Raw genomic sequence first — 246,218 nt, 5'->3', positions numbered from 1 at the left:
TGGTGATTTCGGTAACTTAATGAAGGTGGTGTCTACCAGGTTTCTTCATTGACGTTCCTATTTTTCGCTTTATAATGAATACACACGTCGTGAGGGCACACTTAGAGACTATGTAAATATTTTGTTTCTCATCAAATTTTAAACCAATAGCCTAAGCATTCACTGATGATTCTTGCCTAAAACAATTATCATGGTAGTGGTTGCCCAAGGGTGATTCCTGGTTCCGTCCTTCCTTCTCCATGTGTTAGGTGGATTTCTTCTGCAAGGAAAAGCTGCTTTGTTTACTGAATCATTTTTTAACTCAGTGTAGACTTCTATTACCCAAATGGCCATTAATGTGAAAGTTAAATAAAAGCAGTGCGAAGACAACGTCGTGAACGAGGAAGATGACGTGCAGAACACGGGCCAAGTATGAGCGAGGTCAGAGCAGTGAGTTGTTCAGGTGGAGGCCGCTCGCCAAATCTTCCCGTCACAGCAGGCGCCATCTTCCATAAACTCTCGCCAAAACTCCAACCCTCGCGAGATCCCCCCGACTCCCCTGCCCCTTCCCTTTTTCGTCACTCCTGGACTCCACCCCGCGCCAGCCCTCCTTTTCCCCTGGCGGCTGACTCCAAGAGCCAGACGCCTTGCACTGCCCTCGAAATAGGGGATCCCCACTCTATTAATGATGGCAAATATTTCATCATATGGCTGAGCCATGATTTGGTTAACGTTTTAGTTTTGAAAATTTAGAATATTTTCAATTTTTGGTATAAAAAATACTACAGTGATGAGCACTTTGTCTTATTGAACTTGTGATACACTGCATTTCTGATTGTCATTTTGAAATAGATTCCTAGCTAGGTTAAAGAATTTGAGCATTTTTAAGGCTCTTAATTTATACTGCAGATTTTCTTGCCAGAAAGGCAGCACTTTGTACTCCCACTGTCAGTGAACTACATTTTTGGCAGTAAAAAGTTTTTAAGTTTTTTGATAATTGTTCTTTAACATTTTGAAAACAATGTCTTACTGTGTTCTTGCAATCTAAAGATGCTGATGAAAAGTCTGATGCCCATTTGATTCGCATTCCTTTATAGGTAATGTCTTTTTTCTTTCTCTTAGCTTTTAGAAAATTGTCTTTATTCTAAATCTTCTGTAATTTTATTATGTTTAAATTTAGTAAAACCCTATATTTTTATGTACCAATCTTTTTTTATTGAAGGATTCTAATCATCCTGAAATTCTGGGAAAATATTGCACATTATTTTTTCCAGTATTTTTTTCTTCCCTTTTCTCTATTCTATCATTTGGAACACCTACTATCTAATATATGTCGGAACTGTAAACTTCATGTTTCTTTCATATTTTTTACTTCTTTTTTTGTGCTGTTTTCTGGAATACTTCAGTTTGATATTTCAGCTACTAATTTTTTTATTCAGGCTATTTTTAACAATTTCCTTAGGTCTCTAATTTTTTTCCTCTAGAACTACCTATTATCCTGTTATAATCTATTTTTTATTTTTTGGCATGCATTCCTCTGAGAATATTAAACATACATGTTTTAAGTCCTGTTCTGAATACTCACTTTATTCTATTTCATCAGCTTGTGAGTTGTTCCATTTGTTGGATTTGTCATCTATCTTTCAGGGAGTTTGACTTTCTTCAAGTGTTAGAAATGTCTTGCTTTTCCAGTTTTCCTACTGTGATCGCTGAGCCTTCCTGCTTTAGTCTTTTTGTCTGATAGTTTTTCCTTAGTTTTCTTACTTAAAGAGTGCTCAGTTTTCTATTGAACTTACCTTCTAATTTTCAAAGCTGCTATATTTATATTAAATGATTTAAAACATATTCTCTATTATTTCTCTGGACTCAGAGTAGAAAGGGGGTATTTTTGCACATGCTGATTCTGCCTTCTTGAATTTTGTTTTATATTTTGTAATTAATCATCACTTTATAGAAGAAATATTTTTAAAATTTGGCCATCTCACTTAATTTTTAATATTATATTTAGCTATTTTTCCCTAAAAATAATTATTTTTCTTTTCACTTATTATACCTGTTTTTGAATTAAAATTTAAAACGTTTAATAATTTTGCTTTAAGTGGTGAAAGTTGGGGTTCTTGGGATGTGTCTGACATTAATGGAAGATCTAGTATTTTCGCCATTGAATATATTCTTGTTGGTTTACTTAAGGGGATTATTTAAAGAATATGGTCTTTCTTAGTTAACTAAAAGAAATTTTTCATTGTGTTTTACTTCAGAAATTGTTTTTTAATTCAGTCAAATTCTTTTTAAGAATTTTTTGAGATGTTCATATAGTTTTTCCTCATTGATGCACTGATATATTAGTTATCATATTAACTACTAAATTAATCTATTCTTATAATTCTGGAATAAATCTTCATTGGTCTTTTAATGAACTGTTAAATTGAATACCCAAGATTTTATTTTTCATGTATTTTTTAAGTGAGATTTGTACATGATTTTATTTTCTAGTATTACCTTTTTAGGTTTTGGTATAAGTGAAAATGGAAATACCCGACACTCCTCACAACAAGCTTATGACTATATATATATATATATATATAGATATATATATATAAAATTATTCTATATAATTATTCTATATATATATTCTATCTGAATTAAATTATATATATATATATATATATATATATATATATATATATTCAAACTCACACAAAATTGACATTTTCCAAATCTTGATATCTCCCCAAATAAGACTTATCTTTAATATTAGTCTCTTCACCAGGAACCTGGCAATATCTGTAGCTATTCAGTCTTGTGTTCTTTGTTTATTTTGCAACAATGAATAGGATATTGTGTTCCATGTTAGCTAACTGGTTTTTGATGATTTATGGGAAAATTAACCTGTTAAACTTTATCATTTCTAATAGTTTTATGTTCATTTATACATTTAAATCAATATCACCTGTATATAATGAGTTTTTTCTTGTCCTTTCCCTTATTATACCTTATTTTACAAAACTAATTCTATTTGTACATTGAACAGTCCTGATGCAATTGGGTATCATTGTTCTTCTTTCTGCCTATAATGAAAGGCACATATATGTGCCAAACACTTATCATACACATGTATTAATCATTAATTATGAAGTTTTCTATAGATTTGAGTAGATTGGTTTTTGTCATGTTAAGGAAGCTTTTTTCTCTCTATGAGTTGGAGTTACATTAATAGGTGTTGGATTTATTAAACACTTTTCTCAACATCCAGATGATCATCTGTTTTTTTCTCTTTAATTGGTGGGTATAGTGACTTACATTATTACCTACCTGAATTCATTCTTGGAAGAAGAACCCTCTTTGTCCAAATATTACTTTTACTGGATTTATCTACTATGTTATTAGTTTTGCATTTTATAGTTATAAGTAAAATTGCCTGTGAAATAGGCACAAAAAATGGCTTTCCAAAGAAGTCCTAATTCATGGAATCCGTGAATAGACTCCCTTACTTGGTAAAAGGAACTTTGCACATGTGATTTAAAGACCTTCTGGTAAAGTGGTTATCCTGGATTATTTTCATTGACTCATACCTAATCACAAGTTCTTAAAAGGGGAAAACCTTTTCCATTTGCACTTAAGAGACAGAGACAGAGAGAGAGAGAGAGAGAGAGAGAGAGAGAGAGAGAGAGAGAGAGAGGTAATGCTAGAAGGAGGTTCAGAGCTCTGATGTGAGAAAGACTTGACCTGGCATTGCTGGTACTAAAGATGGAAGAAGAGACCTGTGAGCCAAAGAATGTAGGTAGTCTTCAGCTGGAAAAGTCAAGGCTCCTCCTTAGAGTGCCCAGGAAGGAATGCAACTTGTCAACACCTTGATTTTAGCCTATTGAGTTCCATGTAGGACTTCTGACCTACTGAACTGTAAGATAATAAATTTGTATTTTTTAAAGTCACTAAGTGTATGGCAATTTGTTATAGCAACAGAAAATTAACACAGTTTGTAAGTTTATCTGTGCTTTTTAAGTCTGAATCAACTGTAGCTAAAAGTTCCTTTTCTATTTGAATTTTTTTTGAATGTTTTGATACAGATTTTAGGGAAAAAATCATTTCTAGAAATGTTAACTGTGAGAAAGAAGATACCTACTAAGACGGGCTCCTGGTGGCTAACTGGGCTCCAATTTATAAACAGAGCCTACCAGCTGTTGCTAAACAGGGGCCTCTCACACAAGCCATGCTTCAAGAAGAAGCCTGTACTAAAATGCCTACTGCTTGCACTTAACTGCCTGCCTTCACTCTGTTCCTGCCATCTGAGCCAGCCCTTATAAAGAAGATTCTGGAATTGTATTTCGACCAATAGGACTGAGACTTTTCCCATCCAATCTGAGTTATGTAGCTATATCTCTATTAGCATCTTCACTATCTAGAGCAGCTCCATTATGACCAATTAGGATAGTGCCTTTTGGACCAATAAAACTTCCAGGATTTGACCAATCAGGGATGGGAGGGATGGGTGGCATGGGTGGGGTAGGGGGGTGAGCTTTGGGGAGGGGCTGGGGAGGTACTTCTTGATATATGTCAGCTCCCCTCTGGTTCAGCAAGCACACTTTCCCTTTCTGCTGAAGACTGTCTCCCTACTGGAGCTGAGCCGCCAAAGATGGCTGGAGTAGAGCAGAGCAAGTGAAGTGGACTGGACCAGAGCAAAGCTGTCTAGCTGAAGAGGGAACTTGTCCCATGGCTGTTCCACAACTATGCTGCCTCATAACTGAGCTGTAACACGACTGAAATGTTCCACAGTTGTGCTGTATCATAGTTGAGATGTTTGCAGTGAATAAAGTTTCCTTCTTCACTGCACCCCAAATTGGGGATTCCTGTTGGTGTTGAGTCCCTACCAGCCAACAAAAGTTGCCTAATTCATGTGGCTATCTGAATGACTATAATTTTGAAACAAGTTTCATAAATACTGGGCACTGTATATGATGCTGTGAGAAAGTTATAGTTAAATATATGTGTATGATAAGTGTTTGTATTACTTGTGCAAGGCATTCTTTTATATACTGAGTTCTGATATTTAGATAAATCAGACAGATATGCCTACAAGCTTCCAGTCTTGTAGGAAAGACAAAGTATATACAACAAAATTATAATACAAGGTAGAAAAAGGGATGTCACGTAAGAAATTGAAATGGGAGTCAAATATTTTCTCCTTTAAAAGGTCATGAGAACCAGAGTGTTTTACAGTGAATTTTATCAAACTTTTGTTGGCTGGTGGGGACTCAACACCAACAGGAATCCCCTAACAGAAAAAGGAGCGTGATATAAAGGAATATGCCCATTTGAGAACTGGCAAGTTGACTTTACACAGATGCCTAAAACCATAGGAAACTTTAAATTTTTATTAGGTTTTATAGGCACCTTTGCTGGATTGGGAGAGGCCATCATACCCCAACAGAACTGAGAGGGCAACTGAGACAATGAAACTTCTACTCCAAGAAATAATTCCTTACAGCATTCAAAGTGACAATGGATCATTTATTTCAGAAATCTCCCAGAAGAAAAGGATAGGACAGGTACTACATATTCAATAAAAACTACATACATCTTGGAGACCTCAATCTATGTGGAAGACTGAGAAAATGCACCACACAATAAAGACAACCTTGGCAAAAATGTGCCAGGAAATACATTTGAAATGGGAACAGGAACTCCCCATTGCCTTGTTCTGAATTAGGATAGCACCCCAAAGAGAGCTTAAGTTAAGCCCTTTTGAAAGTTTATGGGAGACCCTTCCAAGTCTCTCTTTTAGGAATACCTCCTTTAGATTTAGAACATGAATAAAAAAATTTTAAACAGTATATCCATCATCTAGGGCAAACACAATTTTGCACAAGTTTGCTCATTGTAGGCCCATCTACCTGTCTGACGTTACAGCTGGGAGAACAAGTTTTACTAAGGACCTGGAGACTCAAGGTCATGAACAGCAGTTAGCTGAGCAATGGACAGGTCTTTATGACATCCTGCTGACAACACACGTTTCCTGAAAACTGATGGGAATCAAGCCTTGGATCCACCACACACAGATAAGGTGGGCACCACCTGAGGACTCGGATCTCGCTGCTGCTGTTGATACTGGAAAAGAAGGCTGGACCTACACTTCTGGAGATTTAAAATTCTTCTTTCAAAAAGGGACAGTGTCTCCCAAAGCTAAGTGACAATGTTACAGTGGTATCCTTGGCAAATTTATCTTGCTTTTGGGTGTGCCACCCCAAGCCCTGCTCAGGATTAGATCATGAGGATCCTTTAGTCTCTCCAGTTTCTGATTTTACTACAATTTCCCCTGCACTACTAGGCATATCCTTCACTAAACACTTGAATGTTTGTCTGCACAATAGGTCTTACTTTGGAAGCCCATGGACAATACCGGCTCTTGAAATATGAAGCAGTCTACCGGCTTCGCTTGTTCAGCATTGCCATCCTCTAGACACCACACATGCTGCCTTCTGAAGACAGCAATCCTCTTCCCTCACGTAAAGGCTTTCTTCCATTCTTGACTCACCTTTCCTTTTAGTAGACAGTAAGATTCTCTGGACCTGGGGATAGGTAAGACTGCCCTTTGACAGCAGGAAAAACTACAGATGAGACCTTCATCCATTTATCCTTGGTAAGATTACAAGGGTCCAAAGTTTTGAAGCAGGGAGTTGTTACCATAGACAGAGCACTGGGGTCTCCCCCATTGGCCAAGACGGCAGCAGGGGGAGGTTCTTACATGGAGTATGCCAAAAGCTAGAAATATGAATAAATAGGGCCTGAGCATGCTAAAAATCAGAAATGTGAATGGATAGGGGCCTGGATGTGCTGAAAGCTAGCAAGATAACTGGATAGAAAAAAAGCCCTCCCCTCCCTATCCCTATCGGAACGGCTGGCTTGAGGAGATAGTCTTTGGGAAGGAGGGAGATGGTCTTTGAGATGGGAGTTCACCATTCTCCCAGGTTGTGCGGCACCTGGATAAAACCTCTTTCTTTTTGCACCAGCACCTGCCTCACAAGTTTGGCCTTCATTGCGGCAGGCAGCTGAACCTCCATTTTTTTGTTCAGTTACACTCCTAAGGAGGTAATATGTAAGCTAATATCTGAATAACAAACTAGCCACGCAGATCCAGTATAAAAGGAAGAAATTCTAGGCAGAGGGGCTTGCTAGTACAAAGGTGGGCACAGGCTTGTCTCTCCTCACCCCGGGATTTCAACATAGAAGCTGTAGGAGAGAGTGGGGACTTATGTGGGAGAGTTAGGGAGTAGCAACATCATTTACATTTGGCACTTCCATGAAGGATACCCATATTTAAGTAAACTGCATCTAGATTGGCTATGAAGAATGTGCCAAAAGGTCATGTGAACAGATTTCATTGATAAGTACCGCCATTTGTTGCAATGCAAGAATATGCTGTTATGTAATTTTAAAGTTTTTGTTATTTCATTTTAATGCTGTTTTTAAAAAAAGTTACATTGTCAGCCCTGAAGAGCACAGTATTTATTCCTTATAGCACCTAGTCCAGTGTAATGTAGTAAGTAATCCTCAATTAAGGAATCAAGAAAGACTAAAGAGATGGTTTGTGACATCCCAGCACTTATTCTGTAGCTCCTCATTCCAATTGGCTCCATTCTCCATGCTAATAGGGTCCCTCTTACCTTGATAATTCTGGTTAAACAGCTCCAGATCATCACCTTTCCTCTCTATCAAAATATTATCTTATTACTTTCAAATTCCCAGGTCCCTACTGTTTTCACAGTAACCTGTACTCTGGTACTTTAATCTGTGCTAGTGCTTCAACTGTGTTAGAAAATATAAAGCTCCCATTATAGTCAAGGCATTAGCCCCTCTTTCTGTTTCCTGAGTATCTTTTTTCTTGCAGGCAGTATCTATGGATTTGGCCTGCTTACCTCTCTTCTTCCCAGCAATCACCTATCTACCTTATTTCCAGGGAATGTTTCATTCATGCCTGGCTTTGGGAAACAAGTTATCTTTTGGGTTCTTAGTGAAAAGGCCCATGGCAATTTAGAAACTATGATTGTTACTTGCTGACTTCCAATATTATCTCTGATTAAATTAACTTTCAAGGAAAGTGTAGTATGATATGGTTGACATACAATGACTAGATAAACAGCTAGAATATTTTAAGTTCATTCAAGTTCTAAATTGCTTCTCCATTTTGAAATCACTTAATGAGATAGGTAAAAAAACACAAAACTTTCAGTTTACAAGTAATGGACAATGAATATTAGAAAACTTAAAATTTTTAATAAATGTGCATTGTTCACAAAATCTGAAAAAATACTACAAACACAAACATTTTCAGGTATGACATCTCTCACCACTTGGCAACTATAATATAAACCATCTGATCCCAAAGAATCCAACCAAATGACCATCTGTTTTTGAACCACCAAACTGTTTTGGAGAATCCAGTTGTGAATGCATCAGGAGGACCCTTAACTTCTCTATATCCAAATGAAATCATTCTCAAGAGTACCCACACTAATACAGTATTAGAAGATTCTATTAACTTTTCTTGTCATTACATATATAATCTGGCACCAAGCCAGATAAATACTTATATTTTAACACTTACATGTTGAATTGGCTTTGGTAGAATATGTATTAGTTTAAATCTTGTAGCAACCTAATTTGAATAAGCTTTACAGTAACCAATGATATTTATAAATTCAAACAAATTTATACTAAGTGGGAGTATAGGCTTTATAAAGAGATTTTTCTGTAAAATACTACTTAAAATACATCATGCATACTTCAGAGCATAAGCAGAATCAACATCTGTAAAAAACCAGAAGAATTTATAGCACCAACATTTAGCTGTAATACAAATGCTGACTTCAAGGTAGCACTTACACCAGGCTCTCAAAGCACTGTTTTCATTTACTTTCAAAGCACTTTAATTGGTATATTTTTTCTTTGCCCTTAAGACAGTATTTAGTCAAATCAAAGAAAACAATATGGTAAAAGTAGTATTACTAAAACACAGTTTTGTGTTATGCTGAACACAACAGTTTTTTTCATCTTTTAGGGGAGCTACAAGACTTGACCTGCAGTGCTTAACTGGAAAGAAAAGTCAATCTTAATTATTAAGTAATCTTATGCTACTGAAAGTAAAGGAAAAATTTCAAGTTACTTCTGGCATATTTGAGCAACCAATATTTATTACATTTAGTTAGCTGACATTTTTAGGTTAATTACAATCTTATTACTTTCATTAATTCAGAATGTGAAATTTAACTTAAAATATCAGGTACACACATTCAATCATTTATATCTTAAAAGATACATTTTGTACTTTTAAGTAAAGTTTGGCATTCAAAATTAACGACAGCAATTCACAATAAGCACAAAAACATCAGTTTTACCAGAGTAAATAAGTGCAGTTTATGATATTTAGGATCAACTACTGAAAATACAGATTTTCTTTAAACACATACACACAGCCCAGCTGGCATGACTCAGTGGTTGAGCATCAACCTAGGATCCAAGAGGTCACAGTTCGATTCCCAGTCAGGGCACATGCCTGGGTTTTGGGCTCGATCCCCAGTAGGGGGTATGCAGAAGGCATGCGATCGATGATGTTTCTATCTCTCTATCCCTCTCCCTTCCTCTCTCTCTAAAAGTCAATAAAAACATATTTTTAAAAAAATTTTAAAAATACACACACATATACAAACACACACATACATTAACCATGAAATCTGAAACTGATATTTCAGTGCAAAAACCTCAGTATGAGGTAATTTTAATGTAAAAACCACTTGAAAAAAAATCCACACAGTGGCACTCTTAAAAATGATAATTTACATGACAATTTCTGGCTGATAAGACAACATGGACTTAATATTCTTAACTATTTAAATAAATCTTGCCTTGTTTGAACATATATTTCTGCTTAACCATTTGCTTCTGATTCAGAAACACAGCCAACTAATGAATTATATTTTCAAAGAAAATTTTAGTTAGGACTTAGATAGGAATAAGAATACCAAAAGCTCAAAACCATTTTATGAGACTACCAGAGGAGGGTTAATTTTACATTTTTTCTATATAATTTAAGACTTGTAGTGTAGCACTCCTCCTTCATGGAAAGATGAGGACCCTTTATGAAAAGTTAGTTTAGATAAACTAGCATCTATCTTACAAGTGCAAACCCTTTCACAAAGGTATTTCAGGTTAATATTGAGTATTATATTGTTCCTTACTTAAATAGAAAAATTTATAAATGAATCTAAAGTTAAAAAAGCAAAAGTGAACTCTCACAGTTAAATATATTTAACACCAAGGTTCAAATCAACAAGAAAGTTATGAAAATTCTACTTTGGCAATGGTGGTTTTTGTAGTGTGCTAATCAAATTACAATACATACTTTTGGGGAAATCTCTCCCCCAATGTCTGATGTTGCCAAATGAGCAAGAACAAGGAAAAAATTACCATCAATACCAAAAAGTTCAGGAAATATTAGATCAGCAGATAAAACTCAACAGAAAATGGCTTTCTGTAACAGGTAACAATTTAGTTAGAAAAAAGAACAAGTGCATCATAAAACAGCTACATCAATCTATCTCTGTGATACATTTAACTAGTTAACAATCAAAGTGAAATCTACAGCTTTCTACATATCTTTAAGTTTCTCACTGCAATGGTTTAAAGTCAACACTGAAAAGATGAAAAAAAGAAAACTACATAGCAAATTATGCTTCATTTTTCACAATACTAAAGAAAAAAGGTATCTTTCTATGATATCTGAGTGCGAAATGCTAATGTAACAGTGGTTTCTGCTATGACAGGAGTCACTCTGCATGAAACTACAATTTCTATGTAAGAATAAAATTTAAAATCCAGAAGTAGAAAAAAATAGCAAACTCTGTCAACCTTTGCATTTATATGCAAATCAGGTTTAAAGTATCACATTAGTATTTCTGATTTAACATAAGTAACTAGTTTAGGAGTCTGGACTGAAAAGGTTTTTGTTTTTATATTAACTTAAAAGTAATACGGGATCTTCTAGCTCATAGAAAGGAACAGAGCTGGCTTGACTTTCTCCAGAATCTGAATCGTATGGAGCATCAGGGAGCTCTGAAAAACCATATGCCAGTTGTTCATCTTCTATATCTGATCGAACATAGCAGGAAGGGTTAGCATATTCCTCATCTTCTATACTGTTGAAATCTTGAGGAATATATAACATCCCAGGGTAGTTCCTACTTACCAAGTCACTTGTAGTTTTTAGGGATATTTTTCTAAATGCCATCAGATGCATATGTGAAAATTTTGAATACTTGAAACGTTTAAAGCCTAGGGACTCTATAGCAATCTTCCAGCTTTTCATCATCATAGCATGACGATTCTGATGGGAGGAATCAGGTGTGATGATAAGCAATAAACCATTTAACACTAACAGTTCATGTGCTTTCTTGCAGCAAATCCATCTCTGGTAAGGTGATGGAAAATAAGAAAGAAGGAGAGAGAAAACAACCACATGGAAAAGTTCTCCAGGAAGAGAATCAATAGGGTTTTTCAGCTGCTTCAAAAAGGCATCTATAGCATCCTGTGCAAGCTGGAGAGGTTGCTGAAGCTGCAAGTTCAGGAAGTCACATTTATATACACTCTGCAGAAAGGGAAAAACAAGGCATATTAGAATTCCAAAATTACTTCTACCTTATTACATAGAGTTTACACCAAACTATTTCACAGCATTTCTATATAATTCAAACTTTAATTACGCACTTTTCCCTTCTAAATTATTCCATTTGCTGTTATTCAATCAAAACTTTTAGTCACAAAAATCACAAAGAGTAATTCATCCTAGAGAATTTCTAGTGGCCATTTAAAAAAATGTATTTCTAAAAGTTAATCTGAAATGAGAAATATTTTTAAGCATACATATCAATACATATCTATTGATGAAAACAGGTTGCTTCCATATCTAGGCTATTATAAATAATGCTGCAATAAACATATGGATGTATATATCTTTTCGATTTAGTGTTTTCTGTTTCTTTGGTTAAATACCCAGAGGTGGAACTGCTGAGTCTGTCTTTGTCTCTTGTTATACAGCCTTTGTTTTAAGTCTATTTTGTCTGGTATAAGTATTGCTGCCCCAGCTTTTCCATTGTTTCTTTTCATGAAATATCTTTTCCATCCTTTACTTTGAGTCTGTGTGTGTCTTTAGATCTGAGTCTCTTGTAGAAAGTATATGTAAGGGTCTTGTTTTCCTATCCATTCAGCCTCCATATACTTTTTGCTTGGAGCATTTAATCCATTTGCATTTAAAGTAATTGTTGATAGATGTCTATTTATTGTCTTTATTATTTATATGTTTGATCTTGCAGCTTTTAAGATTCTCTGTCTTTAACCCCTGCCATTTTATAAATGATGTTTCTTGGTGTGGGCCTCTTTGGGTTCATCTTGTTTGGGACTCTCTGTACTTCCTGGACTTGTATGTCTACTTCCTTCACCAGGTTAGGGAAGTTTTCGGCCATTATTTTTTTACATAGGTTTTCAATTCCTTGATCTCTCTCTTCACCTTCTGGAATGACCATGATGTGAATGTTTGTATGCCAAAGTTGTCCCAGAGGCTCCTTATACTATCCTCATTTTTGTGGATTCTTTTTACTTTTTGTGTTCTGATAGGGTGTTTTCTGCTTCCTTATCTTCCAAATATATTATCTGATCCTCTGCTTCATCTACTCCACTGTTGATTCCCTATATTAGTCATTTCAGTTAAGGTATTCTTCACTTCTGACTGGTTCTTTTTTATGGTTCCTATTTCCATTTTTATATTTCCTATCTGTTGAAGTTCTCACTGAGATCGAGCATCCTTATAACCAGTGTTTTGAACTCTGCATCTGGTAGATTGGAGTTTTGTCCTGTTCTTTCATTTGGGACATATTTCTTTGTCTCATTTTGGCAGCCTCCCTGTGTTTGTTTCTATGTATTAGGTACAACTGCTACATCTCCTGGGCCTGGTAGAATGGCCTTATTTAGTAGGTGTCCTTTAAGGCCCAGTGGCATAGCCTCCCTGATAACCTTAGCTGGACACTTCTAGTGCACTCCTCCTGTGGGCTGTGTATGCCTTCCTGTTGTAGCTGAATTTTGATTGCTGTTGGCACCTCAATGGAGGGATTTATCCCCAGGCTGACTGGCTTCAAGGACTGGCTGTGACCACAGAGGAGGATCAGCTGTGCAGGGGACCATGCCAAGGAGTAGGACTTAGTTCAGTGGGGCTCTGGTGCCCAGAGAGTGTTGCTTGTGGAGGTGGTCGGGCGGTGCTTTGACATGGTTTGAAGCTGTACACCTGGTGTGTTTGCTCTGGGGTCTTCTAGGAAGAGCAGGTCACAGTCAGCTGCTACCTGTGCCCTTCCTGGGGCCACCTGGCATGAGCTACAAAGCAATCTTCAGATGGCTGCTACTTATGCTGGGCTTGGAGGTACCCAGGAGAGGCAAAACTGTGAACCAAGGCTGGCTGCTGCTAATGGTGGGCCTGGAGCCACTTAGCAAGACGTATGGAACACACTGAGGCCAGATGCTGCTTGTTTGAGAGATTTTAGGAAAGTTTGAAGCATGAGCCAAGACAGGCTATTTGTATGAGAAGGACACTGAAAAGGGCTTGGGTGGGCCCACAAATTGTGTGGGACGGGGTCTCAGGGAATCACCACGGTGGGGTAAATAACGTTAGGTTGATGAGGCTCAGATATGGCATCTTCTGCCTGCACAGTGTGGGAAGGGCTAAGAAAAGGAAAAATGGCCTCTATCAGCATTCTGTCGGGGAGAAAGCTGCCTCTCCAGGTCTTGTCCTGATGCCAGACAATTCAGTTCCTCCTCATATGTCCCTGGTGACTTTCGTGCTGCTGCCCCAGTGCTGGAGCTCAGACCAAGTCAGAGTAAGCCTGTGGGTGGGCCCTTTAAGAGGAACGACTGGGACTTCTGCTCCCCTCTGTCTCACTCAGCCACAGTCCCCACTGGTTTTTACTGCCAGAAGTTATGGGGACTTCTCTTTCTGGCTCTAGAACCCTGGACTGGGGGACCTGGTATCAGACTGGGGACCCCTTGCTCCTCAGGTGAGATTTCCACAGTAGACATCTCTCTCCTGATTCTAATCTGCCACATGTGGGTTTTGGACAGCCTGTTCTGAGTCTCCGCCCCACCTACCAGTCTCAATGTGGTTTCTTTATATCCTTGGTTGTAGGATTTCTATTCAGCTAGATTCCAGGTGGTTCTGAATGATGGTTGCTCTGTAGTTTAGTTGTAATTTCTATGTACTTGTAGGAGGATTTGAGTACAACATTTAGCTATGCCTCCATCTTGAATGAATCCCCAGTAATGATTTATTTCTAAACTCAGTCTTCTTTATATTCACTTTAACATTTACAGTTACCAAAACAGACTAATATAAAAACAATTTTAAACAAGAAATAAAGATGAATCAAAGAAGCCAAAGAGAATAATGAAAGAGGCATTATAAATGTGTAAAAGCAGAATACCAAAACTTTTGAAAGTCATGAAAAACATTTTTTAAAAAAAAATGTTATTATTGGTTTCAAAGAGAGGAAGGAAGAGGCAGAGATAGAAACATCAATAATGAGAAAGGATCACTAATTGAATGCCTCCTGCATGCACCCCCACTGGGGATGGAGCCCACAACCCAGGCACGTACTCTGACCGGGAAATGAACTGTGACCTCCTGGTTCATAGGTCAATGCTCAACCACTAAGCCACACTGGCCATGGTGAAAAACATCATTTAAACGAGAGGTGGGGAACCCCCCCTAGCCCACAGGCTGTAATCTTTGGTCTGGCCCTGCCAAGGTGACTGCAGACGGGGCTTGAAATTCAATAAATGTAGGAGTTTTTTTCAGAGCTAATTTTTAAGTTGATAATTTTGTATGGCCTGTGAATGATGTTATAAATATCCAAATGGCCCTTGGCAGAGAAAAGGTTCCCCACCCCTGAATTTAAACCATTAACTTTAACATTGCAAAAGTAACTTTAATATTACATTTATTCTATTAAAAAGTTAAGCTGTGGTTTGAAACAAACTACATATTAAATTAACTTAGACAAATGACCATGGGAAACACTACAAGTGAAGGAATGAACAGCATCATACAATTTGCTGAATATTAAAACTCTATGGGAACAATCTAGAATAAGAGAGCAATTTTAAAATCAGATAAAATTAGTTGTCTTTATCATATAAGAATAGTTATGAATTAATAAACAAATATAGGGATTAAGTCCTTGGTCCCTCATTCTTTTAATGGGTAGATAAACCGATTATATGATCATATGAACTACCTATTAGGGAAAGTGATACATAAAGCTATATTACATGGAAAAAGATACTTGCTTTTCTTCTTTCCTTTACTTTTTTAAAATAGCTCTATCAAACTATAGCTGACATATAAACTGAAGTACAAATGACACACAATTTAAAGAGTATACTTTTGAGGGAGGAAACAAGATGGTGGCGTAGGTAACAGCTGTACCGGCTGCCTCCTGCAACCACATCAAAATTACAACTAAAATATAGAACCACCATCACAGAGCCTCCTGAAATCTAGCTAAACAGAAGCCCTACAACCAGGTAACTGAAGAAGCAGTGATACCCGTAGGAGGGATGGAGAAGAGGGCGGATCGGGGCTGAATCCCAGGGACGCTGGGATTTAAACCCGGTGCTGTGGTTTAAACCCGGGAGGGACATTTCAGTGGTGGAGGTTTCCCGGAGGAGTGAGGGGTCCTAGCCCCAGAGCAGGCCCCCAACCCAGGACTCCAGAGCCAGGAAGAGAAATCCCCAAAACTTCAGGATGTGAGAACCAGCGGGAACTGTCTCTGAGGGATGTGGAGGATGCAGGAGTCCCAGACTTTCTTCTTAAAGGGCCGGAGCACGGACTCACTCAGACATGCTCCCTCTGAGCTTCAGTGCCGGGCTGCAGCTTGAAAGGAACCTGGGACACTTTGGGAGGAACTAACCCGCCTGAGGCTGGGGCGAGAGGTGGAGGGGCAGCGTTCTCCCAGACAGAAGAGCTGGCAGAGGCCATTGCTACTTTAGCGAGCCCTCCTCACCCAGACCTGGCAGGCAGGCACCTTCTCTGAATATCTAGCACCTGACTCACAACTTTCACCCTGCCCCAGTGATTCCCATAGGCCCAGCCCCTCCCTACCTGCAAGCTCATCCAAGCCATTTCCAGTGGCTTTTCTGTATAAGTGGCCTCTCGAGCCTTATGCTTAGGACTTTCCTAAAATCTCTCAAACAAGCAGCAGCATGCCTCATACCTCTTGATAAGTGGCCTCAGGCCTGGCATTAGTGGCAGCCTGCATTGGTTCACAGCTTGGCTTCTCCTGGACAACGCCAAGCCCAGCACAAGTAGCAGCCAACTATGGTTTGCGGTGTAGGTCATGCTGAGTGGTCCTGGGCAAGGCACTGGCAGAGGCTGACTTTGCACCTCCGGGGAGGCCTCAGAGACAGCACACCTGGTGGTCAGACTCGAACACGCTGGATTACAACCCTACCACATCCACGAGTGACACACACACAAGGGGTGCACTTGGTGAACACCAAAGCTCCACTGAAGTAAATCCTGCTCCATAGGGGTGTCTCCAGTACAGTAGCTCTTTGGCTGTAGCTGCAGCTGGTCCTCACAGCTGATTGGCCTGAGCGTCAATTCCTCCCTGTGATGCCAATAGCAACCAAGGCTCAACTACAACAGGTCAGAGCACACATCCCACACAGGGGAGCACCTAGAAGGCCCAGTTCAGGTGACTGGGGAGGCTGAGCCACTGGACCCTACAAGACACCTACTACACAAAGCCACTCTATAAATTCCAGGAGACATAGCAGCTCTACCTAATACAAACAAACACCTGGAAGCAGCTAAAATGTGGAGGCAAAGAAACATGTCACATAGGAAAGAACAAAAGAAATCTCTAAGGAGAGGAACTAAATGAAATAGAATCAAGCAAGCTAACAGATATAGAGTTCAGAATTTTGTTTATAAGGATGCTCAAGCATAATAGTAAGAGTATTATGAAAACAACTGAAACTACCGATGACATAATAAAGTACCAATTAGAAATGAAGGCTACACAAACTGAAATAAAGAATAATTTACAGGGAATCAACAGTAGAGTAGAGGACACAGAGAATCCAATCAGCAATTTGGAACATGAGGAAACAAAAAACAACCAACCAGAAAAGCAAAATGAAAAAAATCCAGAAATATGAAGATAGTATAAGGAGCTTCTGAAAAAACTTCCAGTGGCCCAGCATTCATATTATTGGGATGCCAGAAGGAGAAGAAAGAGAGCAAGAAATTGAAAATGTATTTGAAAAAATAATTACAGAAAACTTCCCTTACCTGGCGAAAGAAATAGACTTACAAGTCCAGAAAGCACAGAGGGTCCCAAACAAGAGGAACCCAAAGAGGCCCACAGCAAGACACATCATAAATAAAATGCCAGAGGTTAAAGACAAAGAGAGAATCTTAAAAGCAGCAAGAGGAAAGCAGTTAGTTACCCACAAGGGAGCACCCATACGACTGACAGCTGATTTCTCAACAGAAACTTTGCAGGCCAGAAAGGAGTGGCAAGAAATATTCAAAGTGATGAAAAACATGGAAATACAACCAAGATTGCTCTACCCAGCAAAGCCATCATTTAGAACTGAAGTTCAGATAAAGAGCTTCACAGATACGAAAAAGCTAAAGGAGTTCATCACCACCAGACCAGCACTATAGGAAATGTTGAAGGGTCTTCTTTAAGAAGCTAATGAACAAAATAATCTGATGAACTAAATAGATCCAGAGACATTAACACATGTAACAGACGATCATATTTCAGAGGAAAGAGGGAAGGAAGGTGGAAGGTGGGAAAAGATTAACCAAAGAAGTTATATACAAATATGCATAACCCATGGACACAGTCAATAACGGGGTGAAGGCCTGGGGAAGGGGTGGGAGCAAGGTGGAGAGGGTCAATTGGGGGGAAAAAATGGGACACCTGTAATACTTTCAACAATAAAGTATAAATAAATAGTATACTTTTGATAAGTTTTGACATTTATACACTTGTGAAACCATTGTCACAATCAAGTTAGTGAACACATGCAACACCCCAAAAAGTTTCCTTGTGCCCCTGACAATCCCTTCCTCACACCCTCCTTGCTCTTCCCCTGCCACTAGGCAATCACTGATGTAATTTCTATCACTAGAGATTAGTTTGCTTTCCTAGAATTTTATATGAATGGAGTAATACAGACTAATGTTTTCTTATTTTGCTTAGCTTCTTTCATAGTATAATTATTTTGAGATTTTTTTTTTTTGCACGTATCAATAGTTTATTCCATTTTCATTGCTGAGGTATCCTACTGGATCATGAATATACCACAGTTTGTTTATACATACACCTGTTTATGAATGTCTGGATTGTTTCTAGTTTTTGGCTATTACAACTCAAGCTACTACGAATATTCCTGTTTATATGTGACTGGACATGATTTCATTTATCTTGGATAAACATCCAGAAAAGGGATTGCTAGATCACAGAGTGTGTATTTAACTGTTAAAAAAACTCCAAAATTGTTTTCAAAAGCAGTTATGCAGCTTAAAATTCCCACCAGAAGTATATGAAAGTTCCAGTTTCTCCAAATTCTCATTAATACTTGGTATGGCCAGCTTCTTAAAATTTTAGTCACTGTAATAGATATCTATAGTGGCATAATGTGGTTTTAATTTGCATTTTCCTAATAAGTAGTGATGTTTATCTTCTTTACATGTACTTATTTCCCATGTGGATATCTTCTTTGGTAGAGTCTGTTCAAATCCTTTCCACATTTAAAAATATTTGGGTTGCTTTAAATGAAAACAACAACAAAAAGCCAAACACTTGTTTTGCTATTTCTGAGTTTTGACAGTTCTTTATTATGGATAAAAGTAAATAATCAGATATATGACTTGAAAATATTTTCCCTTAGATTGTGGCTTATCTTTTCATTCTCTTAACAGTGTCTTTTAAATAATAGAAAATTTTTATTTTTTAGTTTTGATGAAAGCCAATTTATCAGTTTGTTCTTTCACTGACTGTTCTTGGTGTCAGATCTAAGAAATCTTTTCCTAATCCAAGATTTACTTTGATGTTTTCTTCTAGAAGTTTTATAACTTTAGGGTTTTTTAATTTTTTTATTTAGGTCTATGACTAATGTGAGAACATTTTTGTGAATGGTACGAGGTAAAGACTTAAGTTTTTTCCTTTGGTATATGGATATCTAATGGTTCCATTTGTTGAAAAGACTATGCTTTCTGTCTTGCAAATCAGTAGTCCGTAAGTTTGGCCCTATTTGTGAACCCTCTATTGTATTTCATTGATGAGATAATCTTGGTTATTGTAGCTTTAAAATAAAATTTGAAACCAGGTAGTGTTACCTTCCAAAATTGTCCTCTTTAAAAACTGTTTTAGTTATTCTAGGGCTTTCGAATTTCTGCACACATTTTAGAATAAGTTTTCCAAATTCTACAAAAATACCTGCTGGAATTTTGATCAGGATTGCACTGACTCTATGAATCAATGTTGGGAAAATTTACATGTTCACAATATTGAGTTTTTCCACAATTTAAGGCCAGTATTTCTTTGCCGATTTTCTGTTTGGTTGATCTATCTAGAGCTGTTATTGGAGCATTAAGGTCCCCAACTATGATTGTGTTTTGGTTTGTTTTTCCATTTAGTTCTGTGAGTAGCTGCTGTATATATTTCAGTGCTCCCTGGTTGGATGCACATGTATTAAGGAGAGTTATGTTTTCTTGATGTACTGTCCTCTTTATCATTATAGCGTCCATCTTAATCTCTTGTTCTCTTTGTTGTCTTGAAATCTATTTTGTCAGATATAAGTATGGCCACACCTGATTTTCGGTGGATGTCATTTGCTTGGAGAATCATTTTCCACCCTTTTACTTTGAATCTACCTTTGTCTTTGCAGCTTACATGTATCTCTTGTAGGCAGCATATAGTTGGATTTTGTTTTTGGATTCACTCTGTGCCTCCTTATTGGTGAATTCAGACCATTTACATTAGGGTAATTATTGATGTATGTGGATTTCCTATAGCCATTTTATCTTGTGTTTTCTGGTAGCTCTGTGCCTCCATTGGTTCTTTCCCTTTGTACGTCTGTTGTGTGTGTTTTTGTTGGTATTTCACACTTCTTTCTTCTGTGTCCTCTTTTTTTAAGCTGTGTCCTGGGTTGGGGGGTTTTGAGTGTGGTTACCATTAGGTTTATAAAAAAATAAATTTGCATATATACAATAGATTTTTTTCTTTTGAGTGCATCTGATGTTCATCCTCCTTTGCCTGTTCAGACCTTTACGCCCTCTCCTTTTATGCTTTTGTGGTCACAAATTACCCCTTATAAGAAGGGATAATTTTTTATGCTGTACATTTTTTGGTGATCTTACTCATAGTGTTGTGACCTTATGTTCTTTGTTTCAGGTAGAATAACTCCCTTAAGTATTTCAGAGGAAATGGAGGTTTTCCGGTGATAAATTCTCTCAGCTTCTGTATGTCTGGGAACAGTTTTATTTCTCCTTCATATTTAAAGGATAATTTTGCTAGATATACTATTCGTGGCTGGTAATTTCTCTCTTTCAGGCATTTGAATATTTGGTTCCACTCTCTTTTGGCTTGTAGAGTTTATGCTGAGAAGTCCGATGAAATTCTGATGGGTTTTCCTTTGTAGGTCACTTCTTTCTTTTCCCTGGCTGCTTTGAGAATTTTTTCTTTGTCATTAAGTTTTGACAGTTTTAATACAAAGTGCTTTGGAGAGGGCCTCTTTGGGTTGAAGTAACTAGGTGTTATTTGCTTCTTGGATTCGAAGATCTAGTTCTTTCCACAGGTTTGGAAAATTCTCATCCACTATTTGTTTGAATAGACTCTCTGTTCCCTTGTTCCTCTCTTTTTCTTCCAGAATGCGTATAATTCAAATATTGCTCTTTTTGATGGAGTCAGATATTTCTTGTAGGTCTCTTACATTTTTCTTTATGCTAAGGTCTCTCTCTTCTTCCCCATCCATCATTTCTAGACTCCTATCTTCAATATCACTAATTCTTTCCTCCATCTGCTTGGCTCTGTTTTCTCTGCTCAGTAGCTCTTTCCTAATCTTCTTGATTGCATGCTTCATTTCCAGCAGTTGTGATTTGTTCTTTTTTAAAGTTTCAAACTCTTTGGTAAAATACTCGTTTTGTTCATTGATTTGCTTTCTGAGTGCACGGAATTGCCTGTCTTTATTTTCTCACATCTTGAGTATTTTCAGAACTGCAATCTTGAAATTTCTGTCATTTATATAACATATTTCCATGTGTTCGATTGCTCTCTGGGGATTCTTCATTTTCTTTCTGATCATTGTTATCATGGTTGTTCATAGTATTTGCTCCTTTCCTTTGTCTAGGCATAAAGGTCCCTTCTATAGCAGTTTTCTGAAAAGGTCTTTCTACTACTTACCAGTAGATGGCGCTAAGTCGCAAGATTTTTTTACCTCTGTGATCTTTCAGACTTGACCGTCATGGGCTTCTGTAGGACAGTAGGGCCATGCTGCTTGAGGGTAGGGTTTCTTCTGCCCTCTTCCTAATGGTGGTCCCTACCTCAGTGGGGTCTGGCTTCAAGCACCAAAACCTGGTATCTACCACAGAGGGAAACAGGTGCCCTCCCAGACCTGACATTGAGGGCAACAGGCAGTGAGTTATGAGAGTCCAAGGGGCTGCAGGGCTCTGTGGTTCTGTTTCTTTGTCAGAAACACCCCGGCCAGACAGTGGGACAGCTGTAAGGCAGAACCCCATGCTCTGTCAGGTGTCTACTGGCTCAGTCACTGCTCACTCCACTCATCATGCCGGGCTGCCTGGCACAGCTCTCTCTTCCTGGCCAGCTGAAAGAAGCGCCTGCTATCGCTGGCTTCCTCCCCTCTCCTGCCCATGCCGCAAGCTTTGGCTGCAGGGCTGTGTCTGTGGGCCATCTGGGGTCTCCTCCCTTCTCACCTCCTGGCTTATTCCTAGTTCCCCACCTTTAGATGTTTCAGTGTGCGGGTCTCTCAGGCATGCCTCTGTGTTGAGTAGGGAATTCTTTGTTGAATTATAGTTAATTTGTTGACATTTCAGGGGCAGAGAACAAGGGTATCTCTCACTCTGCCACTGCTCTGACATCACCCCTTTTATTCTTATATTGCTCTTTCTAATGGAGTCAGGTAGTCCTGATATTTTTTTTTCTTCTTTCAATTCCCTCTCTTCCACCTGAGTCATTTGTAGATTTCTATCTTAAAAATCAGTAATTCTTTCCCATCTGCTCTATTTCCTAAGCTCTCTAATTCATTCTTCATCTCATTTATTGAGTTTTTCAGCTTCAAAAGTTCTGTTTGGTTCTTTTTCATAGTTTCAATCTCTTTGGTAAAGTACTGCTCTTGTTTGATTTTATTCCTTAGCTCAACAAACTGCCTTTGTGAGTTTTCTTATATCTCTTGAAGTTTTTCTTGTCTTTGTTTATTCAGAACAGCAAGCAATCTTGAATTCTCTGTCATTTAAATCACAATATCCCATGTCTTTGAGTTTGTTTTCTGGAGATTTTTCATTTCTTTCTGACCTACCTTGTTATCTTGGTTGTTTATGGTAACTGATGGATTTTCTCTTCTTTTTAAAATACTTGTTGCCTTTTACCCTTTAGCAGACTGATAAGTAGAGTTCTTTCTTTTGTTTTCCAGTAGATGGTGCTACAGTGCAAATTTTGTTTTCTCTTACCTGCAGTACTGTATCTTGTGGGATTCTGTGGAGTGGTGTTGCCTCAGTGTGGAAAATACCCTGTATTCCCCAAGGAGGTGGGAATCCCTTCTATAAGTAGTCACCTCACTCTCAGGGCAACACCTCTGTGGTGGTGTGTGGACAGTGATGGGAATCCAGGTCTATGAGTTCCTGGCCCTGCTGTCCTGCAACCAGAAGTAGTCAGCTGCCCTGTACTCTCTGAGGTGTCCCTTCTGCCTTTACCAAATTCCACCGCAATGGGTGGGGTGGGTTAGGTAGGGGAGGTGGGCTGGTGCACATCTGCAGCTTTATTCTTTCTACTGGGTTTAGTTCAAATGAATATAGGCCACTCCAGTTAAAATGTTGCTCCTACCACTGCACAACTTTCCTCCACTGCTGCCGCCTCTGCTGGAACTGGTATGCTACAGGAAAAGGGGGGTGGGTGCGGCAGAATTGTCCATCGGTGGCTTTGTTTCTTTTTCCTTGGTGACGGTGGCTGCTTGACAAGAGTGCTACCCTTCGCACCACTTCTCCACCTCTGTCCTTGGGCTCAGCATCAATGTGCACCAGCCTCCAGTCTGCAGAGCGGGCTGCAACCCTACTGCACTGCTATAGCATCTGCTGGGGCTGCTGTAATCACTGGACTGCCTCTGTAGCCCCCTTCTGTGTCCTCCCTGCCCCCATGCCTTTCCTGCTCACTCCTACAGCCCACCTTCAGATGTCTTAATGTGCAAGTCTCTCAGACATTTCGTGTTGATCAGGGAATCTTTTGTTGAATTACAGTTGTCCAGCCTGTTGTATCTTTAAGGGAAGAGACTAAGAAGTTTTCTCATGCTGCCATGATGCTGACATCACTCTCAATTTTCCCGAAAGTTTTCTATTTAATTTATTTAGATCAGGTTTCCACTCTTTTATTATTTCCTTTCTTATACTTTGGATTTAGTGTGTGTGTTTTTTCTAGTTGGAAAACTAGTCTTATTACACTGAGATTTTCCTTATTTTCTAATAAAGGTGTTTAGTACAGAAAAATCTCCACTAAGTACTATTTTAATCACATCCTATGCTAGTATCTTATGTTTTTGTTTATCTTCATTCCAAAATGTAGTCTAATTTTCCTGGTGAGTTCTTCTTTGATGTTCTAATTGTTCTATCAATTCTTGAGAGAAGGTTATTCAAATCTCCAACTATCATTTTATAAATTTCTATTTTTCCTTACTACTTTATCAATTTTTAGTTTATGCAATTTGAAGCTGTAATCAGGTGCATATATGTTTAGGACTGATTTGTAATCTTGATGAATTAACCCTGTTATCATTGATGAAATCACCACTTTTATTGCTGTGGATATTCTTTGTTCTGAAATCCACTGTCTTATAATATAGTCACACAATAAAGCTTTCTTTATTCGCTCTCCTGCTTTTAATCTGTTTATAATTAAACTGAAACATACATTTGCGTAATGCTTTTTTATTCAATCAGACAATTTCTGCCTTTTAATTGCGGTACTGAGGCCATAGCTATTTAAGGTGTTTATTGATACACTTAGGTTTAAATCTATAATTTTGCTATTTCTATTTGTGCCATCTGTGCAGTGTTTCCTTTCTTCCTTTTTTTTTTTTGCCATCTTTGGAATTAGTTGAAATTTTTTATGATTTCAATTTATCTCCTTTGTTGGCTCATTAGCTTTAGGGTTTATGGTATACATCTTTAATATACTATAGTCTACCTTCAAATAATATTTCACCACTTCATGTATAAGAACCTTCAAATAGTATATTTCTATTTCTCTCTTCTCATTCGTGCTATTGTCATCCTACATTTTATTTGTAAATACATTATAAACTTCAATCTATATTATTTTTGTTTAAATGGTTATATTAGTTTGCTAGGGCTGCCATAACAAAATACCTCAAACTGGGTGGCTGAACAACAGAAATATATTACATCACAGTTCTAGAGATTAGAAGTCAGTAATCAAGCTGTAAGGGCTGTAAGAATCTGTTCCATGCTTTTCTAGCTTCTGTTTGTTTGGTGGCAATATTTGGTGTTCTTTAGCTTGTAGATGCATCATCCCACTGCTTTCATCTTCACATCACATTTTCCCTATGTATGTATTTCTAGGTCAAAATTTCTTTTTATAAGGACACACAGTCATATTGACTTAGGGCCCACTTTAATGACCTGATTTTAACTTGATTACCTCTGAAAAGACCGTATCTTCTAAATAAAGTCCCACCTTAGGGGTTACAACTCTTACACATCTTTTTTGGGGGACAGAATTTAACCTATAACAATGGCAAATTATCTTTTATTTTTTTATTTATTTTATATATATATATATATATATATTGATTTCAGAGAGGAAAGGAGAGGGAGAGAGAAAGAGAGAAACATCAATGATGACAGAGTCATTGATCAAGCCCACAACCCGGGCATGTGCCCTGACCGGGAATCGAACCCCGATTGCGTGGATCCCAGGTCGATGCTCAACTGCTGAGCCACGCCCGGCCGGGCTTAAAGGTCTTATATATTTAAAAAATTATATATTTTTAAACTTATGAAGTTATCCCTTCCTGTACTCTTCATTATTTTGTGTAGACCCATATCTCCACCTGGCTGAAGCACTTCTTTAATATTTCTTGTAATGCAAGTTTGCTGATCTTGAATTCTTTCAGCTTTTGCATGTCTGAAAAAAATACTTTGTCTTCATTTTTGAAAGATATTTTCTCTGAGTTTGGGATTCTAGGTGATTTTTATCTTTGAATCCTTTAACATGTCTTTTTAATTTTTTAAATCTCTGGCTGCTTTTTAAGACTTTCATATTACTGTTTTTTTGGGGGGGGTGGGGAGGATTTGGATGTTCCTTGGTGTAATTTTGTTTTTTTGTGTGCTTGAGATTTGTTGAGCTTCTTGGATTTGTAAATTTATAGCTTTTATCAAATTTGGAGATTTATTTCTTTAACCCTCTGACCCTTTTGTGGGGGACTCCAATTATGCTTGTATTTGGCCACTTGAAATTGTCTCACTGCTCACTGATGCTCTTCCATTTTGAAAAATTCTTCTCTTTTCCATGTTTAGTTTTGGGTAGTTCTACTGCCATGTTTTCAATTTAACTTTTCTTCTGCAATATTTAATATACCATTAATTCTATCTAGTTCGTGTTTCTTATTATACATTGTAGTGATCCATCTCTAGAAGTTAGATTTTCCTATTTTAAAATATCTTCTATGTATCTAATACTTACATTCTCATATATATGGAATATAGTCATAATGCCCCTATTTTAATGTCCTTGTTTTCTAATTTTAATATCTGTGTCAGTTCAGTGTTTATCTCTGTTGGTTGCCGCATCTCCTCAATTGTGGTTCCTACTCTCTTGCTTCTTTACATGGCTGGTTACTTCTTTACTGGATGCCAGGCATGGTGAATTTCACCTTGTTGGGTGCTTGATGGCTTTGCTTTGCTATAAATATTCTTGAGTTTTGTTCTGGGATATAGTTAAGTTACCTGAATACAGTCTGATCTTTTGGGTCTAGCTTTTAAGACTTGTTAGGTAGAACTGGAGTTTTTATTCTAAGGCTTATTATTCTCCACCACTAAGGCAAGGCTCATTTGTGCACTCAACCCAATGCATTGTGATTCTTGAGGTTTCCAGTGTGGCTATTTCCAGCCTGTGTGTGTACTTCTAGCCTGTGTGAGTACCAAGCACTATAACCTCTAGTCCTTTCAAGTGGTGCTTCCTCCAGTGTCATGTAGTTTTCTCAACACATGTATTGATCAGTGCTCTGTGTACAGAAGGAGGACTCTATGACCTCTGAAGTTTTTCCTCTGTGCAGCTCTCATATCTTTGGCACTCTGTCTTAAAAACCCTAGCTGTTTTGGTCTGCCAGGACTCTCAGCTCCACCTCTACAACTTGGGGGAATCAGCTAGTTTGAGATCCTCTCTTTGTGCCATGTCCTAGAAACTCCCTGAAGGCTACTGTTGCAATTTTAGGGCTCATATAATTTGCTTTCAGTCTTTTGGGGATCACTGTCCTTTATTACCTGATGTCTAATGTTTAATAAATTATTTTGAATATTTTGTTCACTTTCTTGTTGCTTAAAGAAAGGGAGAAAAAGGATCAATCTGGTCCCTGTGACTTCATCTTACCTGAAAGTGTAAGTCTCTTCCTTTGGTTTTAATTATAGGGTTCGGAAACTGTGAAAGTCTGATTCTACTACTCAGCTTATGTATAGCAACTGTTTTGTCTTCCCTAATGACTTTACATTTGAAAGTTTATAACCCCATCTGTAAACAAATTAAATATTTTAATAATATTTAAGCCTGAGGTTCAGATCAAATGGTTGTCATGTCTCAGCAATCACTGAAGGACATCTCTAACATGTCTTGATGAAGGAAGGTGAGAGTCACTTGCCTTTTAAAATTATAGCCCCTGATGGCACAGGAATTCTCTGCAGTGAAAGCTAAGAAGAGCTGTTCTAATATAAAGCAAACATTTGTCCATCTTTAGGAAGCAGAGACAACAGTAATGGTTTTAGTATTTTCTCATTCCTCAGTGCTCCTCATATAGATTTAATCTAGACAGTCACGCTCATCAAAATTAAAGATTCGTACAAAAGTTGAATCTGCAAGTACAAACATTTCAATAATAATAGAAAACATTTCTTTAGCACTTACTATATAACAGGTATTTTGCTAGGTGCTTTAAATATTTTTCCTCAAGTAAATATTATAACAAACTTGTAAAGTATGATCCATTACTAACCCCATTATACAGATGAGAAAACTGAGGCTCAGAGATTCAAAACTAGGTTGAAAGCAAGATTAGATTCTTTTATTCAAAAAACAAAATGGGAGACATCTATAATACTATCAGCAATTAAAAAAAAAAAGGTACTTAATGAATAGTTAATGTACCAGGCATGCTTCTAGGTGCTGGGAACATAGCAGTGAAGAAAAAAAAAATCCCTAACCCAAAATATTTATATTCTAACACATATTCTTTATAAAAATTTAATTTGTAAAATATTTTGTACCTGATGTTATATAAAAAGTAAAATGTAAAACATTATAAACTTATGTCACTAAAAAATTTCTAATTTTAAAAGTAGAGGATACGTTCTTTGCAAAGGTAAGTAGTTTCATATACTAAATACAAATAGTGGGATTAAATAAAGTTCTGACTGACTCCAAAGCCCTTGCTATTTCCACTATTCCATAATGGCTCCATATCACAATACATTTCAGAAAGAGATGCATTAAAAAAATAAACCAATCAAAAGCCCAAACACTACAGCTGTCTGGAAATCTGTGCAATCTACTAACATTTCTTGACTGCAACAATAAATGATCAACAGGGAACAAAAATTGGGAAAATAAAGACAAATATAGTATAGGTCAAGTTAATATTTGTTAACTAAATGATAAAAAATTTTCCTTGAGGCCTAGCTGGTTTCCTTGAGACTCAGTGGTTAGAGCATGGGCCCGTGAACCAGAGGGTCCCGGGTTTGATTCCAGCCAAGGGCACATACCTCAGTTGCAGGCTTGATCCCCGGCCCCAGGCAGAGCACATGTAGGAGGCAACCAATCTATGTGTTTCTCTCACATCGATCTTTCTCTCTCTCTTCCTCCCCCTCTGAAAAGCAATGGGAAAAATATCCTCCGGTGAGGATTAAAAATTTTTTTTTCATTGAATATATATATGGAAATAATCTCATCAACTTGTACACGCTAAATATATTTGCTATTTCAAAAATGTAAAGACAATGCTTTTCCTTTGTAAATATGCATGTAAAACATTCAAGTCGCAAAACAAAACAAAACTATGCATACCTCTACAGCAGGTACAATGTCTATGCCAACTGTTAGAAATTCTTCAAACTTCATGAATGGGTTAAAGCAGCTGCCAACATCAAGTAATCTGATCTTTCCTGAGGTTTGTAGCAACCTAAAAACAGATTATTTTGTCTTATAACAAGCAAAATAAAAATAAAGTATAAGAAAAATTCAAACATCTGAGAATTAAAAAGTTCATACAGATTTTTGGTTCTCTTTTTGGTCTTGAGGTTCCTTTAACACATTTAAAAATTACTGAGGACCTTAAAGAGTTTTTGTTTATGTGGGTTATATCTATCAACAATATCATATTTGAAATTAAAACAAAATAGTTTAAAAAACATTTATAAAACAATAAACCTATTATATATGTTAATGTAAATTATAGATTTGTAATGAAAAATCTAGGTTAGAAAGACAGCAAAAAGTGAGGCATTGTTTTACATTTATTCAAGTCTCTTTAATGTCCGGCTTAAAAGAAGATTGATAAATTCTCCTATTTGCTTTTGCATTCAAACTTCCAATATCACATGCCATGTAGTCTCTAGAAAACTACACTCGACACTCATGAGAGACTGAGAGTAAAAAAGACAACTGACATTTTAGTATTACTGTGAAAATAATTTCCCCCCCACAGAGACCCTGGAAGGTTCTCAGAGCCTGAGACCACGCTTCGAAAACTGTCCTTGTAGATGAAAGAATACATTCACAAATCAATTTTCAGTAGTCAATATAACAATGTCTTTGTACTTAACTTTATTTCATTGACTTAAAAGGGCCAAAGAGAAAAGCATAAACAAAAAAGTATTAGGTTATAAAGGTCTGTTTTACTTTTATTTAAGAGCTCTCTTCCTGTCCAAAAACAGTAGGAAAAAATGAAGGTAAACAAAACTAGAAATGACCATATTTTAAAGTTAGTTGAATGCAACGAATATGGATCAACATAGCAGCAAGGATGAAGGAAAACAGTGGATTTTGTTGGTCTAAAACCTATAGTCCTAATATTCAGACAATATAGCAATAATAAAAATCAACTTCAGACATACCATTTCACTGATTTAAAATAATTTTCTTTAAAAAAAGATTATGAGTGGATGTTGGAAAAATAAAGGAAAGTAAATGTAGAAAAATAATTGGGTGAAAACAGAATCCTGGCCCCTTAACGTCTAAAGAGCAGAGAGAACCTGTCCAGCTTCTCTTCCTTATATATTATTACCCTAGGGTCCATTAGGGAGGTGTTAACTTACAGACAGTGGGTTATGCTCGTGAAAAAGGCACCATATCAAAATAATTTGAAGCTGATTTCCTCCCCCCAAAAAATGCATGCAATACGTAGTGGTTACATTTTTTAATCAAATGTTATGTCCCAACATTTTACAGAAATGACAATCACCATTTGATTATAAATAAACTATATAGGACCTGTCTGATGCAGTGAATGTCATACCAATTAAAGTATTTTTGTTAATAAAATTTTAAGAACTCCTCTGGAAAGGGGCTATGAGGGTATAAGGAAACAGCATTTCATCAGAGGGAGGGGCTTCATTTTCTATATGTATAAAACAACTCAATAATACTGACTATGACCTCCAAATGAATGTTAGTTCTTGAAAACTCTCCCAGTGAAAAGAGCTGCTCCTAGGGATGAAGAGGTAATTTTCTACACTGCAGCCAATTAGGAAGCAGATTATTTGTATGGGTGCTGCCTATAACAAATAATCACCTATAAAACTGAACTAAGTTTAGTGATACTTGAAGCATAACAGTTTAGTTCCAACGAAGAATGAGGGCTGGAAACTTCTTTGGCATAGGTTCCAAGGTGCTAAACAGCAAAAGATCCAGTATATAGGGGCCATAAAAATGTCTGGCATATGGCTGACATTTGCCACTGAGTTAATACAAATCCGAATACCCAAATCGTAACCAGTTAGGATGAATGAGAATCTATAACAATATGTAATACTATATACACTATTAGATTGTCATTCTAATTCTTACTTGGGATTATAGTTAAACACATGAGTTCTGGCATTAGAGAAACTAGCATCAAAGTCTGAGTCTGTCCTTTACTTGTAATGTGGGGATAATAATGGTACCCAAACTTTAAGAGTTGTTTCCAGGATTAAATGAGATAATTCATTTATAATACTTGACCCAATATCTGGTACATGGTAAGTGTTCAAAAAGTGCTAAATATTATTGCTAGTTGTTAAAATCACTTTATAGATTAAATCTTTTCATGGTTCACCCACTAACAATCTTTCTGAGCATAGTAAAAGCAGAATTCGCCTCTGACTAAATTCTGTACTAGTAAACTGGTTAGCAAAAATTTTATTGATATTTATTTTAAAAATTGCAACTTATAGCCCGGCTGGCGTGGCTCAGTGGTTGAGCAGCAACCCTTGAAACAGAAGGTTGTGGTTCGATTCCCTGTGAGGGCACATATCAGGGCTGGGGCTCGATCCCCAGTAGGTGGTGTTCAGGAGGCATCCAATCAATGACTCTCTCATCATTGATATTTCTCTCTTTCCCCCTCTCCCTTCCTCCCTCTGAAATCAATAAAAACATATTTAAAAAGTTCATCTTATAAATGAAATTTTCTATGTAGATGGAGTATTTTAATCATTCAAGTTAATTCAACATCATGATACAATCACCAAAAACTTAATAAAATGCACTGACCTAATAACATTAATTCTTAGTAATATACTTAGTCCATTTCAAATTCTTTGCTTTAGCTCCTAAATTTTCTATTTGAGCCAAACATATACTTTCAGTTTAAAGACTAATTACAAAGTAAACAAAGTAATTACCACCAAGGCCAAGAAATAAATCACTGCCTGCACTCTGGAAGCATGACCCTCCCTGATGACATCCACTACCCATATCTGTAATGGTAGCACTACCTGATTTAAATGATAACGATGTTCTTTTTATTGTCTTACTATCTATGACTGAATGCCTAAATAATACAGTTCAGTTTTATACACTATACATTTGCTTTTGTGACTTTCTTTTTTCCTTTAAGTTTGTGAAAGTCTGTATGTTTCTATAGTTAATTTACATTCATTGCCGTATAGTAGTACCTTTATTTAACACATCCCATTGGGATTTTGATTACAGTGGCATTGAGTCTAAAGAGCATTTGGGGAGAATTAGTATCTTTACAATGTTGAATTTTCCAGTCCACAGATATGGCACAATTGTCCGCCTGTTTAGTTTTTTTTTTTTAATTGTCTCTGAAGAGCTTTATTATTTTCTCTTGAATGATCACATATATCTTTTGCTGGCATTATATCTTTTGTCATTCCTATGCTATTATTGTTTTTCCCCTATGGATGAACTTTGTTATTAAAATTTCATTTTTCATTGTTGGTTACATAAAATACAATTGATTTTTGTATAATGATTTTATATCCAGCAACTTTACTAAGTTCCTGTTACCTCAAATGCTTATCTCTATATTATTTTAGGTATTCTAATCCAGTTATATAATTATACAATCTGTGAAAAATGATATTTACATTCTTTCTTTCCTGTCTATCCACATATCCAAACTTCCATCTATTTTTTGCCACACTGCTTGCCCGAGACTTCTAATACAATGTTCAGCAAAATATAAGCAGTCACTTCTATTCTGTTCCTACTCTTTCAGAGGGAACATTCCTGTATTTCATCATTAAATATGACTGTTGAAGGTTTTGTATACCACCCTTGTTAAAGTTTAAAAAACTCCTCTTATACTTTGCCAGTTGTTGTTTTTTTTTTAATTTAACACAAATCTATGTTGGGTTTTATCAAATGCATTCCATTCAGCTATTCAAATAATGACTTTTCTTTAATTTGTTTACGTGGTAGAGTGCACTCATTAAATTGTGTAGTGTTAAATCAACCTTCCATTATTGGGAAGGATCTAATTTGGTTTTCATATATTATACCTTTCATAAGAGTATTTGTTTTATATATGAGTATATAGTAGGTGGTAGTTATGGTATATAAAGTTACCACAAACATTGAACCATGGCACCTAAGGGAAATACAGGCTTAGGCTTCTGGTCACAACATTTGTCAACAGAGTTACACATAACTTGGATTTATGTGTTGTTTAAAGACACTTTATTTAGTATACGCATTATGATGCACTATCACTGAAATGACAGCCAACACCACTACAGTTCATGCCTAAAGGAAGCTTATTTAACACTGGTATTTTATCTGTAAAGTATTTATTAACAGTGCCTTGTGCTTAATACACTACACAGAACTTCACCACTAAGCTTGGGGGTCATTTTAAAAGTGAAATCATAAACGAAAATGCAAAAACTGTGAAATAGACCGAAAATAGGACATTTCTGTATATAGTCCTGCTCAGCATAATGACATTTCAGTTAAAGTTTGGACTTCGTATGACAGTGGTCCCATAAAGATTATAATGGAGCTAAAAAATTCCTATTGCCTAGTGACATCATAATGTAGTAATATATTACTCATTCGTCTGTGGTGTTGCTGGTATAAACAAATATACTATGCTGCTAGTCTTATAAAAGTATAGCACATACAACTATGGATAGTACATAATACTTGATAGTGATAATAAACAACTGGTGCTGGTTTACGTATTTACTATACTACACTTTTTATCATTATTTTAGAGTGCACTCTACTTATAAAAAAAATGTTTGTTGTAAAATAGTATGCTGTTTTAGGTCAGTAGCAGCTGAAAGCGGCCTTATACACCAGCCTTATACATCTCATGCTGTTTGGTACAGAAACATCCTGAATAGGCTTATAGCCTAGGAACAATGGGCTATACAATACAGCCTAGGTGTGTAGAAGGCTATACCATCAAGGCTTGTGTAAGTGCACTCCATGACCTTCACACAATGAGGAAATAACCTAAGAACACATTTGTCAGAACATAATACTGATGTTAAATGGCGCATAACTATAAGAGCTGAAATAAGAAAACAGTCTACCTTGTCTGACTTGAACTGGGAAGGTGTGTGTCAGACGACACAAATTTTTCACCACTCTGAAAATGTCCACAAATGACTCTAAAATGCCATGAATACTGATATTGGAGTAACAAATAAATTTTAGTGAGTAGGTGAATTTACAGATATGGATTTGTGAATAATGAGAATCAAGTATATACATATATTTTATGTTGTTTGCATCTCTTCATGAGTGATCAGGCTATAATTTTCCCTTCTTGTATGGTCTATGAAGGGTTTTAATACATATGTTATAATAAACTCCTAAGCTGAATGTGGGAAATTTCCTTTTATTCTATTTCAAAGATTTTGTGACACAGAATAAAAATTTTATACTGAGATCCAAGATGGCAGTGGACTGAGTGGAAGCTACACTGACACTCTCCCAGGACCAATCTGGCTTTACAACTAAAACACAGAAAAACCATCCCAAAAACGAACTGAAGACTAGCTGGAGAGCACCCTCATAACCAAGGAGGAAAAGTGGAGACCCCACAGAGGCTGGTAGAAAGTGTGGACGTGAGAGGGCTGGCTGGGCCCCCACAGGCAGCAGCTAAAGGTACAGAGGGATATCTCAGCTATAGAGGGTTCCCACTAAGGACCCTGGGGCCTAAACCCCAGGCTGGACTTCCCAGACAAGAGTACCAGAACTGAGAAAGGTGCCCACATAATATCTGGCTGTGAAAAGGAGGAGGGTTTCTGTCAGCCAGGGAGAGAGAGCTGGAACTGCTGGCAACCTATTAAAGAGCCAACATATAAGGTTTTGTGTGCAGCCACTCACCTTGGATTCCGGCGGAGGGGGATTGGAGTGGACTGGAGCTGTGTGGGGAGAGTCTGAGGTTCTGGGCTCTGGACAGTGAGATCAGGGACACCTGTCTGAATTCCTGTGCTGGGTAATTACCCCAGACGGTGCAGGATATCTTTCTCAGGCAGACAATTTTCTGCTTTTGCCTGAGATGGGGAAGCAATTGCCTCACCCTGCTGGAAAGCCTTTCGCCCTGCCTTGAAGAGTTTCTACAGCCTGAGGCTTGTTAAGAGACTGATAACAACCAACTGCCCCACCCTGTGGAGCTTCTACACCCTGAGGCTCATTAAGAGAATCAGATTAATCAGTCTGCAGGTAGAGGCAAACCTCAGGGTGCTTTCAGTCTTTGCCTGATCTGCTTCCGGACTGGGGCCTTAGAAAAGCAGACTTTGGTGTGCATTTTGGTCCTGTCAAAATGCACCCAGCTCCAGCAAAGGATACCTCAAGCCTAAGGTTGTTGATAGCTCCAAACAGGGTACTCAAGGCCAGTCACAAACTGCGTCTGATGTTGGCCTGTACCAGAGACCCTCCAAAAAGACTGAGAGCCCTAGCAAATCTACCTAACACTTAAAAACAAACCCAAAAAAGTAGCCAAAAAACAAGCCCCAAATGAAAGAACAAGAGAAGTCTCCAGAAAGAGCTAAATGAAATGGAGATAAGCAGTCTTTCAGATACAGAGTTCAGAATACTGATTGTAAGGATGCTCAAGAGCATGAAAAAAGATATGGAAACTATGAAAAATGACCAGTAAGAAATGAAGAATGACATAGCAGAAATAAAGAATATATTGGAAGGAATGAACAGTAGATTGGAGGAAGCTAAGGATCAGATCAGTGAATTAGAAGACGGTAGAAAAAAATCACTCAATCAGAGACCCTAAAAGTAAAAGCAATTAAAAAACAGGAGGACAGTCTAAGGGAACTGTGGGACAACTTGAAACATACCAAAATTCACATCATAGGAGTGCCAGAAGAGGTCGAAAGTAAGCAAGGTCGAAAGTAAGGTTTAGAGAACCTGTTAAAGAAATAATGGCAGAAAACTTCCCTAACCTGGTGAAGGAAAAAGTCACTCAAATTCAGGAAGCACAGAGAGTTCCAAGCAAGAAGAATCCAAAAAGGCCCACACCCAGACACATCATAATTAAAATGCCAAGAATTCAAGACAAAGAGAGCATCTTAAAGGAAGCTAGAGAAAAGCAATGTTACCTACAAAGGAGCCCCCATTAGGCTGTCAGCTGACTTCTCATCAGAAACTCTACAGGCCAGAAGGGAATGGCATGAAGTATTCAAGGTAATGAAAAGCAAGGATCTGAAACCAAGACTACTCTATCCAGCAAGATTATCAATCAAGATAGATGGTGAAATAAAGAGCTTCCCAGACAAAAAAAGGCTAAATGACTTTATCACTACAAAATCAGCACTACAGGAAATGTTAAAGGGACTGCTATAAGTATAAGTAGAAATAAAGAGAATGAGAAACATAGGCATAAAGAAACAAAATGGCAGTAGATAAGTATCTTTCAATAATAACCTTAAATGTAAATAGATTAAATGTCCCAGTGAAAAGATATAGGGTGGCTGAATAGATAAGAAAACATGACCCAAATATATACTGTCTACAGGAGACCCATCTCAGAACAAAAGACTCACACAGGATGAGAGTGAAGGGATAGAAAAAAATTTCCCATGCAAATGGAAATGAAAGAAAAAGCTGGGGTAGCAGATAAAATAAACTTCAAAATGAAGACCATAACGAGAGACAAGAAAGGTCACTACATAATACTAAAGGGATCAATCCAACAAGAGGATACAACTCTGATAAACATATATGCACCCAACATAGGAGCACCTAAATTTATAAAAAATCTTCTACAGGACTCTAAGGGAGAGATCAACAGCAATACAGTCATATTAGGGAACTTTAACATCCCACTGAATTCACTGGATAGGTCTTTCAGACAAAAAAAATCAACAAGAAAACAGTGACCCTAAAGGACACACTAGATCAGATGGATTTAATTGACATTTACAGAACATTCTACCCTGAAGCTGCAGAATATACATTCTTCTCAAGTGCACATGGGATGTTATCAAAAACAGAAACAAAATAAACTGATGAACAAAATGGATCCAGAGACATAGAAGCATGGAACAGTCTGAGGGATCTCAGAAGGAAGGTGGGGAGGGGGCAGTGGGTGGGGAGAAATTAATCGAAGAACTTATATGTTTATAAGCATAACCCATGGACACAGACATTGGTTTCGGGAAAGCCTGGGGGTGGGATGGATGTGGGGTAGAGGGGATCAATTCAATGGGGATAAAAAGGGGACATCTGTAATATTTTCAACAATAAAGATAAAGAAACTTGAAAAAAATTTAAAAAAATAAGTCTTTCTTATTGGATATCTAGAACATTATTTATTTATTTATAATACTAAAAGTTGTTCTAATCTTTGTGGGAGTTCAATCTATTAAGTCATTTCATCCCTTCAATTAAAGTGGGTTTTTATAACTTTACATATATGCATTAAATTCCACATGATATTTCCCTATGATTTCTGCACTTTTCTCTCAATTCATGTTGACCCAACCATCTGAAATGTAATCCATTCTTAAGGTAAGTTTTTAACAAAATTACCAAGAGCTGGAGGTGGAGTTAGCTATGCCCATCAAAGCTTCTGAAGGCACAGCTCAGTTTTTTTAGCAGAAAGAATTAAGACATGTAAATATTCTCTTCAGTACAGTAAGATAATAAGTTAATGAAAATTTGCACTGAAACCTAGCAGTAATCTCAATATATTTGTTTAGAGTCTATTAAACTTCAGAATGGAAACTATTCTTCTGAGGTATAAATAAAAGGAAAAAAATTTTTTTTATACCACTCTAACCATGAAACAGAATTAGAATAAAATGTGCTGACAAAAGGAACTCACATACTGACAGTTTCCTTAAAAGCATATTGCAGGCATCAGCAGTACCAGTTCCTGCTGTACAAGAAACAGCCTTGACCATGACTTTGGTTGATGCAGATTGCCCAATTGCAGGAATTTGGCTAGCAATGGCCAGATCCAGTATGCCGACATTAACAATCCATATCAGGACCAGCAAGGACACTGCCTGCACATCCACTGCTCCTCTTCCTGATCTCTTTGTTCTGCTTTCCTTCTCCCCCCTATAAAAACCCAGCCTGCACTGAGATGCTGAAATGGGCTTTGTGATACGAGTCCCAATCTTCTCAGGTGATCAGCACTTAAATGAACCTCTTTCCTTTTTCAGCAGCATCTGTCCCACAAGTTTGATTTTCATGGAACATGCAGCCAAACCTTGGTTCTGGTTACAGTTTTGGTGAGCCAGCCAGGAGAAATGGACCCTGGTAAGTCCTAGAGGGCCCAGGCTAGGGTCCCAGCTGCTTGTGGCAGGCTGACCCTTTGGCAGAGATTGCAGGAACTTCCCAGCAGCTGCCTAGAGTTTTTTTTTTTTAATCTTGGGGACTCTCCCAGCTCTCCTCAAGGCTCCAGGAAACAGGTCTTTTGGAAGTCAATGGACTCCAAGACAAGGCAGTCCCTGGTGTGCAGGACAAGGTGCCCCTTGCCCCACCAACTGGGGTTTTTTGAACCATTTTAGACTCACTAGGAATCAATAGGCACCGCATGGCAGTAGGCACCGCTCAGTGACTAAGAAAAATCCCAGTTCCCCAGTGTGGGATTTGGTTGGTTTTGGATTTTTGGATATTGCTTGCTTTTCTTGTTGCTTACATCTTGTGGAGTGTCTAATAATTGTGTCTTTATCTGTTCTGCTAACTATCTGCTCTGTTTGAGATTTCTCATCTGTCTAAAATAAAACTTAGGTTATAGTTGTTCTTTGCTGTTTTGTACAAACGGGATCCTCTGTCTCTGTTGTTTGGGCTTTGTGCCATTTTAGGCCTTGTGAAGGTCATTTGCTTTATCAGCTGGTGTTAGGTATGATTCTAAGGCTAGTGTTTCAGTCTCTCCTTTGGACGGTACTTATTTATTTGCTTTCGGTGTTGGTTTTGTTTCTGTTTTGAAATGGGATAAGATCTCCTATATATAAGCTTTCATGTTACATCATAAAGATTCTACTCAGAAAGGAAAATAAGGAAATAAGTCTTTTAAACACTTTAAATCCTCTTGGAGGTCCAGGAGCTGTTGTGGTCCTGGAAGCAATGGGGAAATTAATGCTACCCCCAAATCCTGTGCAGGCTGTGGGAACAGCAGGAGCACCTCAAAGTGAAAAGCAAACAAACAAAAAAACCTGAAGCGGCAAAAGCAGCCCAAGCCTGGTAACTCCCCGAACTTTTTCTCCAGCCTTCCTAAAATTTGTCAAGGTCATCTTATCCTTGTTACAAAATTTTCCAAGAAAATGCCTTGCGTAATAATTCACTTAAAATCTCATAGAGTTAAGAAATAATAAACAGATGAGTTTTAACAAAGCTTTTCATTATTATATACACCTAGTTAGTTAATAAATAATGAACTAAAATGAAGGGGTTTTGATAAAGCTTTTCAGTAATAATTATATATATCTAGAAATAGTTTTCCACAGTCTCTGGTAACTTAAAACTTTGGAGTTTTGCTGGATTAAATGATGAAAATTATTGAGTATCGATATTTTTAAAGAAAAGGATATGAAAATATTAATTGATCTGAGTTTGCCTGCTTTTTGCTTCTTATTGCAAAGAAGCTAGAGGATGGATTTGGATCTGTTAATGAGTATATCTTATATTTTATTTGAAATCTGTATCTTGAAAATGTGAGTGCATTTGCCAATGAAAGAACGTGCTTCTGGAAGTTATAAAATGTATTTGCCAATATGAGGAATGTTAATTACTTATTTGTCACTAAAACATAGTTTCTAAGAGTTAAGAATTCTAATTAAATTGGAAAGAAATTGTATGGTTTTGGCAATACAGAATTGAAAGTAGGTTGTTCTAAGGTTGGTTATTTCTCAATCAGTTAAGAAGAAACAAATGGAAAGGAATGAGTAAAGATGCCAAAGATTTATGCAAGTTGCAGAGGGTCAGTGCAAGCTGAAGGAGGATTGCGTAGAGGGAAGAAGCACACAACAAAAAAAGAAACACAGCCCGGCTAGGCGTGGCTCAGCAGTTGAGCGTAGACCTGGGATCCAGGTGATCGGGGTTTAATTCCCAGTCAGGGCACATGCCCGGGTTATGGGCGTGCAGGAGGCAGCCGATTAATGACTCTCTATCTCTCTCCCCACCGCCCCTTCCTTTCTCTGAAATCAATAAAGATATTAAAAAAAATTTTTTTTAAGCCCCACAAAAAACTTATAGGTAAGCTGAATAATGAATTTAATTAGGTAAATGAATCTAAATATATAAAGTAAGCTAATAGAGAATGCTTGGTTTTTTTTTCAGCCTGTTAAAAGGAAAAAAGTTTTTCCCCCCTGTATCTGCCTGGAGAGCAAAGATTCTACGTATTATTAAAATAGTTGTGTCATATTGTGTTAAACAGGTACTTGATTACTTAAAAACCCATATTCTTAATCCTAAGAACTAAAGTTTTGCTAGCCTGTATTTATATTTGATACCTTTTATTGTCACTTTGGATAAATAAATAACTTAATACTGTTTCATAATGATATATGATCTTTTGGTAAAATATGTTTGACAGCCTTCCCAGGGTTTAAATTTTAAGAGACTTTTTCTTGACTTATAATTGGCTTTCAGTCATTCCGGTGGGCCCCTAGAATGCTTCAGGGATTTGTTCTTTCTCCTTGTGAATAAGATATTTTGAGCTGATTACACCTATTTGATATGCTTGAAAATAAAAGGGAAGCTTTGTTAAATAAAGAAATAACTATGCTCCATTGTATAGACATATTTTTATTATTGAAGTGGATGTTCTAGAGATTATATCAAAATCTCCAAGAATCTACAAAGTTCTGATACACTTTCATTTGTAATTCTAATTGTTATCTTAAAACGTTGTTACAGAAAAGCCAATTCCTTCATCAATTACATTATAAACACAGTCACTGTTTTGCTCTGATGCACTGACAAATATGTTACATCTTCTGAAAGACCCACAAAAAGAACTCTGACTTATTCTAAATTACATATTTCTGAGAATAAATTTTCACATACCTTTGAAATAGATGAAGATTACTAAAACACTATGGAATAACTGGATTTATGGAAATAATGGCAAGTAGTCATGATAAGCAAAAATTGATTATGAGATTTAATGAACTGAAGATGACTGTAGCTTTTGTAATATTTTGTTGAAAGAATTTCTAATTTTTAAACTTTTTGTTTTCCAGACTTAAGGAAACATATCTTTTCATAAAGCAATCTGGTAAGTTACGCTTTCATAAGCAATACTGAGGCATTTATATTTTTCTCCCCACTTGATCCCTTTAGAATTTGGAAACTCTTAATGAGTATTACTGTTCTAATAACAATGTTTGCATAACCCAATAGGAATTTGATTTTTTCATAACAGGACATAAAGCCAGTTTCCAATTGTGGTTTTATTAACCAAGAATTTGACTAGAGTGTCATGTCTGAGAGAGACATGTCTAAATTATAGATGTCACTGGAAAGCTTTAAGGAATGAAGACTGACTCTGAAACTGATAAAAAAGCCCTTGGAGAAATGGTCTGGTTACCTTGCTTATTCATATGGTTCATGGCAGTCTTTCCAGGTAAGGAGTGAAGGTTGCTTTCCTAGGAGACAGCAAGGAAGAACCTTAAGACATTTTGGAGACCTCAAGAACTTGAGGAATGCACCCAAAGTTATAGATACTGCAGACAAAGCCTGATGGTAACTGGGTGGGTTGGCTTCTCTGGCCTGCTGCAGGGCTACTTAAGGCTCAATCTGGAGATTCCTTGTAAGATTCCAGCAAAGTACTTTAAGAAAGCTAATATACTCAACTGCTATTCCTGTTGTGCTTATGCAAATAATCAGGCCAAAATGAAACTAGACTTAATACAGTAAATAGACTGGTATTGATTTGGCTCTTTCATAAAAATGAGGGTGATTTTAGGGGGAGAAAGTGTGTGTCAATACTCTATAATATAGTTATGGACATTAGCCTCTAGTTCCGTCAATTGTCTTCAAAGTCGTAATTTTCACTTATGAACAGAACTAAACCCTGAATTTTCCTAGCTTTTGACCCAAAAATACTGAGATTTAGAACACAGTTTGTCTCCATCAGGTTACAAGCCCAACTTGTACTCAAGGAATGCCACCCCTGGACATCATCACCACCTCCTTCAGTGCCCAGGCCTCATTGCCCCTCTGACAGAAAACAAGAGTCTCTTGGTTCTGAAAAAAACATGGCCCCTTTTCAGCAGGAAGCAACTATAGGAAAGACCTTGCACCCCTTTTTCCTGAAAAGATTCAGAGCCAAGTTCCATGAGAGGAAATATAGTAGGCAATTAGACAAGATCAGAGCAAGGACAATAGGCTGGGTATAGAAGGTCACCAAGGAAGAAAGCCTCAGGTACCTAGCAATGAACATGAGGAAAAAATAAAAAGAGGCACATAGCCCAGGTCGGTTTGGGTCAGTGGTTAGAGCATTGCTCATGCACTGAAGGGTTGCAGGTTTAAATCCAGCCAAGGGGACGTACCTCGGTTGTAGGCTTGATCCCAGGCCACGGTTGGGGTGCATGAGGAGGCAAACAGTTGATGTATCTTTCACATCAGTGTCTCTCTCCCCCTACCCCTCCTTTCCACTCTCTAAAAAATCAATGGGAAAAAAAAACCCTCAGTTGAGAATTAACAAAAAAAGGCACACGGGCAGATGGTGAAATGAATAATAGTGACTAATAATAAATGAAGAGACCCGGAAACTCTTCCTGATTTTTCAAGACCAACTGTTATTTCTCCACAGGAGCCCTGGGTACAATTGACAGTGGGGGGAAAAATTGATTTTTCAGTTGATGGTGGAGCCACTTATTTGGTTTTAACTACAAGAATGACTAAAAGAAGTCAGGAAACCATCTAGGTAGCAGGAGTTACCAGAAAGATGCAACAAAAGGCCTTTCTCCAACCCCTAGAGTGTCAATTAGGAGATTTAAAATTGAACACAACCAGAGAGGGAAGATGGCGGCACTGTGAGAAACAGCAGAGTGCCCCTGGTCCCAGCCACAGACTAGATTTACTCCTAAAATACTGCAAAGCCAGCTTTGAAAAACCAGAGAAACATACCTGAGTGAACATAGTGTGAGCAGAAAGAACTGAAGAAATATCATACAGTTGGTAAGAGAGGGGGGCGTAGAAAGGGGGAGTCCCCCTGAAGCCTGTGCTGGGCTCCGAGCCCTGAGGCTTGGAGGCTGCAAAGCTCCCTCCCATCAGAAGTGAGGACTGGCATTCAAAAGTGGGGATCTCACACCAGGAGTGCAGGAGAGGGGAAGCAGTGCCCTGCACAGAGGGACCCAGGGGAGTGGTGTGCCCGTAAGAAGGGGACTGCACCTTCCTAGCGAAATAAAGCTTCTAGCGGGGGACTCAACCGGCGTCTAATGCTCAGGGCACTTACCATAGGAAAGGCTGTCCCAAAGTGTGTGGCACCCGAGTAGTAAGGGACCAGAGGTCAGGACTGAGCAGCCGCACACAGAGACCCTCTGCCTCCCTATAAGGCACTGGGTTGAGCCCCAGAAAGCATTGAATCTGCATGGTGCGGGGGAGGGGAAGAGAGCCTTCCTGCCTTAAGCTCCTGCTGCAGACAGTCTGGGATTTGTGACTGGCCCTGAGGAGCGCCTTGGTGGCGCAGGGAGCCGCCCCAGCTTTGCTGAGATCAGGAGTGCAGGGAGCTGCGTGGAGCTGAATTTGGGTCCCCTCCCACTGGGTGCCTTGGCGTGCGCGCTGCGCGACATTGCAGGGAGGACTTTCTAGCTGTGTGTTGCTTTGTACCTTTGTTAGTTTCTGATCCTGGAACTGGCTCCCACCTTCCTGGCATGCAATGGGCAGAATGACCAGAGGAAGATGGGATTGTTTTTGAGGGGTGGGCTTGGTGCGACCAGACAATCAGAGTTGGGAAGGGAGGGTCAGAGCCCGCCTGCCTCTCCTGCAGCCTGGGAGCACCACCCCCAACAGAAAAGGGGATGGTGCAGCTCACTGAGACCCAGGTACTCCTGCAGGGCACAGTCCTGAGGGGGAAGAGAGAACAGCTCACAGGAGGACTTTTCAAGCATAAGACTCTCAGGGACTGTTGATTGGGAACTGTAGAAAATGCTACAAACCCCTGCTGGGGGCTGGGCAGGCAAAGAGCTCACTGGAATATTCTTTAATCGAACTCACTGAGCCTAGGCTGCTGAAATGGCCCATACAGAAAAGGAAACAGGCTGAAATCAATCTGAAACTGCAGCAGGCCAGAGTATAGGGAAGTAGAATCAGAGGACAGGGCAGGGACAGAGGAGCTGGCTGTGCAGCAGAGACTAACTCCCTCACAGTGAGTGCCTGACAGTGAAACCTCTAAGGGGAGTGATACACTGAGCTACACTAGCCATCCTGCACTGGAAAGACTCTACAGAAGACTCTGGAGTAAGACCAGGCAACTACAAAGTTGCAAAATAGCTGACAAGAGGAGGTGGCCCACGGAGAGCCTCATTTCAACCATCTACCTAAGGACATCAGAGCCAAACCTACACAGCTCCTCACATTGGTTGATACACAAGTACCTTCCAGGAGAAGGGAAATCAGAACAGGAAACAGTAAGCCACAGACAACACAAGCTGCCCAGAAGACAACCACTTGATTGACTGTCTTTTCTGTTTGTTTTTTCTCTTTTTCCCTTAGGAGGAAGAGAAAGGAAAAAAATCGTTTTTTCTTCTTTTTAAACTTTATAATAATTTGGAAAAAAAAAATGTTTTCTTAATTTTTAATTAACTTTTTTTTAAAGAATTTTGATTCTTTGTTTTGTTTCTCTGTTTTGTTTCTTTGCTTTGCTTTGTTTTATCCTTGCTTCTCACATCAAGACTTTCTTGATATTCCTGCTTAATGGTTGGGACTTTATCATTATAACCAACAAGTTTACTGCTTTTCTCTATAGTTTCCCCCAAATCTCTTATTGGACTCCCTCTTTTCCCGGGCTTTCTCTCTCTCTCTCTCTCCTCTCGAGCCACTGATATAAACTTTTTTTTTTCTTCTTCTTTTTTTCCCTCTTTCTTTTGTTTTCCTCCGTCTTCCTGTCTTTTTGTTAGATTATTAGTTTCTCTTACTCTTTAATGTATTTTTAGTTATTAATTTTCATCTCTTATCCTATTCCTATTCTCTCCCTTAATTTTTTCCTGGCCCTTCCTTCAGAATCTTTTCTCTGCTTCTGTTATCTCCCAGTAGCTTCTCTATTTTTTACATTTTAGTTTATCACTATTATCTTCTAAATTTTAGTCACTATTAACAATATACTTCTCTTGCTCCAAGCTTAACTTTTCTTTCTCTTTCTTTTTTTTAGGCCATTTTTTTCTTTTCTCTACAACTTGTGTTCTCCCTAAACTTTCCTAGTTCTATTTTCACTTGAGTTGTTTTCATTGTGACTCTCAAGATATTTTGTGCCCGGCCGGGCGTGGCTCAGCGGTTGAGCATCGACCTAGGATCCAGGTGATCGGGATTCGATTCCCGGTCAGGGCACATGCTTGGTTGTGGGCTTGATCAATGACTCTCTCATCATTGATGTTTCTATCTCTCTTTCCCCCTCTCCTTTCATCTCTCTGAAATCAATAAAGATATATTTAAAAAACAACCAAAAAAAAGATATTTTGTAGGATACTCCTTGTTTTCTGGAAGTTTAGTTGTGTATTGTCCTGCCTTGCCAGCACCCGTAAAATAGCTTACATGATGAGGTTGGGGCTGAGACACACAGTTAGCCAACCTGAGAGAAGAGTCCTCCCAAGAACCGGTCAACAATACTCTAGATCCAACCACAACAGGAGAACCCAAAGAACCCACAAAAGGGATACCCACAAAAGGGACACACCTAGAGCAAAGAGCTGAGAAATATAAGTACACACCTCTGGGCTCCACTGGTCTTACAACACAAAATTCTTCCCGACAAGACTGGGAGACAGGAAATATAACTAATAGATAGATACAAACACTAAGACCTACAAAAATGAGAAGACAAAGAAACAATCCCCAAGTTGAAAAGGAAACATCGCCAGAAAAAGTCTTTGATGAGATGGCGTTGAGCAAGTTATCAGAAACAGAGTTCAGAGTATTGATGATGAAGATGTTCAAGGAACTTAAGAAGACACTAGATGATAAGATCGAAGACCTTAGTGAAGACATGAAAAAAGAGATACATACCATAAACAAAAATTAGAGATAAAGAATGCTGTATCTGATATCAAGAATGCACCGGAAGGAATTAAAAGCAGGCTCAATGAAGCAGAGGATAGAATAAGTGACTTAGAAGACAAGGTAGAAAAAAATCACACAATCAGAGCAGCAAAAAGGAAAAACAAAAAGCATTAGGACAGTCTAAGGGAGCTTTAGGACAACATGAAGCAAAATAATATTCACATTATAGGAATGCCAGTGGGAAAGGAAAGAGACCAAGGGATAGAGAACTTGGTGGAGGAAATAACCAAACTTCCCTAGGCTAGCAAGGGAGAAAGCCACACAAGTTCAGGAAACACAGAGGGTTCCAAAAAAGAGGGACCCAAAGAGACCCATTCCAAGACACATCATAATTAAAATGGCAAATGTCAAGGACAAAGAGAAAATATTAAGGGCTGCAAGAGAGAGAGAGAGATAAGCAGTGATGTACAAGGGAACCCCCAATAGGCTGACAGTTGATTTCTCAACAGAAACTCTTCAGGCCAGAGGGGAGTGGCATGAAATTCTCCAAGGAATGAAAAGCAAGAACATACAGCCAAGATTGCTTTATCCAGCAAGGCTATCATTTAAAACTGAAGGTGAAATAAAGAGCTTCCCAGACAAAAAAAAAGGCTAAAGGAGTTCAATACCACCAAACCAGCATTGCAAGAAATGCTAAAAAGACTGCTCTAAGAAAAAGAAAGAATAGTGAGAGAAAGATACATCAGCATAAAGGGGAAAAATGGCATTAAGTAAGTTTATATCAATAGTAACCTTCAAGGTAAAAGGAATAAATGGTCCAATCAAGAGACAGAGAGTAGCTGAATGGATAAGAAAACAGGACCCAAATATATCTGTCTACAAGAGACCCACCTGAGAGCAAAAGACTCACACAGGCTAAAAGTGAAAGGATGGAATAAAATATTCCAGGCAAACGGAAAGGAAAGGAAAGCTGGAGTAGCAATTCTTATTTCTGACAATATGACTTCAAAATAAAGACCATAACAAGAGACAAAGATAGTCACTACATAATACTAAAGGGATCAAGCCAACAGGAGGAAATAACCCTTATAAACATTTATGCACCCAATATAGGACAACCTGAATATATAAAAAATTTCTTGGTGGACTTTAAGGGGGAGATTGACAGCAACATAATCATAGTGGCGAACTTTAACACTCCACTGTCAGCACTAGACAAATCATCAAGACAAAAAATCAACAGAGAAACACAGACCTTAAAATACTCACTAGACTTAATGGATTTAATGGACATTTACAGAACATTTCATCCCAAAACAGAATAAACATTCTTCTCAAGTGCACATGGAACATTCTCAAAAATAGATCATATGTTAGGGCACAAGGCAAATCTCTACAAATAAAGGAAGACTGAAATCATATCAACCATCTTCTCAGATCACAATGCCATGAAACTAGAAATGAACCAGTATAAAAAAAACTCCAAAAATATTCAAACACATGGCAGCTAAACAGCATGTTATTAAACAATGAATGGGTTACCAATGAGATCAAGAATGAAATCAAGAATAAAATCAAACACTTGATGGAAAAAAAACGAAAATGACCAGACAATAACCCCAAATCTATGGGTTACAGAGAGAAAGCAGTCCTGAGAGGAAAATTCATAGCATTACAGGACTATCTCAAGAAACAAGAAAAAGATCTAATGAACCATCTAACACAACAACCAAAGAACTAGAACAAGAACAGCAACAATAGCACCAAGGAAGTAGAAGGAAGGAAATAATAAAGATCAGAGCATATATTAATGACACAGAGACTAAAGAAAGAATACAAAGAAAATCAATGTAACCAAGAGCTGGTTCTTTGAAAAGGTAAATAAGATTGATTCACCTTTCACGAGACTTATCAAGAAACAAAGAGAGAGGACCCAAATAAATAAAATCAGAAATGAAAGAGGCGATATAACAGTTGATCCAACAGAAATACATAGGATTGTAAGAAAATACTATGAGCAACTACATGCCAATAAACTGGACAACATGAGTGAAATAGACAAATTCCTAGAAGCATACAATCTTCCAAAGCTGAATCAAGAAGAGACAGAAAACCTGAATAGGCCGATAACTAATTAAACTGAAGCAGTAATCAACAAACTCCCAGTAAACAAAAGTCCTGGACCATTTACAGGCGAGTTTTACCAAACATTCAAAGAAGAATTAACACCTATTCTATTCAAACTATTCCAGAAAATTCAAGAGAGGGAAAACTCCCAAACTTTTTTTTATGGGGCCAGCATCATCCTAATCCCCAAACCAGACAAAGACACTACAAAAAAGAAAATAACAAGCCAATATCACTGATGAACATAGATGCTAAAATCCTTACTAAAATACTAGCAAACTGCATACAGCAATACATTAAAAAGATCATACATCACGATCAAGTGGGATCTAATCTGGGGATGCAAGGCTGGTATAACATCTGCAAATCAATAAATGTGATACATCACATAAACAAAATGAAGGACAAAAATCACATGATCCTATCAATAGGTGCAGAAAAAGCATTTGACAAAATCCAGCACCCATTTCTCATAAAAACTCTCAGCAAAGTGGGAATAGAGGGATCACACCTCAACATAATAAAGGCCATATATGACAAACCTACAGCCAACATGATACTCAATGGTCAAAAACTAAAACCATTTCCCTTAAAAACAGGAACAAAACAGAGATGTCCACATTCATCACTCTTACTCAACATAACGCTGGAAGTTCCTGCCACAGCCATCAGACGGGAAGAAAACATAAAAGGTATCCAAACTGGAAAGGAGGAAGTAAAACTGTCATTATTTGCAAATGACATGATATGGTACATAGAAAACCCTAAAGACTCCATCAAAGTACTACTAGATTTGATAAATGAATTTGGTAAGGTAGCTGGATACAAAATCAACATCAGGAAATCAGTGGAACTCTTATACACCAACAATGAACTTTCAGAGAGAGAAACTAAAAATATACCATTTACCATTGCAACTAAAGAAATAAGATACCTAGGTATAAAATTAACCAAAGATGGAAAAGACCTGTACTCGGAAAACTACGGGACAGTGAAAAAAGAAATAGAGGAAGATATAAACAAGTTGAAGAATATAACATGCTCATGTACTGGAAGAATTAATATCATTAAAATGTCCATACTACCCATAGCAATTTATAAATTCAATGCAATTCCTATTAAAACACCAACAGCATATTTCACAGACCTAGAACAAACATTCTGAAAATTTATATGGAACCAAAAAAGACTCTGAATAGCTACAGCCATCTTGAGAAAAAAGAACAGAGTGGGAGGGATCACTTTGCCGGACATCAAACTGTACTACAAAGCCATTGTAATCAAAATAACCTGGTATTGGTACAACAGGCATACAGATCAATGCAACAGAACAGAGACCCCAGAAATAGACACATGCCGTTATGGTCAGTTAATATTTGACAAAGAGGCAAGAGCATACAATGGAGTAAAGACAGTTTCTTCAGTACGTGGTGCTGGGAAAATTGGAGAGATACCTGCAAAAGAATGAAACTAGACCAACAACTTTCACCATAAAAGACTTAAGTGTAAGTCATGAAACCATAAAAATCCTGGAAGAAAACATAGGCAGTAAAGTCACAGACATCTCAAATAGAGTAATTTTCACTGATTCATCTCCTAGGGCAAGAGAAACAAAAGAAAAAATAAACATATGGGACTACATCAAACTAAAAAGCTTCTGCACAGCAAAACAAAACAGCCTCAAAATACAAAGGAACCCTACGGGCTGGGAAAACATATTTGCCAAGGATGTATCTGATAAGGGGCTAATTTCCAAAGTGTACAAAGAACTTATACTACTCAGCAAGAGGAAGACAAACAACCCAATTAAGAAATGGGCAAAGGACCTGAATAGACACTTCTCCAAAGAGGACATATAGAAGGACATATAGAACAGACATATGAGAAAATGCTCAAAGTCACTAATTATCAGAGTGATGCAAATTAAAATCACAATGAGTTGCCACCTCACACTTGGAAGAATGGCTACAATCAACAAATCAACGAACAACTCCTGCTGGTGAGGATGTAGAGAAAGAGGAACCCTAGTACACTGCTGGTGGGAATGCAGACTAGTGCAACTACTATGGGAAAGAGTATGGAGGTTCCTCAAAAAACTAAAAATGGAACTGCCTTTGGACCCAGTGATCCCACTTCTAGGAATATATCCTAAGAATCCTGAAACACTAATCAGAAATATATGCACCCCTATGTTCATAGCAGCACAATTTACAATAGCTAAGATATGAAAACAGCCCAAGTGCCCATCAGTAGATGAGTGGATAAAAAAGTTGTGGGACATTTACACCATGGAATACTATGCAGCTGTCCCTTTGGGACAGTATGGATGGACCTGGAGAAAATTATGCTAAGTGAAATAAGCCAGGCAGAGAAAGAAAAACATCACATGATCTTGCTTATATGTGGGATATAAAGAACTTAATAAACTGATGAACAGAATAGTTTCAATGACATGGCAGCATAGATCAAACTGACAAATGTCAGAGGGATGGAGGAGGGCGGGTGGGTGGAGGGGGAGAGAGTAACCAAAGTATTTATATGCATATATACACAACCCGAGGACATGGACAATGGTGGGGAGAGGGACTGGGAAGGGGGGGGTGGGATGGGGTGAAACGGGTCATTGGGGAGAAAAAGGGACATGTGTAATATTTAAAAGAAAAAAAAAGTCTCTTTTGTCTAAAAATAAAAAAATTTGAACATAATCTACCTAAAACATTAATAATTATTGTCACGGAAACCACACTTCATTTGCCAATCTGCAAAAATCTTTAGATTCTCTAGCTAAAGCTGTCTTTTATTACTATTATTTATACAAGTTTTTATTGATGTCAAAAAGAGAAAAGGAGAGGGAGAGAGAGATAGAAACATAGATGATGAGAGACACTGATTGGCTGTTTCCTGCATGTTCCCTACTGGGGATAGAGCTCACAACCCTGGCACGGGCCGACTGGGAATCGAACCAGGACTTCCTGGTTCATAGGTCAATGCTCAACTGAGCCACCCCAGGCAGGCTAAAGTTGTCTTAAAAAATCAAACTGCTTTAGACTGGAAGAATAAGGAGATGTATAACCTCAACACCTCGGTTAAGGTAGAGACGAGCATCACTAAGATCAGACAACCTGGCTTCAGTAAACTGTAGACCATCAAACCCGCTCTGAAGGAACCTGAGATTGGTTTGCGAGTCTGTTTTCATGGATCTCTCAAGGACTCTGTTACATATTAGGAGAAATTTTAATTTAGGTTTAACCACTCTTTTCTTTATTGTTTTAAATCTCCTTAAGACTTGTTTTTCATGCACTGGGAAAATTGTATCTGCCCAACAGGCTCCCCTAAGAAATATATCAGCTTTTAATTCATGAGATTTTGCTTTATAATACGCTCAAGTTTTTCATTGGCTCCATAGATATGGAGAATGAATTGACAGTGGGGAATTGTAACGAATAAAAACTTTATTCTAACCTAACTAACCATGAAATGGAATAAGAATAAAGTGTGCTAACAAACTGATAAAAGGAACTCACATACTGACAGTTCCTTATAACCATATTGCAGGCATCAACAGTTCCAGTTCCTGCTGTACAAGAAACAGCCTTGGCCATGACTTTGGTTGATATAGATCGCCTAACTGCAGGAATTTGGCTAGCACTGACCAGATTTAGTATGCCGACATTAACGATCCATATTGGGACCAGCAAGGACACTGCCTTCATGCCCACAACCCCTCCTCCTGATCTCTAGTTCTGCTTTCCCTCTTCCTCTATAAAAACCCATCTGCACTGAGAATGTGGGCTTTGGAAAAGAGTCCATCTACTTGTGAGGTCGGCACTTGAATAAAACCTCTTCTGTTTTGCCAGCATCTGTCTCAAGAATTTGGTTCTCATGGTCCAGGCAGGCAAACCTTGGTTCTGGTTACAGTTTGTGTAAGAATGTAATTCATTTTTCCTTGAATGACTTACGAGAACTTGCTGATGAAAGCATTTGGGCCTGACATTTCTGAGATTTTTAATGAATGATTTAATTTCATTAATATTATGTGTTGCTGTCAAATTTACGAGCACAAAAATATTCATTGTACTTTTGTTACCTTTTAAGTATCTTCAATATATATAGTTCTACTCCCCCTTTTAAATTCAGAAATCGATTGCGACTTTTCCTTTTTGTGATTTGCCTCAGAGATTTCAAATTTTAATAGTTTTTACAAGTTCCAACTTTTATCTCTGATTTTTTTCCTTCTTTCTGCTCTTATCTTCATTATTTCCTTTTCACTTTTTCTTTTTTTTTTGGCGGGGGTGCTTATTCACTGATCTTTTTGTGATAGATTCTCAGTTCATTAGTTTTCAGCTTTTCTTCTTGATAATATATTCATTTAACCTATAAATTTCCCTCTAAGCGATGCTCTAGCCACATCCACAAGTTTTAATATAAAACATTTTTGTAACATCTTTTTTAAAAATCCTCACCCAGGGATATGCTTTCATTGATTTTTCGGGGGGGCGGGGAGAAACATTGATGTGAGAGAGAAACCAATTGGTTGCTTCCCATATGTGCTCTGATAGGGGATCAAACCTACAACCTAGGTATGTGCCCTGACTGGGAATGGAACTCACCACCTTTTGGTGTTGGGATGATGCTCCAACCAAATGAGCCACCTGGCTGGGGCTTTTTAGTAATATATTTTCATAAAAAATGTGTAATGGCTGCTATCTCAATTATTAAGGTATGTTAAAAATGTTCCAATGTATTTTTAAAAAAACAGAAAAAGATCTCTATAAATTGATTTGAAATAATTTTTTTTTTCATTTTTGCAAAAAGAAACTCAAGAAGGATCAATATAAAGAACAGAACCTCAGAGGACTTGGAAATGAAGTGGATATTTTAAGGAAGAGATGGGACATCCAAGTACATCTTTCTTTGTAGTTTTGGCTTTTGAAAGTTATTTTTACATATTAAAAAAATAAAATGAAATCACAGGAAAGGGAAAAACACAAAACAATTAAAAACAACGAATGAACCTTGCTATATATTGAATAACACAGGAGGAAAAAAAAATGGTACCTTCTAAACACAGTGTGCTGACTATAATAATCTCAATGGGTTATATTTTAAGGACCAAAAGAAACCTGTAAAGAAATCCTTAGTATGGATTTCTAAGAATTTTACTTAGTATGTTGTTGTTTTTCTGGTGCAGCCATTTAGAAATTACTGTGCATGAACTGAAGTGCTGAGCAAATGTGGAAATAAACCAAAGTTGCTGAGAGACACAAATTCAGAATGGGGGGAAAGACAGAACCCTTTAGTGATGGGCTGGAATTAGAGGTTTCATAGGAAAGGTTTCATATCCCAGTAGCAACGAGCAGGATTTGGTACCTCATCAAAAGGAACCTGTATTTTTAGAGAATGGCATATTCCAGGGTGGAAGCAGAGAAAGTAAAAGGTGTGCTTGGAGAATCTTGTTGTACAAGAAAGTAAGGTAATGCTAAAAAATTAATGGGAACATATCAAAAGATCCAGAGTTTCCACTGAACTAATCTGAGATGTTGTCCATATAATAATGATAGGAATGAATTATAACACATTGAATTAAAAAAATGTATGAGTTCAGATACTTAAAAAGAGAGAGGAAAAAGGGAAAGTTCTTTACAGAAGAATGTTTCAGCAAGGTAGGGAAAAAAATCACCATTTTCCAACCAGTATAGTAAAAACAAAACAGAAAAAACTCTGTTCTGGCATGACCATTAATGGATGCTAAAGGCACAGCTGAAAACTGTCAAGGAACAGGAAACTCACTCAGTCTTCATGTATAAACTCACAGATTACAGATTAAAGATATCTTTACAATGGAGAAATCTGGTCGGACAACATTTTAGTCAAAAAAATAAAACATCACCAATAATGAGATTGACTGCCCTTTGCCCTCATACTGAGAACATGGTATTGTCTATTTAGTATGTCTATCAAAAATGTATAACATGAATCTAATCACAGGGAATTTTCTAGATTATGAAGCCTAAGAGTCAACTAAATACAGTAAGTATTCTTTGAGTGGGTCTTGGATCAAACAACCAACCCACAGTTATAAAGGACATTCTTCTTTGTATTTTATAGTGTGAAAGAGAGGGAGGAGAGGGAGAGAGAAACACTGACCTGAAAGACACATTCATTGTTTGCTTCCAGCTCCAGCCCCAACTGGGGCCTGCAACCGAAGTACACACCCTTGATAGGGAATCAAACCTGAGACCCTTTGGTGCGTGGGCAGACATGCTAACCACTGAGTCAAACCAGCTAGGGGTATAAAGGACATTCTTGTGACAATCTGAAAAAGAAATGTATTATATAACTATATCCATTTTCTGAGTGTGATAAAATTGTATTGTAGGCTATGTTGGCAAATATCCTTGATCTTTAGTGATATATGCTAAAATATTTAGGGTTGAAGTAACTCAAATGGTTCAAAAAACAAAAATAATACACATATACGCACACACACAGATATGAAGCAAAAGTAGCAAAATATTAACTACTAATGAATCTTAGGTAATGAATATAAAGGTCTGGATTGGACTACTCTTAAAATTTCCAAGACTTTTGGAATTTATCAAACTGTATTGGGAAAAATAAAACAAATCTCCCCAAAACTACTGTAGATTTGTTGTGTCAGTTTTGCTTTATGTATATTAAAGCTATACTATTAGATACATACGTATAAATTAAAGTTATATTTTCCTGTTAAATGACACCTTTTATCGTTATGAAAAATCTCCTTTACTTCTAAAAGTGATATTTAAAATCTTGTTTTGAATGTCTCTCATAAGCAGCACAAAGTAGATTTTTTTTTTCTTTTTCTTTTTTAAAAAATATATCTTTATTGATTTCAGAGAGAGGAAAAGAGAGGGAGAGAGAGATAGAAACATCAATGATGAGAGAGTCATTGATTGAACCCGCAACCCGGGCATGTGCCCTGACCGGGAATCGAACCTCGATCGCCTGGATCCTAGGTCGATGCTCAACCGCTGAGCCACACCCGGCCGGGAAAAGTAGATTTTTAAATGCAGTCTGAGAATAAATTTTTTTTAAATCCTCACCTGAGGATATTTTTTCCATTGCTTTTTTTTAGAGAGTGAAAGGGGAGAGAGAGAGAAACACCAATGTGAGACAGACATCCATTGGTTGCCTCCTGCACACAACCCACCCAGGGCCAGGGATGGAGCCTGCAACCGAGGTACAAATGATGTCCTTGGCCCGAGTCAAACCCAGGACCTTTCAGTCCACAGGCCTACACTCTAGCCATAAAGCCAAACCAGCTGGGGCAAGTCTGACAATCTTTTAACTATCATATTTAGATAATTTACTTTAAATGTGATTTAGTGACATATTTTGAATTCTGTCTAGTATCTATCTTTGCACTATCTGCTCTATCTGTCCTGTTTCTTTTCTTCCTCCTCCATGCTTTCTTTAGAATCAACTTGGGAGCTTTAAAATCACTCAGATATTCTGATTTAATTGGTGTGGGAAGGAGTCCAGGAATTAGGATTTTTAAAAGTTCCCTAAGTAAGTGTATTGTATAGCTAAGGTTGAGAGCCAGTTTTAGGTTTTTCCTTTTAAATTTTAGTAATTCTTGTTTTTTCATTTTATTAATTTGAAAATTTAGTATTCTTTTAGAAAAATGTATACTTAACTATTGAATAGCCTTGGCCTTCTCCCAAACCATACAAATGCATGAGAACACTTAAAATACTATTAACCACACAACTTACATTAGTCATTTTGTATACTCTGTTTTAAGAATTCTTGTGTAGATTTATCAACATATTTACCATTTGTTTTGTTTACCATTTCTTTTCACCTCATACTTTCCACATGGGATCTTTTCCTTCTGCCTAAAACATATCTTTAAATTTCTTTTAGTAAGGGTTTGCTCTTGCATTCTTTCCTCTGCTTCTGAAACTCCAAAAACAATTAAGAACTCATTTTATCTTCCATGTCTTCAACCTAATTCAATTTTATTATTTTGTTGTATATTGTATTTTCTTTTCTGTATGTGGAATTCTGGATGAATTCATATAATCTTTCTCACCCAGTTCAATAATTTCCTCTTTATTTCATACAAAATTAATTTCATTTTTTCTTTCTAGAAGTTCTATTTTTAGGATTTTTACTTTATGTCTCTAGTCCCTACCAAAATTTTCAAGCAATTCTCTTTTTATTTTAATTTTTTAAGGCAGTGTGAAAGTATTTTTTAAAAAATGTATCTTTATTGTTGAAAGTATTACAGATGTCGCTCTTTACTCCCCCAATGATCCACTCCACCGTCCACCGTGCATCCTCCTAGGCCTTCCCCACATATTGTCTGGGTCCAAGGGTTAGGCATTTATGCATGTAAATTTGCTGATTAATCTCTCCCTACCCACTCCCCCACCCTTGCCTTCCCTCTGAGGTTCCTCAGTCTGTCCCATGCTTCTGTGTCTCTGAATCTATTTTGTTCATCAGTTTATTTTTTTCATTAGATCCCACATGAATGAGATCATGTGATAATTGTCTTTCTCTAACTAGCTTATTCTAATGCTCTCCAGTTCCATTCATGCTGTCCCAAAGGATAAAAGATCCTTCTTTTATACAGTTACATAGCATTCTATGGTGTAAATGTACCACAGCTTTTTTATCCACTCTTCTGCTGATGGGCACTTGGGCAGTTTCCAGATCTTAGCTATTGTAAATTGAGCTGCTAAGAACGTAGGGGTGTATAAGTTCTGCCTGACTGGTGTTTCCGGTTTATTAGGATATATTCCTAGAAGTGTGACAACTGGGCCAAACCGAAGTTAGATATTTAATTTTTTGAGGAAACTCCATACCGTTTTCCATAGTGGCTGCACTATGGAAAATTCCACTAGCAGGGTAGTAGGGTTCCCTTTTCTCCATATCCTCAACAGCACTTCTCGTTTGTTGATTGGATGATGGTAGTCATTCTGACGGGTGTGAGGTGATATCACATTGTTTTAATTTGCATCTCTCTGATGATTAGTGACTTTGAGCATTTTTTCATATGTCTCTTGGCCACCTGTATGTCCTGTTTGGGGAAGTGTCTATTTAGGTCCTTTGCATATTTTTAAATTGGGTTTTTTTTACTTCCTTTTGATAAGTTATGAGTTCCTTACATATTTTGGCTATTAACCCTTTATCGCATGTATCATTGGCGAATATATTCTCCTATACAGTGGGCTCTCTTTATGTTTTGTTGATGGTTTCTTTTGCTGTGCAGCAGCTTTTTATTTTGATGTAGTCCCATTTGTTTATTTTGTCCTTTGTTTCTCTTGCCCTAGGAGATGTACTGGCAAACATATTGCTACGAGAGATGTCTGAGATTTTGCTGCCTACGTTTTCTTCTAGGATATTTATAGTTTCACGTTTTACATTTAAGTATTTCATCCATTTTGAGTTTATTCTTGTGCATGGTGTAAGTTGGTGGCCTACTTTCATTTTTTGTATGCATGTACCTGTACAATTTTCCCAAAACCATTTATGGAAGAGACTGTCTTTACTCCATTGTAAGTTTTTGTCTCCTTTGTCAAAGATTGAGTGTAAAGGCTTGGGTAGATTTCTGGGTTCTCTGTTCTGTTCCACTGATCTATATGTCTGTTCTTGTGCCAGTACCAGGCTGTTTTCATTACAGTGGCTTTGTAGTGTAGTTTGATATTTGGTACTGTGATCCCTCCAACTTTGTCCCTCTTTCTCAAGATTACCGTGGCAATTCAGGGTCTTTTTTGGTTCGATATAAATTTTTGAAGTGTTTGTTCTAGATCTGTGAAATAGGCCATTGGTATTTTCATAGGGATTGCACTGCATCTATAGATTGCTTTGGGTAGTATGGACATGTTAATGATATTAATTCTTCCAAAACATGAACAAGGTATATTCTTCCACTTGTTTATATCTTCCTCTATCTCCTTTTGCAATGTCCTATAGTTTTCCGAGTACAGATCTTTCACCCCCTTGGTATAGTTTATTTCTAAGTACCTTAATTTTTTTGTTACAGTGGTAAATGGGATTGCTTTTTGAAATTCTCTTTCTGAATTGTTGCTGTATAAAAATTCCATCTATTTCTGGGTGTTAATTTTTTATCCTGATACATCGTTGAATTCATTTATTAAATCTAGTAGTTTTTTGGTGGAGTCTTTAAAATTTCTATGTACAATATCATGTCATTTGCAAATAATGAGAGTTTTACCTCCTCCTTTCTAAATTGGATGCCTTTTATTTTTCTTATTGTGTGATCACTGTGGCGAGAACTTCTAGGACTATGTGGAATTAAGGGGGTGAGAGTGGACACTCCGATCTTCCTCCTGTTCTTAAGGGAAACACTTTTTAGTTGTTGCCCATTGAGTATGATATTGGCTGTAGGTTTATCATATATGGCCTTTATTATGTTGAGGTATGAGCCCTTTATTCCCACTTTGCTGAGTTTTTGTCAAAAAATGGGTGTTCGATTTTGTGAACTGCTCTGTGTCTATTGATATGACAATGTGATTTTTGTCTTTCAATTTGTTTATGTGATGTATCACATTTATTGATTTGCAAATATTAGACCAGCCTTGCATCCCTGGAATAAATCCCACTTGGTCATGGTGTATGTTTTTTTAAATATATTGCTGGTTCCGATTTGCTAATATTTTGAGGATTTTAGCATCTCAGAGATATTGGCCTGTAATTTTCTTTCTTTGTTAGTGTCTTTATCTGGTTTTGGAATTAGGATAATGCTGGCCTTGAAAGAAGAGCCTGGAAGTGTTCCTTCCTCTTGGACTTTTTGGAATAGTTTGAGGAGGGTAGGTGCTTGTTCTTGAATGTTTGGTAAAACTCCTGTGAAGCCATCTGGACCAGGGCTTTTGTGTGCTGGGAGTTTTTTGATTACTGCCCAACTTCATCAGTACTTATTGGTCTATCCAGGTTTTCTGACTATTCCTGATTGAGTTTTGGAAGGTTGTATTTTTTGAGGAATTTGTCCATTTCATCCAGGTTGTCCATCATGGTGGCGTATAGTTGTCAACAGTATTTTTTTAGAATCCTTTGTATTTCTGTTGGGTGAGTTGTATTTCACCTATTTCTGATTTAGTTTGTTTGGGTCCTCTTTCTGTTTTCTTCGTGAGTTTGGCTAAAGTTTCATCAATCTTGTTTATCTTTTCAAAGAACCAGCTCTTGGTTTCACTGATCTTTTGTATTTTTTGTTTTTAGTCTCTATGTCACTAATTTCCGCTCAGATCTTTATTATTTCCTTCCTTCTACTTTGGGCTTTTCTTGTTGTTCTCTTTCTAAGTCTTTAAGTTGTAGGGTTAGATAGTTTATTAGATGTTTTTCTTGTTTTTTTGAGGTAGGCCTGAAGTGCTATGAACTTCCCTCTCGGGAGTGATATCATTGTGTCCCATATATTTTGGGTTGTGTGTTCACTTACATTTTTTTCCAGGAAGTTTTTAATTTCTTTCTTGATCTTACTGGTATGGCATTCATTGTCTTTACAGATTTGTTCTTGTTGTCTGCTGGCTTTAGATCATGGTACCTTGTTTTTATTCATGCTTAGTAATTATTTTTTACCAAAAGCTATTCATTTTTCTTAAAAAAAGATTTATGAAGAGTTTTTAAACAAGCATTCATTTATGTTACTTTCAGGCAACTTGGGATACACCAGTATAAGACCATTTTCAACTAAATAAATTTGGTTTTTAAGTTTTTTGAAACAAACTGGTGATGCGAATTTGAGCTATTAGTTTGTGTTTGGGATGTCCTATAGTTTCAACTTGTCAGGGTCTGTCATGCTCTGTGTGAATGGGTAGCTTTACTCTCATTCACTCTTAAAAACCTGAGAGGATAACTCTTTGGAGCTTCAACTCTATCAGTTAAGTATAAAAACCAAAGTTCAAATTTACCAGTTTGGACAAATAATTTAAAGGAAAAAGAAACTTTGTACTCTGCTTACCTTTCTGGGTTCCTGTCATCATTTGCATTTTGGATTTCCAGCTGAATGATTCAGTATTTTTAAGATTTATCCAACTTTTAAAAACATTGTTGCTTTTAAGTTTGAGAGATCAATTGGAATATCCTCCTAGCTATATTCTAGTTAACTTTTTAAAGTAGAATATATAAACAGATAAAATTAACATAGTCTAAATTATTGGCATAAAACCAGTTTTTGAAAAGAAAGCCAACAGTTACAAAATAATATTTAAATAAACAGCAGAAATACTGTTACATTATTGTTCACTAATACGAACATGAAAAATATGTATGTGTATACATCAGGTGTGGTAAGTGCAAAAATAGGCTCTGAATAATCTATTAAATGACCTTGAAGTTTCTTCAAAAAAGGCTCCAGAGCCAACCTGAAGTGATCTTAATGGACAGAATTTATTTAATTCACTAATATGCTCAATATAAATAATAAGGGAACTTAACTTCAGAAATTGTTATTCAATTTCATTAAATTGTTAAAAAATTAAAAACTACATAGTGCTAGTTGTATTAACACAAGATAAAAGGAATTACCTGTAAATTGCTTGTTCACTGTTCTTAAATGGTTTCAAACAAATACTAGCTTATCTGACAGAGATAATTATGACTTTAATTAACATAAAGTTGAATTCCAATGAATATCTGAATAATCCAATTATTAAAGAGTTGTGAGTTCACAATGGTAGACCCTACCATCATACAGCCAGATTCTGAAGTATTTTTGGACCATAAACCTTACTAGCAGTCTGGTGAAGTGTATGGATCCTTTCAAAATAATGCTTTTAAATGAATAAGGTTAACTACAAAGAAATATATTAAAATCATATATAGAAATACTATTATTAAAATAATATTTTTAAAAAGTTGATATAATTACATGTGTTTCTTTAGTAATACATTAAATAATGAGGATCTAGCAGTGAATCTAATAACTTAAGACAATTTCAAAGTAGTGATGAGACTACACAGAACCTATAATTTAATACCTAAATATCTATGATTCCTATAAGTGACAAAGTCATAGGTATTGGACTTTGCTACCTACATTCCTAAATGCTACATTTTAATTAGAAGTGAATAAGAATTAAGATTTTTTTTCTCATTCAAGTCCATAAACTCTCAAAATTCTATTTATGGGCCTACTAAAAGGTTAAGTGTCAGACGAACTAAAATTGGACAGGTTCAGCCCAGCCGGGCGTGGCTCAGCAGTTGAGCATCAACCTAGGATCCGGGGAGATCAGGGTTCGATTCCCGGTGAGGGCACATACCCAGGTCGTGGGCTAGGCAGCTGATCAATGACTCTCTCATCATTGTTGTTTCTCTCTCTCTCCCCCCCCCCTTTCCTCCTCTGAAATCAATAAAGATATGTTTAAAATAAATAAATAAATAAATAATAAATAAATAAAAATAAAATAAAATTGGACAGGTTCATTTCACTTAAATAAAAGCTGTCAAGTGAAAAGAAAACTATTTTGAAGGAATGAGGTAATTCCTTTCTAGGAAACTTGTGGCAATTATGAGCTAAATTTTTGGCTCACTTCTAACAAGTATACAAGAATCCTCAGTAGTTAGTGTTTATATTAACTTCACCTTTGGTTTCATATTATTCTTCATACATTTTATTTTCCTCATTCACAACATAAATCACCAAATACATATATGACTAAAGTGATACTAAATTACCCAATTTTCTCATTTTGGTCACTACTTCAATTTTTTTCTGGAAGAAAAAGAATTCTTTTATATTAATACTATGTAGAGCTATGTTGTTTCTCTCAGATCTACCCTTAATAAATTCTTAGGGGATTTGACATCACATAGTCCAAAATAAATCAATCTTATGAGAACTACCTTCACATCAAGATGATTTTTGTTGACAGACTCAATCCTGACATCAATAATTATGTATTTGAAGAACCAATACTTCAAAATTCAACACCAAAGATTACTACTATTTATGCAAATTCTCATAACGTAAATTTACTTGGGGGAAAAGTAGATATTCTTCTGCTTTCCTCCTTTTCAGCAAGCTGCTTCAGTTGTTTCCCAAAAATTCTAGATTCCAATAACTAAATTAGATATAGTCCGGTATCCCTGGATTATACTATAAAGTATAATTATTTCTTAATTCAGTTTAGAATAATATTTAGTATTTACATATATAGGATACAAACTAGAAATATTAAGTAATATTTGGGAACTCATCTCTGAGTTAAAGTTTATCATTCTTCACTAGGACATGCAATTTAAATTCTCTTCCAAGACGATTAACCCTTAGATAGCTGTTCTCAGGTTATACTTTTCATGCTTCACCCCTCTTTCCATTGCAATCTAGGGTTTGTAACAGCCATATCATTTTCTACTGAAACATCTCTCCAAAAATTAACACCAAAATAAACCACAAACAATTTACCACCATTAAGAATGCACAAAAGGAATGTGGTATAGGCACTAAAACTTCATTGAACAGTTTTAATAAATTTTGTGTTTTACCGCAGCACTGTTGGAATGTTTGTATTTTTTGGAGACCACTCTGGGGGAAAATTTGAACACATTTTTCTATATGTGCACTAGGCTGTCATTATACTTTATGAGAAACAAAACAAAGGAAATGGCTGAATTTACTAATTTGGGTAAGGCAAATATTTGGGAAAATTAGTTTTAATAAGGAAAATCTATATAATAGCTCAAAAGGTTGATTAGTCAGGAAGTCATTCTGTAAAGTGATAGAACACAATGGTTAGAAAACAAAATTTGGCTAAAAAGTTTGTTATGCTTCCTCTATATTTTAGTGATTCTGAAATGTTCACTTACATTCCTTAGTAAATTTTACTTTTTTTTCTTTAGACAAATTTATGCAGAGAATATTAAAATTGTACTACATAAAACATTTTTAAAACTTAAGAATTCAGTCTTCTTCCTAACTTCATGTGACAGTTTTTCCTTCTTTATACAATAAAAAGTATTAAAAAAATCCTTTATTATATGTAAAAGTATATAATAGGCTGTTCAAATGCCATAGAAATTTTAAATTGAAAGTTGTTTTTACTCAATACTGTCTTTGTTCTCTTTTCCAAAACAGTTACATTATAAGATCATATTTCTTTATTTTCTTCTCCTCAGTTCCACCTTACTGGTTAAGTAGTTTAATAAGAAAATACAGGACTTTATTTCCTACATAATTTCCTGTTTGGTACGCTGCCAGTGTAAACAGCGTCTTGAACATATTAAAAGAGAGCTATAAACTCTAAATAAAATTTTTTGCCCATTACACCAAAAAACTTGGCATTTACTTATCCAAGTATGTAGTTTACAACTGTGGTTTTCCAAAGTGCTCTCTGCAGAGACAGGTAGAGTTCATTCAACGGACAACAAAGGCAGATATGGGAGTACTGGGAGGCTATAATTTCTATGCTTTTTGACCAAACCATAAAACGTTTTCTCTGAAGAACACGTTTTATCGTTAACATGGTTAAAATCAATAATCTAGGCCTTATTTATTATCTTTGCTGTTTTGAAGGAAAGGGGAAAAATAGATTTCCATCTTTTTTTAAAGGAAAAAGAAAAAATCTTTCTTTGAGTCAGTATGTAAACAGGACTGTCACTCCCTGAATTCATTTCTTTAAGGAACAACAAAAAACTAGTTAAAACCAAAACTTCAGACTCCAATTGAAGACTTGGCTTTTAATCAGTTATGTAGCAAACCATACTCAGCACTTTTCATATATCCATTTCATTTTTATATGGATTACAAATCTTTGAAATTCTGAGTGCCAAACACTATTGATTTTGAAGGCAACAGCTTTTCCCTCCATGTTATGGTAGTAAAAAACAAAAAATGTACTGGAGGGAGATCAAATGTGGTGAGTAAAGGTTGTTTAATCTACATCACCTAGGTGAAGCAAAGCTTTAACAAGTAAAAGAGAAGACAGGTGTTGACTCATGGATTTAATGATTTATATCTGAAAAGACAGTTTTTCCCAAAATGCATTTCATGAAAGTCTTGCAAGATGCTCCTTTTTTAATAGGTCGATGAATGTGGGTAATATAGTTTCTTTTTGAAGAGCTACAGGCATGTAATCATATAATAATAGCTCTACAATTAAGAAACTCAATTTAATATTTTTATTCAATGTTTTCCCAAATTAATTTTGCTGACAACTCCATTTTCAATTATGTATTATTTTACGGAACTTCTCTGGGAAACTCTGAGATGGGAAATAGGCGAATAGAAGCTTGAGAAAGACATGGATATCTAGTTTCTAAGCAAAACATCTGAAAAGCCTACAGGCATAATTCTGAAACTCCATATATAGAGATCAGAGAGGGGTATAAAGAACTAAGTGAAAAGATCTCACCCATGGCTTCACACGAATGCCCAGATCCCCGTTCTTACTGACAACATTCTTTGTGTTGCCATGATGGTGACTGATCATTGTAATCATATAACAATGGTCCAGGCCATTTTCAAAACCAACAATAGCACGTTGAATCCTTCTTATGCTTCAAATATCCCTGAATCTTCTTTTACTGTTATCTTCTGTTGCATTTGGAGAAAGTTCTCTACTTTTAAGAGCTCATGTGATTAGATTAAGCCCACCCAGATAATCTCCCTAATTTAAGGTCAGTTGATTAGTAGCCTTAATTATATCTGTAGAGTCCCTTCACAGCAGTACCTAGATTAATATTTGAATAAGGGACAAAAATTTTGGGAAGGGGTGGGTGGGCATCTTCAGAATTCTGCCAACTGCATCATACCTGGAAAAAAACCCTTTATATTAGACACTAATATTTTAGAAGTTTATTCAGAATATTTGTTTACAGAGAGGTAAGAGAAAACAGTTTTTTTTGTGTGTGTACACAATGGCTAAAAATCACTTGTTTAATTTACTTTTTATTTTTGTTGAATTTATTGGGGTGAAATTGGTTCACAAAACCATACAGGTTTCAAGTGTACAATTCAAAAAAACATTATCTGAAAACTGCCCATTGCCCTGAGCAAAGTCTCTTTCCATTCCCATTCCCCCTTATTTACTCCTTTTTAGTTTTCTGCAGCCAGTTAAAATGAATGTGCTCATTTTCTTTACTGTTAAAAAAAATGAAGAGGACTGGGAAGATGGTTGCACTCTGACAAGAAGCAGAGCGCTCTCGATTCCAGACACAGACTCCATTTATCACTAAAATACTGTGTAACCAACTTGGAAAAACAAGAGAAATATACCTGAATGGAAACATTTTGAGTAGAGAGCACTGAAGAAACATCATAGAGTCTGTTAAGGGGTGAGGGTAGAAAGGGGGAGTCCCCCTGAAAGCTGTGCTGGGCTCTGAGGCCCAAGGGTTAGAGGCTGCAAAGCTCCCTTCTCCTGGGAGTGTCAATTGGCATCCAAAGGCCATGATCTCAAGTGTGGAGATGAGAAGGGAAGGAGAGCCCACGCAGGGCGAGCAGAGGGAACCAGGGGACTGTACCTTCCCAGTGAAACACCAGCTCTAATGGTGGCATGCTCAGTGAAGGAATCTTTCGTCCAGGATGCTGACTGTGGGAACAGTGTGTGTCTTCCAAAAAGAAAGAAGCCAGAGGGCTTCACTGAGCAGCCACATACAGAGACCCTCAGCCTTCCTATAAAGCATTGTGTAGAACCTCAGAAAGCAACTGAAATGTGTTGTGTGGGGAAGGGGAAGAGAGCCCTCCCACCAACAGAGAGGGATTGGAGCTGCCAGTGGGGGGGATCAGGACACCAGCCACTATAGCAGCTGGTGCGGAGAATGGGGGATATTTGACTCACTCTGAAGGGAGCAGGGATGGCATGCAAATAATTTCTCCAGCTTTCCTGAGATCAGTTGTGCATGGGACCTGTGTGGGGTTGACTTTGTGAGCCCTCCGGCTTGGTTCTAAAGGTGCAGGGGAGACGGGACCTCACAGAGTGGGGTTCTCTGCCTCTGTGTTGTTCTGTGCGTTTTTGAGTTTTTGATTGCTGAACGGGAATCCACCTTCCTGGCTGGCATTGGGGAGACAAAGCAGCAAAAACTGGGATCTGTGTCTTTGTGGGGAGTCTGAAATTAGTGCACTGTGAGATCAGCTAACCAGATCTAGGAAAGAAGGGGTGGAGCCGCCTACCTCTCCTGCAGGCTAGAAGAACCCCCCAACAGGAAAGGGGTTGGTTCAGATCACTGAAGCCCCAGATATCCCCTGCAGGGCACAGTCCTGAGGGGGAAGGGAGCAGAGCTCACAGGATGACAATATAGGAGTAAGACTCTTAGGGACGATTATTTGGGAACTGGAGGAAAAGCTCAAAACCCATTCTGGGGCTGGGCAGGAAAAGTGCTCACCAGAATGTTCTTTTAATCAAACCCACTGAGCCCAGGCCACTGATACTGCCCATACAGAACTGAAAACAGTATAAATTCAATCTGAAACTGCAACAGACCATTGTATGGAAAACTAGAATTGGAGGATAGAGTAGACACAGGGGAGTTGGCTTTGAAGCAGAGACTAACTTCCCTGCAGTGAGTGCCTGACAGCGAAATCTTTAAGGGGAGCAATATTCCAAACTACACTAGCTGGCCTGTACCCTAAAGACTCTACAGAAGACTCAGGCACCACAAGGGGGAGGCAAAATAGCTGAAAAGTGGAGGTGGCCTAAAGTGAGCCTCAGATCAGCCAGCTACCAAAGGATACCAAAGCCAAACCTAGACAGTTCCTGACATTGGCTGATACACAAGTACCTTCCAGGAGAATTAAAATCAGCATAAAAAAAGTGACCCTCAGACAAAATAAGCTGCCCTGAAGAAACTCATCTGATTTGACTTTTTTTTTTTTGGTAGAAAAAATTTTATTTAAAAAATTTTTAATTGTTTTTAATTTTTTAATTAATTTTTTTTTTTTTAATTTGCTTTGCTTGGTCTTTTTTGCTTTGTTTTGTTCTGGTTTTTGTTCTTTCACGAAGATTTTCTTGATATTCTCTACTTAATTGCTTGGATACTATCATCATAACCAATAAGTTTACTGCTTTTCTCTGTTGTTTCCTCCATATCTCTTACTGGACTCCCTCCCTGTCCTTGCTTTATCTCTCCCATTCTTCCTGTTCCATTGGCATAACTTTTTAAAATTTCTTTTCTTTTTCTCCTCTTTTATACTCTGTCTTCCTATTTGTTTGCTTGTTTCTGTTTGTCATTTATTTTATTTTTTATTTTTCAACTATTTTCCTATTCCTAAGCTCTACTTTTAATTTTTTGCTTGCCCTTCTTTCAGAATCTTTTCTTTGCTCCTGTTATCTCCCAGTACGTTATTTATTATTTTTAATTTTATTTAATTATTCTTACTTTTTATTTTTCTTTACTATTAGCAATAATATTCTTTTTTTCCCTCTCTCATTATTTTTTATTTTTTTCTGCTTCAGCATTTGTGTTCTTGCTTCGCTCTCCCAAATCTACTTTCTGTTGGGTTGTTTTCACTGTGAGTGTCCGGATATTTGGTAAGATCCTGCTTATTTCCTGGCAGTTTGGTTGTGTTTTGTTTTGCCTTGCCAGCACCTGTACAACACCTCACACGACATGGTTGCAGCTGAGCCACACACTTTGCCAACCTGAGAGGAGAGTCCTCCCAAGAACGGGTCAACAACAATCGAGACCCAATCACAACAGGAGAGCCCAAAGAACCCATAAAAGGGACACCCACTAAAGGGACACACCTAGAGCAAATATCTCAGAAGTATAAGGAAAACACACCTCTGGGCTCCACTGGACATACATTACAAAATCCCAGCACATATGACTGGGAGACAGCAAATATATCTAATATACAGACACAAACGCTAAAAGCCACTAAAATGGGGAGACAAAGAAACAACTCCCAAACTAAAGAAAAGGAAATATCACCAGAAAAACACCTTGATGATATGGAATTAAGCAAGTTATCAGAAATAGAGTTCAAAGTAATGGTTATAATGATGCTCAAGGAAATAAATGACAACAACAAGACACTTAATGGAAAGGTCCAGGAACTTAATGAAAACATAAAAAAAGAGCTAGATATCATAAATAAGAACCATACAGAAAGGAAGAATACTATATCTGCTATCAAAAATAGGCTGGAAGAAATAAAAGCAGGCTCATTGAAGCAGAGGACAGAATAAGTGGTTTAGAAGGTAAGGTAGAAAAAAACAATCAGAGAAGCAAAAAGAAAAAACACTTAAAAAGCATGAGGACAGCCTAAGGGAGCTTTGGGAAAACATGAAATGAAATAAGATTCGCATCGTAGGGGTAGAAGAGGGGGAGGAAAATCAGCAAGGGATAGACAACTTGGTGAGGAAAATCATGAAAGAAAACTTCTCTAAGCTGATGAGGGAGAAAACCACACAAGTTCAGGAAGCACAGAGGGTTCCCAACAAGAGGAACCCAAAGTGACCCATTCCAGGATACATCATAATTAAAATGTCAAATGTTAAGGACAAAGAGAAAATATTAAGGGCTGCAAGAGAGACAGTGACCTACATAAAAACCCCCACAAGGCTGACAGCAGATTTCTCAACAGAACCACTTCAGGTCAGAAGGGAGGGGCATGAAGTTCTCAAAGAATGAAAAGCAAGAACCTGCAACCAAGACTGCTTTATCCAGCAAGACTAATATTTAAAACTGCAGGGGAAATAAAGAGCTTCCCAGAAAAGAAGGCTAAAGGAGTTTAGTACCACCAAACCAGCACTGCAAGAAATGCTAAAAGGACTGCTTTAAGAAGATGAAATATTGAGAAAAAGATACATTGGCATAAAGGGGGAAAATAGCATTATATATGTATATATCAATAGTGAACTTAAATGTAAACGGAATAAATGCTCCCAATCAAAAGGCACAGGGTAGCTGAATAGCTAAGAAAACACGACCCAAATATATGCTGAGAGCAAAAGAATCACACAGGCTAAAAGTGAAAGGATGAAAAAAAAAATTCCATGAAAATGTAAATGAAAAAAAAAAAAAAGCTGGGGCAGCAATACTTACTTCTGACAAAATAGACTTCAAAATAAATACCATAACAAGAGACAAAGAAGGTCACTACATAATACTAAAGGGATCAATCCAACAGGAGGAAAAAAACCTTATAAATATATGTGCACCCAATACAGGAGCATCTAAATATAAAAAAAAAAACAAACTGTTGGATTTTAAAGGGGAGATTGACAGTAACACAATCACACAGGGGACTTTAACACCCCTCTGTCAGCACTGGACACATCATCAAGACAAAAAATAAACAGGGAAACACAGATCTTAAGTGACACACTAGATCTAATGGATTTAATTGACATTTAAAGAACATTTCATCCCAAACAGGCAGAATACACATTCTTCTAAAGTGCACATTGAACATTCTCAAAAATAAACAACATGTTACTACACAAAACAAGTCTCTAAAAATTCAAGAAGACTGAAATCATATCAAGCATCTTCTTGGATCACAATACCATGAAACTGGAAATGAACCACTATACAAAATCTCAAAAATATTCAAACACATGGAGGCTAAATAGCATGTTATTAAACAATGAATGGGTTACCAATAAGATCAAGGAAGAAATCAAACAATTCCTGGAAAAAAATGAAAATGAACAGAAAACAACCCAAAATCTATGGGACACAGCAAAAGCAGTCCTGAGAAGAAAGTTCAGAGCAGTGCAGACTTACCTCAAGAAACAAGAAAAACCTCTACTGAAGCATCTAACCCAATAACTAAAACAACTAGAATGAGGACAGCAAGAAAAGCCCCAAGGAAGTACAAAGAAGGAAATAATAAAGATCAGAGCAGAAATTAATGACATAGAGACTAAAAAATATATATACAAAAAAAATCAATGAAACCAAGAGCTCATTTTTTGAAAGGATAGGACTGATGAACCTTTAGCCAGACTCACCAAGAAACAAAGAGAGAGGACCCAAATAAAAAAAATCAGAAATGAAAGAGGCGATTTAACAAGCAACCCAACAGAAATACAAAGGATTGTAAGAAAATACTATGAGCAACTATATGCCAACAAACTGGACAACATGAGTGAAATGGACAAGTTCCTAGAGCATAAAATCTTCCAAATCTGAATCTCAGGAATAATCAGAAAACCTGAATAGCCTGATAACAACTAATGAAACTGAAGCAGTAATCAAAAAACTCTATGCAAACAAAAGTCAAGGACCAGATGAATTTACAGGTGAGTTTTACCAAACATTCAAAGAAGAATTAACACCTGTTCTCCTCAAACTATTCCAGAAGATTCAGAAGGAAGCAAAACTCCCAAGCTCTTTTTATGAGGCCAGCATCATCCTAATCCCAAAACCAGATAAAACACTACAAAGAAAGAAAATTACAGGCCAATATCTCTGATGAACATAGATGCTAAAATCCTCAACAAAATAGTAGCAAACTGGATCCAGCAATAAACTGAAAAGGTCATACACCATGACCAAGTGGGATTTATTCTGGAGATACTAGGCTGGCATAATATTTGCAAATCAATAAATGTGATACATCACATAAACAAAATGAAGGACAAAAATCATATGATCATACCAATAGTTTCAGAAAAAGCATTTGACAAAATGCAGCAACCATTTTTTATAAAACTCTCAGCAAAGTGGGAATAAAGGGATCATATCTCAACATAATAAAGGCCATATATGACAAACAGACAGCCAACATCATACTCAATGGTCAAAAAGTAAAAGCATTTCCCTTGTAAACAAGAACAAGACAGGGATGTCCATTTTCAACACTCTTATTCAACACAGTACTGGAAGTCTTTTCTATAACCATCAGATAGTAAGAAAACATAAAAGGTATCCAAATTGGAAAGGAGGGAGTAAAACTGTCACTATTTGCAGATGACATGATATTGTACATAGAAAACTCTAAAGACCCCACCGAAATACTACTAGAAGTGATAAATGAATTCGGCAGCGTAGAAAATTAACATCCAGAAATCGATGGCATTTTTATACACCAACAATGAACTCAGAATGAGAAAGTATAAAAACAATACTATTTACCATTGCAAGTAAAAGAATAAGATACATAGGTTAAGTTTATACCTAGAAATAAACTTTCCTAAGGGTGTAAAAGACCTATACTTGGAAAACTACAGGACACTAAACAAAGAAACAGAGGAAGATATAAATACGTGGAAGAATGTATCATGTTCATGGATTGGAAGAATTAATATTATTAAAATGTCCATACTACCCAAAGCAATCTAAAGATTCAATAAAATTCTTATTAAAATACCAACAGCATATTTCACAGAGCCAGAACAAATATTCCAAAAATTTATATGGAACCAAAAAAGACCCCAAATAGCCACAGCCAACTTGAGAAAGAAGAACAGAGTGGGAGGGATCGCTTTATCAGATATCAAACTGTACTACAAGCCATTGTAATCAAAATGGCCTGGGATTGGTAGAAGAGCAGACATACAGATCAATGAAATAGAACAGAGGTCACAGAAATAGACCCATGCCATTATGGTCAGTTAATATTTGACAAAGGAGGCAAGAACATGGAGTAGAGAAAGTCTCTTCAACAAATGGTGCTGGGAAAACTGGACAGGCACATGCAAAAAAATTGAAACTAGATCATCAACTTACTCCATACACAAGAATAAATTCAAAATGGATAAAAGACATAAATGTAAATCTCGAAACCATAAAAATCCTGGAAGAAAACACAGGCAGGTAAGTCACAGATATCTCATATAGTGGAATTTTCACTGATACACATCCTGGAGCAAGAGAAACAAAAGAAAAAATAAACATATGGGACTGCATCAAACTAAAAAGCTCCTGTACAGCAAAATAAATCAGCCTCAAAATACAAAGGAATCCCATGGAATGGGAGAACATATTTGCCAAGGATGTATCTGATAAGGGGCTAATTTCCAAAGTGTACAAAGAACTCAAACAACTCAACAAGAGGAAGACAAACAATCCAATTCAAAAATGGGCAAAGGGCTTGAACAGACACTTCTTCAATGAGCTCATACAGATGGCCAAGAGATATATGAAAAAATGCCCGAAGTTCCCAATTATCAGAGAGATGCAAATTAAAATCACAATGCTGCATCACTTCACACGTGTCAGAATGGCTACCATCAACAAATCAACAAATGACACGTGCTGGTGAGGATGTGGAGAAAGGGGAACGCTGGTATACTGCTGGGGGGGGCATGCAGATTGGTGTAGCCACTAATTAAAAGAGTATGGAGGATCCTCAAAAAATTAAAAATGAAATTGCATTTTGACCCAGTGATCCCACTTCTAGGTATATATCCTAAGAATCCTGAAACACTAATCACAAAGGATATACGCACCCCTATGTTCATAGCAGCTCAATTTACAATACCTAAGATCTGAAAACAGCCCAAATGCCCATCAGTAGATGAATCGATAAAAAAGCTGTGGAACACTTATACCATGGAATACTATGCAGCTGTAAAGAAGAAGGATCTTGTACCCTTTGGGACAGTATGGATGAACCTGGAGAATATTATGCTAAGCGAAAGAAGCCAGGCAGAGGAAGACAAACATCACATGATCTCTCTTATATGTGGAATCTAAAGAACTTAATAAACTGATGGACAGAAATGATTCAATGAAATGGAAGTACAGATCAGACTGACGAATCTCAGAGGGATGGAAGGGGTGGGCTGGTGGAGGGGGAGTGATTAACCAAAGAACTTATATGTATATATGCATAACCCAAGGACACAGACAATGGTGTGATGAGGGACTTGGATGGACCTGGAGAATACTATGCTAAGTGAAATAAGCCAGCCACAGGAAGAGAAACACCTCACTTATATGTGGAATATAAAGAACTTAAGAAATTGATGAACAAAATAGATTCAGTGACATGGAAGCATGGATCAGACTGATGAAACTCAGAAGGAAGGTGTGGGGGGGTGGCAGGGGGGGTAGGGAGAGGTCAACCAAAGAATATTTATGCATTTATGCATAGCTCAAGGACACAGACAACAGTGTGGTGGGGAACTGGGGATGGGGGTGGGTACAGGGTGGAAGAGGTCAATGGGGAGAAAATGAGAATCTGTAATATTCTGAACAATAAAAAAAGAAAAAAAAAGAAACACTAAAAATAAAATGAAGAAAAAGCATAGCAGAAGTAGGAATTATTAATATGTGAATTAGGGGCTTTTAAAAAAGGAAAATATACTTTATTACTTTTAAGAAGATAGAGCAAATATCAGCCTGGCAAAACTGGCCTCTAAATAACAACATAGCCTGTCCGGGCGTGGCTCAGTGGTTGAGTGTCGACCTAGGATACAGGCAATCGGGGTTCGATTCCTGGTAGGGGCACATGCCCGGGTTGCGGGCCCAATCAATGACTCTCTCATCATTGATGTTTCTATCTCTCTCTCTCCCTCTCCTTTCCTCTCTCTGAAATCAATAAAGATATATTAAATAAATAAAAATAAATAAATAAATAACAACATATATTTTGTCAAAAGATAATTTTAAAGTATTTGAAAAAGTTACCTTCGAAGTTAATTGTTTTTGCATATAACTGATAGAAAAGATAATGAAGAAATATTGTATTATCTAAGAACAAAAACCTTCACAAAAGTCAGTCTCAAAACTATTATGGCTACCTCAATAAATGGTGCTATAGGGAAAACTAGGCAATGTGAAAATGTTTATTGTCCAAGTTACTTAATAGTTAATTCAGCTGCAATCAATATCGCAGAAAAACATTATTTTTGAACTGAAAGAAATAAAGGGGTAGAGAAAATAAAAAATTAGTTACTAGGAATTAAAACAAAAAATATTCAAAACTACCTGAATAGACATTTCTCCAAAGAAGACATAATGATGCCCAAGAGACATATGAAAAAATGCTCAATGTCACTAATCATCAAAGAGATAGAAATTAAAAGCACAATAAGGTATCACTTCACACCTGTAAGAATGGCTACCATCAACAAATCAACAAATGATATGCTAGCGAGGATGTGGAGAAAGGGGAACCCTGGTACACTGCTGGTGGGAATGCAGACTGGTGCAGCCATTATGGAAAACAGTATGGAGGGCTAACTTACCAAAAAATTAAAAATGGAAATGCCTTTTGACCCAGTGATCCCAATACTGGGAATATATCCTAAGAATCCCAAAACACCAATCAGAAAAATATATGCACCCCTATGCTCACAGCAGCATTATTTATTAACAGCCAAGATCTGGAAACAGCCCAAGTGCCCATTAGTAGATGAGTGGATAAAAAAGTTGTGGTATATTTACATAATGGAATATGTAACGCGGCTGTAAAAAAGAAGGAACTCTTTACCCTTTGCAACAGCATGCATGGATCTGGAGATTGTTATGCTAAGCGAAATAAGCCAGTCAGAGAAAGACAAATACCATATGATCTCAAGTATATGTGGAATCTATTAAGCAAAATGAAACAGAGTCATGGATCCATGGAATCGACTGACGGATGTCAGAGGGGCGGGACTGGGTAAAAGAATATAAAGAGATTAGCCAAAGAACATATATGCATAGCCCATGGACACAGACAATAGTATGGTAAAGGCCAGGTATGGGTGTCGGGGGGTAGCAGGCACTGGGTAGAGGTGGGCAAAGAGGGAGAAAATGGGGGACATCTGTAACATTGTCAACAGTAAGAAAAAAATAGTAAATAAAAACTTAAGAACAAAGGAATGGAATCACTTCAGCTACATATAAAAACTTACTTGGTAAGTTAGCCCTTCTTAAATCATATTTTAAAAAGAACCCTCAGATCAACTGGTACTGAATCATATATAATCTAAATCTCAGGTAGATCAGATCCAGAGCTTGTACTAAAGAAAAAAAACCTGAAAATAATCTAGTTTGAAGAAAAATAACCTTTTTCTTAAAGCTTTGAAGCACTACAATAAAATCATAAATAATGATTTTTAGAAAAATGTAAGCAAACACAATGAGAAGAAAACAAAGGTCAATTATAGTCTACAGAAAAACATCATAACATTTTATAACATTAGGAGAATATTAAAAGTATATAGAGAAATTTAATTCAAAAGCAAAAAGTCAAGACCTTTACATATAAATGGGAAAATAATGTACAGAGATAATGAGGAAAATGCTAAAAGTAAACTAAATCCATTAACTAACTCACACTAGTAATCACAAAAACAAATACACACAAGTATACACCTAAAGTTGCAAACTTCAAAAACAATAAAGATATTATTTTGTACTGAGGTCAAAGTAAGTTTATATACACAATTGTCACACTAATGGCATTGAAAAAATAAAATTCCAGAGCTATACCAGTGTATATAATGTCTCTGTGACTTAGAGAAAAGGTACCCATTTTTCAAATAAAAAAATATTAAGTTAGTATATTACTTCATAAACTAAACAACCCAATGCAGTGGACCAGCCTGCCTCTGCTCGGACAGGCTTTCCAGAGCCCATACGAAACAACCTGGTTGTGCAAATGTCGGTCACACATATCCTAAACCCTGAAGCGCACACACTCCTAGCAACATCCTACAACCCCTGCGGCACCTCCAGTGAGATGAGCCTATCAGTGTCAGGTGGGAAGTGAGCAAACACTGTGCCTCCAAGAACAGCAAGTGAATGGGGGGGGAGGGGGGGGACTCAAAGATGCTCAGTATGGCTGGGATAGAACAGGTATGGGTACTGTTTTATGAATGATGGTGTTCTCTCTTGCTGCTCCTAGCTAGGCCAGGAGGCAAGATTACCACACACTCTTGTTTAAGTTCATATATATGCCTAACATGTGAATGGAACCTCCTTGGACGTGGTGAGGTTTATGGTGCACAATCTGAATACTATTTGTGGCAATGTTTTATAACTCTTCTTGCAAAACAAAATGGAAATACTCAGCAACAGCTTTGAAATATTATACCCTTTAACTTGCAATGTCACTACAAAATTTATCTTAAGGACAACATGACAGGACATTAAAAACATTAAAGAAAGTTTTAAAAATGTCTATTACAATTTAAAAAATAACTCTGAAGAAAAGTTCCCATTCTTAAGTGTTTAAATATGCAACTAAAATACTACTTCTATTATTTAAAAATCCTTTTTTCTCCAGTTACAGCAAAAAATTTTTTGATGAGCCGTTAATAATCATGAATTTCAAATTAATGAAGTTTTATGATATGTTAGTGATTTACTTCTGAAAGGTCATACACTTAAAGTAACATTTATAAGTGTTTATTTTCTTTTGAGTTCAAATAGGTAAGGCTATTTGTAAAGGGCATCCACTACAGCACTCCTAAAAGTGAGGAATATATAAAATCATGTCACTATGGGAGGTATATATCAGAACTTCTGTGAATTTCATTTCTATAATAAGAAATTAAGCTTTGTAGGTATATGAATTGATATATCCTGTGATGGTTAATTGTATGTTAACTTGACTAGGACATGATACCCAGATATTTGGTCAATTAATCCCCAATTTAGATATGTCACTGTGAAGGTATTTTTAGATGACATTAACATTGAAACCACAGACTCTGAGTAAAGCAGATTACCCACTATAAAGTGGGTGGGCCTCATAAAATCAGTTGAAGACCTTAACAAAAAAATGAAGTCACCTGAGAAAAAGGGACTTCTGCCTCCAGACTGCCTTTAAACTCAAGCTGTGCCACCACCTCTTCCCTGGGTGTTGAGCCTCCTGGTCTGCCTGCAGATTTTGGACTTCCCAGCTCCCCCACAACCATGTGAGCCTATTCCTTAAAGTAACTCTCTTCTGATTCTTTTTATTTACACACATCCACACACACTATTGGTTCTATTCCTCTGGAGAACGCTGAATAATTTACACATCCACAGAGTCCCTCCGTCTGGTGGCTGAGCTTCCCATTGTTGTGTTCTGTTACTTGAGAGATGAGAGTGAGTTCCAAAACACAGAGGAATGACAGTGGCATATCCTTATTTGTTCCCTAACAGAATAGCACAATATATTGAGTTTCCTTGCTCTCAGGTAAGTCAGTAGATTGAATTATGTTTTTTAATTAAATTAAGCCTCATAAAAGAGTAGCTTATCAAGATTCCTGGAAAAAAACCCTAAAGACTGAAGATAATGTAAAAATTAAAATTACCAAAAAACCCCCAACAAAACCCAAAGCAAAACAGATATGACATTTCTTTTCCTAATAAAAGACACTTTTTGCTACACTGCAGAAAAAAATAAACTCAGATTTGGCAAGAAGTTGGAAAAAAATTCAAAGTTACTAAAAAAGTTAACTGAAATGATGATTTATATATACTCATGACCCTATCCTAAGTGATTATGTCTTGAAATATCAGTTAGCAATATGGAGAAGATTTCATAATTAATAAGACTTTAAAATACTGTTTATTTCAACCATCTTATCTGTACTATTTAAGACATAACTTTTTAAAAGGCAACCTATACTTCAGTATTTTTTAACAATTTGTGGTAGGGCATGATTCCTTAAGGGTAGGGATCTAGTATTTGAGTGAGAATATATTTTATATGTAATGAAAATCTTTTTAAGAGTTATTATAGACTTATCTGTCTTCTTAAAAATAACTTAATGAACATAATCTTTTCTTGACAACACAGATACTCATAATGACCATTAATGATTTTTATAGACATATAAGGAGGGCTCTGCCCCTACAATAAATATGTCTATGTTTCTGGAATTATTTGTTGCTTTTCCCTAAGACGGTTGGTCATTTCTCTCAGTCACATTTTATTATTATGTATCTGAACCTTTTCTGTCTTAAGGTTTCTAATTTGTTATACTTCGAAAAACTCTCCCTTCTCTTTTTTTCCTCCTCTTCATATGTTATGAAGGCACTAGCTCGGGGCAATTACTTGAAATGATCTCATCTTTATTCAAGGTGGCTGAACAAATCAGCTGAAACTGGATATATTGTCTTATATTAACTAGGATAAGAAGCCAAATAATAGATAGAGGTATTAAATTACCAATGCTTTTCTGAAGCTATAAAGTCCCCTCCACCCTACTCTAAATATTTTAATCCTTTGGTTCACAATTTGTTGTGTTTATGTCTCTATCCTACTCTAAGTACTTTGGGTCAACATCACTTTACTCAATGGTACACAGACCTGAAAAGATATTCTAGGATAAAAAGGAAAAGCAACAACAACAAAAGAAACAGTGCTATTAATATTCCCTGTTTTTCTAACTTCAATTAAGTCATCTCTATGTTCTAAAGTCAGAGTTAACTTAATCATGAGACTGGCACTATTGAGGATTTTGGTTAAAATGAATTCTATAGTCCCCTCTAACAGAGAATTCATTCACTTAACTGATCTACTAGGTTCTTTTATATGAAAGGTTACTATATTAGGCCCCAGAATTACAGCAGAGAACCACACAATTCCAACATCTGTCCTTATGGACCTTTACACATTAGTACAATGATTTGGAAAACTATAATGGTTAGAAAGATCACAATGTCCCTTGGGCCAGTTCCTAAGTGAATAACTTGGCATATTTAGAATTCCCTAACCTTTTCTTAAGTTCTCAACTACTATTAAGGCATAATGAAACCCTACCTAGCCTTTAGCCAGGGTTCTCTTGAGATTTAACAAGAGTGGATTAATTTACTTAGAATACTATGAATTCTGTCAAACATACAGACTTTCAAAATTGTTTCTACCTTTGAGAATATGTATTCAATCTAAAGTTAATCCATAACAGTAAAGGGAGAAATAGGCTTTTCTTCTTAAATGGTTCTTTAAGCAAATAAACATTGCCTTGCCCTGGCTGGTATGGCTGCTAGTTGGAGCGATGTCCTGTATACCAAAAGGTGGTGGGTTTGATCCCTGGTTGGGGCATATACAGGAGGCAACTGATCGATGTTTCACATCGATGTTTCCCTCTCTCTCTCCCTCCCTTCTTTCCTGTTTCTAAAATAAAAACAAAAACAAAGACAAAAAACATTGCCTTGAGGTTCAGAGATTGAGTGAGGTAGATAATGTCATTCTGAAATACTTGACTATTCTATGCCTACATTTATAGCTTAAAAGTTCTGTACTGTAACCTCTATTACTGCTGGCTTATATAAAAGTAATAATATTTCTTTGAGATCTAAAAACCACTGCTTTGAAAAGTGAAGTGGGAAAGAATCCAGATGGCTAAGGTTCTTCAACAACTTACATATTTCAAAGAAGGCTTCACCTAACATTCACTTTCCATCTCTGGTCAAATTCTCTCTCTTTTCTTAATGTTTTTATTGATTTCAGAGAAAGAGGGAGAGGAAGAGAGAGATGGAAACATCGATGGGAGAGAAACATCAATCAGCAGCCTCCTGCACACATCCAATTGGGGACTGAGCCTACCACCCGAGCATGTGCCCAGACTGGGAATCAAACCAGTGACCTCTTAGTTCATGGGTGGACATTCAACTACTGAGCCACACTGGCTGGGCCTCTGGTAAAATTCTTAAGGCCACACTCTTAATTTTAAAATATTCTTCAGTAGTAAAGCAATTAACCTCAAACATTCTATATTAGATCATTCAACTGTTTCCATATTTTTTCTTTCATTTATTCAAATATACACTGAGTACTTATTATTCATCAGATATTCCAGAGATGTCAATGATTTGGTGATAAGGCAAATATATGGCTCTATTTGCACCGCAAGAATATAATTGCTATTATATTCTGCAGGAAGGGAATTGCTATTATAAATAAAATGCCTTATGAATTATACATATCTTCTTAGAGTAGAGCTGAACTGAGGGAGTATGGGAAACAACACAATATAATAAACATATAGCACTACATGAGAACTACCACAACAACAAAAATCATAAATATGATTTGAAAACTGAAGTATCTATCTATATACTCCTCCTTATACAGTTACCTAATACAACAAATTGGCTATTATCAGTATAATAAGAATAAACTTAACACTAACATGTCATTAAATTTGGTGTAAGAAAACATTTCAGAATTATTTCCAACAATGTGACTAATCTAAAAAAATCAGCTCTGATTTTGGCAGATCCATAGGTAAGTAGCCTCCCTGAGCTAAGTGAAGCATAGAGAATGGGAAAGAGCCAATGATGGAAGGGAGTGGGTTGAACCCAAGAATAAGGCTATTTATGGATTAGAGAGTTTCAGCTCCTATTGTATCTCTTTAAATAGCAGCTTTCCATAAAAGTTTTGAAAGCCAAAAGACTCTAACCCTATCCTTTACTATAGGTCTCAAACTATAGATCCTGTCCAGGATTGATTACTAAGTCTCAGATGAGATTTCTATTTCCTTTGTTTTCCTTAATTAACAGGAGGATTCAAATTTATCCATACATTTTTAACTTCTCTTTTCCCCTCTTAACCTTATGTTTTCAAACAATGTTAAAGCTATACTTAAAAAAAATTAAATTGCCCTGGGCAGGTGGCTTAGTAGGTTAGAGCGTCACACCATACACCAAAAGGTTCCGGGTTCAATTCCGAGTTAGGGCACATATCTAGGTTGCAGATTCAATTGCAGTCAGGACAAGTACAGGAGGAAATGGATTGATGTTTCTCTTTCCCATCAATATATTTCTCATTCTCCCGTCCTCTGTCTTTAAAATAAAAATATGCTTGGGCGAGGATTAAGAAAAATTGGATTGTAGACAAAGAAGGGAAACTGTTGTAATGAGACTTAAGATGGTGGCAGACTGAGTGGAAGCTACACTGACACTCTCCCGGGACCAATCTGTCTTTACAACTAAAACAGAAAAACCACCCTTGCCCGGCCAGACGTGGCTCAGCAGTTGAGCATTGACCTAGGATCCAGGCGATCGGGGTTCCATTCCTAGTCAGGGCACATGCCCAGGTTGCGAGCTAGATCCCCAGTCAGGGGCGTGCAGAAGGCAGTCGATCAATGACTCTCTCATCATTGAGGGCTAGCTGGGCTCCCATTGGCAGCAGCTGAAGGTACAGAGGGATATCTCAGCTGTGGGGGGTTCCAACTGAGGACTCTGGGGTATAAGCCCCAAACTGGGCTTCCCAGGCAAGAGTACCAGAACTGAGAAAGGTGCCCACATAACAGCTGGCTGTGAAATTCCAGGTCGAAAGTAAGCAAGGATTTGAGAATCTGTTTGATGAAATAATGGCAGAAAACATCCCTAACCTGGTCTAGGAAAAAGTAACGCAAGTCCAGGAGGCACAAAGAGTCCCAAGCAAGAAGAACCCAAAGAGGTCCACACCCAGACACATCATAATTAAAGTGCCAAGAATTCAAGACAAAGAGAGAATCTTAAAGGCAACATGAGAAAAGCAATTTGTTACCGACAAAGGATCCCCATTAGGCTGTCAGCAGACTTCTCATCAGAAACTCTACAAGCCAGAAGGGAATGGCATGAAGTATTCAAGGTAATGCAAAACAAGGGCCTGAAACCAAGACTACTCTATCCAGCAAGATTATCATTCAAGATAGATGGTGAAATAAATAGCTTCCCAGACAAAAAAAAAGGCTAAAGGAGTTTATCACCACCAAACCAGCATTACAGGAAATGTTAAAGGAACTGCTATAATTAAAGTAGAAAGAGAGAGAATGAGAAACATAGGCATAAAGAAATAAAATGGCAGTAGATAAGTATCTTTCAAAAATAACCTTAAATGTAAATGGATTAAATGCTCCAGTAAAAAGATATAGGGTGGCTGAATGGATAAGAAAACATGACCCAAATATATGCTGTCTACAAGAGATCCACCTAAGGACAAAAAACTCACACACGATGAGAGTGAAGGGTTGCAAAAAAATTTTCCATGCAAATGGAAATGAAAAAAAGCTGCGCCAGGAATACTCATATCAGCGCAAAGACTTCAAAATGAAGGTCATAATGAGAGAAGAGAAAGGTCACTACATAATACTAAAGGGTTCAATTCAACAGGAGGATATAACCCTGATAAACATATATAGGCCCAATATATGAGGACCTAAATTTATTAAAAAAAACTTCTAGAGGACTTTAAGGAAGAGATCAACAGCAATACAGTCATACTAGGGAAATTTAACACCTCACCAACTGCACTGGATAGGACTTCAAGATGAAAAATCAGCAAGGAAACAAGTGAACCTAAATGACACACTAGATCAGATAGATTTAATTGACATTTACAGAAAATTCCACCCCAAAGCTACAGAATACACATTATCATCAAGTGCACACAGGACATTCTAAAAAACAGACCACATGTTAGGACAGAAAATAAGTCTCTAAAAGTTCAAAAAGACTGAATTAATATCAAGCATCCTCACAGACCACAATGGCATGAAATTAGTAATCAACCACAATAAAAACACTAAAAAACATTCAAATACATGGAGGCTAAAAAGTATGTTTTTAAACAATGAATGAGTTACCAAAGAGATCAAGAAAGAAATAAAAAACTTCCTGGAAACAAACGAAAATGAACAAACAACAACTCCAAATCTATGGGGACACAATGGAACCTATGGGACACAATTTCTGAGAGGGAAGTTCATAGCACTACAAGCCTATCTCAAAAAACACGAAAAACTTCTAATAGACTCTCTAATCCTACAACTTAAAAACTTAGAGAACAAGAAGAAAAGCCCAGAGTAAGTAGAAGGAAGGAACTAATAAAAATCGGAGCAGAAATAAATGACATAGAGACTAAAAAAACAATACAAGAGATCAATGAAACCAAGAGCTGGTTCTTTGAAAAGATTAAAAAGATTGATGAACCTTTAGCCAGACTCATCGAGAAACAAAGACAGAAGACCCAAATAAACAAAATCAGAAATGAAAGAGGTGAAATAACAACTGACCCAAACAAAATACAGAGGATTGTAAGAAAACACTATGAAAAATTATATGTCACCAAGCTGGATAACCTGGACGAAATGGACAAATTCCTAGAATACAACAACCTTCCAAAACTCAATTAGGAAAAGTTAGAAAACCTGAATAGGCTGGTAACTGCTGATGAAGATGAAGCAGTAATCAAAGGGCTCCCAGCACACAAAAGCCCTGGACTGCATAGCTTCACAAGGGAATTTTACCAAACATTCAAAGAAGAATTAACACCTACCCTCTTTAAACTATTTTAAAAAATTCCAGAGAAAGGAATACTTCCAAGGTCTTTTTACGAGGCCAGCATTAGCCTAATTCCAAAACCAGATAAAGACACTACAAAGAAAGAGAATTACAGGCCAATATCCCTGAGGAACAAAGATGCTAAAATCCTCAACAAAATATTAGCAAATTGGATTCAGCAATATATTAAAAAGAACATACACCATGACCACGTGAGATTTATTCCAGGGTTGCAAGACTGGTACAATACTCGCAAATCAATAAATGTGATACATCCATAAACGAATTGAAAGAGAAAAAGCATATGATCACATCAATAGGTGCAGAAAAAGCATTCAATAAAATTCAACACCCATTTGTGATAAAAACTCTCAGCAAACTGGGAACAGAGGGATCATACCTCAACAAAACAAAGGCCATATATGATAAACCTACGCCAACATCATACTTGACAAAAACTAAAATCTTTCCCCTAAGAACAGAAACAAGACAGGAGTGTCCACTTTCACCACTCTTATTCAACATAGTACTGGAAGTCCTAGCCACAGTGATCAGACAAGAAAAAAACATAAAAGGCATCGAAACTGGAAAGGAGGAAACAAAACTGTCATTATTTGCAGATGACATGTTATTGCACGCAGAAAATCCTAAAGACTCCACCAAAAAACTACTAGATTTAATGAAAGGAAATCAGCGAGGTAGCAGGATACAAAATTAACACCTAGAAATCGATGGCATTTTTATACACCAATAATGAACTCTCAGGAAGAGAAAGTAATAAAAAAAATCCCATTTACCATTTCAACTAAAAAAATAAGATAGCTAGGAATAAACTTAACCAAAGATGTAAAAGACCTGTACTTGCTCCGCAGGGCGTGGCTCAGCAGTTGAGCATCGACCTGGGATCCAGGGGATCGGGGTTTGATTCCTGGTCAGGGCACATGCCCGGGTTGAGGGCTCGATCAATGACTCTCTCATCATTGATGATTCTATCTCTCTCTCTCCCTCTCCTTTCTTTTCTGAAATCAATAAAGATATATTAAAAAAAAAAAAAAAAAAAAAAGACCTGTACCAGGAAAACTACAGGGCACTGAAAATAGAAATAGAGTAAGATATAAACAAATGGAAAAATATACCATGTTCATGTACTGGAAGAATTAACATCATTATAATATCCATACTACCCAAAGCAATTTATAGATTCAATGCAATTCCCATTAAAATACCAACAGCATATTTCACGGATCTAGAACAAACACTTCAAAAATTTATACTGAACCAAAAAAGATCCTGAATAGCCACAGTAATCTTGAGAATGAAGAACAAAGTTTGAGGGATCACAATACCAGATATCAAGTTATACTACAAAGCCACTGTAATCAAATCAGTGTCGTACTGGCACAAGAATAGACATATAGATTGGTGGAAGAGAACAGAGAACCCAGAAGTAGACTCACACCATTATGGTAAATTAATATTTGACAAAGGAGGCAAGAACATACAATGGAGTAAAGACAGTCTCTTCAATAAATGGTGCTGGGAACATTGGACAGGTACATGCAAAAAAATGAACCAACTTACAAAATACACAGAAGTAAATTCAAAATGGATGAAAGACTTAAATGTAAGACGTGAAACCATAAAAATCTTAGAAAAAAATATCAGCAGCAAAATCTCAGTCATGTCTTGTAGCAATATGTCTGCTGATACATCTCCTAGGGCAAGAGAAATTAAGGAGAAAATAAACAAATGGACTGCATCAAAATAAAAACTGCTGCACAGCAAAAGAAACTATCAACAAAACGAAAAGTGAGCCCACCATATGGGAGAACATATTTGCCAATGACGCCTCTGACAAAGGGTTAATATCCAAAACACATAAGGAACTCATACATCTTAACAAAAGGAAGATAAACAATCCAATTAAAAAATGGGCAAAGGACCTAAATAGACACTTCTCCCAAGAGGATATACAGATGCCTAAGAGACATATGAAAAAATGTTCCTCACTGCTAATCATCAGAGAAATGCAAAGTAAAACTACAGTGAGGTATCACCTCACATCTGTCAGAATGGCTACCATCAACAAATCAATGAAGGGCAAGTGCTGGCGAAGGTGTGGAGATCAGGGAACCCTAGTACTTTGCTGGTGGGAATGCAGACTGGTGTAGCTACTATGGAAAACAGTATGGAGTTTCCTCAAAAAATTAAAAATTGACCTGCCATTTGATCCAGTGATCCCACATATAGGAATATATCTTAAGAAACCCGAAACACCAATCATACAGAACTTATGCAATCCGATGTTCACAGCAGTGCAATTTACAATAACTAAGATTTGTAAACAGCCCAAGTGCCCATTAGTAGATGAGTGGATAAAAAAGCTGTGGTACATTTACACAATGGAATAGTATGCAGTTGTAAAAAAGAAAGATCTTTTATCCTTTGGGATAGCATGGAAGGAACTAGAAAGTATTATGCTAAGAGAAGCCAGTCAGAGAAAGACAAATACCACATGATCGCACTTATATGTGGAATGTAATAACGAAAATAAACTGATGAAAAAATGAATCCAGAGGAATAAAAGCATAGAACAGGCTGAGGGATCTCAGAGGGAAGGTGGGGATAGGGGAGTGGGCAGGAAGATATTAGTCAAAGAACTTACATGTTTATAAGCATAACCCATGGACAAAGACATTTGTCTAGGTAAGGCCTGGTGGTGGGGTGGATGCTGGGTGGAGAGGTTCTATGGGGGTTAAGGGGGGGACATCTGTAATATTTTCAATAACAAAAATAAAGAAACTTAAAAAAAAAAAAAGAAGGGAAACTGTTAAATAACACCAGATCGAGGTATTTCAAAACAAAGATTCAGCCCTGGCCAGTTTGGCTCAGTGGTTAGTGTGTCAGCCTGGAGACCGAAGGGTCCTGGGTTAGATTCTTGACAAGGGCATGTACCTAGGTTGCAGGCTCAATCCCGGCCACAGCTGGGGTGCCTGCAGGAGGCAACAATCCATGTGTCTCTCTCACATTGATGTCTCTCTCTCTCTTTCCCTTCCACTCTCTCTGAAAAGCAATGGAAAAAATATCCCCATTTGAAGATTAAAAAATACAAATAAAAATAAAATAAAATGTATACGATCTCGTAAAAAAACAAAACACCAAGGTTTTCCCCCCATATACTATTGTCAATTACACATCATTTACTATTGTCAATTACACATCATTTATTGCACTATCCATAATTTCATACAAATAACTGGAAAATTAATATCATGCCAGTGATAAGGAGCTTAGTTATCAGTTTTCATGCAACTGAGACAAAGAAAATTCATTAAACCTCTGTAAAACAGTGAATTTTCAACCTCTCAATTTCATACTTACTAGACATGTAATTGACAAGCTAAAATTAAATTGTGTACTCAATTTTATAATTATTAAAGAACATATATATATTGTAAATAACTGTTTAAAGCATGATATATAATTAAGAATTTTGCTTTTTAAGAGAATGGGATAAAAGAAATAACTGTCCAAACTTCATATGAATCCATATGACACTTTTAAACATTTTTCAGGAATTCTTTATGCATGAAAAGAAATTACCTGTACACAAAGAGGTTATAGTCTTTATAAGTCCAATGACAGTACAATGAGTCTAAGTGAGATCAATCTGTTTCATATTTTTTCTTGCTATTGTAATATGATATGTATGTGTCAAAGCTAAACAGATAATAACCCCAAAAAGATAAATCATAAAATATGGTACAATGATTCTGAAACGCACAAGATTTTCCCCCTACACTCAGAAAAAAAAAGAACTGCATTTAAATTAAATTAAATGCAAATAAGTGAACTAGTTTGATTACTAAGTACTGTTAATATTTAAAAGCAAAACATGGAAAACAAAAGCTTTGCTCTAGGAACACTTTACATTTGCAAACTACTGCATTTACTATAAGCAACCAAGAGTAACAAACACAGAAATAAGCTGAAGAATTAAATGTACATCAAGCCAAATAGTTCTTTTACATACCTGTATCTCCCTTAGTATTACGCTACGTTTTTAAAAATCTTACCATTTTCTCCCTATTTTCCATGTAACCAAGTACAGAGACGAAGAAATATAGTAGCACACAACAAATATTGTTTTGAATGACAAAGTATACTTGGCTATGTGTTCTGGTTTATGGGGCTACTTGATACTTCATCTTACTGGTCACTAGTTTTTCTGCCTTTCAGTTATAGATTTTCAGACTGAATATCTTTTCAATTCCAATAATCTCTACTTTTTCCTGTTTGCTTGCTCTTCTAAGCCATGAAAAAAAAAAAATCACCCAGTTTTTAACACCTGGGAGAAGTGAAGTCATGACGGCCATTTGCTTATATCTCATTTGCCTACTCTTTAAATTTATCTTACTTTTCTGACTGTATATTTCTAACTGAGCTATGGTTATATTCATGAGTTTTGCATTTTATAGGTAGGATCACCATATAGTTTATAGTACAAACTGGGACACTTCTGAAAAATAAAAGGAAGTACCATTAACAAGCATAAACTAGCACTGCACAAGACAAACCAGGGCATATGGTCACCCTATTTAAAAGCAGTGTAATGAAATAAAAATTATAGTACAAACTGATGGTTAAGCATTCCACCAGTTAAAATGGTCTTAACTGACTTCCCCTCTTAATAACTGAGTATAATTCTTCATCGTCTTGATTAGAAGTACCCAACTATGTTCAATATACCCTAGCATGATATGTACTTTATCTGAAATCTCTGAAAACTGGTATTATACTATGTATAATGTAAACAGTAAAAACCTGCATAGGAATATCATTAGCCATGACAGTTATCTCAGCAATATTTTAACATTTTCATATCAAAATGCTGTAACAATGAGTTATATTTATCAAAATGCAAGTGATTTCAGAAAAAAATGGTAAAGAAAAATAAGTACCATCAATCTCTGACACCATGTATAAAATTCATAAATGTTTTCTGAGGTTCAATATATTAAAAAAAAGGTTATCCTAATTAACTAGGCAAGGTGACAATAACTAATAGAAAACATATATAACTGATTTGAGAGAGAGAAACATTGATCAGCTGCCTCCCATATGCACCCCAACCAAGGATTGAACCTACAATCTAGGTATGTGCCCTGATCAGGAATCTAACCCGCAACCTTTTGGTGTACAGGATGACGCTCCAACCAACTGAGCCATCAGGCCAAGGCAATAACTTTTTAAAATTAAATTAAAAAATTATGGACCAGAAATGAGGGAGTATAAGAGTAGAACCTTCACATAAAGTATTTCTTTCGGAAAGTACTAAATAGGACATTTTTGTTAATAAAATGATCCTCCCTGAGATAAGGAGGTGATGATTAAAGCTGAAGCACTAACACAATTTACTCTTCAACCCACCCAACTGCATACATATACATTTTCTGTTCCTTGGATTTAGTAAATTGCTACTCTTTCTACTCCCTAATTTTGTTAATGCTGTTGTATTAGCATTACAAATAAATCCAGTTAAATTCTTATTTAGGTGATTCAAGATAATAAAAATGTACTCTATTGACTAATAGGTAGAAAATAAAATGTGTACTGAAGTCATTTGGGTAGAACTCCTGATCTAAATTTCCCTAAAGACATTATCCTATCTTAACTTTTCCACTTGCTAAGATACTTCTCTTACGAGTATCATTACTCTATAAGCCTCCGAAGATCACCCTCTTAATATGTGCCCTATTGATGATTATCCTTCAGAACTCTTATGTTCCCTATGGCTTTCTTCTCATTCTGGTTATTTGTAAACATTCCCTAAAGTTCCATAATTAAGGTTTCTGTCTTTATCTCTTTCTACTCAACCATCTTTCTTCAGACTGATTCTGGTAATATTCTGTATATCCAGTTGCTAACATGTAGTGCTAACAACCAAAATAACCCCCAAATGCTGATGGACTTTTATATCTATTTTTTTATTTTTGAACTGGTTTCTTAGCTCCAGACACACATTTATAACAGTGTACAAGGTAACAGTCAACACATGCTGTTGAATTAATTAATTTAACAAGTATTTATTGGGGACTTAGTGTGTGTTGTCCAATGTGATCTAAGAGAAAAGACAAACAAAATAAGGGAAATAAAAATTTTAGGTCTCAGAATCCTTTTGTACTCTGGAAAATTGCTAAAGACTCCAAAGAATGTTTATTTATGTGGGTTATATTTATTGATATTTACTGTATTAAAAATTATAGCTGAGAAATTTTTTGAAAATTTATTCACAAATAGAAATAATAAAATCATCATAAACTATCATCATCAACGTTTTGAACATAAACTATATTTTCCAAACAAAGATTTAGTAAGAAGAGTAGCACTGTTTTTTATATTTTTTACAAACATCTGATGTCTGACTAAATGGAAAATAGATGGATAATCACGCCATCATGCTTTAGTATGCAGAAGTAATTTTTGTTTACTTCCCATTTCATCACATGGCATCTTAAAAAGATGATTATTGAAGACTTCAGTTTAGTACAATTTATAATTTTTAGTGCTTCATCAATGACAATCTTCAGTTAAACTAGCCTTTTTCTTTTTTTAATTTTGAGTGCATGAAGAATAAAATGACTATTAATATTGTCTGGTTCCATTGCTTTGATTTGTGCTAAGGTGTCAGCAATTTTATCCAAATTGCCTTTGAACCATAAGAACAAATGGTAACCTAGTAAAAAAAGGCAAAAAAATCTTAGTTTTAACATGTGAATACTTTGAATTTGCAGACTTCCCTCAAAGGGCCTCAGGGACTTCTAGAGATCCAAGGATCACACTTTGAGATCTTCTGTGTTAGAGGGGATTTGCTGTGTCTGAGATCTGTTGTGTTAGATAGCCTTGTTGATGATACCAAGTCTAGGAATAAAGGAAGTTTTTCCAGAGAACATCGAATGTTTATGAGTATATCTAAGGATTAAAAGGAAATTATCCAGGTGAAGGGGATGAATGATGGGTTGTAATGGAATGCTCTAGGCAGAAGGAAAAACACCAGGCAGGAGCTGGAATTTTACATCAATAAAGGAAAATCAACATTGAGTAATACAGCTAAAAAGAAAATGTACTGAGAAATAAGAGAAGCAAAGGCCAATCATAAACGATGTTTTAATGCTACATTAAGGAGCTTGGATTTATCTGAAGGGCAAATGGAAATCATTGAAAAGTTTTAAGTAAGACTGTAGGCATTATCAGGTTTGTTTCACAAAACATTCAGAGGTTCATCTGTGGAGAATGGACTGGAATAAGATTGGACAATAGGAAATTATTACAGTAGCCATGGACAGATGAGGACAAAGAGAAATTGACAGACTGAAGTGATACTATGAAGTTAGAACTGATAGTCGGGCTTGGTGATTAACTAGATGTGGGTAGTTGGATAAGGGAAGGAACCAAGAATAATTCTTAATTCTTAAAAGTTTCTGGCTTTAGCATATATACACAGTTAATGAAACAGGGAACACTGGAAAAAAAACAGATTTGCATGGTTCAGGGAATAGGAAAGAGGAGACTATAAGCTCACTCGTGAAACAAGGATATCTTACAGGCAAAAACACACATAGAGATGTCTAGTAGGCAACTAGATGTATAAATATCAGGGCACAGGTCTGAACTAGAGATAAGTATTTGAAATCACCAGCATATATGTGGTAACCAAACCTATGGGAATAAAAAAAGTTGCTATGAAAGGCTATGCTGAGTGTGAAGAGTAGAGAGCTATGCTAAGTGTGAAGAGTAATAGGGAGAGAAAGGGAATGTACTATTATTAAGAAAATAAAGGAAAAAAGAGAAAGTACAAGGAAATATACTGATAAAAGGATATGTCCTTATAGCACATGAATTAAGATGAAAACCGATTAATTTTTGAAAGAAAACATTGCAGTGGTGAGAACATAAAAAAAAACTTGTTGTTAAAAACTAGTAAATTACCATTAACACTCAAAATAGATAATAGCACATGCCTCTGCCACCCCCATAAAGTGAATATCATTCACTGATATTTTTTCAGAAACAGTTTTAGGCTTTAAGTAATTCATTAGAAAATAGTAATTTGTTAGTGAAGAGAAAATAGTGGACTCCATTTCTTAAACTGCTTTTCTATAATTACACATGTAAGTCTAATAGCTTGATACTTTTATTAGATCAAATCAGATTCAATTCCAGTTACTAAAATAAACTTGTTCTATTTTTAAATTTATTTTTTCCTTTTCATTGACTTTATTGGGATGACATTGGTTAATAAAATTATGTAGGTTTCAGGTATACAATTTTGTAATACATCAGTTGTACATCGTATTGTGTGTTCACCACCCAAAGTCAAGTCTCCTTCCATCACCACTTACCCCTCATACCGTCTCCTACCTCCCCCCAAGTCCCTTTCCTACTGGTAATCACCATACTATTGTATGTGTCTATGAGAGGTTTTTGTGGTAACTTAATCCATTTACTTTTTCACCCAGCTCTGCAAACCCTTCTCCTGTGATAACTGTCATTTTGTTCTCTATGAGTCTGTTTCTATTTGTATTTTACTTTAATTTGTTCATTCATTGCACATATGAGCGAGATCATATGGTACCTGTCTTTCTCTGACTGGCTTATTTCACTTAGTATAATGACCTCCAGGTCTATCCATGCTGTCGCAAAAAGTAAGATTCCCTTCTTTTTTTACAGTCGAGTAGTATCCAGTCGTGTAAATGTACCACAGCTGCTTCCAAATCTTGGCTATTGGAAATAACACTGCAATCAACATAAAGGTGCATATATTCATTCAAATTAGTGTTTCAGGTTTCCTTGGATATGTTCCCAGAAGTAGAATTACTGGGTCATAAGGCAGTTCCATTTTTAATTTTTTGAGGTAACTCCATACTGCTTTCTACAGTGGCTGCAAAAATCTGCATTCCCACCCATAGTGCATAGGAGATCCCTTTTCCCCAACACTTGTCATTTGTGGATTTACTGATAACCATTCTGACAGGCGTGAGATAATATCTCACTGTGGTTTTAATCTGCCCTTTTCTGATGATTAGTGACGTTGAGCATCTTTTCATGTCTATTAGCCACCAGTTTGTCTTCTTTGGAGAAGTGTCTATTTGCTCATTTTTAACTGGATTGTTTTGGGGTTTTTTGGTGTTAAGCTTTAAAGTTGAGTTATGAAGTTCTTTATAAATTTTGGATATTAATCCCTTATCAGATGTATCAGTGGGTTGTCTTTTTATTTTGTTGATGGTTTCCTTTGCTCTCTACCCTGTTCCACTGATCTACATGTCTGTTTTTATGCCAGTACTATCCTGCTTAGATTACTATGGCCTCGTAGTGTAGTCTGATATCAGATAGCATGATTCTTCCAACTTTGTTCCTCTTTCCCAAGATTGCTCTATTTGTTTTTTGGTTTAGTTTTGTTTGTTGTTTTTGATTCCATATAATTTTTGGAATATAGCTACTAGTTCTGTGAAATATGCCATTGGTATCTTGATAGAAATCATGTGGAATCTATAGATTGTTTTGGTTACTATGAACATTTTAATGATGTTAATTCTTCCTATCCATGAACAAGGTATATACTTCCACTTATTTGTATCTTACTCAGTTTCTTTCTTCAGTATCTTGTAATTTTCCAAGTACAGGTCTTTTATACCCTTGGTTAAATTTATTCCAAGGTATTTTGTTCTTTTTGAAGCAATTGTGAATGGGATATTTTTTTATTTTCTGTTTCTGATGGTTCATTATTGCAGCTGACTTCTGGATATTTATTTTGTACCCTGCTACTTTACTGAATTCATTGATCAGTTCTAGTAGTGTTTTGGTGAATTGTTACATAGGTAGTAAGACAGACATGAGCAGAGCAAAGACTACAGGCCAGGTACAGAAGTGTTTTGGTGAATTGTTACACAGGCAGTAAGACAGACATGAGCAGAGCAAGGACTACAGGCCAGGTACAGACACTCACCAGGGCAAAAAGCCCTGGATGTCTACCAAGAGGCAAAACAGGAAAACCTCACCCCCAGGGTATATCACTGGTCATGCACTTTGGACCCCCTGATTTTTCATATAGCTAGACATGTGGTTTAGAGCCTCTGAACTTTTCGTTCCCTAAAGATAACACCGAGGCTTCAGTTGTATTTCAGCTCCAGGCCCAGAAAAGCAGCAAAACAGACAAGTGACACCATGGCTGCCTCAGGACCAGCAACACTGACTAATGACTTCCTGCCTTGGCACTGGCCAATCAGTGAAGACCACGACCCTGAAAGAGCACACCTGGAAAGCTGATGAATATTCTATTGAGGCACTCCCCTGAGAACTCCCCTAAGATTTCCACCTGCAAGAAAGAGATAAATACGCTCAAGATAAAGGACCTAGAGCACTCTCCCCTCCCCCAGGGAAGCATGCCAGTGCCATCTCCTTCCCCCTTCTTCCCTCTGAGGGGACCACAAGAGACTTGCAACCAGGGGAGCAATGGGCAGCCGCAGCCCATCCCTGGCTTACCCCCTGAACCTGTCTCCAGGGCCCTCTTCTCTCTCTGACTTCTCAGTGAGCCAAATCAGCCCAGAACAGGATCTCTTGTTATTTTTTCTATGCCTTTCCTTGTTTCACTATCCTAAGGATATTTTTGTTGTGGCCAATTAATTCTTACTTACTTTGCTACACTTTGTCTCTTGACTGAAATCTTTCATTCAAGAAGACAAAAACAAGGTCTTATCATCTCCCTGGTAACAGAATCTACTTCTTCCTTTCAAATCTGGATGCCTTTTACATTTTCTTCTTGCCTGACTATCGTGACTAGGACTTCCGGTACTATGTTGAATAACTGGTGAAAGTGGTGATCTATCTTGTTCCCTATCTTAATGAAAATGCTTTTAGTTTTTGATCATTGAGTATAATATTCTCTGTTGGCTTGTCATATATGGCCTTTATTACTTTGAGCTATGTTCCCTCTATCACCACTTTGGTGTGAGTTTTTATCATAAATGGGTGCTGGGTTTTATCAAGTGCTTTTTCTCATCTACTGACATGATCATGTGGTGTTTTTTGTTGTTAATCCTCACCTAAGAATACTTTTTCCATTGTTTATTTTAATTTTAATTTTTAGAGGAAATGGAAGGGAGAGAGCAAGAGCAAGAGCGATAGAGAGAGAGAAACATCAGTATGTAAACATAGATACGTTACCTCCTGCATGTGCCCCAACTGGGGCCAGGGATCAAACCTGCAAGCCATGTATGTGCCCTTGACTGGGAATCAAACTTGTGAACCTTTAGTGTGTGGTCCGACACTCTAACCACTGAGCTACACAGACCAGGGCAATCATGTGGTTTTTATCCTTTATTTTGTTTATACAGTGCATTACCTTTATTGATTGGTAAATATCGGACCAACCTTGAATTCACAGAAAAAAATCCCACTTGATCATGGTGTATGATCTCTTTAATGTACTGTTGCATTGGGTTTACTACTATTTTGTTGAGGATTTTAGCATCTATGTTCATCAGGGATATTGGCCTATAATTTTCTTCCTTTGTAGTGTCTATATCTGGTTTTGGAATTATGATAATGCTTACCTTATAAAATGAACTTGTCTTTCCTCCTCTTGAATATTTTGGAATAGTTGGAGAGAAATTGGTGTTAGTTCTTTGAATGTATGGTAAAATTCACTGGTGAACCATCTGATAGTCCAGGACTTTGATTTGCTGGGAGTTATTACTGCTTCAAATTTACTAGTTATAATCTATCTATTCAGATTCTTTGACTCTTCCTGATTCAGCTTTGTAAGATTGTATGTTTGTAGGAATTTATCTATTTCTTCCAGATTGTCTGATATGTCGACGTATAGTTGTTCAGAATATTTTCTTACAATTCTTTGTATATCTTTGGTGTCAGTTGTTACTTGTCCTCTTTCATTTCTTATTCTATTTATCTGAGTATTCTCTCTTTTTTTCTTAATGAATCTGGTTAAAGGTTTGTCAATCTTGTTTATCTTTTCAAGAACCAGCTCTTGTTTCATTATTTGTCTTATTATTATCTTTAGATTCTCTTTATTTCTGACCTTTACTATTTTATTCATTGTACTTGCTTCGGGCTTTGTTTGTTGTTCTTTTTCAGGTTCTTTTAAGTGTAAAGTCAGGTCTTTCAAAAGTTTTTATTTATTGATCTTAGAGAAAGAGGATGGGGAGAGGGGGAGAGAGGGGGGGAGAGAGAAAGAGATTGATTTGATTTGTTGTTCTACTTAAAATTTATGTATTCATTGGTTGATTCATTGGTTTGTTCCCTGACCAGGGATCAAACCTACAACTTTCACATATAAGGATGTGCTATTACCTACTGAGCTACCCAGCCAGTGCCTACATTTAGGTTGTTTATTTGAGATTATTATTCTTTCTTGAGATAGGCCTGTAATGCTATGAATTTCATTGTGTCCCATAGATTTTGGGTTGTTGTTTCATCTTCATTTGTTTCAAGGTATCTTCTGACTGCTTCCTTGATGTCACTGTTAACCCATTCATTTTTAGTAACTTGCAATTTAGCCTCCATGTCTTTGTGTTCTCAGGTTTTTTTCTTTTGATTGATTTCATTTCACACAATTATGGTCACAGAAGATCTTGATAGGATTTCGATCTTCTTAAATTTATTAAGACTTGTTTTGTCTCCTTACATGTGGTCTACCCTAGAATATGCTCCATGTGCACTTGAAAAGAATGTATATTCAGCTGCTTTGGGCTGATATGCTCTAAAAATATCAGTTAAATCCATTTGATCTAATCTGTCACTTAAGGCCATTTCCTTATTGATTTCTGTCTGGAAAATCTATACATTGATGTCAATGGTGTGTTAAAATCCCCTACTATCGATCTCTCCCTTTATGTCGTTCAAGATCTGCTTTACATATATAGGTGCTCCTATGTTAGGTGCATGTTTACAAGGATTATATCCTCTTGTTGAATTGCGCCATTTATCATTAGATACTGTCCTTTATCTCTTACTATAGCCTTGGTATTAAAGGCTATTTTGTCAGATAAAAGTATTGCTACCCTAGCTTTTTTTCCTCTCCATTTGCATGAAATATTTTTTTCCATCCTATTACTTTTAGTCTGTAACTTTCACTCTGAGGTGGGTCCTTTGTAGACAGCACATATATGGGTTGTTTTCTTATCCATTCAACTACCCTGCCTTTGATAGGAACATTTAAGCCATTTATATTTAAAGTGATTATCGATAGGTATGTATTTATTGCCACTTTATACTTTTAACTATGTTCGTCTGTTTTTTTTTTCTTGTGGTCCCCCCCCCCCCATCTTATTAATGCAGGCCCTTTAACTTTTCTTATAATACTAGTTTGGTGGTAACAAACTCCTTTAGCTTTTTCTTGTCTGGGAAGCTATTTCTCCTTTAATTATAAATGATAGCCTTGCTGAGTAAAGTAGTCTTGGTTGTGAGTCCTTGCTTTTCTTCACTTTGAATATTTCATGCCAATCTCTTTTGTCCTGAAATGTCTCTGTTGAGCAATCAGCTGCATATCTTATGGGAGCTCCCTTTTATGTAACAAAGTGTCTTTCTCTTGCAGCTTTAAGATTCTGTCTTTAATCTTTATCATTTTAATTATGACGTGTATTGGTGTGAGTCTCTTTGGGTTCATTATGTTAGGACTCAGCGTATCTAGGACTTCTGTGTCTTTTTCCTTCACCAGGTTACAGAAGTTTTGAGTCATTATTTCTTCAAACGGGTTCTCCATCCCTTGTTCTCTCTCTTTTCCTTCTGTTACCCATCTGATAAAGATGTTGTTATAATTCTTGTCGCAAAGGTTCCTTATACTATCCTCAATTTATAAATTTTGTTTTTCTATTTGCTGCTCTTATTGGGTGTTATTTTTTCTACTTTGTCTTCCAAATTGCTGATTCAATCCTCTTCTTCATCCAAACTCCTGTTTATTGCTTCCAGTGTATTCTTCATTTTAGATATTGTATTTTTCATTTCTGACCGGTCTTTTTTCATGCTGTTAAGCATCCTTATAAACATTTTTTAAAACTCTGTATCTGGTAATATGCTTGTCTCCATTTCATTTAGCTCTTTTTTTCTGGAGAATTCTCTAGTCCTTTTATTTGGAACCTGTTTCTTTGTCTCCCCATTTTGGCTTCCTTTTTGTGTTTGTTTCTAGGTATTAGATCTAGCATGACTCCCAGACTTCGTGGGTGGCCTTATGTAGTAGTGTCCTGTGGGATGCTGTAGTGCAGTGTCCTTGACCACTTAAACTGGGAGCTCCAAGGAATGTTCCTTGTGTGGGTTATGTGGGCGCTCCTGTTGCAACTGAGTCTTCATTGCTATTGGCCCATTCATGTGTTAGCTCGAACCTCAAGCTGGCTGAATGTGAAGCTCAACCCTGAACATGACGTGTGAGCTGCTGTGCACGTGCTGATCACACAAAGCAGAATTCACCTCAGCAGGGTCTGGCGCCTGCTGAGATCTATCTTTGGATATGCCACCTGTAAAGCTTATTGGATCCTGCTCTGATGTTATCTGAAGATGGCCACTGGCTATCTTGGTTCTGGGTCAATTGGGAAGGACTCTGGTGCAGGCCAAAGTGAGACTCTAACTGTGACTGGCCCTGGGCAACCTCTTTGCAGCTTTAAGCAATCCAGTTTGTGGATGTTTCTGCTGTGCCTGGGTATGCATGGGAAGGACCAAACTAAGCACCAAGGATGGCTATTACCAGCACCGGGACTGGGGAGCAGGTCAGCGAAAGTACCAAGGCAGCACGAGATCCATGTCTATCTGCCACCCCTGCTGGCTATGTGTTAAGCTCAGTCACTGAAAAAAGTCTCTGGTGGAGTCAGCAGGATGGAGCCAGTGGATCTCCTGTGAGGAGGAGGTACTGGTCAGGCTTCAGGGAAGGTGGTGGGTGTGGTCCCTGCCCCAGAGCCGCACAACTCAGTCTGCCCTGGATTTTGCCCTACCTCGGCAGGGTGTAGCCACTAGAAGTCAGTTGGGTGGGGCCTGTGGAGCCCAGAGGTTGGGTCTGCTGGAAGCCAGGAGGGTGGTTCTACTGCATCTCTAGTGAGGGGCAAGTGCCAGTCAGGTTCACTGGATAGAGAGTAGAATGGCCCCCACCCTAAAGCCAGACAACTCAGTCACTGATACCCCCTGAACTGCCCAGACCTCTATGCCCTGACCAAGGCAGCTGACTCCTCAGTAGGGTCTATGCTCTGCAGGGTTGGTGGGAGAGAGTCCAGAGTATGGGGCAATTGTTTTAAGAGGGCTCTTGTGTCTCTAGCTGACTCCATCTATCCATGATAAACTGAAACCCCACTGCTTTTCACAATGAGATGTTATGTGGTTGTCTCTTCCCAGCTCTGCTGCTCTGGGCTGGGGAGCCCAGATTGGGGATGAGACCCCATGCTTCTCGGGGGAACCTCCCACAGCTGATATATCTTGCTGGAACTTCGGGTGCTGACCATAGGGTGCCTTTTTCATGCCTCCACGCTTCATACCAGTCTGATGTGGCTTCTTCTGTAAATCCTTGATTATAAGACTCCTCTACAACTAGTCTTCACTTGGTTATTCAGAATCATTGTTCTGTAATTTAGTTGTAATTCCTGTTTGGTTCTGGAAGTGAATGCACCTTCTATCTACTCTGCTGCCACCTTGGATCTCATAATGAACTTGTTTTATATAGTACATTGTTAATAGCTGAGAACATAGTATACAGAACTACATTAAGATCTAATAAACTGAGGTTAACAAGTAATTTTTTCTGAGTACTTTAAATCTTAAAAAGGGAAAGAAAGCACAATTACTTTAAGAATCCCTCCAAAACAGAATTTCTTTTGGTAGAAAATATTTTGCAGTTATCATTTTCCTTTGCCAAATTATAGAAGCCAGGATCCTAGTATTCTCCTCATGACCATTTGCTCACTAAGCTGTTATCCAAACATCTAGTACTTTGGGTCACTATCTTAATATTCAGAGCAATGGAGCTTTTATATATAATTCTATTTTTTAAATAGCTAGAAGACTATACATTATTTTTTTAATATATATATATAAAGGAGAACACTCAGATATGTTAGTTATTTGACCAAGATTATTTGCAAAGCAACAATTAAAACTAGGAAAGAATGATGTCAGAGCAGTAGAGGTATGAGAGTTACCCTTGGCCTCCCCCCTGAAATTTCAACAAATTAACCAACTAAAACTCAACAAAGAATTCCCTACTCAACACAGAAACATGCCTGAGGGACACTCACACTGAAACATAAAGGTGGGCCACCAGAAATAAGTGAGAGGCGAGAAGGGAGGAGACCTCAGAAGCAGTCCGGCAGCTAGGGAGCTCATGGCGCAGCCAGGAGAGGAGGGAAAGCCAGCAGTAGCAGGTGATTCCTTCAGCCAGCCTGAATAAAGAGAGCTGTGCGGGGCAGCCCAACAGGGCGAGCAGACTGAACAGAGGCTGAGCCAGCAAATGCCTGACAAGAGCATGGGATTCTGCCTCAGGGATCTCCATAGTAGGGAAGAGGTGTTTCTGACAGAAAAATAAAACCATAGAGCCCTGCTGCCCATTGAGCCCTGAAAACTTGCCTCCCTTTGCCCTCAGTGTCGGGTCAAGGAACATTTTATCAGTAAACCAAAAGCAATTACAGTAGAACCGGTGTTTCCCTCTGTGATTGATCCCTGGGTTTGGTGCTTGGGGCTAGACCCCATGGAGGTCAGGGTCCGCTGTAATGATGAAGGCAAATCAAAACCTACCCCCAAGCAGCACAGCTATACTGTCTAACAGAAACCTCTGGAGGTCGTCTGTGAGATCACATAGGTAAAAAAAAAATCTAGCGATTCAGTGCCATCTACTGATAAATAGTAGAAAGACTTCTTCAGAGAACACTGCTATAAAAGGGACTTTTATGCGTAAACCAAGAGGAGCAAATACCGTTAACTGTTGGGAGCCGGTGACGTGTCTGGACATGGTCCATGTTGCCTGAGGGTCTGGAGTCAAGGACTCGACCCTCCCCACAATAACCCTTGAGGAGGTTTGCTATCCCAGATAAAGAAATTACCAAGGTCTGGGCTCATGCAACAGGCAGGATATTTACTCTGAAAGAGTGTTTATGTAGCCTTGAAGGAACTACTTTGTATCACCCCACCTCATTACCAATTGTTTGTTACTATATAATAAAGGCATTGAAGCTATTTGGGACTGCTCGACAGAGGGCAGTCCTGATCCCGTAACTTTGTCTCTTTCATTCCCACCACTCGAACTCAGGTTTGTTCGTTTCTCAGGCTGGTTCCTGACAGTGAACCATAATAATGAGGATGATCAGAAAGAAAATGAAAAATTCCCAGAAAGCAATCTGGAACACATAGAAATATGTGATATAAATGACAGAGATTTCAAGGTTGTAGTTCTGAAAAAGAAAATAAAGACAGGCAATTCACTGCACTCAGAAAAAAAAAAAAAAATCAATGAACAAAACGAGTACTTTACCAGAGTATGAAACTTTAAAAAAGAACAAATCAGAAATGCTGGAAATGAAGCATGCAATCAAGGAGATTAGGAATGAGCTACTGAGCAGAGAAAACAGAACCAAGCAGATGGAGGAAAGAATTAGTGATACTGCACAGCCAGGCGTGGCTCAGCGGTTGAGAGTCGACCTAGGATTGAGGAGATGTGGGCTCGATCCCCAACCGGGGGCTTGCAGGAGGCAGCCGATCAATGAGGACTCTCTCATCATTGATGTTTCTATCTCTATCTCGATCTCTCCCTCTCCTTCCTCTTTCTGAAATCAATAAAGATATATTTAAAAAGAAAAAGAATTAGTGATATTAAAGATAGGAATCTAGAAATGACACAGAAGGAAGAGAGAGACTTGAGCATAAAAAAAATGAAAGAGCTCAACAAGAACTATCTGACCCCATCAGAAAAGCAATATTGGAATTAAAGGCATTCCTGAAGAAGAGAGGGACAAAGGAACAAAGAGTCTATTCAAAGTAGAGGATGAGAACTTCCCAAACCTATGGAAAGAACTAGATCCTCGAATCCAAGAAGCAAACAAAAACCTAGTTACCTCCACTCAAAGAGGCCCTCGCCGAGGCACATTGTATTAAAACTGTCAAAACTTAATGACAAAGAAAAAATTCTCAAATCAGTCAGAGAAGAGAAAGAAGTGACCTACAAAGGAAAACCCATCAGAATTTCATCTGACTTCTCAGCATAAACTCTACAAGCCAAAAGAGAGTGGAACCAAATATTCAAATGTCTGAAAGAGAGAAATTACCAGCCATGAATAGTATATCCGGCAAAATTATCCTTTAAATATAATGGAGAAATAAAGACGTTCTCAGACATACAGAAGCTGAGAGAATTTATCACTGAAAAACCTTCATTACAAGAAATACTTAAGGGAGTTATTCTACCTGAAACAAAGAATATAAGGTCACAACACTACGAGTAAGATCACCAAAAAATGTACAGCAAAAATGAATAATCTGTGGCAACAAAAACATAAAAGGGGAGGGCATAAAGGTCTGAACAGGCAAGGAGGATGAACATCAGATGCACTCAAAAGAAAAAAACTATTGTACATATGCAACTTTATTTTTTGTAAACCTAATGGTAACCACACTCAAAAATTCTCAACCCAGGACACAGCTTAAAAAAAGAGGCTACAGAGGAAAAAAGTATGAAACACCACCAAACAAAAAAGAAGTACAAACGGAAAGGACCAATGGAGGCACAGAGCTACCAGGAAACACAAGATAAAAAGGCTACAGGAAACCCTCATACATTAATAATCACCCTAATGTAAATGGTCTGAATTCACCAATAAAGAGGCACAGAGTAGCAGAGTGGATCAAAAAGAAAATTCAACTATATGCTGCCTACAAGAGATACATCTAAGCTGCAAAGACAAAGGCAGATTCAAAGTAAAAAGGTGGAAAATGATTCTCCAAGCAAAAAATATCCACCAAAAAGCAGGTATAGCCATACTTATATCCGACAAAATAGATTTCAAGACAACAAAGATAACGAGAGAAAGATGGACACTTTATAATGATAAAGGGGACGCTACAGCAAGAAAACATAAGACTTCTCAATATATATGCACCCAACAAAGGAGCACCAAAATTTATAAAGCAACTACTCACAGAACTAAAGGGAGAAACAGATCGAAACACAATCATAGTTGGCGACCTTAATACTCCACTGACGGCTCTAGGCAGATCAACAAAACAGAAATTGAATAAAGAAATATCGGCGTTAAATGAAATGCTAGAACAAATGAACTTAATTGACATTTACAGAACTTTCATCTCAGAATGTCAGATTATACATTCTTCTCTAGTGCACGTGGATCATTCTCAAGGATAGACCATATGTTGGGTCACAGAACTAGCATCAACAAATTCAAGACTGAAATTATACCAAGCATATTGTCTGACCACGATTCCTTGAAATTAGGAATCAACTGCAAAAGGGAAGTATACAAACCCACAAACACATGGAGATTGAACAACATACTACTAAAAACTGACTGGGTCAAAGAAGAAATAAAAGATGACATCAAAAGATATATAGAAGCAAATGAGAATGACAATACAACATATCAAAACTTCTGGAATGCAGCAAAAGCAGTAATAAGAGGGAAGTTTATATCATTACAGGCCTATCTCAAGAAACAAAAGAAATCCCAGGTAAACAGCTTTACATCACATCTTAACTAGAAAAAGAACAAAAGCTATCCAAAGTCAGCAAAAGAAAGGAAACCACAAAAATTAGAGGAGAATTGAATGAAATAGAGAACAAGAAGACTATACAAAAAAATCAATAACACAAAGAGCTGGTTTTTTGAAAAGATTAATAAAATTGACAAACCTCTGGCTAGACTCACTAAAGAAAAAGAGAAAAGACTCATTTAAACAAAATCATAAATGAGAAGTCACCACAGACATCACAGAACAAAGGATCATACTAGCATATCATGAAAGACAATATCCCACCAAATTCAATAACCTAGAAGAAATAGATAAATTCCTAGAAGTATATATAACCTTCCTAGACTAAATCATTAAGAACTGGAAAATCTAAATAGATGGATCAGCAGCGAGGAAATTGAAACAACCATCAAGAACCTAACAAAAGACAAAAGTCCAGGTCCAGATGGCTTCACCAGTGAATTCTATCAAACCCTCAAAGACGAGTTAAAACCTGTCCTCCTCAAAGTCTTCTAAAAAATGAAAAAGGAGGCAATACTTCCTAACACATTTTATGAGGTCAATATAACCATGATACCAAAACCTGGCAAGGATGACGAAAAAAAAAAGAAACCACAGACCAATTTATCTCTGATAAATACAAATGCAAAAATCCTAAAAGAAGTCTAATACTGCATTACTTAAAAAAAAAATAATATATCATTATCAAGTGGGGTTCATTCCAGGGGCACAAGGATGCTTCAACATAAGTAACTCGATTGATGTAATATGCCACATTAAGAAAAAGATAAAAATCATGATCTCATCAGTAGATTGTGAAAAGGCATTGGATAAAATACAACATCCATTATGATTAAAACACTCAATAAAATAGGAATAGAAAGTATCTTAACATAATAAAGGCCATATACAATAAACCCTCACCCAATATCATATTCAATGGTGATAAACTGAAAGCTTTTCCTCTAAGATCAAGAACAAGACAAGGATGTCCATTCTCACCACTCTTATTCAACATAGTTCTGGAAGTCCTAAGCAGAGCAATAAAGCAAGAGAAAGAAATAAAAGGCATACGAATAAGGAAGGAAGAAGTCAAATTGTCACTCTTTGCAGACGACATGATTCTAGATTTAGAAAACCGTAATGACTTCACCAAAAAACCATTAGAAACAATGAACACAGTAAATCTGCAGGATACAAAATTAATGTACAAAACTCCATTGCCTTCCTGTATACTGAGAACAAAACTTCAGAAAATGAAAAAAAAAACAATTCCTTTTGCAGTCGCAAGGAAAAGAATAAATACCTAGAAACAAACTTAACAAAGAACATGAAAGACCTATATACTGAAAACTACAAAGCATTATTTTAAGAGATTGAAAATGACACAACAAAATGGAAAAATATCAAATGTTCATGGATTCACAGAATCATCTTAGTTAAAATGGCCATATTATTCAAAGCAATACACAGATTTAATGCAATCCCCATCTAAATCTCAATGTCATTTTTTAAAGAAATAGAACCACAAATCATTAGATTTGTATGGAACCACAAAAGATCTGGAATAGCCAAAGCAATCCTGAGAAAAAAGAACAAAGCTGGAGGTATCACACTACCTGACTTCAAATTATACTACAAGAGCTACAGTAATCAAAACAGTAACATATTTTCACAGAAACAGACACACAGATTAGTGGAACAGAATAGAGAGTCCAGATATAAAACCACATGTATATGGGCAGATCATTTTTGATAAAGGAGCCAGAAATACACAATGGAGTAAAGATAGTTTTTTCAATAAATGGTGCTGGGAAAACTGGAAAGCCACATGCAAAAGAATGAAACTATTAAAGTTTGTCCCCATGTACCAAAATGAATTTGAAATGGATCACAGACCGAAATGTGAGACCTGAAACAATAGGTTACATAGAAGAAAACACAGGTACCAAACTTATGGACCTTGGTTGTAGAGAACATTTTATGAATTTGACACCAAAGGCAAGGGAAGTAAAGGCAAAAATAAATGAATGGGACTATATCAAACTAAAAAGCTTCTGCTCAGCACAAGAAATTGACAACAAAACAAAGAGGCAGCCAACCAGATGGGAGATGATATTTACAAACAGTAGTTCTGACAAAGGTTTAGTTTCCAAAATATATAAAGAACTCATAAAACTCAAGACCAAACAAACAACCCAATCAAAATGTGGGCAGAGTTCCTGAACAGACACCTCTCCCAAGAAGACATACGAACAGCCAATAGATATATGAAAAGATATTCAACCTCACTAGCAATTAGGGAAATGCAAATCAAAATGACAATGAGATACCACCTCACACCTGTTAAAGTGGCTCTTATCAACATGACAAGCAATAACAAGTGTTGGAAGGTTGTGGAATAAAGGGAACCCTCATTCACTGCTGATGGCAATATAGATTGTTTCAACCACTACAGAAAGCAGTCTGGCGATTCATCAAAAAATTAAGAAGTGAGCTACCATATGACTCAGGCAATGCCTCTTCTGGGTATATACCTGAAAATACAAGAACATATTTAAAAAGATGTATGCAGCCCTATGTCCACTGCAGCATTATTCACAGTAGCCAAGATATGGAAACAACCAAACTGTTCTTCGATAGAGGACTGGATAATGAAAATGTGGTACATGTACACAATGGAATACTATTCAGCCATAAGAAATGATGAAATATTGTCACTTGCAACAACATGGATGGACCTTGAAAATATTATGCTAAGTGAAATAAATCCTTCAAAAGAAGCTAAGAACCATAAAATTTCCCTCATATGTGGACTGAAACTTGTGGACTCAAACAGCAGTGTGGTGGTTGCAGGAGGGGAGGGTTTGGGAGGGTGGTGGGTGAAGGGGGTCTTAATATATGGTCACAGGAGAAAATATGACTTTGGGTGGTGGGCACACAGAGCAATATACAGATCTTGTAACATAGAAGAAACACACACCTGAAACTTATATGTTTATATTAACCATTATCACCACCCCAATAAGTTTAATGAAGTGCTATTAAATAAATAAATAAATAAATAAATAAATAAATAAATAAATAAATAAATAAATAAATAAAACTGGGAAAGAAAATATCTAACTTTTTAGAAAGGAGTAACTGATAAGCATGGATTATTTGCATTCAGCTTGCTCATAATCTTCTATATTTTAAACCAAAATACCTATGGATATGAACTTTATATTTTGAAATTGGCAATATACATTGTTTCTACAGAAATAGCTTTTAAAAATTACAATATACACAGCTTTAAATGGGACTTAATATTTTGATAATATTACCAAAACTCCAAACCTGATATTTGTAATTTCATCATAATTTCATCCTATTAACATTTCAGTAAAATAAATGAAGAACTTTACTTTCATGTTCAAATTCATATTCATATATATTTTTTACTTATAATATGCAATGCATTTCAAACTATAAGCAAAAAAAACTGTTGAAAGATACTACAATATATACTGAATTATGTTCAAAAGATATTTAAATTCCTCCTTTACCACTGCAATATCTTATTGTTATCAGGATAACCTTCAATGTTTAAAAGACTGAGAAAATATAAAGAATGCTAAAATTGAATACAAATCAAGTGCTAACTTTTTAAAACTAGAGGACATTCAAAATCACTATTCATTTTTTATGAACTGCTCTCTCAAAATTGGCATTAATATGTCTAATTAGGGAAGTCCAATATGGTAGTGGCACAGGAGGATACTGAACTCAACACTTACTGTAAGCAAAATAAAAAATACATGTATATAGGTAGCATTTACTCCTGTAAGAAAACTGAGTCTGAATGAATAGCTTCTGGCATCGAACAAGAGAAAGAGACGAAACAGAGAAATCTGGGAAGCTAAGGGAGCCAGCCCTCTAGGAGCTGCTGGTACCCTCCAGGCCCAAGGAGCCTGTGAGCAACATTGTTTATGTTCCTCACCACTATAACAGGTGGGCAGGGGCTCTATGTGGGTGCTTTGACCTACTTGCGAGATTGCTGCAGTGCTTTCACAGCTACAATGCCTGAAAAACTTTTGCCTCAAAACAAAGGGAACAAGCAGGAACAACAGGGTGCCACCACATCCACCTGGCTTCCTGGCCAAGGGCTGCTCAAGGCCCTGTAGACTGGGACCCAGGTGCCGTAAGTGCCTGATGGGCTCCAAGCCTCTTCCCCAAACTACCAGACACATAGAGCCTACACAAAGGTCACTTCTACACAAGAATACTTTCAGTACAACAAAGAGAGAGACTGTATAGTGAAAAATGGAGAGCCATTGGAGTTCTTCGGGGGCTGTGGGAATTCTCCAGGGTTGGACGGGCTGGTGAACACCATTTTTATGTCCCCTTCTATCTCCACGTGGTGGGCAGAAGCTCTATCCAGGTGCTCTGGACTACTTGCAAGGTTACTTCAGTGTTCCGGAACACAATGCCCAAGCCCATTTTGGCCCAAACAAATGAAGCAAGCAGGATCAACCAGTGCATTATTACACACACCTGACCTCCCCACCTGAAACTGCTCTGGCTGAGTAGACCAGTGTACTGGATGCCTTAGGTAACTGATTAGCTACTACCAGCCTGTCAAAACCAGCTGGTACAGTTTACATATGGCCTGCTTCTATATAAGGCTGCTTTTTCAAGACTGGAAGAGAAATATTTTGTCACATTCACATAAACAGAGAAAGTCAAACAAAATAAAAAGAATATCTCTCAAATGAAGAAACAAGAAAAATCTCCAAGGAAGAAGGGGAACCTAAGGAAATGGAGATAAGTAATTTGCCTGATAAGCAATACAAAGGAAATTATCATAAGGATGCTCACCAAATTTGAGAGTGGAATAGAGGAACTCAAAGAGAACTTGAACAAAGAGTTAGAAGGTATAAGAAAGCACAAAGCAGGCCTGAAGAATATAATAGCTGAAACAAAAAAACACAGTAAAAGGAATCAATAGCAGATTAGCTAACAGAGAGGAAAGGATCAGTGAGCTGGAACACAGATAAGTGGAAATCAACCAGTCAGAATAGCAGGAACAAAAAGAATAAAGAAAACGAGGATAGTTGAAGGAACCTCTAGGATAATATCAAGCACTCAAATATCCACAATATAGGGATATTAGGAGGTCAAGAAAAAAAAGGAATATAAAACTTTATTAAAAAAAAAAAAGATTGAAAACCTTCCTAACACAGGGAAACAGATATCCAGGTCTAGGAAGAACAAAGAATTCCAAACAAGATGATCCCAAAGAGACCCACATCAAGACATATTGTAGTTAAAATGATAAAGAAACAATCTTGTATGAAGGAAGAGAAAAAAACAAGTTACATACAAAGGAAACCCTAAAAGGCTTCTCTGATGATTTCTCATCAGGAAATTTATGGGCCACAGGGAATGGCAGGATATGTTTAAAATGCTGAAAGTAAAGAACCTAAAACCTGGAATAATTTATCCAGCAAGGTTAATATTCAGAGTTTAAAGACAGGTAAAGAGTTTCCTGGACAAGCAAAACCTAAAGAGGTTCATTACCATTAACCCAGCTTTACAAGAAATGTTAAAAGACCATCTTTAAGTAGAAATGTGAATGCCAGAAACAGAAGAAACTATGAGTAGAGAAAAACCTCACAGGTAAAGCCAAATATGTAATAAATACAGCAAATCAGACATTTAAAAGGTTACTACAAAAGTTGAAAAAAAAAAGGATCAAACTCAAACTACGTTAGGAGATACATGTTGAAAAAGATCGAAAATTTGACATCAATAACTTAAAGCATGGAGGGGAAAGTAAATATGTAGGACTTATAGAATCTATTCGAACCTAAACACCTATCAGCTGTAGGTAAAGAATAATATACATAAATCAAATGGAAACAAAAAACCTACAAAAGATATACAAAGAACAGGAACAGGCTTCTGGTCAAGATGGCAACGTATGTAAATGCAGTACTCGAATCCTCCCACCACCACATCAAAAATACAACTAATCTACAAAACGACCATCAGTTAGAACTGTCTGGAATCTACCTGAATTCCCTACAACTAGGGAATTAAAGAAGCAGCCACATAAAAGACTGGGAAGGGCAAAGGCAAGAAACAGGCTGGTCCCACACCCATGTGTGGTGGTTTTAATTGGGATGGATATCTTGGTTTCAGAAATCCCCCCTGAGGAGTGAGGGGGTTCCAGCCCCACATCAAAACCCAAACCCAGGGTCCCAGTGCCAGGGAAGATAAGTCCTGTAACTTTGGTCTGTAAAAACCAGCAGGGATTCTGGCTCAGAGACACAGAGGCTGGTGTAATCCCAGGCAGTTCCTTTTAAAAAACCCAGGCAAAAACTTACTTGAACTCACTCCCTCTGAGCTCCAGCACTGGGGGGCAGCAGCTTGAAAGGAACCAAGGACATATATGGGGAGGAATTAAATTGTCAGGCATCAGGGCAAGGCTGTGGGGGGTCAGCTTTCTTCTAGACAAATGTACTGTCAAAGACCACTGTTTCTTTGCTGAGATCTCCTCGCAAAAAACCTTAAAGGTGGACTGGTGTCATATCTACGTCTCCATCAGACTGTTTCACACTGTAGGCCCCACCTTGTTCATTCCCCGAGACCTTGCCCCACCCAACTGGAGGGCTCATTTAAGCCATTTACAGTGGATTTCTCATACAACTGGCCTCAACCTGACTCAAGATTTGGATTTTCCTAAAATCTCTCAAACAAGCAGCAGCTGACCTCAGCATACCCTGTACCTCTCACTAAGTGGGCCCAGGCCTTACACTAGTGGCAGTCCACCCTGACTCAGAGCTTGGCCTCTCCTAAGCACCTCCAAGTCAAACATAAGAAGTAGCCATCTGCAAATCATTCTGTAGCTCCTGCCAGGTGGCCTCAAGCTGTGGCTGAATTTGTAACTACTAGGAGGCCCCACAGCCAATGCACCTGATTGACAACTACAGACCACACGGATTATAACTCTACCAACTTCATGAATGACGCACTCAAGGTGCAGACTCAGTGAGCACCAAAGCCCCACTGAAGCAATCCTGCTCTGTAGGGTTGACTCCTGCACAGTAGCTCTTGCTCCTGCACTGTTGTCACAGCTGGTTCTTTCAGCTAACTGGCATGAGAGTCAATTCCTGCCAGGGACGCCAACAGGAATCAAGGCTCAACCTTAATAGGATAGTGCACAAAGCCCTCACAGGGATGCACTTGGAGTGCCCAGATCAGGTGAATGGGGAACTGTGCCACTGGGCCCTACAGACCACCTACTATACAAGTCCACTCTAACAAGTCTTGAAGACATAGCAGCTCTATTTAATATACAGAAACAAACACAGGAAAGCCAAAATGTACAAAGAGACATGTTACAAATGAAAGAACAGGAGAAATCTCCAGAAAAAGAACTGAAATTGAAGCAAGCAAACTACCAGATACAGAATTCAAAACAATGATTATAAGGATGCTCAAAAAACTTAGTGAGAACTTCACAAAACTTAGTTAGAACATCAACGACACAAAAAAGGGCTAGTCAGAAATGAAGGATACACTGTCTGAAATGAAGAATAATTTATAGGGAATCAACAGTACAGTAGAGGATGTCAAGAATCAAATCAGCAATTTGGAATATGAAAAAGTAAAAACACCCAATCAGAACAGGAAAAAGATAAATGAATCCAAATATATGAAAATAGTGTAAGGAGCCTCTGGTACAACTTCTAGAGAACCAACATTCTCATCATGGGGATACCAGATGGAGAAGAGAGGCAGCAAGATATTGAAAACCCATTTGAAAAAGTAATGACAGGAAACTACCCCTACCTGGTGAAAGAAACAGACATGAGGTCCAGGAAGCACAGAGTCCCAAACAAGATGAACTCAAAGGGGCTTACACCAAAACACATCATAATTAAAATGCCAAAGGTTAAAAACAAAGAGACAATCTTAAAAGCAACAAGAGAAAAGCAGTTACTTACAAGGGAGTGCCTGTACAACGGTCAGCTGAATTCTCAACAGAAATTTTCCAAGACAGAAGGGAATAGCAAGAAATAGTCAAAGTGATGAAAAGCAAGAACCTACAAACAAGATTACTCTTCCCAGCCAAACTATCATTTAGAATTGAAGGTCAGATAAAAAAGTTCCCAGAAACGAAAAAGCTAAAGGAGTTCATCACCACCAAACTACTACTACATGAAATGTTGAAGGGGCTTCTCGAAGGAGAAGAAAGAAAAAAATGGAAAAAAAATACAAAAAAATAAAATAACAATAAATACATATCTATCAACAATTGAATCTGAAAAAATAAACTCATAAATACAGAGAAAATTTTGACAGCTGACAGATGGGACGGGAATTGGAGGGCTGGGTGAAAAAAGTGAAGAGATTTAGAAGTACAAACTAGCAGTTACGGAATAGTCATGGGGGCGTAAAATACAGTATAGGGAATGTAGTCAATAATAGTCTAATAATAATGTACGGTGTCAGGTGGGTATGAAATTCTTGAGGGTAATCATTTACTAATATAATATTGTATGTGAACTGTAATTGAAAAAAATAATTAAAAAAAAAGATATACAAAGAACAATAAAGGAACCTAAACAAAAGACTAAAGAAAACCAGCAAACTACAAGGGAAGAAAGGAAGAGAGGACACATATGAAAACCTAAAAACAACAGATTGAAGATGGCGGTGGACTGAGTGGAAGGTACACTGAAACTCTCCAAGGACCAAACTGGAATTACAATGAAAATATAGAAAAATCATCCTAAATAATCAACTGCACCTAAAGACAAGCAGGAGAGCACCCTCATAACCAGAGGAAAAGTAGAGACTGCATAGAGACTGGTAGGAACTGCGGAGGTGAGATGACTGGTTGGGATCCCAAAGGCAGCAGTTGAAGGTACAGAGGGGTATTCTCAGCTGTTGCGGGTTCCCAATGAGGACTCTGGGGTCTAAACCCCAGGCTGGTCTTCTAAGCCAAGAGCACCAGAACTGAGAAAGGTGACCACATAACATCTGGCTGTGGAAAGCAGCCGAGTTTTTGTCTGCCACGGAGTGAGGGCTGGAAAAACAGGCACCGTCTTAAAGAGCCAACACACAAAGTTTCGTGTGCAGCCACTCACCTTAGACTCCAGCAGAGGGAGGGCAGAGTGGACTGGAGCTGTGTGAGGAAAATCTACGGTTGTGGGATCTGAAGATAGAGCTCAGAGGGAGCCCCTCTGGATTCCTGTGCAATCATTCCCCTACACTTCAGAGGCAGACATTTCCCTTCCAAGCAGCTTTTGCCTGAGGGGAAAGCAATTGACTCACCCTCTTGGAAAACCTCTTCCCCTACCCCATGGAGTCTCTACAGCCAGAGGTTCATTAAAAAACTGATAAGCAGCCACCCTGGTGGAGCTTCAACAGCCTGAGGCTCATTAATAGAATCAAATTAATCAGCCTGCAGGCAGAGGCATATTTCAGAGTTCTTTCAGCCTTTGCTTGATCTGCTTCTGGACCAGAGCCTTGGAAAAGCAGACTTTGGTGTGCACCTTGGTCCTGTCCAAAGGCACTAAAGCCCCAAGAGAGTAGACCTCAAGCAAGGGGTTGTTGATAGCTACAAATAGGGTACTCAAGGCCAGTCACAAACAGTTTCTGACATTGGCCTCCACTAGAGACCTCCCAAAAAGACTTCCTAGCAGGCCTACCTAATACATAGAAACAAACACAAATAGGCAGCTAAAATGGGGAGGCAAAAAATAAGTCCCAAATGAAAGAATAAGAGAAGTCTTTAGAAAAACAGCTAAAGGAAATGGAGATAAACAAGCTACCAGACATAGAGTTCAGAATATTGATTGTAAGGATGCTCAGCAACATGAAAAAAGATATGGAAAGTATGAAAAATTGCCAGTCAGAAATGAATGACATAGCAGAAATAAAAAATACACTGGAAGGAATAAACAGCAGAATGGAGGAAGCTAAGGATCAGATCAGCTAATTAGAAGATGGTAGAAAAAAATCACTCAATCAGAGACCCTAAAAGTAAAAGCAATTAAAAAACAGGAGGACAGTCTAAGGGAGCTGTGGGACAACTTGCAACACACCAATATTCACATCATAAGAGTGCCAGAAGAGGTCGAAAGTAAGCAAGGTCGAAAGTAAGGTTTAGAGAACCTGCTTAAAGAAATAATGGCAGAAAACTTCCCTAACCTGGTGAAGAAAAAAGTCACTTAAATTCAGGAGGCACAGACAGTCCTAAGCAAGAAGAATCTAAAGAGGCCCACATCCAGACACATCATAATTTAAATGCCAAAAATTTAAGATAAAGAGACAGTATTAAAGGCAACAAGAGAAAATCAAGCTGTTACCTACAAAGGAGCTCCCATAAGGCTGTCAGCTGACTTCTCATCAAAAACTCTACAAGCCAGAAGGGAATGGAATGATGTATTCAAGGTAATGCCAAACAAGGATATGAAACCAAGACTACTTTATCCAGCAAGGCTATCATTCAAAATAGATGGTGAAATAAAGAGCTTTCCAGAAAAAAAAAAAAAAAAAAGACTAAAGGAATTTATCACCACCAAACCAGCATTGCAGGAAATGCTAAAGGGAATGCTGTATAAGAAAAAATAGAGAGAAACATAGGCATAAAGAATTAAAATGGCATTAAATAAGAACCTATCAATAATAACCTTAAGAACTTTAAGGGAGAGATCAACAGCAATACAGTTATAGTCGGGGAATTTAACACCCCACTCACTTCACTGGATAGATCTTCCAGACAAAATGTCAACACAAAACCAGCGACTCCAAATGGCACACTAGGTCAGATGGATTTAATTGATATTTACAGAACATTTCACCAGAAAGCTGCAGAATATACATTCCTCTCAAGTGCACATGGGTCACTCTCTAAGACAGACCACATGTTAGGACACAAAATAAGTTTCTACAAGTTCAAGAACAGTGAAATCATATCAAGCATTCAGATCACAATGGCAGAAAATTAGTAATCAACTACAGTAAAAACACTCAAAACATTCAAGCCCATGGAGGCTACATAACACGTTATTAAACAATGTATTGGTTACCAATAAGATTAAGAAAGAAATAAAAAACTTCCTGGAAACAAAAAATGAATACACAACAACCCAAAATCTATGGGACACAGTGAAAGCAGTCCTAAGAGGGAAGTTCATAGCACTGCAGGCCTATCTCAAAAAGCAAGAAAAATTTTTAGTAATCTATCTAACCGTACAACTTACAGAATTAGAAAGCTCCCCTGTGAAGTCATCTCAACCTGGGCTTTTGTTTGCTGGGAGTTTTTATTACTGCTTCGATCTCATCAGTTGTTATTAGCCTATTCAGGTTTTCTGATTCTTCCTGATTCAGTTTTATGTGGAATCTCACTCATATGTGGAATCTAACAAATAAAATAGACTGAGGAACAAAACAGATCCAGAGACACAGATGCATGGAACAGACTGATGAATTTCAGTGGGAAGGTGGGGGTGGGAGAGTAGGTGGGGAGAGATTAATCAAAAAACTTATATATACATATATGCATAACCCATGGACACAGACAGTGTGTTGAAGGCCAGGGGGGGGCGGTATGTGGGGTGGAGGAGATCAATGGGGGAAAAAAGGGGAAATATCTTAAAACTTTCAACAATAAAGATAAATTTTAAAAAATAAAAGTAATGAATAAAAACAATTAAAATCACAACAAGTAGATACCTACCAATAATTACTTTAAATGTAAATGGATTAATTGCTCCAATCAAAAGACATAGTGTGGTGCAATTTATTAAGAAACATGACTCATCTATATGCTGTTTACAAGAAATTCAGTTCAAATAGAAAGATGCAGACTGAAAGTGAAGGGATGGAAAAGATATTCCATTTTAATAGAAACAAAAAGAAAGCTGGAGTAACAATACTTATATGAAACAAAATACACTTTCAAACAAAAATGTAAAAAAAAAAAACACAGCAAAGATTATATAAATATAAAGGGGACAATGCAAGAGGAGGATATAGCAACCATTTATATCTAAGCACCAAACACAGGAGCACCTAAATATATAAAGCAATCATTTATGTAAATATAGGGGGAAATCCACAGTAAGACAATAAGAGCAAGGCATTTTTATACCCCACTCACATCAATGGAAAGACCACCAAGACAGAAAATTAATAATGAAATAATAAACTTAAATGTCATATGAGATAATGTTTTAAAAACACTTCATTCAAAAAGTGCAGAATACACATTTTTTTTCAAGTGCACGTGGAACAATCTCCAGGATAGATCACATAGTAGGCCACAAATGAGCCTAAAAAAAAAAAAAAAAAGCTGAAATAACTTACATCAGCATCCTGGTAGAGTGAGAAAATTCACTGGTTTCTCCCCTTACAGTTACAAGTTAGACAGTTTTAATTCAGTGCACTGTAACATGCTCAATATACAAACATGTTTGAGACCCACAGTTGAGACAGTTTAAGGTGGGTTATGGGAATGAGCAGAAGAGGCAGGATATGGAGGATGCAATTCTCACACAACAGTCTGAAGTGCCAGAGGAGAGAAGCATCATTTGGACATGAGTGGCCAGTACCCATTTAGGTTATACCTGGTGACAGGGACAGGAACTTGGCATAGCAGTATAGTAATCACAGGCTGGCAGCTCATTACTAAGAGGGAGGCAAACTTGCAAACATGCATACCTCCCCTTACCCCCTGCACCTGCCCAGCTCTAGGTGATGCTGCAGCAGTGGAAGTGTAGGCTTGTAGCCCAAACTTGGCAACGCAGAGGGTAGGGAGGGGGCAGAAGCAACATTACTTCTGAGTAACTAATGCCATGTGTGACTAAACCCGAGTGGAGACATGGCACAGCAGAATGACAGCAGTAAATTAGGAGTCACCAGCACTAATGAGAAGGCACAGCCACAAACACACAAACTCTTCTCCACCCTGCCACCCATTGCAGCATAACCCAGTAGAGACGGGAGATACCTTGATAGCAGTGTACCTGGCAACCTCTGATTACAAAGAGGTAGCACCAGGAACTCACAGGTCAGGAGTCCCATCACTCACCACATTCAACCATGTAGATGGTACCTGAGATTCAGGCGAACTAACTGGTTACAGAAGGGATGCCCGCCTCCTCATGGAATATGAGGCATTTTCAACAATAGAGGTGACACTGCCCAAACAAGATGCCAGAAGTCCCAGTACTACAGGTAAGAAAAAACAAAATCTTGCACTACAGCACCATCTACTAGAAAAGACCTCTACTTGCAAACCTGCTGAATTGTTATAAACCAAAGAGTACCTTAAGAAAAAGAATTCACTATCTCAAATGACCAGAGAAAGAATCCATCAAGTACCACATAGAACCAAGAACCAAGATAATAAGAAAATATGGAACGCCAGAAATAGAACTAAACAACATGGAAGATTGTGATTTAAATTACAGAAAAGACAAGATTTCATTTCTCAAAAAACTCAATGAAATACAAGAAAACTCAGGCAGTTCAATGAGTTGAGGAATAAAATCAATGAACAAAAGGAGTATTTTACCAAAGGAACTATAAAAGAGAACGAAACTTACGTTGTGGACTTGAAGAACTCAATAAAAGAAAGGAAGAATTAAAGAGTAGAAGAAACAGAATAGAACAGATGGAAGAGAGAATTAGGAAGTTAGAAATCTAGAAATGACTCAGGAGGAAGACAGAAAACAGAATTTTAAAAAATAAACAAATGCTATAGGAACTATATGACTATTAGAAAGATCAATACAAGTATAATTGGTATACAAGAAGGAGAAGAGAGGAAGAATGGAACAGAGAGCCTATTCAAACAAATAATTGAAAAGTACTTCTCAAACATATAAAGAGCAGCATACTCAAATTCAGGAAGTTAAGAGAACACTGAATAATCTCAATGTAAAAAAAATCTAAATGTAAAGAGACATTCTCAAATACATTAAAAATTAATGACAAAAAAGTTCTCAAGGCAGCCAGGAAAAAATAAAGTCTATAACATAGTAACTATTACATGAACATCAGATATTTCAGCAGAACCATATAGTTAGGAGACAGTGCAATGAAATATTCAAAATATTGAAGGAGAGAAGTCACCAGCCAAGATTAATATATCCAGAAAGTTATCCTTTAGACATAAAGGAGAAATAAAGGTTTTCCAAACAAAAGATAAGGGAATTTACCACAAGACCTGCAATACAAGAAATGTTGAAAGGAGCTCTTCTACCTAAAAAAAATGATGAAATTGCATAAAATTATGAGTAAGATAACTAACAGAAAAACTGAAGTAGAAAATTACAACTCTAATTCAGAATAAGATATTAAATCCTTAATTATAACATGAAGGATAAAGAGGGAAAAGGCATTAAAAAAAATATTATAATTCCTGTAATTTGGAATCAAACACAAGCCAAAAACAGGATAATTAGTGACAAAAAAACATAAGAAGAGGTGGAAAAGAACAAAACTTCCATTGGTGAATGAAGATGCAATTAGAAGAATAAGGACTTTGGATGTCTGAAACTTTTTTTTTAAAAAAGGAACATAATAGTAACCAAAAAATAAAAATGTAGAACTGAGATATGTAACATAAAAATAAAAGAAAATACCTTAGAAAACAACCAAAGAAAAACAGAAGAGAGAAACACAAGGAAATAAAAACACAAAGCAACTTGAGAATAAAATGTAGAATGGCTATAGTAAGTCCTCATATATCAATAAGAACACTCAACATAAATGAACTTAACTCACCAATTAAAAGGTACATTGTGTGGTGGGCACACAATGCAATATACAGACCATGTATCATAGAAGTGGATATTTGAAATGTATATATTATTAAAAATAAAATAAAATAAATAATAAAATTAAAAAAAGAAAAAATAAAAGAATTAGAACAAAAAGAAAACCCCAGAGTAAGTAGAAGGAAGGAAATGATAAAGATCAGAATGGAATTAAATAAAATAGAGACTAAAAAAGCCATTATAAAAAAGTAATGATACCAAGAGCTACTTCACTGAACAGATAAGCAACATTAAAGAACTGCAAGCCAGACTCTTCTAGAAACAAAAAGAAAGGACCCAAATAAAAAAAATCAGAAATGAAAAGGAGAACTAACACAACAGAAATACAAATAATTGTGAGAAAATGCTATGCCGAAAAACTGGAAAATCTGGGAGAAAGGGACAAATTCCTTGACATCCATAATCTTCCAAAACTGACTCGGGAAGAATAAGAAACTCTGAATAGATGAGTAAAAGCTAATGAAACTGAAGCAGAAATAAACTCAGAGCAAACAAAAGTCTTGGACTGGATGGCATCAAGGGAGTTTTACCAAATACTCAAAGAAAAACTACACCTATCCTCCTCACATTATCACAAAAAATTCAATTGAAGGAAGACTTTCAAGATCCTTTCATGGAGCCAGCATTCTACTAATTTCAAAACCAGGTCAAGACACTACAAAGAATGAAAATTATCTTCCAATATCCCTGATGAACATAGATGCCAAAATCCTCAACAAAGTATTAGCAAATCGGAATCAACCATATATTTAAAAGATTACTCAACAAGAACAAGTGGGATTTATACATGGGATGCAAGACTGGTACGATATTCAAAAATAAAATTGTTAAACATCACATAAAGATGATCAAATATAAAAATAATATGCTCATATCAATAGATGCACAAAAAACATTAAACAAAATCCAGGACTCAATTTTTTTCTTTTATTGTTCAAAACATTACCCATTTCTCTTTTTTACCCCATTGGCCCATTCAACCCTGCCCCACCCTCATCCCCAGTCCCTCAACACACCTTTGTCTGTGTCCTTGGGTTATGCATACATGCATATAAATTGTTCAGTTAATCTCTCCCCTTCTAACCACCCCGCACCCCTCCTTCTCTCTGACATTCATAAGTGTGATCCATGCTTCCATGTCATGGAATCTACATTTCATCAGTTTATGAAGTTCATTAGATTCCACATATAAGTGAGATCATGTGATACTTGTCTTTTCTGCCTGGCTTATTTGGCTTAGCATAATATTCTCCAGGTCCATCCATTCTGTCCCAAAGGGTACAAGATCCTTCTTCTTTACAGCTGCAGAGTATTCCATGGTATAAATGTCCCAAAGCTTTTTTATCCATTCATCTACTGATGGGCACTTGGGCTGTTTCCAGATCGTAGTTATTGTAAATTGCACTGCTATGAACATAGGGGTGCATATATTCTTTCTGATTAGTGTTTGAGGATTCTTAGGATATATTTCTAGAAGTGGGATCAATGGGTCAAAAGGCAGCTGGATTTTTAATTTTAAGAGGAACCTCCATACTGGTTTCCATAGTGGCTGCATTCCCACCAGTCTGCATTCCCACCAGGGTTCCCATTTCTCCACATCCTTGCCAGCACATATCATTTGTTGATTTGTTGATGGAAGCAATTCTTACAGGCATGAAGTGATAACTCATTCTGGTTTTAATTTCTATCTCCTTAATGATTAGGGACATTGAACATTTTTAATATGTCTCTAGGCCATTTGTTAGTCCTCTTTAGAGAAGGGTCTATTCAGGTCCTTTGCACATTTTTTAACAGGATTGTTTGTCTTCCTTTTGTTAAGTTGTATGACTTCATTATATGTTTTGGATATTAACCTTTTATCAGGTGTTTGGTTCGTTGGCAAATACGTTCTCCCAAACCATGGGGTTCCTTTTTATTTTGAGGATGATTTCTTTTGCTGAGCAGACGCTTTGTAGTTTGATGTAGTCCCATTTGTTTGTTTTTTCTTTTGTTTCTGTAGACCTAGGAGATGTACCAGTGAAAATTCCACTATGTGAGATGTCTGTGACGTTACTGCCTATGTTTTCTTTCAGGATTTTTATGGTTTCATGACTTACATTTAGGTCTTTTATCCATTTCGAGTTTATTTTTGTGTATGGTTTAATTTGGTGGTCCCTTTTCTTTCCCTTTCCCTTTCCCTTTCCCTTTCCCTTTCCCTTTCCCTTTCCCTTTCCCTTTCCCTTTCCCTTTCCCTTTCCCTTCCCTCCCCTCCCCTCCCCTCCTCTCCTCTCTTCTTTTTTTGCATGTAGCTGTCCAATTTTCCCAGCACCATGTATTGAAGAGACTGTGTTTACTCCATTGTATGTTCTTGCCTCCTTTCAAAAATATTAACTGACCATAATAGCATGGGTCTACTTCTGGGGTTTCTGTTCTGTTCCATTGATCTATATGTCTGTTGTACCAATACCAGGGCATTTTGATTACAATGGCTTTATAGTAGAGTTTGATATCTGGTAAAGTGATCCCGATGACTCTGTTCTTCTTTCTCAAGATGGCTGTGGCTATTTGGGTCTTTGTTGGTTCCATATCAATTTTTGAAGTATTTGTTCTAGGTCTCTAGTGAAATACGCTGTTGGTATTTTTACAAGAATTGCATTCAATGTATAAATTGCTTTGGGTAGTATGGACATTTTAATGATATTAGTTCTTCCAATTCATGAGCATAGTATATTCTTCCACAGGTTTATATCTTTCTCTATTTCTCTTTTCAGTGACCTGTAATTTTTTGAGAATAGGTATTTTACATCCTCGGTTAAGTTTATTCCTAGGTATCTTATTTTTTTTACCTGCAATGGTAAATGGTATTATTTTTTTAGTTTGTCTTTCTGAGAGTTCATTGTTGGTGTATAAAAATACCAGATGTAAATTTTGTATACCTTGCAGAATTCGTTTATCAAATCTAGTGGTGCTTTGATGGAGTCTTTAGGGTTTTCTATATATAATATCATGTTATCTGCAAATAATGACAGTTTTACTTCCTCCTTTCCAATTTGGATACCTTTTATGTTTTCTTTCTGTCTGATGGCTACGGCGAGGACTTCCAATACTATGTTAAATAAGAGTGCTGGAAGTGGACATCCCTGTCTTGTTCCTGTTTTTAAGGGAAATGGCTTTAGTTTTTGCCCACTGAGTATGATGCTGGCTGTAGGTTTGAAATAGAAGACGTTTATTATGTTGAGGTATGATTTCTCTATTCCTACTTTGCTGAGTTTTTATCACAAATTGGTGTTGGATTTTGACGAATGCCTTTTCTGCATCTACAGATATGATCATATGATTTTTGTCATTCATTGTCTCTATGTGATGTATAACATTTATTGATTTGCGGGTGTTATTCCAGCCTGGCATCCCTGGAATAAATCCCACTTGGTCGTGGTGTATGATCTTTTTAATGTATTGCTGGATCCGGTTTGCTAGTATTTTGTTGAGGATATTAGCATCTATGTTCATCAGGGATATTGGCCTGTAATTTTCTTTCTTTGTGCTGATTTCATCTGGTTTTGGGATTAGGATGATGCTGGCCTCATAGAAAGTTTGGGAGTTTTCCCTCCTCTTGAGTTTTCTAGAATAGTTGGCCAAGAATGGATGTTAATTCTTCTTTGAATGTAAATGCACCTGGTCCAGGACTTTTGTTGGCTGGGAGTTTTTTGATTACTGTTTCAATTTCATTAGTTGTGATCGGCCTATTCAGGTTTTCTGATTCTTCCTGGTTCAGCTTTGGAAGATTGTATGCTTCTAGGAATTTGTCCATTTCAACAAGGCTGTCCAGTTTGTTGGCATATAGTTGCTCATTGTACTTTCTTATGATCTTTTGTATTTCTGTTCGGTTGGTTATTATATTACCCCTTTCAATTCTGATTTTATTTATTTATTTGGGTCCTCTCTCTTTGTTCCTTGGTGAGTCTGGATAAAGGTTCATCAATCTTGTTTAACTTTTCAAAGGACAAGGTCTTGGTTTCATTGATTTTTTGTACTTTTCTTTTAGTCTCTATGTCATTAATTTTTGCTCTGATCTTTATTATTTCCTTCCTTCTACTTCCTTGGGGCTTTTCTTGCTGTTCTGGTTCTAATTCTTTTCGTTGTTGTATTAGATGGTAGACTAGAGCTTTTTCTTGTTTCCTGAGGTATGTCTATACTGCTATGAATTTTCCTCATAGGACTGCTTTTGCTGTGTCCCTTCGATTTTGGTTTGTTCTCTGTTCATTTTCATTTTTTCCCAGGAAGTGCTTGATTTTTTCCTTGATCTCATTGGTAACTCAGTCATTGTTTAATAACATGCTATTTAGCCTCCACGTGTTTGAATATTTTTCAGTGTTTTTTATAGTGCTTGATTCCCAGTTTCATGGCGTTGTGAACCAAGAAGATGCTTGATATGATTTCAATCTTCCTGAATTTTTAGAGACTTGCCTTGGGCCCTAACATGTGGTCTATTTTTGAAAATTTTCCATGTGTACGAGAGATGAATGCGTATTCTGCTGCTTTAGGATGAAATGTTCTATAAATGTCAATTAAATCCATTAGATCCAGTTTGTTATTTAAGGTCTGTGTTGCCCTGTTGATATTTTGTTTGATAATCTGACCAATCCTGACAGTGGGTTGTTAAAGTCTCCCACTATGATTGTGTTGATGTCGATTTCCACCTTAAAATCCATCAAGAAATTTTTTACATATTTAGATGCTCCTATATTGGGTGCATATATATTTTTAAGGTTTATTTCCTCCTGTTGGATTGATACCTTAAGTATTATGTAGTGGCCATCTTTGTTTTGTTATGGTCTTACTATTTTGTGAGAAATAAGTATTGCTACTCCAGCTTTTTTTGTTTTCATTTGCAAGGAATATTTTTTCCATCCCTTCACTTTTAGCCTGTGTGAATCTTTTGCTCTCAGGTGAGTTTCTTGTAGACAGCATATATTTGGGTTCTGTTTTCTTATCCACTCACCTACCCTATGTCTTCTGAATGGAGCATTTATTCTGTTTACATTACAGGTAAGTACTGATAGATACTTATTTAATGTCATTTACTCCCTTTATGCTGATGTAGCTTTCTCTCAATATTTCTTCTTTTTTTTTTAAGCAGTCCTTTTAGCATTTCTTGCAATGCTGGTTTGGTGGTATTGAACTCCTTTAGCCTTTTTTGGGAAACTCTTTATTTCACCTTCAATTTTAAATCATACCCCGGCTGGATAAAGCAATCTTACTTGCATGTTCTTGCTTTTCATTACTTTGGGAACTTCATGCCACTCCTTTCTGGCCTGAAGTGTTTCTGTTGAGAAATCAGCTGTCAGCCTTATGGGGATTCCCTTGTAAGTCACTGTTTGTATCTCTCTTATAGCCTTTAATATTCTCTTTGTCCTTGCCATTTGCCATTTTATTTATGATGTGTCTTGGAGTGGGTCTCTTTGGATGTTTCTTATTTGGAACCCTCTGTGCTTCCTGAACTTGTGTGGCTTCCTCCCTCACCAGCATAAGGAAGTTTTCTGTCATGATTTCCTCCACTAAGTCTTCTGTCCCTTGCTCTCATTCTTCCTCCTCTGGCATCACTGTGATGCGAATGTTATTTCACTTCATGTTGTCCCAAAGTTCCCTTAGACTGTCCTCATGCTTTTTAAGTGTTCTTTTCTGTTTACTGCTGATTGTTTTTTTCTCCCTTATCTAAGTCACTTATTCTATCCTCTGATTCATTGAGCCTGCTTTTAATTCCTTCCAGTGTATTCTTGATATCAGTTATAGTATTCTTCAATTCTGCCAGATTCTTACTGATATTTACTCTTTTTTCATGTTTTCACTAAGTTCCTCAACCTTTCCATTAAGTGTCTTCTTGTTCTTATTCATTTCCTTGAGCATGTTTATAACCATTACTCTGAACTCTATTTCTGATAACTTGCTTAACTCCACCTCATCAAGGTCTTTCTCTGGCAATTTCTCCCTTTCTTTAGTTTGAGGTTTCTTTCTTTGTCTCCCCATTTTGATGGCTCTCAGTGTTTGTATCTATATATTAGATATATTTGCAGTCTCCAAGTCTTATGGGGTGGGATTTGTAGCGTGTTTCCAGTGCACCCCAGAGGTGTGTTTTCCTTACACTTCTGAGCTTTTTGCTCTAGGCATATCCTTTTTGTGGGTGTCCCTTTTGTGGGTTCTATGTAATCTCCAGTTGTGATTTGGTCTAGACTGTTGTTGACTCATTCTTTGGAGGAGTCTCCTCTCAGTTTGGATAACAGTGTGTCTCAGCCCCAACCACATCGTGTAAGCTGTTATACGGGTGAAGACAGGGCAATGCAGTATATAAACAAACTGCTAAGAAACAAGCAGTATCTGACAAAAATAGCTTGACAATCCCAATGAAAACATCTGAAGTTGAAATAGAACTGGGAGAGTGAAGTGAGAAGACAATGCTAAAGCAAAAAAAACTATGACAGAAAAAACAGAGAGAAATAAGGATATTATAGCTAATAGGAACGAAAATTAAAAAACTAATAATAAACTAAAATACAATGTAAAGAATAGAGAAGCTACTGGGAGATAAACGGGGCAGAGAAAAGATTTGGAAAGGGCAAGCAAAAAATTAAAGGCAGTACATAGGAACAGGATAATAGTTGAAAATGAAAAAATAAAAATACAATAAAGAGACAAACAGAAACTAACAATCAGACAAAAAGACAGGAATACAGAAGGGAGAAAAAGAAAAGAAAGAAAATGAAATTTTAAAAAGTTATGCCAGTGGAACAAGAAGAGAGAGAGGTAAAGCAAGGGGCAGGAGGGAGTCCAATAAGAGATATGTGGGAAATTATAGAGAAAAGCAGTAAATGTATGGGTTATAATATAATGTTCCAGCAATTAGGTAGAGAATATCAAGAAAATGTTGATATTAGAACAAAAGATAAAACAAAGAGGAAGAAAAAAAAAGCAAAGCAAAACAAAATTTAAAAAAAGATTAACTAAAAATTTTAAAAATTAAAAAAATTTAAAAAGAAAACATTTTTTCCCAGTTCTTTTTCCAAAGAAAAAAAAGTCAATCAGGTATTTCATCTAGGCAGCTTATGTTGTCTGCAGCTCACTGTTTTATATACTGATTTCAATTCTCCTGGGAGCTACTTTTTTATCAGCCAATTTCAGGGGGTGTCCAGGTTTGGCTCTGGTGTCCATAGTAGTTGGCTGATCTAAGGCTCTCTGTGGCACACCTTCACTTGTTAGCTATTTTGCCTCCCCCTTGTGGTCACCTGGTCTAACGCCAGAGTCTTCTGAAGAGTCTTTTGGGTGCAGTCCAGCTAGCGTAGTTCAGGATATTTCTTCCTTTAATTAGAGGTTTCATTGTCAGGCACTCACGATGCAGAAGTTAGTCTCTGCTTCAAATCCAGCTCCTCATTCTCTATCCTATCCTCCAATTCTAGTTCCCCATGCAATGGCCTGCTGCAGTTTCAGATTTACTTCAGTCTGTTGCCTTTTCTGTATGGGCAGTTTCAGCAGCTTGTGCTCAGTGGGTTGGATTAAAAAACATTCTGGTGAGCACTTTTCTTGCCCAGCCCCCAGGGGAGGTTTTAAGCTGTTCCTCCAGCTCCCAAACAAGTCTCAAAGAGTCTTATTTTTGTAATGTCCTCCTGTGAGCTGCCGTTCTCCCTTACCCCTCAGCATCTTGCCCTGCGGGGGATATCGGGGGCTTCAGTGAGCTGAACCAGCCCCTTTCTTGTTGGGGGTGATGCTCCTAGCCTGCAGAAGAGGTAGGTATGCTCCGCTGCCCTTCGTTTCCCAGATCTGGTTGCCTGGTCGCAAGGGCACATATTTCAAACACTCCACTATGCAGATATAAATCCCACGTTCTGCTGGTCTGTCTCCCCAATGCAAGCCAGGAAGGTGGATGCCAGTTCAGCAATCAAAAACTCAAAATTGCACAAAGCAACACACAAGCAAAGAATCTACCCTGCAAGGTCCTGCGGCTGTCACGCCTAGTTACCAAGCAGGAGGGGTCAAAAAGTCAGCCCCAAAGAGCTCCCCTGCACTGCTAATCTCAGTAAAGCTGGGGCAGCTCCATGTGCACCACCACGGCACCCCTCAGGGTTGGTCAAAAAACAAGAATTGCCCCAACAAGAGCTCAGGCGGCAGAAGGAAAACTCCCTCCCACAAGTAGCTCTAGTCCATCTCTGACGGTGGGAGGGCTCTCTTCCCCCTCCTCATGCCACACAGATTAAACGCTTTCTGGGGCTCAACACAATGCCTTACAGAAATGCAGAAGGTCTTTGTATGTGGCTGCTCAGTGCAGACCTCTGGTCCCTTTTTATTCAGGTGCCACAAACTTTGGGACTCCGTTTCTTATAGTAAGCACCCTGTGCAAAAGACACCTGTCGTGGCCACCATTAAAAGCTTTGTTTCACTAGGAAAGCGCAGTCCCCTCCTGGCATGCACACTGTTCCCCTTGGTCCCTCTGCCCTCCATGTGGGGTACTCCTTCCCTTCTTCGCTCGGGGTCTGAGACTGCAGCTTCTGGATGCCAGTCCACACTCCCAAGTGGAGGGAGCTTTGCAGCCTCCAAGCCTCGGGGCTCAGAGCACAGCAAAAGCTTCAGGGGGGACTCCCCCTTTCTACGCTCCCCTTCTTACCAAACTCTATGATGTTTCTTCAGTACTCCCTACTCGAAATATGTCCAGTCAGGTATGTTTCTCTGGTTTTTCCACACTGCTTACTCAGTATTTTAGCAGTAAATTGAGTCTGTGGCTGGGAGCAGGGGTGCTGTGGTTCTTCTCACATTGCCTCCCTCTTCTGAACCGACCAGCACTCATTTTTGATAAAAACTCTCAGCAAAGCAGAATGGAGGGATCATATATCAACATAATAAGGCCATATGTGACAAACCTACAGCCAACATCACACTCAAAGGGCAAAATATAAAAGACTTTCCCTTAAGAACAGGAACAACAGAGGGACATACACTTTCACCACTCTTATTCAACATAGTACCGAAAGTCACCACAGAGATCCGACAAAACGAAAAACTAAAAGGCTTCCAAATTGGGAGAGAAGTAAAACTGTCATTATTTGCTAACAACATGTTATTGTACATAGAAAACTTCTAAAGACTCCATCAAAAAAACACTAAATTTAATAAGTGAATTCAGCATAGTAGCAGAATACAAAATTAACACCCAGAAATCGATGGCATTTTTATACATCAACAATGATCTCTCAAGGAAAGAAACTAAAAAATCAATCCTATTTATCACTGCAACAAAAAAATTAAGATACTTAGGAATAAACTTAACCGAGGAGGTAAAAGGCCTATACTTGGGAAACCACAGGATATTGACAAAAGAAATAGAGGTAGATACAAACAAATGGAAGAATATACCATGTTCAAAGACTGGAAGAGTTAATATCATTAAAATGTCCATACTACCCAAAACAATCTATAGAGTCAATACAACTCCTACTAAAATATCAATAATATATTTTGTAAACCTAGAACAAATGCTGCAAAACTTTATATGGAACAAAAACAGACCTCAAATAGCCACAGCAATTTTGAGAAAGAACAATGTAGGAGGGAATCACAGTACCGGATATCAAATTATACTACAAAGGCACTGTAAATAAAGCAAGCTGGTACTGGGATAAGAAAAGGCATACAGACCAATTGCATAGAACACGGAACCCAGAAATAGACCTAAGTCATTATGCTCAGTTAGCATTTGACAAAGGCGGCAGGAGCATATAATGCAGTAAAGACAGTCTGTTCCATATATGGTGTTGGGAAAGTTGGACAGGTACATGCATACACAAAAAAGAAACTAGACCACCAACTTACACCACGCCCAAAAATAAACTCAAAATGAATAAAAGACTCAAATGTAAGTTGTGAAAGGATAAAAGCCCTAGAAGAAATGATAGGCAGAAAAAACTCAGACATCTCTCATAGCAATATGTTTGCAATACATCTCCTAGGGCAAGGGAAACAAAGGAAAAAATAAACAAATGGGGCTACATAAAACTAAAAAGTTTCTGCACAGCAAAAGAAACCATTAACAAAATGAAAAGGGATCCCACCGTACAGGAGAACATATTTACCTGATAAGGATTAATTCCCAAAATATATAAAAACTCATACAACTTAAGAAAAAGAGACAAACAATCCAATTAATAAATGGGAAAAGACCTAAATAGACATGTCTCCAAAAAGGACATTCAAACAGCCAAGAGACAGATGATGATCAAAGTCACTAATCATCACAGAGATGCAAATTAAAACTACAATGAGGTATTACCTCACACCTGCCAGAATGGCTACCATGAACAAATCAACGAACAACAAGTGCTAGTGACGATGTGGAGAAAAGGGAATCCTAGTATATGGCTGGTGGGAATGTGGACTGGTGCAGCCACTATGGAAAACAGTATGAAGCTTCCTCAAAAAATTAAAAACTGAACTGCAATTTGACCCAGTGATCCCACTTCTTAGGAATATATCCTAAGAATCCCAAAAACATCAATCAGAAAGAATATATGCACACCTATGTTCACAGCAGCACTATTTATAATAGCTAAGACCTAGAAATAGACCAAGGGCCCATCAGTAAATGAGTGGATAAATAAGCTGGGGTACATATCCACCATGGAATACTATGTATCTGTAAAAATGAAGGACCTCTTACCCTTTGAGACAGCATGAACGGACCTGGAGAGTATTATGCTAAATGTAATAAGCCAGTCAGTGAAAGACAAGTGTCACATGATCTCACTTATATGTGGAATCTAATGAACAAAATAAACTGACAAACATAATAGATCCAGAGACAATGAAGCATGGAACAGACTAAGGAACCTCAGAGAGAAGGGCAGAGGTAAGGGGTAAAGTCGGGGTGGGAAGAGATTAAGAAAATAACATAGGCATAAATGCATAACCCATGGAGACATACAATAGTGTGGTAGGCCTGGGAGGTTGAGGAGGGATGGAGGGGGTCAATGGGAAAAATGGGGGGACATCTGTAATACTTTTAACAATAGAGATAAGTTTAAAATTAAAAAAATAGTTGAAAAAAAACTATGAGACATAAAAAGAAAAAATACTAAAATGTGGTCCATACTCAAGAAAAATAACAGTGAATAAAAACTGACTACTAGCTCCAAATGAGACCAAATGTTGGATTTAGCAGACTTCAAATCAGGTATTATCAAAACATTACAAAAATTAAAGGAACCGTGTTTACAGAATTAAAGGAAAACATGTCAATGACTTAAATAAGGTAATCTCAATGAAAAGAGAGACTATAAAAAAGAACCTAATAGAAATTTGGCGGGGGAGGTCAAGATGGCAATAAAGTAGGTGGATCTTTCTTCCATCTCCTCCTAGAACCAAAATGGAAATAAAACTAAACTGAGTAATATTCATCCTGAATTGCCTACTGAAGAATAGCTGAAGAGACATATAACAAAGGAGTGCAGAAACCAATTCCAGACTGGTAGGAAGGGCAGTCATGAGAGGGACTAGCCCTGTACCCACAGACGGGTTTTCCTCAGTGGTTAGAGCCTACAATGAGAAGGGATATTTCAGCTGTTGGAGGGTTTTCCCTGAGAGGAGCAAGATGCAGACTCAAGATTGGGCTCCCAAGCCTCCAGCATCAGAGCCAAGAATAGCGACACACACACCATCCAGCCATGAAAGGTAGCAGGGCTTCTATCTGCCAGGGAGAGGAGCCTGTCAGAGATAAAGCCACATTTAAAGAAAACAAAACACAAACACACACAAAACAAAAAAAAAACAGCACAGGGTTTCCTTTACAACCACTCACCCGAGGCTTCAGTGGAAGGAGGGCGAAGTAAACTGGAATCACCTGTGGTGGGAGCCACTGGGAGGAGATGTGGAAAAGCAGTGGTTGGGAGACCTGGGCTGGGTTATTACCCACCCCCATACTGCAGCAGCCATTTTTTTCTGACAGGTGCAAGCCCATCCCAGCAGCAAGAGGCTGAGGAAAGGCAAACAGCACGCCCTCAGGAATACAGATCGATCCACGTTAAGGAATCCTACTTTCTCCACCCAATATCTTGACCCCTGCTGAGGAAGCAGAAGCAGAAGCCAAGCCTATGGGTCTGAACAGTCTCAGGGGGCATCTGTGACTTGCTCTGAGGTAGGGCCATTACCCCCACTGTCCTGGGAACCTGACTGGTGCTTCCCCCTCACTGGAGAGCTGAAAGAAATTCCCGGCTTCCAGCAGACCCCACCGAATTGCATACAGGGAGCTGCACCATGCTGAGATCAGAGAAATATTTCGGGACAGACTCAGAAGTGTGGCTCTGGGACAGGCAAACACACCCACCACCTTACCTGAAATCTGAAAGGCATTTCCCCTTGTGGAAGACCCAGAAGTGTGACCCACCCGATTCTGCCAAAAGCGCTTTCAGAAACAGCCTTTTCAGTGACTAAGTCTGGCAGCTGACCAGCAAGTGGAGGAGGGCTGAGGCGGATCCCAGGTTCCTTGGGACATTTGCTGACCTGCTCCTCAGCCCTGTGCTGCTAACAAGTTGGCACTAATGCGCAGCTTGGACCCTCCTGTGTGCAGCCAAGCCCTTTGGAGATAACCACAAACTGTGGATCACTGTGACGTTCCACAGCGATCTGTGACATTTCCAACAGATTGCCGAGAGCCAAATGTGGACAGCTTCTGACAGTAGCTAGCACCAAAGTACCTCCTGGAAGGCCCAGAAATGGCACACAAAACAGCCTCAGTCAACATAAGAGTAGGATCCAAATGGAGCTCTCAGGAAGCACTGAACTCTGCTGAGAAAAACCCACTCCACTTTTTTTTTTCATTTTTGCATTATATTCTTTATTTTTTATTGCTTTGTTATTATTTTTGTCCCTCTTTTTATTTCATATCTCTATTTTTCTCTTTATTTTTCTTACTCTATTTTTTCTCCTTCTACTGTTTATTTTTTCTTTCTTCTTCCTCTTTTTTCCTTCCTCTTTATTTTTATACCATTTTCCTTTTCCTATTCTTTATTCTTACATTTTCATCTCCCTTCTTTCCATTCATATTCTTATTTTTTCCCTTTTTTCCCTCATGTTTTTAATTTTCTTTTCTTTCATTCTTCTTATCTTTCATCTTTCCTAATTCTCTTTTCTTTTATGGTTGTTTTTGTTGTTGTAGGGGTCTTTTGTATGTTTCTGTTTTGTTTCTTGTTTTGTTCTGCCAGCACCTGCACAAAAGCTCACACAGAGGTCAGGGTTGAGCCTCATAGTCAGCCAGTCTGATGGGAGATACAACCCACAAATTGGACAACAATAATTAAGACCCAATACAAAAGGAGAACCCAGATAACTCACAAAAGGGACATTCTTGGAGCACCCAGCTCAGGAGATCAAAGAGACTGCACCACTGGGTCCCACAGGACACAATGCATAAGGCCACCCCATGAAGACAGTGAGGCATAGTAGTTATATCTAATACATAGGAAAAAAACCAGTAAGACAGCAAAAATGAGGACACAAAGAAACAGCCCCCAAATGAAAGAAAAGGAAGAAGCTCCAGAAAAAGAACTAAGTGAAATGGAGGCAAGCAGTTTATCTGATATAGAGTTCAAAGGAATGGTTATAACAATGGTCAAGGAACTTAGTGAGAATTAAAAGAAACATATGGGGAACTAGAATAGGATGAAAAATGACATAGAAACCATGAAGAAGAACCATTCACAAATGTAGAAAACCATATCTGATATCAAGAATACACTGGAAAGCCCTTGCCAGTTTGGCTAAGTGGTTAGAGCGTAAATCTACGGACTGAAAGTTCTCGAATTAAATTTCAGTCAAGGGCATATACCTGGGTTCTAGGCTAGACCACAGCCCCAATTGGGGCATGTGAGGGAAGCAACCAATCGATAAGTCTCTATGGATGTTTCTCTCTGTCTGTCTGTCTCTCTCTCCCTCTCTTCCACTTCTGAAAAACAAGGGAAAGAATATTCTCAGATGAGAGAAGAAAAAAAAATGAAAACACTGGAAGGAATTAAAAGTAGAATGAATGAAGCAGAGGATGGAATCAGTGATTTGGAAGACAAAGTAGAAAAAAACACACAATTAGAGTAGAAAAAGAAAATTTAAAAAGGAGTATAGTTTGAGGGAACTTTGGGACAACATCAAGTGTACCAACATCCGCATCATAGAAGTAAAAGAAGAAGGATGTGAGCAAAAAACAGAAAACCTGTTTAAAGAAATAATGACAGCAATATTCCCTAACTGGTGAAGGGAAAGTCACACAAGTTCAGGAAGCACAGAGAATCACAACCAAGACAAATCCAAAGCAGACCCACAACAAGACACATCATAATTAAAATGAAAAACTTTGCCCAGCCAGGAGTGGCTCAGTGGTTGAGCGTCAACCTAGGATCCAGGCGATCGGGGTTCGATTCCTGGTCAGGGCACATGCCCGGGTTGTGGGATTGATCAATGACTCTCTCATCATTGACATTTCTATCTCTCTCTCTCCCTCTCCTTTCCTCTCTCTGAAATCAATAAAGATATATTTAAAAAAAAAAAATGTTCTTTGAAAAAAAAAATGAAAAAGTTTAAAGACAAAGAAAGAATCTTACAGGTAGCAAAAGAGAGACAGAAAGTTGCCTACAAAGGAGCTCCCATTAGACTTCCAGCTGATTTCTCAAAAGTAACACTTCATGCCAGAAGGGAGTGGCATGAAGTATACAAAGTACTGAAAAGTAAGGACCTGAATCTAAGACTGCTCTATCCAGAAAGGCTATCATTTAAAATTGAAGGTGAAATAAAGAGCTTCCCAAACAAAAAGAGGTTAAAGGAGTATATTACCACCAAACTAGCATGGCAAGAAATGTTAAAGAGACTGCTGTAAGAAGAAGGAAATGAGAGAGAGAAACATAGGTATGAAGAAAAACAATAAATAAGGCCATATCAATAATAACGTTAAATGTAAGTGGACTAAATGGTCCAATCAAAACAAGGTAGCTGAATGAATAGAAAGCATGAACCATATATATGCTGTCAATAAGAAACCCACGCCAGAACTAAGGATTCACACAGGATGAAAGTGAAGGAATGAAAAAGAAAATTCCACGCAAATAGAAACAAAAAAAAATCTGGATTAGCAATACTCATATCTGACAATACAGACTTCTAAACAAAGGCCATAAGAAGAGACAAAGGTCACTACATAATACTAAAGGGTTTGATCCAATAAGAAAATACAACCTATGTAAACATGTACACACCCAACATAGGAGCAAACTACAGATATAAAAAAACTCAAGGTGGACTTTAAAGGTGAGAAAGACAGCAATAGTCATAGTTGTGAACTTTAACACCCCAATGACATCACTACATAGATCTTCCAGACATAAAATCAACAAGGAAAAAGAGACCTTAAATGACACACTACATCAGATGGATTTAATTGATATTTACAGAACATTTAATACCAAAATAAACATTCTTCTCAAGGGTACGTGGCACATTCTCAAAGACAGACTACATATTAAAACACAAAATAAGTCTTAATAAATTCAGTAAGACAAATCATATCAAGCATCTTCAAGATCAGAGCAGATATAAATGACACAGTCTAAAAAAACAATACAAAAGATCAGTGAAAACAAGAGTTAGTTCTTTGAAAAAATAAATATTGATGAACCTTTTGCCAGACTTATCAAGAAACAGAGAGAGAGGACCCAAATGAATAAAAGTACAAATGAAGGAGGTGAAGTAAAAACTGACATCACACAAACACAAAGGATTCAAAGAAAATACTATGAACAACTATATGCCAACAAACTGGTCAAACTGGGTGAATTGGACAAATTCCTAGATACACACAATCTTCTAAAAATCCAGAATAGTCAGAAAACCAGAATAGGCCAATAACAACTAAAGAAATTAAAGTAATAATGAAAAAATTCCCAGCAAACAAAAACCCTGGACCAGATCGCATCACAGGCAAGTTATTTCAAACATTCAAAGAACCAATACCTATTCTCCTCAAAACAGTCCAAAAAATTCAATAGGAAGGAAGAATTCCAAGCTCTTTTTACAAGGCCAGCATTATCCTAATTCCAAAACCAGATAAAGACAGTACAAAGAAAGAAATTACAGGCCAACATCTCTGATGAACACAGATACTAAAATCCTCAACAAAATATTAAGAAATTGGAACCAGCAATACATTAAAAAGATCATATATCATGACCAAGTGGGAATTATTACAAGGATGCAAGGCTGGTAAAATATTCACTAGTCAATAAATGTAATACATCACATAAACAAAATGAAGGATAAAAATAACTATCATAGATGCATAAAAAGCATTTGATAAAATCCAACATTCATTTATGATTAAAACTCTCAACAAAGTGGGAATAGAGAGATCTTACCTCAACACAATAAAAGCCATGTATGACAAACCTACAGCCAACATTATACTTGAGGGACAAAAACTAAAAGCATTTCCCTTAAAATGAGGTACAAGACAGGGATGTCCACTTTCAACACTCTTATTCAACATAGTACTGCAAGTTCTAGCCACAGCAATAAGACAAGAACACATTAAAGGCATCCAAGTTGGAAAGGAGGAAGTAAAACTGTCGTTATTCACAGATGACATGATACTGTACACAGAAAACCCTAAGGACTCCACCAAAAAACGAGATTTAATAAATGAATTTGGCAAAGTAGTAGGACACAAAATTAAAATTCAGAAATCAATGTTATTTTTATACATCAATAATGACCTCTTATATAGAGAAACTAGAAAAACAATCCCATCTACCACTGCAACAAAGAAAATAAGATACCTAGACACAAACTTAACCACGGAAGTAAAAGGCCTGCACTTGGAAAACTACAGTACATCGGGGGTAAAAAAACAGAGGAAGATATAAAGATATGGAAGCATATACCGTTCATGGATTGGATAAATTAACATCATTATACTGTCTATACTACCATAAGCAATCTAAAGATTCAATGCAATCCCTATTAAAATTCCAACAGTATATTTCACAGATCTTGAACAAATATTGCAAAAATTTATATGGAACCAAAAAAGACCCCAAATAGCCTCAGCAATCTTGAGAAAGAAGAACGGAGTTGGAGGGATCACAATACCAGATATCAAACTATACTACAAAGCCACTGTAATCAAGAACAGGCATATAGATCAATGGAACAGAACAGACACGCCAAAAATCGACCCATGCCAAGATGGTCAATTAATATTCGACAAAGGAGGCAAGAACATATAATGGAGTAAAGATAATGTCTTCAATAAGTAGTGTTGGGAAAACTGAACAGGTACATGCAAAAAAATGAAATTAAACCACCAACTTACACCATACACAAGAATAAACTCAAAATGGATTAGCAACTTAAGTATAATTCGCAAAACTATGAAAATCATTTAAAATAACACAGGCAGTGAAATCTCAGATACCTCATGCAGCAGTATTTCCACCAATACATTTCCCAGGGCAAGAGAAACAAAGGAAATAAATAAACAAATGGGACTATATCAAACTAAAAAGCTTCTACACAGCAAAAGAAACAACCAACAGAATGAAAAGGTAATCCATTGCCTGGGAAAACATATTTGGCAATGATACATCTGATAAGGGGTTAATTTCCAAAATATACAAAGAACTCCTACAACTCAACACCAGGAATCCAATTTAAAAATAGGCACAGGACCTAATTTGACACTTCTCCAAAGAGGACATTCAGATGTCCAATAGACATGAAAATATGCTCAATGTCACAAATCATTAGAGATGCAAATTAAAACTACAATGAGGTATCACACCTGCCAGAATGGCTACTACCAATAAATCAACAAGTTCAGATGAGGATGTAGAGAAAAAGGAATCCTAGTACACTGCTGGTGGGAATGTAGACTAGGGCAGCCACAGAGGAAAAGAGTATGGAGTTTCCTCAAAAAATTAAAAATGGAGCTGCCTTTTGACCCAGTGATCCCACTTCTGGGAATATATCCTAAGAATCCCAAAACACCAATGAGAAAGCATATATGTACCCCCATATTCACAGCAGCATTATTTACAAAAGTTAAGATCTGGAACCAGCCCAAGTGCCCATCAGTAGACAAGTGGATAAAAAAGCTGAGGTACATTTACACAATGGAATACTAAGAGGCTATAAAAAAGGACCTCTTACCCTTTGAGACAGCATAGATGGACCTAGAGATTATTATGCTAAGCAAAATTAGCGAGTTAGAGAGAGACAAATATCATATGATCTCACTTATATGTGGAATCTACAGAACAAAATCAACTGAAGAACAAAACAGGTGAAGAGGCATGGATTTATGGAACAGAACGACAGATCTCAGAGGGGAGGTGGTAGAGGGTAAGAGAAGAGACTAACCAAAGAACATATATGCATAACCCATGGATACAGACAATAGTATGGGGAACGCCTGAGGTGGGGCAGGGGCTGGGTGGAGAAGGGCAAATGAGGGGAAAATGGGGAGATCCGTAATACTGTCAACAATAAATTTTTTTTAAAAAGCTCTCTTCTTTGAACATGAGAACTTTACGTGTAATCTTTCTAAAATGGAATTTAATAAATTTTATACTGTTTGTAACACTTTACATAAAAAATTCTAGGGTTGACATTTTCTATATGTACCTATTTTTGATAGCAATATAACTATTATTTCTTATACTGGTAAATGTTTATAAATATTCATAATGCCTGAGTTACAGGGTATTTAGTTAGTCATCATGCTTTGTAAGCTTTGTAGTAACCTTTAAATAAAGGTAAAGATGTGTTATCTTTTCCTACTGAACTATAATCAAAGGTATGTTAATTTTTCAATATCGTTGCTTTTAATTAACTAGATAATATTTTCAACACTGAAAATAACCAAAGGTTATTTTGTTAACATCTACAGATTTCAAATTGTTTTAAGAGGGTACTTAATTTTATTTTCATGGTTAACTTTCAGTATCTATCAAGACTATTTCTAGAATTACTCAAGTTTAGCATTTTCAAGAGATTAATAAAATATAATTTGAAACCACAAATGTATTCTGGTACTAGGGTATTTAAATAATTTTCACAGTACTAATAATTAACTGGATCATAATATTCACGTACTTATATGTATATATACACAATGGAATACTATTTAGCCATAAAAAAGATGGAAATCCTGTTTTGCAACTACATGGATGAACCTTGAAAGCATTATGCTAAGTGAAATATGTCAGAGAAAGACAAGTACGGTATGATCTCAATTCTATGTGGAATCTAAAAATATCAAACTCAAAGAAACAGATCAGACTTGTGAATGCCAGAGTCAGGGGGTGGGGGATGTAGTGGACAGGTGGTGAAAGGAACAAACTTTCAGTTATAAAGATAAGTAAGTTCTGGGGATGTAATGTAAAACACGATGACTATAGTTAACAATACTGTATTACATATTTAAAAGCTGCTAAGACAGTAGGCCTTAAAAGTTCTCATCATATGAAAAACAGTTATAATTGTATGATGTGAGGAATGTTAACTATTTCAGGTGATGGATGTTATCTAAACTTATTGTGGCAACTATTTCACAATATATACACATACTGAATCATTACATCATACACCTTATACTTATATAATAGTATATATTAATTATATCTCAGTAACACTAGAAAAACACTCATGTACTTATTAAATAAAATTTGTGCCTATATACATACACTGATTACAACCAGGCAGATTTTCCTATGAAGAGTAAAATAATGACAACTGGTTCTATTAGTCATCTTTCATTATTCCTTATTTCTGATTTCTTAGTGGATAGCAAACAAACAATTTAATTGAATTTTCCTATTTTGATTCTTTGCATTACCATAAGCACAATTATTATAACATTTAATAAACTATTCTTTCTCATTTTTGGTGAGGACAATCTCTGTTAGAGAAACACTAGTTTTCCTAATAATATTACAGGTTTGTACTTCTCAGCCTAACGTATTACCAGAGGAGCAAGCATACTGCCCACTATTTGGTATAAACCATCACACTATTTTACATTATTAACATAGCTACCCAGGATAATGTTAGCAAATAAAGTAGAAAAGTATACTCACTCAGTTATAATTTCAGAATTTGTAAAGTTGAGGTTGGTTAAATGACCTTCAAGTTTAGACCGTTCATGTGTATTTAAGGCTGGAGTGGTCTTAGTGGCAAGTACAGCTCTTTTTTTATCTTTTTCAAGCGCTTTTCTCTTTCCACCATTTTGGAAATATTCTCTGCAAATACTACAAAGCAAAATAAAGTTATATTTAAAAACACTAAGTATGAATATAAAATGAAATGAAGAAACATTAACCTTTATTAATCAAAATGGGACACTTTAAAATTACAGATTCCTATTTTTAAAATGTCACATAGAGGCTGAGTTTGAGAATCTTGTAGCACTTTCACACATTTTTAAAATTACTATATACAAAGCACAAACATAGATTATGTTGAATAAATAAAAAAGTATGTTTTTTAGGAGTACAGATGTATCTATATATATGGCTGAACTTTATTCTTAACTGAAACGTAAGTTCCTCCAGAAACCTTTAGATAATTCTGCTATTCAGCTACTACATACAAAAAGAATAGTAGTCACAGTTAATTCTGAGCCACTTATGCTGGTATTAGACAAATATCCCAACAGTTGTTTTCCAGATCCATTCTGGTTTATGAAAGTCAGGTTGTCAACACATTCAGAATCATTTATCTTCTTATATGCTCTGAAAAAAGGGTATAAAAATCTAGTTTAGGTAAAAATAGTATCATTTCATAAAGATATACATTCAAAGAGAACAAAGGTTTAAACACAGTAGTGGTTTTTATAACACTTGAAAATTATTTCTGTGTATAAAGAGATTATTCCTGCTAGTCCCAATTCCTATACTATTAAAATGCAGATTTTTCAAGATGTATCATTTTAAACTCACATAGTATAAGCCATATCAGGTTGCTATCCAGAATCAGAAACTGATGACTGGCAAAAACTTAAACAATTTTTTTTGTATCTAATATAATTTTAGGGTGAATATAGTAGGATAACATGTCTGGGTATATAATAGGACAATGAACATGAACCATAGAATCAACTGCAACACTTATTAGCTATTAAAGCCAAGAAATCTAACAGAAAAAAAAGGCTAGTAAGACCTAGCTCTGGCCCTTAAGCTCATAATTTAATAGGAGATACATACTTAAAAACAATTAACTGATATACTTATCAAAGCTTCTTAACATGGAGAATGGAATCTAAAATATGCTTTCTTTTTAAATTCTTAGAATAAATCACATTATTATAACATATAGTTCAGACTTTGAACAAAGCTAGATTTTTTTTGTTCCATAAACACTCCTTGGTGAAGTTCCAAAAACACATGGTAAGAAAAGTAAGAATTAATTTATAACTGATTCCTGCAAGTAGAACTATGGGTCTAAGGGAACAATACCCAGTTCTCCTCACACTAAACAGTATGCTATTAGTTCAACCTCAATTTTTATAGGTATCTATTATTTAAGACTTCTTTAACTTCTCCTATTGAGATTAAGGGCTTTTTGTTTGGTTGTTTATTTCTGTTAATCCTCACCCGAGGATATTTTTTCCATTTATTTTTTTTAGAGAGAGTGGAAGGAAGGGGAAGTGATAGAGAAAAAAACATCGATTAGAGACAGGCTTATCGGTTGGTTGCCTCCCACATATGCCCTGACCAGGGCCAGAGTTTGAACCTGCAACCAACGTAGGCATGGGCTGATGCTCTAATCCAGGGGTGGGGAACCTTTTTCTGCCAAGGGCCATCTCGATATTTATAACATCATTCGAGGACCATACAAAAGCATCAATTTAAAAATTAGCTCTGAAAAAAGCTCCCAGATTTATTGAATTTCAAGTCCCACCTTCGGTTGCCTTGGCAGGACGAGACCAAATGATTTCATAGGCTGCTCTAACCACTGCTCTAGGGTGAGATTTCATTTTAACTCTGATTACATACAGGAGTTGAAAGGTATTCATCATTAATTAAACATTTATTAAGTACCTATCATGTACTAGGTACACAGGTAACGGAACAACAAATTGAAGAAGGCACAGCTGCCTTCAAGGAGCTCACACTAGTAAAGGAGACAAACAATTTATATAACAATAGAGAAATACAGCTAATAAAGATAAAATACAATTGATAAATACCTAATCCACTCTAAAATCATCAATATAAGATGACTTTTGAAAACTGAGTAGGAATAAATACGGCAAGGAAGAACATTAGTTAAGGAAAGAAGTGCTTTCCTGGCAGAGAGAATGGCATGAACAAAGGCATGAAAGAAGAAAGCAGCCTGGATCCTACAGAGATGGGTATCAGTTCAAAGTACATGAAATTTAAAGTGACAGGCAGAAAATGGATGGATGGATGGATGGATGGATGGATGGATGGATGGATATGGATGGATGGACTCACAAGTGAAAAGGCCCTGAGGCCAGCACAAATATACAGAGAAGTAAGAAAGCTTCTGATCATGTAAGACCCACAGGCCAATTTAGAAATGTAGCCTAATTTATTCCTATTCAGTTTTCAAAATTCATCTTATTAGAGTTACGGAAATGTTCTATATCTTGATATTGTTAGTGGTTATGTAAGTATAAACAACTGTCAATACCAACTAAATTGGTACACTAGAATGGGTATATTTTATTGTATATAAATTAAATCTCAGTAAAGTTGATTTAAAAAAATGGAGCCGTTATCGCCTTGGAATTAATACTAAAAATAATACCTCTAGCATATAACATTTTAAAAGGCATGAAACACAAAAGTAAAGAGCTTGCTTACCTTTCTATTAGGTAGAACTATATATAATTGCATATATTCAATAGTTCTTAAGTCACAAAAATTGCAATTTTATATGGTTCAATCTCATAGTTATCTAGAAACTTGACAAAAAAAATATTTTAAAAAGGCCTAGAGCCCGGCCGGGCGTGGCTCAGCGGTTGAGCGTTGACCTAGGATCCAGGAGATCAGGGTTCGATTCCTGGTCAGGGCACATGCCCGGGTTGCGGGCTCAATCAATGACTCTCTCATCATTGATGTTTGTGTCAATCTCTCTCTCCCTCTCCTTTCCTCTCTCTGAAATCAATAAAGATATATTAAAAAAATTAATTAATTTTATTTAATTAATTAATTAAATAAAAAGGCCTAGAATCCAGGTAGTCTTATAGGATAATAAGGGCCATTTAAATTCCAATATTCCTATACACTTTTCCAAAAAATATACAGATCATTAGGAAGGGAAATAAAACTACACATAGTTCCCATCTATGGCATAAGTAGGAAACAGAATAAATAGCATTTCATTTTACATGTAATTGGGAAATAAAAATATGAGGCAAACTGAGTTGGCTTTGGAGCCACCCAAAGTACAGAGTCAGATGAGGACTCTAAATGAGAGGAAGTTCTGATGGGGTCTTAGAGGTGAGGTGGCAAAAACCAGATACACAAGCTAAGGTTCACCACCAAATGAGGGTCCAACTCAACACAGGGAAATCTTAAGAAGAGATTTGGGAAACAGTGAATCAAAGCATTAGCTATGGAATGGTCAAAAGAAAGGAGCCTGAAAATTACATTGGAAAAGCTGTCGACAAAGGTGAGAGCCTTGAGAGGATTTTGTTTCAGGGGGAGAAAAGAGGCACCTCAAAAAAAGGAGGTATCTCTGGAGGCATGATGATAAAGGGAAAAAATAAAGCAATTAAGGATAAAGAGACTACTGATACGTTATAACCTACACAGAATTAAAAAATCCCAAATCATACCAAAAAAGTACAATATTGATTAAGGGAACTCCACTTCTGTATTTGTACCGATCAAGCAAGATTCTTTGGAATTAAGAAACAAAGTAGGCCACCCAAACCCTTACCTACACATCTAAAGACACTTCAGCATAACAGACAAAATACATAAAAGAAATGTCCAATGAATCTAGCAATCATACAAGTTTCTATTGAAAGGGAAGAGAAAGACAAAACTTGTCAACAGATAGACTACTACTTGCCTGTAAAAAAAAAAAAGGAGGAAATCTTACCTTTTGAAACAGCATGGATGAGTATTATACTGGAGAGTATTATACTAAGTGACACTTAGAGAAAGACAAATACCATATGATTTCATTTACATGTAGAATCTAATGAACAAAATAAACAAACAAAATAGAAATAGACTCATAGATACAGAAAACAGACTGACAGCTGTAAGAGGGGAGGGGTGTTGACGGGACTGAGTAAAAAGGTGAAGGGATTAAGCAAAACAAAAACAAAAACAAACTCATAAGCACAGACAACAACAGTATGGCGATAACCAGAGAGAAAGGGGGGTGGGGGAGGTAGAACAGGGTAAAGGGAAGGATTAATGGTGACAGAAGGAGATTTGGCTTTGGGTGGTGAACACACAACACAATATACAGATGCTGTACTATGGAATTGTACGCTTGAAACCTAAATAATTTTATTAACTAATGTTACCACAATAAAAATTCTCAAAAATATAGAGAACAAAAATAGACATGAGAAGAAACCTGTGACATAACACTTCAATATTAATTACATATAATTAAATACATAACTGTAAGTATGAAAGAAAACGTCACATTTAAAATTTTTAAATAACACAATGAATAAATGGAGAGCTATGCCATGAATACAGACAGAAAGGCTCAATATTGTCACAATGTCAGTTCTTTCCAATCAAAATCACGGCAAATTATTATGCGGATATTAACAAACTGATTCTAAAGTTCATATGGAGAGGCAAAAGACCCAGAAATAGCCAAAACAATATTAAATGAGAAGAACGAAGTTGGAGAACAGACAGTATCTGACTTCATGAGTTACTGTTAAGCTATAGTAATCAAGACAGGGTGCTGTTGTTGAAAGAATAGACAAATAGATCATTGCAATAGAATGCAGAGCCCAGAAATTGACCCCCATTAATATATTCAACCAATCTTTGACAAAAGTTCAAAGGCAATACAATGAAGTAAAAACAGTCTTTTCAACAATAGTGCTGGACAACTGGATATCCACATGTCAAAAAATGAACCTGGACAAAGATATTACAACCTTTACAAAATTAACTCAAAATAAATTACAGATCTAAATGTAAAACACAAAAGTATACAAGTCCTAGATAGTTTTATAAATGTCCTAGAAGAAAATCTAGCTGACCTTGGGTTTGGTGATGACTTTACAGGCCGAAATCATGGTCCATTGAGAAGCTAGATTTCATTAGAAAACCAAGGTCCCACTGTATATATCAATAGTACACTTAAACATAAGTGGAATAAAAAGTCCAATCAAAAGACACAGGGTAGGTGAATGGATAAGAAAACAGGACCCAAATATATGCTGTCTACAAGAAACCCACCTGAGAGCAAAAGATTCACACAGGCTAAAAGTGAAGGGGTGGAAAAAATATCCCATGCAAATGGCAATGAAAAAAAAGCTGGAGTAGCAAAATTCATTTCTGACAAAACAGACTTCAAAATAAAGACCATAACAGGAGACGTAATACTAAAGGGATCAACCCAATAGCAGGAAATAACCCTTATAAATATATGCACCCAATACAGGAGCTTCTAAATATGTAAAACATCTCTTGGTGGACTTTAAGGTGGAGATCGACAACAACACAATCATAGTGGGGGACTTGAACACCCCACGGTCAGCATTGGTCAGATCATCACGACAAAATATCAACAGGGCCACATAGACCTTAAATGACTCACTAGACCTAATGGATTTAATTGATATTTACAGAACATTTCATCCCAAAGCAGCAGAATAAACATTCTTCTCAAGTACACATGGAACATTTTCAAAAACAGACCACATGTTAGGGCACAAGACAAGTCTCTTTAAATTCAAGACTGAAATCACATCAAGCATCTTCTTAGATCACAATGGCATGAAACTAGAAATCAAACACTATAAAAAAAACAAAAATATTCAAACACATGGAGCCTAAATAGCATGTTATTAAACAATGAGTTACCAATGAGATCAAGGAAAAAAATCAAGCACTTCCTGGAAAAAAATGAAAATGAACAGAAAACAAACCAAACTCTATGGGACACAGCAAAAGCAGTCCTGAGAGGAAAGTTCAGAGCAGTACAGGCATACTTCAAGAAACAAGAAAAAGCTCTACTAAACCATCTAACACAACTAAAAGAACTAGAACGAAAACAGCAATGTGTCAATATGGGTTCATCAATTTTAACAAATGGGTGGGTGTTGACAATAAGGGATACTTGTGCATGTATGTCAGCAGGGTGAATTCAGGAACTATCTGTACTTTTTCTTCAATTCTGTTATGACCCAAACTGCTCTATAAAATAAAGTCTACTTGAAGGGGGGGGATCTCAACTCAGAATAGATATCATGTGCCTCCCAATATAATATAATACACTGAGAAGGACACAATCACCTATGTGATATTCCTACTAATGCACTTAACTTGAATCTAATCACAAAGAACGAACCATATAAATCCAAATTGAGAGATTTTTTCCCCAGAAACTGAAGGAAAGTGAGTCAAGAATTTTATATCTAGCCAAGTTGTGCATCTTGTAATAAATCTTAGAAAAACAGCATTTGGTATGTAAGAACTCAGGGAACATCATAGTTGCAAGCTGCTTTTAAAGAATCTAACTGGAAGATGAACTTCATCCATGAGATGATTCAAAAATATTGGTGAAAAGGATGGTAGTGAATAAAAAGCATTAAATGAATTTTTAAAAAAGATATTTTACAATGCTGAAGGCCACAATTCCCAGTGAAAATGAAACAGGTATAAATATTTATGTGCCAATTACCTTAGCATCCATCTTCACAAAGTAGAAACTCCACGAGATGCATGGAGAAACAGATACAGTTAACAACAGGGAACTTGAACACACCACTCTCAATCAAGTGAATGAAAAATAAGTATGGGTACAAAAGCCCTAAAGAGCATAATAAGGTTTATTTTATCACTATTTAACAAACATTGCTCTCAAATGGAGAGTACAGCTTCTTATAAAGTGCACATGGAATACGCACAAAAATGACATAATGCATGCATTAAGTCATGAAGAAAACCATAGTTACAGCCATAGGAAAAAATCATCCAAACAAAAACCATCCAATCACAATGCAATAAAAGTACAACTAACAACAATACAGAACAAAATATCCATTTCACCTGCAAATTTATTTAAATAAAATAACTCTGGGGTCAAAGGAAAAATACTGATAAAAATCAAAGGATTTCCTAAAAAAAATCAATGAAAATAACATAAGTCAGAATCTAAGGGATGCAACTGAAATAATGACCTGAGGAAAATTCAAGTCCTTTAATATTATAGCAATACAAATGAAAGAACAAAAATAAATGAAATCAATATCCAACTCAAAGGATTAGGGGGGAAAAAATGTAAACCTAAAGAGAGGAAGAAGGTAATGTTTTAGAAAAAAACTAAGACCAACAAATAAATATGCAAACTGGTTCTTTACCTTGCATAACTTTTTACAAATAAAGCTGAAAACATGAAACGTTTTTTCTAAGAATATACACTAAATACAGGAATACAGGAAAATTTATTAAACTTGACTCTTGGTTATTGGTGGAAATGTAAGCTTAAACAAAACCAAAATTGATAATGAAATACAGATTTTAAAAAAGCACCAGTAATCCAAAGAGAAATTCAAGATTTCATAAACCAGATAATCCCTTATTAATCATGTTTTTATTTTCTATGTCTTATGTTTTGATATCTTGGAGGGCCTTACACACCTGGGGAGAAACTGTCTCTCCCAAGGCTAGTTAATTCCTAAAGTTAATAAACAACTAACTTGGGAGCATGCCTCTCAAATGAAAGCCAACATTTCCTTTATTTTACTCTCACACACCAACCTATTATTTCCCCTGCCCTAAATCAACCCAGGTACAGGTACCACAGTTAAGGACAGCTCTTATTCACCAAAGCCCACCAGAATTATTTAAACTAGCCAATCCTAAACTGTTTACTCTGCCCCGCTTTGCCTTTCTCACAGAAACCCTATAGTCTCTGGTCTGTTCTTTCACTCCTGCTTCTGGCCTTCTGACCAAATCTGGTGCTTCCTTTGTGGGCTTGTATGGCATGGCATGTCCCTTTCTCTCTGAATGTAAATATTAAATGGCACTTTCAATGGCACTGACCTCTCTGCGCTTACTCAATTACCTCTATAAAGTAAACTCCCATGAGTACAAATGAGACAACCCCAAAGTTTAAACAGTTCCAGACCACAGCAACAAAGAGAACTTTTCCAAAGTCAGTTTTAGGAAGCAAAATAAAATGATAATTAGGTCTCATAATTTCTCCAAAAAAATACAGACCAATGTCACATAAATATCAACGTAAAAATATGAAATAAAATGTTAGCAAATAGAATCAAACATGACCAAGGAGTATGCATTCCAGGAATGCAAGGATGATTCAATATAAGAATATTCAACATAATTCACTATATTCATAACTCTAAGAAGGAAACTCAAATTCATTTCCATAGTTGCTGAAAAGGACATTGAACCAAAATTCACCACTTAATCTTAATAAAAACACTCAATAAAATAAGAATTGGTGAATACTTTCTAACAGTAAAATTATACATATATATCAGCCCAAAGCCAGTAACTTATTTAATGAGGACACATCACACACATTATCGTTAAATGAATAAGGCACAGCAATGTAATAGACAAAGGGAAAAAAGTATTCCCATGAATTGGAAAGAAAACTATATTCACAGATGGTATGACAGTATACCTAAACAAGCCAAAACAATCAATCATAAACTAACACAAACAGTAAGAGAATTCAGTAAAACATACAAAAATCAAGTCTCCACAAATATATAAACAGTAGCATATATGAACATATAATGGAAGGGAAGATCACATTTTTAACAGCAACAATATGATAAAATACCTAGGGATAAACATAACAAGAAACATGCAAAACCAATATACACAAAACCTTAAAACACTACTGATCAAAAGTAGACTAGAATAAATAAAACATATACCTTTTCTGTGGCTACAATGATTTAGCATTATGGAAATACCAGTTTTTTCCAGTTATTAAAAAATTTAATGTAATCTCAATAAAAATACAAACTTCAAAATTTAGTTAGACCAGTTGATTCTAAGGTACACATGTTAAAAAACAAAAGCAAGAATTACCAGGAAAACTCTGAGAAAGAAGAAAGTTGTGGGGTGGGAAAGAGATGTTTATAGAATAACACTGATTGCATGATACAGGAAATGAAACATAACAGAATGTCCTAAAACAGAACCAACTCTGTGGGGAAACTTGGCATATCATATAAGTGTCATGTCCAATCACTGTAGAAAAGGTGGACTTTTTCATAAATGACAATGTAATATAGATAACTATTTAGGTGGAAAAGTTAGATCTATACTTCACAACAAACACCAGACTGAATTCCAAATAGGTGAGAGGTCTAAAGATAAAAAATGATGCCATACAAGCACTAGAAGAAAACATGAGTGAATTACTAATGGAATTCTTATAGTCTGGGAATCAGGAAAGCTTTTCTAAAACAATCAAAACCTAGAAGCAATAAAAAAGACAGATATATCTGATTATGTAAAAGCAAAAACCTTATACATGGCAAACCAAAAATGTGCATGGGAAAAGATATAACAAAGTCAAAGAAAAAGGGCACTTATCTATTATATAAAGAGCTCTAAAAACAATCAAGAAAAAGGGTCCAAAACCCAACAGAAAAAAAGTGTCAATAACATGAACACACAATTCACAGAAAAGGCGGCATATAATTCCTAAATATATAAAAACACTCAACCTCATTTATATGAGAAATGTAAATTAAAAACAGAGAGATAATAATTCCCATTTGTCAGATTGTCAAAAATTCAACATGTGGGCAACATACTCTGTTGGTGAGGTTGTGGAGAAATAGGTACTCATTCTTTGCTAATTGAATTGCAAAATGATATAACTTCTAGGGAGGGTGATTTAGCAATATCTAACAAAATCACATATTCACTTACTCTTTTATCCTCAAATTCCACATCTAGGAATCTAAAAAGATAAAACGCCAAAAATATAGAGTACACACAAGGTTATTCATTATAGCACTATTTATAATAGGAAAAGCTTGTAAATAACATCAAAATGAGAAGAAAATCTATGTACTTGTGATGGTTAATTTACATGACAACTTTATTGAACCACATGGAGCGTAAATATCTGGTCAAACATTCTGCATGTTTCTGTGAGGATGTTTCTGGATGAGAGTAACATTTAAATTGGTAGAACAAGTAAGGCAGATTGTTCTCTGCAATCAGCTCAAGGTCTACATAGAACAAAAAGGTTGACCCTCCTGGAACATGAGAGATTCCTCTGCCTGCCTTTGAAAAAGGATTCTGGACTTTTCCTGACTTTAGACTCAAACTGAAACATCGGCTCTTCCTGGGTCTCAAACTTGCCAATATTAGAACTGGAACTACACCAATGGTTCTCCTGAGTCTCCAGCATGTGAATTAACCCTGGAGAACTTGGGACTTAAGTCTCCACAAACAAGTGAGACAATTTTCTGGAGAACCCTGACTAATACAATAGCAAACAGAGTAATCTCCATGACATATTAAGTAAAAAAGATACAAAACAGAGTATATAACATGTACCACTTGTATAAATAAGAAAGGGTGAGTATATGTGTGTTATGTGCATATGTGTGTGAATTTGTTTATTTCTGCAAAAAGAAACAATGATAGGACAAACAAGAAACAAAACAACAAAAAAATAGAAGGAAGCCTTTTCTGATATACTTTTTTATAAAGTTTTAATTTCTGAGTATGTAAATGTTTTAGTCCCACAAATTTACAGAAAATTAGGGGAAAAACCCATACAACTGAAAGTAAACTGAAGCCAATTGTGTAGTAAACTGGTAACATACCACACACAAAAAAACTGTTTTAAGTAACTTTTATTTTTATTTTTTAAATATATCTTTATTGATTTCAGAGAGAGGAAAAGAGAGGGAGAGAGAGATATAGAAACATCAATGATGAGAGAGTCACTGATCGGCTGCCTAGCCCGCAACCCAGACATGTGCCCTGACCGGGAATCAAACCCCGATTGCCTGGATCCCAGGTCGATGCTCAACCGCTGAGCCATGCCCAGCAGGGTGTGTTTTAAGTAACTTTTAAAGAGAGTATTATGACCCTTAGTGGGATATGTTTTAAAGAAAAAAGAACTGCAAAGAAAATTCAGTTTATTGTCAGAAGTAAAATTATTATAGTAATTTTAAAAGCATTTTATGTGAACTGTAGGACAAAGCAAATGTGTTAATGTTATTCAGGACTAAGTCCTTCAGTGCAACAGAAGAATATAAAAGAAGTTAGGCAGAAATCCTGTAACATTATCTTTGAACAGAAAATATCAATTATGAGTCTGACTATATATTTTTTTCTACTGCTTTTCACTGAAAATTTCTAGAAGGAAAGACACTCCGGCAGCCTATCTAGTGCCTAGATCTTGATTTCTAAATGCCATTTCTCACTAAAAGAAATTAGGGCTCCTTGAATAAATAGTTTAATCCTAGGTCTTGCACAGGAAAAATAAAGGTTCATCTTCTACTAGACAGTAAGAAAGTGCTCAAAAGTGATGTCAGAACATAGAAGTCAGCTTTGAAGGGGCACCCACTGACTAAATATGGACTAATTTGAACAGAAAAAAATTAAAAACCTGCCAAAGACTGATGAAAAAGAAGTGAAATAACAATCCAGGAGGCTACAGTGATATTGCAAAATTTAAAAATAACCAAAAAAAATCTTGTCACAATTGGAATTGGCTATTATACCAAATCCTTGTGGAAATTGATAATTAAACAGAAAGATTTATATAAATATGTTCATTTTTTACCCAGCCTTTCTGGAGAACGTTATCATTCTTTGTTCATACAGGAAAGCTTTTATTTACAAAAGAATGACAACTAATAAATGCAAAAAATATTTTAAAAAAATTTTTAATTTAACAATTTGAAAAATCACTTTGCAACCCAAAATGAAATCATTGATTTAGTAAGTGGAAGTATACCTATTAGTTGAAAGACTGTTGGGAAACAGGACTGATCCATAAGCCAACATTCTACTTGCTAATTGCAAAGGAAAAACATAAGTTTACAACGGAAGTACCTAGCAGGTACCACCTTAACCAAATGGCAAAATTTAGCACCTCTAATGGTGGAATAATCTGACAATAAGAACCTGATAATGTAATACAATATGAATTATGTAGTTTCACCTAATTGAAATTTTGGCAAAAATATGTGACCTAAATCAACACTTTAGACCCAACTTTCTGTTTACAAGAAATAAAGGAGACTGAAATAGTAGTTAAATGGCATCATGAGAAAACAAATAAATCCAAAACATAGGACACAAAGATAGTTTTGGATAAGGATATAATCACAAAAGAGACCTGGTTATGCTGTAAGTAGAAAAAGAAACCATACAATCCAAAAAACATTGCATTAAAAAGAAATCGAGAGAGCTGAAGATGCAAGGAGGTCTAAAGGAACTGAATTCAGGGACACAAACCCTTCCTAGATAGGAAGGAATCAGAGGCACTTTGGGCATTTGTTGAAAGATGCATGGGCGGCAGAGGATCAAGTCTTCCATGGGAGAGATACTCTGTTCTATTAAATGGAAAATAGCCGAACTCTTAATGGCTGCTTAGAATAGTGTGACAGGGTGGAATCCTTAAGAAAACCAAATGGAGAGATTGTTCTCCTCATTTTCCTGCTTACCTCCATAGCTCTTTTTTTGAGTATGTATGGGCAGCAGGGCAACACTGGAGTCTTGGAATGAACTAAAAGCAAAGAAAATTTTCTGCACTCTTCCTTGGGTGTAGGTCAAAGAATCCTACTAGACGATGGCACTTTTAATATACAATAGAGCAGGACTCACCCTCAAAGCATTTGACGCCAAACTATCTAAAGAGGTAATCTACCTTCAATCCAGCTTAACATTTGATGGTATCAAACTGTTTTGTCTCTCATCCAAAATGCCTGTCAGGAAAAAGCATGCCTTCTCTAGGGAAAAATAATTTACACCAGTCTCTTTTAAATACAATGCCAGTATATGTATTTTTAAAAATTACCAGTCAAGCCCGGCTGGGCATGGCTCAGCGGTTGAGCGTCGACCTAGGGTTCGATTCCCAGTCAGGGCACATGCCCGGGTTGCGGGCTACAGCCGATCAATGACTCTCTCATCATTGATGTTTCTATCTCTCTCTCTCCCCCTCCTTTCCTCTCTCTGAAATCAATAAAGATATATTTAAAAAAAAGAAAAAAAAATTACCAGTCATAAATGAAGGAGATAAATAAAGTTGATCTTTAACTAAAAGAAAAAACAGCCGAAAGAAACAGACCCACAGATGAACTATATGTTGGAATAAGGAGACAAAGACTTTAAAATAATGCTTTGCCCAGCTGGAGTGGCTCAGGGGCTGATCATCAACCTATGAACCAGGAGGTCATGGTTCAATTCCCAGTCAGTGCGCATTCCCTGGTTACGGGCTTGATCCCCAGCAGGGGACGTGCAGGAGAAAGCCCATCAATGACTCTCTCTCACCACTGATGCTTCTCTCTCTCTTTCTCCCTCTCCCTTCCTCCTTCTGAAATAAATAAAAACATATTAAGAAATAAAATAAAATAACTGCTTTAATTTTTTTACTGGATAAAAAGATTAACTGAATAGAAAAATGAAATCTCTAGAGAACCAAATAATTATTATAGAAAAATTAAGAAAAATAATATATTGAAAACATCTCTCTTGGTAATTAAAAGAATGAAAAGCCAAAAAAAATTAGTGAGGACATATAGAATATTTGAACAATGCTATTAACCACCTTGAACCAACAATCACAAACTACAGAAAATGAGCTATTTTACAAATCAACTAACATTTCTCTAAAAATTCAATGTTAATGGAAAACAAAAATATAAACCTGAAGAAATGTAATCACGAAATGCAATGCATGAGTCCTGACTGGATTTAGAAAAACAAATTATAAAGCACATTTTGGGGACAATAAGAAAAAATCTAAAATTATGAATTATATATTTTAGAAAATTACTGTTGTCTTAATGTGATGATGGTATTGTGGTGATATAGAAGAATATCCTTATTCTTAAGAGATGTGTTAGGTTGAAATGTTACCTGCCATTTATTTTCAAATGGCTCAGGAAATAGTGTGTATGTTTCTCTGAGTGTTAAGAGTTACAAAAGGTGAGAAAGACAAGAAGACGGTGGTGTAAGTAACTATGGTAACCACCGCCTCCGACAACCACATCAAAATTGCAACTAAAGTACAGAACAACCATCATTCAGAACCTCCTGAAACCTAGTTGAACAGAAGTCCTACAACTAGGGAGCTGCAGAAGCATGGAGACTATGAAGAGGGGCAGAGACGCGGGGAGGTTCAAGGCTGAATTGCGGAGACAGGCCTTGGTCCCACACCCAGGTGCTGCAGTTTAAAACCCAGAGGGATATCTCAGTGGTGGAGGCATCTTAGAGGAGTGAGGGGTCCCAGCCCCACTTCAGGCCCCCCAGCCCAGAATTCCAGTGCCAGGAAGAGAAGTCCCAACAACTGCAGGCTGTAAAAACCAGCAGGGATTGTGGCTGAGGGACATGGAGGCTGCTGGAGTCCCAGGCAGTTCCTTTTACAGAGCCAGCACATGAACTTACTCAGACGCACTGCCTCTAAGCTCCAGCACTGGACAGCAACTTGAAAGGAACCAGGGACATTCAGGGAGGAAACAACGCCTGAAATCAGGGCGACAGCTGGAGGGGCAGCTTTCTCATAGACAAGATCTTGCAGAGGCCACTGCTCCTATGATGAGCCCTTCCCCCTCAGAGCTGGCAGGCAGGAGCCTTCTCTGAATCTCCAGGAACCTGACTTCCAACTTTCACCTTACCCTGGTGATTCCCAGAGACCCCACCCTTCCCTACTTGCAAGCTCATCCAAGTCATTTCCAGTGGCTTTTCTACGCAAGTGGACTTTTCTATGCAAGCAGCATCTGGCCTCAGCAAGCCCCATACCTCTCAATAAGTGGCCCCAGGCCAGGCACTAGTTGCAGCCTGCATTGGTTAGTAGCTTGGCCTCTCCTGGACACCTCCAAGGCCAGCACAAGTAGTAGCCAACTATGGTTTGCTGTGTAGCACATGCTGGGTGGCCTGGGGCAAGGCACAGACAGAAGCTAACTTCACACCTCCTGGGAAGCCCCAGAGACAGTGCACCTGCTGGTCAGACTCGACCACACTAGATTACAATCCTAAACGTCCATTAGTGACACCCTCAAGAGGCAGACATGGTGAACACCAAAGCTTCACTGAAGTAAATCCTGCTCCACAGGGGTATTTCCAGCACAGCAGATCTTTGGCTGTAGCTGCAGCTAGTCCACACAGCCAGTTGGTCTGGGGGTCAATTCCTCACAGTGACGCCAACAGCAACTAAGGCTCAACTACAACAGGACAGGGCACACAGCCCTCACAGGGGAGCACCTAGAAGGCCCAGCTCAGGTGACTGGGGAGGCTGAGCCACTGGACCCCACAGGACACCTAATACACAAAGCCACTCTACAAATTTCAGGAGACATAGCAGCTCTTCCTAATAGGTAGAAACAAACACCAGGAAGCAGCCAAAATGTGGAGGCAAAGAAACATGTCACAAAGGAAAGAACAGAAGAACTCTCCATAAAAAGAACTAAGTGAAATGGAGCCAAGCAAGCTACTAGATACAGAGTTCCAAAAAATGGTTATAAGGATGCTCAAGGATCTTAGTAAGACTATTAAAGAAACTAGTGATATCATCAATGATATAATAAAGCACCAATCAGAAATGAAGGCTACACAAACTGAAATGAAGAATAATTTACAGGGAATCAACAGTAAGTAGAGTAGAGGACACTGAGAATCCAATCAGTAATTTGGAACATGAGGAAACAAAAAACACCCAACCAGAAGAGGAAAAAGAAAAAATAATCCAGAAATGTGAAGATAGTGTAAAGAGTCTCTGGGACACTTTCAAGAGGCCCAACATTCACATTATGGGGATCTAGAAGGAGAAAAAGGGAGCAAGAAATTCAAAACCTATTGAAAAAAATAACACTTCCCTACCTGGGGAAAGAAATAGACTTACAAGTCCAGGAAGCACAGAGAGTCCCCAACAAGAGGAAACCAAAGAGGCCCACACCAAGATACATCATAATTAAAATGCCAAAGGATAAAGGCAGAGAATCTTAAAAGCAGCAAGAGAAAAGCAATTAGTTACCTACAAGGGAGCACCCATATGACTGTTAGCTGATTTCTCAACAGAAACCTTGCAGGCCAGAAGTGGGTGGCAAGAAATATTCCAAGTGATGAAATGCAAGTACCTACAACCAAGATTGCTTTACCAGCAAAGCTATCATTTAGAACTGAAGGTCAGACAACGAGCTTCACAGATAAGAAAAAGCTAAAGGCATTCATCACCACCAGACTAGTACTACATGAAATGTTGAAGGGTCTTCTTTAAGAAGAAGCTAATGAACAAAAGAATCTGCCAAACTAAACTGATCCAGAGACATTGAAGCATGCAACAGTCAGTCACATCACAGATGGAAGAGGGAAGGGAGGTGGAGGGTGGGAAGAGATTAACCAAAGAAGTTATATGCATATATGCATAACCCATTGACATAGACAATAACGGGCTGAAGGACTGGTGAGCAGGTGGGAGCGAGGTGGAGAGGGTCAATTGGGGGGAAAAATGGGACACCTGTATGCTTTCAACAATAAAGATAATTTTTTAATAAAAGTTACAAAAGGCAAATTTTTAAAATTAAATATACAACTGTAACTTTATATTGTATTTTGTTTCTAGTTTTTAATACTTCATATTACAAATAAAAATTTTACTATTTTTTGAAAGAAATCTTATGTAGAATTATTCAAGCTAACCAGTCAACACAATCTCAGAACAGTAATGTCAGTAAGACTTAACTCACATGCCAAATTCCAATCAAGTTTTTTTTTTCTATTATATTTATTATGTTGAAACACAGCAGTTGTTTCCTCCAATAGTTTTAAGTATAACTAACTGGAAGCAAACTTTTTGTCACACCCCTTCTAAAGACCACTTTAGCTTTCAAAGTGACATTGCTGTTGTAGAACTGTCAACAGAGAAAGGAATTACATATAACCCAAGTTAGAATTACAGATAACCCAAGTTTCAATATTGTTTTGAAGACTTTTCCCTAACCTACTTTTAAGTTTAAAGCAAACATTATAAAACTCCTCTTGGGACAACTTTCCATAGTAAAATCTTTTTACCATATTTTGCCACTGTTCTTTTTCAGCAGTTTAACCTAAATTTTTATTAATGTTCTTTTTCAGAAGTTTGACCTAAAATGACCTCTTTCAGGACACATGTAGATACAATAACTATTGATAACACACATATCTAAGGAAAAAGAAAAGTGAAGTGGGAGACAGATTCATTATTCAAGTGGAAGGTAAAAGAGAATACTCCTATAAGAACACCACATATCAAAGTCCATTTAAGAAAGTCTGAGAGCTTGCCTTGTGTACTATAAACTACTTTAAAAGCAGTGCTGCTAAAAGCTAAGAATGGTCTTAAATAGCGATGGTGTTGATTTCCTGATTGGCTTATGTTACTCTTTTGTGTTAGAAGGGAAATATCTGGTTCAGCAGTACACTTCATTTTGTACTTCTTAAGGGAGAAAATGTTACTTGAGGGAGAAAATGTTTATCCTGTAGAAAAGTCAGATTTATAACCATTTTCTCTCTAGAAGCAAACAAAACCCCCCAAACATTTTAATTCCAAGCACCTCATTTCCTATTATTCTGGTTCCTTCCTGTAGTTTCCCAACTCCACAGTTCTTTGGCTCCAGAATCCATTAAGGGTACCACCTATTCACTGTTCCTCACCCACCTCACGTTCAACTTCCTTCTTACATATTATCATAAGCACTGCAATGCACACATCATCTCTCTTATCCCTCTCTTGAGTCATTATAATCATTTGAGCATTAATCCTACTACATTGTCCTATCCATTCACTTCTTCACTGTCCAAGAAAAACTGTTTCATTATAACTTTGTCCCTTGATTATTACAGTAACCTCCAAACTGGTTTCCTTACTTACACCCTTGCCCTTCCTATAGTCTATCTTAACACAGCAATTAATTCGTAAGAATTAATGACATTTTAAAAAGCTAATAAAATCCTAACATCCAATGACTTCTCATCTTATGCAAAATAAATGCCAATGTCTTCACAATGGTCCACAAGCCCCTACAACATCTAGCTGTTCTTTACCTTATTTCCTACCATTTTCCCTTGTTTCATTCTGCTCTAGCCACACTGGTGGTCTCCTTGCTGTTTCTGAAACATGCCAACATGCTCTTTTTTCTTACTTTATTTTTCTCATGGCACTTAGCATTTCTGACCTATTACGTATTTAATTTACATATAGTGTCTTGCCTCTAATCCCCACTAACACGTTAGCTCCATGAGAGCAAGAATTTTGTCTGTTTGGTTGATTGCTATACTCCCAGTATCTATGATATGACTAACAGACAGTAGACAACACTAAAAATTATTTATTATATGAATAAGTAAAAAAAACTAATTTAAATGTATCTTTTTCTCTAGATCACTTGCTGAATGAATGAAATAGACACTATTTTGTAATTTTTAAATGAGATTAACAGAAATTTGAATAAAAAATAATTGATATAAAATATAAACTTGAAGTTATCATAAACTTTGTCCATGTGGAAAGATAATGCTTTGTTTTCTGGAAATTCATTAAAAATTCAGTCAATATACATATTCATTCTTATTTTACTACCTTAAGAGAATTGATCATCAGTATTTCACTTTCTGATGTTTTTAACATTCGCATCTATACTACGAGAAAATAAACATTACCCAAAGTCAATACAAAAGCTAGAATATCGTGAATCAGACATCAAAAATTCAGGATTTTTAAACTTTTTAAGATGTTTTCAAATTTTAAATTATAGAAAAGCACTCACCTTTACTTTAATCCAAATGTGGATATTTATCTAAAGAAATTTCTATACCATAACTTATTAATGATGAATCATGTTAAATTTCATATTTTGTTGTATTAATGTTAAGTAAGTTAAATGTACTTAAAGGTATTCTTTTAAAAAGTTGAAGCAGAAAATTAAAAGTTATATCAAAGAAAAACATTGTGATTTAAAAAGATGAATGAAATAAATCTAGAGAAAGTGAAGCAAGGGGCAAGAATTGTTTAAAAGATATCAACTGTTTTCAAACACTTCTATTTTTTGGTACAATAAATTATACATAGCATTACTTAAATTTGAGCATGTCAACAATAAATTAGAAACCAAGCATGTTAGTTCATAAAAACACTCACCTACAACACCATTCAATACGACCTTCACCTTCACAACTTTTTGCCCAATGATTATCTGCCAAATTTTTCATTGCAACAGCATATTCACAAAGTGTTTCCTCATCCTCGCAATGTTCTCGCCAGATCTTATCAAAATCTCCCACTAAAAAACAAGGAAAAAATGAATTAAGTTAACTAAACTTTTGGATCTCTACATACTTATCAGTTCCCTATATTAAAAAGAGGTTGATAGATGAGAGAGCAACATAAGTTAGCAAGCAAGTTAAATATTTTTATTTATATATTTGGAGTTGCTCTAGGCATATTGTGCTTTTGTAACCCTAGGACAAAATGTTACTAAAGAAACTACCTTGGAAGCCTCTCTAAGGTTTTGAGTCTTTATAAAATGTTCTAAATAAAAATGACTACATTATCTGGCCACTGTATTACTTCTTTTAAAAAAAATTAAATCACTTATCACACTTAATATGAAATCTGAAACATCAATGTGAGCTCTGATAAAGAGAGGTTTGAGAATGATATGGCCCAGTAATTTACCTTAACATGATTGTAAGGGTAAAAGAGTAAACAAAAATTATTAAAGTGGCTTCATTCAATGTCCTTAAACACAAAGATTTAAGTTCTCTTGCCTCATGTTCAAATGTAGGCAATTGTTTGGTGACAGAATAAACTTAAAAACATAAATAGAACAGCCAAACTTAAAGAAGATAATATACTCAAATTTTTCCCTCAGGTGAGACTCTTAGATTCTAATATTTAAAAGGTATTTTTTAAGCCAAAAAAGAAATTGTATAGTTCAACTATAACAACATTTATATGTTTAAAATTTGAAAACCTATTGGTTATTTTAAGCACAGAGTTCAATAAGTCCTGAGTTGAAACCCAAACTAATGCTTTCTAGTTTGAACAAATCAAGAGAAATAGCAAGAGTACAAATATGCCCTCACATACATAGTTGAGTATGTATCAGTCTCAGTCTTGGCCTGAACACTGATTTTAAACCCAAAAGTTTTTTCTTTTGGGGGGTTATGTTCTTATACAACAATATTTTCATTAATCACTAATATCTGTGTAGTGACAGGGTTCTCAATTTGTTATATAGTAGATTGGCAATAACTGTCCACTAAAAACAAGCAGGCAAACAAAATTTTTCTAAACACTCAAAGAAAAAGTCTTCAGTTTTGCAACATCTTTCAGATGTAATTATTTACCAGTCTCAATACAGAACTACAGGAAGTAAAGTTTTTGAAACAAATATTTTGATTAATGATACTTTAATAAACCTATGATGGTTTGTAATGCTATTCCTGACTTTACTCATCAGGTTTGATACCAAATGGTTAAGGTATAGTATCACTTTAAAAGTGTTTTATCTTTTGTTGATAGGTATCTTCAACTCTAAAAGGACCTTTGTTTGAATTTGTAAGTTTCACTGTCCTATAAAATGTATGTTATAAATAAATACATAAATTTACCACATTTGCTAGTAATAGGAGTCAAACAAAAGTTCTATGATCCAATATGTTTGGGAAAAGCTATGTTTAACATATTTAAACAGATTTCCTTTCTATAAAACTTCTTAGTTTAGATTCTACAGAAAGAACAACTGAAGACAAGGACTTGAGTACAAGTAGTTTATATGAAGAGAACCCTAGGAAACAGGAGTGAGGGAGTAGGGGAACAAGCCAAGGAAGGAGAAAATGCTAATATGAGTATATTACTGAGGTTGCTGCTGTGGACAACAGAGAAGCATACAGAAGACCTCTGGAATTGTTCACCTATAGAATAGGACGCTGGAACATTTATCTATCAGTATTATCCTCTATTAATTAAGGGTTTTTAACAACCTGAACTTCTAGTCTATACTTAGGCACTGAATAAGGGGATATCCACACTGGGCTCCAGCAGTGTTGTAGAAACGCAGAAAGTAGAAAAGCAAACAGCACACATTTAAAGAGAAACTCTGTCAGGGCTGGGTGCCTCTTGAGCTCACAGTGTCTGTCCACCACAACTGAGGACTAAGGGTATGTTATGTGGGCCACCAAAGACATCTATTACTATGTAATTGTATAATGTGAAACTCAACTTACTTTAGAATTATTATACTAGTTATGAGATGCAAAGACAATTGAAAATATACAGAAACCTGATGCCTTTCAGCTTTAAATAGAAAAAATTTTATTCCTCCCTCAAAACTTCATAGGAGCAGAAAGCAAGCCTTAAAACTCCATAAGAAATTGGCAGTATTTAAAGAGAATTTTGTCTGTAAGCCTAGTTAATTCAAACTAATGGCAGACAACATCAGTATGTTTTCACTTACATTTAAAAGTCTCCAGACTCTCTTCAAGCATACTGATACTGAAATAAATTTGTGATTAGTAAAGTGTAGTACAATGCAACTGTATATAACTTGTTATTCTATCAACGATTTTGCTGAAAAAATATGCTATTTCAAACACTACAGAGAATAATACAGTTAATGAACAAGCACTGGCATCAAAGGAAGGGGAGAAGATGTAATAAAATGTGGTAGGTGCTATAATAGCGACACAAACCTGATATGTTCCCTATGTTCCATATAAGGCACAACCCTAGATCCAGAACTTTAAAATCATATATTTATTAAACAAAAATGTATCAAACTAGACTACAAGACATACACTATGTTAAATGTCTGGTGGTTTTAAAGTTGAACAAAAACATAGTTGGCATTCAGCTATGAGAAAATTCCACTTTTCAGAATATCCTTAAAAGCTTATTAAAGTATTTATAAATAAAGTTATTAATCAAAAATAGAATGAAAAAATCAGTTTATTTTTCATAACAGCCTGTTACATGTTTTGAAAGTATTAAAAACAAATGGTATTTACCCTTTAAACAAACTACTTCAAAATAATTTATAATTTGAGCTCTAAAAAGCCAAGAAAAATTAAGGTTAACCTGAGCCCAAATACATATTCAAACAGCATAAACACACACAAAAAAATGTTAAAACTCGATTCTAAGGATTTTTATTATAATTTAGTTATTAAGTCAACCAGGATTTAAAAATTTGTTCTATTTGAAAGGATAACATATTTTCATTATCAAAAGGAAGTAAGAACTCCCTGAGATCTGCATCAAAGATGTAGTCAACAGAATAAGAAATGTATTCAAGTTCAATCAATCAGAACAATCAATAATTAATAATCAGCTTTATAATGATTTTAATATATTAGCATTCGTAATGACTCTGAATCATTATGATTAATAATCTATTTTCTTAGCCATTTCTTATACGCATTCTATAAAAATATGAATGTATTTTAAATAAAGAGAGGAAGAAAAAGAAAGGGAGAGGGAAGAAAGGGAAGAAGAGGAAAATCTCTAATGAAAACATACATGTTACTTTGCCCAAACAGAGAATTCCAAAGTTATTTTTAGAAAGCAAATTCAAAACTATGTGTGTCCTGGACCCAAGATGGCCATGGATTGAGTGGAAGCTACACTGACACTCTCATGTGACCAATATGGAATCAGAACTAAAATACAGAAAAACCATCCCGAATAATCAACTGAAGACTAGCTAGAGAGCACCTCATAACAAATAAAGAAAAGTGGAGACCACACAGAGACTGGTAGGAAGTGTGGAGGTACAAGAGGGCTGGCTGGGCTCACAGGCCGCAGCTGAAGGTCTGAAGGGATACCTAAGCTGTGGGAGTTCCCCGCTGAGAACTCTGGGGTCTAAACCCAAGGCTGAGCTCTCCAGCCCAGAACACCAGAACTGAGAAAGTTGTCCACATAACATTTGTGAAAAACAGCAGGGGGTTTTTCTGCCAGGGAGAGATAGCTAGAAATGCAGGCACCCTCTGAAAGAGCAAATGAACAGAGTTTCCTGTGCAGCACTCACCTTGGGCTCCAGGGAGGGCAGAGTGAACAAGAACTATGAGAGCAGAACCCGAGGCTGCTGGCTCTGGGGATAGAGCTAAGAGGGCAGTCATCTGCTTTTTTGTGCTAAGTCCTTCCCCCATGCTGCAGAGGACATCTTTCTCAGGCAGACATTTACCTTCCAAGCAGCTTTTGCCTAGTGGGGGAAGCAATTGCCTCACCTTGTTGGAAAACCTCTCATCCCACCCTATGGAGTTTCTACAGCCTGAGGCTCATTAAGAGACTGATTAACAATTAGCCTCTGGGTGCTTTGAGTCTTTGCCTCATTTGCTTTTGGACCGAGCCCCAACAGAGAAAAACACAAGCTGTGGATTGCCAATAGCTCCAAAAAGGGTACTCAAGGCCAGTCAGAAACAGTGTCTGACACTGGCCTGCACCAGAAACAACCCAAAAGACTGGGAGTCCTAGCAGGTCTACCTAATACATAGAAACAAATCCAAACAAGCAGCAAAAATCGGGAGACAAAAAAAACAAGCCCCAAATGAAAGAACAAAAGAGTTCTACAGAAGAAGAGCTAAATGAAATGGAGATAAGCAATCTATCAGATATAGAGTTCAGAATACAGATCTTAAGAATACTCATCAACACGAGAAAAGATATGGAAACTATGAAGGAAATTAAGAATGACATAGTAGAATTAAAAAACATATTGGAAGGCATAAATAGCACATTAGGGGATGCTAAGGATTAGATCAGCAAATTAGTAGACAGGGTAGAAAAAAATCAATCAGAGGACCAAAAAGAAAAAACAATAAACAGGAGGACAGTTTAATGAAACATAATATTCGCATCATAGGAGTGCCAGAAAAGGTCGAAAGTAAGCAAACGTTAGAGAACCTGTTTGAAGAAATAATGGCAGAAAACTTCCCTCACCTGGTAAGGAAAATGTCAAACAACTTCAGGACCCACAGAGAATCCCAATCAAGAAAAGCCCTCTCAGAAGCCCATGCCCAGACACATCATAATTAAAATGCCAAAAAGACAAAGAATCTTAAAGGCAGCAAGAGAAAAGCAAGCTGTTACCTATAAAGAAGCTGTCAGCTGATTTCTCATCAGAAACCCTATAGGCCAGAAGGGAAGTATTCAGGCAATGAAAAGCAAGGATGTGAAACCAAGATTACTCTACCCAGCAAGGTTATCATTCAAAATAGATGGTGAAATAAAGAGCTCCTCAGACAAAAAAAGGCTAAAGGCGTTTATCACCACCAAACTAGCATTCCAAGAGAAGTTAAAGGAACTGCTGTAGTGAGAAGTTGAAATAGAAAGAGAAACAGGCATAAAGAATTAAATGGCAATAGGTAAGTAAATATCAGTAATAACCTTAAATGTATATGCTGTCTACAAGAGACACACCTCAGAACAGAAGACTCACACAGGCTGGCGGGGGGGAAAGTTCTGGAGGACTTTAAGGGAAAGATAGACAGCAATACAGTCATACTAGGGGACTTTAACACCCACTGACTTTACTAGATAGATTTCCCAGACAAAAAATCAAAAAGGAAACAGTGACTCTAAATGACACACTAGATGAGATGGATTTAACTGACATTTACAGAACATTTCACCCCAAAGATACAGAATATACATTCTCTTCAAGAGCACATGGGACGTTCTCAAAGATAGACCACATGTTAGGACACAAAACAAGTTCAAGATTGATATCATATCAAGTATCTTCTCAGATATTCACACCATGTAGTACTATGCAGATGTAAAAAAAAAAAGGGGGGGGGAGGAATCTTACCCTTTGAGACAGCATGGTGGGACCTGGAGAGTATTATGCTAAGTGAAATAAGCCAGTCAGAGAAAGACAGGTATCACATGATCTCACTCATATGTGGAATCTAATGAACAAAATAAACTGATGAACAAAATAGATCCAGAGACATAGAAACATGGAACAGATTGACATATCCAGAGGGAAAGTGGGGTGAGTGAGTGGGGAGAGAATAACCTAAGAACTTATATGCATACATGCATAACCCAAGGACACACACAATATGGTGGTGAAGGCCTGGAGTAGGGGAGTCCAGGGTGGAGAGGATCAATGGCAGAAAGAAGGGGACATTTATAATACTTTCAACAATAAAGAAAATACAATAAATAAGTACAGAAACATTATAGATTAAAGCTTCTCTTGATATAGTAAACATATGTATATGTGTTTGCGTGTCCTGCAGCCTAACTTGAAATTAGTAGTAAGGAACATTTTATGGTCAAACTAAAATAATAAATTTAGAGAGAAATCAGTAATCATTTGTTCAAATACGTAGTTTTAAGATCAGCCCAAAGCTCTCCCTAATCTAAAAGATAAAGTCATTTGACTGTCTTGTAAAATTCTAGAACAAAGTCCCCTTTAACATGACTACTATTTATTATATTCTCTTTATACTTAAATTTGTTAAAGCACTAATTTCAAAAACCGATTAATAATTTAAAACACAAGTAATGCAAATCTAATGTTGCCAAACCAAGTTCAATATGGAAATCGATGAATCCAATTATTATCAAGCTTCGTTCCAATACAAAGATAATAACATAATTATTTCTAAATTCACCTTCAAAAACATATGTCACAACTAAAAGATAAATATGAGCCACATCCTATAAAAAGGAAGTAATAACTAACCGGGGGAAAATTAACAGCAATTCAAAAGCAGAGTTCTATTTTTAATAATTTTTCAAATAGTTTAACATACTGTACTAAGACTACAACTGTTATTAAGTACCATGTATAATAAAATAAGTTTAAGGAGTTATTAATTTTTGTTCTTAATAACCTCAAGGAAAGCTATATTACAGGTCCAAACTCAAGAGAACCAATGGAATTCCTAAACACTTTAGAGTTCACAGTATTTTTTCCTTTATGAATTAACCTCTCTCCTGCCATCTGGTACAGCAAATTTCTTTCCTTCAAAACATAACTGAGAGAATCCAAGATGTGTACAGAGTTGGAAGAAGCTACACTCACCTGCTCCTGGTATGAAACCAGATTTACAGCTAAATTATAGAGCAATCAACCTGAATAACTACTGAAGTCTAGCTGAACTAAAATATTATAACCAAGGATTTATAGAAGTCACATAGAGACTGGTAAAAATGGTGGAGACATGGAAAAGGCTGGCTCTGCACCCACGTGTGGCAGCTTCCTGGCTTGCCAGAGGAATATCTTAGCTGCAAAACTTCCTCCCTGCAGGAGCAGGGGGTCTCAACCCCATGCAGGGATCCCCAACCCAGAGCAAGATGGGAAGAGGAGACTGAACAGCATCTCGAACAGCATCTCGTGGTGAAAATCTCGGGATTCAGACCACCAGGGAGAGGGGAGTTTGCGAGAGATCCAGACACCACCTTCCAAGGGCCCAGCACTCCTACTGTTACAGTATCAGCCACCTAGGGAGTGCACTGCCTGGTACACCAACTACAGGTGATACCACTCTGTCTGCTCAGGGGTCTGCTGACTGTACCCAGCAGAGACTTTGGGGGCTCTTTTCCTGGAGAAGCTCTTAGCAGAAACTCAAGTAGTGACTGAACAGTACAGCTTTGAAAAAGAGACCCTTCTTCCCTACCTCCAGGGCACAGCCTGCCCCTGGGGAATCACTTGGCCTGCCCTTCCGCTCACTGTATCCCCACCCTACTGAGTTCAGTCCCACAGTGGGAATCAGAGTACTGACTGCACAGAGCTGTAATTTTCAGAGCCTATCTCTCAGAGAGGCTTTTTGTCTGGAAATCAGACAGGTGGGTGCTGGGTTGTGTGGCTACATAGCAGGGAGGGGGTGGGGTGGGGGAATTTGAGGGGGGGTGGAATGGGGCACTCCTATCTCCCCTGTGAACTCAGCCTGCACTAGTCATCTGACCTGTCTTTACAGTAGCCAGGGGCACCACCCTGCTGAGCTCAGGCCTGGGGGGGGGGGGGGGGGGGGTTGGAATCTGAGGGCTTCTCTTGCCCAAGAAGGGGAAAAAGTGCAGGCCTCCCTCTAACAGGCTTGCTGGCACCACCCCAAACTGGAGACCTCGGATCTGCCTTCCCAAGTCTCAATGGCAGCACCCTACTGAGCTCAGCTCCACGTGTGTGTGTGTGGGGGGGGGGGTGCTGCTGGGAGCTGGAACATTTAGAGCACATCTCCCTCAGAGGCTTTTATCCAGGACCAGGAAGAAGGTCTTGCCCCACTTCTGCAGGCTCCACCAGCACCACACCTAATAGGATACTCTTTTGAGCTGTCCTGCTGAGACCCAGTGGCTCCACCCTGCTAAGCTTGCTCCTGAAGAGGAAACCATTGGCTGCACTCAACTTGAACCTGAAGCATGCCCCTCCTAGGGGAGCTTGAGTTAGAGACTCTGGCAGAGACTAAGTGGTATGGCTCTGGAATTGAGGTCACTTTCCCCTCACTGAGTGCCTGACTGCACAGCGTTCAAGTAGGGGACCAACTAGCCCTATACTGACACTGATCACCCCACCCTACCTGGTTCACAACCTGGAAAGGGTCTGTGGGTAGTGGCTAGCCTGAGCCCAATATACAGTCTTCTTTTCAGAAAGCTCTGGAGGAAGAACAGACAACCTCAAGAGGTGGAGGAGTAGCTGACAGGCACAGGCAGAACTCAGGGTGCCTCTGAAGTTTTATACCCACAGATCTAGGCTGGAGGAGGCTGACCATGTACACATATTGGCCCCTCCTATGCAACCCATGCCCAGTAGCTGCAGCCACAAACAGTGAAAAGCATGGTAGCTCCAGACAGGTAAGCCAAGGCTGCTTAGACACAAAGTCTGATTATCAACCTGTACCTGATCCCTGCCCATGTGGACCCAGAACCAACACAACCAGTGGTGGAGTTAGGACTACACCAAAGCTCAATCCAACTAGCCACACAAGTGGCACACTGAAAACGGGACTCCAGCAGGCACCAGACAATGCTGGGAAAAAATCCTCCAAGGAGTATCCCCTACACACAGGTACTCATACACAGTGGTCGGGGTTTATCCACATAGTCAGCTAGCCTAAAGAGTTAACTCCACCCACAAAAGGACCAACAGCAATCGGACTCAACTACAACAGGAGGGTGCACATAACCCACAAGAAATATTCATGGAGCACCAAGATCAGGAGATCTGGAAGGTTGTGCAACTGAGTGAAACAAGACACATCATATTAAAATGCCAAAAGTTAAAGACAAAGAGAGAATCCTAAAAGCTTCAAGAAAATGGTACTTAGTTTCCTACAAGGGAGCTCCCAAAAAACTGTCAGCTGATTTCTCAACAGAAATCAGGTCAGAAGGGACTGGCATGAAATATTCAAAGTGATGAAAAGCAAGGACCTACACCCAAGACCAGCCTATTCAACAAGGCTATTATTTAAAATTAAAAGAAAAAAAAAAAAGATCTTCCAAGACAAGAAAAAGGTAAAGAAGTTCATCACCACTAAACTAGTATTACGAGAAGTTTTAAATGAACTTCTTAAATAAGAAGTGAGAAGGAGCATAACTATGATTAATAAAATGGAAAGTTCATTACCACAAACCAGTATCACAGGCATTAAGAAGAAAAAGAAAAGGAAAGAGAGACAGAAACATAGGTATAAAGAATAAAATGGCAATAAATAAGTACCTACCAATAATAACCTTAAAGGTAAAGAGATTAAATGCTCTAATCAAAAGACATAGGGTAGCAGAATGGATAAAACATGATCCATGTTTATGTAGTCTACAAGAGAACCCTACAGAACAAAAGATACACACAGGCTGAAAGTGAAAGGATGGGGAAAAAATATTCCATGTAAATGGAAATGACAAAAAATCTGGGGTAACATGTAAGTTATTTGGTTACTCTCTCCCCTCCCACCCACACCTTTATATGCATCTATACATAACCCATTGACACAGACGATGGTGTGGTGAAGGCCAGGGATGGGGTGCGGGAAGGGGGATGGAAGGGGTTAATGGGGGAAAAAGGGGACATCTGTAAAATTTTCAACAATAAAGATTAAAAAAAAAGTTGGAATAACAATACTTATATTAGACAGAATAGACTTCAAAACAAAGATCATAGCAAGAGACAAAGAAATCACTATGTAATTCTAAAAAGATTGATAAAAAATGAGGATATAACACTAATAAATATATATGTACCCAACATTGGACCACCTAAACATATAAAGAAAACATTAAGGAAGAGATCCCTGGGAATGCAGTCATAGTAGTGGATTTAACACTCCACTGACATCAATGGACAGCTCTTCCAGATAAAAAAATCAACAAGGCCACAGCAACTTTAAATGACACACTGGATGGGATGGATTTAATTGATGTTTAAAAAACACTTCATCCCAAAGCAGCAGAACACACATTCCTCTCAAGTGCACACTGAACCTTCTCAAAGATAAACCACGTTAGATTCAAAATAAGTCTAAATATATTGAAGGAGATTAAAAGCATATCAAGTCTCTTCTGTGACCACAATGGTACTAAATAAGAAATAAATTACAAGAAAACAACTGAAGAATATTCAAACTCATGAAGGCTAAATAATATGCTATTAAACAATGAATGGATTAACAATGATATCAAGGAAGCAATAAAAAATTACCTGGAAACAAATGAAAATGAGCACACAACCAAAAATCTATGGGACACAGCAAAACCAGTGCAGAGAGGGAAGTTCACATCATCACAAGCCTACCTCAAGAAGCAAGAAAAGTCTCCAATGAACAATCTAATTCCCCACCTAAAGAACCAGAAAAAGAGCCTGGCTGACGTGACTCAGTGGTTGAGTATCTACATATGAAACAGGAGGTCACAGTTTGATTCCTAGCTAGGGCACAGGCCCAGGTTTCAAGCTCCAGCCCCAACAGGGATATGCAGGAGGCAGCCAATCAATGACACTCTCTCTCATCATTGATGTTTCTCTCTCTCTCCCCCTTCCTCTCTCTGAAATCAATAAAACTTACTTAAAAAAAAAACTAGAAAAAGAACAACAAACAAACCTAGAGTAAGTAGAAGGAAGGAAATAAAGATTATAGCAGAAACAAATTACAGAGATTAAAAAAACAATACAAAACATCAATAAAACCAAGAAATGTTTCTTTGAAAAGATAAAACCTTTAAACAAATCCTTCAAGAAAAAAGAGAGAAGACCCAAGTATATAAAATCAGAAATAAAAGACAAGTAACAACTGATACCACAGAAATACAAAGAATTAAAAAAATACTACTAACAACTAACTATATGTCAACAAAATGGACACCTTGGGCAAAATGGATAGATTCCTACATACCTACAATCTTCCAAAACTCAATCAGGAAGAATCAGAAAGTCTGACTAGACATATTACAACTAATAAAATTGAAGCAGTAATCAAAACACTTATGCAAACAAAAGTCCTGGACCAGATGGCTTCAAAGCAAATTTTACCACACATTAAAAGTAGAACCAAGAACTATCTTCCTCAAACTATTCAAAAAAATTAAAGAGGGAAAATTTCCAAGATCATTTTAAGTGGCTAGCATTATTCTAATTCCAAAACTAGATAAAGACACTACAAAGAAACAAAATTATAGGCCAATATCCCTAATGAAAATAAACGTTAAAATCCTCAACAAAATACTAGTAAACCAATTCCAGTAATATATTAAAAAGATCTTATACCATGATCAAGTAAGATTTATTCTGGAGATGCAAGGTTGGTACAATATTGACAAATCATTGAACATGATATAGCACATAAACAAAATGAAGAATAAAAACAACATGATCATATCATTAGATGCAGAAAAATCATTTGAAAAAATCCAGCATCCATTTATGATAAAAACTCACAGCAAAGTAGCAAAAGAGGGATCAGACCTCAACATAATAAAGGTGATGTATGCCAAACCACATCCAACACCATACTCAATGGACAAAAACTAAAACCATTTCCCTTAAAATGAAAAACAAGACAGGGATGTCCCCCTTCACCACTCTCATTCAATATAGTACTGGAAGTTCTAACCACAGCAATGAGACAAAAAGAGGAAATTAAAGGCATCAAAATTGGAAAGGAGGGAAGTTCAAAGATGGCGGCAGATTAAATGGAAGCTACACTAACACACTTCCAGGACCAATCTGGAATTACAAATATATAGAAAAATATAGAAAAAACAAAAATATAGAAAAAACATCCTGAATAATCAACTGAGTACTAGTTGGAGAGAACCCTTATAACCAAGGGCATAAAGTGGAGACTGCATAGAGACTGGTAGGAAGAGTGGAGGCATAATAGAGATGGCTGGGATCCCACAGGCAGCAGCTGAAGTTCCAGAGGGATATCTCAGCTATGAGGGATTCCCACTGAGAACTCGGGGGTGTAAAGCCCAAGCTGTGCTCCCCAGCCCAGAGTACCAGGACTGAGAAAGGAGCCCACGTAATAACTGGCTGTGAAAAGCAGCGGGATTTCTGTATGCCAGGGAGAGATGACTGAAAACGCAGGCACCCTCTAAAAGGGCCAATCCACAAAATTTTGCATGAAGCCACTCACACTGGGCTCTGACAGATAGAGGGCACAGTAGACTAGAGTGCATGAGGAAAATTCAGGGGTGCTGGTCCTGTGGACAGAGCTTGGAGGGAGGCCATCATGATTCCTGTGCTGAGTCATTCCCCATACTGCAGAGCACATATTTCTCAGGCACAACTTTACCATCCAGGTAGCTTTTGCCTGGGGGGAAAGCAATTGCCCCACTATGTTGGAAAACATAAAACCACATCTTATGGAGTATAAACCTTGCTTTGGTCTACAGCCTGAAGATCATTAAGAAACTAACAATAAAAGGCAGCCTTCAGGCAAAGGCGGACCTCTGGGTGCTCTGAGTCATTGCCTGATCTGCTTCTGGACATGGGCCTCGGAAAAGCAGACCTTGGTGCACATCTTCGACCTTTCCAAAGGCACCCAGCCTCAGCAGAGGGAACCAGAAGCTGTGGATTGCTAATAGCTCCAAACGGGGTACTGAAGGTCAGTCAAAAACTGTCTGACATTGGCCTGCACCAGAGACCCTCCAAAAAGACTGAGAGTCCTAGAAGATCTACCTAATACATAGAAACAAAGCCAAACAGGCAGCCAAAATGGGGAGACAAAAAAACAAGCTCCAAATGAAAGAACAAAATAATTCTTCAGAAAAAGAAAGAAATGAAATAGTGATAAGCAATCTATCAGATATAGAGTACAGAACAATGATTTTAAGGATGCTCAAGAGCATGAGAAAAGATATAGAAACTATGAAGGAAATTAAGAATGACATAGTAGAAATAAAGAATACATTGAGCCCAGCTGGCATGGCTCAGTAGTTGAGCATCAACCTATGATCCAGGAGATCACAGTTCGATTCCCAGTCAGGCCATATGCCCAGGTTGTGGGCTGGATCCCCAACAGGGGGCATGTAGGAGGCAGTCAATCATTGACTCTCATCACTGATGTTTCTATCTCTTTCTCTCCCTCTCCCTTCCTCTCTCTGAAATCAATATATTAAAAAACAGAATACATTGGAAGGGATAAAAGCAGATTAGTGGAACCTGGGAATCGGATCAACGAATTAGAAGACAGGGTAGAAAAAAGCACTCAATTAGAGATCTAATAAGAAAAAAAAAAGAAAACCAGGACAGTTTAAGGGAGCTATAGACCATAAAACATAACAATATCCACATCATAAGAATGCCAGAAGTTGAAGAAACTGAGCAATGTATAAAGAACTTGTTTGAGGAAATAATGACAGAAAACTTCCCTAACCTGGTGAAAGAAAAATCACACAAGTTCAGGATGCACAGAGATTCTCAAGCAAGAAGAATGTAAAGAGGCCCACACCCAGACACATCAGAAATAAAACGCCAAAAATTCAAGACAAAGAGAAAATCTTAAGGGCAGCAAGAGAAAAGCAATTTGCTACCTAGAAAGGAGATCCCATAAGGCTGTCAGCTGATTTCATATCAGAAACTGTACAGGCCAGAAGAGAATGGCATAAAATATTCAAAGTGATGGAAAGAAAGGATCTGAAACCAAGACAACCTTATCCAGCAAGGCAATCATTCAAAATAGGTAGTGACATAAAGAGCTTCCCAGACAAAAAAAGGCTAAAGGAGCTTATCATCACCAAAGCAGCAATGCAAGAAATGTTAAAGGCACTGCTGTAATAAGAAGTAGAATGCTTAGTTAAGCTCCCATGTGAAGCCGTCTGGACAATGGCTTTTGTTTGATGGGAGTTTGTTTATTGCTGCTTCGATTCCATCAGTTGTTATTGGCCTATTCGAATTTTCTGATTCTTCTTGATTCAGTTTTACATGATCTCACTCATACGTGGAACCTAATGAACAAAATAATCTGATGAACAAAATAGATCCAGAAACATAGACGAATGGGGCAGACTGATCAATCTCAGAGGGAAGTCAGGGGTGGGAGAGTGGGTAGAGGGAGATTAATCAAAGAACTTATATGCATATAAGCCATGGACACAAACAATAGTATGGTGAAGGCCTGGGGGGTTGATGAGGGATGAGGGGTTCAACAGGGGAAAAAAGAGGGACACTGTAATACTTTTAACAATAAAGATAAATATTTAAAAATTGGAAAGAAGGAAGTAAAACTGTTGCTATTCATGGATGCTGTAATATTGAACATAGAAAACCCTAAAGACTCCACCAAAAAATTACTAGATCTAATAAATGAATTTGAAAAAGTAACATGATACAAAATTAATATTCAGAAATCAGTGGCATTTTTTACACACCAATATGAACTATCAGAAAAAGGAATTAAGAAAATAATCCCATTTAGTATTGCAACAAGAAAAAATAAGGTATCTAGGAGTAAATTTAACCAAGGAGGTAAAAGAACTCTACTTAGAAAATTACAGGACATAAAAAAAAGAATTGAGGAAGATACCAAAGTGAAAGCATATACAGTGTTCATGGATGGATTGAAAGCATTAACAACATGAAAATGTCCATACTACCCAAAGCAATCTACAGATTCCTATTAAAATAGCAATGAAATACTTCAGAGATCTAGAAAAAATATTCCAAACATTTATACAGAACCACAAAAGACAACAACAACCTTGGCAATCTTGAGAAAAAAGTTGGAGGTATCACACTACCTGATAGTAAACTATACTACAAACCCATATTAATCAAAACAACATCGTACTGGCACAAGAACAGGTATATTGATCAATGGAACAGAATAGAGAACACAGAAATAAACCCATGCCTCTATGGTTAATTAGTATTTGAAAATGAGTCAAGAACATACAATGGGATAAAGACAGTGTTGGCAAAACTGGACGGATACAGCAAAGTAATGAAACTAGACCACCAACTTATACCATACCCAAGAATAAACTCAAAATGAATTAAAGACTTAAATGTTACTCGCAAAACCAAGAAAATCCTAGAAGAAAACATAGGCAGCAAAATTTCTGACATTTCTCGTAGCCATATTTTTGCCGATTTGTCTCCTAGGAAAAGGGAAACAAAAGATAAAATAAAAAAATGGGACTTCGTCAAACTAAAAAGCTTTTGTACAGCACAAGAATCATCAACAAAATAAGGGAACCCAATGAATTGGAGAACATATTTGCCAATGATACATCTAATAAAGGGTTTACTTCCAAAATATATAGAGTGCTCATACAACTCAACACCAAGAAAACAAACCACCCAATTAAAAAATGGCAAAAGACCTGAATAGACACTTCTCCAAAGAGGAAATGCAGATGGCCAATAGACATGAAAAAATGCTCATCACTAATCATCAGAGATGCGAATTAAAACCACAATGAGGTATCACTTCACACCTGTTAGAATGACTATCATCACTAAATCAATAAACAAGTGCTGCCGAGAATGTGAAGAAAAGGAAACCCTATTGCACTGCCGGTGGGAATTCAGACTGGTGCAGCCACTTTGGAAAACAGTATGGAGTTTTCTCAAAATATTAAAAATGGAGATGCCTGTTGACCCAGCTATCCAACTTCTGGGAATATATCTGAAGAAACCTGAAACATTAATAAGAAAGGATATGTGCATCCCTATATTTGTTGTAGCATTATTTATAATAGCCAAATTCTGGAAATAGCCCAAGTGCCCATCAGTAGGTGAGTGGGTCAAAAAGCTGTTGTATATTTACACAATGGAACACTACTGGGCCATAAAAAAGGAAATATTACCTTTTGTGACAGCATAGATGGACCTATAGATTATTATGCTAAGTGAAATAAATGAGAGAGAGAGAGACAAATACCATATGATCTTACTTATACAAGGAATCTAATGATCAAAATAAAATGACCAACAAAATAAAAACAGAGGCATAGATACATGGTACAGAGACTTTGCTTTGGTGGCTGAAAATCCAATGCAGTATGTCAATGATGTTTTGTTGAGTTGTACACTTGAAACATGTATGTTTTGTAAATCAATGTCAACCCAATAATTCAATTACAAACAAAACACTGAAAAACAAAAGCAACAACAACAACAAAAAAAACACGTAAAGCTGAATTCACTTATTAATCAAGAAGGTTTATCTGCTTCCCACTTGATCATCTTATGATTCATCCATATATGCATCTGTCATAGCTATAGTACTCTAACTTATTTATATATACTGTCTATTAAAACCAGGTATGGCTGTCCCATTAGAAAGTATAAACTGAAAGGTAAAGCCTGGCCAGCATGGCTAAGTGGATGAGCATCGACCTATGAACCAGTAGGTCACTGTTCAATTCCTGGTCAGGGCACAGGCCCGGGTTGTGGGCTCAGCTTGATCCCCAGTAGGGGGCGTGCAGAAGGCAGCCAATCAATGACTCTCTCTCATCATTGATGTTTCTCTCTCTCCCTCTCCCTTCTTCTCTTTCTGAAATCAATTTTTTTTTAAAAAAGTACTTAAAAAAAAAGGCAAAGACTACTTTTGATTTGTAACTTATATAAATTATAAATTTAATCATGGTGCCCCATTAATGGGGGAGAAAGTATATTTTCTCCATGCTCAAATAATATATGAAACACCAAAATTATAAACAAATCCAATCAGTTGCTAGAGTTAAATTCAAACTATAGTTGATAACTGTCAACAGATAAGTGATGAAAATGCAGTAAAATTTGAACACTTCAAAATAGTGTTCTCAAAAAGAGTTACAAGGTTTAGAAAACCAACAGATTCAAAGTCAACATTCTGGAGACTCTCTTAACTGTTTTAAGGTGATTTATAATTTTTTCTTTCTTTTCACATTACTGTCCAAAAAAAAAAACTTGCACTAGAAGTGCAGTCACCTCCACTAAGTTTTTTGATAACAGCACTCAGATTTTTTGGAAAATCTATGCGGTTAAGGTAAAATTATTGCTAACAACACTAAATAAATGAGTTACTTATATGTGAAAAAAACAAATAGGTGATGCTAAGGTTCATGTTTTTGCCAATAACTCTAATCTAATTCTCATTTTCAAAAGATATAAAACACAGAAGATAAGAATAAATGTGAGGCTAATTTAAGACTAAAGCATGTTGCCCGGCCGGGCGTGGCTCAGCGGTTAAGCATTGACCTAGGATCCAGGCGATCGGGGTTCGATTCCCGGTCAGGGCACATGCCCGGGTTGCGGGCTCGATCCCCAGTCGGGGGCGTGCAGGAGGCAGCCCATCAATGACTCTCTCATCTTTGATGTTTCTATCTCTCTCTCTCCCTCTCCTTTGCTCTCTCTGAAATCAATAAAGATATATTTAAAAAAAAGAAAAAAAAGATTAAAGCATGTTATTATTTTTGGTGATTTAGGCTTGTGAGTCATGATACTAAAGATTAACACTGCACTATTTTGGTTCTTAAATGGTATACAACACCAAAGGGTAGATATCACATAATTCCATGCAATAAAACTCTAAAAAATGAAGACAAATCTATAATATCAAGGGATTGGTGAAAAAGGAATAGAGGAAAATACTTGACTGCAAAAGAGCATGAGGAAGTGTTCTATATCTTGATTTTGGTAATGGTTTCATAGTAGTATACATCTGACAGAACCCATTGATTTATACACTGTAAGTGGACACAGTTTATTGTACATAAATTGTACCTCAATAAATTTAATTTTTAAAAAATGATGTACCATGAGCACCATAAAACTTACTAAAAACTGTATTTCATTAAATTTGAGGGTCATCAAGTTCTCTAAAAAAATAACAATAAAATAAATAAATAACAAAGATTTACTTGGATATCATAAGCAAGTCTTAAACTTTCAGAAATTCAGAACTAACAATTTGTATGATTTTTACTTAGGCATATTACCAAATACGGGCTGTAAGACAAATTATCTGTAGATGACCAGATTACCAAAATCTAGTTCAAAGAATCTTTAAAAGTCATTTCCTTTGTGGTAGGCAGTTACACAAACATGAGCACAGCAAGAAAGATGGGCTAGGTACAGAAGGTCATCAGGGTGGAAAGACCCAGGTGCCTAGCAATGGACATTGTAGGGTGGGACCTTTCCCCTTTTCCCCCGGGGGGGCATTTTCTCCCCTGGCATATCCCTGGTTATGCAGTTTGGACTCCCTGACCTTTCCTTCCTAGAGATAATATCTAGGCCTTGTTTATATTTCAGCTTCAGGCCCAGAAAAGCAGCAGAACCAGACCAGCGACCCCATGGCTGACCTCAGGACCAGCTGCATTGAATAATGACCCCCTACCCTGGTGCCCACCAATCAATCAGTGGAGACCACAATCCTGAAAGGACAAACCTGGAAAATTGCTAAATATTCTATTGAGATCTTCCCCTGGGACCTCCCTTAAGACCTTAGGATGGAGGACCCAGCATGCTCTCCCTCCCAGGAGCACACCTGCACCTCCCCGCCCCCCAGCACATGACCATTAGCTTCCCCACTCCCAAGCTCCTAGAGACTTTTCTTTACCTCTGTAACTTGTTTAACTTGTTTTCTAAACCCATTTCTTCTAGGAATTACTTTTTCTACCTCTGTGATTTACCAAAGAAATGTTCTCTCACACTTTGGGTCTTCGTTCTGAATTCTTTCCTAGCCAGAACCCAAGTACTGAGGTTGCTGAACCCAGGTCCAGTGTGACGCCACCAGTCTAACACCTGGTGCCATTCCCGCTGCCTACAACATAATCAAGCTTTAAAAAAGGTATCCTTGCCCGGCAGGGCGTGGCTCAGAGGTTGAGCGTCGACCTAGGATCCAGGTGATCGGGGTTCGATTCCCGGTCAGGGCACATGCCCGGGGTTGTGGGCTCGATCAATGATTCTCTCATCATTGATGTTTCTATCTCTCTCTCCCCCTCTCTTTTCCTCTCTCTGAAATCAATAAAGATATATTTTTTTTAAAAAAAAAAGTATCCTTGTATCTGCTATTCTTATTGTGCTTCAACAGACTCTATAATACACAGTTGTGAATATTAGACTAATTCAATTAATTGTCTTCAAAGTTTTATTTTTCATCTCTGAATTGAACTGGTTCCTGAATTTATCTAGTTTTCTTAAATATTTGGCTACTTTAGCTTTTGCCCCAATAACATTAAATTTTCAACAGTTTGTCTCCACCAGGTTACAAGCCCTACTCGCACTCAGGGAATACCACCTCTAGATAATATCCCCACCTCCTTCCGTGCCCAGGTGTCATCATCCCTCTGACAGAGAACACGGATCTCTTGGCTCTGAATGAAAACTTTACCTCTCTTCAACAGGAAGCAGCTACAGAATAAACCTTGTGCTCCTTTTCTCGAAAGAATTCAGAGCCAAGATCTTAGATGGAGGCATGTTATAGGCAGTTAGACACGAGTAGAACAAGGATGATGGGCCAGGTACAGAAGGTCACCAGGGCAAAAAATCCTGGGTGCCTAGCAAAAGATAATTGTAGGGTGGGACTTCACCCAGGAGGACTTTCCTCTCCTAGCATATCACTGGTCATGTGGTTTGGACCCCCCTAGAGATAACATCTAGGCCTCAGTTGTATTTCAGCTCCAGGCCCAAAGAGCAACAAAACCAGCCACAGCTGACCTCAAAACCAACTGCATTAGATAATGACCCCCTTGCTCTGGTGCGAACCAATCAGTGGAGAGCCCACCCTGAAAGAACACACCTGGAAAGCTGATGAATATTATAATGAGATCCTCCCCTAGGATCTCCCCAAAGATCTCTGCCCTTAGGATGGAGCACTCAGTGCTCTCTCCCTCTACTACTTGTTTCCTAAGCCTGTTTCTTCTAGGACTTATGTCTTCTGCCTCTGTGATTTTATAAATAAATGTTCTCTTATAGTTGGGAGTCATGGTTCTGAATTCTTTCCTAGCCAGAACTCAAGTATCGAGGTTGCTGAACCCAGGTCCAGTGTGACCCAACCAGTCTAACACCTGGTGCCGTTCTTACTGTCTACAACATCTCTAATATGAGGTAAACAGAGGAACTCATGACCAAGTGGAAATAAGTTCAGCAGCTATTCCAAAACATTAAAACAAAGTGTTCAGGACAAAAATGTCTAATAAACATAGTTAAACCACACACAGACCAGCCTTCTCGGCATTCTTGAGCACCTTATACAGTGACATACCTCAAGGTGGGACAAAACATACAGGGGGTTTGGTGTTCAAACAGCTCTTGAGAATCAAACAAAGAAACCACTTGAATAACACCTATATCTTACATCCAGTTATTTCTCTGATGGGGGGGAGCCAATATTCAAATGTATTAAAAAAGTCAGACCTTTCATATAAAAACTTAGAAATTTAAGAAGCAAAAGGGGGCCAAAAAAAAAGTTACAGCCATTCTAATATTGGAGAAGAGACTACAGAACAGTATAGGTAGAAATTCCAGGAACTACTCTGTCTTCAGTGTTAACAGTCCTTAAGTGCATCCAGGCTACAGATACACCTGTTCTTTGTGGGGGTTTTTATCCTCACCCAAGGATATGTTTGTTAGTTTCAGAGAGAGGAAGGGAGAGAAAGAGACAGAGAAACATTGATGTGAGAGAGAAACATCTATCTGTTGCCTCCCATATGCACCCCAACCGGGAATAGAACCTGAACCTTTTGGTATATGGGATGATGCTCCAACCAACTGAGCCACCCACCAGGGCACCTCTGTTATTTTTTAAATTATGTATTTAACAAACTTTAGGCTTCCTATATGCCAGATGCTGCTTTAAGTATGTGAACCGAGAAAGAAGATGCCTACTAAGCAGGGCTCCTGGTGGATTAACTAACCTTAAATTTAAAACAACAAAACAAAATCAGAGCCTAGCAGCTGTTTCTAAACAGGGGCCTCTCACCCAAACCACACTTCAGGAAGAAGCCTGCACTAAGCTGCCTTCCTTCTACATTGAACTGCCTTCATAAACTGTTTCTGCCATCTTAGTCTGCCTTTAAAGAGTTCATGAAATCCTATTTCAACCAACAGAACTCAGACATTCCCTAACTGGAGTTGTGCAATTATATCCCCATCATCTTCACTGACCAATTGGAGCAACTCCATTCTGACCAATCAAGACAGTGCCTTTTGAACCAAACTGGGAGGATTTGGAGTCCTCATTTGCATGAGGATAGATCAATCAGGGACTAGGGACTTCTATCTATGTAAGCCAGCTCCCCTCTGGCTCAGAAAGCACACTTTCCTTTTCTACCAAAGACTGAAGACTGCCTTTCCCCAGCTAGAAAGCAGTGCACAGCAGACCAAAGCAGAGCACAGCAGAGCAGGCCAGACCAGACCGATGACTACCTGAAAAGGGACCTGGTCCCAGGCCATCTCACAGCCATGCCGTATCACAATTGAGCTCTTTTGCACTGAATAAAGTTTCCCTCTTTACCACATTGCAAAGGGGAAGTTTGACAATTACTTTACAAATATTACATCATTTAATGCTAATATCAACCCATTAAGGTAGATATTTTACTTTACAAATAAGGAAATTGAAATACAGGAGATTAAGTCACCTTCTCAAGGGTACACATCAAACCTGGCAGTCAAGTGCCAAAGTCCACACTTCTAAACACTAAACCACCTTGTTTTTCTTTATGAGTTTTTAACTGATGAACTTTCATGAATATGAACAAAGCTTTGCACTAGAGCAAAGTACACTGGCTCTACTAGACACAGGTTTAGTGGTCTTCTGTCAGTTAAATGCAGTTATTTAATGCCTGCAACTGTATTATTTGTTAGGTTTCTGGCAATAGTTTCAACTCCGGCTGCACACTAGACTCTCCCAGAAATTTCATTTAATTGATCTGAAGTGGGAACTGGTCACTTATTTTAATATTCCCCAGATGAATCCACTGTATAGCCATGGTTCACAATTCACAGGTCTATAGCAAGGCTGTAAACTGAAATGCCTAGTGAAATAACATACAAAGCAATGAGGCTAGGGGAAACCTGAAGAGTCAAATTTAATTAAAAAATAAAACACTCCTCGATAAAACGTATTATCTACAAACACAATTTGGCTCATAGTGTACTTACTATGTTTGGAGCACTATTATAAACATATTTATGATAAAAGTTAGTTAATCCAAAATGTAAAACTCTTTGAATACATTCTGTACAAGAAATGAAAAGAATCAAGAAAAGCCAGAAATCAATGGCATCAACATCTGTTATTCCCTTGTGAAACTTTACTGATATGTGTACGATCACACAGATCACTTATTTGAAACAAAAGATTTATGAACAACCTCTGGGACTTAATTCCACAAAGATGTGAACAGGAATTTCTATAAAGGAGAGGAATTTTTGTATAAATGAGAATAAGGGATACTCAGACATCCCTCCTTCTAAAGGCATGGGGATTAGCTATTGATTCTAAAATAACCCTTGCAATGGGCATCAGTATATCTGCACTTAAAGCACAATAAATTAGTCCAGTTTAAGTCAGTGGTTCTCAGGTGTTTGAATTTTGCAACTAGTATAAATTTCACCTCCAAAATTTAGGAGATTAATATTGGGGTTTCAAAATTTTTATCTATGAAGTTAGAATACAAGTAAATTTACATACATACAAAAAACTATTACCATCTTCTAATACTAACACACATAGAGACACACATTACACCACTGTAGCACCCCTACCTGTTTTCACCTCATTTTTCTGTTGGTTACACTTCATTTTTTAAAAAACCTTTGGCTGACACTGGTATGTGAAACCAATTGGTAGGGAAGGGGGAGTAGCAGAAAAGAGGAGAAACAAAATTCACAGTATACAGTAAAAGAAGGGCCTGTGATATCTATATTCTCCATTTTTTACAGTTTTATCTATAGAAAACAGAATACTATTCATAATAATAATTTTGGCCATTTTTTAAAGGGTAACATTAATCTAATATGCTCAATTTAAGGAGCTATAACCATAAATTCATTACAAAAAATTATATCCAGAAGGTAGTAGAGAAGAGGCCAGCGGAATAGGCAGGCCTTTCTTGCACCTCCTCCAAGGCCAGATTGGAAATACAACTGAATTGGGGACATTTACCTGGAATTACCAACTGAGGTCCAGCTGAGGAGGAGACATATCAAAAAGGACAGAAAACACCTGAAGACTGGTAGGAAGGGCAAGGTCGAGAGAAGGGCTGGCCCACCTTCCACAGACAGGTGGCAGGCCGACATGGAGGAGAGATTTCTCGGTTATCGGAGGGAGGGTTATTTCCCCAAGAAGATGGAGGCCTGGCACCCAGGCTGGGCTTCAGAGGCTGGAGCGCAAGAGCCGAGACCAGCAGCCCATGTAACATTCAGCTGTGAAATGTGGCAGGGCAGCTAGCTGGCCATGGGAGCGTCTGGAGGTAGTTGGAAGTTAAAAAGCTGCAGTTTTTTGGTTTTTTGCTTTTTAAACCCAGAGCCCATGGAGTTTCCTCTGCAGCTACTCACCTGAGGCTTTGGAGGAGGGAGGGGGATGCAGACTCAAGGTGCCTAAGGAGAAGCTCAGGTGGGTAGGAAGCACTGGGGGGCTTTGAAATCAGGAGCAGGGAATCCTGCATTCAGTCGTATTCCACCAAACCCAAACAGCCATTTGTCCTGAGAGGCCCTCCAAGAAACCACCCCACCACACCTTCAGGAGACCTGCCTGCCACACCCTGCATTTCCACCTTCACAGATGTCATAGCAGCAGAGGCCAAGCCTAAGGGTTTGAACAGTCTCTGGAAGCCTCAGTGACTGGATAGGGGGTGGGGCCATCTACCCCTCTATCAGGGGAACCTGACTGGTGCTTCCCCAACACAAGAATGCTGACAAAAACTCCAGGTTTCCAGCTGATCCCACTGTACTGCATACAAGGATCTCCGCCCAGTCGTGGGTAAAGTAATATTCTGGGACACACTCAGAGCAGTAGCTCTGGTATGGGGAAACACACCCACCACTTTTCCTGAACTCTGAACAGCACCACCCCTGGAACATGAGACCCAGAGGTCTATACTTCAGACTCTGCTTAAAGCCCTTTCAGAAACAGACTTTTGAGTGATTACGATTGACTGCCAGCTGGCAGGCGAAAGAGGGCAGAAGCTGAGCTCTGGGAACCTGGAGAAGGTTGCTGACCCAACCCTGTGCCTTCAGCTGCTAACAAACCAGCCTTAGAATGCAGCTTGGCCCCACCCTCACACAGCCAAGTTTGTGACAGGCACAAACTGTGGATCACTTGGAGCTTTAAACAGATTGCAGAGGGCCAAAGGACAGCTTCTCACAATGGTTAGCACCTAAGTACCTCACTGGAAGCCCAGCATCAGCAGACAGAACAGTCAGCTGCAGTCATCAGAAGAACAGGGTCCAAAGAGAGCTCCCAAGAGGCGCTAAGCTGCTGAGACAAACACCACTTCACTTTTCTTTTCTATTTCTTTTGCTTTTTTTCTTCCCATTTTTTTTTCTGTTTTTTGTCTATCTTCATTATCTGCTTTATTAATTTTTTATAATTTTAGTCTCTATTGTTTCTTTCATATAACTAATTTTTCTCTTCCCTGTTCCTACTCTATTTTTTTTTTTTCATTTTCTCCTGCTTTCCTATCTTTTGTCTTTTCCTTATTTGGGGTCTACCTGTTTTCTCCTCTTTTGTTCTCTTCAAGTTTGTTTCTACCTCTTTTCTTTTATACCGGCTTCCTTCCCCTATACTTTATTCTTATTTTCTTTATTTCATCTCTGCCCCTTCATATTCCTTTTTCGCTCCCCCTTTTTCTCCTATTTTTTTCTTCTTCTTTCTTTTCTATCATTCTTGCTCTCTTTTCTTTTTCCTAATTCTCTCTTATTTTGCTGTTGTATTTGGGGTCTTGTGTATGTTTTTGTTTTGTATCTTGTTTCGTTTTGTGGTATTTTGTTCTGTCAGCACCCCCCCCAACAACTAATGCACAACGTGGTCAGGGGAGAGCCTCACAGTCAGCCAGCCTGAGTGGAGACTCTACTCATGAACATGACAACAACATTCAAGACCCAAATAGAACAGGAGAACCAAACTAACTCAAACAAGTGGCATTCCTAGAGCACCCAGCTCAGGTAATCTAAGAGACTACATCACTGGGTCACACAAAACATCAACTATGTAAGACCACCAAATGAAGACTGGGAGGCATGAGAGTCTGATCTGATACCTAGAAACAAATACAAAGGGGTAGCAAAAATGGGGAGACAAAGAAACAACCCCCAAATGAAAGAAAAGGAGGAATCACGAGAAAAGGAACTAAATGAAATGAAAGCGTGCAATTTGTCAGATAAAGAATTCAAAGTAATGGTTATAAGGATACTCAAACAACTTAATGAGAACTACACACTACACCAGCAAAAATAAAAAGAGGTAGAAACCATGAATATGAATAAAACAGGAATGAAGAATGACATAGCTGAAATTAAAAAAATACCTTGGAAGGAATTAACAATAGACTAGCAGAAGCCAAGGACCGAATCAGTGAGTTACAACACAAGGTAGAAAAAAATACCCATTCAGAGCAGCAATTGGGAAAAAATAATTAAAAAGCAGGAGAGTTTAAAGAAGCTTTAGGACAATATGAAACGTAAGAATATTCGCATCAGGAGAAGAATCTGAGCAAGGAATTGCAAACCATTTGAAGAAATAATGATAGAAAATTTCCCTAATGTGGTAAAGGCAAAAGTTACTCAAGTTCAGGAAACACAGAGAATCCCATTCAAGATGAATCCAAAAAGACCCACACCTAGACACATCATAATTGAAATGGCAAACGTTAAAGACAAAGAATCTTAAAGGCTGCAAGACAGAGACAGAAAGTTACCTACAAGGGAGCTCCCATTAGAACACCAGCATATTTCTCAATAAAAACACTTCAGGCCAGAAAGAAGTGGCATGAAGTATACAAAGTAATGAAAAGAAAGGGACTGAATGCAAGACTACTCTATCCAGCAAGACTATCATTCAAAATTGAAGGTGAAATAAAGAGCTCCGCAGACCAAAAAAAAGGCTAAGAGGGGTTACTACCAACAAACCAGCACTGCAAGAAATACTAAAGGGACCGTTGGAAGAAGAAAAAATAAGAGAGAAAGAGAGGAACAAAGGTATAAAGAATAAAAATGGCAACAAATAAGTACTTATCAATCATAACCTTAAATGTAAAAGGCTTAAGTGGTCCAATAAAAAGACATAGGATAGCTGAATGGATAAGAAAACATGACTCACCTATCTGTTGCCTACAAGAGATGCACCTAAGAACAAAAGATTCATACAGAATGAAAGAGAAGGGATAGAAAAAAATTTCTATGCAAACAGCAACAACAACAACAACAACAAAAGCAGGGGTAGCAATAATTATATTTGACAAAATAGACTTGACCATAGGCCATAAAGAGACAAAGGTCATAAACAAAGGCCATAAAGAGAGAGACATAATACTAAAGGGATCAACCCAACAAGAGGATATAACCTTGGCAAACAAATGTGCACCCATTATAAAAGCACCAAAATATATTTTAAAAACTCTTGGAGGACTTTGAGAGTTCGAGAGTAACACATTCATGTAGTTCTCATTAAGTAGGGTGAACGTTCTCATAACCATAACTTTGAATTTCTTGTTTTTTTGAAATTTATCTTTATTGTTGAAAGTACTACAAATGTCCCCTTTTGTGCCCACTGGTCCCCTCCACCCTATACCCCTCCCCCCAGACCTGCACCCTACTACTGTCTGTGTCTATGGGTTATGCATACATGCATATAAATTCTTATGTTAATCTCTCCCCACCCACCACCAGCTTTCCACTGATATTCGTGAATCTTTTCATGATTCTATGTCTCTGGATCTATTTTGTTCATCAGTTTATTTTGTTCATTAGATTCCACATATGAGTAAGATCATGTGACACTTCTTTCTCTGACTGGCTTATTTCACTTGGCATAATACTCTCCAGGTCACACCTTGCGGTCTCTAAGGGTAAGGGATCCTTATTTTTTACAGCTGCATAGATTTCCATTGTGTAAATTTACGAGCAGATGCTTGATATAATTTGAATTTTCTTGAATTTGTAGAGACTTGTTTTGTGTCCTAACAATGGTTTATCTTTGAGACTGTCCCATGTACATTTGAGGAGAATTCATATTCTGCACCTTTGGAGTGGAAAGTTCTATAAATGTCAAATCCATCTGATCTAGTGTGTCATTTCAGTCACTGTTTCCTCCTTAATTGTCTGAAAGACATATCCAGTAAAGTATGTGAGGTGTTAAAGCCCCTAATATGACTGTATTGCTGTCAATCTCTCCTTTAAAGTCCTCCCGTTTTTTTGTTTTGTTAGTTTCCAACCTGTGTGAGTCTTTTGTTCTGAGATGGTCTCTTGCAGTCAGCATAAATTTGGGTCCTATTTTTTTCTTAACCATTAAACTACCCTACGTCTTTTGATTGGAACATTTAATCCATTTATATTTAAGGTTATTATTAATAGGTACTGATCTACTGCCATTTTATTTCTTTATGCTTATGTTTTTCATTCTCTCTGTTTCGGCTTATTACAGAGTCCCTTTAACATTTCTTGAAGTGCTGGTTTGGTGGAGATAAATTCCTAATTCCTTTTTTTTTGTCTGGAAAGCTCTTTACTTCACCATCTATTTTGAATGAAAGCCATGCTGGATAGAGGTCTTGGTTTCAGATCCTTGTTTTGCATTACCTTGGATACTTCATGCCATTCCCTTCTGGCCTGTAGAGTTTCTGATGAGAAGTCAGTTGACAGCCTATGGGAGCTCCTTTGTAGGTAATGGATTGCTTTTCTTTTGCTGCCTTTAATATTTTTTTTTTGGCCTTGAGTTTTTGGCATTTTAATTATGATGTATCTGGGCTTGGGCCTCTATGGAATCTTCTAGCTTGGGACTCTTTGTGCCTCCTGAACTTGTGTGACTTTTTCCTTGACCAGGTTAGGGAAGTTTTCTGCCATTATTTCGTCAAATAAGTTCTCTAACCCTTGCTAACTTTCGACCTCTTCTGGCACTCCTGAGGCAAATATTGTTACGTTTCCTGTTGTCCCACAGCTCCCTTAAACTGTCCTGTTTTCTAACAGATTTTTCTTTTTGGTTATCTGATTATTTTTTTCTACCATGTCTTCTAATTAGCTGATCTGATGCTCAGCTTCCCTTAATCTGCTGTTCATTCCTTCCAATGTTTTTTTTTTACTTCTACTATGTCAGATGCTGTTTGTGACTAGCCTTGAATACCATGTTTTGAAGTTTTCCATACTCCACAGCTTCTGGTTTCCTCTGCTGGAGCTGGGTGTGTTTGGACTGGACTAAGATGTACACCAAAGTCTGCTTTTCCAAGCCCTAGGTCCAGAAGCAGATCAGGCAAAGACTCGAAGGTCCCAGAGGCTAATATCCAGTCTCTTAATGAGCATCAGCTGTGGAAACTCCATAAGGTGGGGCATTTGCTTTCCCTCAGGCAAAAGCTGCTTGGAAGGTAAATGTCTGCCAGAAAAAGATGTCCTCTGCTGTACGGAGGAATAACTCAGTGTATGGGGAAATGAGTCAGCACTGGAGTCCAGATGACTGCCTTCTGAGATCTATTCCCCAAATCAGCCCTCCTGGATACTCCTCACACTGCTCTAGTCCACTTTGCCTTCCCTCCACCAGAGCCCCCAAGGTGATTGGCTGCACAAGAAACTATGTGCATTGGTCCTTTCAGAGGGTGCCTGCATTTCCAGCCATCTCTCCCTGGCAGATAGAAATGCTGCTGCTTTTTGGAGACAGATGTTATGTGGGCACCTTTCTCAGTTCTGGTGCTTTAGGCTGGGGAGCCCTGCCCTGGGTTTAGAACCCAGAGTTCTCGGTTGGAATCCCCAACAGGTAAGATATTCCTCCAGACCTTCAGCTGCTGCGTGTGGGAGCCCAGATAGCCCTCTCGCATCTCTGTATTTCCTACCAGTCTCTATGTGGTCTCCACTTTACTTCCTTGATTATGAGGGTGATCCCCAGCTAGTCTTCAGTTGCAGTTCATTATTCAAGGGAGTTTTTGTATATTTTAGTTGTAATTCCAGTTTGGTCCTAGGAGAGCTTCAGTATAGCCTCCATTTAATCTGCTGCCATCTTGGATCTTCCAAGCGTTAACTTCTTTTTCTACATTGACTTCTTTATCCGACAAATGGTATACTTCCATTTCATTTAGTTCCTTTTCTCATGATTCCTCCTTTTCTTTCATTTGAGGGTTGTTTCTCTTACTCCCCACTTTGACAACCTACCAACAGCCTGGATAGGTCTACCAGAAAAAAATCAACAAAAAGTAGAGACCTTAAGTGACACACTAGATCAGATGGAAATAGTAGACATAAACAGAACATTCCATCCCAAAGCTGCAGAATATACATTATCATCACATAAGGACACAAAACAAGTCTCTATAAGTTCAAGAGGAGTGAAATCATATCAATCATCATCTGGGATCACAGAGACATGAAACTAGAAATCAACTACAATAAAAACATTCAAACACATGGAGGCTAAATAGGATGCTATTAAACAATGAATGGATTACCAATGAAATCAAGAAAGAAATAAAAAACTTCCTGGGCAAAAAAACCAAAAATGAACACATAACAACCGCATATCTATTGAAAACAACAAAAGCAGTCCTAAGAGGGAAATTCATAGCATTACAGGCCTACTTCAAGAAACAAGAAAAAGTTCCAATAAACTATATAACACTACAACTAAAAGAGTTGGAAAGAGAACGACAGGAAAGGCCTAGAATAAGTAGAAGGAAAGAATTAAGATTAAAGGGAAATAAATGACATAAAGACTAAAAAACAATAAAAAGGTCAATAAATATAAGAGCTGCTTCTTTGAAAAGATGAAAAAGACTGCCCGGCCGGGCGTGGCTCAACGGTTAAGCGTAGACCTGGGATCCAGGTGATTGGGGTTCGATTCCCGGTCAGGGCACATGCCCGGGTTGCGGGCTCTATCAATGACTCTCTCATCATTGATGCTCTATCTCTCTCTCTCCCTCTCCTTTCCTTTCTCTGAAATCAATAAAGATATATTAAAAAAAAAAAAAAAAAAAAGACTGATGAACCTTTAGCCAGACTCATCAAATCACAAAGAGAGAGGACCCAAATAAATAAAATCAGAAATAAAAGAGGTGATATAACAACCGACTCAACAGAAATACAAAGGATCATAAACAAATACTATGATCAACTATATGCCAACAAGCAAGACAACCTGGATGAAATGGTCAAATTCCTAGAAAAATGCAGTCTTCCAAAACTCAATCAGGTAAAATCAGAAAACCTGAATAGGCCAATAACAACTAGAAATTGAAGCAGTAATCAAAAAACTTCCAGTGAACAAAAGCTCTGGTCCAGACAAGCTTCACAGGGGAGTTTTACCAAACACTCAAAGAACTAACACCTATCTTCCTCAACTATTCCAAAAAATTCAAGAGGAAGGAAGACTTTCAAGGTCTTTTTATGAGACCGGCATTATTCTAATTCCAAAACTGGATAAAGACTGTACAAAGAAAATTACAGGCTAATATCCTTGATGAACATAGATGCTAAAATCCTCAACAAAATATTAGCAAATTGGATCCAGCAGTATATTAAAAAGATCAGACATCATGACCAAGGGAGATTTATTCCAGGGATGCAAGGCTGGCACAATATTCACAGACCAATTATTGTCATATATCACATAAACAAATTGCAAGACAAAAATCACATAATCATATCAATAGATGCAGAAAAAGCATTCAACAAAATCCAGCACCCATTTATGATAAAAACTTTCAGCAAAATGGGAATAGAGGAATCATACCTCAACATAATAAAGGCCATATATGACAAACCTACAACCAACATCATACTCAATGAGCAAAAACTAAAACCATTTCCCCTAAGAACAGGAACAAGACAAGAATGTCTCCTTTCACCCCTCTTAGTCAACATAGTATTGGAAGTCCTAGCCACAGAGATCAGACAAGAAGAAAAAATAAAAGGCATCCAAATTGGAACGCAGGAAGTAAAACTGTCATTATTTGCAGGTGACATGATATTGTAATAGAAAATCCTAAAGACTCCACCAAAAAACTACTAGATTTAATAAATGAATTCAGCCTAGTGGCAGAATACAAAATTAACAGAAATTGATGGCATTTTTATACATCACAAATGATCTCTAGAAGAGAAACTAAAAAAATATTCCATTTACCATTGCAACAAAAAATTAAGATACTTAGGAATAAACTTAACTAAGGGTGTAAAAGACCTGTACTCAGAAAACTACAGAACAATGAAAAAGATAGAAAAAATATAAACAAGTGGAATAAAGTACCATGTTCCATGGATTGGAAGATTTAACATCACTAAAATTTCCATACTGCCCAAAGTAATCTATAGATTCAATGTAATCCCTATTAAAATACCAATGGCATATTTTATAGACCTAGAACACTCCAAAAATTTATATGGAACCAAAAAATACCCTGAGTAGCTGTGGCAATCTTGAGAAAAAGGAACAAAGTTTGAGGGATCACAACACCAGATATCAAGTTATACTACAAAGCCACTGTAAACAAAACAGCCTGGTATTGGCAGAAGAACAGGCATATAGATCAATGGAAGAGAACAGAGAACACAGAAATGGACCCAAATCACCATGCTCCATTAATATTTTACAATGGATGCAAAATCATACAATGGAGTAAAGACAATGTCTTTAAAACATGGTGCTGGGAAAATTGGACAGGTACATGCAAAAAATTGAAACTAGACCACCAACTTACCCCTTACACAAGAATAAACTCAAAATATTCAGATATATCACCTAGAGCAAGAGAGACAAAAGAACAAATTTTAAAACGGGACTATATCAAACTAAAAAGCTTCTGTGCAGCAAAGGAAACCAGCTTCAAAGTGAAAAGGGAACCAACTGTATGGGAGAACATGATACATCTAATGAAGGGTTAATTTCCAAAATATATAAAGTACTTGTACAACTCAACCAAAGGAAGACAAACAATCCAATTAAAAAATGGGCAGAAGACCTGAATAAACACTTCTCCAAAGAGGACATACAAATGGACGACATGAAAAAATGCTCAAAGTCACTAATCATCAGAGAGCTGCAAATTAAAATGAAAATGAGGTACCACCTCACACTTGCCAGAATGGTTATCATCAATAAATCAGCAAAGAAGGGCTAGTGAGGATGTGGAGAAAAAGGAACCCTAGTACACTTCTGGTGGGAATGCAGATTGGTACAGCCACTATGGAAAACAGTATGGAGTGTCATCATAAATTAGAAATGGAACTGCCGTTTGACCCAGCAATCTCACTACTGGGAATATATCCTAAGGCTCCTGAAACACCAATCAGAAAGAATATGTGCACCCCTATGTTCATGGTAGCATTATTTACAATAGCTAAGATCTGGAAACAGCCCAAGTACCCATCAATAGATAAATGGATAAAAACACTGTGGTAAATATACATGATAGAATACTATGCAGGTGTCAAAAAGGATCTCTTACCCTTTGAGACAGCATGTAGGGACCTGGAGAGTATTATGCTAAGTGAAATAAGCCAGGCAGAGAAATAGAAACATTATATAATCTCTTCTAGTGGAATCTAATGAACAAAATAAATTGATGAACAAAACAGACCCAGAGACATTGAAGCATGCAACAACCTGATGTATACCAGAGGGAAGGGGGAGTGGAAATCAAGCAAATAACTTATATCCATATATGAATAACCCATGGACACCTACAATAGTGTGGTGAAAGCCTGGGGAGGGGACTAATGGGGGAGAAAAATGGGAGATCTGTAAAACTTGCAACAATAAAGATAAACTAACCAACAAAAAAACAAAAACAAAATTATACCCAAGAGTTAAAATGTAAAAGTTATGAATATAGAAAGATTAGACCCAACCATAGGAAATATCTATATTAGCTTTTTTCTTTGTGTGTGTGTGTACGTGCCTTAAATCTATGAGGCATGGTTCTAGGTACTAGAGATACAAAGATAAAAGGCAGAGTTCTACTCAAGGAAGTAAGTTTGGAGGGAAAGACAGACAAGTGAACCGGTACCTTTATTGAAGCACAAGGTAGAAAGAGGACCACTTACTTATGTAAAATTAGACACTACTGGTGTCTTCCAAGGCTCTATCCCCAGCTATATATTATCATCACTCCGTTGGTCAGTTCATCTGTCCTCATCAAAGCTTCAACTTCGACAGAGAAGGCTGCCAATCCTACACTTCCAAGGGATACATTCCATACTAAATCATTACCACTATCCCTAGGACAAGCCAATCTGTCTTCTACTCTGTTCTCCTTGCCCCCATCCCAACACACACATTTCAATACTGGATGGTAATGGCTACTTATATTTTCCCAGGCAAGAAATCTTGGCATCATCTTTGACTCTTCCCCTTAACTTTGACTAAAACAGTTCATTCTAACCTTCAAAAAGTCTTTTTCTCTATTTTCACGATCACTACTGTTATTTATACAATTAACTCTAAATCATATTAGTGTTAGAGTCTCCTAGCTGATCTCCTTTCTTCTAGATTCCTTCTCCAATATACAACACCTCTGTCCACTGTATAATCTATGAAGCTTTTAAATAACAGAGATGCCTGTTGAACAAAGTTCCATAGATGATACTAATGTGGATTATTAAAGTCTTTTATTTTTTTCCATCTGCTAGAATAGAATGGCAGTTCAAACTCACACAGGGCAAAGTGAACAAGCTTTTCTGTGGGCAGTTTGACATTACTTATTTTACTCACTGAACAAAGAATCCAGCACAAAAAGCACCACTTTTTGATTCTATATCAGAATGGGTGTGACTGGGAAAAACACATAAAGAAAATAGAGTAAAACTTCACTTGAAAAAAGTTCAAACAAACAAACAAAAAAACCTGTTCAAAGTTTCTTAAAATCGTCGAGTTAGTCAGAATTTTAAAGTTGAAGGTTATTGAAGGGGAAAAAAATTAAACAAATTTCAATTATAAACAGTCTGTTATCCTAATCTTAAAAATAATTTCAAAACTAACATTATATTCATTCCTTCATTTTTAGACTTTTTGGTTTTAGTTTAAAATTATCTCTAATTTGAATGTTCCCCCCCAATTCTCTTGTATTTTTCAAATTATCCTAACCTGCTAATCTAATTCACCCTTTGTCTCAAACTATGAAGAACAATTTCAATAATCAACAAAAATTAAACATCTAAACTAAGCTATTTAGTTGTTAAGTCTTAAAATGCTTCTCAAAACTGCTAATTTTGTAACAGAATTTTTTCTGGATTTAGTCTTCATAACCAACCTATCCTGTGTTTTCATTTTCTGCTCCAGTATCAGTAACCTGTCTTGTTTAACTACTTTTATATTGTCATTGCTATAAAGAACATCAAATTTTTAATGCAGAAAAGTAGAATAAAGATCACCCATAATCTCATGACCTTGAGAATACCACTGTTACCAGATTAACATGTACTTTTATTTCTCTCTGATTAATTAATAAACTGCATGGGTTTACGTGATGAACTGTTTTAATCAGTTTGGCATATAAAAAATAAGTAAATTCAGAGACTAAATAAAGTGATGAAATTCGCTAAAAAAAAGATATTCACAAGTTAAAAAAAACAAACAAACTAAATGGAATGAAGATCATGCTTCTATTCCTAACAACCTCCACCTTTACATTTTCTTGGAATTTTTACATGAATACCTTAAGTTTGGGAAAAGATGCCAAGCATAACAACATTCATTACAGTAATAGAATTATGTAACTAGTGTTACAGGATAATAAGAAGCTAGAAAAATTCCAGGGCAGGAAGAATGGGGAAACTGAGACAGGAAAGTTAAAACAAGGCCCAACAGTATGGGCAATTTGCAGCAGGCCTGCAAATAAGCCATTACCTTCCCCAGCCAAAGACACTTGAGAGCAAATGGTTAAAAGCCTCCGCAAATAAAGAATGAAGCAAAGAAGGGAAGAAGGAGAAAGAAAAAAAGGGCAGTTCTATTTTTCACTCCCTAACAGAGAAGCCAGCAGTCTCAGTACAAGATAAAATTGCCAGGTGCTTCTTATGAACTCTGGGAAGACCACAACAAAATAAAACAGGACTTTGAGAATTAATTTACACTGATCCTGAAGATGGTGGCACTAGGAGAAGCAGCAAAGCGACCCCGCTCCCAGCCACGGGCTCAATTTAGTCCTAAAATCCTACATAACCAGCTTGAAAAAAACAGAGAAACACACCTGAGTGGACAGAGTGCGAGTGGGGAGCACTGAAGACACATCACAGAATCCGGTAAGAGAGGAGGGGCGTAGGAAGGGGGAGAACCCCTGAAGCCTGTGCAGGGCTCCGAGCCCGGAGGTTTGGAGGCTGCAAAGCTCCCTCCCCTCGGGAGTGCGGATGGCATCCAAAAGCAGGGAACCCACACCCCGAGCGACGAGAGGGGAAGGAGCGCCCTGTGCATAGGGCAGAGGGACCCAGCGGAGCGGTGAGTCTGAGAGGGGAGGGCGCCTTCCTAGGAAACAAAGCCTCTAGTAGCCGCTGGGCCGGCGTCTGGCGCTCGGGATGCCACACGGGGGCCCTCTGCCTCCCTATGGGGCATTGTGTTGAGCCCCAGAAAGCACTGAATCTGCGTGGCGTGCGGGAGGGGAGGAGCCCTCACCACTCTGAGCTCCAGGTGCCAAGAGGCTGGGATCTGTGACCAGCCCTGAGTGGCGCCCTGGTGGCGCCTGAAGACGCTCCAGCGTGGCTGAGACCAGCAGTGCGGTGAGATGGGTGGAGCTGACTTTGGGTCCCCTCCCGCTGGGTGCCTTGCAGCAAGGTTGGCGGGACCTTGCAGGGTGGACTTTCTGCCTGTGTGTTGCTTTGTGCCTTTGAAAGTTTGATCGAGGAACGGGTTTTCACCTTCCAGGTGGCACGGCTGGGACAGACCAACGAAGGCTGGGATTGCAGTCTGCACAGTAGAGGGTCTGAGGGGCCGCCCTGGAGTGACCAGACAACCAGAGCTGAGAAGGGAGGGGCGGAGCCTGCCGGCCTCACAGGCAGCTGGGAGGACACACCCTAACAGGAAAGGGGCGGGTCCACTCACGGAAACCCCAGACACACCTGCAGGGCACAGTCCTGAGGGGGAAGGGAGAGCAGCTCACTGGAGGAATTTATAAGAATAAGACTCTCAGGGACTGTTGTTTGGGAACTGGAGGAAAACCCGAAAACCCCTGCTGGGGGCTGGGCAGGCAAAGGGCCCACCAGAATGTGTTCTTAATCGAACCCACTGAGCCCAGGCTGCTGAAACGGCCCATAAAGAAAAGGCAACAGGCTGAAATCAATCTGAAGCTACAGCAGGCCAAAGCCTGGGGAACTAGAATCAGAGGACAGGGTAGGGACTGAGGAGCTGCCGGTAGAGCAGAGACTAACTCCCGCAGAGTGAGCGCCTGACAGAGACACCTCTAAGGGGAGTGATACCGTGAGCTACACTAGCCACCCGGCACCCTAAAGACTCTACAGAAGACTCTGGAGCAAGACCAGGCAACTACAAGGTTGCAAAATAGCTGACACAAGGAGGTAGTCCAAGAAGAGCCTCAGATCAACCATCTACCTAAGGACACCAAAGCCAAACCTAGACGACTCCTCACATTGGCTGATACACAAGCACCTCCTAGGAGAACTGAAATCAGCAAACACAACGTTGACCCTCAGACAACACAAATCGCCCAGAAAAAACTCGCCTGATCAACTACCTTTTTTTCCTGCTGTTTTTTTGGTTTTGGGGTGTTTTTTGTGTTTTGTTTGTGGGCTTATTTTTTCTCTTTATTCGTTGGGAAGAAAAGAAAGGGGAGAAAATTTGTTTTTTCTTTTTTTCAAATTTTATATATTTTTTTAAACATTTTAACTGAATTTTTTTTTCTTTTTCTCCTTTTTATAAAAGAATTTTGTCTTGCTTTGCGCGTTTTAAGTTTTGTTTTGGATATTTGCTTTGTTTTGTTTTATTCTTGCTTCTAATAGCAAGACTTTCTTGATATCCCTGCTTAACGACTGGGAATTTATCATTATAACCAAGTTTACTGCTTTCCTCTATAGTTTCCCCCAAATCTCTTACCGGACTCCCTCCCTGCCTGGGCTTTATCTCTCTCTCTCCTCTCAATCCATTTCCATGTTTTTCTTCTTTTTCTTTTTTCTTTTTCTACTTTTCTTTCATTCTTTCATTATTCTCCCTTCTGTCTTCCTGTCCAATTGTTAGTTTCTCTTATTCTCTTTATTGTATTTTTGTTTTCTCATTTTCAACTATTATCCTATTCCTATTCTCTCCCTTAATTTTTTGCTGGCCCTTCTTTCAGAATCTTTTCTCTGCTTCTGTTATCTCCCAGTAGCTTCTCTATTTTTTACATTTTAGTATATTATTAGTTTCTAAATTTTCGCCAGTATTAACAACAATATACATCTCTTGCTCTCTAAGCGTGACTTTTCTTTCTTTCTTTTTTTTAGGCATTTTTTTCTTTTTTTTTTTCGTGTTCTGTGTGTGTGTTCTCCCTTCACTCTCCCAGTTCTATTTTCACGTCGGTTGTTTTCATTGTTACTGTCAACATATTTTGTAAAATACCTCGTTTCCTGGAATTTTAGTTGTGTATTGGTCTGCCTTGCACCACCTGTATAACAGCTTAAACGTCGAGATTGGGGCTGAGACACAGCGAACCTGAGAGAAGGGTCCTCCCAAGGAGTGATCAACAACAATCTAGACCCAACCACAACAGGAAATCATAAAGAAACCACAAAACTGGCACCCACAAGAGGGACACGACTAGAGCAAAGAGCTCAGAGGTATAAGGAAAACACACCTCTGGGTTCCACTGGACCCACAAGATAAAATCCCATCCCACAAGATTGGGGGTCAGCAAATATATTTAATATATAGATACAAACACCAAGACCTACCAAAATCGGGAGACAAAGAAACCACCCCCGAATTAAAGAAAAGGAAACATCGCCAGAAAAAGACTTTGATGACATGGAGTTATGCAGAGTATGGATGATGAAGATGTTCCAGGAACTAAAAGAGACTCTAGATGACAAGATCGAGGATCTTAGCGAAAATATGAAAAAAGAGATACATACCATAAATAACACTCAGACAGAGATAAAGAATGCTGTATCTGATGTCAAGAATGCACAGGAAGGAATTAAAAGCAGGTTCAATGAAGCAGAGGATACAATAAGTGACTTAGAAGACAAGGTAGAAAAAAATCACACAATCAGAGCAGCAAAAAGAAAAAACACTTAACACATTGTTTGAGGGTAGTTTTTATCACGCGCTATACCACCAGTCAACGTAAAATGTATAAATACATTTCCTGCATACAATGCGTTAAAAAGCATGAGGGCAGTCTGAGGGAGCTTTGGAACAACATAAGAGAAAAAACATTCACATTATAGGAGTGCCAGAGGGGGAGGAAAGAGAGCAAGGGATAGAGAACTTGGTGGAAAAAACAATTGTAGAAAACTTCCCTAAGCTGGAGAAGGTGAAAGCCACACAAGTTCAGGAAGCACAGAGAGTTCCAAACAAGAGGGATCCAAAGAGACCCACTCCAAGACACATCATAATTAAAACGGCAAATGGCAAGGACAAAGAGAAAATATTAAGGGCTGCAAAAGAGTGACAAGCAGTGACCAACAAGGGAATCCCCATAAGGCTGACAGCTGATTTCTCAACAGAGACTCTTCAGACCAGAAAGAAGGGAGTGGCATGAAGTTCTGCAAGTAATGAAAAGCAAGAACATGCAACCCAGATTGTTTTATCCAGCAAGGCTATCATTTAAATTTGAAGGTGAGATAAAAAGCTTCCCAGACAAAAAAAAGGCTAAAGGAGTTCAGTTCCACTAAACCAGCATTGCAAGAAATGCTAAAAGGACTGCTTTAAGAAAAAGAGAGAATAATGAGAGAAAGGTATATCAGGATAAAGGGGAAAAATGGCATTAAATAAGTTGATATCAATAGTAACCTTAAATGTAAACGGAATAAATGGTGCAATCAAAAGACAAAGGGTAGGTGAATGGATAAGAAAACAGGACCCAAATATATGCTGTAGACAAGAGACCCACCTGAGAGCAAAAGACTCACACGGGCTAAAAGTGAAGGGATGGAATAAAATATTCTATGCAAATGGAAAGGGAAGGAAAGCTGGAGTAGCAATTCTTATTTCTGACAAAACAGACTTCAAAATAAAGACCATAACAAGAGACAAAGATGGTCACTACATATTACTAAAGGGATCAATCCAACAGGAGGAAATAACCCTTATAAACAGTTATGCACCCAATACAGGAGCACCTAAATATATTAAAAATTTCTTGGGGGACTTTAAGGGGGAGATTGACAGCAACACAATCATAGTGGGAACTTTAATGCCCCACTGTCAGCATTGGACAGGTCATCAAGACAAAAAAATCAACAGAGAAATGCAGACCTTAAATGAATCACTAGACCTAATGGATTTAATTGATATTTACAGGACATTTCATCCCAAAGCAGCAGAATACACATTCTTCTCAAGTGCACATGGAACATTCTCAAAAACAGACCACATGTTAGGGCACAAGGCAAGTCTCTACAAATATAAGAAGACTGAAATCATATCAAGCATCTTCTCAGATCACAATGCCATGAAACTAGAAATCAACAACTATACAAAAACTCAAAAAAATTCAAACACATGGAGGCTAAGTAGCTTGTTATTAAACAATGAATGGGTTACCAAGGAGATCAAGGAAGAAATCAAACACTTCATGGAAAGCAAGGAAAATGGACAACAACCCAAAACCTATGGGACACAGCAAAAGCAATCCTGAGAGGAAATTCATAGCATTACAGGCCTATCTCAAGAAACAAGAACAAGATCTAATGAACCATCTAACACAACAACTAACCGAACTAGACCGAGAACAGCAAGAAAAGCCCTGAAGAAGTAGAAGGAAGGAAATAATAAAAATCAGAGCAGAGATTAATGACATAGAGACTAAAAAAACAATACAAAAAAATCAATGAAACCAAGAGCTGGTTCTTTGAAAAGATAAATAAGATTGATGCACCTTTAGCCAGACTCACTAAGAAACAAAGAGAGAGGAGCCAAATAAAATCAGAAATGAAAGAGGCGGTATAACAAATAACCCAACAGAAATACAAAGGAATGTAAGAAAATATTATGAGGAGCTATATGCCAAAAAACTGCACAACCTGGATGAAATGAACAAATTCCTTGAAACATACAACCTTTCAAAGCTGCATCAAGAAGAGGCAGAAAACCTGAATAGGCCAATAACAACTAATGAAATTGAAGCAGTAATAAAAAAACTCCCAGCAAACAAAAGTGCTGAACCAGATGGATTTACAGGCAAGTTTTACCAAACATTCAAAGAAGGATTAACACCTATTCTATTCAAAATTTTCCAGAAAATTCAAGAGGAGGGAAAACTCCCAAACTCTTTCTATGAGGCCAGCATCATCCTAATCCCAAAAACAAATAAAGATACTACAAAGAAAGAAAATTACAGGCCAATATCCCTGATGAACACAGATACTAAAATCCTCACTAAAATACTAGCAAACTGAATCCAGCAATACATTAAAAAGATCATACATCATCACCAAGTGGGATTTATTCCAGGGATGCAGGGCTGGTACAACATCCGCAAATCAATAAATGTGATACATGACATAAACAAAATGAAGGACAAAAATCATATGATCATATCAATAGATGTAGAAAAAGCATTCAACAAAATCCAGCACCCATTTCTGATAAAAACTCTCAGCAAAGTGGGAATAGAGGGATCATACCTCAACATAATAAAGGCTATATAGGACAGGCCTACAGCCACCATCATACTCAATGGGAAAAACTAAAACCATTTCCATTAAAAACAGGAACAAGACAGGGATATCCACTTTCACCACTCGAATTATTCAACATAGTACTGGAAGTCCTCGCCATAGCCATCAGACACGAAGAAAACATAAAAGGTATCCAAATTGGAAAGGAGGAAGTAAAACTCATTATTTGCAGATGACATGATACTGTACATAGAAAACCCTAAAGATTCCATCAAAGTACTACTAGATTTGATAAATGAATTGGCAAGGTAGCTGGATACAAAATCAACATCTGGAAATCAATGGCATTCTCATACACCGACAATGAACTTTCAGAGGCAGAGACTAAAAAAGCAATACCATTTACCACTGCACCTACAATAATAAGATACCTAGGAATAAACTTAACCAAGGATGTAAAACACCCACACTCAGAAAACTACGTGGCACTGAAAAAAGAAATAGAGGAAGATTTAAACAAGTAGAAGAAGATACCATGCTCATGGATTGGAAGAATTAATATCATTAAAATGTCCATACTACCCAAAGCAATTTAAAATTTTAATGCAATTCCTATGAAAATACCAACAGCATATTTCACAGACCTAGAACAAACATTTTGAAAATTTATATAAAACCAAAAAAGACCCCAAATAGCTGCAGCCATCTTGAGAAAAAAGAACAGAGTGGGAGGGATCACATTACCAGACTTCAAACTATTATTACAAAGCCACTGTAATCAAAACGTTCTGGTATTGGTACAACAACAGGCATACATATCAATGGAACAGAAAAGAGACCCCAGAAATAGACCCACGCCATTATGGTCAGTTAATATTTGACAAAGGAGGCAAGAGTATCCAATGGAGTAAGGATAGTCTCTTCAATAAGTGGTGCCGGGAAAATTGGACAGATACCTGCAAAAGAATGAAACTAGACCACCAACTTTCACCATACACAAAAATAAACTCAAAATGGATAAAAGACTTAAATGTAAGTCACAAAACCATAAAAATCCTGGAAGTAAACATAGGCAATAAAGTCACAGACATCCCACATAGTGGACTTTTCACTGATACATCTCCTAGGGCAAGAGAAACAAAGGAAAAAATAAACATATGGGACTACATCAAACTAAAAAGCTTCTGCACAGCAAAACAAAACAGCCTCAAAATACAAAGGAACCCCACGGTCTGGGAAAACATATTTGCCAAGGATGTATCTGATAAGGGGGTAATTTCCAAAGTGTACAAAGAACTCATAGCACTCAGCAAGAGGAAGACAAACTACCCAATTAAGAAATGGGCAAAGGGACTTAAATAGACACTTCTCCAAAGAGGACATATGGATGGCCAAGAGACACATGAGAAAATGCTCAACATCGCTAATCATCAGAGAGATGCAAATTGAAACCACAATGAGGTATCACTTCACACCTGTCAGAATGGCTACCATCAACAAATCAACAAACGACATGTGCTGGTGAGGGTGTGGAGAAAGGGGAACCCTAGTACATTGCTGGTGGGAATGCAGACTGGTGCAACCACTATGGAAAACAGTATGGAGGTTCCTCAAAAAATTAAAAATGGAGCTGCCATTTGACCCAGTGATTCCACTCCTAGGAATGCATCTTAAGAATCCTGAAGCATTCATCAGAAAGAATATATGTACCCCGATGTTCATAGCAGCACAGTTTACAATAGCTAAGATCTGGAAACAGCCCAAGTGTCCCATCAGTAAGTGAGTGGATTAAAAAGCGGTGAGACATTTACACCATGGAATAGTATGCAGCTGTAATGAAGAAGAATCTCGTACCCTGTGGGACAGTATGGATGGACCTGGAGAATATTACGCTAAGTGAAATAAGCCAGGCAGCAAAAGACAAACATCACATGATCTCGCTTATACGTGGAATCTAAAGAACTTAATAAACTGATGAGCAGAAGATTCAATGACATGGAAACATAGATGAGACTGATGAATGTCAGAGGGATGGAGGAGGGCAGGTTGGTGGAGGGGGAGAGAGTAACCAAAGAATTTATATGCATATATGCACAACCTAAGGACATGGACAATGATGAGGAGAGGGACTGGGGAGGGGGAAGGGACGGGGTGGAACGGGTCTTGGGGAGAAAAAGGGACATCTGTAATATTTTAAACAAAAATAAAATTAAAAAAAATAATAAAAAAAGAGAATTAATTTACACCAAGATATTCAGCAAAAAAATCTTTGAAACCTAGGCAGGAGGGTATATAATTCCTTGAACCTGACCCAGGCACTCACTTTTCCCCATTAGCTGGAAAAGCCCATTTGTGCCTTGCTTCTTTAATAAATTTGCTTGCTTTAATAAATTGGCTTATCACAATGCAATCAACTGGAGTTTTCTCATTTAAATTCGTTTATATGAGAGGACAAGAATCCAGGTTAGTGACAGCCCTCTCCCTCCGACTTGGGGCTGTCCCATAACACCTCTCTGGTGTCTGTAAGAGATGCTTGTAACAACTAGGATTATGGAGGAAAAAATCATACAAAGACAACTGAAAATATACATGGCTCTACTTCAGTTCTCAATCAGACATGAAAAGCAAAACTAGCTGTTTCTTATTAAAAAGCTGTCTACAGCCCTAGCTGGTTTTCTCAGTGGTTAGAGCATCAGTCCATGGACTGAAGGTCCCCGGTTCAATTTGGGCATGTACCTCGGCTGCAGGCTGGATCTCAGCCCCACTTGGGGCATGTGCGGGAGGCAACCAATCGATGTGCCTCTCTCACATCGATGTTTCTCTCTTTCTCTCCCTTCCACTCTCTCTGAAAGCAATGGAAAAAATATCCTTGGGTGATTTAAAAGAGAAAAAAAAAGCTGTCTACAATTCTTATATTTAAAATACTTTTGATCTACAGGGAGGTCATATTTTTAAAATTATGTATAGCAAAGACAGAAAACACCTATATCTGCAAGCATATTTCCATTTCCATACACTCAATCTAAAAGACTATCCCTTATCTACAAATGGCCGACACCAGAAACACCCCTTTTCATCACTACTGCTACACTTTCCCCTACCATTTCCTCTTGGCAACTACTGCAGATATCAGCACTGCCTGAAACGCTAACCTTTACCTCCAATTCTCACTTTACCCTTATACAAACTGACAAAGGATCTCTAAGTGGTGACAGAAGACAGGCAGTAATATGTAGACAGGGGAAAAGAGGTAAAAGAGTCCATTAAACCTACTTGCTAGACTTTACCACTAGTCTGTTCACTATCCCATACCCCAAGACTGCTCATTACCATCAACAAGTATCAGTTGCACAAATGGATTGGGAAGGATGGAGAGAAATCTTTTTCTGCCATAGCAGAAAAAAATCATTTTCATTCTGATTCCTGCTTCTTTTTCAACTCCACTACCAGAAATAGGAGAAGGAAAAATTATATACCCAAGCCTACATTCATTATTCAGTTCTCACTCCTATCCCTACTATCCAGCAAATATTTTGCCTTCTTCATTCTATCCCAATTTATTTCCTTCCCTGCAATCTCTTCCCAAAAAGATTGCAATCTCTCATATATAGCCTCAGCTCAGCTAATCATACCTATCCAATGGATTGCTATGTTCCCATCAATTTATATATTTTTACCTAACACAAATTCTAGGGTTACTTTCCTGTTTCTCATTTTCCCTCCCATTCCACCAACATTTGGAGTCACAATTAGCTTGGAATTGAGATGAAAAGACTATTATTCCCATAAAATATGTACAATGCTAATGATGTACTATCCAAACTTCAAGCAAGTTATTTTAATATTTTTGGAAGGAATTAGTTTAGATCACCACTCCAAAATCTGGCTGAGAAATTTCCAGGCCCCAATAACATGGATTCTGAAAATGTACATCTGAAATGGAACGCAGAAATTTTCTAAAAGGCACTAAGATGAGTGTACTGATGCGCCATGCTTGAGAATCAATAATAAATGATAAGGGTCTTTCTAGTCTAATATTCCAACATTCTAAGCTGGAATTTTCACTCCATTGTCTGATGGAATATTGTTATAAAAGGACTGTAGTTTCCAGTTACTGGTATTAGAGATTCATGTATGTTACTAATTAAATGGGCCTTTTTAAAGCACGTAAGCACCATTTATTATTTTATGACCATAGCTGACTTGCAAATGAACATGTAAAATAGATGTTCACAGACTGGGAACCATGAGTATTATAATAATAGTAAGAACTCAAAGGAAAACACTAAAAATTATTTCTTTGGAATTACGTTCATCATCAGATTTTTTCAGATTTTCTTCAAGTCACAAGTAAGATCTGACCTACATATCAGAAATAAAGGTAGGAAGGCATGCTCATTAGGATCTTTTATTTTGCTAGTTCACTGATGGGGCTTTGTATATTTATCACTGGAATAAAGCCTAGAGAAGTCTAGATCATTGGTGAAATTCAGGGCATTAAGATACCTAAAGAACAGTTCTCATTCAAAGGTTTACAGACTGCCAGGACTTTACCTGCCCAGAAGCACACCAGATCATTCACTTATGAACTACATGTATCTATTCTAGTTCTAGTAACTTCTGACTACCAATTCTCATTATAAGCAAATGTCCTCTTGGTTAATAGTCAAGCTTATAGACATGTTTCAACATATGGAAACTAAGCAAGTATAAACAGCACTTGAAAACATAACACATTAAAACTGTGTTAATTTAAGTGAAACCTATTCATTTATGAATCAATGAATAATAAAATTATTACAAAAAGATAAAAATGGAAACTGAATTATATACTAGTCATTTTTCTTTAAAAGATGTACTTCCTTAAATTTGTACAAAATAGCATTATAAATAAAAGTGTGTTCATCTATTTCCTCATTTCTCCAAACATAAAAATATGTACTGAATGCCATTATGTAAGTGCATTCTCTGAATATCAAGAACGATGCAATGGTTGCTATGGTAACTACTCAATTTACTAAATAAATTGTGGGTTGGGGTTTAAAGCATTCTTTTAAAAAACAAATTTCAACATAATTATACCCAATAAGTCTCTATTGCTATTTGCTAAACAATAACAGTGGGCCACCTTTGAGATTATTTAAGCAGCTATTTAAAAAGCTAGGCTTCAGTTGCTAAGAAAAGAAAACTTTTGACTTTAAAAAGTTTGAAAAATAACACACATCAACTATATTCAAAGGAACAAAGACACTTAGCTTTAATCTTCAGCAACATGACCTTAGACTGCTGTTTCATCAACTCAAAATTTTGCTTCTAATGCTAAATTAAGTATGATTAACACTTAATTGCCAACTTTTCAGTTTACAATTAAGCTAAATCGAGAGCAAGTAGAATTAAACCTCATTTTGTTCTTTAAAATTTCTCCTGAGCATATGAAAAAACTGGGAATTTGCCGTCAGTGTATTATTATAAAATAGCTCTGTAAATAAGCCTATACTTAAAAATGCCAAGGATAACTGTGGACCCCAACTATAAACACTCCTCAGGCACAAGCAAAGCTACTAAGACTTCTTCCTTTGCTTATGATTTCCCATGGGAGGGTTCCCAGCTACAGTTAGCTTCTCCAGGGCATGTGTCTTAGGGTTGCTTATTCAAAAACTAAGCTCTATTTTGAGAACCTACCCCAGATCTCTTCCACCTCTGCCTAAATAAACACTAAAATCAAACATCTTAAGTATAGTGAGTGGGCACCGTGAAGTACAGTTAGCTAAAAGGCCTGCTAACTTCGAAGCCCTGGAATCCAAGGAAGCTCGGGCTAAACCCGTAGGAATGAAGTTCTTAGGAAGGTGATCTGACCCGGCAGCAATCAAATAAGCTGGTCAAGCGCGAGAGAGACGCAACTCGGACTTGTTTCAGCCCGTCTTTCAAATGGATTTTACCTGCCATCGTGTTTTACCTTCCCGTCTCTCCCAACGAGCGACCTCCACTTCCTGTATGAGGGTGTGTTTGTGTGTGGCGACAAAAATCTCAGCACTCGGCTAGGGGCTGGGCATTGGAAGGGGTAGAGACTGAGTTCTTACACAGGCCTGGAACTCTCCAGATGGGCCCTCGAAGAACGGGGTCCGGGCCTGGGCGAGCGGCACTGGCAGGGGCTGACATTCAGCTCCTTCAGGTTGTAATGGTGGTCCCCTGGCGGGAGGGTAGAGGTGACAAAGGGCTGCGGGCGCTGATGCCTTCCCCAGCCCCCCCCCACCTACCCCCGCCCCGCTTCCCCCGGCTGAGTTCACTGTTTACCTTCCCGGTACTTCTTGCGGAGCCGCCGGTGGACGCTCTTCACCACCCCGGACAGCTTCTCCTGCTCCAGCTTCCGCTCCTGTACCCGGAGCGGAGGAATGCTCAGGGGTCCAGCGCCGTGTCCGCGAACAGCGCTTCGGCCGCCCACCCCAAGCTCCATATCGCCGCCGCCAGCCCCCGGACCAGCGAAGAAGTCGGCCAGACGAAGGAGGTGGGGAAGAAGGCAGCAGCGGAAGGAGGCAGCACAGCTCCAGCCCCAGCTCCAGTGCGGGCCTGAGTGGGAAAGGCTTACCCAAACGCACAAAGCTGATAGGTGGACTACGGAGAGCTGATGGAAACTGAAAAGGCCGAAGGCCAATACGGAGGGCGCCCTGGGCCGGGGCGCCCTCGGTTGTTAAGGTAGGGGAGCAGCTGAAGGAGGCGGGGCTGACAAACTAAGAGCTGAGAGAAGGTGAGAGCAGTAAACCACACTGCTCCTCTGCTCTCCCCGCCCTGCCCCTGATTTTGTGCGCACGCGCCGTGATGAGGCTGAGGGAAAGGGCTGTGGGCCACGCGCTTGCGCCTCTGAGTTTGCTTAGTTTGGGCAACATTCTGATATCCAGTTTTTCACGTCTTTCAGCCTGACCCCCTCCTGTCAGTTATATTATGCTGTGATGAGGCTAGGGTCCTCTGAGTCCACGCCGTACCTTGTCACTGGCTTTTGATATGGCTTAGCAGCACTGGAATTTTACTTTTTAAAAAAAATTTATTTTTGTTGGAAGTATTACAGATGACCCCCTTTTTTCCCCATTGATTCCCTCCACCCCCGCATCCACCCCACCCCCAGCCTTTCCCATACCAATGTCTGTGTCCATAGGTAATACGTATAAGCATATAAGTTCTTTGATAAATCTCTCCCCTCCACCGCCTTCCCTCTGAAATCCCTCAGTCTGTTCCATGCTTCTATGTCTCTGGATCTATTTTGTTCATCAGTTTATTGTATTCATTAGATTCCACAAATGAGTGAGATTATGTGATACCTGTCTTTCTCTGACTGGTTTAATTCACTTAGCATAATACTCTCCAGTTGCATCCATGCTGTCCCAAAGGGTAAGAGATCCTTCTTTTTTACAGCTGCATAGTATTCCATGGTGTAAACGTACCACAGCTTTTTTATCCACTCATCTACTGATAGGCACTTGGGCTATTTCCAGATCTTAGCTATTGTAAATTGCGCTGCTGTGAACATAGGAGTGCATATATTCTTTCTGATTAGTGTTTCAGGATTCTTAGAATATATTCCTAGCAGTGGGATCACTCGGTCAAAAGGCAGTTCAATTTTTAATCTTTGAGGAAACTCCATACTGTTTCCCACAGTGGCTGCTCCAGGCTGCATTCCCACCAGCAGTGTACCTTATCTCCACATCCTCACCAGCACCTGTCATTTGATGATTTGTTGATGGTAGCTATTCTGACAGTGTGTGAAGTGATACCTCACTGTGGTTTTAATTTGCATCTCTCTGATGATTAGTGTATTTGAGAATTTTTTCATATGTCTTGGCCATCTGTATGTCCTCTTTGGAGAAGTGCCTGGGTCCCCTGCACATTTTTTAATTGTATTGTTTGTCTTTGTTTTGTTAAGTTGTATGAGTTCCTTATATATTTTGGATATTACCCTTTATCAGATGTGTCATTGGCAAATCTGTTCTCCCACACACTGGGCTCCCCTTTCATTTTGCTGATGTTTCTTTTGCTGTGGAGAAGCTTGTTATTTTAATGTAGTCCCATTTGTTTATTTTCCCCTTTGTTTCTCTTGCCCAGGGAGATGTATCGGCAAACATGTTGGTACGAGAGATGTCTGAGATTAGGCTGCCTACGTTTTCCTCTAGGATTTTTATGGTTTCACATCTTACATTTAGTATTTTACCCGTTTTGAGTTTATATTTGTGTATGCTGTAAGTTGGTGGTCTAGTTCCATTTTTTTTAATGTACCTGTCCAATTTTCCTAACACCATGTATGGACAAGACGGTCTTGACTCCATTGTATGTTCTTACCTCTTTTGTCAAATATTAACTGAGAGTAAAGTCTTGGGTCGATTTCTGGTTTCTCTGTTCTGTTCCACTAATCTATGTCTGTTCTTGTGCCAGTACCAGGCTATTTTGATTACAGTGGCTTTGTAGTATAAATCGATACCTGGTATTGTGATCCCTCAAACTTTGTTCTTCTTTCTCAAGATTGCTGGGGTTATTCTGGGTCCTTTTTGGTTCCATATAAATTTTTGAAATATTTGTTCTAGATCTGTGAAATGTGCCGACATTTTAATAGGGATTGCATTAAATTTATAGATTGCTTTGGATAGTATGAATGTTTTAATGATGTTAAATCTTCTAATCCATGAAGATGGTACATTCTTCCACTTGTTTATATCTTCCTCTATCTCATTTTGCAACATCCTGTAGTTTTCTGAGTACAGGTCTTTTACCTCCTTGGTTAAGTTTATTCCTAGGTATCTTAAATTTTGTTAGAATGGTAAATGGGATTTTTTTTTTAGGTTCTCTTTCTGAGAATACATTATTGGTTTATAAAAATGCCATCGATTACTGTATGTTAATTTTGTATCCAGCTACCTTGCTGAATTCATTTATAAAAGCTAGTAGTTTTTTGGTAGAGTCTTTAGGATTTTCTATGTACAATATCATGTCATCTGCAAATAATGACAATTTTACTTCCTCCTTTGGCTTTTATGTTTTCTTCTTGTCTGATCGCTGTGGCTAGGACCTGCAGTACTATGTTAAATAAGAGTGGTAAAAGTGGACACCCATGTCTTGTTCCTGTTCTTAGAAGGTTTTAGTTTTTGCCCATTGAGTATAATGGCTGTAGGTTTGTAATATATGGCTTTCATTTTGTTGAGGTATGATCCCTCTGTTCCAACTTTGTTGAGAGTTTTTATCAAAACTGGGTGTTGGATTTTGTCAAATACTTTTTCCCCATCTATTGATGTGATCTTTGTCTTTCAATTTGTTTATGTGATATATCACTTTTATGGATTTGTGAATATTTTATCAGCCTTGCATCCCTGGAATAAATCCTGTTTGGTCATGGTGTATGTTCTTTTTAATATATTGCTGAATCCAATTTGCTAATATTTTGTTGAGGATTTTAGCATCTATGTTCATCAGGGATATTGGCCTGTAATTCTCTTTCTTGTAGTGTCTTTATCTGGTTTTGGAGTAAGACTTAACTGGCTTTGTAAAATGAGCTTGGAAGAGTTCCTTCTTATTCAATTTTTTGGAATAGTTTGAGGAGGCTAAGTGTTACTTCTTCTTTGAATGTTTGGTAAAACTCCTGTGAAGCCTTCCCAAATCAGGGCTTTTGTGTCCTGGGAGTTTTTTGTACTGCTTCAACTTCATTAGTAGTTATCAGCCTATTCAGGTTTTCTGACTCTTCCTGACTAAGTTTTGGAAGGTTGTGTTTTTATAGGAATTTGTCTATTTCATCCAGATTGTCCAGCTTGGTGGCATATAGTTGTTCAAAGTATTTTCTTACAATCCTTTGTATTTCTGTTGGGTCACTTGTTACTTCACCTCTTTCATTTCTGATTTTATTTGTTTGGGTCCTCTCTCTTGGTTTCTTGATGAGTCTGGTTAAAGGTTCATCAATCTTGTTTATCATTTCGAAGAACCAGCTCTTGGTTTCATTGATCTTTTGTATTGTTTTTTAATGTCATTTATTTCTTCTCTGATCTTTATTATTTCCTTACTTCTACTTACTCTGGGCTCTCTTTGTTTTCTCTTTCTAAGTCTTTAAGTTGTAAGTTTAGAGAATCTACTAGAAGTTTTTCTTGTTTTTTGAGTAGTGCTGTGAACTTCTCACACAGGACTGCTTTCATTGTGTTGCATAGATTTGTGATTTTTGTGTTTATGTTCATTTATTTCCAGGAAGTTTTTTATTTCTTCCTTGATCTCTTTGGTAACCCATTCATTGTTTAATAACATGCTTTTTAGCCTCCATGTATTTGAATGTTTTTTAGTGTTTTTATTGTACTTGATTTCTAATTTCATGCCATTCTGTCCGAGAAGATGCTTGATATGATTTCAATCTTCTTGAACTTTTAAAGACTTGATTTGTGTCCTAACATGTGATCTATCTTGGAGAACGTCTCACATGCACTTGATAAGGCTGTATATTCTGCAGCTTTGTAGTGGAATGTTCTGTTAATATCAATTAAATCTATCTGACCTAGTTTGTCATTTATGGTCACTGTTACCTTGTTTATTTTTTGTCTAGAAGATCTATCCAGTGAAGTCAGTGGAGTGATGAAGTTCCCTAGTATGACTGTTTTGCTGTCTATCTCTCCCTTAAAATCCTCCAGAAGTTATTTTATAAATATAGGTGCTCCTCTATTATGTGCATATATGTTTATCAGGGTTATATCATCTTGTTGGATCAACCCCTTTAATATTAAATAGTGACCTTTCTTGTCTCTCATTAGGGTCTTCATTTTGAAGTCTATTTTATCAGATATAAGATTTGCTACCCCACCATTTTTTTTCATCTACATTTGCATGGAAAACTTTTTCTATCCCTTCATTCTCAAACTGTGTGAGTCTTCTGTTCTGAGGTGGGTATCTTGTAGACAGCATATATTTGGATCATGGTTTCTTATCCATTCAGCCACCATCTGTCTTTTTATTGGAGCATTTAATCCATTTACATTTAAGGTTATTATTGGTAGATATTTATCTATTGCTATTTTAATTCTTTATTCCTATGTTTCTCTCGATATACATTTCTACTTCTAATTACAGCAGTTCCTTTAACATTTCCTGCAGTGCTGGTCTGGTGGTGATAAACTCCTTTAGCCTTTTTTTGTCTGGGAAGCTCTTTATTTCACCATCTATCTTGAATGATAATCTTGCTGGATAGAGTAGCCTTGGTTTCAGATCCTTGTTTTGCATTACCTTGAATACTTCATGCCATTCTCTTCTGGCCTGTAGAATTTCTGAGGAGAAGTCAGCTCACAGACTTATGGGAGCTCCTTTGTAGTTAACAGATTGCTTTTCTCTTGCTGCCTTTAAGATTTTCTCTTCGCCTTGAAATTTTGGCATTTTAATTATGATGTGTCTGGGTGTGGGTCTCTTTGGATTCTTCTTGCTTGGGACTCTCTGTGCATCCTGAACTTGTCTGACTTTTTCCTTCACCAGGTTAGGGAAGTTTTCTGCCAACATTGTTTCAAAAAGTTCTCTATCCCTTACTTATTCTCTTCTCCTCATAGCATTTTTATAATGTGGATATTGTTATATGTCATGTTTCCCCACAGCTCATTTGACTGTCCTCCTGTTTTTTAATTTTTTTGGAACTTTGATTAAGTAATTTTCCTATCCTGTCTTCTAATTTGCTGATCTGATCCTCAGTTTCCTTTAATCTGCGGTTTGTTCCTTCCAAGTATTCTTTATTTCTACTATATCATCCTTCATTTCTGTCTGGTCATTTTTCATAGTTCCTATATCTTTCCTCATGCTGTTGAGCATCCTTACAATCAGTATTCTGAACTCTATATCTGATAGATTGCTTATCTCCATTTCACTTAGCTCTTCATCTGGAGACTTCTCTTATTCTTTCATTTGGGGATTGTTTTTTTGTCTCCCCATTTTGGCTACCTATTTGGGTTTGTTTCTTTGTATTAGGTAGATCTGCTAGGACTCTCAGACTTTTTGGAGGGTCTCTGGTGCAGGCCAATGTCAGATGCTGTTTGTGACTGGCCTTGAGTACCCTGTTTGGAGATAACAACCTATGGCTTGAGTTCCCCTCTGCTTGGGCTGGGTACATTTGGACAGGACCAAGATGCACACCAAAGTCTGCTTTTCCAAGGCCCAGGTCCAGAATCAGATTGGGCAAAGACTCAAGGCACTCTTAAGGTCTCCCTTGCCTTCAGGCTGGTTAATCTGATTCTCTTAACAAGCCTCAGGCTATAAAACTGCACAGTGTAGGAATACATGTTTTCCAGCAGGGTGGGGCAATTGCTTCCCACAGGCAAAAGCTGCTTGGAAGGTAAATGTCTGCCTGAGGAAAATGTCCTCTGCAGGATGGGGGAATGACTCAGCACAGGAATGTAGAGTGGTGCCCTCTGAGCTCTGTCTTCAGAGCCCACAACCCTAGGTTCTCCTCACATAGCTCCAGTCTACTTTGCCTTCCCTCTGCCAGAGTCCAAGTTGAGTGGCTGCACACAAAACTTTGTGCATTGGTTCTTAAAGAGGGTGCCTGCATTTCCAGCCATCTCTCCCTGGCAGCCAGAAATACAGCTACTTTTCACAGCCAGCTGTTATGTGGTCACCTTTATCAGTTCTAGTGCTCTTGGCTAGGGAGCCCAGCCTGGGATTTAGACCCCAGATGCCTCAGTGGGAACCGCCACCCACAGCTGAGATATCCCTCCAGACCTTCAGCTGCTGCCTGTGGGAGTCCAGCCAGCCCTATTGCACCTCTGTACTTCCTATCAGTCTCTATGTGGTCTCCACTTTACTTATTTAGTTATGAGTGTGCTCTCCAGCTCACCTTCAGTTGTAGTTGTTTATTCAGTATGGTTTTTCTATATTTTAGTTGTAATTCCCATTTGGTCCCTGGAGTGTAGCTTCCACTCAATCCACCACCATCTTCAACAATTTCCTTTACAAAGTTAATGAAAATAAATTACTGCCAGGCTCTTTTGTTTTGTTAAAGATGTTAGAAATTAAGTATTCATAGCCTTTTGCACTATAAGTGTCCTATGAAAATATGTATGCTTCTGAACAAAAGTGAACTGAGATGCTTAGTAGATTTATTCTTAAGCTTTTTATAATTGCATTTTTCTGGAGTTTTACATTTTGAGGGATGTTTTTATTGGCAGGAGAGGTATGGCTTCCAAGAACTGATTTAATAAATGGGTTGACAATAGCTAATGTCTATTTTGCTAGTGCTGGGTGAAAGACAGGTAATGGGAAAGGAGACGACCAAAAAAAGCAATAAAATATGAGGGGAGTGTGGGGAAGAAAGATGGAGAACCAACAACAGATGCTCTCAAGAACTTTTGTGGTGATTCTGGTATTACAGAAATCCTGCCCTCCTTTAATTTGCATCAGAACTCTGAATGTTTGTGTTGTTTTTTCCTTTTATAGATTTTTTTAATTGATATTTAGAAAGAGAGGAAGGGAGAAGGAGAAAGTAAAACATGTGAGAGGGGAACATTGATCAGCTGCCTTCTGCAAGCCTCCTGCAAGGAATAGAGCCTAAAACCCAGGCATGCACCCTGAGTGGGAATCAAACCAGCAACCTTTCAGTGTACTTTGGGGGGCCATGCCCAACCAACTGAGCCATCTGTATGGAGTGTGCCTATGTGGGTTTTGCAACCTCTTCCTCCCCCACTGCTCCTCTTTTTTCTCTTTGGAAGCTCGTGGGGAATGTGGTTGCTGACTTCTGTACCAGAAAGGGGGTACACTGCTGTGCAAAGAGAAGTAGACTCTGCAAGTACTTTTTCAAGTGATACTGAGGTTGTTGCTGTGTCAGAGATTCAATGGCTGAGAGCCCTTAATGAATTATGTTACATTGCAACGTATTCCTCCACTGCAGTTGTCGGTTCCATGTGTGAACCCTGAAAGAGAGGATACCTACTAAGAAGGCCTCCTGGTGGCTAACTGGGCTCAAATTAAAAACAAAACAAAACAACAGAGTTTAGCAACCATTTCTATGCAGGGGCCTCTCATGCAAACTGCACCTCAAGGAGGACCCAGCACTGAACTACCTTCTTGCACTGCGTTTCTGCCATCTGAGCTAGCCCTTATAAAGGAGTTTCTGGAATCCTATTTCAACAAATAGGGCTGAAACATTCCCTGTCCAATTGGAGCTGTGCAACTGTATCCCCATTAGCATCTTCACTGATGAATCAGAGCAGCTCCACTCTGACCAATTAAGACAGTGCCTTTTGGACCCAACTGGGAGGATTTGGAGTTGTCTTTTGCATAAGAATGAGCCAATCAAGGACCAGTGGTGGGGAACATCTGTTTATATAAGTAGGCTCCCCTCTGGCTCAGGGAGGATACTTTCCTTTATCAAGGAGCCTGAAAACTGCATTTCCCTAGCTAGAGCTGAAACACTGAAAGCATCTCACTGGAATGGAGCAGGGCAGACTGACACAGGGTGAAGCAGACTGGTGCAGAGTGGAGTAGAACAGGACAGGTGGAACAGACCACAGCAGAGCTGTCTAGCTGAAGACAGGCCTCACTCCACAGCTACTTGCACAAGGGCTGCCTCACCCCAGGGCCACCTTGCCCCCAAGCTGCCTCACAGCCCTGCTATTCCACATGCTGCTTTATAACTGAACTGTAACATGATTGAGCTGTTCTATAGCCATGCTGTTCTCACAGCTGCGCTGTATCACAATTGAGCTCTTTGCATTGAATAAAGTTTCTTTCTTTAGTGCACCCTAAATTGGGGATTCATGTTGGTGTTGAATTGGTGCCAATGACCATTGGTTGACACATGACATTGTTTTGAAAGTGTTGCAATAACTTCCTGATAAATAACTTTATAAATATGAATAAAGCTTGCATTATGTAACTGTTTTATATGGCACCTTCTGAATAACGAAGACCTTGAAGGAAAAAGCATTATACACAGACTCCAGAACATGGATGAACAGGAGAGAGGAGGGGAAGGGAAAAGATTGGTGGAATTTAAAAGATGGAAGATGTTTCCCTACAGGCACAGTGAAGAGGCAGATCAAACAAATAAACTTCAAAAGAACTAATTATAATTATGAAGAGAAATTACACAAATGTACCTATTAAATTGAAGATATGGTGGTCTTATTTGAGGAGATTTTATTTGGGAAATAAAGGGAACTTTTGGCTCTTTTCATATTTTAATACATATGGGAGGCAAAAAGAGGTACAAATATTTGGGAGTTACAATTATAGTAAAGAAAACATTAAATTTCATTTGTACTGAACTGTAATTTTAAAGAAAACTTCCCTCCACGTTATTACTAGCAAATGAATTTTTAAATGCTTTTTAAGAAATAAAGGTGTACACTGAAGGAAAATTGGAAAATACAGAAAGGCATACAGAGAGTAAAAGTACTAAGACAGTAGATCCTAAATCTCACCACAAAAAAGAAATGGTAACTATTGTGACAGTAGCTGATACTATGGTGGTAATCACTTTGCAGTTTATGAAACTATCCAATCAACACATTGCACACCTTAAACTAACACAGTTATGTGTCAATTATGTCTCAATAAAGCCACACACAAAAAATAAAACTCACCTGGAAATTCACCACTGAGATATAGCAACTGTTAGCATTTTTTTCTTTGCTTGTAAATACAATATTTCAAATGGGATATTTCTTGATGGCTGTGTGATAATCTATTATATTAATAGCCTATTATTTCAATAACCAGTTCCTAACTATTATATATTTATATTGTTTCCAGTTTTCTATATTCCAAATAATGCTGTGATGAACACACCAATACACAAATATTTGTCCATTTCTTATACATTTTACTAAGCTAAATTCCTAAAAGACAAAATTTTGAATCAGTATGAAACATGTTAAGATCTTTTATGTATACTGTCTAATTACCTTTTCTGAAAGGTGGTAGCAGTTTATGTCACCTTCAGCAGTACATGTGAATGTCTACTTCACTGCACCCGCACCAAATATGGGTATTACAATTTACAAAGTCATTAATGAGATTTTTTTTAAAGGTCTCCATTTTTAAGAAATGTTGGGAACTTCCTGTTGTTTCTTACCTGGATATTCTGGTTGGCATAATAGTTAATATTAAATATTAATACTATAAGAGCAAGTAAAAGAAACATATTTAAGACTAGTCATTTTTAAAACAAATTGAAGAGCTCCATATTTTACGTTTTTGTTTTTTTTTTATTTCACAGCTTCTTGAGAAGTAACTCAAGAAATAGAAATTACACAGCTGGGTTTTTATTCTAAATGTGCATTAATTCAAATAGAGCAAGAGCCAACATGTCCTGAGAAGCACCAATACTTTTTCTTTTAGGAGGACTGTGGCAACTGGTCATGGACCACAGTATAAAAGGGAATTTATATTTATAACCTTCTCCAGTGTAATTAGTAATATTAGCAAAAGACTTTTCTATCAAGGTAGCAGAAAAATAGTAAAGGGATTATTTATTTAAGTAAAATGATTATCTTAGTTTATGGTAAGAGAGACTCACTGCTGGAAGTAGATTTGGTGCCATATTCAATGAGTATATACTATGCCCAAGAAAAAAATACCAGCACTTTTCGCACCCACCACAGTGTGGTGACAGAATTTCATTTACTATAAATATCTTTCTTTTAAAATTCTCTTATTATTTTAAATGGTTGTTGGGAATACGGATGTTGGAATAAAACTGAGCAGGACAAAGCAGCCTGGGAGGAAGAGGCATTTCTAATGACTGCTCTAAACATATGATAACTAAATTTTTATCCTAATTCTTTGTCTTATTGGGTTAACTTTTGCAACCTTCCTATGCACATTTGGTGTATCATGGTAAGCTTCCTATGTCGAAGAACCACTCAGTATAGGAAAAAATATTCTTGGAAAGAAAAATGCCTTATCCTTTATATTTTTTGTTAAGGAAATTAATTTCCATTAACACTGTCCCAGTGTGAGATCAAGTGGGCTTCATTCTCACTCCCTTGTGCTTTGCACATGTCAATTGGGGAAAGCCTGGGAGACCATTTTCCAGATTTCCTTAAAAATGTTCCAGTTAGATTTTGTTCATTGGAAACACTAGGACCCAATTTGGAAGTCAAAAGAGAAAACAAAACAAAACAAAACAAACCATTATTTTCCAGCAGCTGTGAGCAGGTGCACAATGAACAGAAGAAGTGAGGCTTTCAGGAGAGCTCTTGTGATGGGGCTGCCCTATGATTTGGACATGTCTTAATTTTATGCACTCTGTCAGCAGTTCCCCTGACTTTTTCTCTACTAGTCCTCATGATTGTGTAACCCCCTAATTCCCTATATTCAACCCCTTCCTATTTGATACCTATAGGTTTTATATTTTCCTGATGAAATCTTGAGTGATAAGTCCCAAACTTTTGAAACAAGTCTTGTTTCAGCAAGTGCAGTTAGAATTGTCTGGAAAGTACCTAGTAGACAGTGTGATAGAGAGACCACATAGGTGCACATTCCTTTATTAAAAATAGAAACAAATTAATTTCCTAGAAAATGATGAGTCAAAATGTAAAAAAAATAAAATAAAAATGTGCATTTCATTCTCAGTGAGAGTTCAAAAAATATTAATTTTTGATGACAAGTAAACTTTTAAAATACATATCAAAATCTGGACAATGACACTGTGATTAGCAAATAGAAAGATTCTGGACACACTCTGCAAAATTGTTGTACTTTTCCTTTCTTAGGTATTGCTATAGGAAGGAGAAGAGTACACAGTAGTGATTGGGGTTCTCTGAATTATCAAAAGCATTAATCATTTATTTTTATTGTTCACTGATTTTGGTATTATTTATTTCTCTTTGACCCTTTTTATCATTAACATTTTGAAAACAATTAGGTTTTAATGTGTAATAGAAGTATTAATATTAAATTTATGTTTATAAAACATAACAATGGTGTACACCAATAGTTCAAAAACACATGATGAACCTCCTTATTGTTGAAGATAGAGCTATATTCCAACCTGTCCAAATCTTTGGCATATAGCTATTTAGAAATGTAAATTTTAGAAATTCAGTTAAAATGGGGACTGGAAAAGTAAACTGTAATTTTATTTAAATTGATCCTCATTGTTGAAAGTATTACAGGTGTCCAATTTTTCCCCCCAGTTGACCTCCTCCACCTCACTCCCACCCCCTCACTAGGCCTTCAGCCCATTATTTTCTGTGTCCATGGGTTATGCATATATGCATATAAATTCTTTGGTTAATCTCTTCCCACCCTCCCCCCCCTTCCCTCTTCCCTCTGAGATATGACTGTATGTTGCATGTTTCAATGCCTCTGGATCAACTTAGTTCGTCAGATTCTTTTGTTGATTAGCTTCTTCTTAAAGAAGACCCTTCAACATTTCATGTAGTACTGGTTTGGTGGTGATGAATGCCTTTTGCTTTTTCTTATCAGTGAAGGTCTTTAACAGGACTTCAGTTCTAAATGATAGCTTTGCTGGGTAGAGTAATCTTGGTTGTAGGTTCTTGCCTTTTATCACTGAATATTTCTTGCCACTCCTTTCTGGCCTGCAAGGTTTCTGTTGAGAAATCAACAGACAGTCATATGGGTGCTCCCTTGTAGGTAACTAACTGCTATTCTCTTGCTACTTTTAAGGTTCTCTCTTTGTCTTTAACGTTTGACATTTTAATTATGATGTGTCTTGGTGTGGGCCTCTTTGGGTTCCTCTTGTTTGGGACTCTCTGTGCTTTCTGGAATTGTAAGTCTATTTCTTTCCCCAGGTAGGAGAAATATTCTGTCATTTTTTCAAATAGATTTTCAATTTCTTGCTCTCTTTCTTCTCCTTCTGGCACTCCAGTTATACAAATTTTGGACCACTTGAAGTTGTCCCAGAGACTCTATACACTAGATTCATATTTCTGGATTCTTTCTTCTTTTTCCTCTTCTGGATGGGTGCTTTTTGTTTCCTCATATTCCAAATTGCTGATTTGATTTTCAGCGTCCTCTACTCTACTGTTGATTCCCTGTAAATTATTCTTCATTTCAGTTCATGTAGCCTTCATTTCTGATTGGTACTTTATTATGTCATTGATGATATCACTAGTTTCCTTAATAGTTTTACTAAGATCCTTGAGCATCCTTATAATCATTTTTCTGAACTCTGTATCTAGTAGCTTGCTTGGCTCTATTTCATTTAGATACTTTTCTGGAGATTTCTTCTGTTCTTTCCTTTGTGACATGTTTCTTTGCCTCCACATTTTGGCTGCTTCCTGGTGTCTGTTTCTATGTATTAGGTAGAGATGCTATGTTTCCTGGAATTTGTAGAGTGGCTTTGTGTATTAGGTGTCCTGTGGGGTCCAGTGGCTCAGCCTCCCTAGTCAACTGAGCTGGGAGCCTTCTAGGTGCTCCCTTGTGTGGGCTGTGTGCACTGTCCTGTTGTAGTTGAGCCTTGGTTGCTATTGGCAGCACTGTGAGGAATTGACCCTTAGGTCAATCAGCTGTGAAGACCAGCTGCAACTACAGCCAAGAGCTCCTGTGCTGGAGACAGCCCTATAGAGCAGGATTTACTTCAGTGGAGCTTTGGTGTTCACCGAGTGCGTCCCTTGAGTGTTACTCATGGATGTGATAGAGTTGTAATCCAGCGTGGTTGAGTCTGATGACCAGGTGCACTGTCTCTGGGGCCTCCCGGGAGGTGCAAAGTCAGCCTCTGCCAGTGCCTTGCCCAGGGCCACCCAGCATGTGCTACACAACAAACCATAGTGGCTGCTGCTTGTGCTGGCCTTGGAGGTGTCCAGGAGAGGCCAAGCTATGAACCAATGCAGGCTGCCACTAGTGTCTGACCTGGGGCCCCTTATCAAGATGTATGTGGCATGCTAAGGCCAGCTTCTGCTTGTTTGAGATATTTTAGGAAAGTACCAGACATGAGGTTTGAGAGTCCACTTGCATAGAAAAGCCACTGGAAATGGCTTGGATGAGCTTACAAGTAGGGAGGGGCAGGGTCTCTGGGAATCACCAGGGTGCGGCAAAAGGTGTGAGTCAGGTGATGGAGATTGAAATATGACACCTGCCTGCTGGCTCTGTACAAGGAGGGCTCACCAAAGGATCAATGGCCTCTGCCAGCTCTTCTGTCTGGGAAGAAGCTGCCCCTTACCCTTTTGCCATGATTTCAGGGAAGTTTGTTCCTCCCCGAATGTCCCAGTTTCCTTTTGAGCTGCTGCCCTCACTGGAGCTCTGAGGGAGTGAGTCCATGTAAGTCTGTGCATCAGCTCTTTAAGAGGAGCTGCCTGGGTCTCCAGCAGCCTTGGCATCTCTCAGCAAAATCCCCCTGGTTTTTACAGCCAGAGGTTATGGGATTTCTTCCCAGCCCTGGAACCCTGAGCTGGGGGGCATGTTGTGGGGCTGGGACCCCTCGCTCCTCTGGGAAACCTCCACCACTGAGATATCCCTTCCAGTTTTAAACCGCTGCACCTGGGTGTGGGATCTCGGCCCTAATCTGCCCGTGTCTCCTGGTCTCACTGCTTCTTCAGGTCCCTCATTATAGGACTTCTGTTCAGCTAGATTTCAGGAGGTTCTCAGTGATGGTTGTTCTGTATTTTATTTCTAATTTTGATGTAGTTGTTGGAGGCAGCAGGTATGATGGTTACCTATGCCATCATCTTGTTGTCTCTTCTTAAACTGTAATTTTAAAAATAATAATTATTATTTGTAAAATTGTAACACATGAATATAAAAATATCCATGAAGTTTAAATACTTTTTTCTAGTAATTCAATTTTAAAATGTAGGTGTATTATTAATTAGGCACATTATAAGGAAACTTGAAGTGCTTTTGTTTTCATATTTTTTTTCAAAACATAAGAACTCTCTTTGAAAAATGTATTTAATATGTTGGCAAAAACAAACTGTAGAAAACTAACAGGAAAAGAAATATTTTAAATAGTATATTTTCACTTAGCATGGCAGGTTACACCTTACAATTCCTATTTATTGAAAATAGAATTTCTTTAAAAATGTATTTATTTCTACTAGACCAATGTCTTCTCCATAATTCTTAACATAGCTGCCAATTTAAAAATCTTTTCTTTTTTAAAATATGTCTTTATTGATTTCAGAGAGAAGGGAGAAGGAGAGAGGGATAGAAATATCAGTGATGAGAGAGTCATCGAGCAGCTGCCTCCTCCATGCCCCCCATTGGGGATTGACCCCACAACCCAGGCATGTGCCTGGACTGGGAATTGAACCTCAATCACCTGGACCATAGGTTGATGCTTAACCACTGAGCCATGCCAGCCAGGCCCAACTTAAAAGTCTTTAAAATAACACAGATGAGTTGTCTTTCCAGAGTTAATATGCAGTATGATACTGACTAGTATTAACTACTGCAAATGACAACTATTAATTATTGCCTAATTCCAATATAAGAATATTTAAAATATTTTGTGATATAATAATAAAATATATTTAATTATCAAACAGGGCTAATGCAGGAAGAGATCTACATAGAAATGGGAAGTATTCTTCAGGTGATAGATTCTTATAATGGATAGTAGGATTGAGAGATTTTCTGCATCCTAATTCCAGCTTTAGTTTAACCACCAGAGCATGGTGTTTGATTTCTCTGAGCTTTATTTTTTCCCTTTTAAGTGTAAAATGGAGAAGTTGGATTTGGATGCTGTTTTTAATTTTTTTTTTCCCCTTTATTTACCATGGCTCACATTAAAAAATACATTCTAGGCCCTGGCTGGGTGGCTCAGTTTGGAGTGTTACCCAGTGTACAAAAGGGTTGAGGGTTTGATTCCAGGTTGGGGCCCATATGGAAGGCAACCAATCAATGCTTGCCTCTTGCATTAATGTCTGTCCATCTCTCTATGTCTCTCTCTCTCCCCCTTCCTCTATTTATAAAAAAAAAAAAAAAGGGAGGAAGGGAGGAAGGGGGGAAGGGAGGAAGGAAAATGAAGGAGAGAAATACATTTTGCATTGGGGCTTAGGGCACTAATATATCTATACTATACATATATATATATAAATATAGACATACATATATAATTAGGACAAAAGTTTCACCAGACAATACTTACCTTCATTAAATACAATACACAGTGGTATTTTCAATTCTATTTTAGTTTCTAAAACTATGGAGCATGCTACATTGATTTTTATGGTCCTCTAATGAGTCATAGCCTAAACTTTGGAAAACACTGGCAATTTAAAAAATCATTTTTAGCCCTCAAACCACTGTAATAATGTGACTCAGATTGATTTTAAATGCTTTCTGAAATGTACCTTGCCATTTTGAGGCTACTCTGTGCCTTTTGAACATCATTTTTATATTTGGAAAATGTCCTCTGTTATGAATGCATACTCAAATAAGTTACCTATACTCTGCTACTCTTGTCCTCTGGAGTGAACTATCTATTCAGTTTTTTTAAAAAAAAAGCAGAAAGAACAAGCAATCTTTTGGTCTGTTGGGGGACTGTGCTGGTGTGGGTTTTTCAAGATCACACTAATTGAGATTCTATCTTTCAATGTCCAACATGTGCCCTGTTAGCTAATAAATAGAGACAGTGGAATCTGACCCAGCAGAGTAGTCACTGGGTCTGACATAGGTGTTGATCTGGGCTAGTAGACTGTCTCTCTGGTCCTTCTGGAGAATGTGGGCTACCTAATATCCTTCCCCCACTGCACATACATTTTCTTCTCTTTCTCTCTCTCTTTCTTTTCCTCTCTCTCTCTCTCTCTCTCTCCTTCCCTGTCTCTTTTTTCTTTATGTCTTTCTTTGTTTCTTTCTTTATTGTTGACATGAAAAATCTCAAATAAATGATCTAACCCTACAACTGAAAGAACTAGAAAGAGAACAAGAAAAGCCCAGAGTAAACAGAAGATGTTATTTACAATACCCAATATGCTTTAAGAAATGCCTTATCTATTTGAGTAGCTAGATTGGATTTTATTTTTATCACAGAGGTATCTAGTGAAGAGAAATCTGGGAAAGAATTAGGTGACCTGGAAGTATTTTCAGTAGCTTTCACTGTGACTTTTGGTGATCTGTTATCTGCTGGCTTACTCAGTTTTCTCAGCTGCCAAATAATGATGACTTGCCATTCCTACTGCACAAAGTTGTTGTATGAATAAAAGGAAATTATGGGCTGAAAGTGCTAAAACCAGCATCAAAATAAAAAGAGAATCACTGTATGGGAGAACATGTTTGCCAATGATGCATTTGATAAGGGATTAATATCCAAAATATATAAAGTACTCATACAACTCAAAAAAAGGAAGACAAACAACCCAAAAGACAGAGGACCTGAATAGACACTTCTCCAAAGAGGACATACAAATGACCAAGAGACATGAAAAAATGCTCGAGATCCAAGATGGTGGCAGATTGAGTTGAAGCTACACTGACGCTCTTCCAGGACAAACTGGAATTACAACTAAAATACAGAAAAACCACCCTGAATAATCAACTGCAGCTGAAGACCAGCTGGGGTGCACTCTTTATTACCAAGGGCCTAAATTGGAGACCACATATAGACTGGTAGGAAGTGCAGAGGCACAAGAGGGTTGCCTGGACTCCCACAGGCATCAGTTAAAAGTCTGGAGGGATACCTCAGTTGTGGGGAGGTTCCACGGAAAACTCTGGGGTCTAAACCCCAACTTGGCCTCCTCAGCCCAGAGCTCCAAAACTGAGAAAGGTGACCACATAACAGCTGGCTATGAAAAGCAGCAGGATTTTTGTCTGCCAAGGAGAGACAGCTGGAAATGCAGGCGCCCTCTTAAAGGAACAGCTCACAAAGATTAGTGTGCAGCCACTCACCTTGTGCTGCAGTGGAGGCATAGTGGACCAGAGCTGTGTGAGGAGAATCCAGAGAAGCTGGCTGGGGAAATAGATCTCACAGGGCACCCATCTGGACTTCAGTGCTTAGTCATTCCCCCATAATGCAGAGGACCTCTTTCTTAGGCAGACATTTACCTTCCAAGCAGCTTTTGCTTGGGGGGGGGAAGCAATTGCCCCACCCAGCTGGAAAACATCTGGCCCAAACCAGTGGAGTTTCTACAGCCTGAAGCTCATTAAGAGACTGAATAACAGCTTCTGATTGCTTTGAGCCTTTGCCTGATTTGCTTCTGGATCCAGGGCTTGGAAAAGCAGGCCTTAGTGCACATCTTTGTCCTGTCTAAACTCACCCAGCCCCAGCAGAGAAAACCAGAATCTGTGGAATGTGGAAAACTTTAAACAGGGTACTCAAGGCCAGTCACAAACAGCGTCTAACATTTGCCTGCACCAGAGACTGGGAGCCCTATCAGATCTACCTAATACATAGAAACAAATCCAGACAACCAAAATCGAGAGACAAGAAAACATACCTCAGATGAAAGAAAAAAAGAATTCTCCAGAAGAAGAACTAAATGAAATGGAGCTAAGCAATCTATCAGATATAGAGTTCAAAATATTGATAAAGCTGCTCAACAGCATGAAAAAAGATATAGAAACTATGAAGGAAATTAAGAATGACATAGTAGAAGTAAAAAAAATTGGAAGGAATGAATAGCATATTAGGGAAAGCTGAGGACTGGATCAGTGAATTAGAAGACAGGGTAGAAAATGTCACTCATTCAGAGACCCAAAAAGAAAAAAACAATTAAAAAACAGGAGGACAATTTAAGGGAGCTGTGGGACAACAGGAAACATAACAATATTCAAATCATGGGAGTGCCAGAAAAGGTTGAAAGTAAGCAAAAGTTAGAGAATCTGTTTGAAGAAATAATGGCAGAAAAATTCCATCACCTGATAAAGGAAAATGTCATACAAGTTCAAGAGGCACAGAGAGTCCCTACAAGAAGAACCCAAAGAGGTCTATGGCCAGACACACCATAATTAAAATGCCAAAAATTCAAGACATAAAGAGGATCTTAAAGGCAGCAGGAGAAAAGCAAGCTGTTGTCTACAAAGGAGCTCCCATAAGGCTGTCAGCTGATTTCTCATCAGAAACTCTACAGACCGGAAGAGAATGGCATTCAAGGTAATGCAAAACAAGGATCTGAAACCAAGACTACTCTATCCATCAAGGCTATCATTCATAATAGGTATTGAAATAAAGAGTTTTTCAGACCAAAAAAAAAAAAAAAAATGCTAAAGGAATTTTTCTCCACCAAACCAGCATTGCAAGAAACGTTAAAAGGACTGCTGTACTATGAAGTTGAAATACAGGGAAAGGAAACATGGCCATAAAGAAATAAAATGACAATAGATAAGTACATATTAATAATAATCTTAAATATAAATGGATTAAATGCTCCAATCAAAAGACATAGGGTAGTTGAATAGGTAAAGAAACAAGACCCAAATATATGTTGTTCTGAGACCCACCTCAGAACAAAAGAATCACAGAGTATGGAATATAACCCCACAAAACTTCTGGAGGACTTAAAGGAGAGATGGACAGTAATACAGTCATAGTAGGGGACTTTAACACCCCACTGACTTTACTGGATAGATATTCCAGACAAAAAATCAAGAAGGAAACAGTGACTCTAAATGACAAACTAGATCAGATGGATTTAATTGACATTTACAGAACATTCCACTCCAAAGCTGCAGAATAGGCATTATCCTCAATTGCACATGGAACATTCTCAAAGGTAGACCACACGTTAGGACACAAAACAAGTCTCTACAAGTTCAAGAATATTGAAATCATATCAAGCATCTTCTCACACATTTACACAATGAAATACTATGCAGCTATAAAAAAGAAGGATCCCTTTCTTTTTGAGAAAGCATGGTGGGACCTGTAGAGTATTATGATAAGCAAAATAAGCCAGTCAGAGAAAGACAAGTATCACATAATTTTACTCATATGTGGAATCTAATGAACAAAATAAACTGATGAACAAAATAGATCCATAGGCATAGAAGCATGGAACAGACTGAGGGATCTCAGGGAGAAGGTGGTAGTGGGTGGGTGGATGGGAGAGATTAACATAAGAATTTATATGAATAACCCATGGACACAGACACTAGGGGCGTGAAGGCCTGTGGGCAATGTTACAGCATGGAGGGAATCAATGGGAGGGAAATAGGGGACATTTGTAATATTTTCAACAATAAAGATAAATTTAAAAAATAAAATATCATACACCTTTATGAAGTGGAATTTATTCCAGTGATGCAAGGTTGGTACAATATCTGCAAATCAATAAATGTGATACTTCACATAAACAAAATAAAAGATAAAAATCACATGACCATACCAGTAGACACAGAAAAAGAATTCAATAAAATCCATCATCCATTTATGATGAAAACTCTCAGCAAACTGGGAATAGAGGGATCCTACCTAAACATAGTAAAGGCCATATATGACACACTTACAGCCAACATCATAGTCAATGGTCAAAAATTAAAAGGCTTTCCCTTAAGATCAGGAACAAGACAGGGATGTCTGCTTTTACCACTCTTATTCAACATAGTACTGGAAGTTCAAGCCAGAGGGATTAGACAACGAGGAGAAATAAAAGGCATCAAAATTGGAAAGAAGAAAGTGAAACGGTCATTATTTGCAGATGGCATGATATTGCATTGTGTAGGAAACCCTAAAGACTCCACCAAAAAATTTAATAAATGAATTCAGAAAAGTTGCAGGATACAAAATCAATATCCAGAAATTCATGGTAATTTTATACACCAATAATGAACTATCAGAAATGGAAAAAAAGAAAACAACCCCATTTACTATTGCAACAGCAACAAAAATATGGTACCTAGAACTAAATTTAACCAAGGTTTAACTAAATTAAACCTGTGCTCGGGAAAGTATATGATATTGAAGAAAGAAATTAAGGAAGATACAAATAAGTGGAAGCATATATACCATGTTACTGAATTGGAAGAATTAATGTAATTAAAGCATCCATACTACCCAAAGCAATCTATGTATTAAACTCAATTCCTATTAAAATACCAATGGCATATTTCTCAGATCTAGAGACAATATTCCAAAAATGTATATAAAACCAAAAACGCCTCTGAATAGCCACTGCAATCTTCAGAAAGAAGAACAAAGATGTAGGTGTCACAATACCAAATATCAAACTTTACTACAAAGACGTAATCAAAACAGCCTGGTACTGGTGCAAGAACTGGAATATAGATCAATGGAACAGAATAGAGAGCCCCAAAATCAACCCACGCCTTCACGGTCAATTGATATTTGACAAAGGAGGCAAAGGCATACAATAGAGTAAAGACAGTCTCTTCAATAAATGGTGTTGGGAAATCTGGACAGGTACATGCAAAAAAAAACCCTCCTCAACCCACATTATGGTCACTGGGAACACAAACCAAGGTCCACATGTCTATGTTACATGTCCCCTATGTAATATGTACTAAATAAGTGTTTGATAGGGTGGTTGTACACTGGGGCATTTTAGTTCTTTTTAGGAGATATTATTTCACTTGAAGTGATGTATGTCTTGAACTTATATAGATGCTTTTTAAAATCTATTTGAGGTGTCTACCTGTACTACCAAAGAAGAATTTAAATTACTCATTAGGTGGCCCTTGGCCAAGTACCTCATTTGGTTAGAGCATCATACCAATAAGCCAAAGTTGCAGATTCAACTCCAGGCCACAGACTTATAAGAATCAACCAATGAATGCATAAAAAAGTGGAATCACAAACCAATCTCTCTCTCTCTCCTCTCTCTCAAATCAATAAAAAAATAAAAAAATAAATTATTTATTATATGTTATTAGTTCAGTTCATTAATTTTTTTAAATTATTTTCTCTACATCATATCTCTTGGCCTTTCTCACTGATTCAAAAAAGCAAAGGTTTTTTAGGATGTTCAGCATCAGTGAGAAAAATATAGAAAATGCAAATATAAAACTAGTTAGCATGAAAATAATGACTAGAAATGTTTATTAACCAAATTGTCTTCAACTGGGGAGAAAACTAGAGGACCTTTAATGGTATTTTGTTTCTGAACCACATTAGCTCTAGCAACATAGATAGAGCTGTCCTGAACACTTTAACCAATTTTGTCTTTTTCTGTTCTGTATGTTTGCCACTATTATGACTCAGAGAGTAATAAATATACCATGACAGTGAAGCAGAAAAACTGGTGCAAATAGGAACTTGACAAGGAATAATTTGGATCTGTAAAACATTGAGTTGAATTTAAAAAAATGTCTTGGCTTACAGATGTGTCAGCATCTTCAAAAGTAATTTCTTTTTAGAACACTTCAGTGATTTCAGTTTGAAGAAGTTTCAAAACTTTTAACTCAAGATAATGAGCCAGTTAATAGGAGACTGGGTTTTGTGTAGAAAACAATTACCCCAACTGTTAGGAAATGAGAAAAAGAGTACAAGCTTTAATGCGTTTGTATTGTTTTTCCTGAGGGTAAAGCATAAAATCATAATATGAGAATTCTGAGATGTTCTTGCAAATTAAGAATAAAATTCCGTAAAATATTCTTATGTTAAAACCCTAGTCCTTAGTGTGACTGTACTTGGAGATAGAGTCTTTAAGGAGGTAATTAAGGTTAAATACATAAAGATAGAGCCCAAATCCAATAAGACTGGCATCCTTATCAGAAGAGGAAGGAACATCAGAGCTTGTTCTCTCTTCTCTCCTTCTCTCTCTCTCTCTCTATATATATGGACACTAAGGAAAGACCATGTCAGGACACATCAAGAAGGTAGGCATCTGCACACCAAAAACAGTGCTCTCACCTGAAACCAAATTTGCCAGCACCTTGATCATGGACTTCTGTGAGAAAATAAATTTTTGTTGTTTAAGTCACCTGATCTGTGGTACTTTGCTATGGCAGCCCAAGCAATCTAATACATCAAGATTTAAATCTTCTTGACTACTCATTCTTAAACTCATGATGCTAATTATTAGGGTTTATAACCAATAATTACTTAGAACTCTGACCTTAAACTTTCTTTTCCTCTTCTTCTTTACATATATTTTTAAATTTATTATTGTTGACAGTATTACAGATGTCCTCCATGTTCCTCCCCTTTGCTCCCCTCCACCCAACCCCCACCCCACCCAAGGTCTTCACCACATTATTTTCTGGGGATCATTCTTATTCACAAGTAAGAAGACAGGACTTGAGTCTTAAAATTTCTTGACTGATTTTGAAACTCTCTAGAAACATAGAAAACCTGACACTGAAATGGAATATCTCAATCATTGTATTTCAAAATGTGGCATAAAACTTGTTTTGGCTTCATATAATGTCAGATGTGCCACTTAAGATTATCTTCAGAGGTATGTATCAGTGAAATCCAAACATTAGATAAACAGAGTAAGGAATCTTTTGTCATCATTCCTGTGTTTACTCTTAACAAGGGGAGATATCTTTAGTTTTTCCAGTTTAGTTCCTATGACTGTATTGCTAGTGTTACTAATAAAAACATAAAAAAAATTTTTTTAATGTTTTTATTGATTTAAGAGAGAAGAAAGGAGAGGGAGAGAGAGCTAGGAACATCAATAATGAGATAGAGTCATCGATCTGCTGCCTCCTGAACACAGCCCCACCTGGGATCAAGCCCAAAACCCAGGCATGTTCCCTAAGTAGGGAATTGACCCATGACCTCCTGGTTCATAGGTTGACCCCCAACCACTGATCCATGCTGGCTGGGCAAGCAAAACATGTTATTATAAGAATCTATAACCCAACATTATAATTGATTTTATATAATTTTATAATAGCAATGTATGATATTTTACCTACTTAGTATTACATTATATGGTAGAGCATTAATGCTGATTTATTGCTTTTTATCCAGTTTTAGACACACAAAGGAAATTCTTTAAAATCTAAGGGGAAAAGGGGCATTTAAATGTATTAGACGGAGATTAAAGATGGTGGTGGATTGAGTGGAAGCTACACTGACACTCTCCAGGGACCAAACTGGAATTACAATTAAAATATAGAAAAACCATCCTGAATAATCAACGAAACTGAAGATGAGCTGGAGAGCACCCTCATAATCAAGGAGGAAAAGTGGAGACCACATAGAGACTGATAGGAAGTTCGGAGGCACAAGAGGGCTGACTGGGCTTCCACAGGCAGCAGCTGAAGGCCTGGACAGATATTGCAGCTGTGCGGGGTTCCCACTGAGGACTCTGGGTACTAAACCCCAGGCTGAGCCCCTCACCCAAGAGCAACAGAACTGAGAACGTTACCCACATAACAGCTGGCTGCGGAAAGCAGCCAGTTTTCTATCTGCCAGGAAGAGATGGCTGGAAATTTAGGCATCCTCTTAAAAGCCAATACATAAAGTTTCATGTACAGCCACTCACCTTGGGCTCCAGCAGAGGGAGGGCAGAGTGGACTGGAGCTGCTTAGGGAGAATCTAGGGTTGTGGGCTCTTGAGAGAGAGCTCAGAGGGCACCACTCTAGATTCCTGTGCTGAGTCATTCTCCCATACTGCAGAGGACATCTTTCTCAGGCAGACATTTACCTTCTAAGCAGCTTTTGCCTGTGGGAAGCAATTGCCTCCCCCCTGCTGAAAAACATCTATTCCTACTCTGTGGAGTTTTACAGCCTGAGGCTCATTAAAAGAATCAGATTAAAAAACCTGCAGGCAGAGGCAGACCTCAGAGTGCTTTGAGCCTATGCCTGAACTGATTCTGGAACCTGGCCTTGGAAAAGCAGACTTTGGTGTGCATCTTGGTCCTGTCCAAATGCACCCAGCACTAGCAGTGGAGACCTCAAACCAAAAGGTTTGTTGATAGCTCCAAACAGGGTACTCAAGGCCAGTCACAAACAGTGTCTGACACTGGCTTGCACCAGAGACCTTCCAAAAAGACTGAGAGTCCTAGCAGACCTACCTAATACATAGAAGCAAACACAATTTGGCCAATTTTTAGCCAAAATGGGAACACCTAAAAACAAGCCCAAGTGAAAGAATAAGAGTTGTCTCCAGAAAAGGACCTAAAGGAAATGGAAATAAGCAATCTATCAGATATAGAGTTCAGAATACTGATTGTAAGGATGCTCAAAAGCATGAAAAATGATATGGAAACTATGAAAAATGACCAGTCAGAAATGAAGAATGACATAGCAGAAATAAATAATACATTGGAAGAAATAAACAGCAAATTAGAGGAAGCTAAGGATTGGAACAGTGAATTGGAAGACAGGGTAGAAAAAAATCAGAGATCCAAAAAGATAAAACAATTAAAAAACAGGAGGACAGTTTAAGGGAGCTGTGGGACAACATGAAATGTAACAATATTTGCATTATAGGAGTGCTAGGAAAGGTTGAAAGTAAGCAAGGGTTAGAGAACCTATTTGACGAAATAATGGTAGAAAACTTCCTTAATCTGGTAAGGAAAATGTCACAGAAGCTCAGAAGGCAGAGAGAGTCGAAGCAAGAAGAACCCAAAGAGGCCCACACCCAGACACATAATTAAAATGCCAAATACTCAAGACAAAGAGAGTATATTAAAGACAGAAAGAGAAAAGCAATCTGTTACCTACAAAGGAGCTCCCATAAGGTTGTCAGCTGACTTCTCTTCAGAAACTCTACAGACCATAAGTGAATGGCATGAGGTATTCAAGGTAATGCAAAACAAGGATCTGAAACCAGGACCACTCTATCCGGAAAGACTATCATTCAAAATAGATGGTGAAATAAAGAGCTTCCCAAAGTCTAAAGGAGTTTATCACCGCCAAACCAGCATTGCAGGAAATGTTAAAGGAACTGCTAGAATTAGAAGTAGAAATAGAGGCATTGCAAGAAATGGTAAAGGGACTGCTATAATAATAATAAGAAATATATAGAGAAACATAGGCATAAAGAATTAAAATGGCAATAAATAAAGACCTATCAATAATAACCTTAAGGACTTTAAGGAAGAGGTCAACAGCAATGCAGTCATAGTCATGGACTTTAACACCCCACTGACTTCACTGGATAGATCTTCCAGACAAAAAGTCAACACAGAAACAGTGACTCCAAATGGCACACTAGATCAGATGGATTTCCTTGATATTTACAGAACATTTAACCCCAAAACTGCAAAATATCCATTCCTCTCAAGTGCTCGTGGATGATGCTTAAAGATAGACCACATGTTAGGACACAAAACAAGTCTACAAGTTCAAAAAGATTGAATCATATCAAGCATCTTCGATCACAATGGCATGAAATTAGAAATCAATTACAGTAAAAACACTCAAAAACATTCAAGCACATGGAGGCTAAATAGCATGTTATTAAACAATGAATGGGTTACCAATAAGATCAAGAAAGAAATCAAAAACTTCCTGGAAACGAATGAAAATGAACACAGAACAATCCAAAATCTATGGGACACAGCAAAAGCAGTCCTAAGAGGGGAGTTCATAGCACTGCAGGCCTACCTGAAAAAGCAAGAAAAATGTTTAGTAAACTATCTAACCCTACAACTGTAGGAATTAGAAAGCTTACCTGTGAAGCTGTCCAGACCAGGGCTTTTGTTTGCTGAGAGTTTTTTTTATTACTACTTTGATCTCATCAGTTGTTATTAGCCTATTCATATTTTCTGATTCTTCCTGATTCAGTCTTACATGATCTCACTCACATGTGGAATCTAATAAACAAAATAGACTGAGGAACAAAATAGATCCAGAGACATAGAAGCATGGAACAGACTGATGAATCTCAATGGGAAGGTGGGGGTGGGGAAGTGGGTCAGGAGAGATTAATCAAAGAACTTATATGCATATATGCATAACCCATGGACACAGACAATAGTGTGGTAAAGGCCTGGGGGTGGGGTGGGGCTGATGTGGGATGGAGGGGATCATTGGGGAAAATAAGGGGGGATATCTGTAATATTTTTAACAATAAAGATAAATTTAAATAAATAATAATAAATATATTCTACAACAAACTCTAGAGAATATCCACCTTATTTCATCTTTAAAATCCTGAATACTTTATAGTAATTTGATTAGGCTTACCCCAATGTCTACCATATCACATATGTTACGATTTTATAATTAAAGAGTCAATGGCTTCATTCCTCTGTAGTAAAAAATCTCATTATTTGACCTTTATAGGCTTGTTTCAAATGATTGTTTATTAAAAAACCCATGTTTAGGCATGCAGGAATAAAGGGGAAATGTATTTTCTGGCTAATAAATAGCTGGGCCACATTATTACCTGATTATATTACTATGATATATCCTCAGACAGACATTCAACTTAAATTTCCTATGATTAGATCTTAGATTATGTATTTTAGCAACCCTATTTTATAGATAAGGAAAGAAAGGCTCATGTAAGCTGATCATGGAGATTCCTCAAAGAAGTGAAAAAACACATTTTAAAATTGTCTTTTATTTCCCTATATCTAATTCAATTGAAATTGTGCCTCTTTGATAATCATTTCTCTAAGTGTATCATGTCCTACGCATGTAGAAGCACAGATACAGCTCTCTTTTTGCAAAGGTTAAATGTTTATTTCTGGTACTTGAATTAAAAAAAACCCCACTACATTATAAAAATGAGAAATGGGAACTCAAAGTGAGAAACGGGGTTGCACTGATAGTGCAGAGTGATATAAAAAAATACCTTTAGTTTTTTAGAGAGGGGTTCTACAAAGCTCAATACAAAACATATGGTTGAAGAAAACAAAACAAAAAAATGCCAAGCTAAATCCTTTAAAATTTAATTGGCAATATTCAACAATATACATTTCTAAGTTATTGTATTATCTTAATCAACTAAATTATTTCACATCTTGAAGGACCTCCAATAAAAGTTGATTGAGGGCTATATGTCTTCTCTCCCATAACTGCATGATGCAGGTGATGTATTACAATAAAAGCAAAACTGCCTGGCCTGCTTGGGTCAGTGGTTGAGCATGGACCTATGAACCAAGATGTCTCAGTTTGATTCCAGGGCACATGCTTGGGTTGTGGCTGGATCCTCAGTGAGGGACGTGCAGGTGGCAGCCGATCAATGACTCTTATCATTGACATTTCTCTCTCTCCCTCTCCTTTCCTGTCTCTGAAATCAATTAAAAAAATATTTTAAAAAAAAGACCAAATTTGCCACACATATAAACATTACATAGCAATATTTTTTGGAAAAAAGTCATACAAGCTGCTTTGTAAACATCATTTTAAGCACTCTGACAGAACCTTTCATTCAAGCTTCAATACAGATAAATGTGACTATATTTTAACATCAAAAGTAGCTAACCTTTTACTTAGAGTCAGGATGACAAAATCTTCCATTAAGGAGCAAAATAAATTATTCATAATCCTAAACCAAGGCTTTATTCTAAAAGTTGTAGGATATTGGGTTGCCTAATTACAAGGCTATTCATTCAAAAGTGGGAAAATATATATAACATTTCTAGCTAATTCATACACCTTAAACACTATTCATTTCTTCAGTGAAAAACTCATTTCTAAAATCTACTAAAGCTTCTGTTGTTGATAGGAGGTAGAAATACTTGAAAGGCTGGTGTAACAGCCTCTGGATTGTGGGCTTTGGTTAAAGCTATTAAAAGCTAACTGACCAGCCCGGCTGGGCGTGGCTCAGCAGTTGAGCATCGACCTAGGATCCAGGTGATCGGGGTTCGATTCCTGGTCAGGGCACATGCCCAGGTTGAGGGCTCCATCCCCAGTCGGAAGCGTGCAGGAGGCGGCCGATCAATGACTCTCATCATTGATGTTTCTATCTCTCTCTTCCCCCTCTACTTTCCTCTCTCTGAAATCAATAAAGATATATTTAAAAAAAAAAAAAAAGCTAACTGACCACCCCTGAAGTATGTGTTTTTGATTAGGACACTTCAGATGATAGTTGCCTACTCCTAGGCTAAAATTAAACTGAAACACATATATCTCACTATCTACACTAGGGTACTCTAGGGTAAATTACAGACAATATAGAGCAATTTCTTCAAAAATGTTAAAAATAACAATAATATGGGTATTATTTTTAATATAGATAAATAAAATAAACAAAAAACAAATATCAGCTTAAAATTTCATCACCCAGGCAATATGTTGACATGTTCAATAAGTGCTTGAAAATTATTATAAAAATCCATGCTGTAGAGAAAGCTACAAACAGAAAGGCGAAAGCTTCCCTTTCCCATCTCCCTCCAAACCTCTTCAACTCACAACCCTAGTATTTTTGTCATATATTCAGAGGTAGGCACCATTTTTGTTTGCTTCCTTCCATAACAAAATGAAGTCAGATTTATTCCTTTTTCTTCTCCCTCACATAATAATCAGCTATTTTATTGATTTACCTGAGTTCTTTATAAATTAAGAAAATTAATTATTTTTTTACAAGTTACAGATATTTTTCTTATGTATTGTTTGACTTTGTTTATAGTTATAATATCATTTTTTCCTATTTAGAAGTTTTCCACATTGGTTTGAAATATATTTACATAAAGGAAATCTTTTACAAATTGTGCTCTATTTCTTGTTTTAAATTATGATAAATTGACATATAGCATTATGTAAGTTTAAGGTGTACAAGGTATTGATATGATACATTTATATACAGGGTGAGGCAAAAGTAGGTTTACAGTTGTTTGTGTGGAAAATAATACAATAATTAATAAGTAATAATACAAGAATAAACCAACTTTTGCCCTACACTGTGTTGCAATGTGATTACCAATGTAATATTCTTCCAGTATAGTTTTGTTGTGATTATTGCTTAAATATTGGAAAGGTATTTATTTTTAATGTCAAATGTGAGAAACATTGATCGGTTGTCTCCTGTACATGTCCCAACCAGGGATCGAACCCACAACCATTTTGGTGCATGGTATGATGCTCCAACCAACTGTGCCACACCAGCCACACCAGTTCAATTCCCGGTCAGGGCATATACCCAGGTTTGATCCCTGATTGGACATGTATGAAAGGCAACCAATCCATGTTTCTCTCTCATGTCAATGTTTTTCTTTCTCTCCCTTTCCCTTCTTCTGTCTAAAATCAATTTTTATTTTATTATTATTATTTTGTAATATATCTTTATTGATTTCATAGAGAGGAAGGGAGAGGGAGAGAGAGAGAAGCATCAATGATGAGAGAGTCATTGATTGGCTGCCTCCTGCATGCCCCCTACTGGGGATCCAGCCCATACCCTGGGCATCTGCCCTGATGGGGAATCAAACTATGATCTCCTGGATGCTCAACCACTGAGCCATGCTGGCTGGGCTAAAATCAATTTTTTAAAAGTATCAAAAATAAAGATGACTGTGAATGACATTCTTAAGTTTTATGATATAGAGAACCTTATTTTTAAATAATTTGTTTACTTTAGAGCAGTATCCAATATTCAGGTATTATTTAGGAAATCATCTGGAGAGTTGGGAGTATAAACATATCCTTTAATATTATAAACTCCATGTTATCTTCATAATTGTTAGGATGTAAACTCTGGAAACACCCTTTTGCTAATTTATTGCTTTATCCACAGAGTGTAGGATAGTGATGAAACAGTGTTTGACACAAAATAGAAATTTAGATATGAGCGAATCAACAATATTTGGGAAAACATAAGTATGATTTTATTTGTGTGAACTGGATCTTATTCAGAACAAAATAGTATTTAATTTGTAGATTTTTTGAAAATGAAACTACAAGATCCTATTGTCAATTTTGTTCTTTAAAGCAAATTCATGTTAACTATTTTAATCGTTTTATTTAAAAAAATAAAATGCTTTAATATATTAATTATATGAATTCAATGTAGTCATATTCCAATATATTAGTTTCCTCATTGGCTAAATATTCACAGAACACAATTTCAGAATTAAGAAAATAAAATACAAGGGTGACAGTAATGACTAGTGTGTGCATGTCATTTACTTATGCCATGCATTGTTTTAAGTAAACATTTACATGTGTTAACTCTAATTTTCTGTTATGGGCTGCGATGTGTTCTTTTAAAGATATGGACACTTCACAATTTTCTTTGCAGCTATGAATTGTCATGTATTTTAGTTCTGGCCAATGAGATGAAATCAGAAGTCATTAGGGAATCCAGGAAAGGCACAGACTCAGCAGACAGTACCTAAAAGTGAAGCAGCTTTATTGAGGATATGAGGAAGGCACCCTGTGCTTAAGGGTAAAGGAAAATGCAATATGGTACTAACTAGGGTTGCATACTTTACATCAAAAAATTTAACTCCTATATAAGTCATAATGGTTATGTTTCTATTATATGCATCTAAATTCTAAATCCTTAAGTGATTCAGCTGATATCAAGAGTATTTTATTAGCAATTCATTCATCTTTTTATTCACAAATATTTGTTGTACACCTACTTTGTGCCAGGAACTATTCTAGGTGTTTGGGATATATCATTGCACAAAACAAAGATATTTACTCTTAAAGAGTTTATATTGTAGCCTGGCCAGGCGTGGCTCAGCGGTTGAGCACTACCTAGGATCCAGGAGATCGGGATTTGATTCCCGGTCAGGGCACATGCCCCAGTTGTGGGCTTGATCAATGACTCTCTCATCATTGATGTTTCTATCTCTCTCCCTCTCCATTCCTCTCTCTGAAATCAATAAAGATATATTTTTTGTTTTTTAAAAAGTTTATATTGTAGAGATGGTGAACAAACAATAAATAATAAGCATAATAAATAAGCTAGTTATATAGTTTATTACAGGATAATAAATGCTAGAAGAAAAGGAAAGCAGAGCAAAATAAGTGATGTCAGTTGTGCCAGGAAGAGGACAGAGCTGCCATTTAAAACAGGGTGGTCATGTAGCCTCATAGAAGAGAGGATCTGAGCAAAGAATAGACAAATGTTTTAAAATTATTTCTGTGGCTTCTGTGTTGAGGATGGACTACAGGGGAAAAAGACATAAAAAGACCTGTTTGAAAGCAGTTGTAGTAATTCAGAGTGTAATAATTCGTGGTGGCCTAGATGAATGCCAGCACTGTGGTGGAGTGGGTTTGGAGGGGTGAGAAATGGTCAGATTCTGGGTATACTATCTTGAAGGCAGGGCCATTAGGTTTGCCTGAAGATTGAATGTGGGCTGTGGGAAAAGGAGAGAATTAAGCATCACTCTAAGGGAAATGATGTAGGGCTATTTAAAACAACTTATCTTCTGTGGTTTCTATGGCTAATATAATAGCCTGTTACTTTATCTGTCATGTCAGAAAACATTGTCTCCAGGATACATTAGAATATTCCAATGGTTAGAAAGTCTGAGCTGAACAAATGTATCTTGGAATTAATTATGACCTCAATTAATGTTGGTTAGATGTCTACACTTGCTAAACAAGCTGCCTAACTTGGGCAATATCAAATTTTGCAAAAGTCTTCCCATTCAGCCAGAACAGTTGACTGATTGTGGGTAATGGCTATAAGAGTTTCCTAAGGACCTTATTATTATCCAATTGTAGTTTTCCCAAAGACTTATAACATTAAGCTTATACAGATACAATTAATGTAATCCACTGAGAATTAGAGGCAGTGTTCTTACTGAAGGCTAGAATGAGATGATCTTAGAACTAGAAAAAATAAGGTAAAATTCTAAGAGCTGAGTCACTAAAACTGTCATATAATTGATTAAATTACAAATCTATGGACATTTTATTGGCAAAGTTGGAAGAATTCAGCCCAGAAATATTTAAAATATGATTAAATGTGAAAGAAGCTAGAACCTATTAATATTAACACATGTGAAAACAGATTGGTTTACAGAAGAGGGAAAATCTGAAGGATCTGGAGAAGTGAACATGAACAAGATTCTGTATGTGTTGATTGTCACACTCTGCTTACTTTTATTAGAGCATGGGCACAGTTTTATAATTGCTTGTGTTGGAGAATGGCTTCTGATTAGCTTGAGGAATACGAACTAGTTTATCTTGTTTACTTACTATTTTTAGAATATTTAATTTCACAGTTAAGTGTTGTCTGAATAGAAATCTGAAAACTAATTTAGTTATGGAAAATACAGAGTTTATTTATTTATTTTTATTTATTTATTTCTTCTAATTTATTTTTTATTGAATTTAGTGGGGTAATATTAGTTAATAAATTTATATAGATTTCAGGTATACAACTCTACAATACATCATCTGTATATTGTATTGTGTGTTTACCATTCTAGGTCAAGTCTCCTTCCATCACCACTTATACCCCATCTTCTATCACCCCCTACCTTATCTCCTTCCCTCTGGCAGTCATCAGGAGTCCTTTTTTTTTCTATACTTAATCGCTTCACCGTTCTCACCTAGGCTGTAACCCGCTCCCCTCTGACAGCTGTTAGTCTATTCTCTGTATCCATGAGTCTGTCTCTATTTTGTTAGTTTATTTTGTTTAATGGATGTCACATATAAGTGAAATAATATCGTACTTGTCTTTCTCTGACTGGCTTAGTTCACTTTGCTGCAGGCTCTCCAGGTCCATCTGTGCTGTTGCAAAAGGTAATTACTGAAATTACCTTGTAAGTTAGTGTTGGTTCACAAATATTTTATGTTTCCAAATATGGAGCATTAATTGTTTTACTAAAAGCTTAATGTGGTCATGCCATTAAATAATATAATACAATTTCTGATTATAATTTGTTTTCTAGGAGCACTGAATTAGGAAAATGTTGTAGTAGAGTATATCTACATTACACAGCAACAGTGAGGACAGTTTATTTGGTATAAAGAAGCAAATGTTTATATTTGTTTAAATGTATGCTATAGTCTGTTTTGAAATGAAAAGGACATATCCTCTTAAATTACAACAAAAACAAGTAGATGTATAGGTGAGCAAAAGCCTACTATACACATTACCAAGGAAGGGAAAATGCAATGTGACCCAAAGTGTATACTGCAAATTTAGATTTTAATAAGTCCTGGTTGCAAAAAGGGAGAAGAATGGGCCTGAAAAAAGAAATAAGGTCAGAAGAGGAAATTTTTCTGCTGATTTGAAAAATTTTGTCAGATGGAAGTTACACTGGGAAATATAGGGCATATTCAACGTTGGTCTCTTTCTGTCAAATCCTATAAGGAAGGAAAAGTTAAAACTCTGAAGTAAAGAGATTTAAATCTCTTAGAAATTACTTCACTGGCTGACAAAGGTAACTAAGATCTATTACAATGAGAAATCATAGAGTAAAATTTTAACTCCAAGAATTCAGGAACTCCGGACTTCTAAAACTTGAGAAAAAAACATTCTGTTTAAATCTGTAGGAAACAGAATTGGATTAAGATCCACAATTGTTATAGCTTTAATGAAGATGCTCTCAAATTTTAGCCAAGCATTTGTATTTTTAAAAATTTGATCTAAATGATTTAATCTTTAAAATACATTGTTTTCATTGTATCATTTGTTCTAAATTTTGTAATCTTTAAAATATATCATTATTTATTTAATACAATTTAACTATAATATACTAAATTTTTATTGACTTTTATTTTGCATATATTAAATCTCAGGTTGAACACTGTTTCAGTCATCATCTTAGGTGACCTGTTGATTCATTCATGTCCTTTCTCATCTATTTTTGTTTGTCTTTTTTCACTGATTTGATGAACTCATTTGTAGAAATGTTGAGACTTTGCTATTTTTATTGTTGAAATATATAGTATCTCCCCTTATCCTCAGGAGATACATTCCAAGACGACTACAGTGGGTGCCTGAAACTTAGATCTTGGATTGTACTGAACTCTCTATATATACTGTTTTGTTTCTATATGTACATATCCTTTTATGTAAAGGAAGCACCTTATGGCTTCTCTTTGGCATAATTGAATTGACAGCATCACAACTTTTGTGTTTTGGGGCCATTATTTAGTAAAATATGGATTAAACACAAGCACTGAGATATCACGATGGTCGATCTAATAACTGAGACAGCTACTATGTGACTAACAAGCAGGTAGTGTATATAGTTTGGATATGTTGATAAAATGATGGTTTATGTCCTGGGCAAATGAAGCAGATTTCATCACACTTCTTAGAATATCGTGTAATTTAAAACTTATGAATTGTTTATTTCTGGAATTTTTCCATTTATTTTTTTGGACCATGGTTGGCCAAGGTTAACCTGCACAAGTGAAACCACAGATAAGGGGGAACTACTGTATCCTAATGTCAGTAAATGTTTTATAAAAATGACATAATTGAGTATAAATAAATGTTATATTTTGACTACACGTTAACTCTGCCATAGAAAGTCAGACTTCTTGAATCTTGAGTCCATAGCCCAGGTGCTCTTATGCAGTTTGGCTAATTACAGGAATTTCAGGTATGCCATGTGGAGGAAAGAACCCTGCAGGGCTTTCCTTGCAACTGAAAAATCTGTATAGTAGTAACTAACATTACAGCATGAAAAGTCAATTAACTTAAAAAAATATTAATAATCTCTGTGGTAATAACCTCAAGTAGGAGCATTATAACCCTCAAGAAAATTAAACAATTCTATAATTTTTCACACCTTCATGACAGCATGAAACAAGTTAATGCTATTGTTATTATTTATAGTAAGTCCTTTGAAAATGAAACTCATTCTGCAAATAAAATTTCTGAGGATAGGTCTTAGGGTGAAAGGAATGAGATACTATGCTCCACAATCCATCTCACAACTTGCTAAAATTCAGGTCAAATCATAATATGAAAAGAGATTATAGACACACACACACACACACACACCCCACACACATAATTATAGTTAATATTTACATGGAACCACATTTTCCCTTTTGCTTAAAATTACCAAATCAGCCATGTTGAAGACTGAATCACATTTTTAGGCATAAAAGAAAGTTAGACATTGTGGAACAATTCAGAGTCTATGTAAGCACACCTTTCAGTCTAACTGATGATACAATCCATCCTCTTAATTGCTCTTGTGTTTCTTTATCTGTCACAATATTGTGTAGGCAGCAGTTTGTGGCAAATGTATTAAGGTATATTGGGTTCAGTGTTGCTTCTAATGCCAAATACATGGATAGAACATTATTGTTTCCAAATGCAGGTTTATCCCTAGAAAGGAAAATCTATAATTCTAGGCAATCCTCACTTATAATGAGGACTCAGTTAAGTTTTCATAGACTGTAGCTTGTTTGGCTATGCCTTTGGAGAGCAGAGGGATCTGTGTTAATTAATGATTGGTTGTGTGGTGGAGTTGGTAGACAGACTACTTTTAGTTTGGCTTTTCTGTCTCTAGCACTGTTGTTCTCAGGCAGAAGCTATAGCCTTCCACCAAGCAAGAGGGGTGACTTAGAACATTTCACAGTAATTTATAGCCCTATTAATATTTTGACTTTTGCAACAAAAGCATGTGCTTCCCTTAGTTGGAGAATTTCTTATTTTACAGTTGCCAGAAGTAAATTAGGGAGTTTTGCTACTGGTGACTCTTTTCCCTCTCTCTTAAGCCCCATTCCATGACTAGAATCATCCTTGCAGAGTTATAACCAACCCATGGGTCTCACCTTGAAATTACTTCAAATGTACACTTTATAAAAGAATGATCCAAGATGGTGGGGTAGGTGAAAGTTGCACTCACTTCCTCCCATGACCACATCAAAATTATAGCTAAATTATAGAACAGTCAACCTGGATAACCATCTGAACAGAAGTCTTATAATTAAGGATGCAAAGAAAAAACCACATGGAAACTGGTGGGAGGGCAGAAATGCAAAATGGCCTGGCCCCACACCCACATGTTGTGGTTGAGAAACCAAAGGGATATCTCAGCTGCATAGGACCCCCTGAGGAGCAAGGGGTGTCAACTCTACACTGGGCTCTGAAGCCTAGAACACCAGTGCTGGGAAAAGGAACCCACATAGCATCTGGCTGTGAAAATGAGTGAAGATTCCATTCATTCTGCTAAGACTGGAGACTGCTAGAAATGCAGGCAGTCTCTTAAAGAGCCAGTGCACAAAATCTCATTTATGGGCACTCACCCTGGGCTCAGATAGAGGGACAATTTCTCAGAGTGAACTGGAGTCATACAGGGAGAAACAGTCGTGTGGCTTTGTAGCTGGAGAGACAGCCACCGATGTCCCTGTACTGAGTCCCTATCCTACATTGTCAATGGATGCCATCATTCTTGGGTTGGACACTCCCCTCATATGGCATTAGCCTGGGACGCTACACTAGCTACACTGAAAACTCTCTTAGGCCCTGCCCTGCCAAGTTTGCACATGGCTCTGTGCTCTGGCAGCCAGCTTGGGATCATATTGCAGTCTTTCTTCATTTACTCTAGAGGAATTCTGAGCATGCTTAGGGGGTGCCAGGAGCACAAAGGGAGGGGCTGAGTTGTGTGGCTTTATGGAAAGTGTGGTTTTCCCCATGACCCTGACTGGCACAACCATTTCTGTGTTGCCCACCCCCCATACGGCATTATCCTGGGGAGTTGTACCAGCCCCAACCCAGAGACTCCTGGAGACCCCACCCTGCCAACCATGCACATGGCTCTGGGCTATACCAGGGGGTGGTCAGTGTGGGCCCATGTTTCACTATTTCTTTAAAAAATCGAGAAATTCTGAGGAAGCTTGGAGGATGCCAGAGATACATAGGAAAAGGCTGAGTTCTGTGTCTTTAGGGCAGGGGTGGGGAAACTTTTTTCTGCCAAGGGCCATTTAGATATTCATAACATCATTCGCAAGCCATACAAAATTATCAACTTAAAAATTAGCCTGCTAGCCCATCCGGGCGTGGCTCAGCGGTTGAGCATCGACCTAGGATCCAGGAGATCAGGGTTCGATTCCTGGTCAGGGCACATGCCCGGGTTGTGGGCTGGACCCCCAGTCGGGGGCGTGCAAGAGGCAGCCGATCAATGACTCTCTCATCATGGATGTTTCTATCTCTCTCTCCCTCTCCCTTCCTCTCTCTGAAGTCAATAAAGACATATTAAAAAAAAAAAATTAGCCTGCTATATTTGGTCATACATTTAATTAATTCATCCCTAATGTGATGGCTAGAACTGCTTCTCTTTGGTGAGGCCTTTGCAGGGCCAGACTAAATGATTTTGCAGGCTAAATGACATGGCCCTAGGGCCAGACATTCCCCATCCCTACTTTAGGGCAAGGACCATCTTCCCATACAACTGACAGGTGCAACAATTCCTGTGGAGAGCCCTCCCTCCACAAGACCAAATCTTAATCTGCTTTAGCCTGATGAATTCAACAGGCTCCACCCTGATGACTCCCTAAGACCTGGCCCCACTTCAAAGGTCCACAGGCCCAAGATGCATAGTGGTTGGCCTTAGTGTACCCTGAGACTTGCTGAGTGGCCTCAGACCCAGCATTGGAACTGTGTTTGAATCTGCATTAACCTGGTGAACATCATTCACCCATACCTTGTTACTCCCTGAGAACATGCCTCATACAACTTGCATACTGACTGAGGATTTTTCGGTTGTTGAACCTAATGGGCAGCTGTGAGGCAGCAGTGGATCTTGGGGTGCCTTGGGCTTTTGCTGATCTGCACTGACCCTGGTACTGGTGGTAGCCAGTAGTACATAGCTTGGCCACTCTCACATGCACCCAGTTCCACCACAGGCAGTGACCAACTATGGTTCACTCTGTAGCCCCTAACTGTCTGACAATGACCTGCACCAGAATCCCTACTAAGAGGCCCCAGAACCAACACACCCAGTGGCTGGCTTCAGACCACAACAGAGTATGTCCTGATTAGCTCCAGAAGTGGACATCCAAGAAGAGAACTCAGCGGGCGCTAGGCCCTGATGGGGCAAATTCCACATTGTGAGGTCAGCTCCTGCATAGCTCCTTGTACACTGTGATTGGGGCCAGTTCTTAAAGCCAGCCAGTCTGTGGGTCACCACCACCCATGGATGTGCCAACAGCAATCAAGACACAACTACAACAGGAGAGATTACATAACACACACAAGGGACACTCCTGGAGCACCCACCTCAGATGATCAGAGAGATTGTGCCCCTGAGCCTCACAGGACACCTACTATATAAGGCTACCCTACCAAAACTGGGAGACATAGAAAATCAACCTAATACATAGAAACAAATACAGAGAGACAGCCAAAATGGGGAGGCAAAGAAACATGTCCCAAATGAATGAACAGTAGAAATCCCCAGAAAAAGAATTAAAAGAAATGGAGGCAAGTAGCCTGCAAGATACAGAGTTCAAAACAATGGTCATAAGAATGCTCAAGAATAAAAGGGGAGAATAGATAAACTCAATGGGAACTTCAAAAAAGAGATAATAAGCGTAAAAAATAGAAACCATAAAAAGAATCAATCAGAAATGAAGATTACAGTAACTAAAATAAAGAATATACTAGAAAAAATCAGTCAACTAGATGAAGCAGAGTAGTGAATCAATGATTTGGAAGATAGGGTAACAGAAAATACCCAATCAGAGCAGCAAAAAGAAAAAAGAATTTAAAAAAATGAGGATAGTCAAGGGGTCTCTGAAACAATATCAAGTATAACAACATCTGCATCATAGGGGTAACAGATGGAGAAGAGAGCGAGCAAGGGATAGATAACCTATATGAAGACATAATGACTGAAATTTTCCTTACCCTGATGAAGGAAAAAGACACAATCCAGGAAGTGCAGAGAGTCCCCAACAAAATAAACCCAAAGTGGCCCGCACCAAGGTGCATCCTAATTAAAATAACAAATGTTAAGGACAAAGAAAGCATCTTAAAAACAGCAAGAGAAAGACAGTTAAATGCAAAGGAGCTCCCATAAAGCTGTCAGCTGATTTCTCAACAGAAACTTTTTAGGCCAGAGGGGATTGACATAAAATATTCAAAGTGATGAGATGCAAGGATCTATAACCAAAACTACTCTACCCAACAAAGCTATCATTTAAAATGGAAAGAAAAATAAAGAGCTTCCCAGATAAGACAAAGCTAAAGAAGTTCATTACTACCAAACCAGTTATACAAGAAACATTAAAGGGACTTCTTTTAAAGGAAGAAAGAAAACAAAAAAAGAGGAACATAAATATGAATAATAAAAGGGAAATAAGTATTTACCTCTATATAGTCACTTTAAATGTAAGTTGTTAAATACCCCAATCAAAAGACAAAGGGTAGCTAAGCCCCACAGGACACCTACTATAAAAGACAACCCTACCAAAAATCAAGACTCATACATATGATGTCTACAAGAGACCCTTTTCAGATCAAATGACACACTGACTGAATGTAAAAGAATGGAAAGAAATATTTCATAAAAATAGAAACAACAACAACAACAAAAAGCTGGAGTAGCAATACTTAAAGCTGACAAAATAGACTTTAAAACAAAGGCTATAATAAGATACAAAGAAGACTATTACATAATGACAAAGGCATCATCATTCCAACTAGTGGACATAACCCTTGTAAACATTTATGCACCTAACATAGGAGCACCTAAATGTATAAAGCACATATTGATGGACATAAAGGGAGAGATGGACAGTAATACAGTCTTAATAAGTGATCTTAACACCTCATTGATGTGAAGTAATGGAACCTCCAGAGAGAAAATCAACAAGGAAACAATGGCCTTAAATGAGACATTAGACCAGATGGAGTTAATTGAAATTTTCAAAGAATTTCACCTAAAGCAGCAGAATATACATTCTTTTCAAGTGTACATGGAACATTTTCCAGGATAAACCATGCTAGGCCACAAAACAAGTCTTAATAAGTTTATGAAGATTGAAATCATATCAGGCATCTTCTCTGACCACAGTGGTATGAAACTAAAAGTCAATTACAAGAAAAAACCAAACACATGGAGGGTAAATAACATGTTATTAAACAGTGAATGGATTAACAAAGAAATCAAGGGAAAAATAAAAAGATATTTTGAGACAAATGAAAATGAAGACACAATATGAAATCTATGGGAAATTTATAGTAATAAAGACCTAGTTCAAGAAATAAGCAAAGTCTCAAATAAACAATCTAACCTTACATATAAAGAAACTAGAAAATCAGAAACAAAGTCCAAAATGAGTAGAAGGAAGGAAATAATAAGATCAGAATCCAAATAAATGATACAGAATATTTTAAAAATTAATGAAACCCAGAGCAGGTCTTTCAAAAACATAAAACAAGAATAATAAATCTGTGTGTGTGTTTTTAAATATGTCTTTATTGATTCCAGAGGGAAAGAGAGATAGAAACATCAATGATGAGAGTCGTCATTGATTGCCTGTCTCCTGCGTGCCCCCAAAGGGGGATCGAACCGTGTCCTCCTGGACACTAGATTGATGCTCAACTGCTGAGCCATGCTCAGCCAGGCAAGAATGATAAATCTTAAATAGATTCATCAAGAAAAAAAGGGAGAGGACTCAGATAAAAAAAATCAGAAATGAAAGTGATGACTGATGCCATGGAAATAAAAGTATTATCAGAAAATTGAACAATTATATGCCAACAAATAGGATAATCTGGAAGAAATGGATACATTCCTAAAAACATACAATCTTCCAAGACTGAATCAAGAAGAAACACAAAATCTAAACAGACAGATTACAACCAATGAAATTGAAGCAGTAATAAAAATAAAAAAAATTCCCAACAAACAAAAATCCTGAACTGGATGGCTTCACAGGTGAATTTTAACAACATTCAAAGAAGAAGTAACACTTATCCTTCTCAAACTATTCTAAAAAATTCAAGAGGAGGGAAGACTCCCAAGCTAATTTTACAAAGCCAGCATGATCCTGACTCCAAAACCAGATAAAGACATTACAAAGAAAGAAAATTATAAGACAATATCAGTGATGAACATAGATGCAAATCTCAACAAAATATTAACAAATGAAATTCAGCAATATGGTAAAAATATGATACACCATGACCAAGTGGGATTTATTCCTGAGATGCAGGGAGGCTTCAATGTGCATAAATCAATTATTGCAATACATCACATAAACAAAATGAAGGATAAGAATCACATGACCATATCAATAGATGCATAAAAAGCATTTGACAAAATCCACCAACGATTTATGATAAAAACCTCAGCAAAGTGGGAATAGGCCATACATGACAAACTCATAGCTAAC

General features: G+C 37.4%; 1 protein-coding gene across 2 annotated transcripts; it reads right to left on the bottom strand.

Annotated features, from left to right (window-relative positions):
* Positions 1-8,229: 8,229 nt before the first annotated feature.
* Positions 8,230-205,048, bottom strand: SAMTOR (S-adenosylmethionine sensor upstream of mTORC1). Of its 2 annotated transcripts, XM_081148118.1 has the most exons (6): positions 204,549-204,827; positions 204,335-204,443; positions 157,067-157,208; positions 137,620-137,790; positions 28,608-28,722; positions 8,239-11,617 (listed from the first exon to the last, which is right to left on the bottom strand). In XM_081148118.1, exons 2-6 carry the CDS (start codon positions 204,411-204,413, stop codon positions 10,988-10,990), a joined length of 1,137 nt encoding a protein of 378 aa, XP_081004244.1. In that variant the 5' UTR covers positions 204,414-204,443; positions 204,549-204,827; the 3' UTR covers positions 8,239-10,987. The 2 variants fall into 2 exon arrangements, with proteins under 2 accessions (XP_081004243.1, XP_081004244.1); XM_081148117.1 differs by lacking the exon at positions 204,335-204,443 and having other exon boundaries at positions 8,230-11,617; positions 204,549-205,048.
* Between the last annotated feature and the right edge of the window lie 41,170 nt (positions 205,049-246,218).

This window comes from Miniopterus schreibersii (assembly GCF_964146895.1).
Source record: "Miniopterus schreibersii genome assembly, chromosome: 9".
NCBI lineage: Eukaryota > Metazoa > Chordata > Mammalia > Chiroptera > Miniopteridae > Miniopterus > Miniopterus schreibersii.
Note: the sequence above shows the minus strand (reverse complement) of the source record. Positions and strands in the feature narration are given on the sequence as shown.

Coding starts and splice junctions, on each gene's coding strand:
- SAMTOR (XM_081148117.1), bottom strand. CDS start 204,708: ATGGAGCTTGGGGTGGGCGGCCGAAGCGCTGTTCGCGGACACGGCGCT. Junction 28,723..137,619: donor AATTCTGAAATTATAACTGA/GTGAGTATACTT, acceptor ATCTGTTTTTAG/GTTGCTACAAACCTCAGGAA. Junction 11,618..28,607: donor ACATTGTACCTGCTGTAGAG/GTATGCATAGTT, acceptor CCCTTTCTGCAG/AGTGTATATAAATGTGACTT.